Raw genomic sequence first — 230,321 nt, forward strand, 5'->3', positions numbered from 1 at the left:
ACATGCCAAAAGAACAAGGGGATCTGTATCAATATTGGATGAGACTGAACAGAGCCAATGATGTCGTTGCAAGTTGTCTTAAACAGCAGGATAAAATGTTTGACAACCCTGGTGTGGGGAGATGATCATTGGACTGTAGTGAGGTGATATATCCTGCATGGTGGCAAGCTACCATGCAGGGTGCTGGCACAGCCTCCAGGACAATAGGGTTCAGTATCTTACCCAGAGACACTTCGACATGTTGACTGTAGAAGCCTGGAATCGAACCACTGATTTTCTGATTAGTGGAAGACCTGTTCTAAATCAGCCACCCCCCAATGACGATGGCCCATGAGTTGCCCATAAATCAGTCAACAATGTTGTTTACCAGTCATCTTTGGAATTACTTTTTCTGCATATGTGGTTTCCCAAAACGCATTCATTCAGATAATGGAGGCAATTTTGAGAGTCAACTCGCTAAAGAGCTCCTGGAGATGGTTGGTATCCAGAAATCACAAACCACCTCGTACTATCCTATGAGGAATAGAGTTGTTGACAACAGGACACTTGGGAACATGACTGGAGTCCTACCTCCCCATTCTAAAACCAGGTGGTCACAAACAGCTCTGATGCTGATGGTCTGTTACAACTGCACTGAACACAAGACGACTTTCTCATCATTGGGAGGATTCCACATCTGCCTGTTGATGTTGTGTTCCAGAATGCCCTCCCCAACAAAGTGTGTCTCTTGCTTAAAACATAACATGTCTGAAGCTGCAGGCTCACCTTTATATTCTTCCACACTATGCTTTTCACATTTATGATTTAATTTATTATTGTGTTATTATTATACAATATATACAAACACTTATTTTCATTTCATTCATGTCACTTCAACTGTGATGTCTTTGAAGCAGTTGAAGGGATGTTACAGCCCTGCTAATATACACTATTCAGAAAATATAGATACAAATAAAGACAGTTAAAATAAGTATAGTAAACCCACAAAGTATCTGTCATCATATCGAAATTAAATTGGCTGTAAATGTATTTCTAATTAAGCTGTAAAACATAAAAAATGTTGGCAAAACAGTACTGGATAAGGTTCTGCTTAAGTGCAGACTGCTTGAAGACAATCTGCTTCTCAAACAGTTTGAATGGGTATTTGAACTGTGATGGCAGATATGATGGAACTGCAACATGAAACAACTACAGACATTTAGGGGTTTAAGTCATGACCAGTTTAGGGCCCAGGGGTCTCATTTTTAACCAGTGTGCACACACAAAACAGAGCTTGAGAGAGGTTCCTTCCCACGCTAAAGTTCTGATCCATTAAAACAAACTTGACAGGAGAATGTGTGTACCTGTACTTAAACTCTGACCCATGCACACAAACATTTTGGAGACAAGAAATTGGCGACGCAGATGGGGAGTTGGTAAATTTTAACCAGATTGTTTAATGATTCTCCTCACACATTTAATTTCACATGTTAATCATAAATCCATGTTATCATAAATATTTACACCAATAGTATTATCTGTACTTGTGCCTGCAGTGAGCCATAACTATTCCTTAAGCACCATTCAATATGAAAAGATATAAGCCAACTCAGATCTTATATCAGAGTCCACTCAGCATTTCATCAACACTGTCTCACCTGGAGTGCAGAGGAGAGGGTTAGTGGAGGAGCTGCGTAGCAGTTGCTGAAATGAATGATGTCAGGATGATGTCAGGATGTAGCAGGTGGGAGGATACAGGAAAGTCTGACTTGCCTTTCCACGATATTAAGCATGAATATACTGATTCCTTTTCATCTCAACCACATTAAATAACTAATGAAATTATCCTCACCAGTTGTAGAAATCCAAGATGACAACAAATAACTTTAAAGCTTTAATATATTTTTATGTGTTTAAAATCACATGACTTTGCTGTCAGGTGCAAACACTTTAGTTTGGATCCTCCACACTGTTATAAATGTGACCTTCAGTGATGGAGTGCAGCTAATGTTAGGAATGTAGCGGTAGAGCATGGATTGAGCAATATGAACTGATCAAGCATATGGCTAAAAAGTCAGAAAAGTGTGTGCATATTAGTCTGTGAATAACTTTGAATTCCTTGAAGTTGTACGCTGTGTGTGTGTGTGTGTGTGTGTGTGTGTGTTTGTGTACACCCTCATACATGCACCCTTGCGTCTGGCGGCTGATTGTGTCTCTAGGGTAAATTTGAGCTTTGCAATTCATCTTTTATTTGCATAACGCCATAAGGTCTCCCAAAGACATTAATTACTGTGATCTGTCACTCTTTCTGTCATTTTCTCTCTTTCCTCTCCCCCCCCTCTGTCTTCCTCTCAGCTTAAGCACTTTTCCTCCTCCGCTAAAGGTCAGTGTTAATCACTTGCTGCAATAAAAGGGATATTTTCCTTATGAGAGTCCTGTTGTACTCTGTTTCCAATTAGCTCTGGCTTAAAAATACAGCTTCTAGGGATGGCCAGGGGACAAGTGCAACCCCTCCAAGACACTCACACACACACAGTTCTATTTGTGTGTCATTTCGAAACCTCTTCCCTCTCCGTCTCTAACTTCTATTTACTCTCAGCAGAGGCAGCAGATAAAAATACTCCATTTTGAAGGAGCAACCCAGTGCTGGTGGCTACTCACACTGAAACTCATTTGTTCTACTGGAAACAAGACAATAGAGTCTGGTATTCAATCAAAGCCACTAAAAACAAGTCAAAAGGCCATCCATCATCCTCTACAAGTATGGATTAACTGCACTATGAGGTCATTTATAGTATATTGTCCTACACTGAGTTTAAGCCTCTGCTCTGTTCTCCATCTCAGAGCACACATATACAGTAACAACTAAAACTGAAGGCTGTGGTCAGGTATTTCATCCATGAATACAAGAGAAGACGATGAGAACACTGGCTCTACAATTCCTCACTTGTTGATTTGATGTGAGAGATTCACTTCAATTTGCTTTTAATGGCTTTGCAAACTCTCTTTCTGAAGTTACCAAAGTTACAGTTTGGCAGATCTCCCTGTGTTTCCCCAGAGCAGCCCCATGTTCTTACAACACCTGAGGTGTCAGAGAAAAAAAAAAGATCCCAAACCCATCCAGTCATTTTAATTAACAACCCCATTTTAATTAAACATTGATTAGCTGCTAATTAGCCCCTGATAGCTCCCACATGTGAGTGGGAACAGGTATAGGGGGGCTGATGAAGGATCTGTAGCACAACCAAATTGTGTTGTGGATCCCCCTAGGGTCGAATGTTTGGTGATTATTTTTTCGATTATAAATGATACCTTCACGTCGCATTCCTCCTAACCGATGTTGCTTTGATAGCTCCCAGATGAAGGACGCATGGAAGATTGAACGTGCATGTGAGTTCTCATCAAATTTTAGGCAATTTTCTGCCACTGCAAAGCAATAAATACTTTTTTTTAAAAGTGGGAGATTTGCTGGCTGGTAAATAAAAGTGAGTGTTGATATTAAGAGGTCGGTTTGTTGAGGGGAAATCCTCTCTAAGTGAAGTTTCTGTCAGAGACCTCACCACTGGATCCATCACAGATCCACATCAACTCAGTCTGACTTTCATCGCTTGTGTGATTGTCTCAGCAGAGCTTTGTGTAAATATACAGTTTGTTCCCAGTCTGCCCTAAAGTCAACTACTTTAATAAGAGAGTACATAAAAACACATGCCCACATAATAACAGAATTCATTCCCCTAGTATGAAGTGCACTTTGTAGCACTAAATCACAACTGGAAGAAAATGGAATAAATACCACTGTGTCAGTTTCATTCATTCCATGTAACACTTACTTGTACTGTTAAAACATAAAACACACAACAAATTCAACAGTTGACCACTTTCTAACAGCTGTGGTGATTACCAGTCAAGTGTTACATGAATTATGTCAGCCATGCAAATGGCAGTACATCAAATCAAGTCAGTAAATAAATGCACAACCATCACAAAGGCCCAAATCATGAATAATGAATAGTGTCATCCGCCTTTCAATTAGTTCTGTGTGCTTTGAATCAACCCCATGCCTGTGTTTATATGTGTGTGTATCCCTTCAGTCACAAACATGTCTCCCACATCGAACAGGCCTGCAGCCTCAACTGCCAACATTAATAATTATACATGTATTATCATGACAACCAACCGTGGATCAGCCCTTTCTCACAATTACTTTCCTTCTTTCCCACTTTGTGTCACACATGTGTGTGAGCTCTCCCAGTATGTTCCAGTATTGACAGAGGTTCTATTCACAACTGTTGCCCCCCCCCCCCGCCCCCCCACCAAATAAACAAACTGCATAAAACTTCAAAGCAGGACAGACGTTCATCAAATTCTGCTCAGTGAGACCTGAACACAAATTTGCAATACATATATTTCCACATATGTTATGTCAGAGATAAACCAACATTAAAATGAAAAAATACACATTAAATAATATATAATGTTTGAATATTATCTTTCTTTGTTCTGACTTACCACACTCACACGCTTTCCATGAGATATAAGAGGGAGGCACTTCAGTCCAGTTGCTCTCAAAAAGCCAAAACACTTTTTCTCCCTTTATCACTGTCTCCATATTCTTCTACTTTGGTCTCAACACACTGTTATCTGTTACTGTGTGAACATTTCTTGTCTCTTTTGTATATGTTGATAATATATCCCAGACTATAGACCTATAGCAAATGGAAAGTGTAAGGTTATTATGTTCAAATCTCAGCCTGCTTACAGTATATAATTAAAGATAAATTAAAGATTGTGTTCCTCTACTTCTCATCGTACCTACTCTATTTTGGATTGAATGTCTGTAGATGTCTTCCTTTCGCTGCATTATGCTAATATTATTGCCACTGATGATTTATACTCTTCCACACTATGCCTTTGGATTTTGAAAGTTATAGTTTAGTAGCAACTATTAATTTTTTGTTTTTTTTTCCAGGATACCAGGAAATGCTGGAGTCTGGGACCCACATAATTATGTACATTTTTCCATTGTCTAACTATTCTTGATTTGGTGAGCGAGATTTCATGAAGCAGATCCTGATGATTTCTGAATGTACCCATCTTAGTATTTTGCCTGGTCCTTCCATCCATCCATCCACCCATTCATTTTCTGCTGCCTACCCAAAACCAGGTCATAGTGACATCAGACTGAGTAAAGGAAACCCAGATATAGATATTTTGATGGCAGGTGAATTAATAAATAAGGATCCAATGTACCAAAATTAGAACATTACAATACTAAAAGATATAATGGTTTACACAACTCTCCACAATTTGAACACTGAAAAAATCAGTCTGGAGCACTGATGAACTTAGTGAATATAACTTATTTATCAAACCAAAATGATGCTCTTTGCTCTTCAGGGGCCATTTAATTTGACAGTTAAAGTGTACATCAAGGTTTGCATGTGTGAAAACGTGTGCAAACTTCACATCAGCCGCAAAAAATGTGCAAGCTGATCTACTAACACAGCACACTGAGGTTTGCGTCTTTCAACTGTGCAAGATAATACACGCTGTCCATTTAGTAGTTTACCATAATGAATGTAATATGAGACGTTTTAACCCCAGTGTGTAAAATACAGGGAGGAGAAAATGTAAATATGTTATTTAACACACGCATTGTGATTTACCAAACATGAAGGTATTATTTCTGACGCTAACTGTGTCTATAAATAATACCTTTGAAGGACAGGTATTAACCGGCTGTTACTATGGAGACAAGGAGACGGAGACACAATGACAGAATACACACAGGACAGAGTTTTTCCACCTGTGTTAATATTTTTGGAGTGGAATATTTGTGTTTTTACTAACAGCATTGACTTTGTCACTAATACTCTCCATATGTGGGTTTCTCTGGTAATATTAGTTTTTGTTATAACTCAATATATTAGTTAACCTCTTCCACTAGAACCTGATCACATTTCATTTTGTTCTTGCAGCTTTCTGCTCGTCCAAACTCTCCATAAAGACACAAAACCCTCATTTAAATACTGCTGTCTCCACCCTGTTGCACCTGTTTTCATTTACACAGTTATTCTAGTAGATCACCTGCAAAACACACACAAACGGCACGCTCAATCTATTGAACTGTGCACGCAGTTTAGTACCCACTATTTGGGATCTTAGTAAATCAGGCCCTATATACCATCAATGAACCAAAGATTTGTTCCATTAATTGGATAAAAACATGTAGATATGTTTGATGTCAGATACAATCTACTTGACAAGTCAATTACTTTGTTTCATTGGATAACATGAACATTAGGGTGCATCAAATTTGAATGGGAAATTTTAATTTCAAAATATCAATCTGGCTGGCATTGCATTTTGTTCCAATTAACATAAAAATGATTTTTGCAAAGTTTTGAGGAAATCCATTGAGATTTAGGGGTGCCACCTAACACACAAACTTTTGTGAAATTTCGAAAAATGTGCAATTTTTAGTCTAATTGCCAAAAGGTTGACCCAGAAATGCTGTGTACAGTGAACTTTTATACAGTAACATGTTCTATAGGGTTATCAAAGTATAATTAGTTTGTTTGCCCTTTGGGCAACTTGGGCATTTCTCAGAATTCAACTTTCAAGATTCTCCATTCATTTATCCTATAAACAAAATGAATGGAGGTCAATGGGACATGTTCACGTGGCCTTTCCCTGAGATGGTGCAGCAGTTCCACTCAGCAACATCCACAGGGAGAGAGAGAAAGGAAATGGAACCTGAACTCTGAACCTAGCCAGTGCGTCTCCCCCAGATATGTCTCCCCACCTGCCACCCAGGAGTAACCCTTTTATTCAGGGATTAGCTTTCGCTTGCAGCGGCGAAATTTTGGCTGTTGGCTGCGGTCATGTTCAACTGCCTGCAGCACATTCTGCAGGTGCTGCTCCTTCCTGGCCACTGCAACGAAGTCAGATGTGAGCTTGACGCCACGCTCGGCACAGTCATTGACCACATTCACTGCATGGACATTGACCTCACTTTTTTTGAACGCAGCATTGGTAGCCCATTCCTTCACATCAAGAGACAAAAATGCTGGATCAATGTTCAGCTGGTGCATCCCAAACCAGCAATCTGTATTGGCGAGGTCGGGCAAGCTGGTGGTTGGCAAGAGGGCAGGGAACTTTGGCTTGCCAAAGCCAGTGCCAAAGCGCTGCTGTGGGACATGCATGGGGAGATCAGCTGGCTTGTGCTCCAAGATCGCACTGGCAAGTGCACGCTTGTCATCAATGGGCACCTTGCTGCTGAAGAGAGCCAGGGGTAACATCTCACCTGTCAGGTACCAGCGATGCCTCTCTAGTGCCTTATATGCCTCATCTACAGCCTTGTATGCCTGCAGGTGGTGGTAGAGTGTGAGGTCATTCCAGGCAGCATCTACAGCTTTCTCGCAGGTCAGCCACCACTTTGCATAGATGTGTGTGATGAAGTTGGTAAATGCTCGAATCTTCGGCACCTGCTGCCGTGTGGTGATTGTGCCCTGGGGAAGCAATGCGATGTGCTGCTCCATCAAGGCCAGCTTGAGACTGTAGAGCAGCTTGGCCATCCATCGTGCCTTGTGGAGCGCTCCCGGTCGTTGTAAGGTCAGTGCAGTCTGCTCTTCACCATCTGCATCCAGAAACACAAGACACAGCTGCACAACTGCACTCACGGTAGTCACCTCGCTTGTAGTCAATCACTTCTTTTGCGCACGTGACAAGTTCAGCACGTAACTTGCCCAGAAATGGTTGCTCGGTGTTGGCAGGAATGTAGCGGGACCATTGGGTGCTGGATTCTTGTGGTAACAGGTTCCAGTTCTCTCTCAGACGTGTGAACAAGGTAACCTCTGGCGAGTGTGATGACTCCACATTCAGGTGTGTGAAAACCTGGTTCAGGAGGACCTCACCAATGTGGTGCCGACACCCAGACCAAAGCAGTGGTCGGCCCAGTGAGAGCTGTATGGCAATACAGGCTGCCGTGAGATGGCCAGTGTTTGACGCAGTGGTGTCAAATGCCATATTGACAACCTGGTCAGTGCAGCACCAGTCCTGCAGCAACTTGCATGTCAACCGGGCAATGATCGCTCCACATGCCTCATTGGTCTGCTTCTCATACGCTGGGACACCAAGCAGTTTCAGCCGCTCTGCATCTCCGACCACCACTGTAAGACGCTCCTCCAACTGGCGCACATTGCTGAGCTTTGGTGTTAACTTGCTGTCCCAGTGTAGGGTGCACAATTGAGGTATATAATATAATTGTATAATATACAAAGACACAACTACATATATAGTAGTAATATGTAATAAGAGTATACATACCCAACACAAAACAAAATATAAAGATCTGTTTTCTTGAGCTGCAGTCTTTGAGAGCTCTACGACGACCATTGAGCACTGTTACTTCATCCAACAAAAACAGATGTGTGGTGGCACCCCTAAATCATCAAGTATTGGAAAAATATTTTGACTGTGTTTTTTCTACATATATTGGAACACTTTTAGCACCCAGCCATATCAAAATTCAAGAATTTTGTTTTTTGATGCACCCTAATGAACATGTATAAAATATTTAAAACACTACTACTCTATGAAATCTGTCTCACTTCAGAATCTTCTCAGTTCTTTACCAAAAATTGCTTTCAGCAGCTTGGTGAAGGCGTAGTGGTAAGAGAAGATACTTTATGAACACTGCCCAGGGGCGGCGTTCATAAAGCTTCCTAATACAAAGAGTTGCTCTTTTGATGAAATTCTAAGAAAATTCTTACAATTATGACGTTCTCTAAGAATTTCCCCTAACCATGCGAATACACCAAAGAGCGGCGAAAAGCGGCAAGCTTCATAAATATCATTTTTCTGTGACAGGGGTGTGTGCACCAACCTCATTCTGCGTGCACCATCCAAAAACATTGCTGACATATCTGATGTTCTCTGAAGGGAGATAGGTTGCCCTAGATATGTCATCCCACTAAACTTTATTTTTTTTTAATGTAAAGGGATTCTTTCAAATAATCTAAATCCTTGATAAGAGATTATTTGCACCATGGAGAGAAAAACATCACTCTTGCTGTTGTTCTGGTGTATTTGAGGAGTAAAAGGCGCTACGTTGCCCCTCTGTGGGTGCATCACAGACCGGGAGTGACCATGACGTCATCTACGTGCCAGACATAAACTGTCTTTCATCACTTGTGTGTCAGTGGGTTTGAACTTGAAGTTCCTGGTTAAATTGCTGTTGTCTACATTGTTTCTCATTTACAGTAAAAAAAAAACATCTAAATATCACAATATAAAATGTGTCTTTTCTGTTTAATTACAAAAGTAGGATAGCAAGCACTCAACCGTCTATCACTTGAGTGGTTACATCTCCAGTTTGATCTGGAGTCCACAGCTGATAGGTTCATGGTTTGTGAATGTTTAAGGGATTCAGTGTGGACAGAAAGTGTCTGATGTTATGTGATGCGATGTGATAGTTAAATCCTCACTTCCTGTTAGGACACGCTGTGAGTTAATGACGTGCTACAGATTAGATGGTTCAGGGATAATGTTTGTGGTGGATCTCTTTAGATATGCGTCTCCTACTCAACGCAGTAACGCTATAATGCCAGAAATGAAAGTTATTTGGCAATTGGAAATAATTGGAATTTGCTGGCAGCTGGAATAAAGATATCAATGCTGTTACTTATACAGACTGACCAGCAATCAGAGACACTGATGAAAGCTGAGCCCTTTGATATCAAATAGATAGATAAATACTAATAGGAACGGCATGGTTAAAAGAAAGTGAGAATGTGAGATGTACATGACATGAAACAGTATTGATAATTACACCATGTGTTAATAGAGACAAATTCTATGATTAGGCCTATTGATTTAACTGTCCATTTTATGCCCATTATCCTCAAGAGCACGCCTTTTAAAAGAATGAGTCGTACCCAGCAATGGGGTCAACCACACCTCCTCATTAAGGTCAAAGTTTCTTTTCCTTCCATGCTCAGAGTTGCTCTGAGGATTTCCTAAGTCACTGCTAAGTTAGGACTCGTTGCTAGATTTTATTAGGTTAAGTTAAGAGCTCTCTGAGAGTGTTCTCAGAATGTTTGTGAATAACCTTATATCCATCCAGAGCTCTCCGCTCACAGAAGGCAGAGCTCCTGTCAGTGGGCTGCAAGGCTTATTTCTCTGGAATAATCTCCTTCCTGACATCAGACAGTTTGACTCTGTTGTATGCCTTAAATCTGAACTTAAAACTCATCTTTTTGCCTTAACCTTTATTAGTTCCTTATCATTTGATTACATCAGGCCCTTGTACCTATCACCATCACTTAAGCCTCATTAATTAAAAACCATGTGTGTCCTTCCAATGAAATGATTGTAAACGTTCTGATAACCAGTGAACGTCTCTAACTCTCACAAGCACGAGTGTCCAAGCTGTGTGCCTATCTCTCACTATCTCTCTATTTCTCCTCCTCTCCACCTATTTTCAGGTTTCACTGTACTGGACCATTGGCTGTTCTACAGAAGGGCTGCTTTCCTTCCATTGGATATCAGTGACCTTTCCACTGGTGTGTCCCTATGTGTATGTGTACATGTCCTCTTTCCAGGTCTCCATAAGAGGTCATGGGAGTCAGGTCCTATCTGGAAGTTACTCAGTGCTCAAAATTGATACCAATTTTCATGTTATCAATGTATCTATCTTTGTGATTTGTTATTAGGTTATCTAAATAAAAACTGACTTGATTTGACTTGAAGCCATTTTTAATTGGAGTAAAGACAAATATGAACAGTTTGTGACGAGTTGGAATAGACGGCTGAGAGGCTAAGGTCCTTTGTCTCTTGTTTTGGTCTGAAAGGGGTGAAGTAGGGGAAGGAGGGAGAGGGGAGGGGAGAGGGGAGAGGGGCAAGAGGAGGAAAATCAGCAGAGAGCGAGGCACTCAAAGTGGGGAATCACATCACAAACTTGTATTGATCCGTGTTCCTACACAGTGTTTGGTGAGAAAAGATAGAGTAGAGAGTTAATGAGTGTTTGAGTGGGTGAGGGAGGCAAAAGAGAGGAGAGACGTGTGTGTTATGTGAGTAGACAAGGGGTGTATCTGTCAGTATATGAGGAGAGCGAACAAGAATCGAAGATGACTCGACTGAATTTCAGTTGAACAAAGTGAATTCCAACTGAATAAGTGGAATTGATCTGCTCATATTTACTGCTGGGGGATAGAGTGTGCTTTCTATAAATCAAGATTTTAATATCTTTAATGCCTCTAAAAGACCATTGTGACTGCTGATAAAAATATATCTGAAAGAGCTATAGCTCTTTTTCTCTCAGACAGTTCAGTCTCACACACACATATAATGTACACTCATGTCCCCTCTCTCTCTGTGGGTTAATTTCTCCCAGGGATCAACGGTGATTACGAGCCAAGTGGTGCGAGGCGCGGCAGTGAGATGGCCAACGGAAAGATCGATTTCTGTTTTTACCAACTTAATTCAATGCGGGCTATTTAAACTGGCAGGGCAGGGAGAAATTAGATTGTATTTGCTGGGTATGGATTTTTGCCTTGTGAGAGCAGCAAGAGCAAAAGGCGAGGGGGGGAGGGGTTGGGATTTACAAGGCCCGACACCCATTTATGCACTCCACACACGTACCCGGGTAATCAGAAAGAATTACCTTCTATTGATTATTCAATATTTTCCCAGATCATGTTGTTTTCATCTCTACTAAAAGTCTTAACAGGTTATTGATACTCACTAACAGAGGGGAAGGGTGGTGTTGGGGGAGCGCGGCCGGGGCAATGTCACTTTTACCGCTGCACACACACACACACACACACACACACACACACACACACACCCTCACACGCACACCCTCACACATACCAGTGTCAGGTAATAAAGACAGGAAATAAATAGGCTCCATGTTGTCTTAGCACAGGGTGAAGTGTGTGTGTTCCAGCAAATATCAGTGTGTGTGTGTGTGTGTGTGTGTGTGTGTGTGTGTGTGTGTGTGTGTGTGTGTGTGTGTGTGTGTGTAAGGGGAGGAGAGGCATGTGTGTGACCATGTGTGATATAAGCTTAGTCTGATAAATGGGTTTGCCAATACTGACCTCTTATTAAATCTGAATTATCTGATATTGGTTTGTCAGTGTTATCTATCTCAAGTATAATGCAGGTTCTGCTGTTTTTAATCGTGAGCTGTGTCAGTCTGTAAAACCTCCATAGAACCTAGAACCTGCCTCATTGGTTCATTTTATTATAAGTAATTTTACAACAGATCTTACATTCATTTACTACTTTTTATTCTAATGTTGTCTAATTGAATTGCAGCTATGGTTTGGTTATCGAGTTAAGGGACCCATACAGGATTCAAATGTTGTTACATTAAACAGTTTTTTAAAGTTAAAATGTATATTTTAATCATTTATCAGTTGAAAGTGCAGATTGGTTGCAGCTACCTTCATTGTTTCCAATTTAAAGAAAACTCACCACACTACATATGTGTATTTATTGCATATATATTAGTACTTATATGGTTAATTAGGAGTATTTGGGAATACTTATTTGTAACTTATGTGGATACACTCTTAATAGGCACAAGTGTGAATGAGTATGCAAAAATGGTTTTATATTTGTATGTGTATGTATGTGTGGACGTAGGTGTGTTACTCTTCTTTTCTATTACATTTAATTTTTTCCCCCCTTATTGCTGAGACGGTTATGGCGGGACGTTATGTGTTGTGTTTGTTTTCAATTTTAAAAAATCAATAAACAAAGCATTGTGAAAAAAACTATACCACACAAACATGTTGACCCTGGACATTTCCACAACCTCCACACTCTTACTCAGGCGCAGCATTTCCTGTGTCAGCACTGAACTTTGAAATTGAACGTAAACCTTGAATCTTGTGAAATCGTAAAATATGAACATAATTCCTTGGAATACTGGTGAGACTCTCACACTCTCACAGTTGTCAGTGGTTAAACATTTTCAGCTTGCCGTCACATGCCACAAAAAAAAGTATCCTACTTGGCCAACGAACAATGTTTATGATATTGCATACATAAACATAATCATCATACGTCATTGTGATATAGTGGTAACAGCTTGCTGTCTGGAACAGAATTTACAGCTTAACAGCAGTAAATTCACATATACACTCTGTTCAAATCTCTACAAGCTGATTTTAGCATTTAACTAAAAACAAGTGAAACCTATTGCTTTGTGGAAAATAGGAAAATACAATACAAAAATGTAAAAGCCATGTCTGCTGGAGCATAATTGGCAGTATGCATGATTTGTTGTATGTGGGATCAAATGGGAATGGCCCCCTGCCTCTTATTTAGTGGCAAACTCAGGCTCAGGTGCAGGGCCAAAAAAATCATTCAGTAGGCCACATCAGCAGAGAACAATGATGCATGTTTGTTAATAATGAATCCCCAATTACATTTTTTTTTCAATGCTTTGTTTATTGATTTTTTAAATTGAAAAAAAAAACACAACATGTAACATCCCCCTAAAACATTTTCAGCAATAATAAAAAAAAGTCAAAGAAAAAAAGAGTTTAAAGTGTATCCATTTAAAAAAAAAGAAAAGACAATCTGGTGGCAAAGTAACTGATTGTAAAATTTGACAAAAGTAATATGAGTTTAAAAATGTAGTTGATGGTTCATCTAGTGCCTACCAATCTTCTCAAATCTTTTAATTCTGCTTAACAGCAAATGCTTCCCATTAGTCACAACAGAAAGGTCCAGAAGACATAACACTAGTAAAGCCTGGTTCACCCCAGGTTAAAAAAAGAACTCAACAGTGAAAAATAAACATTTTTAAAAGATTCTTATAAAGTCAAATGCCCTTGAACCAAATGTATGCAAATCACACAAAACACAAATTGAATCATCTCCTTAGGGCAGCTTAAAAAAAGCATTTCAGTGATAAAGTTAAGGAGTCATCAAGCAATATCAAAGAAACATGGACAACAATAAATCAGTTACTCCAAAGGAAGAAAGTCTCAGTTGAACTACCATCACACATCTCTGAAGGGATAAAATCTTATACCCATCCTTTTGAGGTTGCATGCAATTTTAATGAATTCTTTTTAAATGTGTGTGTTACTCTTGGAAAAAGATTGGAGGTCCCCATGATTACATCGATGGTCATTATTCTCCATTAAGATCTTTTGAACGTCCTGATACCAATGAGGTTCTAAATATCATAGACAAGCTAAAATCAGCAGCAGCAGCAGCACATGATGAAATTAGAGCTACTCTTGTGAAAAAAGGAAAATCATCTATCATTAACCCATTACTAATTTTTTTCAATTTCCCTAGAAACTGGTGTTGTCCCCAGTGACTTATGCAAAAGTGCAAAAGTCATTCCTATCTTCAAATCAGATGATCCAAACACTTTTAGGTCCTACTGATTCTTAGATTCTACTTTAAAGATTCTTGAAAAGCTGGTGTATAAAATAATCCTCCAAGATCTAAATTCAAACACTATATTATACGATCTTCAATATAGCTCCTGAAAAAATCCTCCTACATTCATGGTGCTTATAGAAATTATAGACAAAATCTGGCATAAAATGACATTAATGATAGAGAGCAATATGTCTTCTGCTAAAAACCTTGAGTCCAACAGAGCCGCGATATCGTGTAGAGTACCACAAGGATCTTCCTGTAGTATCAGATACCATATATGCAGATGACACAAAGCTTGTCAGGGTTTTGAAATGTTTCCCACAAACATCGCAAAACCCTTATCAGTGAGACATGCCTTGGTCTTCTTGCTTACTCTAAATGGTTCTAACTGAACAAATGATCCCTAAATATCAAAAAAAGAAAATCATTATATATTCAGGAATAGTGTTGGGGAACGTTACTTTTAAAATTAACTAATTACATTACAAAATGACTGCCATTAAAAAGTTACTAGTTACATTACAGCATTACCTTCTGAGAACAGTAACTGGTTAGCCCTTTAACTGCCCGCTCAACCAAATGGTTGAGCACATTTTGGGTCACAATATCACAATGAGAGGGGTGCCTAACTTAAATCAACCTGGTTGAGCCATCTCTACCACTTGATAGAGGTATGTTATGCTATAAAAAGGTCCACTAGAGGGCACTGTTTTTAAATAGTATGCTTCTTCAGCCCCCCTCCACCAAGGAAGTCAGAAACACAAAAATCTGGAATGACGTTGACTGTTTTTGGGAAAACCTTGAAAGGTGGGAATTGTTTTTTGTCATATGATAGCCTGCCTACAATGAGCATACTGGAGGAATCGATCTCTCTGACATGCTTGTACACCTGTAAAAGACCCTGGCCAAGTCAAGGAGATGGTATGTTCCCCTGTTTGGATACATCCTTGATCTGTGCATCACAAATTCCTGGCTGGTCTACAAAAGGGACAGTGGCCTCCTGAACCAGAAGCCAATGTCTCTCAAGTGATTCCGCCTGGCAGTTGCCTACAGTTTGACCCAGGCCAATAAACCAGTATCCAAAGTTGGTCGACCATCATTCAGCTCACAACCACCACAGAAGACACCCCAAGACCCTCACGACCAAAACCACAACCAGATGTGCGCTATGACAACGTGGGACACTGGCCTCTTCACTGTGAAAAACGAGGGCGATGCCACCTTTGTCCAAAGGGGGTGTCAAGGAGGAAATGTCAGAAGTGTGACATTTCCTGTGCTTGCATGCAAACCAGGCGTGTTTATCAGCATATCACCAGAAGTAGAGTGAATCTAATGCACTGCAATGCAATGTTTGGCAATGTTTTCCTGTGTTTGTGCTGTTGCAGATAAGTGCAGATGAGTGTCATGAGTGTGTGAGTGTGTTGAGTAAATGTAAAATGAGTTGAGAAAAAAAATTCAAATGTTTCTATTGTTTTTGTTTTGAATGTAAAAATGAATTGCATTGTAACATATGGTAACACTTAAGAACATTCAAGAAGAAATAAATTGTATCTAATGCCCCAGACATTTATTGTTGTTTATTTCTTTATAAATCAGCAATTTATCTGAATTGATCTACTGTTTCTGGTATTTGTATGAGCTTCCATACTTCAACCATTAAGTGACATCTCAACCGTTTGGTAGAGATCAATATTTTTAAAACCACTGGGTCTGTTAAAAAAAAAAAATCATTGATTGTTCTTATAACTCACCTAAAGGTGGTTATACTGCTTTTTTCTTGGTGGGGTTGTTAAAGGGTACTTTAGTGTTACTTTGTGATTCCTCATGTAGTTTTAGTCCAGACCTCCTTTAAATATAATGACTGTACCATCATCACACAGCCAAGTCTGGATCATAATCTGTAAATCTTTACACTAATAGCAGGAATGACACACACAATGTCCCATTTACAGCTCTTTATTGTACAGCTTTACATAAAAACTGTAAAAGTGGCTTCTCAAACATATGCCAACATACAAGTTATAAAACTACATATAGACATTTCAAACACATCTGAATACAAATACATACAGGCTTTCAGACAAATCCCTACATCACTGCAACAGGCAGTTACTGTAATGTTCTTGTTCTTATTTCCTCCCACAACTTCAAAATAATGTGAATATTTCCATGCAGTGAATGCTGTCCCTTCTGCCATCTTGCTCGCTGAGCTGCTGTATATGTGACCAGTGATATAATCATAGCTAGTAACCCTAACCCTGCCAAAAAGTAGTAACGGTGTGAATTTGTGGCGGATTTTCTTTTCTTGTGGTAAAAAGGTAGCTTCAGGAATAGTTGGTTAAAAATAATAATAGATTACCTTTTTGAAAAGGTAAATACTGAGTACAACTGAGTACTTAAATTGCGGACCTAACACGTTACTCATCATATAAAAAAAGTAATCCAAGTCTGACGCATAACTTAGTCCAATGACGCGTTGCTCACTAATGTTGAAATGTTGTTGGAAAAAACAAAATGATTCTTTCTGTAAAAAAAGGATGAAATCTGTAAGAATTACTAGTAAAATATGTCCACTTGTCAACAAGTCCTGTGTTTTAACTTTATACTACAGCTTACTATGTCTAGACTCTAACTACTGAATGTTGTATGGGACAGTATTTGTCCCTGTGTGTATGACTGTCAGAAGTGAGCAGCAGGCTGACAGGCAGAATGACAGTGGAATGAAAGTGGATTGGATGGCCACCTCTAAAATGGAAACTCCTGCTTCTCCAATGACTCACAGCCCTTATGTTAACCACTGTCTTTCAGTCCTCTCAGGTGAATGATTTGCAGTGACAACAGCATTCTTCTAAGTCCGTAAAGTACTCATGTTTTGGTTTAAAGCTTGCTATTAATGAATGACTCTAGACAGATCTTGGTATTAAAAGAACAGATGTTGCATCTAAATCAGGTGAGTGTTGCAAGCGCTGCAGTTTCCAGAGAACAAACACACTATAAATTATCTCAGGGAATAAATTAGACCTGCCACTATGGGGAACCTGATAGAACTCTGGATCTAAGTCCATCTGGAGGAAATATATATTGGACAGTCATACCTGACATGATTCACTCTGTGTATGCTCTTATTACAGAATTATTAGGTTCAAACACCAGGCAATACCACACCTGTATGCATAACTCATCGCTCCAAACCCATTTCCACAGCTGAACCGTGCGGTGACCTAGGTCACACTTCCTATCACTGCTCTTTCTATGCTGATTACACACTGCCAGCCTTGATCTAATAGCTCTTAGCATACAGTCATTCGTATTCATACTATGTAGATGAGTTGCTCCTTGGGCCTTCAGAAGAGGCTGCAGGGAGACAGAGTACTGATACCTGTTTAACCTTACATAACAGACCCTGACCTGCTGGGACAGGGGGTTGGGGTGCATGTGTAAGCAAGCATATGTGTATGTGTGCAGGTTGTGTGTAATTGTGTTTGACTGATGCTGATTATTCATCTCCCACTGAGAATGCTTTGGAATAGCAGCAACCAGAACATCAGATATGGAGTACACTGCACTGTGTGTCTATGTGCAATGTGTACTGTATCTGAGACAAACAGCTCAGCAGCAGAAAGGTCAGGCTTGTGATAAACAAATAATCTGTGACTGAAATAGTTTCAAAAATGACAACTGCAACCAAACAGCATACTCAACCAGAGCTGAGACAAATTGATTTGACCCCTGCTGCAAATAGTTAAACTTATTTTTATGTCTAAAAAAGTGAACGATAAATCTTTTCCTCTGTGGGACTGGCAGTTCTTTGTTAAATGATGTATTTAAAATGTCATAACCCCCTTTATTTTTTTAATAATTACTGCATATGCTTCTATCCAGTACTGCTAACAGAAAATATATTTTGAAGAAAATGTGACATGACTCAAGTTATACATAGTAAAATAAGAGACATAATTTCATATAATGAGAAAACTGTTGTAATTATTGTATCAGGAAATACCAAAAATAAAAAATAAGAATAGAATTTGATATAACAGATATGCACACATAAAATTCCCCATTTCATATAATAAAAAGCAGCTTTTAAGCTTCAATTCAAAATAAATGAGTTGGAGCAGATATGTAGTGCATAGAAACTGAATGCTCACTCTACAGGTTTGGTTTTATTTGTAACTGCAATTTTTCTTTTATTGAAAAAAAAAACAGAAACCTTTAGTGCTTTATTTTAACTATTAAAGCAGTCTGATTATCCTGTATAGACATATTAGTTGAATTGGAAAGGTTTGTCATGGCAACATTGGACATATGTTTTTCCCAATATCCGGTAGTTGCAGTATATGGAAGGTAGTGCAGCTCACCCCCCAGGTCTCTGTGGGAGCACAGTGAACAGTATGTCCTGTCTGTGCTGATGTGTTTTGACTTATACTCTATGTTCACTGAGTGTCAGTGAGACTCACTCACAGAAACCAGTTAATCTGCCTTTCTGTGTGCTCTGTTTTATGGACTTGATCACTTCATTCCTATAGATTTGTTTGGTTTTGACATGATTTTATCATTTGGACATTTATTATAGGGTTTCACATGAACTAAGGGCAGCTCTGGGGCACTACAGCGAGCCCCAAGAGAGGACCTTGTGACGGCTCATATTTTGACATTTTACAGCTTACTGAGAGGTTTTTGGCTTTAGGAAGGCTATGGAATTCAAAGAAACAATAAAATAGGCATATTATCTCCCTGAAAAAGTATCAGTAGCAGTGTATGATGACCTCATCCTGTACAATAAGATGTGTACATTCAAGATAATCCAGTGTTTTTGAGTGATCACCACTGTCCTGTCATATCAATTGTCTTTTCTCTTATTAAATGGAATTCCATTGGTTTACAATTTAGGATCTTACCTCCATATGTTATGTAACAGTCTTCATAAGAGGAATTACATATAGTAAGGGAGGAAGGATACAACAGTACCGTACATGTCTCTTTTTACATTGAAAGTGAGTGAATATTGTTTAGCTCCTCGTTTTTGTTAACCTGACACACCAGATGGTTTGTTACACAGAACTATGTGAAAGGTAATCCTTGGACACTTGTTTGGAAAAGAGCAGACATGGCAGGTGATTGGATGAAACAACTGTCTATCATTGTCTATCGCTGTCTTACCTTGCAAGGCAGCTGGATCCCAAGACCATAGCACACTGTTTGGTCTGAACTGAAAATGCAAGCGAACAACTTGAAGCCTGATGAGGGATTCTTGTGCAATCTCGTGCTGTCGTGATCTCAAGAATCCAACTGTAACCTTTTGGTATCTGATGGTATTGATGTAGCATGTACAGTATCTTGTAGATTGCAGGTGTCCTCTTTTCTTTTCTTGAATCACTGACATTGTTAAAAAGTCTTTTAAGGTATGTCAACCTGGACCCTATTTTCTCATCTTTTTGTGTCTAACTGACTAATGGGGACAACAATTTTTGAAATTGTTCCAGTATTGAGCGAGAGCGCTTCAGCTGGCAACCGCAAAATGGGCTGCAATGTAATCTGATGGGGCAATACTTCAATATACATCTACCAAAAGTACTAACCCTAACCCTCTCACAACAGTTGAGTTGTTGTCAAAATCTGCTTAAAATTCAGCTATTACAGCGCTGGAGAAAAGAGTGCCAGGAAGAAAAAAAAGGAGAGAAGGGAATGACCTGCAGCATAGGTCCCCTACCCAGATTCAAACCAGGAACACTTATGTGGCACACACTTTAACCACTCAACTATCCAAGCCCTCAACGTTTCTTCCGACTTGAAAATGTCAAATCCCACCTTTATCTACTACACACCAACATGACTTGTGTTAGTATAGTGTTGTTTCATCACCGGCCTCTAGAGAAGCTTCAGGGCTCCTTGTCATGGACTGTCCAAGTCAGCGAAAATCTACTGGAGGGATGAGCAGCATTCTCTAAAAAGATATTCTCTCATTTAATGATGGCGGAGAGCACTGTCTACTACTCAGTGTCCACTGGACTCAGTTGGAATAACAAGTCACAATCTCCAATAGATTTTCAGCTGCATTGAGATGGGATGACTGTGAAGGCCGTGTGTGAGTCACATTATTTTAATCCTCATCACATTGTTGTGAGTCCATGTCGCGTGTGGACGCATCTGCTTCCTTATGTTTTTTCACTCACATATTCAGCTTTTTCCGTTTTTCGCCCCCTGAACAATACATAGGTGTATATATACCCATGTAAATATACACATTGACTTGTATGAACACATACATGCTTTTATTCACACATCTGGATACTCATACACATGTTTTATACATAATACTCTATATTTATATTTGAATGCCCTCTACTACAGCAGTCTGGGTGTGAGTATCTGTTTGATCTCTCCAGGCTCTGAAGCAGGCGTTGGATGGTGGGATCTGAGTGGATCTCCAGTAAGTACACACACCTATAGTATGGATAGTGTTGGTCCTGTGAAGGTCTGTTAGTCCAGGGAGGAGAGGGGCACCAGCAGCAGGTCTGAGGTGGAAGTGGTGAAATGTTACTATGAGCTGCATCTATGTCCACTTTTGCAAAGGTGGTACCTGTCATGAAGGTTGCAGGTCCTATGGCTGTGTGGTGAGGTAGGTGCACAGTGGGAAGCTGAAATACAGCCATTTGTGTGTGTGTGTGTGTGTGTGTGTGGTCATCACTGAGTCGCTCATGCTCCGACAGTCTATATGATTAATAGCACCTTTCACTCCATGGCCTGACACACTGCTTCCCTCCTGTTTTTTTTCCTCTTCAGCTGGCCTGCTGTCTTGAGGATTAGAGAAGTGACAGCAGTGGCAGGAGATAAACAAACACACGCGCACATGTGCACACACACACACACACACACACACACACACACACACACACACACAGTGATATACTAATACCAAATTGTGAAGAAATATTTAAAGATTACTGAGCAAACACTGAAGGCCTCCACACACACACACACACACACACACACACACACACACACACACACACAAACTTGTTAAGAGACAGACGCACAGAGCACAGGCAATCACCTATGGATTCAATGTAATCTGGAGCAAGGTAGGACTCGTCAAGGTCTTGTATTTTACACATTCTGTGTCCTTGGATACAACAGTGAAAATCAATAAGAAGACAGTCAGACTTGCAGGTTGTGTTGAGGTAAAAACTCTCACCTACCAATATAGCAGTGTGTCTGCTGGTCCAGCTTGGCCAGGTACTCCAGTGTACCCAACTGGAGGTGTGTGTGGTGGGAAGACGGTGAGGGATCATGTTCTGGTGACGCTACAGCCTGTTTAGCAAGAGTAAGAATCTGAAAGCTTGTTCTTAAAAATGTCACATTTACTACATTCTGGGGGCTAGAGGTAGATTTATAGTTGTGAGCTAAGTGTATTGCAATATCATCACAGAAGAAATGTAGCAGCAGAAACCCTCTTTTGGGGTTAAGGCAGCAATGCAGAAACAATATGGAGACCACGAGAACTGGAATTAGTCATCTTGAGCTACTTGTGTTTTCTCTTACAAGTTTGTGATGGGCTCTGTAACTTTAGATAGTGAAGACAACAACAGTTTAAATCATCCAACCAAATATCATACTTTCTACCCATGCATGAGACCCTGTAGGACACAAGGTTATCTTTAATTTGTGAGCTACAATCATTTGTGAAACCTGACACTGGAACTGTTTCAAATCTGTGTTGAAGAAGTGATGTAAGTCTTTTGTAAACACAGGCTAATGCTCACCATGATCACTGTTCCTTAACTCTGAGCACACTTACTTAGCTATTGAATGCTCCAGCTAGGGTTGTGGTGGTGCTATAACAGATTCAATCTGACAATGAATTAAAACACTTTTTAACTTAATTGCCTGCAGTTAAGACAAAAAGCCTGTTGGCTGTAAGCACAGAAATTAACTCATAACATTTAGAAAATGTAAAAATCCAAAAGGCAAAAAGTGGTTTAATTCAATTATGACAAAAAAATATCCAAACGACTGCACCCTCAAATGATTTTGTCAAAATGAATATGACACCAACAAGCCCAAGCTGCACATCAATCCAATTTTGACCACATTATGGATATTAACTATAGCTTTAGGGTTTTTTCGTTATCCTTTGAGTTTCACAGACCTCTTCTAGAGCCCTCTTCCTCTAGAAGTCTACCACAACTATCTTTTGGTCCAGGCAGACATGGTAGGCATCTCCTCCATTTCCGCTGTTACAGGGACAGTGATGGAACTCAGCAGGGTTCCGTGGCTCTGAAGATATAAATGGATATAAAATAATATGAAAAATAATGTTTAAGACATTTACAATACAAAAGTTCAATAAACATTTCAAAAAAGTAATTTCTTACGTGGCTTTGTCACTGCATATGCATCATGAACATAACCATTACATGCTATACAGGTGCAGCTCAATAAATTATAATGTGTATATATATATATATATTTGTTGTAATTCATTGAGATGCACCTGTAGACTTTTGAAAAAGAGGTGTCAAATTTTAATTTCCCGTGGTATTGTTGTCAAATTTGTACTGGAAATGTGTGAGGCTTCAGAGTATGTCGCTATTGTATTTTCCAGCTAATAAATCACATCTATAGTCATCTGCAGGCTTCTGTTGCACTAATTATTTACGGTTGCCATCTCAATGAATTACAATATATATATGTATATTCTAATTGAGCTGCACCTGTATTTAATGCCAACATTTGACATTTTAAAATTGAAAGATAATGGTTGATTTCATTTAAACTGTCAGAATTCAATATGCATACCAAGACTTGGGACCTCTTGAGGACTTGTATGTGTCTGTGACTCCTCAGCTTCAGGGAGCTCTCTGGTGCTGGCAGGTTTAACTGCAAACACAAAAATAATAATGTATGAAACACTGACCGACAGCATTAAAACTTCTGAATAACAATATAACTATTGTATTTTGCTGACCAGATCGATTAGTCCTGAAATGTTGAGGTATGATTTACCCACGCTGGTCCCTCTTCCTCCAGGTAACTCTGGGACCTTCAGGCCTCTTTTTGGTTTTTTTCTTTGAAGGCTAAAAGTAAAAGTAAGATGATACATTTGTCTTTACCGAGGCACAAACATCATTTAACAGATGTGTGCCTAAGTACTTTCTAATACTGTACATTTAAGTAAATGCCATAATGAATTCCTTTTTTTGATTCAAGCTCATCTGCCAAGGCTTTCCCCACCTCCAGCCATTCGTGGAGTTGTTTAGATGACTGAGATGCCATGTTTGAAAAGACAAAAAAGGAAAGACAAAGACAAGACAGACAAAAGAGGGACAGAGACAATCACAATGAGAGATGGTGAAAAAGCTGTGAGAGACAAGGAAATAACAGAAGGAACAAGAAAATGGTTCTTAAAAGAACCGTTGGTTTTAAGTATAAAAGTGCTACTAGAGAGGTGATTTGGTGTATTAAGACCTGAAAGACAAAAATAATATAAGATTAGTAGGATTAGTTGTGCAACCACAAAGTTTACTTCTAGCGACTGAAATAAACATTTAACTAAATGCAGACTAAATTACCACAAAAGTAAAAGAGGAATGCAACGTGAGTGCGTCCTCACACTAGGGAAAGGTTGTTCCATACCGTGCTGAAGCATGAATGTCCCCCCTCCCCTGTCCCCGATGGCCCGCACTTACATTACCTCAAACCCAAGTGTACTCAAGCGCGGTTGCCTCCGACAAACACGTTGCGCAAAAACATATAGACAGTTTACTCTCATAAAACATGCACAGGTGTGTGTTCACGTGCTGTGTGCCGGTAAAACACAACATAGCCGATCAATTAACACAACACACTGATTAAAAAGTGCAAGCTTGTTCTTCTGAGTCATGCCTGTGTAGTATGCAGTACTACATACTTGTGTAAAAAAGGCCAAATGACTTACTTTAACGAATTTCGTTAGTTTATATAATGCAGATTTGTAAAATATTACTTTTATGAAGGTCACAGTCACAGATAATAAACTTACATTTCATAATTGTGGTAGCAGCGGTGCAGCAGATGTAATGAAGTCCACGCAGCACGCTGGATGCAAACTAATATTAAGCCTATAGCCTTTTCATTATAATGTCCATGGACATAAATTGAGTTCTTTTGCCTAAATAATGATACAATAATACACAACAAATGGTCTGATTGGGAACCCATATATGCATAATGTATCCCTGTTGCATTTAGTGTTGCTTGTGAAATGACCAGGGCTCAGCTAGTGTTGCCTTTTAAAAATCGTCGATTTCCCAGGATTCCCTGGAAAATTGGCTTCTTTTCCCGGCATTTAAAATGTCTTATTTTCGGGAAAAATATGAATCCCTAGTGCGCATGCGTGACCAAGTGTACCGTGCCTAAGCACACCTCTTCACACCGTACCGTACCAGGGAAGTGTACCGTACTCAAGCACGGTACACTTGCACTCACACTAGCCAAATAATCCGAATTTTAGGGGGCAAACGTGCTTGGGCACGGTACGATTGCCTAGTGTGAGTGAACCCTAAAGCGTCAAACTGAATTAATTTAGTGATACACGACCAGTCAATCAGCACGGTTACTTCCAAAAATACACACAAATACAATTAAATACCGTTAAATAAACTTGCTGAACCTACCAGTGCTACGACAGTCAATGGAGTCAGTGAAATGTGTGGGCTACTTCCTGCCTCTCTTGGCGCCTCTGCGCGCATCGCATTTCGATTGGTCACTTAGCTCACGGGCCATTGGATGACGAGACACTCGAGACACCAGATTGTTGTTACATCACCACTAGAAGGCGCATGACTTTAAAACGTAACCATAGGTCGTACATAGCTGCATGTACAAACGACCTATAGGGTCGTTTTTTAAGGGGAAGAAAAGGCTGCTCAAAATATATTACATAAAAATCCTTTCACATTTTAAATAGGGGTTTATGATCAGTAGATTCTTAGATAGAACCTTCCAACTCTAAGAATTCACTTTTTCCTTGGGATTATATGATGGAATCATATTCTGTTAAGGCAGAGGAAGTGGTGGTTGGGGGTGGCACCGCCCCCTGCCCCCAGAATCTGATTGGCCACCCTAGGTGCCTCTCCACCACTGTTGGAATGTACTTGGTTGATATACTATGATTTAATATTTGCCAAATTATTTAATTGTTTGCATGAGGCATTATCCTCATTTCATCCAGCCTGTGTTATGTTATGGAGTTATGATTTACATATATTTGGATACACACAGGAATTTAGCCTCATATTTTAGTTTTTGACACAACTTCACTGGGTTTTGGGGACATATCTTCTCCTTCTTCTGATTTTCTTTTTCTTTTTTTGCTGCTGCTGCTGTCTCTGTCTATTGCTCTTCATTTCAGAACCTTTCTTGTCTTTTCTGCTTCCAAATTTACTTCTTTTCTTTAAAACTTATTTTTTGACAAATTGGGGTCACTGTCAGTGCCTGAGCTCTCTGTTTCTCTGTCATCACTGTGTTTGCTGCAGGACTCAAGTCATAATGGTAAACAGACACACACAAAAATCTGCTTCTCACTGAGTTCAAACAAGATAGAAAACTGACTTCCAACTCTGATAGTATTTATATCAGTCCCATATTTTCATAATTATTTTTGATCAAATGATTAAAAGTCTCAAACTTACGATTGAGGAACGGAGTTACAATGGACACTAGGTTTTGTTTAGCTTCTGCACAAACTTGAAAATGGCCTGGTGAACTTTGAAGGACCCACAGGACAACTCCCTCTTCTTTTCTTCTCTTTGTTTTCAACCCACTTCCATGTTCATTTCTTTCCTTCTTTGCAGCCCAGTTTTTGCTTCAGTAAGTAAGTCATAAAAGCACATAGTAAAGCTATTGATACTGGCAGTATAGAGTTAGTCAGGTTGATTACTGAACAAAAATGTGATTATGTTAAAACTATACTATACTTATTAAATATAGAGAAAAAGAACTCTGTAACTGTCTGTAGCATTATGATTAAACAATATTATACATATCACTCATAAGAAAGGTAATTACATAGTAGTACATCCATAAGCAAGCCAGACTGATATGTATAATGCAAAACATTATCAATCATCATTTAATATTATGTTAACTTAAAAGTACTATTATAACAACAGTTTCCAACATCAATCAATCAATCAATCAATCTTTATTTGTATAGCGCCAAATCACAACAAAGTTATCTCAAGGCACTTTACACATAGAGCAGGTTCTAAACCGTACTCTTCAGGTTTTAATTTTAAAGAGACCCAACATTCCCACATGAGCAGCACTTAGTGACAATGGCAAGAAAAAACTCCCTTTTAACAGGAAGAAACCTCAGACAGAACCAGGCTCAAAGTGGGAGAACATCTGCCTCGACCGGTTGGGGTAGAGGGGAGAGAGAGGAAGGAGAGGAGAGAGAGAGAAGCACATAGAAAATAAACATTGAAGCTAGAAGGTCCGGGACTGGAATCTGTCATCCGGACGTCTACAGGCCCAGATTACCTGTGAGATGAGAAAGCACAGACAACTCCGGGGAAGAAGTTTAGGTTATTGAATGCATTAATAGTACATGAATGTTATTGGATATAGATAGATGGATAGAGAGAGAGAGAGAGGAGGAGAGAGGAGCTCAGTGCATCATGGAGGTAGGAGTCCCCCGGCAGTCTAAGCCTATAGCAGCATAAACTAGGAGCTGGCTAACTATAAGCTTTATCAAAAAGGAAAGTTTTAAGCCTACTCTTAAAAGTAGAGAGGGTGTCTGCCCTCCGGACCGAATCTGGGAGATGGTTCCACAGGAGAGGAGCCTGATAACTGAAGGCTCTGCCTCCCATTCTACTTTTAGAGATACTAGGAACCACAAGTAGGCCTGCGTTCTGGGAGCGCAGTGTTCTGGTAGGTACATAAGGTACTATAAGCTCTTTAAGGTATGATGGAGCCTGACCATTAAGAGCTTTAAAAGTGAGGAGAAGGATTTTAAATTCTATTCTTGATTTTATGGGAAGCCAATGTAGTGAAGCTAAAATAGGAGTAATGTGATCTCTCTTTCTAGTTTTTGTCAGAACGCGTGCAGCTGCATTCTGGACCAGTTGGAGAGTCTTTAGAGACTTGTTAGGGCAGCCTGATAATAATGAATTACAATAATCCAGCCTAGAAGTAACAAATGCATGGATTAGTTTTACAGCATCATTTTGAGACAGAATATGTCTGACTTTTGAAATGTACCAATACCATATATCCATAATATCATTCATTTCATACCAGTAGCATCTTTTGGATAAGCTGAACACTCCTTTCAGAGATGCAACACAGATGTTTTCACTTCATGTAAAAAAAACTGTCTTTTTTACTGTGTGGCGGCAAGATAAAAGAGTGTCGCAACTTAACGGGTCTGATGCCACCTGCTGACCACAGTCACAGAGTAGCGAGGTCACATGGTCGAGTGGTTTAGAGCGCATGCCATGTACGCAGCGGACCCCGGTTCGATTCCCGGCTGGAGGACCTTTCTGCCTGTCACACCCCCCTCTCTCTCCCGTAATTTCCTGTCTCTCTACTTTCAAATAAAGGTGTCTATGCCAGAGAAAATCTTTAAAAAAAAAAAAAAAAAAGTAGTGAGGTCACATGGTAAAGAGGCGGAAACTGATAGTTCCTCCATGCTACGTTCATCTGAGGACTGAGTGGTGCTTTGCAGATGGAACCTTACCACACCAAGCTTGAGACTGATTTTTGAGATAGAACCTTTTTAGGACCAATCATTTAGAAAACATTAGATAAACATACACAAAATGTGAATAACTTGTTAGAGAACAGTCTAATGTCACAATATGAAGGAGTTGAGTTGGGTTATTAAAATGTGCTTTTAGATACAAATAAAGTTATGGGCAACACTGCAAAACAAAACACAGCTACTCTATTTTCTAATATAAAATATAAATGAATAAATACATTATAAAATTGTACCATGCTTTTGAAGTGGTCCAAGAATGTGCAGTGCAAAAAAGGCTGGTAAAGTATTGTATGCAGTGTGTTACACATGAATGAAGTCCAGATCACATTTGCAGCCTGTAACTGTTCAGAATTCTTCCTGATTCAGTGTTGAGCACTATCCAGGTGCTTTGATAGGGTGCAAGCTTTCTAGCCGAGATACCCACTGCTGGATAATAAGTGATCTCTTTAATCAATCAGCACACTGCAACATGTATCAAATGCATCTCTGAGTGTGACACCCAAACCTCTGTAATCACTCTTTAAATTGCTTTATATTGGGACTGTCCATTAAGAAAAAAACTGTCATCACTGAGTTTAAGTTGAAGTTTGCCTCTGATGTATTAACTTATATTGCTTTAGTGCTCATTTAGTTGTTTATTGTTTTGCCAAGTCCTCTGTTTATTCACCCTGCCTTTGCTGAATAAATAAGCATCAAGATCCTCCTGAGGCTGGAGTCTCTGCTCTTGGGTCCTTCTTCTCTCATTACTGCTGATAATCAGCCAGGCAGATGCTTCTCTAAACCTTTAGATGCTTGTGGATACGGCATCAGATCTCAAATAATTTTGTTCATATGAACCAATATGTTGCACATTGAGAATAGGAGAATCATACATATGTATATAATTGACAAAAGAAGACATCTAAATACCAATACTTCAAAACTGTCTTTCCAAAGCAGCAACAGAGAGGGTAACTATAGAATGAAAATGTATTTCCGTTTTTGATGCTGTCATCATAAAATATATGTTGTCAATAGGATAAATAAATAAAAAGTGCATGAAAAAGATCTTGTGTGTGTGGCTTAAGAAAAAAGATGATGAATAAAATATAAATGCTTTCTTTCTGTCTGTAGTCTATTGCATGAAATACCAGAAAACATGCAGTAATAAATGGAAGGCCACAAAAAGAAAATATTCACTGATTTGAGAATAGATAGAAGATGTCTGTCAGGCACCATGTGAGAAAACAACATTGGAAGCTGACCAACAATTGTTCTGCCAATGAGCAGAAGTGCAGAACACCTTCTGTTACCAACAGTCAACTAGTTTAATGATTGGGGAGATTTTTAACATTTGTTTGAAATGTGGTTTTAACCCTCCTGTTGTCCTCGAGTCAAGGAAGGGAGGAAGAAGGAAGGAAGGAAGGAAAGGAGGGAGGAAGAAAGGGAGGAAAGGAAAAAAGGAAGGGAGGAAGGAAGGATTGAGGAAAGAAGGAAGGAAGGTAGGAGGGAGGGAGGAAAGAAGGAAGGAGAGAGGGAGGGAGAAAGGAAAAGAGGAAGGGAGGGCGGAAAGAAAGAAGGGAGGAAGAAAGGAAGGAAGGAAGGAAGGAGGGAAGGAAAGAAGGAGGGAGGGAGGAAAGAAGGAAGGAAGGAAGCAGGGAAGAAGGGAAGAAGGGAGGGAGTAAGGAAGGACAGAAGGAAGGAAGAAAGGAGGGAGGGAGGAAGGACAGACGGAGGGAAGGAAGGAAAGGAGGGAGGAAGGAGGGAATGGAGGGAGGAAAGGAAAGAAGGAAGGGAGGAAAGTAAGGAAGGAAGGAAGGAACAGTCAAAACAGACGGGGTCAATTTGACCCGGGAGGACGACACAAAGGTTAAGGGTACTGGAGTGCTGTTGCGCTGTGTCATTAGCATCTTAAGTAGTAGTATCAGTTGTGATTTTCTTATTGTGGATTAGCACCCACAGTTATCCCATCACTGATGTGCAACAGAGAGTGTGTTAGTAAGGTGTTGGGCCACCACGTGTCACCAGAACAGCTTCAATGCACCTTGACATACAGTCTGTGAAATCTACTGGAGGGTTGGACACCATTCTTCCAAAATATATTCCCTCATTTGGTGTTTTGATGATAATTTTTGGAGAGCGCTGTCTAACTTGTCAGTCCAAAATCTCTCATAGGTGTTCATATGGGTTGAGATCTGGTGACTGTGAAGGTTTATGATTCACATCAAATGCTATGTGTCCTATAGATGTGGGCATTGTCATTCTGGAAGAGACCACTCCCATCAGGATTAGGGCTGGGCATCAACACTCAATACCTTTAAGGCATCTCCCATCAAACGATACCTACAATCAATCCTTTTTGCACCCAGGGCTAGAAAATAGGACTATTTGTATGGACTTGCTCACTGCCAATCAACGCAAGCCCACTGCCACAGCAGCTACAACCTGTCTGTGGTGGTGAAGTCATGGTGAATTTGGGTTGGCGTGATTAGCAGTTAAGCAGCCAAGATGTCACCTAAACGCTCTAAAGTGTGTCTACACTACACGCCTGTTACACCAGATAAAAGCAGGTGTACAAAATATAGAATGGGTATCTAATGTAGTACTCAGTTGGTATCAGTGTCACTTTAAGAGTACTTGGATTAGTACTGGTATCATACGTTTTTTAAATGATATCCAGCCCTAATCAGGATAGAAATGTGTCATCATAGGATAAAGGTGATCACTCAGAACTACTTTGTACTGATTTCCAGTGACTCTTCCCTCTAAGGGGAAAACCGTGCCCCCCGCAGTATAACAAAGCCACCAGATCCCCTCACTGTAGGGGTCAAGCATTCAGACCTGTACCGGTTTTTCCTTCAATTTGTCACTCGTCTGTAAATTTTGGAGAAAGCATCCTGAAAGCCGAGCTTGACAACTGCCTATAAATCTAAACCCAACAGCACATGCATATTCATAAAGTATAATAAAAACACAGGCGCCTAAGAAGAATTTGATGTCAATATGCCCCCATGAAAACTTCCTCTAATCAACAATCTTCAATAAAGTCTAAGAAGAGCAATTAGAAATCCCTCCACTGATGATTATTCATCACAGCCCAGGCAAACGTTGATGGTGTGGAAGTGCCGGTGTAATTGAAGACGAAGGGTCGCGCATAAATCCTGGTGCTGAGATAATGAGTGAATCCAGAGCAGATCCATTCATCTCAATGATCCCCATCTCCAACCATGATGGATCACTGCCGGATCCCTCACTAGCCAATCATAAATCATGGCAACGGGTCTCGGCCAGCCAAAGCTACTCTGCAGGTTCATTAGGTGAGTTAGTTAACTTGCTCAACTTGCTCATGAGAAAACTCTAAAGCGCTCAACAGTACTACCTGCCTGCTTTGTGTTTGCAGGTTTTCAGTTGTGAGCGAGTTGGCTGAAAGTTTGCAGGTGAGGTAAAGTGTTTTTGAACAGACTGGATATCCAGGCTCTGCCATCAATCAGGGAAAAAAAGAGAGAAAAGCGAGAGTGGGGCAAACATGGAGAGATGAAAGGGAGGCAGAGAAAGAGATGTATAGAAGGCACAAACATTAACAGATCTGTATTAATCTCACTTTCTTCCCCAAAATGCCAACAACCCCTTCAAGGTCATCTTCCAATCACATCTCAGACAGCTCCAGCGCTCCCATTGCAACGCGCCTGAGCAAATTGACAAGACATTGCAGGGCCACACACATCTCTGTCCCCCAAGACCCCCACCCACCCTACAAATGCTCCAGTGTCCATTACAGGGATGAAGTGGCCGGTAACAAGCACAAAGTGCCTGACCTCTGTGATCTAATGAGCTGTGTGTCACCGTTAAATGTGTCCCCTGTGCCCTGCTCAGGGCCAGTGCTTCCCCGAAGGAGGGGTTCTGGCTAATGTGATTCATGGAGTGTCCAAGCAGGGGCCAGGGCTTAGTGCTGGTCAATAGCAACAGCAGCATTAAACTCTGTTGTTTTAACTACAGGATCACATTCAGGATGTTGTCTGTTGTTTTTGGGCCGCTCTATAAAAACCAATAACATCCTACTCCCATCTCATGCTGTGTGAAATCCCAACAACTCCATTTCTGATCCTCAAAAGATATTGCTCATAAAATACATTTTTTAGTATGTGGCTAATGTTTGGCAATATTTGCAAATGTAAGTGGATGTTTCTGAATGACAGCAGCATCATATGCATGGAATCTGTGTTCATAGTTTTTGCTTTGCTGTTTTTATTTAGTCGTGTTTATATAGTCTTTGGTGTTTTTATCAATTCCATGTGTGTGTCGTTGTATTGTTGTGGATAATTTGTATTACTGCATGATGCATGTAGAGTGAACATTGGATTGCATGCTGTGACTTTCTTTTCCTTGCAGATTAGTCCCTCCCACTAAAGATTCAAGGAATATATGTGAGGAGAGAGGAAAGGAGGAAATATTTTTTAGAGAAACTTAGAATATTGTATCTGCAGTCTTGCAGACCGACATGACACACCCACTTTACTACATAAAGTAAGGTAAGGTAAGGTACACTTTATTGATCCTCCTAGGGGGGAATTCAAATTTGTAGCCTTGTAATGGTGAAGTGATAAATAAAATAAAATAAAATATACAATAAACAATTTCTAAAATAATCAGTAATTATATAAATCCTATATAAATTAAATAATTCCCTATACTATATACAACTGTGCAATGTTCCTGGGATTAATCAGATGTTGTCACCTTTACAGCAAACTACACAGCACACACCCCTAACCCCAACCAAGCCACTGTTCATGCTTAAACGCAACCAAGTTGGTGTGTCATGTAGTGAAGTAGGTGTGGTGTGTAGATACGGCAAGTCCAAAGATGGACCAAATTGGAATGAGACATTCTTTTCTGTGAAGCATCATGTTAAGTCCATCCCTGATAACAGCAGTGATTAAAGCTGATGAGCTGTCAGTCGGCTTAAACAGCTCTAGCAACTTTTAATGGAGTTTGTGTCTGCACACATGTGCACTGTGCTAATACTAATAGAGGTGCACAGTAATCACTGACAGAGCAGCCATGTTTTTTCTCTACATGAATAAAAAAAACCTGCATTCTGTATTTATACTGTGCACTGTGTCCTGCTCAGGGGCACAGGAACTATTTCTACTGGTAGAGAGTGTTTATATTATGTAATTATTTATGTCTGTATTAATTGATATTCTGATTGTGAATGAATTATTCTATAACTCAGAATATGATCAAGGTGTCTTTTCGAACACTAGAAATAATTTATTAGGTTAAATGTTTCAGGGAAAATGTTTCATATCAAATCCGCTCAGGAATTTTCAGCCTAGATGTGACTGAATGGAAATGACAATAAATGATGTAAAATATATAAATGTGATTAAAATGTGTTTCTTGTTGACAGACAAACCCTCCCTGACTTTGATTTGATCCATAATAAAAGTTAATGGGGGAAATAACAGATCATGAAAAGGAAATGTGAAAAAAATATGAAGAAAGTTGTTTTTCTTTTTTTTTTTATTATTAGATTTTATATTGCAATACAAGTGTTCCCCAACAAAACATACAAACAGACCATAAGACACAGCACAGGACAGCGGGGAGAACAACACTTGAACAAGACCGAAACAAGAGGGGAAACAAACAGTAAGTCCTTTGTGGAGAAAACACAGAAATAAGACAAGAATAAAGCATGGGAGAAGAAAATAAATTAGAAATAAATAAATACAAATTAAATTTAAAATACATATATATATACACACATACATATATAAAAATATATACATATATAAAAAATAATAATGATAATTTAAAAAAAAATATATATATATATACATACACATACATACACACATACATACACACACACACACACACACACACACACATATATATATACACATACACATACATACATAAAAACAAAAAGATTCATTCATTCATTCATTGAGGAAGTCAATCCGGACCAGTCAATGTAGCATTTGGTGATCAGTATTTCTATATGTATTGATTGATTCATAAACATGCTATAGCTCATTGATTCAACACTTCAACAGCACTTCTTATTGCTTGAAGCCTCTCATCAGCTCTCATAGACACACACACACACACACACACACACACACACACACACACACACACACACACACACACACACACACACACACACACACCATTTTCCTTTTATTCACAGTGTCTGAGTCATAATTTCTCTTTGCAGACAAACAATGATTAATCTAATGATAATGTTGTGACAATCAATAGATTGTTTGATTGTATTCATCTTTAAACCTGCAGTGCAGCAGTTTTACACATACAGTAAATACACGTCTGTTGCATGTAGTCCTTTGCCAAATGAGTTTGAACAATGCTGATTAGGCCTGTCAGCACCAGGTACATCTCTAGCCTGGCTGGATGAATGCATACTGGAGACTTCTGCTGGCCGAGCAGCTAAGTTCCAGTTAGCTTTCTGCTATCTTGAATGGTCATGTGACTCTTCTAGACTTTCCAAATGTTATGAGACTGAATAGATCTAATTCTTGTGGTGAAATTGTCATTTTGCTGGGGTTGTGTGATACTTAAACAAATTTAGCCACCATTGTACAGCTGCAACTGACGTGACAGAGAAGGCTATGGTGGAGCCTATGACGTGAGCTTGTGTTGACAGTGTTAATGCACTTTTCATACAGACAAAATGTAACACACAGTGCTTCACACAATGAAACAGTAGCACCCTCATCCACACACAAAATGATAAATGACATTGTAATTAATTAAGCACACAATAAAAACTCTGTCACGCATCAAGGAAACGCTATCATAAATCTCATCAGTCTGCAATGAGGAAACACCAGAGGCAGGATTAGAAATAGATAAAAACTCACTATAGCAAAATAAGGTCATAATAAAGAGGTGAGGGATGCATTTTTATTAAGTAACATAAAATAAGAAAAAAATACAAATAAAAACAGAAGATAAAAAGTAAATAAAAAAGTACAAGATAAAATAATAAAATACTACAAGAGAGGAGATATGTTGCAGTAACTGGACATAAAGGGTAGGGTATTAAAAGAAAAAAAGAAAATAAATTGATATACAAAGAAGTAACACAGACTAAAATATGAAACAATCATTACTAAACCATAAGGTTCTTATGCCATGGAAACATTGTTCACTACTTAGATACGACTTGGCAACAGGAGATATTTCTAGTCCGCTCAGCTCATAGAACCTTTGAGACAGAAATGATGTTGGCTCAGCTTCGAGCAGGAAGCTAACACTAAATAGAATTTGACAGTATGTTTAACAGCAACATTTGGCTATTCACCCATGGCATCATCCCTAAATCAATATCAAGATTTTCAAGAATAAATGATATACCATGTGTACTGTCATCTGGAGCCTGAAGGAGCACGTTGAACAGTGAATCGGCTGTGAGATGATCTCTGTATCAGTAAGTTCAGAGGAGCCATCCTGGGGTGTTCAGAGGATGAGGCATGGAGGACTACACTCAGTGTTGTAAATAAAATATTCAATCTTTTTTTCATTGACTGTATTTCTAATGTTTAGGTGTCAGCATACAGAAATAATTCTGTTAACCCCTTGTGCTGTTTCTCCCCATTCGTTTCATTTGTTCTTTCTTCAGCTGCATCCCAGTTGCAGTAAATGTAAAGTCTTTGACTATGTTGTTATTGCTATGGTTACTCATTGTAGCCAATGTATTAATTTAGGTGAACAGACAGTTTCATTGGAACTGCTTATTAGGTGTCAATTATGAAGAATAAATGGACACCCAGAACCAATCAGAATCCAGTATTCACCCAGACTGTGGTATAAGAAATTAAAATGCACATTTCTTTCTAAATAGGTTATCAAAATGTGATTTAATGCCAAAACAATCTATTGTAATTTCCACTGAGAATGAAAGGAACATCAGCCATTTCTTTTGTTTGAGCAGACAGAAACTTGACAGTCACATGTGATACACTAATGTAGGAGAGAAGGAGAGAGGCTAACAGTAAGCATGTTGGTGGATGGGTGTGTAAAACATCTGATTTTCAAGAGGAGAACCAGAGTTCTCCTCACGCCACAGATCTGTTCTCTTGTTTTTGTTTGTTTTGCAGCAAGCCCAATCTTTCTCTTACCTTAACTATTACATACATTTTGCCAAATTGTCAAGTATCAACATTGAGGGTTCCACCTAAAAGGGAATATGCCAACTAGATCCTCAACTCCTAAGTACAAGCTGGCCATAAGGCACATGAAGTTCATAGAAAGAGGCAAGGACAACATGAAGACCACTCCAAAATCACAAAACTTGCACCTTGCACGAGAAAAATCATTGGAGTCCTTGCTGCAGCTGTATTTCATGAAGTGTATTTCTGATAGAAAAGCAAAAGTTTCTCTTTCTACTAAGAAGGACAATGCACCTCCCAGCATCAGCACCAGGCATCCATGGGCTCCCTGGGATGAACTTTATGTTCTGGCCTGTTCGGGTACATCAAGACCCACAAAAAGAATCCCCGGGACAAACATACCTAGAAGTATTTTAGAGTTAGTTGAAACTTTTCAAAGCATTAATAGACCATTACATTATCATTTTTCCAGTCTAAATTCATACTTTGCAGCTACATTTTGGAGAAATGTGTCTGTGATCATCAGAAAATCTCCATTATGCAGAAGATATGTCACATGTTTTAATGTGATGGAAAGCAGACAGGCTGAAATGTTTTACTAAGGTAAAACAGCTATTTTCTTAAAGCTACATGATATTGTGATGATGAAATGACTTTAACAACTTAAAATCAACTTGAATCATGTATTAATGGAAAATGGATGTTAAGAGGTTAAAGATCACTATACAAAGTGCAATTTTACAGGTTGAAAAGTAATTCAATGACTTTGTCTCTAATTACATTATGGGTCATAGTAGAAGTAGATTTCTATCCCAAGACATGGGATTTGATGCATGAATTGGAATAAAAAAATCTAATTTCAGCAAAGCCACAGCACAATACTTCATTGGGTTATGTTCTCCACAGCGGGTGTTGTACAGATGTGGCTGTATCCATTTGCTTGAGCATCTCAAACTGTGAACCACCATATATATACCATTGGAACCTGGAGCACTGAGTCAGAAAATTAAGTCTGTGCTCAAATATGACCCTTTTCACAACGGAAGATTGAGATTCTAGCAGTGCTTGTGGTTCACAGAGTGAGAAGCCCAGCCTCAATGGTATCTGATGCAGAAATTAGGCACAACAATTCATCTCCCTTCATTCAGAACTAATCACAGATTCCGCTAATGCTAATTAATGAAAAGGCAAGGCAATTGAGAGTACAGAAAAACACAGAAATGGCAACCCCCTTCTTAGAGTGTGGCTGGTTCCTTGAAGGCTGGGAGCTTTAAAAAGAAAAAGAACGAAGGAAAGAGAAAAGCGGAGAACAGGACAGCGTCTATGTGAGCTGTCATCAAGAAAAATGATGTTGCCACCAGAAGGTTCCGCCAGGACTTAACCACAATTCGCAATGCCCGGCTGCGCAATAAGTGTTTATCAATAACCCAGGAGTCAGCTGGATAAGAGGAGTCCCACCTCACAAAATGACCTGTGTGTGTGTGTGTGTGTGTGTGTGTGCGTTTGCCAGGCTGACAGACTTCACAGGGTAAGGCAGGAATTGGTTGGAAAAAAGTGGACAGAAAGTGAGAGGATGAAAGAGAAAGGGGGGGGGGGTTGAAACAAGAAGAAACTGCCCACTTAAGACCTGGCTGCTGTTTCCATAACGACTAATAAACCTGGCCCTGGCACACAATTAAAACCCAATTCTGACAAGATGAGTGCACTGAGCTCGTGCCAAATCTGCATAGCTAACAAGGAGGATGAAGTAACATGCAGACACTGTACTCGACACATGCACACACTCTTCTCGTCTCTATAATCTGTTGCTGCATTTCAGAGCTGTCATAGAAACAGATAGTGTGAATACTATTAAAAAAATGTGGTGGAAGAGTCTTTCATGATGGAAAGTTTTCTCAGCACCAAGCTTCCACAGAACACCAACAGCTCTTACAGGACTGTTGATCATTGCCAGTGACTCTCAGTATTCACTTAGCCATGAACTCAGGTTTGTGGCTTTCAAAATTCACAGACCTGAAGTTTGCCTGTTGCAATTTTTTTTAGAGGGAACAAAAGATACAGGAAGGCACACTGACCCTGATGGGAAGGTGTAGTTAGGGTTGATGCTGGCTAGCAGAGAGTCTGCATCCAATCCATCTGCGGCAGTGAAATGCAAAAACTCCTCATGCACTTCCCCTGACTCTGGCTGCAAATACCGGACGATAACAGAAATCTGCTCCTTTTTACTTATATCTTTACTCTAATCCACCAAAACAGCAAAGCACACGGCATCTCTCACCTCATCACTTATCTTCTTTCTTATCATTTCTGCCATTACAGCAAATATCTCATTTTGAATATCATGGTGAGCGTATTTGGCGTTAGATGGGTTAGTAGCTAACTTCTTGTCCACTGTTGGATCAAACTTAGCAATGACATGCAGCAGCTCACAAAAGTTTCCCAAGTTGTGTGACTCCTCATCCTCTCTGTGGCCTCGCTGTGCGATCCCCTGGCAGGCTGTGAAGCTCAGGCTCTCTACAACAGCTTTCATGTATTTTCTTTTCTCCATAACTGACGCAGAATGTCCCTTATCAAGCATGTTTGCTATTTTAGATCCGCTTGTCTCTTTTTGTTTGAACTCACTCCATCCTTCCATAGCAAATTTGTGCCCCATACTTTCATGATGGCTCTTCGGAGATGCTTTCCGCCAGTTGTTAAATCCGTTGCTGGTAAATGCTGGCTCTAAATTAAATCTGCGCACTCGTTTCAGAAAATGCCTACCCAAATTCCCAAATTGCCGTGTGGGGTATTTTTGAAGGACTGGCCGTCTTGGGCCCTCTTGAGGATGGTTGCTAATATCACCTGCAGCACTAACTGTAACGTTAGCATCTTCAATGGACTCAGAACGTGGACGTTTAGGGAGCAAAAAACGATCCATTTTGGTGTATTTTGCTCTGCTAAATTTCCAAACTCGCTATCAAAAACAAACTGACAATAGTTAAGGTCAAGGATCCTCTTCTTTGGCCCATTGGCCAAAGAAGATGATCTGTTTGGGCCTCATGTTTTTTTAGACTAAAATATATTTATTAAATTATTATTTAATTCACATTTTTAAACAACATGAAAAAGACTATTCAAACATGACTTTAAAATATAAATATAAAAAATCACAGACATTTCTTGGGGGTGCTGGGCGGGTGCTATGGCTATTAAAGGGGGGAGCTACAGCACCACCTAGCGCCTCCCTGGTGCCACCACTGCAGACCTAACTGCCTTGGGCAACCAGTCTCCAAGGCTAGGCTATCTCATTGAGTTATCAAGTCAATCCAACAGGCATGTAAGGAGGCAGGCAGGGGTGTGTGCACATTCCACATGGGGCCTCGCTAACTCATGGGCCTTGTAGACAGGCCTTTATTAGGTTCTACTGCATTAATTTGGCAGACAGCACCTGATTCACTGAGCGTGTGCTAGCCTCGGTGGGACATGGGCGAACATACGACATCTCTGGGGTCACAGCTTTTATGAGAGCAGACCTTTGCTTGAAATGAAGATTTTTTTTCTTTCTGATCTAGCCTTACAGCCTGGCAGACTAGATGGTCTTACGACCATTCACAGCTGTCCTTAGTATCTGGTGGGGCCAGCTAGGCCTTGGTAGCATCTTGTGCCTAGGTCATGGGTGTGTATATTTGTACATAGTTCCTTGGTTTGAGAACATGGGTGATTTTGGTGGTGGTGACGTCTCATTCTTACTTACTTACAGAGTCAGAAACAGAGTGGAGAGATAGCCTCAACGCTATAGAGAACAGATGTTTACATGGTAACCTAAGTTCTTTGAGTGGAGAAACTATCGCTCCAGCTAATAGCTGCTCCACAACATATTCCAATCAACGTTAACCGAAGTAGCCACACATGCATAGCCACAGGTTGCCAATCAGTGAGCTCAGATAACCTAGGTTACCATGTAACCATCAGGTTTGTAGTCATATTACTTATACAGTTATATTAGAAATATCTCTCTTACTAAAGAACTTACTTTTAGTCAGATTATGATGATGACCATACTACAAGTGTACCGAAAAACCATTGATGAGGTCTTTAGCATCATTACTCTACTTACCTGTTAAGTAATATGTTATTGGGGCCTTGTGTTGTAATGTTTTTACCCTCTTTTAATTATTATTTGTTTTTCAATCTGTCAATTTGTATATAGGGATTTGGAGTGTGCTTTTATGTTTTCTGTTAGTGTGGTGTGTGATTGGATCCCAGGAAGAATAGCCTCATTATGTCAAAGCTAATTGGGATCCTCATACTGTAAATGAAAATAAATGAAACAATGATAAGATTGAAATGCGATCACAGTGAGTTGTGTCTGCATTTACATCTGTGTTAACATGCATTTCCCCCCCCCCCCCCCCCCCGCTACATGAGCTATACAGACACATATCACATGTTAATGTAAGGTTTAACTGGAATACAACACTCAAACTCATGTTAAGGCATTATTTATATCAAATTCAAACTTTGTCAAGAATGTAATTTAGACAGAAGCACATTCATTTTACACAGTCAACAAAACTGCCCAAACATATATAATGGAGACAAACTGTGCTGTCACATTCATTGAGACCCTTCTAGGCATACACACACACATGCACATGCGCACACACACACGCACACACACACACACACAGAGTCACAGACAGACAAACTAGCAGACTTGAGCTGGCCGACCTCTTCACAAACCAAACTTTATCATAAGTCGCCTTTAATGTGAGAACCAATGACAAGCTCAAGGAGAAGCCGTGGCCCCAGCGAAAAACAATTTATGGTCCTGAAGAACAAAAGAGAGATGGGGGAATAAAAGACAACATAGAAAAGAGGAAAAAAAGTTGTTCAAGTGTTGGCAGGGACCTGATATAATTTGAAATAGGTACTGAGTGTTGTATTTCTGTCAGGCAGGACTCAGGACAACCTTGAGCAGAGTGGCTAGGGCTAGTTGGTGCTCTGAAGAGTGGGACTGGCAGGTTGAGAATAAGAATACGCTTTCTGGTTTAGTCAGGCGAATACTGAATATGGAGGCCCTTGTGGCTGACATTGTCAGAAGTGTGTATAGGCCTAGAAAGTTGGTAAACTATGCAAAAAGGGAAAACCAAAAACCTTTCCCAATGTAAACCCCACATTAGTGTTATAATAATTGATATAGATTGCAGGTGTAGCTTGCACAGATTCACAAATCCTCCTACATACATTTTAGTATTAGTATTAGAATTAGTATTAGTATCAAGGAGGACACTCACCTGCTATAGACAGATTGAAACACACATTTGCAGATTTTAGGCACAGGAGTGGAGCAGGTCACATGCAGGGCCAGATCAGCCTACTAAGGCACTGTCTCCTAGAAATTATGTTCTGATTCAAATAAATTCACAACAGCAAATATGTTTTGTTAAAAATGTAAGGTTGGTTGAATGATGTTTTCTCTCAACATAATACACAAAATGTATTGTGTATGTATTTGGCAAGTGGCAAAAATGTTGATACTGAATGTATGGGTGATATGTTTAGTGACAGTGATCCTCATTCACTAATATGTGCACAGAAATGTTCTTACTCTCCACACAAAATAAGTGCATGTGCAAAATGACAGCTGGATTCATGACACGTGCGCACTGGCCTAGTTTGTTCTCAGAACCATTCTTATGTTAGTGAATCAGAATCACTCTAAAGAGACTGGTGCGTGTTCACTATCTGCCATCAGCATACTGCCACGCCTCCATTTCTCTATATAAGGACATGCGTTTGGTGTATCATGAAGAGAGCGCTGTGCTAAACAGAGAAGTTAAAAAACTGAAGAATTTCACAACAGCTGAAATTGAAATAATTGTGTGGAACTTTCCCGTAACGTGTCCTTTGGAGTGACAATGTAAAACCAAAAAAAATGAAGCCTAGATTGCAACAACGGAGGCAGTTAATACTGTTTAAAAAAAAGATTTGACATCAAAGTTGATGCTGAAAAAATGAATCGCAGACCAGAACAAAAATTAGGAAACAGGAGAAGGACAAGAAGCACCACATCTGACAGTTTAGGATGAGAGACTGGCAGTAATTATTGGACAGACATCATTGAGTGGAATTTGTTTAAGGAATGAGGGAGAAAGTGATCCACCAAGAACCGCCACCCAGAGGTCACTTATTTCATAATTGTTCAGATATTTGTAATTTCGTGTCTTTTGTAATTAATTAGTGCAATTCAATCAGAACAAAAGTTTATAAATATAAATAGCATTTCTGCTTTTGTTAATTAATTAGGTTAAGAATATAATTTGTAGGCCCAGATGACGCAGGAGCAGAGGATGACATCTCACTCCCAGCTGCCAACACCAGTCACACAGTTCCCAGTCCTCTTTCTTGGAGGTTGTACAAAATCAAGGAAATTGCAACAGAGATAGAAAACATTAATGAACCACTGAAACAGTTTTTGGATGTCTTTGCAAATAAATAAGTGCATGATTTAATGTGTGTGTGTGTGTGTGTTTGTGTTTTTCTATCCTGCTGGGGACCGCAACCTGACATATCACTCACCCCGTGGGGACCGATTTTTCCCGTGGGGGCCGACTCCTGATCCCCCCACAGGCACGAGCATTGTCAGGACCTTTTCCTGACAAAGTGTGTAAGTGTGTATATTAGCATATTAGCTTAGCCATTAGCCCCCTGGCTAACCGGATTATTAGATGCAGTGTTAATGGTTAGGGTTAGGGGTTAGGGTTTCAATCCAACATTTGTTCAAATACTGAATATGAATTGTCCTGTGGCTAACAGTGATGTCAGTTGTATGCTAATAGACGTTAGCATTACGGGTCCCAACGAGGGGGGCAAAAATTCAGGTTTCAAATTTATGTGAAAGTTATTGATATTTCAAGTCATTTTTTTGTTCAAAAAAAATTATGATGAGTTAAGGAGTTAAAATTACGTCTCTAAACCCTTTAGAAAGGGTGGAACCCACGGGACATCGCCCAGTCAGGAGTCCCCACGAGGTAGTAAAAACGGGTATGTGTGTGTCATTTGCTTCAGAAAAATTAAGATAATAAGATAATAATTTTTACAAAGGTATTCAGTATACATTTTGTAATAAGGTATTTTAACTTGACCATCATTAAAGATGCTGCATTAAGGTGCAGAGCACTGCAGCCCTGTCATCATTTGTGCTTACGCATGGTCTGAGAAAGTTCTAAATTTGTTTGCAGAGTATGAACAAATTTAGGTAGGACATATTGATGAATCCAAGATTTGTGCATACGCACCGTTTGTGAATGAGGCCCAATGTTCTTTTTTCCCCTCCAAAACATCTCATCTTGCAGTACAATATCTGTTAGTCAAAACTACAGCATCATTCAATTTTCTATAGTTATGTTTAGACTGTGGCACACTTAGTTAAGGAAAGATTGTGGTTTTGATTTAATATTGAAGAAGGATCTACTATGACATGAAGCGCAATATGTTTATTAACATTTAAAACGAAAACTATATGATCTTTCACTGAACTTAATTCCCATATAAAACAAATTTCAAGGACTGCCTATTTTCATCTGCGTAACATTTCAAAAATTAGACACATCCTGTCTCAAAATGATGCTGAAAAACTAATCCATGCATTTGTTACTTCTAGGCTGGATTATTGCAATTCATTATTGTCAGGCTGTCCTAATAAATCTGTAAAGACTCTCCAACTGGTCCAGAATGCAGCTGCACGCGTTCTGACAAAAATTAGAACGAGAGATCACATTACTCCTATTTTAGCTTCACTGCATTGACTTCCTGTAAAATCTAGAATAGAATTTAAAATCCTTCTTCCTTCTTCTTACTTTTAAAGCTCTTAATGGTCAGGCTCCATCATATCTTAAAGAGCTTATAGTACCTTATGTACCTACTAGAACACTGCGCTCCCAGAATGCAGGCCTACTTGTGGTTCCTAGTATCTCTAAAAGTAGAATGGGAGGCAGAGCCTTCAGTTATCAGGCTCCTCTCCTGTGGAACCATCTCCCAGCTTCGGTCCGGAGGGCAGACACCCTCTCTACTTTTAAGAGTAGGCTTAAAAATTTCCTTTTTGATAGAGCTTATAGTTAGCCAGCTCCTAGTTTATGCTGCTATAGGCTTAGACTGCCGGGGGACTCCTACCTCCATGATGCACTGAGCTCCTCTCTCCTCCTCTCTCTCTCTATCCATCCATCTATATCCATTAACATTCATGTACTATTAATGCATTCAATAACCTAAACTTCTTCCCCGGAGTTGTCTGTGCTTTCTCGTCTCACAGGTAATCTGGGCCTGTAGACGTCCGGATGACAGATTCCAGTCCCGGACCTTCCAGCTTCAATGTTTATTTTCTATGTGCTTCTCTCTCTCTCCTATTCTTGCTCTCTCTCCTCTCTACCCCAACCGGTCGAGGCAGATGTTCTCCCACTTTGAGTCTGGTTCTGCCTGAGGTTTCTTCCTGTTAAAAGGGAGTTTTTTCTTGCCATTGTCACTAAGTGCTTGCTCATGTGGGAATGTTGGGTCTCTTTAAAATTAAACCTGAAGAGTACGGTTTAGAACCTGCTCTATGTGTAAAGTGCCTTGAGATAACTTTGTTGTGATTTGGCGCTATACAAATAAAGATTGATTGATTGATTGATTGATTAATCAAAGTGCTTTTTATGATTAAACCTACCCAAACATAGGATGTTATCCTTGGTCTCTGGTGTCAAGACCTTCATCTTGTACACCCGCCATCCACCATGACCAACTCCCACTCACTTCAGAATGAAGCACATGATGGAAAAAATATTTCCTGTGAACATAATCCAGGCAGTCATTATACTTGACAATGCAACACAATTGGGAAAACAATTAAATTGTGTGTAAATGTAATTTCTAGGAGTAATTTCTAGGGTTGCACTAGTGTACCCTGAAGCAAATATGAGCTGTAAGCTTCCACTGACCCTATGTTTCACTCTCTTTTTGCTATTGTGTATATATTGGTTAGTTATCAGTTATTTGATTGTGGTCATTTGATTGAGCACAATTTTATTCAGTAGATGCACGATTTAGGCTTAAAATATACTGAAACAGTAAAGCTCATAAAAGTAAGAATTTTTTCCAGCTGTTGCAGCATATTTTTTATTTTTCACTCATTAATAAACGACAATTTACATACAGTGCTTTTGAGTACGTTCAGATTCTGTACAGATTGTAAGCTTTATAGTTTTGTGAACAAATTTACAAACTCTGAGCCCCTGTAAGAATTTACTGAACATTATCAATAGGTTAGTAACACACATTTGGTCATTACTATAAAGAAAATGTGCATATTCATATCTACACATCAGGCTGACTAATAACGTGTTATTATAGATGCTGATGTGATATGAATGTGTCTTCTACACACACTTCTGCATGCCTAAAAATCAGGTGAGCCAGCTATGTTACAGGTTACAAGAGTGTGTAAAAAACAACGACCCCAACTAAAGTCACTCCAGATTGCTGTTTTCTTCCTCCCTGTTTTCTTCCTCCCTGTTTTCTTCCTCCCTGTTTTCTTCCTCCCTGTTTTCTTCCCTCTCTTGACCTTCACTCTTGCCTTTCCCTCGCAATCTCTGCTGTGGCTGATTGGAGTTTTGTTCCATTGTCAGGCCTGTCACAACGGAGTGACAAAAGCATAGATATACAGAGAAATATAGAGGCACACACTCTGGACGCACACACACACACACATACACACACACACACACACACACACACACACACACACGCATAGCAAAATACAACACAGAAATGCTGAGAAATATTGGGATACGTAGAGTATACACACAGAATGAGAAATAATACACAGATAAACATATAGGTACACACAAATACAACCATACATAGTGTTACAGTATTCAAATACTTACTGTACATCCAAACACTATGACCGTACTGTATGTATGAGATTCTATCAGAAGTATTCCAGCAGTACTAATGATGCTGCTTCCTCTATAGGGATGATCACATTTTCATTAGTGCCCAGGAGCATCATTAATCATGCTTCCCATGAGTTACAAGACACCACTGGACCAAAATAAATATTTCTACCTTAATTTTCATCAGCCTATGATCCTGATCAATCCACATTCAGCCCCACATTATTAATTTTCTATTTTAGCTCTCCATGTTTATGAATTAAAGGGCTTAATATAACTGTATATCACAGCGCCTGTCAGTCAAATGCTAAAATATGTGCTGAGGTGGAGGTCTAATTCTTTCCTGGGCCAGATCCTGAGGGAGGGATCAGGGGTGTGGGAATTACACATGTCAGCACCCTATCGTCTGCCAGCAAGAGGTGAACCTGATCATATTTTATGTGACCCTGTATGTCAGTAGAGACCTGCGACCATTGGACCTAGACCTTCTATCAGCACTTAGCAAGAGAGAAACGCTTGGCATCCAGCATAAGACCATGAACAAAGTTTTGTTTTTGTATAATAATAATAATAGTAATATGAAAGGTGCGTTGTTGTAGGTGAACAATCAACCTGGAGATTATGATAATAATGGAATTATACATATTCATATGAAATGAATCTGAAAAAAGCACAGTTTAGTTCCAATGTCAATGTACACTGTCAATACAGTACTGTTTCCTGTACAGTATGTAGTGCAGCAAAATGATGATGGTGGAGGTCAGGATGCTGGATGATCTTATATGTGGGAAGTTATTACATGTTCAGTGTTTAGTTGCCTAACCCTAAAGGAAGGGTTCCTAATTTTAAGTGTGTTTTAAATAAATTTGGCTGTACAAAAATGTAAATCAGCTGCACAAAAATGAAAAACAAATGCATTTTATTTCCATTTTTGTATATTCACATTAGTTAAAGTAAAAGTAAACTAAATGAGTATATGGTGTTTTTACAGCTCTCAAATGTAATTAAGGGTCAAGCTAATATGACAAAGTTACAGTGTTTTTAGTACCAAAGTCTTTTTGTTACTATACTTCCACCACAGCTCAACAAGGAAACACTAAGAGGGAATGTGATGCTAAAAAGGCTGTACATGTGTCAGATATCCACTTGATATGACTAACTGGAAAATGAATGAATGAATAAATGTTAGCTGGCACCCATATGTTTGATGGAGAAGTTCAGATGTAGAATCAGAGTTTTCAGGTTAAATCAACCTGTAAAGACTCATGTAAAAGATCCACTCTACTCTTTCACACAAATCTGAAGATTTTCCATTTGAGTACAGTCAATCTGTAATGCAAACTTCATCAGCTCTTTATAGAGCCCACATGTAGTTGCTTGAAATATAGACGGTCCATTTTGAGACCAGTATATTTGTATTTTTTAGATCTTATTTGAAACCTTGTTTTAAGTAGACAGAACTTCAGTCTTCTGTATTCACATCTTTGGTCTGACTCCCAACATACTGTATATGAACTAATAAGATATTGTCATCAGTTGTTTGGTTCAATTGCTGTTCAAGCACAGCTCTGTCACAGGTTGCATCTGTGTATCCTGTATGTTTAAATATTCAATTATGGATTTAAGTTCATATGCAGCTATTTTACATTGTTAATATGTGTTTTGAAGAAATGGGGAATCACATTTTATATCACAGAAGTTCATATTACCTTGCAGAATATGGTATTCTGTTGAAATAATGCTTAGTTTAGAGAAAATGTGTTCTGAATGCCAACACTGATATTCTTTGAACACTCTGATGTCAAAACCCATACTTTTCACTGCTTTATATAATATATCACATCTACCTCCTACATTGAAATGGTGTCAGTGAATGGAAATTGCTGATGTAAAACAGCTATGTACAAATGTCATAATGTAATTCACTCAGAAATATGGAAGGAAGCAAATGAATGCAGAATCTTTTCCACAAATGTGAATGAAATTCTTAAGCCTTGAGCCTTTAAACTGATTCTCGAGAGGATTGCAACACACACACACACACACACCTGTACACACACATTCACACACGGACCTTTCCATTTCCCCAAGACCTCGACCCCTCCTTCCCTGCTCTACAGATCAGCATGGATGTGAAGCCAAACGCTGGGAGGGGAAGCTGAAACGATGCTTTGGAGCACCACACTTGACAGGCCACTGCCTGAGGCTATGAATGAGTCGGCAGCCTCACCCCCCCCTCCTTCCTTCCCTCAATTTCTCATATATGTATCTCTTTATCTTCCATCTCTCTGTCGAAGCCTGCCCTCCTTCAACCCCAGGAGAAGGAGAAGGACCTTCTGGAAGGATCCCTTGGTGGAGGATGAAGAGAGATGGTGGTATGGGAGGACAGGAGAACATCAAAATAAAGAAGACCAAGGAAGTGTAGAGATGACATGAATGGAGTTGTGGAAAATTGGGAAGGCTATAGGTTATGCATAGAGAGCAATGACAAAGAGCACACGAGTTGAGACCAGGAAGAGAGAGAAGAGGAGGAGAAGAGGAAAAGGACGGCTATGGGGGGGTTGTTGGGGTTTATGAGAAACCTCACTGTCTGTTTTAATATTCCCAGCAGAGAGAGAAACAGACAGAAAATCGATCGCTTCATTTTTTCTCTGATATGAAAGAGTTAGACAGAAGGCTGAGCTTCAAATCTCACTTTCTTTTTCTCCTTGTACCACCTTGAAAATCATCTTGTTTCTCATCTGTAAGTCATAGAGACAGAAAAGGTGCATCTGGGGGAACAACCAAAGAAGAGAATGAGAATGCAGGGTGAAAGGAGCACCTTACTGTATATCATTTTCTTTTCAAGCATGACAAGTATTATCTCATTCAGTTAGTTCCTCTTGCAATCACCCACTCACTTCTTAAGTAAAGTACATCTGTGGCAATTTGAGTTTCACGACCAGATTACTAATTGTTCCAATTTAGTCTATTAATGACAGTTTTAAATACCCAGGGTCTGGTAGGTCTCCCCTGGGAAACCTCCTGTGGAGTGCTGTGGTGTGTTGAGACTGTCCTCCCAAGACAAATGTCACAATAGGTGGTAATGTCAGTCAAAAATAACATATAGTTACATTTGATTGACAGATCCATCTAGCAGCATTGTAATTATGACCCAGAGTAGTGCTACAGGTCAAATAACGTATATCAATATATTTCCTTATTCAGAGAAGGAGGTGTAGACAGACACATTAACCTGACAGTGGAGACCAGTTTGCCTGTTTGTTTCCTGTTTCCAACCAAGAGTCGGGACAGTTTTTAAAAAAAGTGTAACTACAAAGGTGTCTAACTCTAAGGAAGTAGAACTTTAACCCACACCACATGTTTCTCTAACCTTAACAAAGTGATCATTTGAACCCAAATCATGATCTTTCCATAAAGTGTTTTTGTGCCTAAACCTAACCAGACTTACACTACAGCATTATCACATCATTATTGTTTAACAGTAATGTGTAACGGTAACAAATGGTGCTGTCCTGCCAATTACTGCTGATAGGTGCCAGTTAGTTTAGGAGGTCTTAACTCAGGTTTGTAAACTCCCACCTTAGGCCTCTGTTAGAATAACTGTAACTACAAAATGACAAAAGGATGGTATAGATGCATAGAATAGTGTAATGGTAATGTAACCAAGCATCCTGGATTCACCTAACTCTATAACCTTAATAAGGAAACAATAAATGGGATGATAAGTCCAAACTTTTAATCTTAAATATTATTATTTATTTAGAACATTTTGTTGTAACACACCACACAAAATAAAAATACCTCCCTACGTCCTTCTGGAGAGTTGAATCTCACTCAGTTGTCCCTCCCAGCTTCCTTACAGTCAAGATTGTCACAAAGATAACAACTTCAGTGATCATAACATATCAGGTATGGAATTAATGTGAAAATGCTCTGGTTCAAATAAGACCAAACAGTCAGTTTTTTTGCCATGACAAAGGCCAAAGTGCGGCCTGCAACAGATTAGATAGGCCTTGTTTTTAGCCAAGCCGTGCACAAAATAACAAAATGGCAAAGACTGCTGAAAAGATGGAAGTTTAAGCTTTATTATAGGCTCATAAGTAATGGCATTATAAAATAGTTTTGTTTTTTTAATTGAAAATCACTGCAACTACGAGAGGTCCTTGAGCATACAGTCATGAATGTGCACAAACAATATTTGGCTGATGGATCCAGTGGTATGTAAGTATCTGGATATGTATCTGCAGACAACATCTGTCCAAAGCTGTCCTCAGTTTGAACGCAGACACACACAAGGACAAACACACACACACAAGACAAAACACATGATCCCCCGTGGGTTTACGCCTGGTGGAGATAATAAAATTCTGATTTTTTCTCAAAGAACACAAGGCCAGTGAATTACAGAACAATAAGTTTACACATTTTAAGTGGCAGCACTAAAAGATGTCTTGCCTAGCATTATCATCCAGAATTAAACTGAGAGAATGGTCAATTCTGTCTCTGCAATGTAGTTAAAGCACTGGCCATACTGCTGTATATGAGCCAGTGCTGGAACTGTCCACCTGTCCTTTAACTGATAAAACAAGGAGACGCTGGTGGCTTTGGGTCGTCTGGATGGAGTCTGATTGCCTGCCCGTCTCTCCAGTCCAATCCACTATCAGGTTTGGTGGTGCCACTCAGGAACAACTTGCACATACCCATACTCACACATACACACGCATGCACACACTGTGACACAGTGACACCCCCCTCACACATGGAAAGAGAGAGGTTCTGTCACACACTGATGCACACATACCCCACTGAAGTATTACCAAAAGCAGATTTGCACTCATAATCACTCAGGATGGACTGTAACATTTACATATGCTTGAAAATTCCAACATGCATCATAGGCATGTGCATGCTGCAACCACTGTGTACACGCACACTCACACAGTTAATGAAAAGCAGGATTCCTGCGAGTGTCTGGCCAGAGTTTGATCTTTCTCTCAGATCAATGTCAGTAGATTGCAGGGGAGCCGTGAGGCTCACATCTCCACTCAATACTAAGACTAGACCAAGTGGCTATGTGTGTGTGTGTGTGTGTGAGTGTGTGTGTGTTTGTGTGTATGTTTATGTATGAGAGAGTGAAGCAGAGCAAGACAGAAACCTGTTAAACAGTGATTTTTAGAAGGTCTTAACTCAGGTTTGTAAACTACTACCTCAGGTCCCTTTATATTAGAATAATATATGAACAACTGTGACTACAAAATGACAAAAGGATGGTTTTGTCACAGCATTCATGCAATCTCAAAATGTTGCTATTTGTAACACAGGAGTGAGAATGGCAGCAAACAGATGTGGTACTTGTCAGTATAAATGTATAAATAGCCAGGTCTATGCATTTTTCTATGTTCTAAAGAAAATGTCATTTCATATGAAAGATGGTCATGACTGAGTGCTAGTGCTGAAATCCTCCCCAGAGTCTGTCAACTTTGCAGTGGTGAGCTGGAATCCAGCCAATGGAGAATGATTTGCCTTTGACCAGTGGTGAAAACTAAGTAGCTACATTTACATAAGTACACAAGTACTGTACTTAAGTACTGTACTTAAGAACAATTGTCAGGTACTTTTACTCCACTACTACTACTTTTATTACTGCTACATTTATTTGACAGATTTAGATAATATAACAGGCTTTTAAAATACAACACAGTGGTTTCCAACCTTTTTGGTTTTTTACATCTTACAAAAAGCATTGTGTAGTTGGGGGTCACATTTCAAATATGTAAAGGTTGTTAACAGCTGCAGAAAATAATGACTTTTCCCTGCAAACTTCTCACATGGTTTCATTTCAATAAATGTTCAAATGATCCAATACTTCTGCAAAAATCAACAATTAGAGAAAAAAAACTGAAAACAGATTTGTGTATCACAAGCATATCTTTTCTTCTTTCCTCTTATTAATCATCTTGCGACCCTTCAGATTGATCTGGTTCATTTTTGGAGGGGTTCAACACATAGGTTGGGAACCACTGAACTAAACCAGCTAACTGTATATAAAGTAGTTGAAACTAACTCCACCTCCAGCAGCTACAACAGTAACATTCTGCCAACACACTGATGCTACCTCATTAATAATCTAGGAATTTATACCCCTTGAAGCTTTCAGATGTCTTAGAAATGCATGTACTTACATGGCGTAAAGGGCTAAATCTACTTTCTATTTGAACAATCTGTCTGACTGTGGTAACAACTCAGCAAATTTCTGGAAAGTGCTCAAATCTCCTAAAGGCATCACTTCATCAACCCTCCCTCAGCAGATTATACTGGACTTTAAAGTTGTGAATGGTACAAAGGAGATATGTAATGCTTTTAATGATCATTTTATCAAAGCTCTTATCAAGTTCTTTGTTTCATCAACTAAGTGGCGTGGATGAGATACTAGAGGCCCAAGATAATGTCACTATTTCAGAGGAGATGGTCTCTCCTCCAAGAAAAGAGAGAGAGAGAGAGAGAGAGGGAGAGAGAGAGAGAGAGAGAGAGAAAGAGATTGTATTTGATATGTTTGTTGATATTTGCATATTGTATATTTAGTTGTAATCATCGGTCAGTGTTAGTGATCTTCTGTACTGCTTCAGCAATATACATTTCTGATCTGCCATGCAAATAAAGCTTATTTGAATTTCAGATAGAGAGATAGAGAGACAGAGTGAGCATGGTAACAACTAAAATGATAATAACGACAGAAGTATGACTAATGATAATAATAACTGTAACACGCATGGATGTCAAGCAGGACAGGGTCAACATCTCTGCCTCACTGGCTTCTGCAGCTTCCTGTGGGATGAGAGAGCAGTAGTAGTAATAAGATAAACAAAGATGTTGACAGTAAATACATATTTACACTTGCATTTACTATAGGTATGTGATTAAAATATAGTGTTTTAGTTGAAATAGGGAATTGCATTATCTATAGTAAATGCATATGAAGTCAAAACAGTACATTTATGTTGTCCAGGCAGGAGGGAAGAGCAAGGAGGGAAGAGAAAGTGAATAAACACAGTAAAAGGTTAGTTTGTGTGTCAGCGAATTTGTGTACACAACAGAGCTATATTTTATTTACGATAATATACTGTATCAAATTAATTAAAGCCTCTTTCAAACAATGTACCTGCAATTACTGTAATAATATTTCAGGCACCACTAGTGATTCTCACATTTCACACATGGAACTACATTCAGGGACTTTTTGTGTTGCATCTTTTTCACACGTCACCATGACAGGCATGGCAGAGTCCAGCAGATGGAGGTAATGAGACACTTATGGATGTCGGCTGCCATAAAACTCGGCGAGTTGCTGTACTTGTCCGTGGCCAATGTTTTTGTAATGTATTTCAATATTCAACAAATTTGTGAAACAAATCAGAAAATATTGGCAAGGCAATCGTAAGCAAGTCGTAGATGCAAATAAACCATCAGTCTTCTGGATGGTTTGCTTGTTCCACATGAAAGCATATTTCATATATGTCACTGCAGTGTTACTGCTTTCATTCACAACACGGCCAAACCAGCATTTTCCTTGAAATGTTACTTGGTCTTGAGGTCGGAAAATGGTGGTAGGATTTCCCTGAGAATCAACCCTGCTCCCATTGACACATAACCCTCTGCTGGAAATGTTCCTAAACATTTCAAGAATAGACTGCATGTGTGAAAGGGGCTAGTAAGCAGTGTGGCTGAGAAGAGAAGGAGACCACAGCAATGTGGACTGCCATTCGTTAATGTAGGACTGTGTGAACTATTCAAGAAACAGCAATCAACCACAGTATCTAATAAGACAAACTCATTGATCTGAATCAGCAGATTCACAGAGCTAGTGAAGTTTTATAACAAGTTCAGAAACGGAGACCACGCTTCATACCTTCTCAATTTCGGCACAAGCAGTACTTAAGTCACACCCTGTCCGCTCTATCCCCCTTTGTCTCATTTCAAACACTTACCTTGATTAACATGGATTCAGAGATCTATCTGAACGCCTCAGATGACTACTTATTCGCCGACCAGCCGACTCTACCAGTCCGGATCCCATCACCTGTAGTCCAGTCCTTTCGGCAACCTCTGCAGCGCCCGGGTCACCGGAGAAGTCACTACGGCCAGCCACCACTCCGCTGCCAACTACCCGACCATCTCCCGGCTCCAAACGCTTCAGCCTGGACCGTCGTCCTCTTGAAGCAGGAGCTCAAACGCCTGAACATCAGTTTCAGCAACTCGGACAGAAAGTCAACACTTTACAAACTTTACACCGACTCTCAGCAACACACCGGGCTCAACCACCGCCATCCTCAGCCACTTCCGGAATCCTATTGTGACAATCCATCCCCCATCCCCCATCCCCATATCCCACACGTGCCTGGTTTTTCTCATGTTGCCACTAACTAACTTCTTCCCTCCACAGCAGGTTATGTTATTTTTCCCAGTTACATTCCTCCACCTAATAGTTATACCCTTGCCACCGCCTTGCCTCCAGCATGCGCAGCTACACCCACTCAACCTTCCCTCGTACCAACCACACTTAGGCAACAAATACTAGCCGGTAATTATGTAGACCTCGCACTTCTTCTTCGTCCCTCCATGAGCACTTCCCACCTCCCCAGGGAGCTGCAAACTTCCATAGGCCCTGTTGAACTGAAACAACCTCCTTCCCGCTCTAAGGAGCTCACCCCTACCGAATTCGCTTTCACTTTTTCTTTGTTCCGCGACGTTATCTGTTCAGCCTTCCCAGATCGAAGGTCTGAGTTATACGACTATTTATCTATCATCCTCAATCTTTCTTTACAGTTTGGAAGTAATGGTTTTTATTCATATCACATACTTTTCGCATCCCAAGTAGCAGGCAGACTGAGCCAATTCAACCAGGGGACATACTTGGGCTCATTGGACAACGAATAATACTGCTGTGTCTTCGCGGCCCACTCTTCCCTCTACTGTGACATATGCAGTGCCCCATCCCACCCAGCCACGGCATGCACACTCGCCACACCTTTGCCTAGACCTCCGACCGTACAAACAACAAAGCCCGCCATCTTCAGCTTGCCTTCCGCAGCCCCTCCTCTTTCCATCCCTCCTAAACCGGCTGATATCCGCTCAGCCGCCCTCGGCCCTCTTTCCAAAGGCATGGACAGAAGAGGAAGACCCATGCTATTCCAGGGCGGTCGGATGGTTTGCAATAATTTGAACGACCTTGGCTGCAACGCTTCAAGCTGTCGTTACCTTCATACCTGCTCCTTCTGCGGTGGTGCCCACGCCAGAGTAATCTGCCCCCAGCTGGATCCTGATTAACAACTGTAAACTCCCGTACGTCATTCATTTACTTGATGACTTCCTCACTGTCACACGTCCATCTTCTCCCTACCACGGCCTCACTACTCTGACTTCAGCATTTTGCGACCTCGGTGTCCCACTCTCTCCGCAAAAAAAACCCACAGGGTCCGAGCACTTCACTCGGACGCAGCCCCGTCCATCGGCTTTGGTGGCTGTTTCAGCGGCAGATGGTTTCCGCCGCGTTGCCTTCCGAGTTCTCGTCTCTGTCCCCTTCATCAGCTATCCACGAAATGTACCCAGTAATCATTGCAGCTAACCTTTGGGGGCACAAGTGGTCGAAAATGAACACATATACACTGACAATACAGCAGTCGTAGACATTATTAACAGAGGCCGTTCACATAGCCAAGACATCATGCCCTTCATACGCAAACTCACTCTCGTGTTAGCTCAACACCAGTTCACCATTCAAGCACATCACATACCCGGCTACAAAACACAATCGCTGACTCACTCTCTCGTTTTTCTTTCCAGAAATTCAGACTCTTAGCACCAGTAGCCGATCAACTCCCAACTCAGGTCCCACCGTTTTCAGCCACCGTCTTCCCATAAACCCTCAACTGGAACATTTAATACTCACATCCCAAGACGCCATCCTCAACAGCCTCACACCCCGAACCCTGTCATCCTACCTGACAGGGTGGAATTGCTTCAAAACTTTTCACGCAGCCCACCGCCCCTTGCTTCCATCACTCGACGTCCTTACCATTTCCAGTTTCATCACATACGCCCAGTCCATTCTTAAGATTAGAACAACCACTATCCAAACATACATCAGAGGAATCAACTTCATTATTAAACTGTCCTCCGGAGCTCCATGTCCCAACTTTTCCCACTCTCACATCCGTATGTTAATTAAAGGACTCCGTAAAGCTGAACCTCATCCCACAGCAAAACGCTTACCTGTCACCTCAGACCTTCTTACACACTGTATCAGAACATTCCGAACCGGCTACCTATCCCCGTATATAGATAAGGTTTTAGAGTCCACTTTCCTACTAGCATTTTTCGGTTTTCTGTGCTGTTCAGAATTCACAACTTCCTCTTCTCACTACGACCCATCGCAACACGCCACCATCTCTGACATATCAGTCCACTCTCCTGACACACTCATCTTCCACCTCAGAAAAAGCAAAAATAATCAATCCGGCCAGCCACAACCTGTGTTTCTATTCCGTTCTCATTCATTCCTGAGCATGTACAAACCCATCCATGACTACATTCAATTAAGACAAACCAGTCGGGCCTGCATCCACTATTCATTACTGAAACAGGTACAGTAACCACATGTTTTTGGTTCCACTTTCACCCGTGGCAAATCTTAATAAAATCCGGCATACCCCCAGAATCATACTCAGCTCAATCATTCTGTATCGGCGCCGCCTCCTCAGCTTCCCGTCAAGGTATCCCGGATAACATCATTAAAATTCTGGGACGTTGGTCGTTACCCACTTACCTAACTTACATCTGCCACAACACAACCGACATTAAAAATGCACACATGCTCCTATCCTCTGGTAGACTTTTTTGGGGGTCTGCATCACGGACCAGATGCCGAGACAGCTCCACCACCCAGAGTCTCATCCTGCCCCGGTTCCCTTCACACACCCATCTAGGAGACGGGTACAGCATCCTGCGCCTCCCCATCAACCTAGCACCCGGCTTCAACTTTCATCCTCACTACACCCTACACCTCTCTTTCCTTTTTCTCCTCCCCCTCTCTTACATCCCACCCCTTCCCCCATCCCCACGACCCTCACTTATCCCTCCATACCCTACGACCCCTCGACCCTAACCCCTACATCCCCACAACCCTAACCCCTACATCCACCCGACCCTCACCCCTCATCCCACCTCTTCGACCTTTCGATCTTCCTCCCTTTCGACCCTCATCCCCTCATCCCTACCCATCTACCCTCACCCCCCATCCCTACCCTTCGACCCTCACCCCTCATCCCTACCCCTCAACCCTCACCCCCCATCCCTTCTTCCCTATCCCTCAACCCTTTTTCCTTCCACATAATAAATACTTAAACTCATATCTTAGTTGGCGTGGTCTTTGTTAGTGAACTTTCAAAATTGGTGTCCTTTGAGAGAAAACGAAGACTGTCCAAGGTTGTGACAAATACATTTCCCAGCAGAATGGCTGGTTAGCAGAGACATGGTATAATTGAGCAGCATTATATCTCTTTAATTAGGATTATTTTCATTTACAAAATATTTTATATTTTACAGACACAACACACGTATTCACTGGGCACCGCTTGATGCTACAAAGCAATTCTGGCCACAGAACCTCTACTTTCAGCTGCAGCTGTAATGTAGATCTGGTGGTTGCTTCCTCCTCCATACTCTGTTGTGTCTGATTCCACAGCGGAATATTTGGGCTCATAACAGTAGCACCACATGTCTGATTCCAACATTTTATCATGAAACTAGTTTTTCTCCAAATAAACTGATATTTTAGTCTGCTTTCCCTGTCACTGTTGGAAAAACAACACGGTGGACAGATTGTTATGGTCCCTGAGACTGTTGACTGCCAACTGACAGTCCTTGAGGGCAACACTACAAAAAATGAAGAAAAGTAGTTTGTATCCCAAGGCAGATCTCCACAGTCTTGCAGCTGAAGAGGTATATTGACAGGGAAAACAGAAGAAAGTTTAATATAATTCATATATAGGTATTCCCACATTGGTGACGTTGTACTTTAAAGCTCACTGAGAAACAATAAAACTAACTATCGCACTGTGTCAAACAACACTCTACATTATACATCAAGCGGATATGGCAGGTAATGTCTGTAAATGTTAACAATCTTTTCCTAACCATAACCATAATGAAGCAGATATCCCAACTCTCACGGAAGTTCCGGGAGTCTCCCGCATATTGATAGCGGCTCCCTGACGCCTGCAAATGAGACACAATCTACCGGAATCTGGAGTGAGCGCGCACTAGAGAGTGTCTGCGTGTGAGTTTGTGTGACTATAAATGCAATACTTGTGAGAGCAAAGCGTCCTTATAGAACTGTATCGCGTGGGCCCTAACATCTTAAGTAGTGTAAGTGTTTGCTCTGTGTGTTCTTTAGCCCATTTCTCATACTGGTTGGTCATCTTGGTACCTTGAAGGCCACTATGGCTGAAAAGGATTGAGTGAAATATTGAAAAACCTCCTTGGTATATGTTGATCCTCAGCTCTGTCTGGACGTGAGCATACTGTCAAATCCTTCTGGCTCTTCCCAGCTGTGGGTTTTCCCACAGCCTTCTGGGAAACAGTGTTCTGAGGAAGCTTTTTAAGCTCTGCTGATCAAGCCTGCCAATGGACAGCAATCAATCCATGTCAACCAGCCTATTATTCATTAAAGCACCTATGGCCAAGGGGATTTTACTATTCTATTAAACCAGCAGACCAGTAGGGGGGTACTTGACCCTCTTGGAGCCTCTCTCGCTCTCTTTCTGACACACATACACGCACAGCTGTCAGCCGTGTACCCCCCCCTTCCCCTGCTGTGTGTGGGTTAGCCGGTCCTTGTAAATGAAATGAGACTTAACCATGCGTTGGCCCCTCATCAATCTGGCTGGGCTGGCCTGGTTGCTCACCCCTGATTCATAGAAAGACACCTTTACGGGCCCTCCACAGCTGCCACACACTATGACTGAGGACTATCAATCACACACACACACACACACACACACATGCACGCATACACACACACACACGCACACACACACACAAATGTTTCCATTCTACAGCATAGCTCTGTGTGTATAGGAAGTTACCTGCAGAATCTACATGACTATTTCTGCATACTGGAGGCAAATATAATTGTAAGTTATTGGTTAGATTTATATGTCAATGTAAGTCTAATAATGGCCACTGATTTTGGTCTTCCTCAGTTCTAGCTGTTTATATTTACCGTTGATCCCCTGTGACAGCTGTTTCTATAAATAAACCAATAAATATATTGTTTGCATTCATGCTAATGAGCTGTAGAAGGTTGAATACAACTCATGGGAAAACTATAATTATGATCTGCACCATCTTTCTCACACTTCTGACAAATATGCTGTTACAGGTAATTATGTCTTTTTCAAAAATGATCCATATCTCTGTGTGAGCCTAAGAGTGTGCAGACAGAGTGTAAAGTGAATGGAGGAGGATGTTTTTCTGCCACAGTATAGTGATGGATACTTTTAACTAACCTGCATCTTTAACCTCTTTGACAGAATGCAGTAATTAATCATTTCGGCTGATTCCAGTGATCATTCACACAATTAATAACTGTGACTGTGTCCATTTAGCTATAGAAAGTACAATCTACAAACAGGTTCAACACTAACTGAACGATAGATGTGGTTCATGAGTTCGGAACCACTGATTTAAGGCATGAATGTTCATCATCCAACCACATCTGACAGTGTTTATAGTCATTCCAAATCGACCCACTGAAAGCCTGCTGTCATAAGCCTACACATGCAACTCTGAAGTTATCTGGCTGAATGTTAATGTCCGAATCAGCCAGAGCAGACATTAAATGGACTTTACCCTTTCAGCCTCTGAGTACGAAGACATTTCTATCATGCGACTGGTGCTGGATAAATGTAGCAGGCGAGCTAAGCTGCATTGTTCTGACTGGGCCTAAATGCGCTGCTTTTAAGCTAGCACTAATAGGCTAGAGGACTTCCTGTGATCCATTTTATGTCAGGTGAAAAGCTTAAAAACACCAATTTACAACCACAGTGTATTTTTTCACATCATGTCTTGCCTCCTGCATGTTCTACCCCTTGCCTAAACCAAATAGAGTACACCACTCCACCTAACACCTCAGCTGCCACCAAGCCCAGTGGGCATTAATCTTGGCGAGATTCAACTTCGCCCTTTAGTATATACACAATTCAGATAAGCCAGATTCTCTCTCCTGTCAGGTCGACCCAGAACTCTGAGACAGGAACCATACTTCCTCCCTCTTTTGAAGTTGCAGCAGCAACATGGGAAATTGAGACCCATGTCCAAGAATCGCAGCGCTTCCATCTAGGTCCAGGTAATTGTCTGTTTGTGGCTGATGCCATTAGGTCTCTGCAGTCAGCCACAGAGACTGCAGATCTGACAACCTTTGTCAATGCTGCCTGATTTGGAGGGAGGGAGGTCAGCTCTCCCTTATACTGCAACCCGAAACCAGTGCCTTGCTGACTGTCACCATACTCCTGCACATACTTACCAACGCAGTCGGAAAGTATGGCCTTCCTGGCATGACTTACCCCGGCAAGTGGAGTCCCATTGGCAGCCCATTACATTGGTCCATTCAAAGTTGACAAAATCATTAGTCTCGCTGCTGTCAGGTTGAAATTGCCACCATCATTAGAAATCCACCCAGAGTTCCATTTTTCATTGCTCAAGCCTGTGTCCTTCAGTCCCTTGTGTCCTCTAGCTGACTCCCCTCCACTCCCCCAGCTCACTGACAATCATCCAGCCTACATGGTATGGTGGATTGTGGACATATGCTGGAGGGGCCTTGGGTACCAGTATCTGGTGGAATGGGAGGGTTATGGCACAGAAGAACATTATTGGATTCCTTGCAGTTTCATTCTGGACACCTCACCCCCCCCACTTTGGATGGAGCTGCTCTCATATCTAGAAATATGGCTGTGTTTATTAATAGACCAAAAGATGACAACCCAGAGTTGAGACAAGGAGGCAGAGTTGCAGTCCTACACACTTCTCTGCCTTTCTATTAGAGCAATTACCCACCCAAAACCACATAGAAACTGTGTCTGCTACCCGACAACTTAAATGTACAAAAATAAGGGTTTGGTTAACCAATCACCCAAACCTGACCCAACCCACAAACCACCTTATTAAAAAAAAACAAAAAAAAAACATGTTTACTAAACACTGGTTGGCCCAGTGAGCTGTGGCCAGGAGACAGTGTGCTTTGGCCGGAGACCAGTGTGCTGTGAGTGAGGAGCAATGAACCGCGGTTGTTGTGAAATGTGTGCTTATTACCACTTTTGGATTACCAACGGAAAAAAACAAAAGGGTAAGTTATGTTCTGCATTTCTGCTCCTTTGTTGAGGAAATAATATTTTAGCTGTGTGTGCTCCGGATTGGGCAACTGGCCATTGCAGTGGTATTTTGTTTTGCTGTGTTGAGAGAGGCAAGGCACTTGGAAGTGGATACATCCTTTCGTTTTTGTGGAAAATCTGGTCAGGTCAGTCCACAGGCTGACTGAGAAAGTTACATTAATACCTGTTCACTCATCGGCAATAAACATGATTTAATGTGTAAATTCCTTCACAATTCTACGTATAAAACCTTTAATGTTCTTGTTATATTTTCTACCGGAACTTTTTTAAGTGCCAATACTTGTTTTGTTTCATTGCCAATGTTTAGTTTTTCAGTTCAGGTTTTCAATGCCAAAATGTAAGTGTCACTGTTCTAGCCCCATAGAGATACTGTAATTCTTCAGTTCACATACTGTATGAGAGCCTGAGAGTCTCCCATTTGCCAGCTCCAGATATAAAGCCAGTGTTGTAGTGACATAATTTGTTCAAAAAAGAATTATTCAAAAAGTAGAACTTGTACCTCTTAGCTTTTTTAAAAATATGATAGTAATAATGTTTCAATAAAGGATAATGTTTCATTTAAGTTTTTTTGCAGCCAGCCTCCTGCTTTACTGACAGTAGTGTCTGACAGAGACAAACAATTAAGCGTCAGAGCTCCAATAATGTTTTACATTTTACCAGAGAGGAGGCTCTGACCAAAGTACCCAACAGATTCAGACCAGACAGTTGGCACAAAATGTAGAGCTCAGCAGTGTTACAACTAACCATTTAAGTGTTTCAAACCAGTCCAATTTGATAAAGAAAGGAAACTATTTTAATTCATGGTAGTTTTCATTGAACCCTGAAAAAGAATAAATGAAGTCAACTGTCTGTGGAAAAAAACTAAACAGCAAGATCAACTGGGAAAAAGTGATACTAAAATGTCCTCCCTGAGTATTGTTTAAAAAAAGAAAACAAAGAGAAACATGTACTGTCAAGCTAGTTATGAATGGTTGGTATATCGGGTGAGCAATGGTACAGCAGGATAGCCTTGAGATTAAGCTCCATGTGTGGGGACCCAGATGGAGCATTGTGGTAGTAACTTGAGACGGCATCATAAGACTGATGCTGAGAAAGTAAGGATTTGTAAAAGCTGTGGAGAATTGCAAAATGTTCGGTGAAACATAGTCACCAGCCCACATATGATGTAGCAATCGTTGGCAATGCCCTTCAACCCCCTACCGCATCAACAAACCCCACCTGCAGACCTGTGGTGGCAGAAGCTCCTTGATCTGGCCACAGGCTCCGACCCATGAGTGTGTGTGTGTGTGTGTGTGTGTGTGTGTGTGTGTGTGTGTGTGTGTGTGTGTGTGTGTGTGTGTGTGTGTGTGTGTGTTTGTGTGTGTGTGTGTGTGTCCCATTAGGCACCAGGGCAGCTCTATCTCCCAGACATGTTGTAAGGATGCAGGGAGAGATTATTTTATTTATTTATTTTATTTATCCTTTATTTAACCATGCGAAGTCCCATTGATATATTAAAATCTCTTTTACTGCATTCCCCATGAACACTGTTGTCAGGATCAGTCCCTGTGGTAACACTGACACCACAGAGCACACAGCATTAACCCCCAGACTTACCCTCTATCACTCCACTGGACAGCAGAGCAGCGGGCAAGAGGAAGGTAAAGGATGTAAACAGGGAGAAGTGTAAAGCAAAAACAGGGGGAAAAGATGTAGAAAGGAAAAGAAGTAAGAAGAAAAGGCAAGGACAGGAAAAGAGAGGGAAAATGAGGAGAAAGGGAAAGGAAGGAGAGGATCAAACAAAAGAGGGTTAAAGACAGGCTTAGATAAAGGGAGTTGGGGAAAATGTAAAACAAAATGAAAAAAGGAGAAGGGATATAAAAAAAAGGAAAAGAAAAGAGACAGGAACTGAGGAGCTGATTTTGATTTTGCCAAGTGATTGTTGTCTCTATAGAGGTCAAACACCAGGGGGATATTCCAGGTAGGAGGTTCAACAAACTCTGAGTCTAACCCAGAACTCTGAGTTGACTTACTCTGAGATGGGAAACTCTGAGTATCCGGTTCCAGAACAGCTGATCTGAATTAGTTCAATCAACTCTGAGTATGTTAACCTTGAGTTTAGCGCGTGCGCGACCACTATACAAAGCCATCATCAATGGAGCCCCGATACCTTGATTCACCATGGCAACTACTGAGAAAAAAGCTTGAGTTACGTCACCTCACTGTAACTGGAGCTCCCCCTGCAGGCCTGTGGCGAATATGATCATATATTTCACAAAAAGTAATTCCGCTGCAGACGCTAAGGAGAGAGAAGCAGCATGGGAGAAAACTGCTGCCTGAGTCAATGCTTCAGTTTTAATGCACCACTCCTCTGACTTAACTTACCTCACTTAAAATTGTAGCATACAGGTGAAAAAGTGGTGTAACGTATTTGGAAGCAGCTAAAAATGAAATAAAAAAACATAATTCAGAAAAGTAAGGCACATTTTGCTGGCTGTGATTGTACCTCGCTTTGATTTTATTCATAGTTGACGTATTAAACAAAGTAAATATTAATTCCATGGCTATTTCAACATGTAGTAATTTAAACCTCAAACAGAAAGCTGCTTAACACATATGTCCTCTCATCTAATATCCTGCTTAGTAGATTAACATTTTACACTATTTTAACACTTTTATTTAACACAATTTTACATATAATACATATTGGAGTCATTGATTATAAGACTAACATGTGACGATGTGTACATGAATATTAAATAAAATACTTCGTAAAATTAAGATTAACAAGAAGGCAGATATGGCCGGACAATGTTAAGAAATGATTGAGTGTAATGAACAGTGATACCGTTCTAACAGATATTCATCTCGGAATGAAAGCACATCCAATTGAGCCCTGAGTACATCTCCCGACATAAGGAATAGCTAATTAATTCTGCCTCGATATCTATCGGATTGCGAAGAAACGGACAACCCATGTCTGTCAGCTTGCTTCAGGTGGGAGGAGACAGGTAGAAACTCAGGGTTTCTTAAAGAAAATCTGCCAGCGAGCAGGTTATGTTCACAGAGTCAGTTACCATGGTGACTGACTCAGAGTTTCAGTTACCTCTCTTTCTGGAACGGATAACACGGAGTTTCCCTCATCTCAGGGTTAACTTACTCTGAGTTTTCACATAACCCGCTTTCTGGAATACCCCCCTGGACTGTAGGGCCAAAACTTCTGATCTGCCGCTACTCTGTCCAGTCCTCTCAGGTGATCCGGTACAGGTTTGCTTACAGTGACAAGAGTCAAAACTAAACCTGGAGAGGCAGCATTCGTTTTTATGCACCACATATCTGGAACAAACTCCCAGAAAAACAGAAGTCAGTTCTTCTGAATTCAGACTGAAAAGGTTTCTCTTTGCTGCTGCCTTTCAGTAGAATGAAATTGGGACTATTCCTTTAAAGTAGGCTGACCAAACGTCCTCTTTTCCCCGGACATGTCCACTTTTTACGTCCCGTCCGGGGTTTTTTTTATTAATTGATGATAATGTCCGGTTTTCCTTCTGTGTGTATATGTGTGTGCCCCCTCCACCCCGGTTGTCATTGTTTGGGTTAGCGTGTGTGACGTAATCCCCGAGAGGCTGCCCTGTGGGTGGATCTCCAAAACTCACAACAAGAAAGCAGCAGACACAACCGGCGGTGCAGCTGAAGCGTTCAAGATGCCAAAGCGCAAATGCACGTTCACAGATGAACTGCGAAACATTCCCAGTTTACCGACTCGGTCGGGACTGGGAACCAGGGACCTCACAGCTCATATGGACACAGAGAAACATAAAAACGCAGTGCGAGGTGAGAGTAGTTCAGCAAAGTTGGCTGAGTTCTTTGTGAAACCCGGAAAAACAGAGGATGCTGTAAATGAAGCGGAGGGTGCGTTGGCATTTCATACTGTGATACACCACCACAGCTACAGGTTTTTCTAATACAGAAGAGGTATTATTTAGAACATTATTTCATATTATTTATTTATTTATTTATTTGTCCACTAAGACTTGAAAAGAGAGCTATTATTTTACAAGTTTATTTTTCTAACACAGAAGAAACATTATTTCTATCATTATTTTATTCCAGAGATTTTACATTTATTTTTATATTTTTTTTAATATATATATGTATTACAATTGAGGCATAATAAAGAAAGTTCAGTAACCTATGAGAAGCCTATCTGAATTTCTGTCTTTGAGAGATATTATTTTGTAATATAACAAAATATTCTATCCATACATATAAACTTTAAATATATTAAAATTATAAGGAATCTTTGAGTAAACTGCGAGTATCATTTAAGTAGGCTATCTCGTGGCCGGGCTGAGTGTCCTCTTTTTTGGAAATCAAAATATGGTCACCCTACTTTAAAGCCTGCACTGCACTGGTACGTAATTGGTCTTACCAATATATCATTGTCACAATATGTAATTTTCTGTCACTAAGGGTCTCTCAAAACCCCTAGCAAAACAATAACAAAAGACCAAGTTTGATGACATTGTGAAGTAGTGTGGGATCATGGGAGTTGTTGTCTTCATTGTTAAACAACTACCACTACTGTCAGTGCAGTCAGCTTCTCCCAATTAGGCTTCTTTCAGTGTTTTTCGGGAGGTTTTTACCAGAAGACAAATTATCCACAGAGATCTCTTCCTCTCTAAAACAACTTGACCCAGTGTTTAAAACCAGTAAAAACACTAAATAAAGCAATTAAAAAATGAGTAGTTAAAAATCACTGTTTACCCCATGCTGGACACAGGATGTTCAGAGGGGCTGCAAGCTGAGCTGCCACCAACATCTGCTTGGCTTGTTTCTCTGATAACTTAAGATCAAATGTTGGATGATGATCCCAACCAAGATCTAAAAAGTATATCATAAAAATGTAGCTAAAAACTGGACACAAAGTCAATTAATGTCAGCTTCTGCTGAGCAACCACAACGCTGACGCGTGTGCAAATAGGATACAAGATTGACAGGCAACTAAATGAAATGGACCATTACCTTGATTAAAATTAAGGACTTCTTTGGGTTTTGAACATTGTTGGAAACATTTGGGATAATGTAAGTACACATCTCAATAGAATACATGACCTAAGTCTAGTTCTTTTTAGACATTTTAATGTGGAAATGTTGCATATTGGTCCTTTGAAGCCTTTTTGTGTCTTCTTTAAAGCACTTTGTATTACCTTGTTGTTGATAAGGTGCTATTCATATGAACTTGCCTTGCTTTGCCTAATAATGTCAAGTGGAAGCAGTGGGGTGACAAGCCCAGAGAGGAAACCTTGGCAGACTGTCAGTGAATCACTTGCATGGTTATTGCTGAATCCACACATGCTGAACAGTGTGCCTGAGCAGACACCTTCCTGAGGAGCATCCCACTAGGTATCAAGGTCATGGTCAGCTATACTACATACAAAACTTCTGAATAAAGCATGAGGACATTTGCACATTCCAGCAATATGTGATAGTTGAACATGTCATTCTAAACTAATGGGTATTCATCTGCGGCTTTAATGGTCTCCACTGTGGTTTCAGACTTTCCACTAGAATGTGGAACCTGGCTTCAGGGATCTGCTCCCGTATATCAACGTGATGACGTATGTGTCGGAGGCAACCGTGCTTGAGTACACTTGGGTTTGGGGTAATGTGAGTGCGGGCCAGCGGGGGACAGGGGAGGGGGGACATCCGTGCTTCAGCACGGTACGGAACAACTGCCCTTAGTGTGAGTGCGCCCTAAGCCACAAGAGCATTACTGAGGTCTAACACTGACGTTGGCCGATAAGGCCTGACTCACAGACTTGATGGACCTAGCTCACACCAGGAAAAAGCAGACCCAGACTAAAAGTACATTAAATGATGGCTGTGTTTAAAAAATGTTTATCCAAATGTGACAAAAAGGGGCTTGGTTTAGTTATTTGTACACAGTCGCCCATAAAGTTGGAATAATTTAGTTTTCAGACACATTCCTCTTTTTATTTTCTATTTATACACATCAGTAATCACCTTTGACCAGATGCAATGAGATTGATCAATACAATTTTGAGAATATATACACTTTATCAAGAATAAATCACATTGTCACAATCATTTCATGAGAAGAAGTAAAAAAATATGTTATTCCAACTTTATGGGCGACAGTGTACTAACAAAGAAAAAATCAGTTGTGTTTAATTTGCTATTTCAGGAAGTGACCACAATCCACAGGATCATTTTTGAGTGCCTTAACAAGTGATCCAGGCCAGTAGCCTGCCAGCACCAGCCTGTTTATGCCCTGCCAGTTCTTTGAAAATAGGAAAATATAGCTTAATCCTATAAATGTGATTCATGTAAGTTAAAGACCTAAATCATATATTGTTAAAAAATATAAATGCTTCATGATTGCACCAACATATTAATGCACTGGCTCACATTTTTCAAGACTATCTTAAAACAATCCTCATGTGCCCATATGAACATTTTTTTGTTTAGTTTCGTTTGTTTTTTGGTTACAACAGAAATGAATGGGTTTCACACTAGTAATTAAAGAACAGTTTTTTTTAAAAAGCAGAATGAAAATGAGTCAGTATATGGGGTGAATATATATCTATATGTGTGTGTGAGGGAGGCTGGTTTGTATGTCTAAAGCAGTCCCTTAGAATCATATGGCATCATGTACACACACACTCACACACACAAACCTTCTCATTCTTACTAATGGGCTGAAGTGCTGGAGGCTCAAGCACAGAGCAAAGAGCAAAGTGGTTTCCAGGACAACACTGCTGACCTCTGGCACTTGCTGTCCATGGTAGAGGCACTGAGGTCACATGGCAACATAAAAGTTCACATTTAAAGAAAACAGTTAGTTGGTAGACAGACCGATATACAGTATGTCCAATCCAGTCACACATGAGAATAAAAATCTGACAAAAACGTTAATCCAAAAGTGGTTTGTAAGAGAAATTTGAGAATATGTATTTGTTTATACAGTGGAATGTTATTGTGTGTGTGTGTGTGTGTGTGTGTGTGTGTGTGTGTGTGTGTGTGTGTGTGTGTGTGTGTGTGTGTGTGTTGGAGTGGATGTAGATGAGTTTTCTCAGTGCTGTAGGGGAATGGGCTGCGGTTGGCTGGCCTGACTGCAGACTGCTCTGTGGAAAAGAACGACTATTTAAATTACCCATACATCACTGTCACCGTCGCCCAGACTAGGACACACACACACACACACACACACACACACACACACACACACACACACACAAACACACACACACAGAGCTGAGTTTCCATCACTTCAGAGGACATTACATTGACTTACATTCATTTCCTTAAGACTTATCCTAACCTTAATCATAACAATTATTTGCCCAACCCTAAACTAACCTTATCCATAAACCAGGTCTTTACCCTAAAATAAATGATTTATATTAAGGTTACTTGCTTTTTGTCCCCACAAGGGAGGCGAGTCCGCACAACATGACTGTGTAAACAGATTTACACCCACAGAGCATGATTTATATCCCTAAACACACACACAGACACACACACCCACACACACACACACACACACACACACACACACACACACACACACACACACACACACACACACACACACACACACACACACACACACACACTTCTCTCTCTCCTGTCTCACACAACAATTCCATGTTTACAGACATGCAAACACACTACTCTGCAATGCAAACCCATCCGTGTATGTACATGCAGAAGGGCATATGGAAGTATGGATACTAACACTGAAGCTTTAAGAAAAGATGAAGGAGGGATTTATGCACTTAATACCCACAAATAAACACATGTATATCTAAGCAATAAGAGTGTAACTGCAGAACTATCAGCAGCTGGCAAGTCCTTCTTCTCTTCGCTTTCCCTATCTGCTTGGTATTCTCTTCCTCCTCCTCCTCCTCCTCCTCCTCCTCCTCCTCCTCCTCCTCATCTAACAAGCTGGATCTTAATTGCAGGTAATTAAACTGCTCATGGCTTACAAAGCAGGAGAAGTGCTAGAAGCATATGTGTCGGCAGTAAAACACTGAGACATTAAACTGCTAAAGGCTACCAGGGGTTACAGATGGTCGACACACGGAAGGATGACGCTTCGTTACCTCTCTGGTTCTTCCTCTCATTCAATTAGAATCTCAGGACATGTGGAATGTATGCAGAACGCCCACTGTGTGAGCATGCAAATAGAAATACCACATGAATAGCACATGCTGCTATAAAGTGTTTGAGTGGTTATTACAGTTGATAAGCAGCGGAGGGCGACAGAAGCCAGGGATATAACAGCGGGGAAAAAGTAATGTTGCTACAGAGACAATGGATGGAGGGTTGGTAGATACCTTAGAAATACTGCCTCTCAAATAAACACTATAAAATGTGACACTAGAGTTATCCTTCTAAACTGATTTACAGATGTTGGTACCTTTTGTATGTGTTTGTATAGTCTTGAAATATGTGATGGAAACCCTATATAATTTTTTTTCTTTATCTGTAAAAAACCTTTTTGTTTTTCTGTCCAGAAGTTAACTCCAGGTACTCCTTTAGCCTCACAGACTTCAGTAGATCAGTAAAGAGAACAGGCTGGAAGAGGTGAGTTAAGGATTTTGAGGATTTGAATTTGAGAGAGTGGGGCGTTCTTTAATGTGGGATTGTAGAGAGTTCCTTAGAGATCCTGGGGATTTGTAATAGTCTGGCATCATTTGTCTGAAGTCAGCATGAAGTGGTGGACTGTAGGAGGACATTAGAGAGGTAGAGAAGAGCTAAGTTAGTGTCTTGTAGGTAGGGAGGTCTTTGGTTCAGCAGGTGATGAGTCTGGTAGTCTGGCAGAGAGTGTCTTTGAGGATCTGTCATCAGCATACAGGTGAGAACAAATGTTGAGGCAACGGAAGATCTGACAGAGAGGGGATATGTACAAGGTGAAAAGGAGGGGGCCAAGCACAGAATCCCAGGGAATACCATCGGAGGCAAAGACTGTGGTGGATTTACAGCTGTTTTTGATTATGAAATGATCACCAGAAATGGCAATATGATTTTTGAGTTGTGAGAGGAGAATCGTGTGGTTGATGGTGTCAAAGGTGGAACTGAAGTCAATAAAGTTATGTAACCAGGTTAAGAACTGACACTTTTTTTCAGGTCACTGGCCATCGCTCATCTCTACTGATTTCTACCAATACTTGGTAAGTCTTCTATGCCACGCCACCATATTTTTCAACAGGAGCTCACGACAAATTGAAATCTTATCACATTTCATGCATATGGATGGGATTGTTTACTGTCCCACGAACACCACCTGTGATGTCTTCTCATAGATTAGACATCAGCCTTGAACCCAGCTCGCCTCAGGGCCAAGGCAGGGGAGAAATCCAATGCTTCTTCTTTCAGGTTATGTGATGGACAGCTTTGGAAGATGAGTATTGTAACCACTGAGCTACATTTCCATAGATGAATTAAGACTCCCTCAGGTGTTTATATCTTAGACATGTATTAAGATGAGATGCTGCTCTGCAAGTTAGAGTTGAACTGATTTACCAGGCTGTATCATCCTTTATTAAAAAGCTGACATGGTGCTTTTTGATTGATCATATCTACTGAGCCTTAGCAATGTATGAAGCCTTTAAGCTGATTTGATTCTTCCAGTGTGATCAGATGCCATGATACAAGTACAGGCATGATGATGGCAATAATGATGAAAATAAGCAAGGATATGTAGGTCTATTAAACACACTGGAATGTGTGTGTAACAGTTTAACATTATTTAACCAAAATCCACTGACAATGTCAGTAAGTTTAGTTGTTGGAGGTTTTAAGGGATAGACAAAGAAAATTATGCTACTGACACGCTGTCCCTCAACACTGCTTGGTGGAGTGATGTCGCCACCTGCTGGTCCTTTGAAAGTATTGTAAGTGTGATTTAGTTTTGACTTTCTTGTTTCAAGCCCATTTGTTGCCCTGGTGGGTGATCTGTTTTTTTGTTTTTTTGGTTCGGTATCATCATAAGGATTTTTCACAAGTCTTGGGTGAGAGGTCAACATCCCTGGCTTATTATGGGATGTTTTTGGGAGTGTTTGAATTCTGATGAAGTCTCTGTGTGGCAACAGGTAAGGTAAGGGAGGTCTCATTGTTCAACAAACTGACTGTCATTCATCACATCGCTTTCTGGTCAATCAAAACCAAAGATTTCAGTTTAATAACATTGTCGTGGTAAATGAGCAGTTCCTCCACCATAGCCAAGATCTAACCCATCACTGTCACAGTTATTCAGAAGGGCAAGTAAAGCCTATGAGGACTCATCTTGGTGACTTAAATTCTATGTAAATGTACAGAAAGTATTTACACATAAGACTTTTTTTTTTTTAACTTTATCTGTCATGTAAAGTGTTTGAATATCCTGAAAACAATCTCAAGATGCTGTGCACTGATTTCACACATGAAGATCAGCTTACACATGCACAGGAAATACTACGCATCTTACACATATACAGAGGGAAAACAACACAGCTTGTGAAAACTCTACTGTTTTGTAAGGTTGTTGCAGAAAACACATTCAGTTTGGCCAGTTGAAACTTAGTTTTCTTCTCAACATGTATTTTCAATTAAAACAAAAGAACTGACACTGAGTCAGGCAGAGTTCAATGCAATAAATGATTTACTGCACATAACGCAAGTAAACCAGGGCTGGTCCGCAGAAAAGTAAAAAAACTAACAATCTACAACCTGCATACTTTTATACCCATCTGAGTTTCATCTAAGGTTTAGCTTATTTGCCCTGACCCTGACCGTCAGTATCAAGGCCATCAGTAATGGCCTTGATTCGTGGAAGTGTTACTCAAGTTCTAATACATCCATGACTTGAGCATGCTGCCAAAAAAATGAAACGTTACTTCTGTCATGCTGGCCTTACAGCAATGCCATTCTGTGAAAACTGTCATTTTGTATTGTTAGGTATATTTAGTGAAATCATGATTATGCAGATTACTGATTAATTCATATGATTATATAACTTGATCAATACTATATTGATAATATCTGAACAGATTGGAAAAATTCCCACAAGGTATTATAGAAAAATGTCTTGTGTCTCGTGTGAAGTTTGAAAGACATGACTGTTTACCAGGCAGTATGTAACAAACTGATGCTGTCAAGTTGCATAATGTAAAGTGTGGGAGCAAGTTTTTGTTTGTTTTAAACCATACTAGAGACTAAAACTCAGGATATCTTGGCCTCTGCCACTTCAATTTGACCACTCCTGTTGATAATTTCTCACAAGTCTCACAACATTACAAATGTCCAAGCCTTTTTGGTTGTGTGATTTATTGACAAATGTGTTTGTGATTTTGCTCTACTAAAGTGCAGTGTCAGCAGGGTACAGCATGATTAAGTAAGCCTGTGGAACCTGGGTTAGAGTGGCCCTCTTTCAAAAATCTTATCAAATTTCTATCCTTCCAGATAATATTGTGCTCATACAGTATGGGTGTAATCCCAATCAAAGTTGACTTTCATCAAATATCCAACCACCACAAACTACCATCACCAATTGTTTCCCCTGTGAACCCCAAACAGGTTAATCTGGCCATGGTATTACACTCTTTATATTGCAGATGAGCCAGGAAGAGAAAACATCAAGAGGTCGGCAGTTTTGTGAACTTGATGCATTGTACTGGCCCTCTGCCATGCCCTGGAGTAATGAACCTTCAAGACAGAGGAATAAATTCATTTCCTTACAAGTTGATAAGATAATGCGGTGGGAGTACAGATGGGTGTGAGTACAGATAAAGGCTGGTGTTATAAGCCTCTTCTTTTGTCAGACTTGCTTCATTCCAGGTGTAGTGCAGTACTCAAGTAAAAGAAAAGGATTCATATAGATTCTATTGCTGAAACAGTTCATTGCAATATTGCCAGGTAATTCAGGCACTAAGAGACATTGCAACCTCTACTTTGTGCACATAAAGGAGTTTTAAGTACAGCCTGCAGCTCCAAATCTTCAGTCATGCTGTTGCTGTGCTTTGCTGTCTTCGACCTCATTGTCAGCTCTCCCTGTGCTGCTGCACCACTGGACTCTGTTTCTGGGCTGCAGTCAGTTTCCAGTAGGTCCACCAGGAACAAGGTGCTTCTCATCTCCTTTGATGGCTTCCGCTGGGACTATGACCGAGATGTGGACACCCCTAGTCTGGATCAAATGGCCAAGGATGGAGTGAAGGCAGAGTACGTCACACCACCCTTCCTTACCATCACAAGTCCAACGCACTTCACCCTACTCTCTGGTATGTTCACAAACAATCTATTTACCTAGCTGACTATTTCATTTAAATGTATGGGTATGTTTATACAATCACCAGAACAAAAAAAATTGGTTCCATCTCTCTAAAACAACTATAGTTAATTATAGTCAATACAATATGCTTATTTACTAATATAACAGTAGTAAATCATCTGACATACTTTTATGTAATGCATTTTATCTCAATGTTTATTTATGAATATTTCCCCTCTTCATTAGGGCGTTACATAGAGAATCATGGAGTAATCCACAACATATGGTTTAACACCACCACTCAGGAGAAGAAGCAGTACTATGCATCTCAGTTTGTTGACTCCTACTGGGACAATGGAAGCTTGCCCATATGGATAACAGCACAGAGACAGGTACTCTCTCTAGCTGGTTTATGTCTGCCTGTTTTCTGACATTTCCAGTATTTAACTAATGTTTACATTTTGTTCCAGGGTCTGAAAGCTGGGTCTTTGCATTTCCCTGGCACAGCAGCCACCTACCAAGGAGAGACTGTGAAAGTGAGACAAGTAGAACCTGGTTTCTATGACCATGCTAATGAGACAGATTGGAGACTGAACGTCGACAAGGTGATTGGGGAATGGTTCCACCAACAGGACCTGGACTTTGTCTCCTTGTATTTTGGAGAACCAGATATGACTGGGCACAAATATGGACCAGATTCCCCACAACGCCGGGAGATGGTCAAGCAAGTGGATCGTACTGTAGGCTACATTAGGGACAGGATCGAACACCATGGCCTTACTGAACGGCTCAACATTATCATGACTGCTGACCATGGGATGACTACAGTCCTACGGGGTGAACAAGTTAATGAGATCATCCTCTCTAAGATCCCTGGCTTCAGCTTCAAGGATATTAAGTTTCATCTGGTAGACTATGGTCCTTCTGGGATGCTGCTTCCTAAAGAAGGGATGTTGGAGAAGGTCTACCAGGCTCTGAAAGGAGGCCATCCTCACCTTCACGTGTATAAAAAGGAGGAGATGCCAGCTAGACTGCACTACAGTAAACACCCTCGACTCCTGCCCATCATCCTCTTTGCTGACCCTGGATATGTTATCAATGGGGTGAGAGACAGCACAGTCTAAATGTATTCTGAGTACAGTAGGTATAATGAGGAATTGCATTTGTGCCACTGTCCCCAGTATGTCTATAGTATGTATTCCACAATTAACATGGGGTACATTTTTACACTGAGGATTCTTCAAGATAGTTTTTTGGGTGGAATATCTTTACAGTAAATCTGCAGTGAAACACAGGATGATAATCATGATACAATATTATACTGTACCTGTGGCTCATTTCAATTTAATGGTTCAAAAGGGACAGACAGTTCAAATGGAAACACTATCTGAAATATCCAAACAAATAATCTGCTTGTTTTTTCTGTAGTTTTACACTTTCCAGTACCACAAAGGAGAGCATGGCTTTGACAATGAAGTGATGGACATGAAGCCTTTCTTCAGGACGGTGGGGCCTGATTTCCAGAAAAACCTGCTAGTTGGGCCCTTCGAAACGGTTAATGTGTATCCGCTGATGTGTCATATACTGGGGATAATTCCAGAGATCAATGACGGACACTTGGACATTACCAAACACATGCTGGCCAAAAAAAACACAGGAGGAGACAATGGCAGTAAGTAATTTGGTTGGTTTATTTACTCACCAATAGGAATGAGCAGAAGCCTAACCTTTTAATGGTCCTCTGAAGTGGAGGACATTTTGAGCTGTAATACCTTGTACTGAACTGAAGCTGAGTGAGCCATCTCTAGCACTCTGTTGATGTTAGACCAATACAAATCCACAGGGTGTAATGTGGTTTCCGTAACGAGACTGCAGAACTGCAGAGGTGTAGAGGTGCTGCATATATATCAGTCACCTGATGTGTATGGGGAAAATGAATGGGATTTTTACCTCTGGACCCAGGGGTGCCAAATACCAAGTAGCTCCTACCTCCTCAACTCAATTAGTTAAAAACAACACATAGAGTGCAGCAATTTGTAAAATTGTCTCATTTTTCTGCATAACAAATGTGTCTCATCGACATAATTTTAAAGACGGCTGTGACACTATGATCACATAAAATATGACACATATTGATTTTAGTAGTAGTCAAGTGAGGAACAGATGATGAACTTGGATGAACTTGTCTTGACCTACCAGAAAAACACGTTATTTCTTCACTCTTTGCCTGTGAAAGCAGATAGTGTGGCCATATACTGAACAACACAAGATAATCAACACTAAAGAAACTGTGTGTCTAGATAAGAGATCCCAATCTAGCAGAATGATAGCCAATAAACTGACTGTGATCAACTCATTTTACATGATATATGACATCATCTAGTATTGTCTTTTCTTATCAGAGAGTAAAAATGTTGTCTGTACATACAGTTTGGAATATGTTTTTTCACCCTGAAACAATTCTGTGGATCCTATCCTCTCTACTGACATCGTATCAGCCTCTTTGTTTGAGTCTGTCTTTCTACGGGTGTTCCTGTTACTTCCATATACTTAACAGTCTCTAACATGTTTGTCTGTCTGCAGGTACAGAAATGAGTACTGAGTTACAAGCTGTTATCGGCTTATCAGCAGTGATTGGCTTTCTGGTACTGGTGTTCATAACAACCACTTCCTATAATTTGTTCAAAAGGAGCAAAGCAAACAGGTGAGATAGTGCTGTAATCTTATAATGAATTCAAGTTTTATCTTTTCATTTGTTGGTTGCCTGTTCCTAAACCTAAATCACCCTTATCCCTTCATTCCATGTAGCTTTACACTGTATATTCTAAATGTGATTTTATATGAATGTGGGTTCATATTTATACATAAATTGTACATTTTGTCATTTGGCAAGCGCTTTTATCCAAAGGGACTGACAAATGACAATTAAAGGCAATTATGCATTAGAGGCCATTAGAAGATCCCTTCATAAGTCACTTACAATGGAAGTGATATCCACAGTCCTCATTCTGTGTAAACATGTATTTAAAAGTTGATGTGAAGCTAATATGAAGCTTCAGCTGTCTGAATGAGTCAAATCTTCATCTTCTATGTTTCAACATTACAGTGTTTTTAGTACCAAGTCTTTTTGTTAATATACTTCCACCACAGCTCAACAGGGAAACACTAAGAGGGAATTTGATGCTCATGAAGTTCAAATGTTCAAAGTTCTGTGTTCTTTATTGGTCACAAACAGTGAAATGCACATGATTACACCAGTTTATAGCTGGTAGGATTGAAGAAAAAAAGATATAAAAAAATGAGTATAAAGATAAAAAGATGAAAATGAGATAAAAGATAATATATATACTGTATATATTATATATTCCTCTTCAACATATGCAATATAAATATATAAACATATTATAATATAACAAATATAAATACTGATAGTAAACACAGACAATGAATAGTAAAAATAACATGTGAAAAGACTGTGTTTAAGTGTAAGTGATGCCCTCTCATTCTCTCTCTCTGTGGTATTTTCTCTCTTCCTTCAGATACAAATCGGATCATATTGCTGCTGAAGAAAAAACAGACCAGAAGCAAACCAATTTCTGAAATGTGAGACTGTGTTTTTCTCCAATCTTCTGGGAACTCAAGACGTGTATTACAATACAAAATGACAATGATCAGACTTTACTAAGACTAATTATTATCATTAACACTGATGTAATGATCAGTTCAGATCAGATATATTGACAAATTAGACATTAGATTTTTGAACATATTTGCACATGTACATACATTAAGTAATGAGGAGGCAATAATGGGTAATAATTATTATACCCTGTAAAATAATAGTAAGGTAAAGTTAAAAAATGAAACGCTGGATTGGGTTTTTTGCAGTTTTCTTGAGAATGTGATAGTATTACATTGATCTATTGCCTTGTCTCATCACTTTGGGTCTAAAGCTGTCACAATCAAATCTTTATGGATTTAATAAAGCATTTATATTGTCCTTTGTTGGAATTGATCCTCCACCACCTGTTTGCACATCATTTAATTTTAAAGTCAGCTATGAACAGAAATGACTGGACCCAGGCAACATTAATATTTATTCATACTGAAATGAATAAAAGCTAAACTTATGACTGGAAGGAAAAATGTGGGCAAAAGGGAAGGAGAGATGATGAACCATCATCACTAAAGTGATGGAGGCATTGTTAAGTATTTTTTTGTGAAAATACATTGTGTATTAATATTAAAATATTTCTCCATACTGCAATGAATACTGTTTTTTGTAAAAAAGGAAAGCTGTCCACTGTGTTTGATGTACATTTGATGCTTTGTGCTCGAGAAATATTCAACAAAAAGTTATATTTCTTGCCTAGTCTAAAACAGATTTATTAAATATTAATGTCAATTAATAATATATATTATTGTTAATATATTTGTTATTAAAGTAATCTCTGTTTTATTTTAATGATACAACCCATTAAAGGAGCTTTAGGGAACATTTTCTTGGTTTGTCATGATATATTATCAGCCTGCCACAGGTTCAAAAGTTTAAGAACTATTCTCCACAATCCTTATCACTTTCTTTCTCTCTCACACACTCTCTCTCTCTCTATCCTATCAATGCAAGACACTAATAAAGGTATAAAACTTGTTCTGTGATTATGGGTAGATAAGAGCTGAGCAATATCCCACGAAGCACAAACTTCGAGTCAAGTCAAGTCAAACTTTATTTGTATAGCACAACCACAGTTGACCAAAGTGCTGAACAAGATTAAAATAACACAATAAATAAATATAAGAAAACAATAGACATAGTAATAATAAAATAATTGATGAACAATACAAGAAGAAGTCAAAGTGTCTGTCTGAACTTCAATTCACCTCAATATTAATGCTTGAGTTCTGCTAGATAAGGTGGTGCCAGCTCATTCAAAATCAAAATCATTCCTAAAACGGGCAGGAAGCCAGTGGAGAGAGGCCAGTACTTCTGTTATGTGATCATGCTTTCTTTTACCAGTTATACCAGATATAAATGATTAAACCCAGACAAGATAATGATTACATTGGCAGTTAACCAGTGAAGAAGCGGTAGAATCTAGATTTGTGGATATTGTGCTACTGGCACTAGCAGTCTAGAGCAATGCACATTGGTCATTTTTAAATGCATCATTCTTAGGTTTGAGGTAATTATGTTGTCTCATAAAAAAGTGGGTCTGCTCCATCCAGATGGGGAGGTTGATCAGTTTCTGAGGGGATAATGTGAGAGCAAAAATGAACTGTGATTTTGACTACAGCTGTATTGTCTCATAGCTCTCAAATGTGTTCACAAACAGTTTTCTCCACATAAGGGTCAGGTCCACCTTCCATCACAGAGTAAAAGGTTCAGTGATATGGAGGCACACATTGTTTGTCCACAATCATAGAAGCTAGTTTGGTTTTGTTTTTGGGCAACTGGCTAAGATGCAAGAATGGTTACCCCTCACAATCTTCTAGAAGTCGACCTAGAACATGTTCTGAGGTTTCATATGTTTCAGTATGCCCAGGAGATTGTTGGGATTCCACTGAAGGAGTTAAGGGGAATCTGCTGGGGGTAAAAGGAGGTCTCCACTGTTCACTGCGGCAGTTCTGCCCTAGAGCTAATAATGTCCATCGACACAATTCATAATTTAAGCTTCAGACCCACTTCAAAGTCACTACACATTATACTTTGGTTGTTCTGTACCTCTTTCGCCATTTCAAAATGTCTATTTTTTTAAATGACTGTTTTTTGAAAACAGTCAGTGGAGATGTGGGGAAGCAGTTTGTCCATTCCTACTGGGACAATGGAAGATTACTCATCTGAATAACAGCACAGTGTTGCGTTTTCCATCTGACTTACCCATTCTATCTATGAAGGAATCCAATGGCTCATGTATTTTTAATTCATTTGTTTAAGTGGAACTGAACACATTTACAAACAGTAGGTTCACTTATGTTTAGGTAAATCACGGTCAGCAGTCGCCCTCCCTGCCTAGATAAAGGTAGTCTGAACGTGGAAAATATTCAGTCTCAAACCACTAGTGTTGAATTGGTTCTGACACAGGTTTTGGGAAATATGAAATTAATGCTCCCCTTCTGTCCAACGACCACAGTGTGGATGTGCAAGTGCTATGTGGAGTAGTTAATTAAACCCAGTAGGAAGTACTTATTTAAATAGTCAAACTCCATTTTTTCTTGCATCAGAGGAAATGCATCATTTAAAAGAAAATCAGACACGTGATACTGTAAAAGTGGAATTTGGGCCAGGAAATGTAACACTAGTACCATACTAGTGACAGTGGCCTATCAGCATTGGCCCTGTGTTGACCGCTTAGAATGCAATCAAAACATGAGAATTTAATAGAAGGTTTATGGAATTTAAATGTATATAATGGAGCAGAGGCTTTTGGCTTAAATGTCATTTCCCCCCCACTTGTTGGAGCAGCTGACAACATCACAGCCAAGAAAAGATGTAGGCAGAAGATCATCATCTCTTCTCTGGCTTCAGCTTCAAGGATATCCAGTTCCAACTGTTGGATTGTGGTTGTCAAGTTATGTGCTGTTGAAGTGTGTACTTGTTGACCACAGCTCTGCCTAAACTTGAAAACGGCTGATCAACTGTTGAAGGACACGATGGACAACTCAATTCTGTTCAATCTTGAGTTTTTTATTTTGGGTCAGAAGGGGATGAATGGGGTGTAACAGAATAGGTTAATAACCAGTGGTGTCTTCAATGGTCGATCAGGAGCTGTGGCTGTGAGGTGTCTCCAGGAGCAGGCAAGAGAGCTGACTGAGCCAGCTCCAAACATTTCAGACCATGCTTCCTGTATGGGTGCGCAGGTGAATGTGCTCCCTCAGGCACTTCCTTCCTCTAACCTGGGGTTCCACCACTGATGTGGTTGCCCCCTGCAGGTTTGGAGTGTCTGGGATCTGAGACTGTGGCTCCTTTCTCAGTGAACCAGGTTTTGACACAACACCTCCCACTTGACCTCCTGGTTGCTCAACCCAAGGAGGTCACACCAGCTCTGTGATGGATTCAGTTGCTCCATTGTTGCTGCTCTTCAACTGGAAGCAGGACGACTATCCGTCTGACATCTCTGTGAAGAACTGTTGCAGGTATTTTGGTTGATGGATTTCTCACCTTTTGAGTGGGCTTCACAGTTGAGACTGGGTAGCTGGGGAAGGTTCTGACATGCACTTCCCTTACGATTCCTTTTTTGTCAGCATTGACATCAATGACTCTGGCAAGCCTGAACTGACCTCGCAGGGTGTTTTGGTCAGCGAGCCAGACAACATCTCCAACGGCCACGTTCCTGTGTGCTGTGTGCCACTTGGTCCTGACAAAGAGGTTTGGTCCTGCTAATTGGCTCCATTTCCTCCAGAACCGATCAACTTCTGTTTGGATAGCTCTTAACCTCTTGTAGCTGTAGCCTTCAAAGTTAAAGGTCCCTGGGTCTCCACTGGGTCCAGCTCTTCCAAGCAGAAGTGAATTTGGGCTGATGTACTCTACACAGAGTCCTGGCATCAATAGGTCTTTCATTGGCGAGGTTGGAAGCCATATAAAGGAAGGTTAGAAACTCACCCCATGTGAAGACTCCATTACCTCCCAGATTATGCAAAGCCCGCTTCACGGTGCGGACAGCAGCTTCAGCAGCTCCGTTCCGGTGAGCGAATCTGCTGGATGGATTTTCCAGCTCCACTCTGTGCCATGTTTGGAGGCTTCATTTTCAAGCTTTGACTTTTCCAGCCCGTCCAGATACATGTAGAGCTCCTTGAGGGCAGGTCTGGCTCCAACAAAGTTTTTTCCAGGATCCGACCACAGTTTTCTTGGATGTCCTCTCAATGCTGTGAATCGTTGGTAAGCCAACAGGAAGCCTTCAGCTGACTGGTCACTGACAAGGTCAGTGTGCATAGCTCTGGACGCTATACAGCAGAAGACAACTCCCCACACTTTGAGCTTCACTTTTTTCCTCACCTCATCCTTCACTTCATAAGGTCAAAATAAGTCCAATGTTGTGTACTCAAATGGATTGGCCGGTGTTATTCGCTCTGACGGAAGGTCGCTGATGATCTGCTGGCATCTTCTGGCCTTGGCTTTTCTGCATGCCACACAGTTGTCAACAATCTTTTGAGCTAGTTTCCGGCCTCTTACCACCCAGGCTTTCCTTCTCATCCGGAGGAGTGTGCCTGCGATTTCTTCATGGTTTGCTTTGTGAGCTTCTTGAGCTAGAAGAGTGGATACCCATGATGTGCAAGGCAAGATTGGTACTGCAGTTTTTTCATCATTAAAGATTTGGAATCTTCCTCCACAGAGTAAAAGTCCAGTGTTTTCATCTTTGACAACAGCAAGTCTGCTGAGAGTGGTGTCTGGAAAAGTTACCTCCTCTTGAGCTGCCAGGAAGAGATCCCTGAGTGCATCTTCACACTCCCTGACGGTAAGTGTTGCTTCTTTGGCTCTGGACTTGATTTGAGCTGAAGACGTTCTCACCCTCTTTGGTTCATCTGTGCCTGAAGTTCTGGCCAGCACTTCCTTCCACTCTGTGGCAGCTCTCCACACCCAGGCGATGACTCTGGTTAGTTTAGTTAAACTGCTGAATTTGCTGATGTCAAGGATTTTTCCCACTGCAAAACCAGCAGGTGGTCTCCGGACTTGGATTTGGTGTTTATCTCCAATGGGGCTGCTTTGCAGGTCCTTGGTTTGGTCAGTTTTACCTTGAGCAGAATTTGGAGACGGTGGAATTGCAGTGGCAGATGGGGCATTTTGGTTTCTGATCACATGTGCTCGGGTCTGTGCTGCTGTAAAACATTTCCTTTGGAGCTTGTTTATACCTTCTTTGGCATGCGCAGCGACATCTTTGGCTGACTTTGTCGGCCACTCATCCACAGGTCGTGTCAAAAACTCTGGTCCATTCTGCCACACAGAGTCCTCTTTGAGGTCTTCTGGGCTTCCTCCTCTTGTTATGATGTCTGCAATGTTTTGCTCACCTGGAATCCACCTCCAGTCCTCAACTGATGTGGACTTCTGGATCTCTCCCACTCTGTTTGCGAAAAAGGTCTGGTACCCATAACTGTCTCTCTGTATTGCTCCTAGCACGGTTTGGCTGTCCAGCAGATGGAGCCAACGTTCCACTTGCATTCGACTGTGCTTTTCGATGTATCTTCTGAGCCTTGCAGCAAAGACAGCACCACATACCTCAGCTTTCACTGGTTCTCCTTTTTGGTCAAGTGGTGTGAGCTTTGCTTTGGACTCATCAAGCCGGACCTGGACGCCTTGTTCGGTCTCCCATCTGAAGTACACAACAGCTCCATAGCTCTGGTCACTTCCATCAGAGAATGTTATTCCCCAGGGTCCTCCAATTCTTTTGACTGGTGTGAGGCTTCTGTGGAAGGTGATTTGGTTGAGCCGTGTGTATTCAACAAACAGGTGGATAGCTTTTTCTCTAAGTCTTTCAGACAGAGGTTTGTCCCATGTGTCTCGTGTTAGAGTTTTGCCTCCAGCTTCCTGAAAAGCTCTTCTGACTAGAATGGCTCCCTTTTGTTTGGTAGGTGTTGCAAGGCCTATGGGGTCATACAGGCTAGCCACTTGGCTAAGAAGTTGTCTTCTAGTCAGTGGGTTTGGAGTTTTTTCTCTTACCTCTTTCCCAGGAAAGAGGTAAGAGAGCCCTCTAAACTTCTGGCTGCTGTTCCATACCAGTCTCACAGGTGTTGTAATGGAGTGTGGGTTTGGTGCCACCAAGTGGCTGACATACCATACTGGGCCTTTCCAGTCAGCGATGGTTTCCTTGGTGAGTTTCTTTGCTGCTCTCCTCTCCACCATCTCATTGACTTGAGTTGTGTATGCCAGCCGCCACTCTGGTTCTTTCTTGAGCTGTCTCTCTGTCCGTAGAAAGGTGGCCTCCATTCCATTCCTGTTATTGGGCAGGGAACTTGGATCCTCAATCCAGGGGTATTTTGTTTCCCAGTGAGCCTCCTGACTGTGTGCATCTTTTTCCACGTAGGTAAGGCCTCGTCTGATGATCTCCAGTTCTTTCTCCTCGCTCAGAGTCATGTCTTTACCTCCCGGTTGACAGTTACCACATCTGCATCCTCCACACATGGGTTCACAGGCTGCTCCAATGCTGTCCCATTTCCACCAGTCTAAGAACTCTCTGCCAGCTGTGCTTTTGGTTTCAGCCTTGATCTCGTGTATCTCAGCAATTTCTTGATACTTCACTGCTGTGGTCCTCATCAATCGTGCAAAGTGAGTCTCAGAGTTGTGTAGGGCCATGTCCATGACTTCAAAGAGGTCTGGATGCGCTCCGCCGACGGTCTTTCCTAAAGGGCTCTCCCAAAGGACGAGATCTCCTACTACCTTTACTCTTTGTGGGGCGAGTCTTTCCAGAATTTTTTTGCCATGTCTGGGCGGAGCTCAGATATTAATTTCTCTTGTTCCTCTGTGAGGGTTTGCCTTCTGGTGCTGGGTTTTCCCACTTTCTCAGATTCTTTCCCCTTGAATCCTCCTTTCAGGCAGAGAAAGAAATGGTGGTCTCTCTTGCAGTCTCTGTTCCTGCACAGGTAAGTGTCTGTACATTCCTCATCCTCTTCATGACACATGAGGCATCTTCTGCCTGCTCCTAGCTTTTCAACGGCATTTAGCTTTTCACCAGGCTTTAATTCTTTGAACCGCTTGCAAAAGAAAATCTTCTCTCTGTGCCTTTCGTCTCCACAGACAACACATCCTCCTCTTCTTGTGGACTTTGTGGAGGCAAACCTCTTTTCCGGGTAGGTAGGTTTCTTCTCCGGTCTCTCACCTACACCCAGTTGGTCTAGTTTCTCTAGAATGTCCTCCTGAGTCTTTAAGAATGTGAGGAGGCTATCGAAGTGATTGTCAGGTGTGACTCCGTTTCTTGGATTGACCATGAATGTCAGCCAGTCCCTCTTCATATTGTCAGGCAGTTTGCTCTCTATGGATCTGATCACCAGGGGATTCTTGATGGCTCCAGCACGTTCAAGCTCGGTGAGGTCCTTCAGGATCTTTTCCACAGCTTGAATTAGGTCAATTACCTTCCTCGGCTGGTACGACTTCAAGGGAGGGATCCTCTCCAGGTCCTCGATTATTTCCAAGGCAATTGCTGACTTGTTTCCGTACCTGTTTTGAAGCACTCTGAATATGTCTTCAGCAGTGTTGTATGTAGACAGCCGCAGGTCTCTGCATATCCTCTCGTCCACACTGTCAAGGAGTTGGAACTTCTTTACCTCCACTGAGCCAGTCGGTTCTCCCTGCTTTTGCAGGCTTTCCCAGTCTTTCCTCCATCTGTGGAAATTCCTCTTGAACCCAGTGAATTTCGGTAGACTGGTTGGCTTTATTCTCACCACTGCTTGTGGAACCGGCTGTGGAACTGCCATCAGTTGGGGCTCTGATCCTCTTCTTCCCTCTTCTGCAATTCTTTGTGCGGTGAGGAATTCTGCTCTCCTGGCCTCAAGGTTGCTGCGGAATGTTCTCAGGTCTTTCAATCTGCCTTTCAGGTCTGCTGTCTGATCATGTGGAATCCATTTTTCCCAGTCTTTCAGGCTCGCTATTGCCTCATGGATTAGCCTCTCTGCTTCTCTCAGCTGCATTTCGTAGCCGTCTCTATTGATAGCAGCGATGGGGTTTGCTTGGGCTCTGTCACAGGCTCTTTCCGCTTCTCCAATTGCAGAGTGAACCTCCTCCTTACCGTATCTTGGCCAGAGGTTGGATTGGATCGCTTCACGGATGTCCCCCAGCCTTGTGTCGCACTCTTCTATTGTCCTTTCAAGCTCAGCCTGCTGGTGCATGTCGAGCTTGACCTCTTCATCCTTCTCAGTTCCTGCTTCAGCATCTGCCAGTAGACCAGCCCTGTAGTCATCATTTGCATCGCTAACACATCTTGCCAGTGAGCTGAGCTTGTAGAACTCCTCTTGTAGTTCATGTTTGACCAGGCCATCTGCAGCTTTGCTCAGGTAGTTTGCCTGTTTGGTGAAGGCACTTTTAGCTGAGGTCCTCTCTTGCTTCAGTTGCTTGACTGACTTGCCAAGAGCCTCCTCCGCCATGGTGGAGAATTCCCAGTCCTTCGCGTCGACAGCTTGACTTCAGGCCTTTAATCCTTGTCCTCACTGTCCACGGTGGTTATTAACTGTCAAGTTATGTGCTGTTGAAGTGTGTACTTGTTGACCACAGCTCTGCCCAAACTTGAAAACGGCTGATCAACTGCTGAAGGACACGATGGACAACTCAATTCTGTTCAATCTTGAGTTTTTTATTTTGGGTCAGAAGGGGATGAATGGGGTGTAACAGAATAGGTTAATAACCAGTGGTGTCTTCAATGGTCGATCAGGAGCTGTGGCTGTGAGGTGTCTCCAGGAGCAGGCAAGAGAGCTGACTGAGCCAGCTCCAAACATTTCAGACCATGCTTCCTGTATGGGTGCGCAGGTGAATGTGCTCCCTCAGGCACTTCCTTCCTCTAACCTGGGGTTCCACCACTGATGTGGTTGCCCCCTGCAGGTTTGGAGTGTCTGGGATCTGAGACTGTGGCTCCTTTCTCAGTGAACCAGGTTTTGACACAACAGTGGTCCTGCTGGGATGCTGCTTCCTAAACAAGGGATGCTGGAGAAGGTCTATCATGCTCTTAGAAGAGGCCACTCTCACCTTCATGTGTATAAAAAAGAGGGGATGCCAGCTGGACTGCATTACAGTTACCATCCTCAGCTCCTGCTCATCATCCTCATTGCTAACCTCAGTGGGGTGAGAAACTGCACAGTGTACACCATTAGCATTTATCCCAAATTCATTGGGCTGAGATTTCACATTTGAGCATTTGGGCTTTGAGGAATCTTTGTGTATGTACCCCACTACTTAAAATATCTAGGGTTTGAAAATTCCCTACTCTGACACTATCTTGTGATAGTTTAAAGAATCACTTATAAATGTATGCATGTGCCCCGCAGCTGCTGCTATGTCCTCCATCTCTTTCTCTTTTAAATTACTTCTAACCAACTCCATAAATATAATTTATTAATTTAATTATAATTTAACTGTATTTAAACACCAACATCATCTGACACTGTGAGGAAACTCCCTCAAATGACTATGGCTGGGCTGGGCAGGGAGTCAGTGCTCAAAACAATGAACCAACACCATAAGATCTCTGATGAGACACATTAAAGATCCCAGCACCATTTAGAGGAAGACTGGAGTGCTCTTTGACATGTTAAGTAACAGCTGTGGGTAACGCTACATCTGTGAAAGTGTTGTGTTGCCAAGGCAGACTGGAGAAAACAAAGACAGCAACATGACAACCAGAACAAAATGAGTGACAAAGACAATGAAGTGGATGAATTAACTGAAAAAGTGTGGTATTTATTTTCAATGTTAACCCAAAAAAAGTTCTGTAACCATTAAAAAACACATCAGCTGTCTGTGAACACAAGAACAAATCTGCTCACAGCACCCTACTTAGGTTACGTGGTCACTGAATCTTTGCAATATATCAGGAAGATAAGAGATCCCAAATCTAGCATAGTGATAGCCATCAGTTGACTTCAAATGTTGACATCACGCAGCTGTATAACAGTATCTAACAGCTGTAAAGTTATATCTTATCAGTGTATACAAGCTTGTTGTCTTTTGTCTTTAGGTGTTCCCATCTGCTTCCAATCTGTTATTTGTAGCTTGGTTGACATGTTGTCCTATTAGTCTATATGTATATGTTCTCTTTGTACACAGTTCCTGAGTGGAATACTCAAATGGATGTTCTGATTGGCTTCTCAGCAATGACCAGCGTTCTTGTTCATCATCACTGCTTCCTACAACATGTGGAAAATGAATATAAAAATATAAAAACATGTGAGCTTCTCGCTTTGAAAAGAATAAACACATGATGGAAGATTTTATAATTTTATAAAATCAGGACTGTTCTTTCAACTTTCACTTCTCATTGGACAGAGGCAGAGAAGAAAATCCCCTAAGGAAGAAAGATAGATAAGGCTATAAATGAATAGAAGCAACAATCTGCATTCATTAAAGGACACCTGTTAGGTTGACAATTATTGAATTGTATACATCATTAGTAGTACAGTATATCTAGTACTGTTAGGGACATAATTCATCACCTCCTGCCCTCAACAGACACCCAGTTATCCCCAAAGACAGGAACCTTAAATACAGCTATCAAACCTGACATGTTTTTCTCCAATCAACCTTCCTGAACTGACTTCAATGATGTCTTCATCTAAACCATCAACCTGTCTCTACACCATCCCAAGTAGGCTGCTTCAAGTCTTATACTCAGTTAGCACCTCTTTACTAGATATGATCAATCTGTCTTTAGTAACAGGATATGTACCACAGTCCTTTAAAGCAGCTGTAATTAAACCACTTCTTAAGAAGCCTACTCTTGATTCAGGTGTTTGATCCAATTATAGACATCTATCTAACCTCCCTTTCTCTCCAAGATCTTTGAAAAAGCAGTCAATCAGTTGAGTTTCTAGATAACAATGGTTTAGTGAGGATTTTCAGTCAGAATTTAGAGTGCATCAGAGAGACAGCACAGCTAAAAGTCCCAAATGACCTCCTAATTGCATCAGACAAATGACTTCTCACTGTACCAGTCTTGTTAGATCTTAGTGCTGCATTTGACACCATTGACCATCACATCCTATTACAGAGACTGTAAGGATGCAGGTCTAGATTGGTCCCTGTAACCTGTAGTGAGGCGATCCCTCAGATCTGTCAGCAGCTCGCTCCCTCGGACTCCGAGTACTAAACCTTGCACCATGAGGGATCAAGCCTTCTGTTATTCTGAACCGCACTTTTGGAAGAGTGTGGGCAACCTCTGCACTCTGAGGGAATCTCAACTTTACTATTGTCTTTATATTGTGTCTATTTTATTAATCACACACACACACACACACACACACACACAAACCTGACTATCCCTATCTGTGTAATCAATCTTGTTATTTTGTGACTACAGAAGATACAGCACAAACCTTATCAGCCACATAAAAGTTTCATTTAATCTAATCTAAAGACACACACCCAAGGGTTTATACGGATATCCTATTGTGAAGGAGTTGTGCAGTCAGATGAAGTAAAAAATGTCAGTAATTACATACAATTTTAAGATACCTTTATGTTACTTAAGTATTTTTAGGTACTTTTATGCTACTTACTGTAAGTATTTGTGATTATTGCTTAATAATTTATTAATATAATTTATTTTTGGCAGCTGTTGATAATAGTTAATTTGCAGATAAGGATTTTTAATATAAAGCACATATGATCAGTTCCTCAAATATGATGCATTGTGTAATAGAATAAAAAAAATACTGCTATATTATATATCTAGCTTATAATACTTCAAATTAGCTTCACGTTGACCAGCTATATCATTAAATGCTACTTATACAAGTTATTTACTTTCACTGGACACTTTACATTTTGCTCATAATATTTATGTTTTTTCAAATAACACAGAATATTTTGGTTCATTTAGTTTTTTTACATTGTGGTTTTAACATGGAAGAAGTAGCCTACTGAGATCTTGTGCTGTAACTATTGTAAAGCTAAAAGTACTTGATATATACTGTACACACACACACACACACACACACACACACACACACACACACACACACACACACACACACACACACACACACACACACACACACACACACACACAATGTAATTTAAAAAAATCAAATGTAAAACGGTAAATGTTTCTGCAGTTGTTTTGCCCCTGAAATGTAGTGGAGTAAAATAAAACAGCACAAAGGATTAAAGGAAGTCATTGGAACTTTATTTGTGACACATAGACACAAATGATGAACTTGAAGCAGAGGATTGTGTGTCTTGAAACTCCAGCACACACACAGCCCGTTACCAGCAGGGTTGAGTAGAATCCAGAGCTCAACAGACTAACAGCGCCCTCTTGTGGTCACTTATTTGTATCACCTTCTAAAGAAAAACAACAGCAGCGCAGCACGGAAGAGGACAAGATCCATTTAAACTGGCCTAATAAAAACAGGCGGCAAAACGGAACTGCTGGAATAACGTCTCTGATGGTTCATGTTGAACATTTGAACCCAGCTCTGTGTTTTTCTACTAACACCGTCTGGATAACGACCCAGCCTGCTAACTGTACAGCAGACCCAACACTAGCGGTAATGCTTTTCTGTGTCGATAAAACGGAAATGTGTGTTGTATCAGGAGTTTAGCATTGTGACGCAGGATGTTATTAGATATGATCTAATGCGAACAAAGATGGAGGGTAATACGCTGGTGTATATGGACCTGTGCTTAGAACTGTGTGTTCATCGACATTTTAAAGGAGGATGAAGTATGTAATTACACGTTTGTTCCACAGGTAAAGAAAGAAAGACGTCCAGAGCCCGCTGCACGACACTATCAGATGAAGAGGAGGCACTGAAAAAGGAAGAGCCACCGGATCTCTACTGATGTTACTTTCAAAATAAAAGCATAGAGCGTGTCCTCAGCTGTACTGATGGTCCAGCAGACACAGTGAACATCCACTGCCAGGGTCAACATTCAAAGGAGGATCTGATGCCACAACATGAGCGACTCTGGGGATAGAGAAAGTGCACCCTGCACCTCAGGCCTGAGTGGGGCAGGGACCAGAGGGCTCCCTGGCAGGGTCAGGAACCTGTCCTCCCCCTCCCCCCATGGAAGACTGACGTCCCTCAGAACTAGAGACCTGACACTAGGGGGAGCCTTCAAAAAACCAAAGGTATGAGAAGTCAAGGATTTGACTTGTCATTCATCCATGTAGGTACATGAAAGAATGAAATACAGTATTCAGGTCCTAGTGAATTAAATATACATCAATATATACACATAATACATACATAATAATATATCAATTATATATCTCAACACACACATATTAGTATACATATAAATATATACTACATATCTATATACATACATATAAACAAATACATGATAAAATAAATAACATTTAAAATAAAATAAGAACAAATTAAAATGAGCAGTGCATTGTACAGTCAGAAAATCTTCACATACGGAGAGGAATTACAGCAGCAATGCAATGTAGCTCAGTGTGATATTGTTCTGGGGCTTCTTTACGTTTGTTTTTTCTTTATTTTTTATTGCGGTTATAACTCGACATCATTGTAAAAGAGATCAACCTCAATGATTCTTGGAGTTTAAATAAAGGTTTGATGGTTTACAAATGTTGTGGCCACTGTAGATTCTCCTACATGCTTGGAAAGGGAGACAGATGTTTTCAATCAGTTACAATCTGCAGCCTCACTGCTAGATGCCACTAAATTGTACGCAGTGTTCCTTTAAGGAATGGTATGATGACTGCTTTAATGTGGGGGCTAAAAGCAGAACCATCAATAATAAAGTCTTCTGCTAGTTAGAAACAACAATCTAAATCATCACTAACATGTAAGTAACAAGTTTTCTAGTCACGTAATTTTTTTTATTTTTTATTTTTTGAACAAATTTTTTATTGTTTTTCAACAAAGACACAGAACATACAATTTGCCATCATGTCAGTTACAGAAATAGATAAAATAAAATAAAATAAAACAAAATACAGTATAGCCATCCATCAATTCTTCCAGCCGACCGCCCCCTATACACCCTCACAGCACATATAGGTGCCCCTCCCCATATTGCTCCGCGTACATACAGATTTCACCCATTAATGTAGTCACAGTCATATCAGCATCCTAGTCACGTAATATTTAATGTGGAAGCCAGTAAAGCAGTTATAGCATATAAACTAAACAGTACCATGTATATGCAAACACCTGGGTTTTAATGTCATGTTATTACGAGTTCAACAAGTCTGTTTATATTTCTCTGTGTTCTCTTTTTTTCCAAAGAAAACCTTTGAGCCAAATGTCCATGCTGTGAGGAAAAGCAAAGATGAGTGAGTGACCATCATGAGTCATGTTTCATAATGACATGTATTTTAGTATGGAGTGTTTAACAATGATAAACATCATGTGTGATTCTTCCCCCAGGTTAAAGGAAGAGATCCGTGTGGCTCCAAAAAAGGAGAGAAGAGAGAGGGAGGAGAGGAGGAGAGAGAATAGAGGGAGAAGGAGAGAGAAGCCTCAGACCATCCAGTCTCATTCCATATTTGAGCAGGGTCCTGCTGACACTATACGCAAAACAGGTGGACACCTTGTTTTTGTAATATTCATCCTTTTTCAGTGAAATGTAACATGCATATGTGAATGAATCAGTCAGGGACTTCCTTACTCAGTCCTTCCTCTCTTCAGGTTGGCGTGGTGCTACAGACCTGCGTTCCTCCACCGCTTCTCCTGACTGTAAACTTGTGAAAAAAGAGAGGATAGAATCTGAGGAGGATGATGATGAGATACTCAGACAACTTCAGAGGGATGATGTGAGTTACACTTCATACTGGATCAGGATTCCCAAATACCAAATCTGGTCCATGAGAGAATGAAAGCTCCCCCACATGTTTAGATTCTTTTTTATTATTTTATTTATTTTTTTGGAATAAGTTTCACTCTCACTTCCAAGTAACATCATTCTTCTAGCTAAAAGAGTACAGAAAGCTATCATGTGGGTTTGTAATGTAGTCAAGCTGACATTTCTTGGAGTCACCCCAAACAAGGCAGTAAATGGACACAGTTCTAACCAAGTATTACATACTTTTGATGGTGTAGTAAAGATAGATTCCCAAAAACTGCTCAATTTTGGTCCAGAACATATGCACTGTACTGACTGTATATCTGCCCTCCTACAGTTTATAGATGACCCAGGGTTGAGGAACGATGCCAAGCTGAAACCCATCCAGCTGCCTCTGTGTCAGTCCAGCGGCTTCATCACGAGTCAAACATGTGAGAAACCACCTCAGAGTGATTCTCTTTCATGCACTAGCACCTTTACATTACATGCCTGTCACATAAGTAGCATTATCAGTACGGAATCAGTTGTACTCTTATTTTGAAGTGTTTGTTATTGTTATGTTGTCAGGTCCAGAGAACCCTCCTCTGTTCAGACCTCCATCCCGTGGAGCTCAGGGTAGAACACAGCTGCCCAAACCAGAACAGCCGTCCCTGGTAGACCTGCTGCAGGATCTCAGCCTGTCTGGCAGAGAGGAGCTCTTCTTTATGCAGTTACCTGACTGTATGCCGGGCAGAGCGTCTGGACAGAAGGCCAACCCTGCTGTCAGAACTGCAACAGAGAAAACTGCCAAGAAGGACAACAAGCCTGAAGACAAGAGGCCTGTGCTGCTGCAAGCTCAAGTGAGTTAACAGAAGAACCAGTGGCAATGATATTATCTCTGTAAAAACAACATCTACTGCATGTCTGTCTGAACTGGGAGATAGATCTCTCCTCTGTTGCACTATTGACACTTTTCCTTTTTTCTGTCCTTTTGGTGTTTCGTGAAGTTTTTTCTCGTCCAAATCGAGAGTTTAACTTCAGATTCTTTATTTAAACTGTAAAAACTGAAAACTGAGACAAAGATATTTTCTGCTGTATAAATGAAGTTGTTGTCATTTTTGTAAAACCTTCCATGAAACTATACTCATCCTGCCTGAAAGAGCTGCTAACAATGATTACATACTGAATGCTTCTAAATCCTGTGAACAATACCTTTGAGAGCTAAATGTGCCTGTGTGTTAACTTCATGAACACACAGCTGTCATAGAAACAGTTTACAGTCCAGGGCTCAGACTCATGAGCATAAAACATTTATTATGAGTGACGCCTTTACATAAGTCATAACTTTTGATTCATTATTAATAAAAAAATAATGATAAGAGCAACATCTTGAATAGCTTTGGTAGGCAATGACATGTTAAAGTTTGAATGGACAAAGCAGCTGTTGTCAGACCCAATCCAAAACAGTTAGTATCATCTTTCCAAAGAGCCAATAATGAACAGGTTAATAATATATTGATTGTATTGCATTTTATTTTATTTACATGAAACGCAGCTCAAGTGCTGTGTACCTTTGTGTCTCCTCAGGAGGCTGTGGTGAAGGAGGGCTGTCCTGTGCTGTCAGATTTCCCAGAGGGACTTCTGGGTAAACTCCAGATCAGAAAATCAGGAAAGGTGGAGCTGAAGATGGGTGATATCATCATGGATGTCTCTGAGGGAGCTGCATTCTCCTTCCTTCAGGTAATCTGAGAGTGTCGTCAAGGCCTCTGATCATGTTTAATGTAGGAGTACATGAGGTTGTGTTTTGGGTATACCACGTATGTTACATCAAGTTAAAGAACACATAAGAACTATTAAAAGACAATAAGGTAGCAGAAGTTAAAAAAAGACCAGTGCTATACTACAATAAAGTGAAAAGAAATGCCTGATAAAATCATAATAAATGATTATTATTCAGATGTTTTTATTGGGTTTTTTAACCATTATATACAATGCATTGTAACAACAACGTAACTATATCCCCAACCACCGCTAATAAATAAAATGTGAGTAGATTTTGTTCCCATCAATTCCTTTTATCTGAATATAAATAAACAGATAGATCATGTCATGTGACTGCTGCTTCTCACAGGATGGATGATTCATGCTTTTAATGAATGAATGCCACTCTTCTGATCTTTGTGTTGATTTTACCATCACTACAGTGACAGAGAGGAGGGTGATGTGAAACTAGAGTCTTAATCCAAGGATGTTGTTGATGGGTACACCTCTGATGCCCATGTTGTATTTAGTTTTTTATTTTCAGGGCATTCTGGTAGAGTGGAGGTCTTTAAGGCTGAGAGTTGTGTACTTCTCCACCTCACCCAACTGTAAAAAGCTTTATGCATTTCTGGAGTTATGTGCATTAAACCACGCAACATACCTACCTTCTAACTGTATCGTTCTAATAAACATCAAACTGAGTGACAGTTTACACCAATACATGTAGAAGGCAGTATGTGAGCTGAGAGGACTAACAGGATAAGGATACATAATAGAAGCCAATAACACATGAATCTTAGGATATGTACAGTATGCACCGCAGACAACCTGTCTTTGATATAGCCTAAACAAGACTTTTTGTCATTTTTCAACTCAGCTGTGAGTTTATTTAACAACTAATGACAAATATGTAGTGATGAATATCAGGTGGTTTCATTCCAGGGGAGTTGTGGCCCACTGTCCACTCTGCTAGTCAGGGTGTGGGGAGAGAGGGGAGCTGTGCAAATAAATGCTGCAAAATAGAAGGGCATTGAATACTACTACTACTGACAATAATAATGATAATGATAATAATAATAATAAGAAGAATTAATATGTAAAAAATGATAAGTAAAAGTCTAAATAATTGTAATGATTTATAATTAAATGTCTAAAGTGCAAAGAACAATGTAAAACCACTAAAACAGTTGAATGTAAGAATGCAAGGGGTAAAGGTGGGGTGGGGACTCCCTTATGGGAATACTATTGCAATGACTCAGAAAGGTGCTAGACCCAAAAGGACACATTCAGATGAGAATCAAGTGTCCAAACAAAAATGTATTGAGGGAGGTCTAAAAAAAGCTGTTAATACTGTGAATACTCAGGCAGAACAGACAGGATGAGAGCAGGGCATGTGGCTTGACTATCTGATGGGGAGTAAGTGAAAAAGGGCTGTATAGAAAGGGGACACTGATGAGGATGATGAGGGCCAGCTGTGGAAGAGGGTGGGGAAACTCAGGTAAGGGGAATGAGGTGAGTGCAGGGCAGAGGGCAAATGAACAGGGAGAACAACCAAAAACAGTGTTAAGCAGATGACCCTGTGACAGAAACATTATTATTATTATTACATTATGAAAAATCCTACTGTGAGTATTACAAACCACTCTTCAGTGTGTTCATTGACCTTTAAATACATGAATCTGTACCTCTAACTGGACTTCCTGGATTGTACTCCATGTAGTGCATTCATGCTCCCCAGAGGATGATCTGAAATGGTTTTGGTGAACCTCTGACTTTTCCTCTAGTGCCACCATGAGGCCAGACTTTTCTAACAGCAGACTGTAATGACGTTCACATTTCAAGCTCCCCACAAGATGAACCACAGAATTTCCATTTTTGGAAACAATGTGAACATTCTTGTGGCCCAACCCCCACACTAACAAGATATATACCACAGTTAATCCATGTCTGTATTGTTTGGGGGGACTTCACTACCATTCTGGGGGGGCTGATGCTTTAGTTTGTTATAGAAAGAACTATAACTAACAGTTATTTAATTATGAATTTTATATTATTATGAATATTTTATCATTTTAAAGACAAATTACATCTTTAAAATGTCAGAATATATAAAATATATATATATATAACAGCAGTTTTCTAGAGCTAAAGATGAAGGCTAGTTTTGTCTGACCAACAAACCAAAATCTACATAATCAAATCTTGCCTGCTTGACAAATTACAAAGTTCTCAAAATGTTTGTCCATTTTCCATCAGTTGACTCATCAATTCAATGAGCAGCTCTTATTGTGAACTGACTGAAGTACTTTTCCATTTATTATGAAGGAGTCTTGTCGAAGCTAAAACTACTCAACTCATAACAAAACTGCAAACTATTGAAATAGTAAATCAAATTGTGGAACGCTGACGATTATCCTGAGTTCACATGTGATTAGAACCACAAAGCAACACCTCCATTATTAACACGGAAGTCTCCTTTGTCTCCTTCCTTTGCAGCAACTGGTGTCTGTGCATCTGTCTGACGGTCGGACTGGAGACATGATGGTGTTAGGAAATGTCCAACACAAACTGGTCTTATCTCCTGACTTCCAGGCTTTACTGCAACCACCTGCAACACAGCAGCAACAAGGACCCTGATAATGTCACATCTGCAGTAGAGTGTTGCTTTGTTACTGCAGAGAATCAGTGTGGGGGGAACTGTGCTCAAACTGTACATAGTCTGATGTCTACTCTCCATACTTGTGGTTGGAGGTTTATAAGGCAGCTAAGTAGCTCACCTTCACTAAGCTATTGTAATCTTTTTATTCTGGGAAGTCATTTCAATCCTGTTAACATTTGAAATCCCAATGATAGGACTTTGGTTCTTGCCTGTGTGAAGCAGTGAGGACACTGCCAGAGGACACTGCCTTTTTTGATGTGATATTTACATGATGTCCAACTCAACCCAATGACCCAAAAGGACCCAGTCATATATTGTTACTTGAGCACAGATCACCTGATTACACTCTATCAGCAAATCCACACCAGCACAGCAGCCAACATGATTGTGAGCTTGCTCCAGGATCCTTGAAACTTTGTAGCAGATGGTTTGGTCCATCACAGCGTCCACCGGGAGGGGATTAAAGGTTATGGATCAGAAGTCAATGGACACCTGGATTGTGCAAACTAATGTAGCATTTAATATGGAGATGTATGTCATGTTTTAGACCCTGTACAGCTCAGTCACTGTTATTGCACTGATAATGGACATGGCACAGTTTGGCATTTGTAACATTTGTAGTATTTAGCAAACTTGGATATTGTGTTGTTGTTTTTTCTCAGTGGGTTTTTGCTGCTTTATTTTATATACATTTTGTATACATTATTTAATTTTACAGCAGCTGAAAATCCAATTTCCAAAACCTGCAGTAGATGAAGTTGGTTTTTATATGAACTACAAACCAGGATTTTAAACTTGTTTGTATAAAGTTTGGGTATTACTCTGCAGAGATCCTCAGCTCTAGAATGGCCTGCTTACTTTTATGATTTTTCTTTTTTTTATCGATGGGTCTGCCTATAATTTGTATACCTTAATATCTCATATGTCATGCACTGTCTGTCCCTCTGGTTTCTGCCTTTATTTGATTTCTGTATCTTTGCTTTTATTGTTTGTGTAAAGCACTTTAAGATTTAAGATTAGGTTTGGATGAAAGTCCAGAAAAGGGTTAGTGAAACAAGGCTTTTCAGTTTGTTAAGATGTAATTCTCTTGTGAAAATGCTGTACTGATGGCACATTACAAATGAACTCTTTCAGGTTTATCTGAGATAACCAAAGTAAACAACAGTAGAACTACAATTACTCATTGTTCCATAACATCTGAACTAATGTAATATCACTGATAGAATTTCAGTTAAATTATATCATGAAGATATGATCTTATCATTGCTCTACAATATTATGTACTGTAATTGAAAAATAACAAAGTTCATCACTTTTCAGCCTCTAAAGCATCAGAATGCAGGTCATTATTTTTTAATATTTTACTGCATTGAGAAAAAACACATACAATTGCCCTAATTTGACCTCACTCGTCTTAATGAATCTGTACAGTTGTGAGCCCTCAACGTCCAGAACAATATTTTTGTAGATAAAACATTTGAAGTTCTGTAGTAAGATCATTTACCCAGCATTGTTTTGTTTTTTTCTGTGTTCTTAATTGATTCATGTGTAATTTTTGACAACAGAAATAGGTCACCTTTGTAGAAAAGTGTATATAGATGTTTATTCAGTAAATACATGATACAGACAAACCCAAGCTAATGGTGTCTGAATGATCGCACATACATTCTACACACAAAAGGAAGTGTCAATACTGAAAGTGTGTTCTTCATAGCTAACAGGACTGTCACAGACATGAAGACCTGGACATCTGTACTTTTGATTAACAGACATTCCTTAAACATAATGGAAGGTTCTTTTGTACCACGTGTGAACTGAAGTGGTTTTCAGCTGGTATTTGATATGACCTTTATGCCATCAAAACATAATTATTTAGATGAAAGCACTGTGGAAAAAAATCTTGTTTTATTATCAACCATAACAGAGTTTTTACAGTTATTAACAGATCAAAAGACTGAATTGGAGAAATGCATAATTTGGAACTAAAATGTCAGTTGAACCAAAATGTCATTGTTGATATTACAGTATTTCACAGTTTGAGGGTTGCAGGTATATAAGCTTATGGTACAGTAATAACAGCGAGGATGAATTCAGTCAGGTTAAATTTGTGGGAACCCCAAAGAGCATGCCTTCTGTAAATCTGCAACAAAATCCACTTTTCACAGAGTAGAAAGTTACTGATCACTGGCCAACAACACGCTGCACATGTCTACAGGTGACTCTCTCTCTGAAGGACAAGGCTGCACTCATTCTAGTTTTCTTACTGTCCACAAAACCCATTAAGACCAAATGTCACTCCTGGAAATAATTGTTCTCCAGTTTGAGTAACATTTGCTAAAAATGTCATTGATCAGCTGTTTCCAGTAAATGACTGAGCCTTTTTAAAAATCAAACTATATATTTGTTCTGTTTTTAACCAGCAGGCTTGTAGACAGTGTAGGGAATCCACACAGTATTGAGAGAGACATTAACATGTTGGTTTGGGGATCTCTTGAACAGTAGAGAAAATACTGAATAACGGCAGTCTTATCTTTTACTTCAAACAGAAACATTAACCTTCCCTGTGTTTACAATCAGGAAAGCCTGACGTTTACACAGTATCCACACCTCCTATAGTCACTTAAACGCCTCATTCAAATGTCTACATTTCTGAAATCCACAGTCCTGTGAACTCTCTGGGGGACTGAACCAACCAATTAAAGCAAAGGTCTTATAAAAAGCCTGATTTCAGGGATTTGTTGTTATTGTCACTGAAGTGAGGCACTGATGGGGTGTTGTGAGACTCTGAATGCTGAAATAGTTGAACCTAAGAAGCGTTCATGACAACTGAAAACAATAATCAGAGCACAGCCCTGGATCCTCAAAACATCTGTCTGCAGTTGTCATGAACACCTTTTCCCTTCTAGACTCAGTAGGTAAACACATCTTACGTCTTTTTGGTACTCCTGACAGTTTTCGTGGGGGTACTTTTTGTTGTCTTCCTGGTTGTTTTTGACTTAGCCGTTGCAGTGGTCTTCTTCACTGCTTTAACCTTCTTTGTTCCTTTTTTTGCAGCTGGAGTTTTGGCAGGAGCTTTTTTCTTGGCAGGCCGGGTCTTTTCTCTGATCAAGTCTTCTCGTCCGAGCTCCACCATGTGCTCCTCCCATGACTTCATCTCATTCTTGTAGCGGATTTTGTCATCCTCAGCCAGCTGTGTGTAGACCTGAGATGTGGAACACAGACGAGATCTGAGATACAACAATACACAAGTAGAAGGCAGGGCCAGGCAGCTTTATTTATATAAGTCAACTCAATGTGCTTTACATAAAAACTAAATATCAGGGGATTATTAAACAGTAATCGGAAACATACAATTAAAAAAAGAAAACCAAATTATAATAAAAAGAAAACAAAGTACAGAAAAATAGAAAGAGAGAAAGAAAATAAAAACTAGAACATCAAATATGAGTGCAGCATAAAATAATGGTTTGCTTAAAAAATATTAAATATAATTTAAATAATAATAATAAAATAAATACAATTTAAATATTGTGTATGATCTACAGTGCAAATCAAAGGTTAACATTTGAAGTGCTTTAGAAGAGCTCAATCATAAGCACATGAAAAGAAGAACATTTTTAACCTTGATTTAAAAATATTCACATTTAGGGCTGATTTCAGTTCTGTTGGTAGTTTGTTCCAGTTGTCCGAGCTAACAGCTAAATGCTGCTTCACCATGTTTACTCTGAACTCTGGGCTCCACTATCTGACCTCAACCCTACTGGGTTTATATTCTACTAACATGTCATTCATGTATTCTGGACCTAAACCATTCAGTGATTTGAAGACCAGTAGCAGAACTTTAAAATCTATTCTATAGCTGACTGGGAGCCAGTGTAAAGACTTTAGAACTGGAGTAATGTGCTCTGATCTCTTTGTTCTGGTCAAAACTCGAGCTGCAGCTGTTTAATGCTTTTTTGTGGGAGTCCAGTCAGAAGACCGTTACAGTAGTCGAGTCTACTGGAGATGAAAGCATGAATCAGCTTCTCCTGGTCTGTTTGGGACATAAAACCCTTCACTCTGGATATGTTCTTAAGAATAAAGAAGATGGAATGACTGTGTGACCAACCTTCTTCTGATGGCCGAACATGTTCTTCCAGTCCTCCAACAGAGACTGCATCTTTGCCTGTGTTAACAACACCAGCATCAACATTTTATCAATGACACTGAAATTCTATTTTGCAGTACAAGCACACAAATATACAAATATCTAACTATGGAGCAAGGACTCTCTGTCTGTCTGTATCTTCTGCATATCTTGAGAACCCGAGCTACCCAGAGTCTAACTTTGACCTTCCATTCTGACAACACCAGCTGCAAAGTTAAAAATCATCACTCATCAACTATACAACATATCTAAAAGCTGTTTCAGACCGATGTAGTTCAAAGTCTTGTGTCTTAGAAACAAGAAAAACATGTTATTTATAATATATATGGTCTTAAATTGCTTTTTACTGACTGATTTTGGTCCAAACATTCCATGTATCACAGAGTGTGTCAGACTGTCTCTTTGAATGTAATATCATGGTGCTGTGATTACTGACCTGTGTGGTGGCTCCTCTGGCCTCCTCAAAGTGCTCCGACATGAAGATGTTGAACGGAGAGCGAGGACGTTTGGGCTTCCCCAGAATGGTTAACTCCTACACACACACACACACACACACACACACAGCCATCAACAATGTGACAATTGGCTTGATAGGGTCACTCAGATTGCTAACTGTGGTGTCAACAATTTCAGCTTATGTTTCCCTCCCTTAGAAATGAGAAGTTCACAGAATAATTAATACTGTTTAACACAAGACAGTGGTAAACAGTATTAAACCTGCAGTGCAGATCTTTTACATATAAATAAATGTTTGTTACATTCAAGGTTACACACAACATGGATTACATCTGTCACCACTAGATAAATGTCTCTGTATTTCACAGTATATGAAGTGTTTAAATCCAGTGTCAGGTTTGACATTACTGTGCTAGCTCATAGTCTGTATGGACCAGAGCATGCACACCAGAGACTTCCACCAGCTGAGCAGCTCTTCTAACTTGAATAGGGATTAGGGCTGTGCGATTGCCTCTAAATTTCAAATTCAGATTGTCCCAGCCCTAATAGGGATTAAATCATTAAATTGAGCAGCTGTTCTAGACTTTCCAAATGTTATCAGACTGAATGGATCAAATATTAATAATAAAACAAGTTATTCCGTGGGGGGGGGGGGGGGGGGGGGGGGCAGTAATGTTATTTAGAAAATGTTTAATAACTGATTCACTGATGTATGTGGAATTCAATTAGTTCTGACATCAAACCTAAGATTAATTTAGTTAAGAGTACAGAAATTAAAATATATCATGATATATAGCAGCCTGGCCTTTACCAGCTCGCTACCCACTTCTGTCCCTCTTACCCTCTTCTTGCGGATGGACTTCCTCTTGGCCATCCTCTGCCTTTTCTCCTGGACTTGTTGCTCGATCTGTGCTGGGGTCAACTGGGCCTGGTAGTGCTGGAAGTCTATCTTAAACTGCTCCCTGGCCCGCAGAGAGGCTTCCTCAAATGGCTTTATGGAGCAGTGAGACAAACAAAATCTTTATTTACAACAACAGATTGACAAATGAAAACAGAGGAGGCTTTTTACAGGTATGCATTTTACACTTCATCACTGTTTAGGATGGAAATACCTGTTTCTGATCAGGGCTCAAGGTTCTCCACTGTTGGGCGATCTTCCTGATGATATCCACTCTTTTGATTTCTGACGGAAACAATTACAAGATGATTAAGAACAGAGTTTTATCATTTTAGTTTTTTGCTTATGATAAAAAAAATCTCATTTAGCTTCATCCACATGCTGAGAAATGACATTTCAAAGTGATATTAAAATGCTTCTTTTACACTGCTTATTGTAAAGTATTATGAACTATTATCACCATGGCAGTGTAGTAAATGTATGACATCAGTAACCTTAGCTACATACTAAAGAAGTATCAAGAGTGTCAGATTTACCTGGGTTTTGTCTGGTTATGACTGGCTGCTGCTGAATAACAAATCTCATGTAACCGTTCAGTGGCCTTTTTGGAGGGCTGCTAGCCTGGGACGTCAGAAATTTCACTTGGTTGATGTAAACAGCTGGCAGGACTCCAGTAAACCTAGAGCTTGAGTGCACACACACACACATATGGTATTATGCAGAGAGAATCTTAGCATCCTCTCTCAGTCATGGAGAGAATGTAACACAATATTCCCTTCAAAAATCTGCCATTTAGTAGTGCCCATATAAGAGCAACACAACAAATGGGTTTGTCTTTTTTCTTTAATGTCTAAATTCAGTACATAGCACACACAGGTCTCTGAATGTTTGTCACTTTTCCTCTTGTTCATGACATTTTCTAACTCTAAAATCCACTGTGGTTTTGCTCACATAAAGTACTGTGCACTGGATTATCTAGTGTATATATTATGGCACAAATAGGGATGCAACTAAAAAGTTATTTTCATAATCCTTTGGTGGTTAAATACGTCGACCAGCCAGACCTAAAATATCTTTCAACAGCCCAACATATTTAGTGAAAGAAGACTAAAGAAACCAGTAAATATTCACATTTAAGAAGCTGTAACCTGAGAATTGTAGCAGTTAAAACAGATGACTTAAAACAATTCATCGGTTATCAATATAGTTGGTGATTATTTGTGTGTCGTTGCAGCTGTATGTACAAATAAAGCTGTATAATAAAACAGCAGGAGTGTAATAACTGCAGCACCTGTCACATGTGCACTACTTTCAATGTAATGTTTCCATTTAGAATCTGACACAACAGTCACTAATGTACAGTCACTTTACTTTACTTTGTAGGTTAACCTACACAGGTGCTAATTAATGCTAACTTCATCCTCTCATAGACACATGTTCCATTAATTACATGCAAACTTCTATACGGACTACCAAAGGAGCAAGCTAATAACAGGCTAACTTAGCAGTAGCACAGCTTGAGGTTAGCTACCTTGCCAGACAACTTGTGCAGGAGAAGACATTGAAGGACTTAGCTAGCAGGCTAACGCTAGCTGACATTAAACTGAACGGAGCCATGTCGGTTAGAATTCACGTTAACGGCTGTTAAACGGTGTGATGACAGACAGCCGTGTGCTCCCTCGAATCAAGCGCGTCACTGTAATCATGCATGAGCTGTTTCTGGTAGAAAGTACAGAGTGTTACAGACTCATCTGCTTCGTGTTGACATGAAAGATACTAAAGGCGCCTTCACTCTGCCCCAGTGCATTGTGGGAAAAAGGTCAAAGAAGCCAGCGTGTTTTTAAAAACATTTTAAAACAACTTTATTGATAAAAACATAACCAGAGCCACACAGTCACTGGTCACTACAGCAGGAAGGGTGGATCAGGATCATGTGTAGGACACCTTTTGCAATTATGACTTTTTTTTTTTTACCATAATATCATTATGAAATCCCTAAGAGGTTTCATTGTTAAATCAGAATACAATTTTTAGATATTGTACTCAAAAGGAAAATGGCACATATATTAATATTCCTTGTGTCAAATCATTTCAGAATTAGTAGATTTTATAACCTGGGACACTATTTTTTAGGCTTAGAAATACTTTGATTTATACAACACAGCCTCATCTGCCAAAACTTTCTGAAATGTGCTCATATTTGGTCATTTCATTTTTGTCGGTCTACATGGTTTTTTTTGCTTTCTCCATCAGATTGTTATAAAACTAGTAGCCTGTATGTTCACATGTTTAATGTTAAACAATATAACTTACACAGTTTGCATACACTAGTTATAGCTTTATAAAAATGTAATAGAAAAAGTTGTTCAACATTAGTCAGTGTCCCACATTACCCTAATCCACCCTACACATATGCAGTCTAATTCAATCCAATACAACAGCTCTGCTTTAAATTCCACTTTTATGAAGTTGACACATTTTCAGTTGTTGTTAATGTAGGCATAGTGTTTACTCATGAATACAAGTACACCAGAGTCTCAACAAGTGCCATTTACTTAGTAGGCAAATAGTAAATAACAAAACGTAGTTTCAGTGACACATTTTTACCGTCACATTTCTCTAACAGTGTGTATCACAGTGGTTTTTAATTGTGCAGGAAAAGCAGGATACAAAGCAAGTGAAGAAAAAGTGCAAACCAAGAGTTAAAACACAAAAAACAACAACAACAAAAATGACAACAAAAAGATAGCTATATCCAAGTTGAACAATGCATTTGACAAAAATGGAGAAGCATAAACTCAAAATTTAGACTGATGACCAGAACAGTGGGCAAAACAGAAGGTCTGAAAGATGCAGACAGAACAACAAAAACACCACAATAAATAAGTCGATAAAATATATCACAGTATTTACAAATAAAGGATGAACACAACAGGTAAGATAGTCAAAAAAGTGATAATTCTAAATTTAGTTTATTACTGGGGTTGTACTAACTGGTGGTGGTGTACTGAGGTGCATTATATTGACTGGTGTTCCTAATGTTTTGCCCTTCTCATGTATGTTAATGGAGTGGACAAAATATAAGGAACACCATTCAGTGTATAATTCACCCCAGTACACCACCATCACCCACTATGACCTCAGTAATAAACATAAAGTAGAATTATCACCTTCCTGACAATGTTAACAAAAACTTTTATAAACTTCATAAAAGTAGAATTTATAGTAGAGCTGTTGTATTGGAAGAGTGAGTGTATAGAGAGTTTTATATGGCTCTGACAGCACTGTCTGTAGTGTTAACAACTTGAGTCTAAAATTGCAAACACGCCAGTGTGACTATAAGTTGTGATAAACTTTTTTTTAAATGTTGTAAAGGGTTAGGGTTAGTGGCTAGTGGTTTTATCTTATAGGTTTTAAGCTTTTTGATTGTACATTCAGACATTAAATAAATGTGTTATTTGATATTGACAGTCAGCTCTGAAAAGTTTGTCTTTTTGCTTAAGTTTTTGGATTTTTGAATATAAAATATGGTCAAAATAGTACATAAATGAATCAAATAAAACTGCAAACAGAGATTCCTGTCATATTCAGTAAATGTAATGTATGTATTTGTAATTAAATTACTAATGACTTTTCCTAAATTACTTATTAGTAAGGGTAAATATGACCTGCAATAAACAGTAACAATTTCCTTATGTATGTGGGCAGGACAAGAATAAATGTACCAGCATTTCTCTAAACTCGTCATATGGAAGGTTTTTATTGGACTTTCTAGACACACAGAAAACTATTCACAAGTGAGTTGTACGATCCACATGTATTTTTTTATGTGTTGTGTAAAGTCATAACAACAAAATACAGAGCGATTTGCAACCATGCAATCCAATTACTTACTCTGTTGACATGTATTTTAATTTCACACACACACACACACACACACACACACCGAACACACACACACACACACACACACACACACACACACACACACACACACACACACACACACACACACACACACACACACACACGTAAATACACACACGTAAAAACATATTTAGGCATTTGTGGATCTTTTTGTTCCTTGTAAAACGAGTTTGTGGACAGCTTCCTGACAGTTTGTGGGCTAAATGACTTTGGTTTAGTGTACAGCAGTTGTTGTACAGCAGACTTTCCTGAATCCTGACATCATCCTTGCATTTCAGCAGCTGCTGTGGTGCTCCACAGCTGACCCTCTCCTCTGCCCTCTGTGAGACAGCACTGATAAAATGTTGAATGTTTATGATAACATGGATCTATAATTATCATGTTATATGAAGTGAAATTAAATGTGTGAGAGAATTACTACAATCAGGCTTCAATTCCACATCACCACCTGCATCACCAATTTCCCGTCTCCAAAATGTTAAGTCAAAGTTTACGCAGGCTACAAGCTACAGGCTACAATCTCCCATAAAGTTTGTTTTTATAGATCACAATTTTTGCGTGGGAAATGACGTATGCCTTAACTTTTTCAGGGCCCGTTTTGTGCGCACGCAATGGTTACTAGTGTGAGGTGCAGTTACAAGCTACACCAGCAGGTGGCAGCATTCCCTCACATGCATCTGGCATCTGCATCCGTTCAATAGAAGACAACAACAGGAAGGATCACAACAATCAAAGTCCAATAAAAACTTACATATGCCTTTAACTGACTTTTGATGACCATATAAGACATCTATACAAAATCACTTTCTACGCTCTCTAAAACATCTCTATCTCCACCCCTCTCTAACCCTATCAGATACAGAGAAACATGTCCATGCATGTACCTCCTTGAGACTGGGCTACTACAATGCTCCTCAAAGGGAACCTGGGCAGGAACATCCAGAAGCAGAATCAGGTGAAGTTGTAGGGCTTCTTTAGTAACAGCAGTGTCTCAGTGGTTTCTACAGCTGGTATCAGGGTACGAGGGGTCCCCAGCAACATAAACACAAGTCAGTGGTGGATAATGAAGTATGTTCTAATACATGACACTTCTACTTCATTACATTTACTTGACAAATGCAGACACTGAGGCCAAGGTCCAGGTCAATGGAGAAGGACAGTACTAAATTAATGTTCAAATAAATAGGTTTACAGTTAGACAGGAGAAGGCAGACCAAGGGGATAACCAAAGAGAAGAAGGACTGATCAGGAAGCACAGAGAGGAGAACAACATCACACTGAAGGAACAAGGACAAGAAGAGCACATTTTTGAGTGGAGGGGGACTTTAACATATAATTCAAATTAGCTTTATTGGCATCTATCTATCTATCTATCTATCTATCTATCTATCTATCTATCTATCTATCTGTCTATCTGTCTGTCTGTCTGTCTGTCTATCTGTCTATCTATCTAGATATAGATATAGATATACACAGAATAAATATAGCCTACTGATTTATTGTTATAATCAATGCATTAGCTTTTATAAGCTAACATATACTCTTGATGTAAAACCTTAGTCTGCAACATAACTACTGGCTAGTTGGCGAAAGTCTAGTGGGAAAAAAATACAAGTATCTCAAAATTGTACTTCAGTGCAATACTAGAGTAAATGTACTTCATTACAGTCCATCATGGAGAATGAACGTTATCTCTGCAGGTGTTAGTCTGCAATCTCTGTAAAGATCTTCCAATATCAGCTTTTGTGTGAGAAGTGTTACTTGATGCGGTGTCACTTAAATAATGTTGTTCTTACTGAGCAAAACACTTATTAACTTGCTCTATACACTCAAAAAATGGAAATTGGCCGGCTGTTACATTCACTAAAGTGTAACGTATTTTGTACAATATAATTTCATGTTCCCATGATGAACATGATTAAATCATTTAGTATTTACCTGAAACATTTAATAGATTCACTCATGATAAAAGAAAGTGAAACAATCTAGTGTCCACACATATAACAGTTCAAATCTGGGCTGTCACACATCATCAAATGACTTTATTTCAACAATAAACTATTCTACTGGACCAACCTCATTTACTGGTGTTGGATCAACTTAGTGTGAATCAACTTATTGTTGGATAAACTTAATTAACTGGTGTTGTTACTCCTGTAAAATGAGTTGCTTCAACCTTATTCAATAAAGTCCCCACTAAATAAGTTCCAATCCTGATTCATGCATTTGACTTGACCTAAGTACCTTAAGTTGGACCAGCACAAATCATTAATGCAGAAAGAAAGCTTAATACGGAAATTCTTTCCATGATTTTTTAAAGTTAATTTTTTCAGTGTATATCAGACTGTTGTGCAATGTGTCGTCCACATTATGAAGAACCTTGAGTAAAGCACACTACTAAACCAACAGTAAACCAGAGCCTGTTGGTCAAACATGGTGTGTTTAGTCAGCTGTCTTTGTCTCTGGAACACAACAAGCCAGTAAACCAGAGCCTGTGTGCTGACCTCAGTTCTATCATGTGCACGTGATCTTTTTATTGGACCATAAGACATCAGGCTTGTACCTGCCATCAGGCCACTCCTGGCTGCAAATGATAATTATATGACAGACTGATCACATGATAGTCCTTTCTCATGAAGCTTGTTTCTTTTCACAGAAACTACATCTTCTGATTGGCTGCCAGTTATAATCGAGGAAGCAGCGTTCTTTCTGATTGGCCACCAGCCTCTCAGTAACGCAGCGCTTCCTGGTTTTCTGCAAATGGAGAAATAAAGTCGTTTTTAAAACGCTTGCTGCGGTGGGAAAACCTGGCTTCAAAATGCCACACAGAAGCAGCTGCAGTGTGGTCGTGGTCATCGTGTTGTGTCTTTTTGTAAGTGCATCCTGTATGTTTCCCACTCTGGATCATATTAAAGCCAGATCCAGCAGTAAGGCTCAGGGGAGAGCAGTGGTCGAGCTGCTCAAGCGTCTGATCGGTAACAGATCCACAGAGTTCATAGTGTCAGTGAACAGAAGCCTTTCTAACGACAGTCTGGATGTGTGTGAGCTCAGATCAACCAAAAACAACAAAATAGTGGCGACAGGCAGCAGCGGGGTGGCCGTGGCTTCTGGGATTTACAACTATCTGAAATACTTCTGTAACTGTCATGTTTCCTGGTCTGGTGATCAGCTGGATCTACCCCGTCCTCTGCCCAAGCTCAGCGGAGTCCTGCGCATCAGCACACCGCACAGGTCAGTGTCAGAGTCTGCTTACTGAGAAACACATCCACTGTTAACTATGCTGTTAACCCTTACATAGTGTGTGGGTCATATTTTATCCGTTTTGAAATGTGACAGCTGTAAAAACACCCCAAATGCATTTTACTCTGAAATGTGATGACTTTTCCTAAAGTGGCCCAAAATGCACAATAGGAAAATATTTAAAAATATTATACTTTTGTATAGTTGCTACACATTTATGTCCATTGAGGCTGTTCTGGGTCAAATATGAACCGTATCTATTGACATGTGTTTTAGTGAAATGAATAGTTCATAGTTTAAATAAGATAGTAGTTATGAGGATTTCTTTTTATGATGTAGCAGTGAAGACTGATGGCTCTAATGGTTATACAATAAACCCCACACTTCCATAAAGTTCTTGTTATTTTGACTTTGAAAAATTAACATATCGATCATGTATCATTGGTAGATATCCACTGATCATTGTGGCTCTGCTACACATAAATAACACATGTAAGCATTTCTCCCTTTTATTTCTTGTCTGAAAGTCTGAGTGTACTTCCTTTTAGAAGAGAGGGAGGGCAATAAGCTATCAGTTACATGAACTATGAAAATAAGGAAGTCTGTTACTTCCTTATTTTCCTTAAAAAAGAAAAAAAGACATTGTTAGTATTATGCTTCTTTAGGTAGGACAGAGGAAGTGTGGTGTAACTGTATCATATGCAGCACTCCAGCTTTGTGGCTCATGTGTACACCATGTACAACTCCTTGTAGTGGAATTCCCTGACATCAGCAAAATGGCTTGTTTGAAAACCGTGTTTTCCCACCAAATCCATTTCACACCGACAGCCATCGGATGCGTGCCAGCTCCTCTCTGTGGCAGCCACAGAACTTCACTCACTAGACAAGCTAGTTACTCCTGTTTAAATCAACCAATCAGCTGTGATGAGAGTCACAGAGGAGCTGAGATAGTTACTGGATTTTATCAGCAACAAAAATGTGAGTTTTAGCAAATGAGACACAAAGCATTTTCATATCAGCAATATCAAACTTCACAGCAGAGATTTCCATGCTATATCTACAGTATGTGTTTAAGCTCTATGAGTGCAGTATTTGGGGGGCACGTAACCCCTAGCACCCTCCTACTGCAACACAGCTGAATCCATGGGTGCATAACAAATGGAGCGTTGTCACACATTATTTTTCATTGTTTACTGTGATCACTATGGACACTTGTGCTGCAGCCAGGCCCCGTTAAAGGACCCTTCCTTTCAATTATCTGTTGTGCATTAGACCCGCATCAGCTCACCCTAGTTATGTCATGTGCACAGTAGTTAGATTGAAAAAGCCAGCATGGCACAGTTTGGATTTCCCATGACTATGTCTTAGTGCTAAAGAGCAAGTTGTAGTCAGTTAGAGGTTGGATTGTTAACCAGCTGCAGGTAACTCAACTTAAACACTGCTGTCTTTTAAACCAGTGCAGTCTATGCATTCTAACAGTATGTTATATGATAGTACAGCAGCTTTGATTGGTCAAAACATCTGGTATTTTAGTATTTTTGGTCGAATCTCAAGCAATAAGCACATAATCATATAATAAAATATGTAAGTAAGAAATAGGAATAAGTAGACTGAGAAGTGATGCTGACTTTAATCAAATGGAAATAGTGTCAGTCAGTGTCTCAGTCCTCCCACATTTGAAATGCAACAGTGACTCTGAGGTTGAAGAGGTTTCAGCTTTAAGAATGTTTGAGGAAATTCATGAAAACTGAAAGTCAGTTATTGTTTCATATCTGTTCAAAGAGTTGAAGTACAGAACCAACAACATGTCACTCTTCACATACTTTCAGACTTTACTTTATGTAAGTTTAACAGGTCGACTTTTGCTTTACACCTGCCTTGTAAAAAAAAAAAAAGTATAGATGAAAGAGCACTGCAGTGGTTCAGTATTCCACTTCATAGAGTTGAGGAGATATGTGACATTCATTTGAAACAGACTAGACCCCGACTGATACTGGATTTTTGGGGCCAATGCCGATACTGATATTGGGGAGTAAAAAATTCCAACATCAATATATTGGCCGATAATCTTATACATACAGAACCTATTATATAACACACATTTACTGCAGTGGTCCCTCAAATGTGGCTACCAAACACAATGATATTGTACAGTTTAAGAATAAATGTAATTTTGATATAACATTGAACTTCACTTGGAATTTAATATGTGTATATATTAAACATGAATTAAGAAAAAGGATCAAATATGCATAAAATAAACAAGCATCGGCACATATCAGGCAGCATAAACACAGATACCGATATATCTGTGATAGGCCAATATTGGTTGACCGATATATTGGTCGAGCTCTAAAACAGACTCACTAAATGTTAAATATGGTTCAAAGTTATGGAATCATTTTTGATCCAGGAGAATCAGAGGATTCTAGGAAACACATTTTAAAACAGAAGCAAGTGTTGTTAACAGCTTTCATGTTTTATGAAAGATTAGCAGAAATGCAGATGTTCTGCTCTGACTCAATTGTGATAAAACATTAGGGGCAAAACTGACAGCATGTAAAACAGAACACCTTTTTACACCTTAATGATATATGATGGTGTGTCTCTTGTAGCTTTATGTCACTGAGTCTGTTCATTTCAGGTGACACACTCTGGACTTTGTTTTTTACATACAGTTTAATTATTGACTCCATCTGCTCTGTGCTGCCTGTCACTGAGCATTATTGTGTTGTGTTCAACCTGTCTTTAAACTTCGACTTTGTCCACAGTAAAAGTTAAAGTGCTCTCACATATTCAAACTTCCCCCTGAAGCTTAGCTGAAAGATTCTCTGCAGCTTTTGACCCAGGTGCAATGTTTTTCTCATGGACTGTCTTGTACATGAGAAATGTTATAACTGTACACAGTTGCTTTATTGTACATGACACATTTCAGTACTTGGAGGGTGAGCTGGTTCACATGCCAGGACTGTGGCAGAGGTCCACCAAACTGGAACATGTTTCCCATCCGGTTCCAGGCAAGAAAAGCCGGTCCAGAGAAGAACTCTTCTATCTCTGACTGGTTTAACCCAATAGCGCGATACACCTAAAGAAACATAAATAAAGATTAGACGTTAATAAATAAAAGTTAACATATCAAGCTCTGTATCGTGTATCTGCTTCTAGGAGTCTCTTCCTGCTCTTGTCTTAATGACTCCACATCCTCCATCTCATGGACTGTCTTGTACAATCCTTTAACACACATTGCTCCTCTGTTTTGGATAAAGTGTCTCCTTGTAAAAATCCAAACCCCTCTGGTTGAAATGGCATAAATGTCAGAGGGCAGAGTGACTCAGATCCATGTCCTTTTAACAGAGATGAACATGTTCCTCAGATGTGAGGGTTTATTATGTGTCCAGCCTTATTTCCCCCAGTAAACACAACCCCAAATCCTGTTTGACACTATTAACAGCATTGTCACTCCTTCACCTCCTGATGTGTGTGATATCTGTTATGTTAAATAAGGATTACAATCATTTTCTCTCCTTCTCTCTAGATATGATTAGAGATGTCAGGGCAAACATTTTCCCTCTTCTAATCCCATTTTAACTTATGCACTTTGGCTGTTAGATTTGGACAGTTTTCTTCCATTTCCCTACAAGTGATCTGTGGACAGTATGAACCCTTACTCCAGTGTTATTGATGTTTTACCCACGTCCGTGTTTAAAAATGTGCTTGAGTGTATTGGTCCATGCCTGCTCTCTATTATAAACAGCTTCCTGCAATGTGACCCAGCTTACTTCAGACATGCAGTTGTTCAGCCTCTACTGAAGAAAATGAACCTTGATCTGTATGTTCCCATTCACCATGGGTATATGTCCAAGCACTGATCAAATCAGGTTTTTTTTATTTTTCCAGTAGAATCTAGTTATACCAGCTTTTAAAGTGTTATACTGATATTATGTAGGTTGAACTTGGGTCATAGAAAACAGATAGTTGTTGCTGGATCTCAGCACAGCTTTTGACACTGTGGATCACAGAATAATGATTTGAAGGCAGACATTCCTGACCTGGTTGTTCTCCTCGTCCTCCTCTGCATTGTAGAGTCATAGTTAAAGTCTAGTAGTGGCTTACATACTATGGAACACTGGTCTTTGAGACATGCAGTCTGCAGTCTGTGTAGAAGCTTTTTAAAAGCAACTGATGACCCATCTCATTAAATGTGTGTCTAATGCTTGTTCTGTTGTATGTTTCCTGTGTATTATTATAATATTTGACTTTTCACAGCTGCTTGAATTGCAGGCTGCATTTTGTTTATGTCGTTTAGTTTCTCTTTGTTGTCTTATAGCTTCGTTGTTTTAGTTTGATGGGTTGAATTTGTTTATGTAAATGATTAAAACGTATCATCCTGACAATAAGCAATATATTTGTATGTTTATGTCCAGGTTTCGTTACTACCAGAACGTCTGCACTTTTAGCTACTCCTCTGTGTGGTGGGACTGGCCAAGATGGGAGAGAGAGATCGACTGGATGGCACTCAATGGAATCAATCTTCCGTTGGCTTTCACCGGCCAAGAGGTCCTATGGCAAGAGGTAAGAGTGAACAGCTGTTGGGCTGAAAGTGAGGACTACATATATATATATATATATATATATATTTTACAAAACATACCTGAAATCACATCAACACTGTTAATAACAATCACCAGTATCAACATAAGCGCCGTTAAAGCTGGATTTAAATGTTTACTGGAACAGATGTAACAAATATTTCTTCTTCACTATATTGCTAGATTTTAAATGAGAAATGAGATATACATAGGTTTTTTTGTAAACTCAGCTAAAGAGATTAAATTCTTTTCAAATGCATTATTCTCAGAATATAGAGTCGGATGCTGAGAGATGGAGGATGTGGAGTCATTAAGACAAGAGCAGGAAGAGACTCCTAGAAGCAGATACATGATACAGAGCTTGATATGTTAACTTTTATTTATTAACGTCTAATCTTTATTTATGTTTCTTTAGGTGTATCGTGCTATTGGGTTAAACCAGTCAGAGATAGAAGAGTTCTTCTCTGGACCGGCTTTTCTTGCCTGGAACCGGATGGGAAACATGTTCCAGTTTGGTGGACCTCTGCCACAGTCCTGGCATGTGAACCAGCTCACCCTCCAAGTACTGAAATATGTCATGTACAATAAAGCAACTGTGTACAGTTATAACATTTCTGACTTTGGTACCCCTTAGTAGTATTATTTGAGAATGAATTGGCTCAAAATATGTATGAATGACATCATTCCTAGTTTAGTTGCTTCAACAGTATTTACATTTCTTAAGTGCCATTTTTCAGACTCTAGTTTTGTGCATGAAATCATTTGTGTATTTAAAATATTCACTGATGACATTTTTTTTTTATCCCACAATTGTTGACAAGCTGCTGGTGAATGAATCTACACCACCTTCCTTATCTTTTACAGTTTAAAATCTTGGAGCGAATGAGATCGTTTGGTATGATTCCCGTGCTGCCGGCCTTTTCCGGGAACATTCCCAAGGGAATTCTCAGGTGACTTAGTGTTTCAGCATTTCAGAATCTTATATATTACAATTTCTTTTATGTCTTATAGAATTATTATTTATTAGATTGTACTATAATTAAGACATTTTAATACCTACATGACATATATTTCTATATTACTTATTCTTATTATTATTGCACATTATACTTTTAGCACATCCTATAGAGTATGCTATTCCTGCATTCCACTGCACATATAGAAATAATGGATATGTGACAAATGAACTAGTCTCTTAGAGAAATCTTTGAATATGATATTCTCAACCCTTGGAAGATGGCTGTCAAGTGTTTACAGGTTGCTTTTTAGTTTCATTTACACTTTTTCTATAGGTTTTATTTTGGAAAACTTTGTGTCTGTTGTAACCCCATAAGGAGTCTAAAGGCGTCAGTATGCTTCAAATGAAGTGCTTGATTACTTGAATATCTGCACACATTACGCAGTGATTGGCTGAGTGTGTGAAGCTGTGTGCTCTGTGTGTTCCTTTAGACATGGTCAGACAACGCTTTACTACTAGTGTGTTTCAGGCATACTGCAGCTTTTAGAAGATTTCTAAGAAAAATCGAATTGGCACCCTCGTTCTAGGGTCCATATGTTCCAGTGGCTGTACGTCTGTGTGTCAGAAGGAAATATTTCAGGTAAAAACTTTGCTTCACTGATGTGTTTTTTATTTCAGGTTGTATCCAGAGGCAAATGTAACAAGATTGGGCCCTTGGGCTCATTTCAACTGCAGCTTCTCATGCTCCTACATGTTGGACCCCCGGGACCCACTTTTCCTCCAGATCGGATCCCTCTATCTGTCCCAGGTGGTCAAACAGTTTGGGACCGACCACATCTACAACACTGACACTTTCAATGAGATGACTCCACCTTCCTCTGACACCGACTACCTGTCTGCTGTCAGCCGCTCTGTGTTTGCCTCAATGACTGCAGGTGAGAGGTTCTATGTGGCTCCAATGATGTTAGAATTGTAAGTCTTAAACCCGACAGTGCTTGTAAACTGTTTGAATTCTGATATTTTAGGTCACAAATACAATAATTGCCCTAGTTTGATGACCCATGGGTGACCTGCTTGTTCAATTCTCCTACAGACAGCCTCCATTGATCTCCCTACTCATTTTTTTTTTCATTTTTTAGCCATGTTTGATAACTGTCCCCTTACTGTCTCTCATCCAAGTCTAATTTTCTCCCCAGTTGACCCTCAGGCAATTTGGCTGATGCAAGGCTGGCTGTTCTTCAGTGATGCAGCGTTCTGGAAGCCAGCCCAAATTCAGGCCCTACTACATGGAGTGCCCCTGGGTCGAATGATCGTATTGGACTTGTTTGCAGAGACCGAGCCAATTTTCTCCTACACCGAGTCTTTCTATGGACAGCCCTTCATCTGGTGCATGCTGCAAAACTTTGGGGGCAACAGCGGTTTCTTTGGCACAGTGGAAAGCATCAATTCAGGACCCTTCAAAGCCTTACATTTCCCAAACTCCACCCTGGTCGGCATAGGCATGACACCTGAGGGCATTGAACAGAATCCGGTGATGTACGAGTTGATGAGCGAGCTGGCTTGGCGTAAGGAGCCGGTCAACTTGTCCAAGTGGGCTTCGCTGTATGCAGTACGTCGCTATGGCAGCACACAAGATAACTTGACCGCTGCATGGAGGCTCCTGTTTGCCAGCGTTTACAACTGCACTGTACCACATTACCGAAATCACAACCATAGCCCATTGGTGCGCCGACCTTCATTACATATGAATGTTGACCGTTGGTATGACCCAGCTGACTTGTTCAAAGCCTGGAAACTGATTATGGAGGCATCTCCATCTCTCATGTACAAGGAGACCTTCCGGTATGATCTTGTGGATGTGACTCGGCAGGTTTTACAAGTCCTGACGACATCGTATTACCTGGATATCAAAGATGCTTTCCAGAACCACAAGTTACCAGAGCTGCTAACTGCAGGCGGGGTGCTGGTCTACGACCTCTTGCCGGAGCTTAATCGTTTGCTGAGTAGCGATCGCAACTTCCTGTTGGGGACGTGGCTGGAGCGAGCACGATCCTTAGCCCTGGATGAAAAAGAGGCACAGCTCTATGACATGAACGCCAGAAACCAGCTCACTCTATGGGGTCCCAGTGGTGAGATCCTGGACTACGCCAGCAAAGAGTGGGGTGGCCTCATGGAGGACTATTACGCCCAGAGATGGGGCCTGTTTGTCCAAACACTGGTGGAGTGTCTGGACAGAGGACAGCCTTTTAACCAGGACGCTTTCAACCAGGCAGTTTTCCAGATAGAAAAGGGATTCATTTACAACGGCCGAAAGTACCCTACCAAGCCTCAGGGAGACATGTTTGAGATCGCCTGCAGGATCTTCCTTAAGTACTACCCACAGGCCTTGAAGAGACTATAGTGAGCAGAGACCACATTTTGGGAAAACCTGACTCAAGTCGCAGCAAGAAGAATGTCTTCCTCCACCTCCAGTTTTCCATGGAACTCCCAAACATGAATAAAGACAATCTTTTGTAGGGGAGAACGGGGTTGGTAGTCACACTTTTTACTTTCCTTTGAATTCCTCATAAACCATAAACTGAATAAATTTCCTTTTAATTTGTAATGAAAGTCTAAAGTGTCAGGTAGGAATAGAGAGGTCTTACTCCCCTTCAGCTTATTCTGTTCAAAAGATATGAACCGTCAGATATGTCTTGTGCACTTGTGACAACCAACCCCACGATGGGGATGGTTGTTACACACTATGAGGTTGGTTGTCCCTCTGTTATTTTAATGGGGGGAAAAAAAAAGTATACTGTCATAAAAAAACATTTAAAATGTTTAGTTTAATTGAAATACAACAACCTAACACATCTCCTGTACCAAGAGAACATAAACAGGAACAATCATTCCACTAAGTGCCTTTTTTGTCCTTATATAACAATTTTGTTAATTTTCACCTCTCTGACTGTCCTGAGCTTTACATCTGGAGGAGTCTGGCCCTTGTTTGTCTTCCTGATAAAGTTCCTGCTCATTTTGTTATCTTAAAAGAAAGAAAATACTAGATATGTCACACTATATATGTATATATACCAACATGGGATAACCAACCCCAAAGAAAATGTGACAAGCATCCCAAACTAGGATTTTTTGCTACCAACAAAGCTACCAACCAGATGTTCTGGTGTAGCTAAGAAAAAAACCTACCTAACTATCACTCTCTCTTCATACTTTTTAATGGTAATAATTGATTTATTATAAACTCATTGTGTTAAAGCCCAGAAGAGAAACACTGAAGAGTTGGATATTTACATTTTCACATGAAAAATACTAAACGTCCTCACACCTTGATGTCAAGCAGTTTACTCCAGAAATGACCTCTGATGTAACATCTCACCTAAATTCTGAAACTTTCAGTGCCAAAACTTTTTAACAGCGCCCTCTAGAGACTGAGATCTGATGAATGTGACAACCAACCCCGTTCTCCCCTACATCAGTATTAGAAATTTAAAAAAATAGATTTACACCTAACACACACTGTGATCCAATCATGCTTTATAAAAGAGGAGAATGAAAGTAATGAAGACATGCTGGTAATTAACAAATGACTGTATGTTGATTTGGTCTGAAAGTTCGTGTCTACACTGTTGTTCATTCAGCAGATCTTAAAGGATTAGTTCAACAATTTGGGAAATACATCCAGCAGAGACAGAGAAACATTCATTATTATGCCACTTGAGTTGTGTTTGTGGCCATTAGATTCAATTTAATAATTAGTTGCTGGAATATGCCCAGTAGAACCCCAGTTTACTTTTATCGCCACGCCAGCTGTTTTATAACCCTAACCCTTACCCCTGCTCCAGGATTTATCCTTCTCTTCTCATTTGGAAAGAAGGGCAATATGCATATTTCCCAAAATGTTGAACATTTCCTTTAAAGTTACTGCACTGTACAGTAACTCCAAGTATCAGATCTGACACTATCATTCCTATCTGTCTGAAGTGCCTTACTTTTTAAAGTAACTGATCATACTTGTTTTTAGACATTGCAATAGTAGCATCAGAACAAGTAGGCTAGTAACTCTAATAGTTACCAAACACTTCAGATCACTGTGATCAATTGACCTTTGCAGACACGTTAGTCCCTGCTGTCCCTTGAGGGTTTTTTCTTTAAAAATATATTTTTATATGAAAATTCGTAGGCGTTAAACTCAGAGATTTCACATGTACAGCAATCACTTTCTGAAAAGTATCGTCTATTTCTATGAGTCATGTTGGTTTTGTTTTGAATGACTGTAAAATGTAGATGAGATAAATATAGTTTTGCTCAAGGACAGTTGAAATATTTTGGGAAGATAACGATTATGTTTTTAATATTTTAGTCACTACGTGAGCAGAGCTGAAAATTAAACGGTGCCAGCAAACATTCTATGTTGCACAATATTTAGTTTCTTTGTTGTATAAATGCTATTTTTGTATTTTGATGAATTAAAATGTATGATTCTTAAACTCAGGCATGTCATAAAAGTCTTAAGGCTATGTGACTAATACAATGATTTTATTCTCCACCTCTGTGTTGTATGTGTGCTCAGTGATCTATCAGTATCTATTTATCAGTGTTCCTAACAACTTAACCTGTGCAGTGGGCTGGAGAAAATCCCAGCATGCTTTGGGTGAGAAGGTACACCCCAGACAGCTCACCAATCAATCAATCAATCAATCTTTATTTATATAGCGCCAAATCACAACAAAAGTCATCTCAAGGCACTTTACACATAGATCAGGTTGAAACCGTACTTTAATTTAATTTAAAGAGACCCAACAATCTATTTCAGAGCTGACAACCATTCACAGTATATATATATTCACAGTCTATTCACCTAACCATGTTTTGTAGTTCACATGACCCTCACTGTTAATCCAAGCTTTTATTCAATTATGTCATCATTGCACGCCACCTCCTGGAAAATGTCCCAGTGTGTTGTACTGCAGCAGTCACACAGGGAGGAGACTGCTGTGAGAGAGCACTCCCTGCTGGTAGGGTTGTGGAACTGACACGCATAGACTTGATGGAGTTATGCAGCATGAGATTGCTGTTCAACATACTCTGAGCAGCTGTTCTGGAGCTGCTTCAAGGACTTGACCTCTGCTTCAGCTGCTGCTATACAGGCCTCTTCTACTTTTAATTCAGCATCCTGTCGTGTTAATCCTTTTGCACACCATCGTAGCAGCTGTAACCAAGGGACGATACTAAGGGCCTGTGACTGAAAGGGGCCCTAAAAAATATTAGAACATTAGTTGTTTTTTTGTTATTAGCATATCGTCATTAATAGTCATAATAATCATTTACAACTGAACTTAGGCTTTATTTACATATATACACAGTGTTCTATTATCACAGCTCAGTGTCAGTAGATATTGTAGAGTTAGTATTGGACTATTACAGATCTGCAAGCCTTCACAGGTAGAGGTGTGGTTACATCAGTGATGAATGGTTGGTGTGAGCTGTGTGTGTGGTGGTGGGGCCCAATATCATATCTTTTCATGGGGCCTAAAAGCCCTGGTGGCACCTCTAGCTGTAGCAGTAGGTGGTCTTAATTTCTGTGTGGAGGTAGAATGTCAAGAGTTTCAAGTGTATCAGCATCACCACTGACACACATGGTGGTGGAGAGAACAATGGCTGGCTTTCCCTGGTGCAGAAGATGCTTTTTAAATTATACATTAACAAAATAGTTTTTTTAACTGGTGTGTCTATGATGAATCCAGATGGATCGTATTGTATTGTGTGATTTAATATTTAAAGTAAATACTCTTACTGTGGCTCATATTCATGAAAGGTAGCAGCACGGATGTCTCTGTAAAAAAAAAATCATTTTCACAAACACACAAAAGGACATGAAACATTTGATTAATATTTTTATTGTTGAAAAATAATGAGTATCAGGTTTGTAGTTGTAGAGGGACTTCAACTGTTTGAGTTCCTCTCTCCGTATGTACACTGATTATATTTCTGTTCAGCTTTAGGCTCATTTATAAGACATATTAAATCCAGTATATCAAAATTCACTCTTCAAAATCCACAATGAATTTAAGAGCTTAGTTACATTACAGGGCTCAGCAGGGCAGGTTCAGTTCCTCAGCTGAGCTTTTTACAGAGATCCAGCACTAGTAGAGGAGCTGAACTGGACCTGCCACACTTCTATCCTTCAACAGGTTTTTCATGATGGTTGCCCAGCGACACCATTCACACTGTTCAACTTTACACACGTTACAATGTTATTCCACAGTCAGCCACTCTGACTGCACGGTTACACCTGAAAGTTTCCATCAGGCATCACATGAAGACACTTAAGTGGATCGAAAGTTGCCACCCAGAAGAAAAAAAGGCCGAAAGATATCCAATCAGAACCAGAGATGGACTTTTTCAAATATGACTTGTGTTGCCTTTTAGCTAAATGTGTGCAAGACACCTTTTTCTTTTCTTTCCTTAATGCTGCATTTGTGTCTAGGACTGTGAACTGTTGAATGCAGCTTAGATCTCTGATAAATGTAGTGAATGATTACTCCCACATGCCATGAATGCAGCATCATGAACCCAGACAGGCACGAAAGAGGTACGTGAAATGATTTCACATGTAGCTGTTATCATAACTGAAAGCAAATGATTCTGATTGGCTGGGAAGACACAAGTGTCCTATTATTCCTCCTCATTTTTTCTTACTGGTCCTATTAAGGAAATACACTTTAGCATGTTTTAGCCCATTAACTGAGTAGATTTCACATTACTGAGGCCCATTTTAAAAAGCATCCCATCAGGTTTTTAGATGGCTTTCTTTCCATTAGGCAACCACGGCTTTCACCTCACTGCTATGGAAATGAACTAGCAGTTACTTTAAGTTTTCTGCAGTATTTACAGTGGTTGCTCTTCTTTTTTGAATCTCTTCTTAAGAGTGTTAAAGTAAATATCAATATTTTGAAAAATATCATGACAATCTGGATATTTCTTAACATTAAAATGTTGCATTTCGACATCCAGAGGCCTTTCTGTGATGGAGGACTGCATGACTACATCTAAATAATGTCAAGTCTCTGTAAATGTTCAAAGTATACTGACAAGATGGGAGCACATCACTCTGAGAGATGAACAATTGAATGAATGTCTTACAATTATCCAACTTCATCACTTATCGTCATCTGATTTAGACTAACTTATTTTTACATTGTAATGACTTTGAGCATTTTAACTTCTGTTCATTTACTTTAACTTACTTGACAGTTCTTACTTGGACTTTATCATTACTGTAGTAAAACAGCACTCATTCTAATCTCTTATGACACATGCATGAAAACTCTCTTCACATAGTTCTGACTGCGATAACTAGATGATTTAAGTTTAAACAATTAAATATTAGAGATAATGATAAATAAAGAGTGGATAACTGATTATCAGATGTTAGAGTATGTTTTGAAAATGGCAGGTAGGAATGTAAAGAATATATGGTTTCTAGTTAATGGTCTAAAACATGTCAAACCACCTTTGTGGTCCTTTAATAAATAGCGGCTTGTCGTCTATTTTGATTACAGGAGAAAGAAACAGATGTCATACATGGGCTATTTCATTAGTCTACAGTGCATGATAGCCAAGAACAAACACAAAAGTGAACCCAGTACCCAACAATTCTTAAAGTCCTGCAGTTACAGAGTAGAAATCATGTTCTGGCTTCTAACTTGACCTTTCCTGGCCATGAGGAGAGCAGTTGAAATGTAAACAAATTAATAGAGTATATATATATATATGTAGAGAGAGACTGTCTCATGTGATTACTGGCATTGTCAATCTGACACATTGCATTCTGATCATCAGTGGTGGAAAGTCAGAGAAGCAGGTGATGCACTCAGTTACACTTGTACTGGAACTCTATCTGCCCCTTTACTGATAGTTTGTTAATCAGCCAAACGTACTATCAACACTACATTAATGAGATTTATCAGCTTTACATCTTTTGGAAAAAACATATCCTACATATTGCTCATACCATATTTTTGTCTTGAGGACAGCAATGTGTAAAAGGAATCCGTAGTGAGCATCATGTCTGCTTTTATTTCTTGTTAAGTGACTTTTTCTCACCAATCTTCACTTGTAAATGACAATATGAATAAAAGCAGACATGGTGTGGAATGGATACTAATGCCAGGCTGCAATGCAGGAATAATCATGTAAGATGCAGGTTGGCTGTAATGGAGAGTAGAGCTGATTTGTAATAAAAGGATGAAATGTTGTGTGTGTAACAGTGGAGCTAACGTCCTGATTATCTGACTCACACTGACTGAATGGTCAAAAGTCGTATCACTGACAGTCAATCATCAAACCTGTTCTATCATCAATGCCCTGTATGAAAATGCATGATATGGTTTTTTTGTTAGCTTGCCATGATACAATGAGCTATAACACAGCGAGGAGATTCACAAAGCTGCCAGAATAATCAATAATCAATATACAAAAACATAGAGAGTTATCAACAGAAAATAAGGCAGTGATAAAAAATAAAAAAAAAGCTTCAACTCCTGTAAACATCCTTTAAAAGACTCCTACGCTTTCACGTTGATTATTCCAAACAAATGATCATTAAAAAGAAAAGAACGTTAGAGAAAATATTAGATTCTAAGAGTTCGCAGTTTCTTTTGGTTCTGATTAAATTCATAATACATCTAATCCATTAACATGATTTTATATTCATATTTTACACGCTACATAAACTGGAGAGGCCTGTGCATATGGGTTGTGGCGTGCTGGGGCAGTGACACTCACACTCATGTTAAAGCAGCTCCAACAGTAGCATTTAGAGCAAATGGAGTCAGTACTGAAACCTTAAAGAGCAGACAGTGGAAGAGAAAGGATACATATATTATTCAAATCATTAAACACACTGAGAGGCAGAACATTTGCTATCATCGCACTGGAAAGTAGGATTAGGCTCATGTATAAAGGATGGACTGCAGAGACTGACTGAGGATCTTCAGTCTAGAGCTTTCAGTCTTTTCAGGGCTGCATATCATCAAATATATCTGCACTTCTTCAATTATCCTGCCTGGAATGACAAAAGTTGGTGAACTGAATTGAAACAAAGGAGACAGTGAACGTGTCGTGGGCTTCTACTGGTAACCCTGCTCTAAGCTTCCATACTTTATACGTAGTGTAAATGAGTCACTCCTCCTTGTGGCTATGAGATCTCCAATGCTGATAAATATTTGCACAAGCAACATTTGAATGAGATTAAATGTGAAAATTAGATGAAACTCCATCTTTTATTAACCCTTACATACTGTCCAGCTGTAAAAACACTCCAAATGTTTTTACTCTGAAATTTGATGACTTTTTCTAAAGTGGCCCAAAATGCAAAAAAATGAAAATATTTTAGATTTTGACCTGTTTGATCTGTGGTTCAACATTTGGTATAAACACTTTTTATGAAGAGATTCTTAGACAGGGTCAAAATGGATCCAGAACATACTGAGAGGATGTAGAATATGAACAGTATGTGAGGGTTAAAAACCATGAAATATGTCTGAAAATTCCAGAAAAAGCAAGTAAGTATGGTACCTTGATAAAATTATGATTTTTTTTAAAAGTCTACTAAGCACAATTTGTTTTCTAGAGAAAATGAGGGAAGTTATCTCAAACAAAAGATTAGTAGCAACCGGGGCTGTCTAATAAATCCATCACAGCTACAGGAAGATTATCTTTGAGAGGTTTTTTTTTTAATTCAGTTTCAGTGTCAACTTCTGACAAGCCTGGCATGACAATATCAGAACTGTGCAATGTACACTGACTATATTCACTATCAGTCTGTATGAGCCTAGAAACCCATATGAGTCAAACGCTTCCAATTTTGACAAATGTGACCAATAAAAAAAAAAAAAAGGATTACTGAGGGTGTCTCCAGTTTAGTTTAGTGTACAATGGACGTGCCGAGTAATCTGACATTTCTGTCCATTTTCACCGAGCCAAAAAACAAACAAACAAACAAAACAATAAAACCATTCAGTCGCTGTCTTCCTCTCTTTATCATTCTGTCACTTTCTGCTGAGTCTGTCAGTGGACTCTCACTAAAGCAGCATGTCTTCCTATTACAATCTTAAAATCCTTACGGAAGTCATATCATATTAACCCATCACAGCGCATCATGTGTCATACAGTATAACATGTCACTTCTGTCGTGGTTTCCCTCCAGAGTTTTCCTCCTGTTACAATTCAACATTACAATAATTTAAAATGAGAGAAGAACTCATGATGAATGCTCGAGAAATGGCACTAAAATCCAACATACTCATGAGTCATGTTACCTTTCTGATATGAACCAAGTTCTTTTTTCTTTCTTTTTCTTTTTTTTTTAAATTGGGAGTGCAAGGTATGACATCAGTGATCCCGCTCCTCAAACCAGGGCAGACAGAGGGGGGGGGGGGGGACATCACAGCAAGAGCACAGGATTCTGACAGGAGAGGTTATTTGGCAGCCAAACATGTACAACAGCAATTAAAAACAGCCATGGTAAAAGACAACACAATGTTTGTAAGGTCATCGTAAGGTTAAGAGGTCAAAAACATGACTCAAAGGTCAAAGTTGATGAGATAAGGTTAATCATGAGATACGATAAACATTAAGTAAGACTATATAAAACAATCATTTAGAACTGAACAACCACACAGCATGAGGATCATCTTGCTGAGAGGATAAAAGTAGTAATATTAAGTATTTATTCTTACAGTAAATTTACCTGAGTTAGATACCTGTTGACAGTGGTTTAAACAAAAACACAAAATGACGACCCGCCTTAAACATTCAGCTCTCCACACATCTTTGTTTGTCTGATGCTCACATACTTACAGCTAATCTGTGCCAGTTCAGAACCCTTATCTAACTGATGCTGCTGCTTTCAATGGACACAACTGAAGGGACATTTAGTTTCCAGGTCCTGGTTTGTTAGTCATTTACCAGTAAAGCTAAAATAATCTAATCCAGTTACTGTGAGAGAGTGTCAGTTGATAAAAAAGTGTTTGTGCTGTATCACAATAAAGTTTCATTGTGCTATTTCTATCAGTCACTGAAGTTTAGGTCGGTTTTTCTAGGCCAGACTACATGGTGATGATGTGATGACACCTCATCTTAACCAAAGTGCACCGACTCTGTCTGACTTACTTTGAATTCACTGAAAATGAAATGTTTCAGCATATAAAAGCTGTGGATCAGTCCTAATCCTGTGGAAATGGATCACAATCCACCCGAAACCATCCAGAAATATAACAGCTACCCAAGTAGACTGTCAACAGATCCATTTCCATGACAACTGAACAAACTGAGTTGAGTAAAAAGATTGAGAGCCAGTCCACAGGAGCAGGAGTCTGATCCAAGAATGATTTGGTGGATCAGTATCTGCCATATAAAGCTGTAATGGAATGACTGGATGTCTATGGATGATACTGAAACAACGACTGAGCGTCAACACATCTATCACCGTGACAACTTAACATACTTTACTAGCTGATGAAGATGGTGAAGTTGAAAGCACTTGAACTGGAGGTTGGGGGTGAACAATGTAGATCAAATCTTGCATCACAGTATTTCATTTTATATTGAGATGTTGAAATATATATAATCATGATATAGTCAACTTTGCTCTCAGCTAATCCGGTGATTTGCATCTTAAAATCCTGTAAATCTAATACTGCCGAAAGCTGTTCTGCAGCAATTCATTTAAACCATCTGATACAAGCAGAGCTATTAAAGGGATAGTTACAACACTATATTCTGTATAGAAAGATCTCTGGCCCACCTCTGAGTTCAGGTGTACTGATAGACAATTTTAACACAAAGCTTCCAGTTATTTTCAGTGAACATGGTATAAAAATAGATCATTTCAAATGGACTGCAAGTGGCGCTGTGGAGCTAGTGTGAGCATCAGTAAAACAAGCAGCTGGAGCAGATGTGTTTAAGCACAGGGACGTAATGCCTTCATGGATTGATTAGTGCATGGAGTACTGCTGATCACAGGGAAAACACAGCTGTCAGCCTCTACTACCTCCACTCAGACACACACACACACACACACAAACACACACGCACACACACACGCAGATACGCACACACACACACACACACACACACACACAACTAATGGACCATTATCACAATCAGGTGAGATGATGATGATGATGATGATGATGATATTCACTTCTTTGATGCTTCCCTCTCTCCTCTAAGGTTTCTGTCTTTCAGGGAAGGAGTGTTGACAGGGAGGAGACAGTGGTTCACTTTAAGCAGGTCAGGAGGTAAAGAGTGGGTGAGGACGACACAGAGTCTAGGCGGCGTCACAGAGGATCTGCTCCAGCACCGTCAGCAAGTGTTTGAGGCCGTAGACGTAGCCGCGATCGTGGCTTTCACTCGGGAAAACGTGGGCAAAGTCGATCATTCTGACCTCCACCTCCGCCTCTCCTCCGCTTCTATCCGTCACATCGCCTCCTCGTCCTTTCGTCTCCTCCTCTTCTCTCCTCGTGCTGCTGCTGTCCTCTCTCTCTTTACCCTCATCCTTCCCTTCCAGTTGTGATTTGTTTCCGTTTGCGTTGGGTGGTTGCTGTGACTCACCTGTTCGTTTCCATGCAGAGTTGTCTTCCTCGCACAGCGCTGACACGTGATCTCCAGACATTGAGCTTACTGTCGTCTCCACGTTGTCACCATCTCCACTGTTGCCGTGGAGATGACTCTTGGCACAGTTGTGGAGGCCACCTTTCCTGTGGTTGGTGTAAATGGTAGCGAGGCTGTAGTCCCAGGGCACGGCCACCTGAATGTTGTTGTTGTTGTACTCAGCCACTTCCTCTTTCTGGACCGCCCCTTCCTGTCTCCCTTTCTCCTCTCCGCCCCGACTGCCATCACCTGCAGGCGGGTGGATTGTCGGGGTGGTGAGAAGGCAAGAAAGGGAGGATGAGGACAAAGAGGAGGGCAGGCCCTCATAGACAAAGAGAAGGGAGCTTGCGTAGAAGGCCAGCTGTTGCTGGGACTCAAACCAGTGGAGGATACGCTGCACTCTGCTGATACTGGCTGACACTGCATCCTTCCTCAGACACACACCATTGTTGAAGAATTTAGCAAGGCCTGGAGGAGAGGAGAGGAGAGGAGAGGAGAGGAGAGGAGAGGAGAGGAGAGGAGAGGAGAGGAGAGGAGAGGAGAGGAGAGGAGAGGAGAGGAGAGGAGAGGAGAGTGTCTAAATGAGCATACAACTATGTGTGGAGGTTTGACCTCCTTGTCTTAAATAAAGGATATTTTACACTTTTGCTGTCAGTTATGAATGTGAGCTCTACAGTTTTACAGTGTGTATGTATGTTTCCAACAGTTCTGCGTCCACTGGTTTCCATTTATTTCTGTTCAGCGTGGCAGTGTGTGGTGTGTTACCTCACAACAATAATGTAATGTTGACATACACTACCAGTCAAAAGTTTGGACACCCTTTCTCATTCAAATGATTTACATACATTTTAAATTTAAAAATTGGATTTCTATTTTCATGTTTGAAAATGTAAATACTGCCTGAAGGGAAAAAAAAACACTGACAAATCATTTGCAGGATACTCACAGGTGTAACTTTGACATCAGCAGGGATTAAAAGTCTACTCAAAGACTAGACTTGTTCCTCAATGGATATTTTCACATCATCATGTCTTTAGTCTAGAACTAGTCTTAATCTCTGTCTGAGAAACGGGACCTTAAAGTTGGGGCTGTTTGATTTTAGCTTGAAATACATTTCCCCGTTCCTCTTTTATGAAATCTATTGAAGTCATCTCACACATGAGAGAACAGTGAGAATCATTCATTAGTTAGTAGTTAAGTTGTCATTTACTTTGTTTGCAGTAATCATACATTTTCAAACATGAAAAATATATCTCACACACAAGGAAAATAAAACTTACATACCGACAGTGACAGTTTGCAATTTGAAGAAAAAAAAATGAAGAAACTAAAACTCAATCATTAGTATATATTAGTGAGACACACACATACCATCTTTAATAGTGTCCTGAACCAGTCCTCTGCCATAGTGCTGGTCGTATGAGTCAAACGTGTCACTGCACAGCTTGTACACCTGAAACACAGGAACATACAGGACAGTTAGACATGGTTGGATCCAGTGTCCAGGAAGCCCTGAGCACTCAATGATGGGAGGACAAAAAATGTCCTAATACAACACAAGGCTTGACCCGTTCTCTTGATGTTGATCATTATAGTCACTGTCAGAAACCTAGTATGTCCAAAACTTAATATGTGAGTTAAATGTGAGTTAAATTTTAGTTACAATGTTTCCACCCAGCAGCAGCGTTATCCAATCAGAATAAAATAAAAGTTGTTTGGGGATATGAGGTTCAGTGCCCAGGGATCCCTGGGGACCCCTGGGGGTACTAATGCAGCCTTGCATGTAGAGTTTGTGTGTGCTGTATTTGGGAACATTCATTTTGCAGATGAATCAATAGTGAAAATAACTGTTACTTGCAGCTTTAGTAAAAATACAGAAGTGTAAGTTGTTAAATGTATTTAATGTATGAAAAGTAAAATTACTCATTATGCATTCATTTATTTATTTATTATTATTATTATTCTTTTATGTCTTTATTGATGCTTTTACCTTGCAGCACTTAGGGATTTGCTTCATATGTAAAGTGTGCTACAAATAAAATGTCTTGCTATAATTATCATTATTATCATTATTATGAAGAAAAAGAGTGCACCTGTTGCTTAACTCAACTCATAGTATTTAGATAGTAAGATTTGATACATTAATGATGAAGAGGTGGAGGAGAGTTGCTTCTCTCTCAAGAACGAAAACGAACACCAGCTCCACCTAGTGGTCAAACAACACAGCTCCTTTACACTGCTGCCTGCCTCCAACACATCAGACCTACGGCCTGTCCTTCTGATGAATAAAGTTAATGTAAGGCTTAGCTGTCTGAATGCTGAGATATAACATGTAGTATAGACTCAAAACAGTACAGATAATTACACTGACAGTTCATCACACCAGCTGCTCCATGGCCAACTGTGTAGACAGGATGTGTTTCACAGTGAACAGCTGATCTCCAAACCAAAATAAGATCCACATTAAATACTTACACTTCATAACTTTTTGAGTGTTAGAGGAACTTTTGTAAAGGACTGATCATAAAAACAACATGACATTTCAAATATGAATCTAAAAACAGCTGACATACTACAGTCATGTGGTCCTGCTTCAGTTCCTTATGAATGACTGAACTATTACTACTACTAGAAGCTTCACAGCTTCACACTTACCATGATGATTCCCCCCTCAACCACTTCTTATCTTTTCCTTTTACCCTCTCTCCTCCCTTACTATCACTCCTCCATCAGTGAGATCATTATCACTAATTATTCTCCTCTCCATCTAAACAAACACATAGCAGAGATACAGTATGTTCTATTAAAACTATCTTTACAGAGTTCTCTGTGGGCTGGTCTCTGACTTTAAAACTTGACAGTCTTATATCATTAGATGGATTTCAACTTGTAATTATGGACCTTTATAAAGATGTGTGTAGTTGTTTCTGTTGTGTTTTGTTGTCTGCTTTAGTTTCTTATAATATGCTCAAATCTGATTAAATATGTGGTAATAATAATAATATTTTGGTCACAATTGAAGGACTCATTTCAAACATGTTCACATAATACATTTATGTAAAGAAATAAATATCGGCTGATGTATCATTATAATATTTAATCATATGATAATAAAAAAAACCTGATCTCATCCTGCCAATCACCTCTTCACTCTGCTGCCTTCAGGGAGGTGTTACAGGTCTATGATCAACACTTTTTACCCATGTGGAATTAAGGAACTGAACTCTATCATATAACACTATGCAAAAATCCATGTTTCATGCAATAATGAATAATCTCCTGCTGGAGTGTGCAATACAATATCATGTGTAATTTATTTATTTATTATTATTATCATCATTATTATTATTCTTCATTAGTTTATTTATTCATTCATTTATTCTACATTCGAGTCAAGGTTGATGGTGTTCTTTTATCTTTTCTAACCTGCACTTTTATTGGTAGTTATTAGTTTGTTCTTTTAAATGCCACTGAAAGAACAAGCACTGACATGTCATTGTACAGTTGCTGTTCAATGACAATAAACGTATTCTGTTTTTTATATTGTAAGAAATGTATTTTAATATTTTAATATGTTAACTTACATGTAACTTTGTCACTTGTACAAACAGGAAGTTGAGCTGTACAGTACCCTGCAGCAGACTCAGAGCACTTAGCTTAAGTCCACATATGGACGGTACATTTATGAGGTTGGTTTACAAAGGGTGGGGACATGCAGTCATACACACACTGTCATCTACAGTGAGGAAGAGATTAGACAAACCACCAATTAATATGTTATTTCATCATACATAGAAAGAGTGGTAGTTCAAATAAAAATAGTTTCCTCACATGAATCACAATCAGAATCATCTTTACTGGCCATGTATGTTTACACATACAGGGAATTTGACTGTGTTATTGGCTTTAATCGTATTTACACTGAATACACCAATTAAGTGACAGATCATGAGCTGTTCTAAGCTGCTGTTCTCTTCTATGGAAGCTTATTGTAAAGTTGTGTGCCCTTGTGTAAGTTAGTTATTCATTGTGTCACACCCAGCCCACATGGAGTCATATGACACCAAATGGTCAAACATCGACCAGAACAAAACATCTTACATAAACTAAAAACTTTGTGTTCTGTACCTGCTCTGCTAATACAATCACACACACACATGTTCACTTCCTCAAACACAGCACAGTTTTTTTTATAATCATTCATTTGGAAAAAAAAACCCCATCAGAAATGAAAGAGTTCTTCAATCATCATATATCATATAATCACACAGCATTTATTAAACATTAAACCTGCCTGTTCCTGTATCTAACACTGACCTACAGTCCTGATCCTAACTGTGCACACATATCTTTGCATCTGGACACATTCTGCTTCACATAAGGCTCCACGCTGTAGTTGTTTTTCATCAGACAATATGTTCTTCATTTAAGAAGAACAGACCATCTTTCTCTGTACATCAGGAACAGACAGATAAATGGAGAAAGTATGGAGCTCCAGGGCTGGACTGTCCTACACACTGCTTTTCATAACTTAAACAACTTTCTGTTATTTTAATCTAGGGCTGCAGCTACAGATCATTTGTATTATTCATAATCTGTTAATCTGATCAATAGTTTGGTCTTTAAAACATCTGGAATCTGTGAACATGTATGAGCACAATATCCTTGAGCAAGTGACCACCAACTAGTAGAGCATGAGCAAGTTATTTTTGTTAGTTCATATTTGTGTATTGCAGCAGGCAGGAAAACCCAAATGGGGCAGTTAATGATGATGATGTTGACAGCACGTTGTAATGGAAACTGATCGAAGTGATAAATGTGTTGCTATTTGACTCTTTTCCTTTCTGACAGATAAGACGTTCTCTTTCTCTTTCCTGTCCTCCTCTCCCTCTCTGCCCCACGTGGACCCAATAATGAGACCCTATCATGATGTGTGTTTAGAGCTCCACACACAGCAGACTCAACAAACAACAACTGTTAATATGGAAGGAGGTCTCACGTGTGTGTGTGCGTGCATGTGTGTGTTACTATTTCTTAATTAGGAGCAATCAGGGCAGGGTAACTCCCCAAAGTACATGTATGGTAATGAGATCAGGACATGTTGTTTCTGTGTGTGTGTGTGTGTGTGTGTGTGTGTGTGTGTGTGTGTGTGTGTGTGTGTGTGTGTGTGTGCGCGCGTGTGTGTTAGAGGGGTGTGATGTGTGTGTGTGCGTGTGCGTGTGCTTGTGCTTGTGCGTGTGTGTGTGTGTGTGCGTGTGGTCTCTTCAGCTCAGTAAACCACCTGAACATGTTTCACACATCACAGGTTAAATATTGACTCGTCTCATGTTGTTCAACAGTATGAGAGGTGTTGCAATGCATTTTGCAGTAACTGTCATATATTATGATCACATTTTATCTTAGGTAGTTACCATAAGCAAGCAGTGTGTGTGTGTGTGTGTGTGTGTGTGTGTGTGTGTGTATTTATTACTGTCTATTTCCTCTTTCTTATATTCAGGCACGGCACAGCAAATTCCGTTGTACTTCTTGTACAATGACAATAAAGTTTATTCTAATTCTAACCTATCTTCATTTTTACATACAAAGCAAAGCAAAGTTTGTATTTTATTGAATATTTCAATAGCTTTTAATCAGACTTTGCACCCCTTGATCGCTGTTACAATTCCATCAATACAACTGAATTTGAATTTCTAGAAAACAGAGGACTGACTACAAGAGAGTGGTCCTTCTAGTTTATTCAGGCACTTGAAGGTGCATAATGCATACTGCAGTCCGCTTCTATCCACGCGTTACTGCTCCCAACATGCCTACCTTGTATGGCACTAAACCGAGTTAAGGTTAAGACCAGATATGAACAGGAAATGAGTGTGCACAAAATCAGCTGTGTAGACACCTTGGGTTATATGTGTCTGTGTGGCCTAAATGGAATTTTAGGATCCTCAAAACAACTTTTCATCATGTCATCATAGCTTTTGCCTTGTCACAGAGCAGCTAAAGCTGACCATGATGGAAGAACAGTGCAAGCTTTGTATCATCAGGTTGTGTTAATATGTAAATGAATATACAGTCATTGCTATTCTCCAACTGACTGAGAATATAATGTAGCTGACAGACAGCTCTGGATTCCACTAATGCTCATATTAGCTCTATGTTTCATGGTAGAAACATGTATAATGTTAATACAGGTGAAGTAATGACATTCTAAAATATTTACTGAGGCTACAGTTCAACTCCACCTGCCAGAGCTTTATGATATAAGCCCATTTCAGATATTAGTACAACAGGAGGCATTCATCAAACTGTGTGTACAGATCCACAACTACAGGTCCCACTCACCCTCATGCCCAGCACCAGGAAGCCTATCTCCTCCATCAGTGGGTATTTCCTGATCTGCTGTTCTCTTTTCTCCTGCGAGGCGAACGGGTCGTAGCTACGCTGGCCCAGCTTCACGTCCATGATGCACGGCTTGACGAAGCGCCGGGTCACGTCCTCCAGCTTCAGGTACAGGTCTGAATCAGAGGGCGCAGACACAGCACTGATGATGTTGGCTTTTCATGGCAAACAGATACTGAACAATCTCTATCACACATATGTTAAAAAAAATAAATTAAAAAAAATAAAAGGGTTTTTTTTTTTCAATAGTAGAATACCTCCCCACTGTGTGATACAGGTGAAATATTGTACATGCACAATTCAGAATGTGATCATTTTGTATTTTGTCTGTTAGTTGACTGGTTTTTAACACAGGGTAAATACAGTCCAGTAAGTATTTGAACAGTTAAACATGTATTTATCTTCAAGTTCTGTTTTTCAGTACATTCAATTTGAAATGAAATAAGTGCAAACACACAATTTATAAAAATCTCTCTTCTCTTAATTAGAATCTCTCTCTTGGTTTCAGAATCCAAATCAAATTGTACTAATAACCTTCAAATCCACACGTGGTCCTGCTCCACTGTACATCTCTGAACTTCTCTCACCCTATTACGCACCAAGATCCCTGAGATCTGCCAATCAGATGTTCTCACATGTTCCAAGGTCCAGACATAAGACCAAAGGAGACCACACTTTTACTGTTGCTGCCCCAATACTGTGGAACAAACTCCCCCTCGGTATCAGGTCAGCTGAGTCAGTGCCTCATTTTAAAAAGCTTTTAAAGACGCACCTGTACAGACAGACTTTTTATAATATTGTATAATTGCTGCTCTTTGTTGTTTTATTTATTGTTTAAAGTGTCATCTGTTTATGCTTGATTATTGTTTTATTGTGTTTTGTGTATGTTATTCTCTTAATATTGCATTGTGTGAAGCACCTTGTAACTTCAGTTTAGAAAGGTGCTGTAAAAAAATTAAGTTTATTATTAAAGTTTATTATTTTTTATTAACGACAAGAGGGGAGACTGCAGCTTTAATTTGAGCTGGTTTACATCAATATAGAAAGTACTGTGTGGGAGATATAGTCTTTAATGAGGAATAAAGAGGTGACCATGCAAGAGAAGAAGGTAATAATGAGGCTATATAGATCAGATATCAGAGGTAGTTGGTTTCCCCAAATCAATAGCTAGCTTCTATAAAAGCAGGTTAATACAGGAGAGATAGAAAATGTCAAATGAGCTGGTAGATAAAGGAGCACAGGACTTGGATGTGGGTTAGGGTTGGAAAATGTGTGCATGGTGACCAAAAAAGCCCTTCATGACTATACAGGAAGTCAAGAATGCTCTACAGGATGTAGGCGGATATGCTTCCTTATCAGTGATCAAGAGAAGATTTGATGACCAGAACTTAAGAGGATTTACCACCAGATGCAAACATCTGGTGAAGCCTCAAAAAACAAATATCAGCCTCTATCAAAATGATGGAAGGAGGAAAGTATGGAGGGAAAAAAAGGAGCAGCTCATGACTCAAAGCATAGCAGCTCATCTGTCAAACATGGTGGTGCTTCTGTTCTAGCTACCAATGGTACTGGAACACTGGTATTTATGATGATTTCACTGCTGATGCTTGAAGCCCTTAAACTTTGGGCACTATGGGCCTGATTTACTAAAGGTTTGTGTGTGTAGAAACGTGTGCAAACTTGACATCACCCGCAAAAGATGTGCAAGCTGATCTACTAACGCAGCTCACGGAAGTTTGCATCTTTCAACTGTGCAAGATAGTACACACTGTCCATTTAGTACGTTTACCGTAATGAATGTAATATGAGGCGTTTTAACCCCAGTGTGTAAAATACAGGGAGGAGAAAATGTAAATATGTTATTTAGTACACACATTGTGATTTACCAAACCTGAAGGTATTATTTCTGACGCTAACTGCGTCTATAAATAATACCTTTGAAGGACAGGTGTTAACCGGCTGTTACTATGGAGACGAGGAGACGGAGGCACAATGACAGAATACACACAGGACAGAGTTTTACCACCTGTATTTTTGGAGTGGAATATTTGTGGTTTTAATAACAGCATTGACTTCGTCACTAATACTCTCCATATGTGGGTTTCTCTGGTAATATTAGTTTTTGTTATAACTCAATATATTAGTTAACCTCTTCCACTAGAACCTGTTCACATTTCATTTTGTTCTTGCAGCTTTCTGCTCGTCCAAACTCTCCATAAAGACACAAAACCCTCATTTAAATACTGCTGTCTGCACCTGTTGCACCTGTTTTCATTTACACAGTTATTCTTAGTAAATCACCTGCAAAACACACGCAAACGGCACGCGCAATCTATTGCACAGTTCACGCAATTTAGTACCCACTATTTGGGATCTTAGTAAATCAGGCCCTATATGTTAAAAGGGCTGTATCTCCCATTTGCTTCATTAAATGTATGTTGCATGTTTCTATTGTATCTATGGATGTAAAGACTTCATCAGAACTCACCTGATGATACTCAGGCCAGTTCTAATGTCTTTTTTCTAAGATTTCTAAGCAGATTTAAGGATGTTTATTCACAATGCAAGTGATGATGATATCCCCAGGAAGTACAAATTAAACTGCATCTTAAAATATGTATGATGTCAGACTTGACAGAGCAGACTCAGTGAAGCTCACAGTTTGAAAACCACTGATATAAAGGAAATAACATCACCTCCTGGTATGTGGTTTTACAGATGAACTGGCTTTAACACATTTGTCCTGGAGAGTTGCAGGGACTGGACCTATCCCAGCATGCACTGGGTCAGACAGGTTATATCATAGGGTCAGTTCTCCACAACTGACCTAACCTACATGTATTTGGACACATCAGTTTGGAAATACTTGTGAGTCCAATACACTCTTTTTATTCTCTCTTCTCAGCAGGAAGGAAACTGACACACATACCTTACATATACACACATTGATTTTACACACACACACACACACACACACACACACACACACACACACACACACACACACACACACACACACACACACACACACACACACACACACACACACACACACACACACACACACAGTCCACTCTCTCACCGTTGGGGCTGTCAGGAGACGACCAGGTGCCGTAATATTTGGGGAGATGGTTCTGGAGCTGGAGAAGACATGGATCACAGCAGTCCTCTGCATACACCTAGAACACACACACACACACACCTACACAGTCATCATCCTCAAACTATATACAGGAAGTTACTGTAGATGGGTCAATGACGTGATGTAACCCAGTGTCAACTGGTGTATAACAATCTGATTATATACAGGAAAATAAATATAATCCAGTACACTGCACAACACTATGTTTTTAACACATTTTACATCATTTGTCTAAACTTTGACAAACTTTGTCTAAAAAAAAAGTTTAGGAAATGTCCTGCTCTATATGACAAAATGCTTTAAAATGTAAATGTAGAAACAAACATTTTTCTTTTCATTTGATGTTTTAGAATGAAGTCATTATTAGTATAAGTACACTTAAATACACTGTAGGTGATAAAATGTTTTAATATGTATAATTATTTTGGTAAAAATGGTGTAAATGTCATTTCAAATGATATAAAACCAACAAAAATACTAAATGTACATTTTAACAAACCTGATGCTGCTTTTAAAAGTAGTTTTAATATACTTTTGAATTGCTCATCTTGCCAACTCTTATTGGTCCCTTACACAGATATAGTAGAGGGCTGCATATAACATTTATTTATTATTAAACATTTTTCCTTATTTAATTCATTCTTGAATCTGTTGCTGGATTTTTAGATTACACAATTATTTTAGTCTATCAAATGAAAGCCCAAAGAGATACTTTAAGTTTAAGCAATAAGAGATATTACTGTTATACGGATTTATCTTTATTTAGTATGTGTGGTGTTCTGGAGAAGGGCTGGCAAATACAAGTATTTGATTGTTGAAGGCTGTAATAACTTCCTATCATTTCAGCACTAATAGGGTATATAGAGTATGAGGCTTTTTCACCCTCTTTGAACACAATGATTTAAACAAGCATCATAAATATCCAACATAAAAGAAAGTATTACAGAAGCTTCACATTGTTAACTATATAACATAAAGGAAATATACTGCTTGTATAGGACTTCCAGGCCTGTGTGGGATGGCGGGTCAGTGCGATGTGTGTTGGAATTAGGTTCCATCGGTTTGGTTAAGAGACAGGACATGATGCCATGACTCACTCCTGTTTGTATGAGAGTTGCTGAGGCTGACAGCGCTGCTAAGCTGTAAAGCAAACACTGAAGCTCTAAAGCAGCAGACACACGTGCTGCTCTGTGGGACTGCATATGCCCATATACAACCTCTGATATCTATACTGATTATTAAGAATTCTCATTTCTCCCTCCATTCATCTTTTATCACTTAAGGATAAAAGGACAGGATCTTTGAGCCTTCGTACATATGTGGTTTTATTTTCTGCTAGCATGCCCTGGATCATTCATGAGTTTGTTTATGTTACAGTTTATCAGTTTGTCAAACATGAGCAGATGAATATCAGTCTATGCTTGGTACAGTATGTGCTGTATGTTGCTGTGCTGGGTTTCTGTAAAGGTGTGTGTGTGTGTGTGTGTGTTGGAATGTGTCTTATGTTGAGTGTGCTGCTGTTAAACACAAATCAGTCCTAACAGACTTGTGTAAGGTGGAGACCTCACACAGGTCTGTTTCAATACTGCATTATATGTAGTGGTGTAACAGTATTACAGACAGCATGATACACATGATGATATGCAATGCTGAACAATGAATTACCGTTTGTGTAACTTTGTGAATGTTCCTGAATGAATTAAAGTTAATAAAAAATGAAATTATTAGTATATCAACAATGGGGCTGGATATCGTTTTAAAATTGATGATACCAGTACCAATCCAAGTACTCTTAAAGTGACACTGATACCAGCTGAGTGCTTCATTTGATACCCATCATGCCACCACTCCTCCACATCTAAATGATTAGATTTTTTACACAAATGCATTTAATTAATAACTCAAACTCACCAAATTCACCATGACTTCACCACCACAGACAGGTTGTAGCTGCTGTGGCAGTGGGCCAATCACATGTCGCATTAAATTGAAGAACACTTGCATTGATTGGCTGTGAGCAAGTCCATACAAATACTCCTATTTTTTAGCTCTGGGTGCAAAACGGATCGATTGCAGGTATCGTTTGATGGGAGACGTTTCCATACTACTTGGTATCTGTAGTAATAATTCTTCACTCTTTGCTTCCAGCAAATATGAGGACTTGCTGCTTTCCTCTGTTACATCATTGGAACTGATATATATCTGTGTTAGACAATTGGTGAGATAATAAAGGCAACCTGAACACACTTTGGGCTCTGGTACAACAGGATGGACAGTTATATTTATATTTTACTGAAGACTCACTGTTGTCACTTTTTGAAATGGTAGACTTGTATGAAGTGATTTTAACAGCATGTTCAGTTACCAGTTACCAAAATGTTGTGGTGACAGCTGAGAATGTTTCCAGTGCTTTATCACCAACAATACAATCAAAAACTAGAATATGAATTGAATCAGACTGTTGCAGAAGAAGAGAGGAAAAGACTATAAACCAATCAAAACACTATTTCAAAATACAAAATGTACTATTTGAGGTATATGAAGCAAGCTTACTCTAGAAATACACAGATACCTATACAGGATATTTACTGTATGTGTGTGTGTGTGTGTGTGTGTGTGTGTGTGTGTGTGTGTGTGTGTGTGTGTGTGTGTGTGTGTGTGTGTGTGTGTGTGTGTGTATGTGCATGCGTGCGTGTGTGTGTGTGTGTGTGTGTGTATTACCATGCTGTAAAACTGCATCTCTCGTGGACCTCTGGGTGGAGGCTGAAGCTGCTTCAGGACTGTTCCATCTGGATGCTGCAAAATACCTGCAACACACACAGAGACAGCAGAGCCAATCAGAAAAAAGATTCTAATGCTTAAAATGATAAAAGAAAGCTACAGTAAGTGACAGCTGATAGAAGCACGGTGACTGTGTGACTGTGAACAGGTCTCAATCTAATTTCCCATATTTTTTTAGTGGTTTCACAGTAAAATGTCATCAAAATGATTTCTGAAGCCAGACTCTATGTATACATCAGTGACAAATAAGAGTTGGCAAGATGAGCAATTCAAAAGTATATTAAAACTACTTTTAAAAGCAGCATCAGGTTTGTTAAAATGTACATTTAGTATTTTTGTTGGTTTTATATCATTTGAAATGACATTTGCACCATTTATACCAAAAGTAAGACTCAATGCACCTGCAAATGTCAAATGGTGTAACCACAAAAGAATGATAAATATTACATATTTTATCACCTACAGTGTATTTAAGTGGACTTATACTAATAATGACTTCATTTAAAAAAATGTAAATGGTTCCTGATCTCCATGGTTACCCAGATGAAATGTAATATTTAGAACAATTGTATTCCATTACCTTTATTTAATATAAAGTTATAATGTAAGATCATGCCATGGTGTTATATTGACAATTTACTGTTTTTAAGCAAGTTGAATGATTTGGTACAAAGTTTTTTATGGTTACACCACTTAGACATTTTTACCATAATCCTCTAATATATTCTCTCAAAATGGATTAAAAGCAGAAACTCGATGCTGGGTCCACAAAAAAAAGAATGTGTGCAAGTTATTTTCACATTTTAACCTTTTAAATGTGACTAAACCACATGGACACAAAAAACCTCATTGACCTGTATACATTGTGTACAGTGCATTGTAGTCATGAAAGATATACAAAGTTGTCCAGTCTTTTACTGCTTAGAACAGAATGAAGTGAGTTTGCCTTTCACATGGGTATGACAATGATATATTCTCCATGAGCAGTCAATGAGAAACTCAACTCTGCCATCATTACGCAACAACCAGGCTACATTCACAGAGCTGGACAAACATCACCCTGTGTTTGCAAATTCAATGTGATTTATAAGCATGTAAATCAGGGCCTGTTTGTGAAGTAGCTCAGAGTGGAACAACACTTGTGACTGGGATGAGGAGTGGAACCATCAACGTTCTTACATTTAGGAACAGTAGTTTCAGCAGTGATGACTTGTCACAACTAACTATTTTGGCAGAATAAATGTAAATGAGTTCAGGCTTCCGGTTCTCTGTTTGGAATCATGGCAAAAAAAAGCAGCTGCACATATTTATCACAGGCTTTTAAAAAGGTGTGACTAAATCTTCCACTGAGAGTTTTTGCTCATAGTTAAAGCCTGATTACCCAAATACTGTCCATTATAAGAGAATGTAATCATTTATGGTTACTTTCTTATTCATTTTTCATGTTTAGTGTTATATTTAATGTGTTTTTGCTTGGGCTGGGCAACAAATCCATATTATATCGATATTGTGATATTTTATAGATATCGTCTTAGATTTTAAATATCATATTATGGTGATATAGAATAAATAGAATCTTAACACACTGTTCTATTATCAGCCTTTATCCACTTAGTTATTATATCCACATTACTGATGATTATTTATCAAAAATCTCATTGTGTGAATATTGTGTCAAAGCAGCGATAGTCATCCCTACAATATTGTCAAAATATCGATATTGAGGTATTTGGTCAAAAATATCATGATATTTGATTCATATTGCCCAGACCTAGTTTTTCCATCAGGTTAAATTTAGATATTCTTATGAAAATCAACTATAGTTATTCATACATTTTCTTGTGCTGAAAAGGCTTCTTTGGGTTTAAAAAGAAAGATGCTGTGAGGAACAAGATGAGTCTCCTGTTACATCATCACATGCTGATGGACAGAATGAACCTGCAGTACAGAGGATTAGTCTGCTCTTTGGCTGATCTCTACATTCTTCTAAGAACACACAGAAATACAAACAAACACATGCAAATACCTAACATTATACAAACCCCCCCCCCACCCCCACACACACACACACACATAACTGGCACGCAATGGAGGGAAGGGGTGGGGTGATGATGTGAGCCTGCGGGTCGACATCTGGCCTGAGTCTATACGGTCATCAGTCAAAATCCTGTGACCAATGAGGAGGCAGTGCCATCCCTGTGCTGTACAGCTACTCATGTAATGTTTCTCCTTCACTGTGAGGCACTCTGCATATCAAGGTAAAGTGCTATATTCATATATTCCATTATCATTATTAGAATTATTGTATTATATTAAAGACAGGAGAAGTATGTGTGTCACTATGATTCTAAAGGAGTATAAACACTACACCTCCCATCATCCATCAGTCCAATCCACACAGTCTACTGCCCTATTCACACAGGATGGACATCACAGGGGGAGGTGGGGGATGAAATATTCTGTTTTCTTCTGTATCAATGTAATCTAGTAAAAACATAAACTGCTAATAGCCAATTCAGCAGACGTCTAATGGAAGTCAATTTGTCAAAACACAACGAATGTGAAAGACACGTTCAGCACGTTTCCAACATGTTTTAACATCCTTCATTTTCACACAAAATTCAGATTTCACAGAGCTGATCAAATGTAAAAGTAGAAGGAAAAGAAAGCAGAGATCCACTTTAAAATACAAGGATGTCAACTTCCAGACCAGGGTTAGTAGACTTTTGATTTTGTCATTAGTTTTTATTTTTATTTAGTTTTTCAGTTTGTTTTTTTTAGTTTAGGTTTTATTTAGTTTTAGTCTTCAGTTTTCAGGTATTAAGAGGAAAGCCTTGATTAGTAGAAGCTGAAAAGGATGAAATAATACTGACACTGAGTTAAGGTTTGCTGTGTTTGGGGTGCATTCTTATTTTTATTTCAGTTAACTAAATGATTTTGTTCACTGCTAGTTTGTGTTCACTATAATAACCCTGCTCCAGACTGGTTAGACTCACTGACCAGTGCAGGTAAGTTCAACTGACACATAATGGAGCTTCAGACTCTTCATCACAAATAGCTACAATACTACTTCAATGTAAACACGTTACCAGATTTCACTTAGTAGAAAAACATATTTAAGTATTAAAAGGTAAAGTGCTTATCATGCAGAATTATCCTTTAGTGTTCATATTATTATTATATTATTGTTATTGATGCATTAACATAGAAGCATGTTATTGTTCTAGCTAGTTGAGGTGAACTAATTAGAACTACTTTTTATAAAGTATAAGGTATAAATCATCACACAATTCTGTGTTAGACCTTTTTAGTCAACTTCATTCCAACTTATTACACATATTTTTCAGAAGTTATGGTCAATAGGCCTCCTTTAAATTAAACTACGATTCATTTTTGAGTTGAACGAAGGCTGTCCCAAATCGACCTGGGAGGAGAACAGGAGGGTTAACAGATAAGGATGATAAAGATCCCTATAACTAACTATTTAATGGAGACCTCTAACAGAGCTTTGACATTTCTTATATGAAACATACAGGTTATTAGAGGATATCCACATCTCTTATGATATTCCTATACACTTAAAGATGTTTTATGTTTCTGTCATTTATGATTGTTGTTTTATACTCTGGTCCTGAAGAAAACATATTTCATTTCAAATGTTTTTTTATCACAACAAAACAGGTCAAGTGAATAAAGTCAAATACTAGTACCTCAAAACTGTACTTCTACAGTATACAGTGTTTGAGTAAATGTACTGACTCATTTTATGTTCCTTTTACTGGAAAAAAAGATGACAAACAATACCGAAAGAATTCTGAATCTGAATCTTATTTCCTAGTAGGTATGTGAGCTGCTGAGTTTACTAATCTTTCTGCAGCTGTTAAACTAAAAGGAAAAACTATCTTCACCTGAAAATCACCAAGAGTCAATGCTCAATGCTCAATAGAAGAATGTGTTTTCAGTAGAGCACAACATATCCATAGAATTACTGTAGGTGTGGTTTTGTGTCATGTGAATGGCTTTCACTCACTGTGAGAGCCGACCACATTTATTGGAAGCAGAGAACATAGACGAGAACCGTGAGGAGAAAACAAACAGAGCCCGAGGCAGAAAGAAGACAGGGCCGTCCTGAAAGACAACATACCTCAGTGAAATCAGTGGTCACTGCTGGCCTGAGCCTGCTGAAGAACAAAACCTCTCTCTCAGCTGTGTGACTACAACTAATGACTGGAGACTGTTCCATCAACCAAATCAACTGACAGAAACCACCAAGCAGCAAAAGTGATTCCAACACCTGATGAGTTTGTAACTTATATCAGCCACCGACGATAAATACCTGTATGTCACCTACTGTGATCTCACATTACAATAATATAGATACAATAGAACTGTGTTGAATCATTTGTCCAAATTTATAAATATCCAAATATAGAATGAAATGTTACAAAATCTGACTACATCATTTAACAGATTCCTCAAACACGTACAACAGAAGTAGACAGTGCACAGTGTCTTTCCAGTGATTCTTAATCACAGACTTATTGTAAATGCATATTTAAAGTGCATTGTGTTCTCTGACTGTACAGCCATTAGAACTTTAAAATGTATCCATATCTATCCATATATCCATATATCTGTCTTCCTGACTCAAACAAACATGTGAACTTGTGGACATCACAGGGAATTTGTGAATTTGGCTTGTCTACTTTAGTTGGACGATATATTGTCTCAGAAGTAATTGTGATAAACGATATTATTGTCATTTGAAGATCATTATACACCACTGATATAATGATAATATAATATCTTAATAATGCGAAGAGGGCGTGGGTAGGATTACAGAGTTATTTACCTTCAATTCCATGTGTCCATCTGTCCTTATGTCTCATGTCAGCTGTTGTTCTTTGAACTTTAACATCTGTACATGATTACAGAGATAGTACGTACTGTCATGCTGCTGCATCATTACTGTTATCATAGTGTATCACTAACAACACATTTTGTACTCCTCATGGATGGACTTCCTTACTGACAAGAAGAAATATTTGTTATTTGTATAACAAATAATTTGTTGAGTGTAGTTGTATGACCTTATTTATGTTGTTTTTATATGCCAGCTATGTGGTTGCTTCATTATGTGTCAAATGGAAATATACTGGAATGTCCCTTTAAAGTAGAAGTTATGAGTAAGTATAAACTCAAACAATTAGATTATGTTATTCAACTTCCTGGTCAGCTCAGCCAATCAGTGAGAAAATCATCAGCTGACTAGTCTGTCAATTGATCACACTGTGAGTGTCACTTGTGACAGACGATAACACACAGCAGCTGATCTGATGACTTTATAGTCATCAGATCAGTTATAGTTGAATCATTTTAAAGCAAATCATTATTTTATGCTGCACTCTCATATTTTAGTCTTTTAGCTTTTTCTTTCTCTATTTCTATTTTTCTGTACTTTGTTTTCTTTTTATTATAATTGGGTTTTCTTTGTTTAAAATTGTATGTTTTAATGTTTCCAATTTTAACTGTTTAATCATCTCCTGATATTTAGTTTTTATGTAAAGCACATTGAGTTGAACTTATACTTACTACATGCACATTAACTTTATATATACATGACTGTATCCAGTATGTATTGGGAGTGTCTGTGTTTATCCTACATATCCAGATACAACATAACACATGAGAACTACAATGATGGCACAGTTAAGTTCAATTCAATTATAAACAGATTAAATAGCTCTCAGTGATTTAATAGCAGCACTGCTCATCAGTGGAAGGATCATTCTAGTTTATTATAACTTAGGTTTTTACCTTGTATCTTTTCTGCTGGTTGTAACAACACTGTACCAGAGTGTAACTGATGTATCAGCAGGCTGATGCTACACAGTAGTGAAACAGGAAGCACGCTGTCTTCACATGCTCAATAAAGATACTTTCATATATACAAGGTTTCAGTCCAAGAGCTTCTTCAGGTATAACTACACTGTAAAAAAGTCCTGCTCATTATATATGTGTGTTACCATTCTTTAAAGGGATCCTTATCAGATGTTATTTGTTCATGTAAAATCAAATGTTACTAGTACTGGTACTCCAGCTCATATTCAAACCACAGACAACCATCCTTTCAGAGTCTAATGCAGAACTGACTGTGGCAAGTATATAACAACTATTGTAGCTCCAGGTGTAACAGTTGGAATCGTGCCCCACCTTCAACATGGAGAACATGAAGCAGCTGACAGGTCGGACTTTCACCTTTGCTTTTCTGTCTTGCATCAGACACTGTAACTACATTATAATCTAAGCTCAGACGGACGAGCACTGCTCCTATGGAAACAAGACTGGTTTGCATGAAAAGATTCAGGTGGTGGACAGTGTTGACTGAGTTTCATAACCAGTGAGCCCTAACTCATTGGTTACACCCAATGTGATATTTTTATCTGGAAACATTTGTTATCTACTACAAGGCTGGTGACTATGATTAAATATTATATATATATATTGATTAAAATAATCAAATAGCCTTTCAAGTTGAGTATAAGCACGCACAAGCGCACACACGCACACACACACACACCTTAGATTTAAAATATAGTAGAGGGGTCTGTAATAGGTTAGCTAGATATCTGTGGGTTTAACTCAGGTTTCCTGGAATCATGAAGTTGGTTCACTATTAACTGGGGTAGATCACCATGGTAACCTATGCTGTGACCAATCAGCTCCAGAGTAAATCAAAGCATTAGATCAAAACATGGTAGCTGATCAGATCAGTGCAGGTAGAAAATGTAGACACTGGAACCTTTTATTATTTTATTATGAAGTCAGTACACACTGTTAATTATCTCAGCAATTAAATCCAACACTTGAGCTTCAGTCAGGGACCAGGGATCCGTCTCACAAAAGCAATTAGTGTGCACTGCTTCCACACTGATGGCCAACGGTGCCCGCATCCCTTTCCACTATAATGACTGTCTAAATGTATCCAGCATTTCGTTAAGGTTTAGATTACTTAAATGAGAGCAAAGAACACTGCTCATGTGAGTATGCACACAGTAACTGTTGCAGGCAGTGTGCACATGCCTACACAGTAGATGGAGTGTGGATTTCCACAGTGAGCATGCTAGAACTTCTGGTACTCATGATGCATGTGATAAGCATGTAGTTAAGAACCCTGCCCCTTTTCGTAATAGCTGGAAAAACAAGTTAGCCGAATGAGCCGATTGATAACCAGCTGTGTGACACTAGTTATCTAGGATCACCAGTGTTGAGCTGTTTGAAGCCAACAGCTCACAGCCAAAAAGTTTGACTAAAATTCACAAAGTACATTATTAGAGCAGTAAAGTGTAATCATTCACTAATAGGATTGAATGCATGGAGAAAATCCATCTAACACGAACAAACAGTAACAGTCAAAGCAGGCCGTCTACCTCCAGTAAAAATAAGTGTAAAACACATTTTTATCTGACCTGACCTGAATCACAAGATGCCTCATTTAAAGAAAACGCAGTACATGTTTTTAATTAGCCAAGATGATGAAATAATGATGGCTTTTGTTTCTTTTCAGACTCAAACAATAAGACAAGAACAGATGTAATCCAGCCATGGTTGTAGAAATTAAAAGTAGCACTTGGACACTACTCTCCAGAACACCATGCTGTGTCTGAAGTGTGACCCTGGCCACAGCCTGCAGTGGGCCACACATATACCTGCTTATTAACACTGACCACGACACAGGGCACAGTGTGGCGTAGCAGCATCTTGAGCACATAATGAATGGAGATTATAGCTGCATTTCTTTCATTCCCAACAGGATTCCTGACAGGTTTAAATGCCTAAAGTTAAACTCTTATTTCATCACAGCAGCTCAGAGTAACATGTGGCAACTTGTGATGATAACTGAAACTCTGTATCACATAGTTTCAGAGTAGTTTGTTTATCATGAGTCAGATAAAAAGACAAACATGTTGAGAATGCCAAATGTATTAAAAAGACATTATGAGCATTCACACAAGTATTTATCTTAGTCTTACTTTGAATATGATTTCAGTTTCCACTGCTTCTTATCTAATCTAGATGTGTGATTACATTGTGTATATTTGACCTCTGTAAATAGCTAATTTCTCCACAGGTATCAGAGTTTCATTGTGTGTTATTACTCACAACTCTGCCTCTTTCACATGACTGTGTTCAGAGCTGGACTGGAAAACCCAGAGTTAACACAACCAGCTGATAACCCGCTTCATGATGCTGGATTACAGAAATTAGGCTCAGTGCAGCCATGCAGCTCAAAGAGAGCCAGACTAAGCTGAACTGGTCTTAAGGTCTCTGTAAACCCCAGGCTGCAAAGGGTAATGGATATATCCACCATGATGTCACCCACTGGTTTGTGGACTTGCATTTTGAAGCCTCGAGTTAGGCATTTTGACTGTGGCCATCTTGGATTTTTGGAGCCAGAATTGACCATATTTGGATGAGAGGGTGGAGCTGACCGAGCTAGCAGCTAATAGGGCTGTTTCCACGGCAGGAACTTCAGGGTAATTTTATGGGGCTGTGACTGTTGTCCTGGAACTTTTACAGGGGCAAAACAGGTACCCTGACTTGGTGCTGATTAAGTATTCTCAAAGCGGGATGTGACGTCAACAGAAAGCGACAAAATAAGCGCCATATGTGACAATTAAAACTGTTTCTTCACCTCCAGAGTCCTTTGGGTCCTATCAAGGTCCTACTCTGCAATGGAGACACAACGGCTGAGAGGACAGAGTGAGAAGACGTTCCTGTAGAGTTCCCACCTCCTAAATTTTACCCAGAACTTAACTTAATGGAAACGGGACTATTGTTACCTCGGTGCATTTACAGTCTATAGTTACAAAGACAAAATGTAATTACCAGAAAAAGTGAACATCCGACTCATAATGTCTTAGATCTTTCTGCAAAACTAAACGCTAAACACTTTTATAGGCGATCAAAACATTATAATTAACTTTAATGAATTGAAAACACATTAAACCATGACGGCTATTCTAATCTAGGGTTATGCTGTCACCAACTTGTTAATAAAAAGATAGCCGTGCCCTACAGCATACCCTACTTTATATTACCCTAAGTGGGACCAAAATGTACAAAATGAACATCATGCTGAATTCAAGAACACTTGAAACTCGCCATATACTCATTTGAAAAAAGTTTACTGATATAATAAATCAAGTGAGAATTAGGCTCATTTTCTCATAGACTTTTATAAAATCAGACTTTTGTTTGCCACCGGTGGAGTCACACCCTGCTGGCAATTAGAAAGACTGCAGGTTTAAAGCACTTTTCCCAATGGCTTCACTTTTCAGAGTTGCTTGGTGTAAACAGGGGGGGGGGGCAGGATCATTTTCAGGGAACGGCAATACAAGCTAAACAGGATTCCAGAGCTTGTTCAACAGCTGTCATCTTTGCGAAGGTTACTGCTGGCTGAATCTCAATACTGTGTCAATACTACTTTTACCAACCTGTCAACCTGAACTTATGTGACTTGTGTTAATGATTAGTTACTACCAGGGAGAAACTATGATAAGATCATTCCAATACTGTAAGGCTTCTTTCTACTCTCATTTGGGAGTGGACCAACATGTTCATCACACACTCACAGAAACAGCCTTCATGAGCACTTTGGGGGATTCAGTATCTTGCCCAAGGACTCTTCCACATGAGGACTGGAGGAAGCGAGATCAAACCACCAGTCTTCTGATTAGTGGATGACTTGCTTTACCTCCTGAGACACAGCCAACTACAGTAAACTGTCATTTTTGAATTCATGCTTTCACACCACAAATGAATCACAGCAGAGTTTGGAGACTCAAGAGTTTTCACACATACCTGGATTTTTGTTCTAACCACACTGCAAAAGACGTTATCGCCAACCATGGAGCCATAAAATGATGATGGATACTGCCATCATGTTTGTTAATAAGTTTTTAATAGTTATGTTATGTAATGTTTGTAGCCTATACAACAAGCATGTTTAACCTGAACTCTGGAGTTGGGTTCCCTTTGTTCACCACGATGAAGACTTACATGTTCTGTGACTGATGTAATCTGGATTTATAGTTGTGGTAACACAGTGAACACAGACGCAAAGAAAGTAACACACACAATAGAAAACAATGCATATACTACAGAGGAGGCTAAAGAAGGTAACACCTTAGCGACAGCATTTTTGTGGAGGGCCAGTTTTGTCCTGGCTGATGAAGAGGCGACAGTTAATGCCACAACGCCGCCCTGCCTGTCCAAAACAGAGATGTTGCAGTTGGTTGCGGTTCATCAAGGCAGCTGACTGACCAGCAATGACTCATCCATCTGAGACTGCACTGTAACTTTATCATGCAATCAAATCAGCTCAACACTTCACCTGATAACACAGAATGGTGGCTTTGATGATGTCAGAGTGTACAATGTGTGTAAGTGTGAGCGCGTGTCAGAGAAGACTGCAGAAAGACCATGAAGCAGGTGCATGAAACCTACATCATGTGCAAGCTCCCTCATTTATGGAAAAAAAATCATTCTTTCAAACAGCAAACACATGTGGTAGAGAAACAGCACAGAAATGTTCTAAAAGTGATACTTTGTCATCTACAGTTTGGTTCAGGATGCATCATACAGTAGAGCTTACTAATAACCAAATTTCATATTTCACTTTTAGGTGATCTTCCTACAACCTTTTCCAATCATACACAAGGGTGGCCGGAACAAGCAGTGTGTTAAAGTAAAGCTTGTGTGCTTAGATTGATAAGAAACTGAATTTTCCACTGAACCCAAACAAACTATTTGCAGTGTCCTCAGTCACATGTAGGTATGGTAAGCAAGGGCACAGTCAGCTGTCAGCTTTTAATAAGGTTTTAAATAAAGGAGGTCATGTTTCAGGAGTTCTAATGGCAGCTTCTGTCATAAAAGTCTTGTCAAGTTTACTCACCCACTTTATCCACTCCATACTTGTGACCCGCCACCTGATGCGACAGCGGGACGCAGCCGTTCAGGTGAGCCTGGATCTGTGGTACCTGAGGCCGCTGGCCACTCTTCTCTTTAGCGGGGTGTCCGCCGGAGAGCCTAGGGGTCAAGCTGACCCCAACAGCGGCAGAGCTGGGGGTCAGTTCCAGTCTGCCGAGACCTAGTGAGGACTCCATCATCACTTGATGCTGAGTTGTTGACATTGTTTTTAATTAAAAGGGGGAAAAACGCACAAAGTCTTTGTCCAAGAAAAAAATAAAATAAAAAAGTAAATGACGTGAAGGTATCGATTCACATACTGTTATTACGTAAGAATAGAATGCAGCCCCGCACACAAATTCAACAAAGTGTTTGGGCGTGAGGTTGAGAAGCCTTCATGGAAATGATCCAACCCAGATGAAAGCAGCACAGCAGCCTCGCTAGTGTTCGCTGTTTTCCACTCCAGACAACCAGCACACTGACGGACAGCCACACTGTCGTATCCCCCGCTGTGTCCGGTGGTGAAGCAGGGCTCCAGAAGTAGCGCTAATTCAATGATTTTCATATCTTGAACAGCAGCATAAATACATCCTGGCCACATCCCACTTCCTACCACTGTCAAAACCAGCACCGCATAGCCCTATTTCCGTTCACATTCCAAAATAAAACCAACAGAGCCGTGTAGATAATGCAGCGTACCACCGTAATGCTAATGACTGAGAATGTTGTTGCTAGTATTATCTCAGGTGTGTTTTTTTTCCAAGAGTTACTAATAATGCGACCTAACATTTGTTTATTTAAACTCAAAACTTATATATTTGGCGTCTTTACTGTGAAAGGACATCACCCAATCTTCCGGTGTTATCTTGGCTCACTTCACCTAGCTTGACGTAGCTCCACTTCCTCGCTTCAGAGGAGTAAATAGTCTTGTCTGTCAGTAATGTTGATGTTACGACACAGTCAGGACAGATATCCAGTCACAGTCAGCACATGTAGATGCAGGCGGGGTGAGCAGAGGCAGTTAAATACCCAATTTGCATACAGAAGCTGGTCAGTCCAGGTTTGGCTTGCTAACTTCTCGATACTGTCTCTTTAGTTGCTAAACAAGCTCTTCTTCTTCGCGTCACAATATCGCAGAGCAGCGGGACAGCACGCACGCTGCACAGCCGGGACCTGTCCACTGACGACGGGCACAAAACACACATACTGTCGTCCTTAAATCCATGATATTAAAAGAGGTCGGTGGAAACCTCCCCTCCTCAGCCATAGATATCCAGGTCAGTGTAGGCGGCTGCTTCTCTACGTAACCAACAGCGCACAAAGCCTCCCACACGTTTGCGACACTTGCCATCACTGTCGCAAAACACACCATTTCAAACACTTTTCAGCACTCTTTGCATAGGAGTTGGTTTGCAGCTGGTGTAACGTGCAGAAGTCACGAGCCAGTGCGCGTGTATGTGTCGGAAAAAATGAACATAGATGTAATGTGTCCTCAGTTACCTTCACATTTCACTTCAGTATTTCCATTCCATTCATGTGTAATCAATCAGGGGTGTCAATTTCATTTTAGTTCAGGGGCCACATGCAGCCCAATTTGATCTCAAGGGGCCTGGAGGAGTAAAACCATCCCATAATAACCTATAAATAATATTATGACATACATACTATAACTTGACTATAATAAACCATCTACACTGGTAAGAGATACTGATAAAATGTGTCCAAGTGCACCAAGGAATAATGTCCTTCACATCTGAATCATGGTAAAAGTAAATGATCTCAAGTTGGACATCCACAGGCAGATCAGAAGCTTTGACTGTAAATGGCGAGTGAAAATAAGACTAGTGGTGTGTTTTACTGAAAAAATGGAATTACTTTTCTGTAATTTTCATACTTTGTAAAGTTATCCAGTGGGCCGGATAGGACCCCTTGGTGGACTGGTTTTTGCCCATGGGCCGTATGTTTGACACCCCTGACTTAATGATCAAATTAAAGATAACATTACAAGACACAAAGGAAAAGAACTGAAGAACAACATGACAATTTACACAAACATGGTGAAGTAGGACCACACACTTGTTTCATCAGCGTCTTGAATAAAACAGCACTGTGCTGAGTCAAAGGACAACACTGTGACTTACCTTCATCAACGGCCAAACAAGAATACTGGGCTGAAAACTACTATTTATTGTTTATATTTCCAAACATTACAGGGAATCCTATAGGATAATAACATCATTTGGTCATCATGTTTTTTTGCTTTACACAATATACAAAGATGTAAAAATATTACATATTACATATATAAAATGTGAAGCAAATAGGTAGGTATTAGTTGGTATTAGTATTACTATTATTATTTGCTTCATATTTTATATTTCACTTGTTATACTAGGCCTATACCTGTTTTTTATGTTTTTGTAAATTGTGTAAATGCAGGTGACACAGGTGAATATTAGTTAGTAACTAACAGTGCAAAGGATCCTGAGCATGGACATGTGTGGGATGTAGCCTTTTTTGGGCTTTTCTGGATCTTCTCAAACAAGAAACTTTTCTTATGGTAGACATTTTGACGTAACAGCATCAAAGGTCATAGATGTAATTATATTGCATTGTATCCTAATCTCTGAGTCAGCATACAAGGGGCCTTTTCACAGCAGATTTCTCAACTGACAGGATATGCACAGGTATGACGTGTCAAAAGTATACCTGTGTTTAACAAGTTAAAATGGTCTGTGGTAGACTGAGCAGAGAATGGGAGCCAATCCACAGAAGCCCAGATGTATGATAGAAAGCACTGAATGGTTTAGGGTCAAAATACATTTTCTATCTTCTGCTACATTATGAAGCATCCAGACCTGTCAGGTGATCTGGAACAGGTCTGCTTTCTGTCCACAGAGTCCAAACTAAACATGGAGAAGCACTGTTCAGTTTTTCTGCTCCATGAAGAAACTCCCAGAAAACTCTCACTTCTTTTAAACACTGCTGAACACTTCTCTGTTTGCTGCTGCCTTTTTGATTGATATCTCACACTGCACTGTAACATTTTATTCTCCTGTTTTATCTCTTATTCTATTTTAGCTCATTTTTCTTTCCAATTTAATACTTTTTAACTGAATTTAAATATCTTTTTTTGTATTCGCTTGTGTGTGCCTTTTTATATTGCTTGTACATTCAGTGTTGATGCCTTTTAGGTTTTATGTAAAGCACTTGTTGAAATGTGCTATACAAATATAATTGCCTTGCCTTGAGATGAGATATTTTGCTGAGTGGTGGCTCAGCAGCCTTTTAGGAAAGATGTATCTCAGCAGGCAACGGGACCAATATGAGCAGTAAGTGCAGGAAGCTTGTTGGTTGGTGGAAGTCGTAGCAATTGACTGAGCAGTGTGGCTCTAGAAGGCACCGGATCATCAATGGGATATTGGGCCTCAAATGGCAGTGGAATCCCAAAAGGGATTTTGGGCCGGGATCCTAATGAACAATGGGTCCCCTGAAAAGATAGTGCTGATGCGGAGTTTTTGTTTTCATCCACACTGAAATTTGACAACTTTGTTCCCCACACAGAAGGCCCTTTATGTCTATAGAATAGTGCCTTTGTATATAAACTGATACTGTATGCTCACTTCCCAATCTATAATATTCGCTTAAAGACAACTGCCTCTAGTTTCACATCACCACATGCTGGCCAAGTTCGCTGGAAAAAGAAAAGAAAATATTGAACCTCAACACAGAACTTTACCTGTCAAAGTTCATTTTAGCAGTGAGATCCATGCGCCTTCATGCAAATTAATATTTACCTTCATCCGCTGAGGAGGAAAATATCTCCACTACGCCATCTCACTATCTAATTTTATGAAGTAGCTTATTAACCTAGTTTAGTTCCATGTGCATAAAAATGTATTGATTATGCCAAATGTATTTCTTGAAGTCATCAGGAGGTGTTATATTATTCAGCAGCACTGCAGGAAAATTTAAAAACAATAAGTTGAGACATTAAAATTGAAATCCCGAGCATTAGTTCACCTTTTTATTTCCGGCCCTGTGTAATCTTTATATCTACAGCAACTTATAACAAACCTGAGTCTACTGGGATCTACTACTACTTAGTATACTGTATTTGGATTCTACATGTATTTCCTAACACATTAGAATATCTTATTTTCTTCTTCTTCTTATCTTATTTTTAGTTCATGATACAGTAACCTTATATGTGTGGCCTTTTCACATTATGGGCAAAGTCTAGGTGAAATACAATATAGTAACACCCCCAAGGCCAGATCTACAAAACGGGGCCCTTGAGCAGAAAGGGGCCCTTAATGATGGGACAAAATGTGTGCACTTTTAAAAAAAAAAAGAAAAAAAAAAGAAAAGTTTTACCTTGACCTATTCTCTTGATGTTAAAAATGATGGTCACTGTCTGAAACCTAGTATGTCCAAAACTAAATATATGAGTTAAATGAGAGTTAAAATATGAGAGTTCCACTTGACAGCAGCGTTATCCAATCACAATAAAATAAAAGTTGTTCGGGGGATATGAGTTTCAGTGTGTGCCAATGCAAAAGGGAAAACAAACCACGCTGTATTGGTTTACAATGAAATTGGATACCAAGCTGCTCTAATGTAACCACCAACAAAGTTTCTTAAATAGGTCTTATGCGTCACTCTCCTTCCTATATTGGAATTCTATTTTGTGAGGTAAAATAAATGTATTACCAGTTACCTGTACATGAACACAATCTGTAGGTTACAGGGCTTATATATCCTCAGCTGTCTGTCTCTGCTTTTTCATGCTTTAACTTAATTATGCTGTGATGCATGATGCTATAATTATAAATCACTAGAAACAACAACCTGCTCTTACATTACAACCATCAGTGATATAATAATTAATAGTAGGATTTTGGAGTTTTTACAACATTACTCTGAAATTCTTTTTTGTATAGCTGCTTAGTAACAAACTCAGCCAACCAGCTAAATGCATGTGAAACATATTTGGTGATCCTGAAAAATCTTTCATCCTGAGATATACAACCTCCTTTTCCTTATTTCCCATACTTCCCTAATTGAACTGACAATTACACTTATCTGTTGGAAAGTTCATGCTTATCACTCTAATTGGGCCAAAGTTCCATAAACACAGATACTGGGATCAGTAAACAGACTGATTCCAGTGACATGAAGTTCTGTCTAGTCTGATTTGTTCATAACAACATGATGAATGTTTATGCTGTAGGCTTGTAGGCTTGTAGGACTGCCTTACATAATGTACAAATGACAGTATTGCTGTTCTAACTTTTCACATTATTTCTGTCTCTATTATAAAAGTCAGAGCTGGAGGTCTAAACTTTAAAATGATATATTCATATTTTCATTATCAATATAGGTTCAGTTCACTTGCTATGATGTTTTCATAGTCTGTCAAACATACTCAAGATGGGCATTCCATGTCTGAGACAATAGCAGAGAACAATGGAACAGAATGCAGTCATAAAAGTGAACAACCAATGAAAATATTTGAAGAAGCAGACAGCATATCTACACACAAAAAACAAAGTCCTGTCATAAGAGACAACTGTTATACTGTATGAAGAAACTCAATACAAATATTGTAACATATCAAAATTTAAGTAGCAAGTCAAGTATGTAAGTGTAAGGGGATCTGAGATCTCATATATCATTAGAAGTCACTGATGAATTGAGTTTATAGTCCATCAAGCACTTCATTTTACTACTGTGTTGTAACATTATGTTAACTTTGTACAGGGTTAAAGCATAATTCTACTAATTTTACATGTAAGTCAATTGACTAATGACAGATAGTCCTCATCCAGCTTGTGAAACAGTAGTAGTGCACACAGTATTATGTCCTTTGGATGACTTTCAACAAATCAGGTATAGCTACAGTCCTGATAATGTCCTCTCAGTTTAGACTTGTAGACTACAAATTTGTAGCGAAGAACCTGCTTTACAAACCAGTGCAGAGGGTGTACGTATTTACCTGACAGGAAGAGACTAACAAAAGATGCTTTGGTTTTGCATCGTGTTCAGAACAACATTAGCACAACTTTTTAAAAAAAACCCTTGTGTTATTTGTTTCAATGAGATCATAGTGTCCACACAGTGTGGGTGCCAACTGGCAGAGAACCTGCAACAAACACACTGTCGACTGACAACAAAAGTGAACCTGGCTCAACTTTCTCTCCACCAAGGTGTCGCATTGACCAATCAGATGCAAATACTCATTCTGGGAAATGATTCTGTAACGTTTACCTTGTGCTAAAAAGAAGGAGGATGAAATGTAGCTCTGGTAACTTTGCAGAGGTTTAAAATTGTGTCTAGTAGTTAAACAAACCACTGTGCAGTGTTTTGGTGTCTGATAAGCCTTTAAACTCATGGATGCATAACTCAAACTGGCCCTCCTGGATATTCAATAATAATAATATTACCGGGTTCGATTCCCGGCTCCTCCAGTTCACATGTGTTTTTGGGCAAGATACTTAACCCCAAATTTCTCCCGATGGCTGCACCACCTGTGTATGAATGTGCATGAACATGTGAATGTGACATGTAGTGTAAAAGCGCTTTGAGTGGTCAAAAGACTAGAAAAGTGCAATATAAGTACAGTACATTTACCATTTAATTTGTGCTACATTTTTCATTCATAGTGAAACTCAAAGTGCTACAGTATTAATAACATAGACCACACAACATGGTGCCCAGCACCCCATGGTGCAGGGCCCAGAGGAGCAAGCTTCTGGCAGATTTGAGGATACGGGTGGAGGTTTGTGGTATTATCAGTTCCTGTAATTAGGGAGGTGCATGTCCTTTGATACATTTGTATGTGAGTAGCAGACATTTTTAAACAATCCTGAAAGAGACAGGAGCAGTGCTATGAAAACAGAATTGGTGTTATATGTTTGTGTTTGCACTCTCATCAGGATCCTGACAGCTGTGTTCTGAATGTGATGGAGCTTCTGGATGCAGCTTCCAGGGATCCCTGTGAAGAGCTCATTTCAGTAGTCCAGTCCTGAAGCGATAAAGACATGGACAAGTTTCTTTGCATCTGGCAGGGTTAGGATCATTATCATCTGGTTTTTCTGGAGTTTTCAAACATATCACACAATCTTTGCTAGCAGAAAGAGTTTGCTCAGTTGTCATACTCAGTAGAAAGTATGAAACTTCAATCATAGCCATGGTTGGATTAACCTGTTAGTGGGCTCTTTTCAAAAGTGGTCTTTGAATTTGGATGTAGGCTAAATGTTCTTCTTTAATTGACTCCTGGTTGATGACCTCTGAACCCTTCCCAGTCAATGCTGTTTCCTTGATGGTGAAAAGCTCTTAAACAGATCTTGAGTTAAGATTATATAATCAAACTACCAACATTCTCATTCAACTTTTTTCTAGCATTACAAACACTTGTAGTACAGTTGTAGCCCTTCACTTTAATAGCATTTGTTTTTGAAATCTTTTTTGTCTGGAACACTTCTTGGTCCTAATGCTGGTGAGTTTGACTAATTCTCTCTTTTTTTGGAAACAATTTTAATCTGTGTGAACAGCACCACCTGTTGAGAGAGAGGCACAATTGCAGTAGTATAGACAGTCCCAGTGTTTCTAGAGTTTTAGCTCCTCGTGTACACTTTGTTATGCATTCTGTATTTTTTCTGCCATTATTATGTGTGAACATTGAGTTTTCCTCTTATGGTCAAAGTTGCATTCTCTTTGTAGAGCTAATCAATGCAAATTTAATCTGCAATCAACCTGTGATTTGCAGCAGTGATACTGTAATGTCAAGAGTCACAGAATATCATCATATTGTAAAAAAACAACAAAAAAACTGCAACTATTGGATGCTTGGAAAATACCAAGAATCAAAAACAAAGTGGCACGTCATAGTCTGTATGTGGTAGGCTATATGTAGTCATTTAATGCTGCATTCAAGTCATTTGGGAAAAACAGATTTCAGCTGGTGTATAATGTCATCAACATCAAGTCTAATCTGTTAAAAAAAATGGCATGTAACATAGCAGCTTAAGAAGTTTTACTAAAACAGGCCTGTATGGAGTGCACAATAAGTTAGTAAACGTGTGGATATTCATATGATAATATATGATAACAAATCACAGTGGATAATTTCTCAATCTTTAAACCAATAGCTATAATAAATGAACGTTATGCTGTATTTTTAGAGAATGAGACACATCTCATATACCTAACCTGTATGTTAAATGTTTATAAAAGATGATCATTTGAAACCAGAATAAACTTTCAAACGAATCACGAACAGAGCTATTGGAACTACGTTTCCCATGATCCCTTTCGGAGGAGCGACCGTAAACAGAAGAAAGCGGAAACAAAAGAGGTTTTATAAAAACACAAACACTTCCCCGGCTGTCGAAGTACTCAGGGAATAAACTCCAGCCATTGACCTCTCCAGCAATAAGGTGAAATAAAGAGCAAACTGAGGTGAGCTGAGGAGCGAACAGCATCAGTCGACATGGCTTTGAAAAGAATACAGAAGGTAAGTTTGACTAGCTAGCGAGGGCTAACAGCTAATGGAAGCTAACTGGCCCAGCAGAGGCTAACGTTGGAGTTTATATCCACTAAATATTTATTAACAACGCGTCCAGTGCTATCCCGGCGTTAAAACAACTTTTGCCGAACTTTGTAACGTCTCTGGAAATAAATAGTTTGTTGACACCACCCAGAGCAGACACGACAGCAAGTGACAACTCCAAAGTTTGGTGTTAGCTCGCTAACACATAGCGCAGGTAGCTTAGTAACTACAGTGTGTTGCTTCTCTCTAACGTGTCAGATTAAACAATAACAGCCGTGTTCTACCTGTGCTTGTAGTATTGCAGTAACCAAGAAAGTCACTTCACAACACACTGGTCAATGCTTGTGTATTGTTATTATAGCTCTGTCAGGGCTGTCACAGCTAATGGCTTTAATAGAATACATGATAAAAATCAAAGTGTAGACATTATGAACGACCACAGCTCCTCATCATGTTCACACTTTGTATTAGCAAGAAGGAAATAGAATAATATGATGTGATTTAGCTCATCTGTATGAACTCTATGACAGCCAGTGTTTGCTGTTTTAGATGGCTGGCTCTTCCTCTCTCTCCTGCCACTCCTTTCCATCCAGGAAACCTGCGGGAAGAGAGGGGAGGATCTGGGAAGTGGAGGCCTCTCGGGATTAGTTATTTGCTATTGAAACATAAAAGATACATGTGCAGCTAATGAGTGCAGTGGGAGGGTGAAAAGTGATGACACTTAACCAGGATATTGTATCCACCACACCCAAATCAATGTGCACTCATAACTGAAGCTGCCAGTGTTTAACTGCTGACTTTATAAATGAACATGAACCATTAAATAAATGATTATAGTTTACATTTATAACCTGCAATACAATAACCTGCTTGTGTCTTCATGCTTTGTAAATGTTGAGGTGATTCAACCATAATTGGGAAAATACATTAAAGAAGTAGCATACTATCACTGCTACCATCCATTTCATTCCGATCATTTCTATTCAAACCTATATTTATTACTTCTAATGTTCTAATGTCTTCTGTGGCTCTGGAGCAGTGTTTCCTAGTTTGATAAAACAACAACTATAATACTACTACTAATAATAATAAAGTGTATTACTTAATTCTATTACAACACTGAGGTTGATCAAAGAAATAAAATATATTATAGAGATGGAACAACGTGATAAAATCAAATAAAAACAATGGAATAAATCCCAAGCAAAAACGGATAAAAACAAACATGTGCACATATGAATACACACGTACATAGATACATTGCACTACAAGTTAGAGGTGGGGTGTTTGGAAGGAGTCTGTGTTCACCAGGCAGGCAGAGTCTGAGCAACACAAGTTATTGCATCATGGGAAATGTAGGAGTCAGTGTTTTTGCTGCTTGACACACTCTAGAGATGAAAAGTCGGGATATCATCAGTTTTGGCTCACAAGTCCTCCAACTTTAAGGAGGTGGATTACTAACATATTTAGTGGAATATTCCTTTAACATAAATACTGTGCAGGTACTTTAAATCTATACAGCACAACAAAAACAAAATGATGTTGTTATGGCAGCAGTTACATCAGTGAGAGAAGGTAGTGACATAAAACTAAAACTAACGATAACTCCATCCACTGAGGAAGACCATGAAATGCAGTTGAAAGCTACTTAGTGGAACTTAAGTGGAGATGTGCGTTAGCTTTGGAGAAAACAGGAAATTACATTTTAACTTTATCAGTCAACATCAGAAAAACAAACATCCATGTAGTATATAAAGTTAGATTTAAATGGAGTAAGATAAGAGTGTTATTCTTCATCAGCAGCTGTTGGTTCAATAACTCATTTCAGTATCTGTGCTGTGTTGAGTAGGAGCTGCAAGACCTGCAGAGAGACCCTCCTGCACAGTGTTCTGCTGGACCAGTGGGTGATGACTGTGAGTACACACACACACACACAAACACACACACACACACACACACACACACACACACACACACACACACACACACACACACACACACACACACACACACACACACACACACACACACAAAGTATATGCAAGATTCCAGTGCAGGGTGTTACACATACAGTTCATATTGGAATATACTGTGTACTAAGTGGAGAGTCAATAATGAAACATTTGAAAGATGAAGTGTATATCTTGACAACGTTTCCCTCATGAAGTCAGAACATATAGACAGCTAATCAGTGAGTGATTGATGATGGCTGATGAACATTATCTGTGACTGTCTTCTGTCTCTTCTTCTGTATCTAGTGTTTCACTGGCAGGCCACCATCATGGGTCCGGTGAGTATCATGTTATCCTCTCAAATTGATGTGTGTTCTTCATTAGACAAACACTGCCAGCACCTATCAGGACTTTAATTGTTCACCAAACACTGGAGCTTTGGACTACTTTTGAGATCTCAGTGAGATCATGATAATTGTACAAAAAAAGGAAAGAATTAAACGTTTTCCTATTTCTATCTGAAACCAGTTCTGGTTTTAATGTGGTTGTATTCAGTTTACAAATACTTGAGTTTCTGCACCAGTACAACACAGATTTTTCAGTACAGTACTTTGAGAAAGAAGTTATTGAATGTTAAATGTTAGCTGTACAAGAACATAGCCTCAATTAAGTTGAGTTATGATTTAGATTTAAATGAAATAAAAATGTTAAAGTCTCACATGTGTTGATGTCAGGGTGACAGTCCTTATCAAGGTGGAGTCTTCTTTCTCACTATCCACTTCCCCACTGACTACCCCTTCAAGCCACCAAAGGTAAGACAAAGCTCTGTCCTGTCACACTGTGGAATGTATCATGATGTTTAGTCAACAGTATCTAAAATGACTCAGTCTTTGTTGTGCTGTTGTTCTCTTTTACACATGTATTTAAAGTCAGATTGAATGCACAATCACAGACCTGCATGAATAACGTGTCATTGATTCTACAGGTAGCATTTACAACAAAGATTTATCACCCAAATATAAACAGCAATGGGAGTATCTGTTTGGATATTCTACGGTCACAGTGGTCTCCTGCACTAACGGTGTCTAAAGGTAACTGCAGTCTTCTCATCTCATTCTGTTTGATATGTTCTATGTATTAAAAATACACCTGCTGTTCATTGACTGTCAAGTGCACATATAATACTGTCATTTAAAGGCTCATGTGGTTCTTATTTTTATAAGAAAATGCTTAACTCACACGAGAACATTTTATTCTGAAGATCTGAAATGTGACACTGTAAATAGAAAACTGATCTGATTCATGTCTGTACATTTAAAAATCACTCTCTACATTGACTTTTTTAAAATCCAAAATTACGTAATTTTCCTACAACAAAAGTCATAATTCAGTGCTGTTGATTTAAAACATGAATATCTTTGTCTAGATGTATTCTAAAGTTGGATTTCCTCTTTATTTCCAGTTTTATTGTCCATATGTTCATTGCTTTGTGATCCAAACCCAGACGACCCCTTAGTTCCAGACATAGCACACATCTATAAGAACGACAAAGACAAGTGAGTACACACACAGGCTCTGGTGCTGCAGTAATGTTGATGGTGTGTACTCAGTAAGGATGATTAATCTCTCTCTTTATTTCCTCTCTTCAGATACAACAAACTAGCAAAAGAATGGACCCAAAAGTACGCCATGTAAAGACAAAAAATATCAAAGAAAAAAATATGCTGAGAATTTTTCTTTCCTTCCTTTTTTAAAGTCACAACACACTGTAAATGATAGTATGGAATAATTAAGTACTCATAGATAACATCCATCAAACTGTACTGTCATTAACATGATTATTAATCTGAGACCACAACATCTTCATTACTTGTTTTTTTTAAAGGGAGCAAAGGTTCTACTTTGAGCAGATGAGAGAGTTGACCTGTGCTCTGTTAAGGGACACCTTGACATTTTAGTTTTGCATGGTTTTTTTTTGTCAAGGAAATGTTATTTATGAAACCCAAACTTATTACAAACTGATCCGACATACACCAATCAGCAACAAGCCTTTCTTTTTATAGAGGAGCTGATGACAGTGCAGCAGCAAAGCAGACAAGCTGCTCCATAACTGGAAAATCCCAGATTCACTCCCTGCTGCATCCATCAGCTGCCAGCAATAAACACGCTATTCTGACACATGTCTGTACAACACAACAAAGAATACTGACATAATTCTATACTTTTAACTTTAGAACTCATGTTTATGTTGTGGGTGATGGAGGGTTTTGTTCTTTTGCATCTTGTAGCAGACGAAGTTGAATGAAACAATATACTGGTGCAGTTGCCCTGAAAATGGGAACAATTACAAATCAAGTCATGTATTACTGTGTTATTCATCTCTTAAGGTTTATTATTATTATTATAATTATTATAATTATTATTATTATTATTGTATAGTATTAAAAATCTATGGAACTATATTATTGTTTTATTCTGTTTTATTTCCATTTGAATCCTCACCATGTAAATCTGCCATTAAAAACAATGTCGTCTTTTCCCTAAGAATAGCTGTAATGTTGTTTTTTTGGTTGATTTACACAGGCACAAAGATTCAGTTTTTAATCTAGTCAAACCTGCATCCAAGGGTTAAATATGTCCTCCTGTTTGACCTCTGACCTGAGTCTGTGTGTATGTCTATGCTACAGAGAGGGTTCAAATCTCCACTTTCTGTTCCTGTGTAAACAGTCTCTCACTTGTGTCTTTGAAGCCTGTGCGGCACCTTTTGTACTGAATTAAAAGAATGGTACGCTTTTTATCATGACTTCATGGTCTAGCTCAGTTTGTATCACAGTGATTAATGCTGATGTGTGAAAGACAGTTTGTATATATATATATATATATTTTTTCTGTTTAAGTCATATTGTTTTTCTGCTGATTGTCTTTTAAATAAGCTTGAATCATTTATACTTCAGGCCTGGAAATTTCAGGGGGAGCCTAACCTCGTTCAAAGCACATAGTGTAAACACGCATGTTAGAACACTTATCATGTCCAAATGTGTTTACACTCAAAGTGGCTGAAAAGTTACAGTATAACACATAATATACTGCTAATCACACATAGTTTATTCATAATTAAGATCACATCTATTTGATAATGTCTCAGCAGTTCATTGATGTCTGTAAGTGAATTCTATTTCTTCTTATTAGATGTAAGATTTAAACACTTTGTGGTAGACCTCAAGTCCAGCGGAAATATCCGGTCATGACTTTTTGCAGTTAAAAATAAGGTCTTTAAAGCTTTATGGAAATATCAGTGGCTAGAGGGTCAGTGTCTGTTCTAACACATATACTTAGACACAGTACTGCAGTGAATGTAATTAGTTCTATAAATTCAACACTGCAGCTGACTTCTCACACAAGTGCAAAATATATGTGAAAGGTGGTGGTTGGCTGTATGTAGGTGGTGGTGGTGGGTTTATCAGTCTGAGGAGAGACCAAACTGCAGTTCATTTGATCAGGGTAAAAAACAAAACAAATCAATAACAATAAAGCACAATGGATGATTAATTAGAAAAAGGTTTATTTTCATATCTGCAAATCCCAACATCAAACTTCCAGCAAAATGTTGCACAATGTGGAAGTTCATAAGAAATTCCCAAACAGGCCACAGAGCCTACAAAAGCCAGCAAACAGCACGGCAGCCAGCTAGAAAGGTGAATTACACTGAAGACACATACATATGTAAACACCCACATGGAGCTGATTCAAATACAAACAGAATACTGCATTAGCAAAGAACATCAGACGGCTGCTGGTGGGAGCATCAGAGTGCTTGTTCGCTTTTTGCTGATTTAGCAGATGATTAAAAGTTTGTGTTTCATTGTTTTATTCAACAATCTTACAAAAAAAGCAACATAGGCACAAGCTAGAACAAGAGTCAGAAAAGTAATCCTATCTACACTCTAGTTATTTATTATTTGGTTGAGTTGGACTCATCTACCTTTATTTCACAGCATGTTTTCCTGAGGTTTTTTACTGTGTTCACTTTCATTCTGGTTGAGTTGTTGGTTTTTAAAATGGCATTATAGATATTTTAGTTTGAGGCTGGTGGGAGAAGTGCAGTGTTAAAGACAATGGCTTTAAAATGTCCTGTATGGACGGTGCTGTCCCTTAACAATCCACAAGGCACAGACAGATCTACGGCCTCTGCATCTCCAGACAGAAGCTTCACAGAAAAAAAAACTAAATAAAGATGAACTTGGCAGACATGAATCTATGAAACGCTTTAAATACAGAGTCATGATGATGAGGGTAAATATGGTATGATTGTACTCTGGCAGTTAGAGAAGCAGTGCTAAACACTTGATTAACACACATCTATGAGGTATGAGCATTCACTGAATTACAAGACAGCACATGGAAAGCACTTAAGGTTTCATTTGATAGCATGCTCTGTTTAAGATGCTAAATATAATAGTCAGTCACTGCAATGTTTACTAAGCAACAATAAATGATGGAGCTGAGTGGTTGTGGTTGTGGTTGAGCCTCTGGCCTCAAATATTCTATTAGACATTTATAGTTGAGAATGAAGTTTTAAGTTTCAGTCACTGAAACTTAAGAAGAGAAGAGTCAAGCAGCTCGTACAGTACATTAGAGGAGTGAAACAATAACCTGTTCAATCATATCAACCAGAATCAATAACTTTCCATGTACATTGAGGGTGAAATCCTGTAAACACTGCACTGGATTCCAGAATAAGATATCCTCCATTTAGAAAGATGACTGGCTCGCAGTTAGAGGGAAACTCCTCCGATTTTTGGGAGGACTGTAGAGCCTGCAGGGGGGTCATGTCATAGAAAAAGCACTGGTGTGGGAACCCAAGCACATACAGATAAATCAACTGTGCAAACTAACCTCAGTTAAGTGTTTAGTAAACTGTAAGGGTCAACGTTAAACTGCAGCGATGTGTATCTCATACTCAGAATAAAAGTCATTCTCTGAGAAATCTTTTTTATTTAATGTGAGTCACATTTAGTTGGTATACAGGCTAAATGAAAACACAGAATAGCTGTGAGAAAGACTGAAAACAAGTTGAAGCATGTTAGCTGCTGCTCAGAGTGATTGATGGTCAATGTGCAACACAGAGGAAGAGAACATGTTATAGTGCTGTTCTTCTGACTATAAATAACAAATGACACTACTTTAACTCCCCAACCCTTTTATTCTGAAGGTCAGGACATCTTGATCCAATTATTATCAGTAGATTTTTATTTTTTTCCCTCCAACTAGGTGATCCAAGTGCAAAAAAAGGGAATAGAAAAATTGCACAACAATTGCAGATGTGTTCACTTGTTGTAGCAATCTGTGAGTATGTATTTCCACATCTGAGTCTTTTTGTACCACATGACCCCTGCAGCCTCTGTACAGCCTGTAAACACTGTCCTAACATGTTTTCTGTGGCTCTGGAGGACTTTCGGGTAAAATTTGGTAAATTTGGTTTTGGACTTTGAGAAACATACGTTACACACTGGTGGATTGATGTCAGGATATTTGGGATTTTAGGTCATTATCTAAGGCTTTACTATTGACTAAACATCATTTAAAACTCATATTGTACCAACATTTGTACTGAAATCTCAAAGTGACAAAAAGAAACATGTTAAAATGAATAAGCAGTTGCTGACTTCATGAGGACCATTTGAACATGAGAGAGCAGCTGTAACACAGGCAATTAAGCATACAGACAGAAAGCACCAAGTACTTAAAGCAAGACTATGTAACTGTTAAATGAAACAAATCTTTCTCTTATAAAAATGAATGAGCTGTCAACTCACACTGTGTTTTAACATGTTACACAGAATATGTCACTAACCGAGGTTGCTGCTGCGTCACTTCAGAAGTTCAGCTGCAGCGGAACTTTCACAATGCTGAGAAATGCAGAGTAAGGATTTAAGGATGTTGATTATTCTCTGCAAATGCTGATAAAACTCATTTCAGCTTTGTGATTTTACTGTTCATCTCTCTAACTGCACGCAAATCATTCACAATCACCACTGAAACACTAAGCAGCATTTATCAGTTTAGTTGCACATTTGATTATCACAAAATAAGTTATCACTCTATACTTTTAATATAAATGTGCATCATATAGTTCAAAGATTTTGCCTGTACAATTAAAACTCTGTCCACTTATAATCTACTACTAGTATCAATAATCTGTAAAACACATTGTTATACGCTAAACTATATTTCTGACTGAGAATTGTGGGAAATGTAAACATATTCTATTATCCTGGAAGTTTTCCTGTAGCCACACATACATAGTCTTGCTTTAAATCTTGTTTTTTTAATAATCACATCTGGATTTACTAGACACTAATGGAAATAACTGACAGAGGATTCAGTTAGTCAGCATTGAGTCATATTTACGATGTCGCCTGTGCAGAAGGAAAAGATCATTTGTCTCTCACAGTGCCAGCTAAAAGCTTGTCAGGCTCATATGAATGCAAAGCTTACATAAAAAAACTAACTGTGTATCTCAGTTTTGTATAAAAATCCCAAAACTAACTCCACACTACAGCCCTGAGAAACTACAGTAAGCCGGAGAGGACATCAGCCTTTTGACAAATGCCATATTTTGAACTTTTGATGGCAGGTGTGTCCTCTCTACAGACACACTGAGGCAAGCAGACACCTATTCAACACCAGACCAGTTATCTTCCAAAACTCTCCTGCAGGCAGCTAAACATAAAGACAGATAGTGAACAGTGATGTGGATCTGCCAGAGTGACTGATACAGACAGGAAATGTCTGGTTGTGGTTACAGTCTAGTGGAGATTACGAGCGAGGGTGTTTCTGTTAGACATGATGAAGACCTGGAAGTGTGCAGCAGCAGCTTCAGGACTGCTGGCTGCTCCACTGGTTGGCCATGGGCCTGCGGAGCAGCTCCTCCACATGACGAGCCACGTCCATGGTGTCCTCCAGGTCAAAGTCTCCATCTGCATCCAACATGGTGTCACTCCTGACAGGACAGAGAGCGAGGACAGTGTCATAGGAGGTTCATGACAAACTGACATGACTCATTTATAATAGTTGGATGTTATTAGTATTTCATGTATACTACTACTTTCAGTTCAACATGTATATGTATATATATATATATATATATATATATATATATATATATATATATATGTATATATATATATATATATATATATATATATATATATATATATATATATATATATATATATATATATATATATATATATATGTATATATATATATATATATAAAAAAGATCGATCTATATACATATATATATATATATATATATATATATATATATATGTATATAGATCGATCTTTTTTAATGACTTAGTCAAACTTGAATGAATTCCTGAAATTGAATAGACGAATAGATCAACAGAAACTGAGTTTCAAACTTATCAACATATACATTCTATACAAGCTACATGTAAAACAGTAAGGCTGCGTTCACACTGCAAGCCAAAATCCGATTTTTAGCCAATCTAGATTGGAACCAGATGGCTCTCATGAAGTCTGAACAGTCATAAATCACATGAAATCCGATTTTTGCAAACCAGATGGAAACCAGCTTTGGGAGGTAGTTTCAAATCTCATTTGGACAGATGTGTCTGAGTCTGAACAGCTCCAAACAATCACATCGGATTTGACAATCCGTGACGTCTCTCTACGTCTCTACTCTACGTCACTCTATGTGACTCCAGACCTGGGCTTATTCCAGTTGATGTTGCTAGCTGATATCAATGGAGGCAATGGAGGACGTCCAAAACATCAGTCCTTGGACAGAGGACCAAACCAAATTCTTAATTAATCTTTGGGGAGATGGCTCCGTTCAAACGAAGCTCGAGGGTTTGTTGTTGCTGTCGCAATTATATGATTTGAGAAGGAATCAGATTGAATCAGATTTGCCTGCAGTGTGAACCCAGCCTAAGTATGAAGCCAGGACAGAAAATGGTGTGTGACAGTTTAGAACACTTTCCAGTACTCAGATTTACTTTCTGTACAAAAACAAGAAAACAAAGTGGTAATTTCTCACAGGTGACATGTGAAGAGAAACTGATCAGTAGCTGAAAATCTTGTTCTTGCTCTCCTCCGATGATTTGAACTTCTCACTGTGCTGTGGAATGTTCTTCAAGTCCCAACAACTCTAACTGACTGATGTGTCTTCTCTCTAACACATAGTGTCACTTCAATTTCAGGAGTCACTTTGTTCAGCTTCAATAATTGAAATTGATCAGTTTAATAGTCTGAAGTAGAACTTCCATTATTTGAATTAAATAGGTTGTGAAAGAGTGTGATGAGCAACATTCAGACTATATCTGTAAATGTGCCAACAAACATATTCTGCTGTCATGTAGATAATACATATAATTCTTTTTACTATGGATACTGAGCATCTTTGACCTAAGAAAATATAATGGAAGGAATTCATTTTAATATGATCTCATTTTCAGGTAGTTACTGGTGTATGAACAAGAGTGTGTGATCACACTCAGTACCGGCACACACTTGGACTGGGATCAGGGCCAAAACTACTTAATCATTCACACAACTATTCATTCTGATCTATATCTCAAGTCCCTTTGGAGTTTACTCTCTCACACTGTAACAAGTATTATATAAGGTCATAAATATAAGGTGAACTGCATGTGTAGTAGATATAAGATAAAACACACAGTAGAATCCTCGTCATCATCATCTTTTCTTTAGTTGTGTGAATGAAGTAAAGGAGCGTGCTTACATTGAGGGGTAGACACCAAAGTTGTTGGGGTGGCTCACAGAGGGAGAAGCTGTCTGGTCCATAAAAGTGGGAGTTGCTCCACTGGGCTCAGGGTTCGGGGTGGTGAATCTATCAGAGACACATGCCACATACACTTCAGCTCTTTTATAATGTCCACAATCATAATTACCTATAACCAAGATGATTGACCACATATCACAATGTTCAGGAAAATACTCATTTCTGCAGTCAGTGTCAGTCAAAGTGTACATCAGGACAACTCAAATACATACATCAAATAACAGGTAACCATAGCAACAATACTTCCGATACACTTTCACACCATCTTACCACAGTACCCACAGTAAGATAACTGATCTTACTGTGGGTCAAATGTTTAAAAACATGTAAATTTAAATGTACAGTAAAGTCAAAATAATCACATTTGTAACTAAAAGGTGTTCATTGTGTTGGTGGTGTTGCCATCAGTCACTGTTAACTGCTCCCATGCTGTTTTAATAAGAACTCTTGGTTGCAACCAAACTTAGATGACATATCATATGTGTGATCACCTACAGTTATATGACTCATTTAAGACCATGACTGTGTGTGACTGAGTTATAATTTGACACAGTTCATTCTGCAGAGTTAACGCATTTATTCACTGTTGAAGTATGTGGTACAGTATGAACTGTACGCACACTGCAATGCTACATTCACAGCTATACTGCTAACTTCATAGTCTCTGCTCTGTTACACACTCGCTCTCTCTTGATCGCACACTCGCTACACACACAAGCTACGCACTCTGCAATCATTTAAGGGCTATGCTACTTGTATACTATAGTTAGTAAAAATGGCACAAAAAAATTAAAAAACTATCAATGGATTCAGCCAATCACCAACTGCCGATATATTCGTCCAATCAGCCGAGTCTACTTTGAAGCATGCCAGAATTCATCTCAGAGTCGAGTCACAGTACGACTGACTCAGAAATCTAAAAAGAGGAGCACTGGTTACCAACAGTTTGAATGGTTTACATTTCTTTCTAGATGGAGGTGTGTCCTCTTTTTGGGATTCTTATAGTAAATGCAGATTAGGATTCAACAACTTGCTACTTATTGGATCATGTCAGATTCACTCAAGTGTCTGAGGTGAGCTGGAAAGCATGTGGTTATTTTGGAAAATAGAACAAAAAACTTACTCTGGCACAACTTGTTTGATCTGTGGTTTAACGTATCCATCCACCGCTTTTGCTGCAAGAAGGACAAATTGCTTTAAAAAGTGAATTTCAGTGATTTCAGCTTTACAGTGCTGCCATCCATGAACTGAGCTTATTTCACCTGGTGGTGCCTGTAATGATTTCACTCAGTAATAAGAATGCAGACTGCACTGCTGATACTTACATAGCGGAGGGGTGTAATACTTGGCGAAGACCTCATCTTTGGGCCGGTCAGGATAGAGAAACAGAAGATGGTTGAGGTCGCTGATACGATCAGCCAGAGAGCGAATGGAGAAGTCCTTTGTTGTGTAAGGCAACAGATTCCAGACAAGCCTCTCACCTATTCAAAGACAGGAACAATAACTGTTGTAAAAAATAAGCATAACTTATGTACTAACTAGTGCATGCATGTTTGAGTGGAATTTGGGGCAGATATTGACAGAGATAATTAACCTCTGAACAAACTAAAGGAATGCTGCATTCCAGCAGAGCAGCATTTTGCCATGTACATGTATTATTTCATTCAGTTCCATGTTGTTTTAATGACATTAACAGTCAAGTGCATATAGACTGTATTCAGTGTCAGAGTGCAGCAGTTTGGTACCTTGCTTGTTCGGGTTCTCGGCCACCCAGGCGATGGTGATGCCGCCAATTTCAGAGTCGCTGAATCGCAGCAGGAAGGTGCCGTTAGGTTTGGACATCAGCATGTCCTGTGCCTGCTGCTTGTTAACAAAGCCCAGGATGGCCCTAAAGTAAACACAGATACACACATACTCAAACTTTGTAGTTGTGACTGCAGGACTGCAGAGGAGCTGTGCATAAATGTATAAAACCAGGCTTCTCGAGTATTTTGATATTTACAAAAATCATCTATTAATTAGTGTTAATTCAGTAATTAGAAAAGCAAAGCAAGCATATTCTAAAAATATAATAAACAAGAATAATAATACATAATATGCCCACAATTACTTGTGCTCCTCCTAAAAATCTGTGGTTTCCATGATAAGCTGTGTGATGTACAGGTGTATTCTCTGCTAAGCTACATCACCACAGACCCTTGAGGTGAAACAGGCCAAACAGTCAGTATGACCGATTACCCATCATTCCAGTGAGGCTTGAGATGTTTCTTCATGAGCTCTACAACTCCATCAAACCACTGCCAGAAGGTAAAGTTGCGTCCAGGTAAGCTCTCCTGCACAAATTAAACATATTCCATCAATACATTTACATGCACACTAGAAACCAGGCTATTATAGAAAACACTAAAGTAACATGGTTATCATAAAATCCATGTTAACATGCAGCATTCTTCCCTACACCTGCCTTATGTTTGAGTGATATGATGCTGCTCCCAGATACTGTGTGTGTGTGTGTGTGTGTGTGTGTGTGTGTGTGTGTGTGTGTGTGTGTGTGTGTGTGTGTGTGTTTGTCTGTCTCTCAGAGCATTTGGAATGACATGCAGTGTTCCTCACAGTGCAAATGTGTGAATACGATAGTGAACTGTTGAGCTGGCCTCACCCTGTTGAACTGGGCCCAGGATATGGTCATGTTGCGGTAGTCTTCTGAGTTGTTGCTGCTGCTTGTAAAAGCTTTCTGTGCCAGAAAGACCAGGTTATCCTCTGACAGGCCGCGCCCACTGTGCATCTCTGCCTTGTACTTCATATCAAGGGCCTCGCACAGCTGGGGCCACAGCACCTTGTCTGGCACGATGAACGGCACCCTGCCCTGAGGAGGAGAAAAAAGGATGGATTACAGGGGAAAAAAGCAGATCGGAAGGAAGCAACTTGTAAAATTCAAATTTTACAGAGAGCATTAAATATCTTTAGTGTTGTAAATGAACAGATATAATACTCCAGATTTCTAATTTTTTTTTTGCAGCCAAATGTGAAGTGGCCAGCATGAGAGTCAGCACCTCACCAATCTGAGACCATGGAAAAAGGTGGACTGCTGGACTAGGTCTTACTCACAGTGAGGGTAAGATGGAGCGCACGGTTGACAGGTGGATGGGTGCAGCATCAGCAGTAATACAGGTCTTGTACAGAACCATTGTGGTGAAATAAGAGCTGAGCCAGGAACAGAGCTGTCAATTTACCAGTCGGTCTATGTTCCAACCCTCACCTGTAGTGACAAGCTATTGACAGTGACTGACAGAATGAATCTCAGTCATCAACTCCCTAAATACCATCATCTCATTAAATGTCTGACCATAGAAGAAAATACTTTAGATCACTGTTGCACTACAATCAACACATACCGTCCCCTGAGCACTGGGTCACTCTGATGACACCAGAATCAACCTGAAATTAAAAACTATCTAAACCTGTTGTGAGGACAGAAAAGTGGAGCAGTGATGCTTTGTGTATGCTTGGACTGTACTGATTGAGGTGTTTTCAGGACTGCTACCAACAGAGACACAAAGACTCCATCACTCAACAGGATGAGTTACAACAATGACAAATCCTGCTTTACAAGCTAAACTCATATAGCTCAGGTTGGAAAAGGAGGAGGAAGCATTTAGGAGTGGGGACATGGACCAGTTTAAAGAGTCTAAATCCAGGTGAGTTAAGATGGCGAGAGCTAAACATCTGTACTGAGGAACTTCAACTGCTCTTAGAAAACAGCTGGGCCTCTGTCTTGAAGCGCCTCTGACAGACACTTCAGCGAGGGGGGGGGGCAGACTCTCTCTCTCCATCCTGAAGCAGTCTCTGGTGTTCACAGACATTTTTAACATCTCTGTAGACATTTCACATACCAGCCAGCTTCAAGACCTTCACCATCATTCCTGTCCTCATAAAAACAAGGACCACAGGACTCAACGACTACAGACCTGTCGCCATGACCTATGTGGTGATGAAGTCTTTTGAGCATCTCGTACCGTCCCACCTTAAAACCATCACAGACCCAATCCTGGACCCCATGAAGTTTGCACACAGAGCCAACCGGTCTATGGACAATGTAGTCAACATGGCCCTCCACTTCATCCTCCAGCACCTAGACTCTCCGGGAACCTATGCCAGGATCTTGGTTGTGGATTTCAGCTCTGCCCTTAACACCATCATCCCAGCTGTACATGCCTGACTCTACCTGCAGGTGGATCACTGCTTTCCTGTCTGACAGGAAGCAGCACATGAAGCTGGGGAAACACGTCTCTGACTCCCGGACCATCAGCACTGGTTTCCTTAAGGCTACATCCTTTTCCCCCGCTTCTTTTCTCTCTGTACACCAACAGCTGCATCTCCAGTCATCAGTCCATCAAGCTCCTGAAGTTTGTGGATGACACCACCCTCAATGAGCTCATCTCTGGTGGGGATGAGAACACTTTCAATTGGGAAACTGACCATCTGGTGACTTGTTGCAGATGAAACAACTTGGAGCTCAACACTCTGAAGACAGTGGAGATGGTTGTGGATTTCAGAAGAAGCGTAGCCCCACCCACTCCCGTCACCCTGTGTGACTCCCCAGTTAACACTGTGGTCTGGTATAAAAAGGCCAGTGTGGAAACAGACTAAGCAGGAGAAGCCGACTCACCGGCTCAGCAAAGGCGTTGTCCCAAAGGACTGTTGCTGTGGCGTTGTTGTCCTGACTACCGTGGACGATCACTACAACAGGCAGCGATAAGGTCTGCAGTAAAGAAAACAAGAGATCATCACACATTTCACTCCTTTAGACTTCAAATTAATCAATTATTACCACATGGCTCATGCAAGAGCATTGTTCAGCTGCTATTAACAAGTAGAAAAGGTAAATGTGACTGTGATTACTTTAACATGGAAGACCAGCTCGTTGCCCCCAACGCTGAACTGTGATTCAAACAGAACCGTGAACTTCTCCTCCGTCACCGACTCTGCACCTCTGCGGTCTGAACGCTTGATCCGCTTCAGTGACTGTACACACACACACACACACACACACACATGGTGGAAATGTATTTGTTGTTGTTCTGATAACTTCTCATAATAAAGGGCCTGTTCACACACCAAACCCTGTTCTGAGTAGGAATTTTTTTTAAGGTCAGATCTTAGTACTGAAGAGGACTGCGAGTAAACCAGTGGAAAATGCGTTTTTTAGGTGAAAAATAAACTACTGTTTGTACAAAAAGGTTTACAATAAATACAAGTTTGGAATCAATATATACATTTTTGAATAATTCCTAGAAGACAGAATATATTCTTGTAAAGATGGTGCAGTTACAAAAAATTATTTCATGAGCATTATTCTAGGAAAGGATGTCATTTTGTTATATAATGCACAGTCAGAAAAAAATATGTACATACTATGAATGCACTATGACATGTCATTGGTACACAGCTAGTGTAACACTAGTGTGCACTAGTGTGGTTGAATGTAACTTCTCCTTTTCATAGAGTAGCTAAGCTAAATCATTGTGGTTTAGTCTAACTTTGTTTCTAGTTATTTTAAAATGTAACACCAGCTGGTTGTCGTGTAGTTTGGCAGCAGAAGGTTTTTCCCTTATTCAGATAAATAACCTCACAGCATGCTCTTTATGTTCAGTAATAAATCATCATTAATGAAAATTTAAAAACATTCCTAAACAATAGTTACAAAAATAAAGGGGTACTTTACAAAATAAAAGCAACGATCATAATTTGCAGAAACCCTAAAGAAAGTGGAAAAAATGTCAATACCATGTTTCTGAAGTGTGCACTGAGAGTGCTGGTGGCCTGGTGATACTCCATCACACAGTTGTTGTTGAGGATTTCTCCACTGCTTTCACTACCAAGAACAATAAAAGCAGTTTTATTACATTCTTAGTGATGTCTTCAACAAAAAAGGATTACACAGTTAACCTGTTAATCTCACATGATGATTAAACCACCATAAAACTAATGAATAGAATCATCTGTTTAATGATTGGGATTAACCAGTTAATTGCCTTTTCATGTCCAGAAAAGTACATGCTACTATCCCCCACTACTTTGGTCTGGTATCTGTTCAGTGTTTTGTCAATATATTTAACATATATTAGAGGTTTTCTTGCTGGTGTGTGGCCCTCACCTGTGTGTGCTCTCATTCTTCAGCAGAGCTTTGGCCTGCTGCTCACTAACAATGACAGCCTTCACCTGAGGTGGGTTCATGTGGACATTGAGTTTCCCTCCCACCAGAAGGCGCACCGTGGCTGCAAACTTGGTCTGGGTCTTTAATACCTGGGGTGGCTGCTTTTCAATGATGAAGGTGCTGAAGAGAAGAGACAATGACATCACAGGGTGGTACTTTTCTCTCATGAGATGATTTGAGTTATTGAAAGGCAGTGATACTGATTGTTTGGACATTATCTCAGTGTATGTTAATGTGATTCATAGCACAATAACACAGTTACACCTCTGGTACACAGAGACCAGTGCATTGCATTTGATGATCAGGTAACTTGCAATAACTCTGGATGAAAGTGACAATAAATCAGTTCATTAATTGATGAATACTTAGGCAAGATCACATAATTACCCTATTTAAAGAACCAGTGTGTAGACTTTGAGGCATCTAGTGGTGGTGTCGCTAAGCATGAAGGAGAACTTTGAGAACTATGTAGGTGGCTACAAAACTCACAAAACACACAAAAGTGAATGTTTGGTTTGTCCTTTCTGGGCTACTGTAGAAATATGTTGGAGAAATATATGGCAGTCTCCGTGGAAAAGGGCCCACTCCCTATGTAAATACTGTCTAAAGGATTCAAAAACACAACAATTCTTATTTTCAGGCGATTACACACTAATTGAAACATACTTATAAATATTATATTCCATTTCTATCAAGTCCATTCTGTTTGATGCCACTAACCTACACAATGGACCTTTAAGTATGAAAATATAACGCTTTCACTGAATGAATGTGAGATGTTCCAGGTTTTAGTAGAAGTTACATAAACTGAAGTGGATACCTGACTTGGATACATCTGAAAAAACCAAACAAAAACAACACTTGTAAAAGGATTGAATGCACTGTAAAAAAAAAAAAAAAAAAAAATAGCCCCACAGCCCCCCTCAGAAGTTACCCCCAAAAGACTTTGAATCTGAGCTTTAGCATTTGGCCACAATCTCCTGTGTAGCACCTTGGCGTAAGCCTTCCTGTGGAGGTTGATAACTGGAGCACAACCTCTGGTTCCTTTTAAAAATGGGAACCAATTAATGTGCCAGTCAATGCAATATCCTGGACCACCACACAACTTTGTAGAGGAAAAGTGTAGTCCTCACCTGGTAACTAGGGCGGAGATGATGTCCGTGATATCAGCATTGAGTTTGGACAGCAGTTCTTCCATGGGCCCCGGCAGAGGAAGCTGCTGAGTAAGATGTTCACAGCGTCGGATCTGCTGCCGGTTCTGCCAGATGAGGTCAGCCAGCTTCTCACACCTATCAGATGGATATAAACTCTATGTTTTCTATAGATTTATGTGAACTGCAATGTTTTATCAAATTGATCAAATTGCCTTAATTGAAAGGAATATTTTATGCAAACTTTACTCTATATCACTAATAAATTCATGCACTTGCTAGATGTAGGTACAATTATTTAGTAAAATCTCTAAACCTATAATAGAACATGCCAGTCAAAATCATTTATATGCATGTGCAGTATGTACCAGGACTGGAGGACATCCAGTCCTCCCTCATGAGGACCCCCGTTGCCAGCCAACTGCTGCCTTCTCTTCCACTGGATGAGCTCCTCATCCAGGATGAGAGTCTGCTGCTTCCTCAGCAGGGCCAGGGTCTTCTGGTGTTGTTCTGACAGGTCCTGCAAACACACCAACAGGCAAAGGCTGAGAAACATTTGCAGATGTAACAGTCTGTATAATAATGTACACACAAGAAGCATACAGGAGGACATGAAGTAAGCAGGAAAGTGGACTGCATGTCTACATACACTGTCAAATGTGTGCATGCTGCTGTATTTACTGGTCAGCTGTGGAAACAAATTACCATTGGAGCAATTTTTAATTATTTAGGTTGATATTTACTGTAAATTAACCCTTTCACTATTAATTTGATTACCATAAAGTATTGCAAAATAAGATGTGCAATCATATCAAGATCTGAGTGATCTTTCTGCTGAACTATGAATATTGGTATAAGAGAAGATGCTTTTGGAACATGCAAACATGTATTCATCCTGTGTGTGAGGACATCATTGTAAAATAGCCAAACGTCATCAGCTCAACAAAAACATCAGTGACTGGATATGTGAAGAAAGATCAATATTGGTAAAATATTTAAACACTAAAAAGAAAGAGGCCTGCTTAACAAGTGTAACTGTCTGATTCAGTCTCATCACACTGGACTGGAGCTGCTGTGAAATATATTCAAGCAGGAGGGAAACGTATAAAAAAATAAATAAAAGATTGTAAAAGATTACCAGCTGCCTCTTTGATCTTGTATTGCTGAACAAAGAGCTACTGTCAATTAACTTTATCTTTGAGTTGCTGCAATATTCTTTAAGAGTTGTCATTGTCATTGTCTGAACTATGTCTCACTGTTTTTCTCAAATGTAACATTTCAGATGGTGTCCTGTGTTGCAATGGTCACTCAGCAGAAGTAGTAGACTATTGTGAAAATAGTCACATATTCTGCAGCTTTAAAACACCCCCCATGCACACTCCTCACTGTGTTTCTTTTATTTCACCTGTGCAAAACCTTGGTGTGTTTTTTTTTTTTTAACAAAATAAGGACATCAGAATTTAACTGCCTGTACTCATACTGATCATTAAATTGGATGATAAATGTTTGTTAAATATGCATAATGATGAAACTCGTGATGCAGGTCTTTAATAATTCTTACTCAACTGTTTTACACATGAAGGCTGAAAAAAAATAGATGTGCCATGTTTTTGTATTTGCCCGAAGAAAACAATCCTTAGTCTATAGTTTTATAACTATATTTGTTTACAGAATGTGTTACTCACTTCACTAAACTGAAAAGTGTTTTATGCAATATTTACTTCTTTTTTTGTATTTGCTGTAACTAAGTCAAGAATCAAATCAGGAGATCAGTGGTAATATCTAGTCCTACTAATGTCTAAACCCAGTTATACAAACAGAGTTTCTCGTTATACGTTAAAGAAATTAGATTGCCACAAAAAGCCAACAGTGACCTGGTTACTTAAGTACATGTCGGCACCATTTAACCTCACAGACAACAGTTTCTTTAAGACTGTAGATATTCTGTGTGTGTGTGTGTGTGTGTTCATACAAGTCTGTATTTCTGTAGTGTGCTGGCTTCTCTGGTGAGCCAGGCTTCCACAGTGGCCCTCTTGCTCTGTAGGGTGGTCTCCCGCTGGGTGCGCTCGGCTGCAGGCAGTGAAGCCAGGCTGCTCAGCTGGGCTGGAAGATCAGAGACAAAGAGGACATTACAAACAGCAGTTATCACAAAAACACTGATAACTGTGTCTATCTGCAATGCATGTCAGCAGTTGTCTTCAGGTCCTTTTCTGTAAAGATAGGCTAGTGATGATTGAGTATGCAGAGAAACAAAATACCAAACTTGAGCTAAACAACTCAAGTTAAATCTTGTGGTGTCATCAGAATGTCATGTCCTGCAGTGGAATATTTGATTTTGTTGCATCTTGTATTAGACACATGAATGGTCAGTGGGTTGTGTGCTGCTTAATATTACAGGTGTAGCTTCAGTATTATGTTGGGCTTAAACTTATCTTTAGTATTTGTGTGTGAGTTTCTACATCTTAGTGTGTCATAATGTGTGTGTTTTTGTAGCCCTCATCCTCACCCTGGAGGCGCAGGTTCTCCTGGTATTGGATGATGAAATACTCCTGGCTGTGCTGCAGCTTCCTCAGTTCATTCTCTGTCTCCTGTGTGGCCAGGCGGAGCTCCTCGAATGCTTGGTTGATCTGCTGATGCCGCTGCGACAGGGTGTCCATGGCCTGCCCCCCACTGCCACAGCTGGCCTGAACACATATCATTTAAATAGTTCATATTTACTCCAGATGTTGCTGTCTTACTGTCCCTTCAGCTCGGTTCTATAAATAACAAGACCCTAATGGGACATCAACACTTACATTTGTACTCTCTTGAACCAGCCTCTGCTCTGAGTGTAGGATGTGTTTTATGCAGCGCACCAGCTCCAAAGGACAGCGGTCATAAGTGCTCTGCAGAGAGACACACACACACACACACACACACACACACACACATCAATCAGATGAATAAGTTAAACCCAATACCACCAACAATTGGGTCAATAATGTCAGTCAGAGTTCTTTCTGTTCAGTTAACTTTCAAAACTCAGCTCTTACTTAAGTGACAGGTTTGCTTTCATTATTGTTGCAACACACTTCATTTCTCAATGTGAAAATAACTGTTATATTAACCATTTTTTAGAACTCACACATTACCTAAAACAGAGATTCCCCAGCTCTGTGGTATAGACTAGGACCAGGAAATGGCCCATTTGCTATTGGCCAGTGAAAATGCATTAGGTAAAAGTACCCCCCTATAACAACAACAATAGAGTATAGTAACTAAAATAGGTCATTAGTAGCTGAGGGAATGAGTCAGTCATCAGCATCTTTAAGCACTCGGGGTTTTTTTGCATAGTTTTTTTTCCCTCGTTTGTGGTTCCGTGACCCAGCTCCACACGGTCTGCTGCCTCCTTTGGTGCATTCAAGAAACACCTCAACACTTCATCCCCTTAAACCTTTGAGTACTTTGTTGAATGTTGCACTAATGTATTCCTGTTTATGGTATTTATTTTGCACTTGTCTACTTCATCTCTTTTTTTTAAAGAAAAAAAAAAAACGTTACTTGAGAATTGGCACCACAGTTCTCATGAGTCACTGTCCTCTACCCTCTACTGCTTCACTTACTGGCAATCTGGGTGAAAATGCAGATGTAGATTCCATTGATACTCATAATTTATGGTGAATATAAAAGGAGGAAGTACTGTTCTGTCTGTTTATTATTGTTGGTTTTATGTCTTTTTTGCTTCAAACTATAAGAGTGTGAGAAAAGTGTGTATCCTATAGGGTGGGAACTAACACTTCATTATCAACTAATCTTTTGAGAATTATTATATTTTCAATTAATCAATTAATTGTTTTGTCTACAAACTGTCCAGAGCCAGAGAGTTAAAGGTGACTTTAAATGTCTTGATTTGTACACAGTCCAACACCCAAATATATTTCATGTGTAATGTCAAACTGAGAAATGAAGCAAACTGAGTAAATCATTATTCTTAAATCATTAAAAAAAAGAAATCTGAATCTTTTTTAATGACTTACACGATCATGAATCATCCAAATTGTTGTTGATTCATTTTCTGTCAATTAACTCAAATCAGCCAGTAGAAAAAACACACTGAAGACATTTCAAACATTGGATTACATTTCAGAAGAAACCAATAATACATTCTGTATTCACCAGTAGTGACATTTCCGCAGTTTCCTCTAACTTGAGGCTTATGGTCATGTTTGTTCTTTCATACCAACAGGAAACACTCTGTTTCACCTCCACGCAGTTGTTAAAATGCTGATTAAGCTGACACAACAGATAATTAACTTGACATAAATTGTAATACTTTTAGAGTCTACTGAAGCTGACAGATGGAAAACAGCCATTTTGAAATCTCACTCAGACTCCTACTGCTTTGCAACTTGTAACTCTGTAACCTAGCAACAGTAAATGAAGACAAGACAAACATGCAGAATGAGCAGGCACAATGTGAAACAGAGCTGCTGGAAGGATGCAGATTCAAATTTCTCCCTGTAATATTTATTATGAAACTCCTTATTACTTACTTTTGTTATTTCAAAAGGACAACATACAAAACAATAGTGAAAAAAAATGTTTCAAGATAAGATTGACTATCGTTCTATGTTACATTTTCAAACATGGAAGATATAAGCAATAAACAATAACATCTCTCAATTAAAAATTTGGTTTCATATGTAGTTATGCAGCAGCTGACTGGTGACAACAACCAGTTGTAGTAACACAACATGTGTTCCAGAAGTGTCAAGGTGTGCAGCTTTTAGAAACTGTGATGGAAGGATGTGTCAGACAGTTTGTGAACCACTGTTTTATGAAGTAGCATTGGTAGCATTGCTTGTTTGAGATCCAATTTTGGCATGAGCTGACTTCCTGCTGAGTCCCCACACACATGAAGGACACAGAATGACTTACTGATACAGCCCCTGACTTTTGACATTGTTTATGCCCAATGGCTCAAGAGTAATAATTCATTGCAGTATGTTTTTGATGCTCAGGAAAAAGGATTCATGGTTTTACAGCCCAGGGTTTCCCACAGCACTTTACAGCTTAGGCGGCCGCCTAAGCAACACACGCCTGCCGCCTTAACTAGCATCTTCAAAAAAAAAAGAAGAAAAAGTATATATATATATATATGCAGGGCCTGAATTCCAGCGTGGGATTGCGGGTATTGCAGACAATTTAATTGATTCCCGCAAATCCAACACTTATATTCCTGCACACATTTACAGCGATGTATATTAATGTTCAACCAACGTCTGCAGCGGTGTTTACTGCAGGACGACTGGCCGGAACCGCTGTGTCCGACTGTCTGACTTCGACCCTGAACACACATGTAGCTCTCTCTGCAACTCCCACTAGCATAACACAGACAAGCTAACACTGATATTAAGTTTAAGGAAACAAACACAGACCGCTGGTTAAAACATAAATCTACATCATCTGAGGCAGAAGCTGCTCAGAAAAAAACAGCGGAGCCCGAAAAAACTAATGCAAACAGCGCCATGTGATGTCATCATTAACAACGTTAATCCTCAGACAGGTAACTGTGACGTTACTATAGTAACAAGTTTCAGGCTAACGAAAATTCTGCTTTATGTTCATTATTGAGTGATTGTGGTGTATTAGGATGCATTATATTGAAAGGTGTTCCTAATATTTTGTCCACTCCATTAACATACATGAGGAGGATAAAATATTAAGAACACCATTCAATGTAATGCACCCAAGTACACCACCACCACTTAGTACCACCTCAGTAATAAACTAAGTAGAATTATCACTTTTTTGACAACAAAAACTGAAAATGTATAAACTTCAAAAAAAGCAGAATTTATAGCAGAGCTGTTGTATTGGATTGAATTATATTGCACATATGTTCCTAATGAAGTTGCAGGTGACTGTAGTTCAGAGAGTAAAATGACTAAAGTGTATACTAAATAACTAATTACTATATAATATAGTTCAGAGAATACCTTCAATTGAAGGAAAGTGACAAAATACAATCTGTGGTAAGAATAGGACGTTTAAGGAGGGAATTCCCCCCTATTTAAAAAAATGAATTTCAGGCCTAAATTCTATAAATACTAGAATAACCTGTCAACTGTTCGCTCGTACTGGCTATCTGAAATTATTATGATAGGCATAAAGTTTTATTGTCAAGGCTAGTTGCGTTTACACGTGGCTGTCTTATAGCCTACTATAGACAAGACCCCCCCCCCCCCCCCCCCCCTCCCCCTCTCACTGCTACCCACCACCTTAACTAACACATTTTCTGCAGGAAACCCTGCAGCCTTTTCTTTTTTAATGAATGTTTGAAATGTCTTTTGGTTCAGTGTACCTGCATCAAATACTTTTCACCATAATGTTCCAAGTTATAGCAATGGCTCTTAGCAGGTTAGTTTTCACTTATCTTACAGCGGCTGACTGTTACCTTGAGATGACCTTTGTTGTGATTTGGCGGTATACAAATAAAGATTGATTGATTGATTGTTTGTATGTATGATTGATTGACTGATTGGTACCTTGAGTTGGTTTGCATAGTGGCCCAGCTTGATCTTGAGCAGAAAGCCGTCCTCTCCTCCCTGAAGCTGGGCTTTCCTCTGCAGCTCAGACACCAGGTTCTCCAGCAGACGCTTGGCTTTGGCCTCCTCCGCTGGGTTATCCAACTCCACAGAATCCCTATAAAACACACATTTACATTTAGAGTTTTACACAATGTCAAGCTACAACAAGACCAGCTGTTGATGGTCACTTTGGCTACTACAGGTAGCACTCTCGTATCGATTTAAAAGTTAAGCTTTGTTGTTGGCTTCCTGAAATGTTTGAAAAAAGAGTGAGAGAAAAGAGAGAGAGAGAGAGACAGCAAGATGGTGGTCAAGCAAGAGTGAATGAAGAGAGAGAGCAGTAGCAGAGAGAACAAAGCAACTGAATGAGAGAAATAAAAGCTTATTTTCATTGTTTCATGTTGGCTATGTTCTGAAGCACAAATGATTTACTATGGAGACAGATGCTCTTCGTTTCGGTTTCCTTTTCATTCATTCATGACATCCAACTCATGCAGCAGTAAATACAAAGAACGACAGGAGGACTGTATTGTTTTTTTTCTCATGTGTGAATACTGCGTTTCAAGCACCACCAGCCTTTTATAATTCCTCATGGGTCTATTTACATGATCTACCTGATTCTGCAGAAGTGGTGGAAATGCAAACAGGATGCTTTTAGTTCCAAACCGGGCTTATCTTACAGAATCTTGACATCATTATTAATTTCTTTCAAAGTTTGTTCTGGTTAATGCATTCGTTTTATTTGTGGGTGAAAGTGTGAGTAATCAATGTACTGTTTATATGCTATTAAAAATTCAATGTGTAAGAATTGGCCACCTGATCCAAACAAACAGGGGTAGCATATCACACTGTGTTGATATTTTAGTTCATTTTGGAATGATTTCAACTAAACTTCTGGTCAATTCTTACACACTGAACCTTTAATATCCCTGTGAACAAAAAGTTAGAGCATCTATAGGTTCTGTACTGTCACAGAATAATTGAGCAGTGTACAGTTACAAGAGAGATCACATCCTTCACATTTGATTGGACCACTAAAGTCAGCAGGCCTACAGAGTTCAATCAATCAATCAATCAATCTTTATTACACACCTCCCTCACCTGTTGTTAGATCATGAGGAGGATGAGGTACACATGACTGACTCAGATCTCAGCAGCTACATTGTTTTGGACATTACGTTTTTGGCCCACTAATATCACAACACACGTCTCCTCCCATCTCTCTCTATATTGCTCTGTTAGCCACTGCAGTTCAACCCAGGAACAGTGATGTGTGGTTTTATATGGTGGGTGTGGCTATCAGCTCACCCCTAATTCACATTAAATTAGATGAACTTCTGCAAACATCTCTGCATAAACAGGAACTTGGATGCAGAAATTCTCTGATACTGATTTTTTTGACACGTTTGACATATGGGTCAATTTTTTGTGTCCATGTGGTTTAGTCAAACTTAAAGGAATACAATTGTTCTAAATATTACATTTCATCTGGAGAATCATGGAGATCAGGAACCATTTACATTTTTTAAATGAAGTCATTATTAGTATAAGTCCACTTAAATACACTGTAGGTGGATAAAATATTGAATATTGATCATTAGGGGTGTGACGAGATCTCGTGCCGTGAGATCGTGAAAACGTGCCGATAATTCTCATCAAGGTGAATGTTGTCTTGTGAAGCAATATTAAGGGTGTGCATCAAAAAAAGTAAAGAAAAGAAGACGATTGGTTTTCTATCGCTCATTTGCACGTCATGTCTTCTTTTTATAAAGTCAGCGTGTGGATCATTAACCTTGTTGCAGCTTCTACCTGCTGAGAAGATCTCAGTCAGAAGTAGGAGAAGAGGAAAGGAGCAGGGTTAGGTTGACCTTAGGTTGACCTCAGGTCTCTACACTGAAAGCCTGAAGTAGGAGGAGCGGAGGAATCTAGTGCAGCTATGGAAGCCTAATGATGCAAAAAGTCAAATGAGTCACACTACCAAATTATGACACAATTTATATGTTGTTCTACTTTATTATGTATTTATGTGATACAGGATTTGTGCAATTTACTTTTATTTCTGGTTTTTTTTATTAGCAATAAGTTATAATTTGTGATCATCTCACTCTTTATCTCATTTATATTTATATACTAGGATTGTTTCTATTCTTTATAATTCACTTTTTGGTATAATTTGTGATTGTATATAATTGAGGTATTTATGGTTGTTATTTCCATAAATACCTCAATTATCCATCTATACAATATGTATCTATATGGGGAAACCTTTTACAGTGCTTGCATATTGCATACTGCATATGATAATTGATACTTAGAAAGTAGAACTAAAGTGACATTCATTACAAGATGATTAGTTAAAACACTTCAAAATGTATTATTGTGAATTTTGTGACTTTCAAATGAAAGAACAGTCAAATATTTTGTCATTGAAGTTTTCTTAAACATAGTGTTAAAATCTCGTCTCGTCTCAATCTCGTGAACCCAATATTGCGTCTTGTCTCGTCTTGTGAGCTGAGTGTATCGTCACACCCCTATTGATCATTCTTTTGTGGTTACATCATTTGACATTTTCAGGAGCATTCAGTCTTACTTTTGATTTAAAAATGGTGCAAATATCATTTCAAATGACATAAAACCAACAAAAATACTAAATGTACATTTTAACAAACCTGATGCTGCTTTTAAAACTAGTTTTTATCATGTTTTTGAATTACTCATCTTGCCAACTGGGCAAAGATGGGGCCTTTAAATATATCTGGTGCACTGATTTAAAACAGAGATGAATCTGCTCACCAGTGAAAACGGAGATAGGACTGGATAATTCAGCATTTTTATATCAAAAAATAAAATCTGAAAGAATGCAATTTTCAAAATCTAAAGAGACGCAGTGTTAATACATAATGACCAGTGTTCTAACGAGCAGCAGTAGTGCTGTCTGACTGATGCTTCATGTTCTGAAAAAGTTTTAGTGCATTGATACTCAGTTATACTACGTTTTGCTTAAATATGGTACATTTTTTTAGACCCTGACAGGAATAATATCATGAAAGTTACTTTTTGGTAATTATAAAAAGGAAATGTCAAGATAAATACATTTCAGCAGAAGGAAGCTTCAATCCAAAGAGGAAAAATCCACACCATTCAGACATTACTCCAAATATCATTTCATGGCCCAGAGAGTCCTGACTAAACCTGGAGGTGGGATGCCATTAGAATAAAATAAAGACCAACATCAGTACATACCAGAGCTGGCTCTCAATCCACTGGGCCAGGTAATGTCGAACCTCGATGGGGAAGTGCTGGCCGTACAGCGCCTGCATCTGGTGCAGTGCCTCACCCTGTAGCTGCTGGGCCTGAATCCACATCGCCATGGTGCTCCTGTGGATGATGGACAGAGTAGGCAGGGTATTGATAAGGGAGAGGGAAGAGGAAAAAAAGAGAGCAGAAGTAAATAACGAAGAAGACGACCAGAGAGGAAGAGTAACAGAGAGTTAAGTTGGAGAGAAGATGACGAAACGGGAAACAGGAAAGTAGAATATGTTTGTTGTTAACAAAATGTTTTATTGTTAACAAAAAGCAGCTTTACAGACAAATGGATGCCGTCCAGACAGAGCAAACTGATATCAGTAAAGACCTTTCAAACTGGTAAGCAGTTCCAACGTTCATTTTTCTGTCACTTTGGATGAAGTTCTACAGCAATCCTGACATTGCTTTAAAAGCTTCGCCCAATTCACCAAAGCAATGATCATGTACACCTCCTACAATACAGTTCCAGATCTTTTGTTACAAACCTCCTCTTCAATTTGGCGCAGTGATAAGAAGAGTTATTAAAATGAACTTACTTTGGAAACGTTTAGAATCAGCACATTCCTGTATATAGTATCCTCACACAGACATGTTACAACCATCATCTGTCCATGTACTCAACTGTACAGCATATAAACTATATTAATTGCCCAAATGCTTCACCTTCTCCTGCACCCCCACTCCCACCAACACCACCCTTTACTGTCTATCGGTCCATCTTGCCCACTAACCAAACAACAAGAAAAAGGGTCAACATTTCCAAACACTAGTCCACAATCTGTGCAGTGTATATCCATTTAATTCATTTTACTAATGTGTTGTTGTTGTTGTTTGTTGTTTGGGAGGTTTTTTGTTTTGTTTTGTTTATTAGATCTGACGGTTTCCTTCCATTCTTCTGAGTATTTCCACTGCCCAGTTTGGGAAGCCTTTTCCAATGTTTTCCAGTGGTTTCCTAAATGAATCTAACCATACGGCATCAGTTGTGTTGAGCACCGTTGATCCCAATTTAAAACTCTTACAAATAAGTATCCAATGATGACGAACTTAATTGAACAATATGAAGGTTTTTAGGTAATTTCCACCTCAGTTAAGCAATGTTTCGGCAACTGTCATACATCCTAGCATTGTGGTGACACGTTGTATGACAAGAGACGTTAGATGAAAAGAGAACATAAGCAGTTTATTTCTTAGTGTTCCTGGTGAGTTTTGGTATTGATACCATCTTCTGGTGACAGGAGAGCGCATCGGTCCACAGCCGGGAAGCTTGCTCTCCAACAAGTTTGAGAGATAGCTTAGCTTGCTATTATCGCTGTGCAGTGAGACTGGGGATTAAATGCAGCTAATATGCAAATGCGGTACTCCTGAACACATCTAACATTACACAAGTTGTGTGAGAATGTGGTTAAAAATACGTTCCATCGGTTCCATTGGTAGGACAAAACAGCGTAACGTAAGCTAGCTAGCGGAGGTAAGCTATTATTAGCTAATACAGTATGTTGCAGCACTCGACATAAACTTCTTTTACTTGCGCCACGCATAGTATAGTCACGTATGTAACTCACCTTTTAAGAGACTGCAGCACAGCTTTACAGCAACACCATGGAAAGCGGACAACACACGCACGCGCGCGCGCGCATACACACTCTCTCTCTCTCACACACACACACAGACACACACACACACACACACACAACTTTTGAACCTCGCACAGGTTATTTGGCGTATGCTACATCGCCAACTACTTTATCGCCTTCTGGTTTCTGGTAAAGCAGCTGTTGTTGACCAGCATAAAGCAAAGAATAAATATTAGGAACAGCTTCCGATTTTAAATTTCAAAATAAAAATCATGTGTTTAAAACCCGTTTATGAATTAGTTATTATTGTGTATTTTAAATGTAAGTTGCACTGTATACATAAACAATAACACAAATGTATTTCAAGTTTTTTGTTGTGTTTTCTGTCACAATAATCTTTAAAATAATATTTTTACGTCTTTATTGTTATGGCCCTCCATTACCGGTAAAATGTTCGTGCTAACTTCATATAGCTTGAAGCAGTCATACAAGCGTCCCATTTCCGCTAACAGCCCCGCCTCCAGTTCGCACCGCCCGCACCCAGCTGTGTGTCAAACTCAGAAATCTGTGTGCGTGTGTGTGTACGCGCGCACGCAGAATACAGCTAATATGATTGCAGAGTTAGTGATTCTGTATATGATACATGGTATATTGCTCTGCTTTCCAATTGTTGTAACCTGTAACTGTGTTTGAAGAGATTCAAACACAGTTTTTATCCTACAGCTATTACCACACTCAATGCTGCTAAATAAATACTGTTTACTACTGAATGTGCAATGACAGGAAGTAACCTTGTGTGTGTATGTAGGTAAACTTGTGCTGTTTTTTATGTATAGTATTTATTGATTATCTTTTCTTTTAGTAACTATTTTATATTTTTAGTATTTTTAGTGTGTTTGTGTGTGTGTGTGTGTGTCACAGATCTACTGTATATAGGCCTACATTTTGTAATCATCAGGTTTCTTTGTGTCCTGTTGTATTTTCTTAACATTCCATAGAAACACAGAAAATGTGAACCAAACAGCTTTTATTCATTAAATCATTAGTGGTTAAGCAATGAAACATTATACAGGAATCAGTTTCCAACAAAACAAAAGCAAGGAAACAGTTAGGTGTGCACTACATTTTGAGTTCGTAGGCCTGAACACAGCTGTATGATGTTACTGCTCTGACAGACATGGTATTGTTAATCCACTTTGAAGGGATGACCATTAAACCACCAAAATATTTCTCTGCCATTATTTTGCAACAAAACAAGTTAGAATACCTTATTCTTGCTTACATCTAAGTGTGTTAATGTCATTTGTTGCATTATAAAATCTGTGCATCTTGGCCCTGGAAGCTGTTCTAAATGCAGAGGATGTGCAGGCAACAGAAAACAAAAGGCTATCTGGTAAGCATAATCAAAATGCATTATGATCTGCATTGGCAGTGATTCACATTATATAAACCCCCCCCCTCAAAAAAACCCCAAAAAACTGTGATGTGTCTGAGCGGGAAACTAAACTTTGACAATACAAATGCTGTGTGGTAGCCTTGGGCAAAAGTTAAGTAAAACTTTATTTTCCCTTACTTTGGATTCACAAATGTATCATCTGGCTGTATCTTTGTTGGCCCTTTGATAGACTGCTTATCTGTACCCCCTCTGTCCAAAGTATGCCGAAATAAATTCCAATCCACGCTTCCCCGAACTGGATTAATTTAGAAAATGCATCGATAGATGGGAATTTATCTTGTGTATACTAAGAAAAAGATGCAGGCAGAGCAGAACATTCGAGAATGAAAAACATTAACTCCTGAATTCATTCTTACAAGGCACTCATCATAGACCACAAGTAGTGGAGAATAGATAAAAACACATGTATACAACTTGTTACAAACAAGTAAATGTGGATAATAAAGGAATGACATTTTTGAATGACAACAATTGGACACTCTGGGGAAATGTGTCTTTAATCTGGACCTGACAAAAATCATAACGAGATGAATGGACACTAGGGGTCAGTAGCAGACCACAGCAATAAATGTTTCTTGAAACTTCTGTCCTGTGAGTAGACCTCAAGAGGACACAGTGTGGATAACAGGCTATATTGAGACTTGCTGAAAGTATTGGTCCTTATGTCATTTTATGAAACACACCTTTAAATAACACATAACACGTTTAGGAAGAAACTTCTTATGAGAAAATAATAGAAGTGAATAACATTGGTGAGTGCAATGTAATGGACCTATAAATGAGCTGTCTCTACTTTGTGTTTTTCAGACCTTCATTTTTATGGGTATTAGTGACTTGTTGGAAACACTGGCAGAACATGTTACATAAGAATATTACATGAAACAAGGTGTGCTGAAAAGACAGCTGTCAGTCTACATTCTGTCAGAAATGAAAAGGGGATGACATCAGCCTTGTGTAAAGTGTGATCACATACAAAATCATACACAAATATTTAACTGTGAACTCATCAAAACCTAGAAATTACGACAGAATCACTGTGCTTCTAAATAGTGAGTAAATTTAGCACAGTAAAATAACACTTCAGTATTTAAACGGATGAAAAACGAAGGGGTGAATTCATATTTTGTGTATGTGATATTTAATATTTCTAAAAAATAAGGGTATGAGTATGAATATGTACTCTGTGTTTATGAATAATTTGACCATTGGGAATCTGCAACCCAACAATCCATTAGATCATTTGCTTTATGTACAACAAATACTATTGAAACTCAATGGACAGGAGAAAAGTCATTTCCATATTCTCACCCTAATAGATGTGAGTGGTTAGCATTCTGATTTAAAATAAGCAACAACAAAGTAAATCTTGAAAAATGTACACTTTCTTGCAAGGGGAGTGATGGTGTCTCCCCCTAATGATCACTTGATCATATGAGTTCTGCTATTGCCCAACCCCACCCCACCTCCAAGTTCGGCCCACTACAACATTTTTTTAAGTGTCTTCTTTCTTCTTCTTCTTTTAATTTTAATGATCATCTCCAGCACCAAAACACCAAAAGACTCATATTGTAAATATGGAGAGATTTTCATTAAGCCCATTAAGGTTTGACTTTTTAAAGCACCCAACATATAGTTGTTAAAGAATAATTCCATATTGTCCCCATTATTTATGTTTGGGTGATTATACCCATTGGTAATAATAACATTGTACTTACCAAGTTAATTGTTGAGATTTGGGAATATGCCAACCAATGGCATGACAGGAAGTACAAGGCCCTACTACCCTCCAGGTGCTCCACCCTCTCTGTGGTGTGTTCAGTTTTTCTAAGCCAGAATACTACATGACCCTGGATTTGCTGTGCGGTAATTTGATAAAACTCAAATTAATTTAAGAATGTACAACATGGAAGCACAACACTTAAACCTTGATTTCAGAATAAGCTGTGACACATTGTAAATGTGTTAGCATGCAGTTGTCTATTTACACATCTAGCAGACACAGAGCAACATGAGTATTCCATTATCCAATATTCAGTCTCCTTTTAGTTCTGGTTTGGTCTCCACCAACTCCTGAGAAAAACTAGTGTTTCTTTAGCTGCTAAATGCTCCACTATGACCACCAGCTATGTCTGTCTGTTGTTTGGTGCTGGGCAGGTAGTACACTGTGGGTTTATTGGAGCCTATTAGCTGAAAACAGTTAACTGCTGCTGCTGCTGCTGAAAAAAGACACTAGTGAGAGCGGAGAAACCTGACCTAATGTAATAAAGTTCGTAAAACCAAAACAATGAGCTGAAAGAGGCTAAAATGAGCATGGAGTTTTAATTAAATTAGCACAAAGCAACTGACACAGAGTAAGACAGGAGTTTTTGCGGCCCCTGAAGTTCTTGGGCAGTTATCCACTTTGCCAGGTTGGTAATCCAGCCTTGGGTGTCCTTGATAAAAAAGAAGTCCATCGGGGCAAGAAAGGGACAGATGATCAGACAGTTTATTTGGAAGAGAAAACAGGGGTCTAAGGTAAAAAAATATTTTCCATTTCCAACCTCCTGGTTCTGCTTTGGCCTACCATACTGTTGTGCTTGCATATGGTTTTCCTCTGCGATGAAGGATAATTACATATTAGGTGGACTCACTTTCAGTTTGGCCTCCAAGCAAAGACGTCTAGATTACTTTATGGACTGCTGGTTTGGTTTGGTCTGATCATCTGACTGATCCATCATACTTTGTTAAAGTGATCACCATCATCCCACCATGTTCCAAGATATTAACAATTACCTTGGTGAATATAAAGTTATTGTCTGATAGGAATCATGGCCAAAATCAAAAAAATAAGGCACTAAGATGTGATAAATGGGAATTATTCTTTAACTATCTTCTAAATCCCCACAATTGATTCTGTTTTTACAAAAGAACCTCAGGGTTGGTGCAAGAAATTTGGTTATGGTCATGGCAAATTCCTTGTTTTTTATCTAGTCGCTGTCTCTGTCTCTATCCTCATTCTCGTGCAGGGCTTCGTGGCTGTCCTCCTCTACTTCTTCTTCTTCCTCATCAGCCTCTTCCTCATCCCCTCCTCCATTCATCATTTCCATCTCAACTTCTACTGCTCCCTCCTCAACCTCCCCATCCACTCCACTGAAGGGGTCAGCATCCTGGGACACCTCCACCATCTCAGTGCCTTGTACCACCTCAACGGCACCCTCACGGATTTTCTTGACATGGAAGGTGAAGGGGGGCACCTTGTACACAGCAGTCTTGGACCGGGCATAAACAACATGGTCAGGTGTGAAAGATTTCTTCACCTTGTCACGGGATGTCTGCATCTTCTGCTTGCGCTCAGGGTTGACACTCATGCGTGTTCCAAGTTTTCCCATCTTCTTTTCAATGTTGTGGCGTGTCTTCTCCAGGTTCTCCTTGGTCTTCTGTTTGGTCTTCTCTAAGTTCTCCTTGGTTTTCTGTCTGGTCTTTTCCAGGTTCTCTTTTGTCTTCTGCCTTGTCTTCTCCAGGTTGTCCTTGGTTTTTTGTTTGGTCTTCTCCAGGTTATCCTTGGTCTTTGCCCTGGTCTTATCCATCTTCTCCTTGGAGAAGGCCATCTTCAGGTTTTGTACACGTTGCAGGCTGCTGCGCTTGATGCGCTCAGCACGAGACTCCTCAATGGTCTCCTCAATCTCCACCCCCTCCTCATCTGATGACAGGTCTACATGAGGTCTGTCTTCCTTCTCTCCTTCTACTCCTTCCTCTCCAGCACCATCCACAGCTTCCTTGAGCTCTAGCAGGCTGCCTCCCCTGCTTCCTGACACAGACTCAGAGACCTTCATGGATTTAGAGATACTGAGTCTTGAGGGAACTTTTGTTTCATCCTGTAGAGAAGAGAACATAAGGAATGTTAATCAAATTAAATGTGTTTCTCAAAGTTCAGGCAGCAAGAAGAGAACCTTGTTTATGCTTTACATTAAATTATGGTCCAGGGCGGCCAATGACATTTGGCACATAAACAGTTATTTTGTTATCCACTCAAGCAAAAAACAAAACATAACATATTTAACCATAAAAGGTTGAAGTAAATGGAAAATAGTCATATTGAGATATGAATCTGCACCAACAGCATATACAGTACTCATGGCTACATGGCGCACATGGCTGTGTGTTTGCTAGCACTTTCACAGAAGAATTGCCAGTGCCAGAGTTGTGTGTAAGCCCAACATTCATTCTCCTTCTTACTTGATTTGGTCTCTACCAAGTCCTGAGAAATATATCTGGCTCTATGTTCACTATGTTCACCAGCTACACCAACTTTGTCTGTCTTCTGTTTTGTGCTGCTCAGGTAATGTACAGTAGGTTTATCAGAGCTTTTCAATGAAAATAGGCCACCTGCAGCTGCTGGAACAAGGTTCCTCAACAAGGTTCACTCTCATGAACCTTAACAAGAACAGTAAAGTTGTGAGGTGTAAAACCAACAGTGAGTACAGCCGAGGGGAATTTATTCTCTCCCGTAGCTAATTTAAAAAGATGTGTAAGTGCAGCTTTCAGTTTGAAATTAGGTTTAGGTTTATGTAAAGGTAAATCTAGTCTATTTATATTAGGCTGAGGTTAAGCAGGTGGGTTAGAATTAGAATTGGAATGTCTTCATTGTTATGCGTGTATGTCTATTTGTGCATTTTTCTTTCTAAATACACAGGTACATACAGGCTGTCTGAAGCAAGGAACATGACTCACTCCTCAATGCTTGCTACACAATAGAGGAATTACAGGCCTAAACAGAGATGTGAGCTGATTACATTTGGCAGAACCCGAGGCCTAGTGGAATCGGTAAAAAAAAAAACACCAAAAAACTCTAATTTTAAAGAAAGAAATCACAGCGCAAAATGTAATTGTCAGAAACAAAGGAATGAAAACATGGAAATGGAAATATCAGAGGGAATCAATGGATGCAGAGGGAGGAGAGCTCCAGGATATTCCCGTCAGCATCAGGGTGGGTTGGTCTAATTGTGTTGGTCTCTGCATGTTCAGACACATGCTCTGATTCTCCCTCATCTTCAATTCACCCAGAAACACTGTAGCTGGTTACAATACAGACACATGAACAACCCTGCAGGAGAGAGATGGTATGACAGTTTTTGGTACTGTAGATAACCTAATGACACACATGAAAGTAATTGAAAGTATGTTGCCTACAGCTACGCATATTGTGTCACAAATTAGTTTCAAGTGCTATGTATTATGTTCTGAAGTGATGAAAGGCACATCTCAATATAAGGTATTGTAGGTCTACTACTCCTAGAAATGTTACGGTGACCTAAGGGGCTGATTGTTATTTACGAGAGGTATACACATTTAACTTCAGTATGGTGATGGGACTCACAAAAAATGTCTAAGGAAATAAAGCCTTCAATCTTGCATATTCAACTTGTGTTGGAATATGAAAATAATGAACACTTCCTGACAAAATGGATTTCCACTGGAGAACTGACTGTCCACAGTCATGACCTAGCCTGGTTTCACTTGTTTAAATTACTGCCTACATTTCCTGTTTTATTCAAAGATTTAATCAGGTCTGGTGGTACGGTTGAGATCATTAATCAATCAATCAATCAATCAATCAATCAATCAATCAATCAATCAATCAATCAATCAATCAATCAATCAACCAATCGTACAGTATCTTATCTATATAACGCCAAATCAACAAAAGTTATCTCAAGGCACTTTTCAGATAGAGCAGGTCTAGACTGTACTCTTTAATTTAATGTATGATCAGTGGAGATATTCAGGTTGTTGTAAGTTGAGTTATGTAACTATCAACTCTTATAGTGATATACTTTTTTGATGAACATGAAAAATGGTAGGATAACTTCTCCTAGCAACAGTATTCACAAGAACTTAAGTGACAGATCCATCCGTCTGGCATCATGGAAATGATGGATATGTCACTTATGGTGTCACTTGCTCCCAAAACAAAATAACCTCCCTGTTTACAAGAACACAACATAAACTTAATGCCAGGCTAAAAGAAGAAAGTAAAACAACATGTGATGAAGCCTTTTGAATTGAGTGGCCTTTCCTCTGGCATCTCCACAGGACTTTAAGTATAGAAAGTCCATTCTGGGTGTAATGAATCTTGCAACCTCCAGAGGCCACTAGCTTAGCTTTGGACATTTAGTCTGGTTACATAAATATCTTGCTCAGCACAGTTTTTGGGCCTCCCGTGTAGAACATCATACACAAGACATAAGTAAGTATGACCTGACTCCTCCTAACCTCGACCCGCCCTGATAAAGCATTCCTGCACAGCACCACTCCATATTCTTTTCCCTCTTCCATTGTCTATTCCTCCATTCCTCTGGCCCTTCCATCTCCCACCCACCTTTCTCGCCTTTTCCCTTTTGCATTCCAGATGAGGAAGCTTTTCTTTCCCTTTCTCTCAGGTGCCCCCTTCACCTTGTAAATACAATGCTACGGCTTGTTAATGAAGGGATGGGAAGGAGGGGTGAGGAGAGGGGGTTCTTTCCATTACGGCAAGTTCTCATCCAATTGGGCTCCTGAATGTCTGCATGAGAGCCAATACTTGGTGTACGTATTGTCTTCTCCTTTCCCTCTACACTGCCTTAATGATCAAAACAGGAACAGAGCGGAACCTGAACAAAGGACATGGGGGGGGGGAGGAAGGGGAGGTGTGGAAAAGGGAGATACCTTTCTGCTGTCGTATGAGTCGAGTAATAGCACAAGTGGGATGATGCTTCAGAGTCTTGGAAAACCATCTGCTAAGCAGGAAGATGATAGCATCAAAGTGTTGGCTGGAAGGTGGAGGTATGGGAGCTGAGGCGGGGATGGAGGAGGGGGTCTCGTGTCTATTGTGTTCTGCAGCAGTGTGATGGCGGTTTTATGAAGGTATTGTATTGCAGTATCTTGGGTAAACTTGACCTTGGATGACAAACCCAGGCTTTCCTGAACAGCTGTGTTGACATGCGGGCGTGCTGGAAAATACCTGCCTCGCTTAAATTCATTACATCTTGTTATGATCTCAGTGACGATGTAGAGGGTGTTGTAAATCGTTTAGACAACGTGTGGTCCAAGTCTTTAACATGGCCCCACAGTTTGTCAAAAAAGCTATGACCACAAGTTGATAATGGAGTTCAAAGTTTTTGTGATTTTTTTAATATTTCACTTGTACTTTACAAGCAAATTGACATTTTGAGAAGAAGAAGAAGAAAGAAACTTTAGGGATTCAAGTGAACCTTGGACATTTGAGGGTCTGGGTCAAGTAATGTTCTGTTTTCCCACACATATTATTGGGTTGTTCAGAGGCATGTTAGAATACTGGACACCTTGGGCCACAGAGAGGACCCTGACCTGACTATTTTAGAGTCATTTTAGGCTTCATCGAATAACCATATTTAACACAGACAAAGGAAACCGGTGAGCTTTTAATTTGGATATTTATCCCTTATATTTAATCTTTTTTAACCCAGTTTTAGTCCAGCTTTTATTAAACTTAATTTTTGATTTTACCTTTATTTTGTCTTTTTAGTCTATTTTAACCTAGTTTTTACTCTAACTTTTCTCTCTTATTCTACCTATTTATTTAATTATTTAATTTATTTACTTATTTTATAGAAATGTTCTAAAGATTTTATCATTCTTAATTTCTCTTGTGTGCATTAGTCAAATATTTTGTTAATTTTTTATGTTATTCTGTTTTATTATCAGCTTGTCAATCAACTAATTGTAAAGCACTTTGAACTACACTAGTCTGTATGAAAGGTGCTATATAAATAAAGTTTGATTGATTATATTTTAGGAGCCTGGACATAGCTACAGTATGTGCAGTAGGAAAGCCTGGGAAAGCCCATTCTGTCAGCTCAGAGTTGAGGTCACAGGGTAATGTGTTTGCATAAGACATATTCAACAGGAGCAGGGTAAAGGAGGGAATTCTGTCCTGTGTGCGTGTCTGTGTGTGTCCAAAGTGCATGGAAAGAGTGTATGGGGGAAGTTCACGCATTCACCTTGCTGCTGACTTCCTGACCCTCCTAATTTAATGGGACATTGTTCTCCACGGGTCCACTGCGCCAAAGACAGGAAGGTACACTAAGAGCCATGGAAAATAGACGAATGAGGTATGCGATGGTTATGTGTGTTGGTGTGTGTGTATTTGGTTGTCTAGGCAAGGCTACGTAGAGTACAGGCTACATTTTGCCTTTAGGTCTTGCAAAACATGTGCAAGAGATCATTTCCATATCTGGTTTTGTACTGAAATTACAAAATGACAGTTGGGAGGGAAGTTAATTGCAAAACACAGTGAACCACAAAGTGTGTGTGTGTGTGTGCGTGTGTGTGTGCACGTGTGTGTGTGTGTGTGTGTGTGTGTGTGGGTGGGTTTCAGTAACCTCACCCACCCCGCTAATAAAACATAACTAAAGAAGCTACATTATTGAATTATTGACATTAACTTTGCTTCACTTTCTTTCTGTCTTTCTTTCCTCAGTCTGTCAGTGGTGGAGAGACTGCTGCAGTGACTCATGGCTGGTGGAAAAGTCATTCATCTGAGGGGTGTTTACAGTGCTTTTACTCTGGCTCTCGCCCTCCAACAACCTGCCACCCACTTTGTGTGTGTGCACGGACGTATGAATACTCACACTATTTAGCTCTCTGGAATAATATATTACATAAGTGCATTGTTAACAATACTGCTAATATCCCGGATATGATCCTGTGGGGCAATGTTATCAGAGGAAACTGAGTGCAGTGAGGCCATATTACAATTTGTTATTTGTAAGGGAGATCTAGTTACTAATATTTTTCAGTGGCTTTCATCAGATAATCGATTGTGAATACATTATAGAGTACAGCACAGTTACATCCAAGCTATCCATCCAAGGTATCTCTGTCTCAAGTTCTATTCTGGTTTTGGTTGATGAACCAAATGACCAAATACCATACCAAATGTGGGTTAAATGTATATGAAACATGTCTGTGTGGAGCTGGGGCTGTGTCCTTGATATTCAGCCACTCTGTTATCTCTGGCTGTCTGGTGTCTGCTGTATTTCCCACTATTTCCCACTCTGCATGCTCTGCTTTGCATTTCATTGATTCACATCATATTTTTCTGTATTTTTCCTGACCAACTGCTACATAACTCCAGTTGAAAAGGTGCCTGCACACATGATAGACACTGATCAGACACCCAGATACGGTGTTTATCTGCCAGGTTTCTATCAGAGCACTCCAGGTAGAATATTCACGTTCCTCAAAACCAAGATGACGTTGATGCATGCGCAGCACGTAACCAGGAAATACATTGCAAAAAGGGATCAAAATTGATGCAGCAGAACTGGAGATGTTGTCTTGTTTTTTTCCACTCATTCAAAACCTGGTACTTTACCCACAATGCAACGTGATCTCTGACAGTTTGACCAGATATTTGGGTGTGTTCTGACTGACTAATGCAGCTGCTAGCCTCCAGCAGAGATGAGGACTACAGAAGTCTGCTAACCTCACTTCTTTCTAAATCCACACCATCAGTTTCTTTTCATTTTAAAACTTTTAGTCTCCAGCCCCAACTGACGCTTACTCAAGTGACATCACTGGAGGCTGTTTATCAGATTTCACACAGCTCCTAACATACCACTTTGAAACACGCTTATGTGTATTTCAGGTGCGGCCTATAGTTCTTTTAAAAGGGTAACATCGGGGGTGTGTGTGTGTATGTGTGTGTGTGTGTGTGTGTGTGTCTGTGTATGTGTGTCAGTTGCTGAGATCAGCTGGCTGATGCTCTGTGTTATCAGCACAACGCAGCGTTTCTCTTTCATGGAGAGTGTGCATGGTGACTTCTGTCTGTGCAGCACAACACAAGCTTTTAGGCCTGAGCTCCAACACTTTTCACCCTTCAAATATTTAGGTTTTTGCTGTTAGCTGATGTAATCTGATGTTTCTAAGTAGAGATGCTTTGTCTGATTGGTTGACATTTGCTGTTAAAATAAAAAAAAGGGGGTGTGCATTGTTGTCTACCACTGTGTATTATATAATATCATTGGGAGGGCTTGGCAAAACACTGCAGGGTCATCTGGCAGTGTTGGCTAATCACACACATGCCAGCCCAGCACACATCCCTGGTGGAAACTTGTAACCAAGGTATTTGACTGTTTCCCTTGTTGTGACTAAAAATAAAACAGGTGCCACTATAATAACAGAAATTCAGAAATGTCTTCGAGGTGTCCTGCAGAGGAAATGGCTAAAGTTTATATCTTGGTGTTTGTCATCATCATCACTTTTTCAATTTTATCTTACATCATGACATTTTATTATACATCATTATTTACACATCACTTAATGTCTGCTTTCATGTCTGTCAGTCCATTTCCTGAAAGTCTCCTTTCAAAAATGCTTCAGCTCCTTCATGTGGGCATAATATTTGGATTTTCTGGGCGTAGCCAGTGGTGAGCTGCTGTGGTTATCAACCAGTGCTGGGTAACCATAGCAGCAACAATAATGCCAGAGTGGTTACCTCAGCCAAGTCTGTCCACGTGTTGGAGCACTTCTTGCCTTTTGAAAAGTGTAAATTGCATTTTTTTATTTCACCCAAATCTGTGCTTACGTTCCTTATGCGATTATCATAACAGCAAAGTTTCTAATGGCTGTTTTATATGAAGTCAACAAATAAAAATTATGCCAGAAATAACCATTTTAGATTTTATTGTCTCTACTTAAAGTCAAAAACATTTAGCTTTACTTCAGTTTCTATGGAAACTGTGTGTTTCCAGATGAAAGGAAAAAGCAGCAGGCCTATTACTGGAGGGATGTGTGTGTGTGTTTGTGTGTGTGTGTGTGTGTGTGTAAGTGCGCGCGTGTGTGTGTATGCATGCACAATCCATCTTTGTGATGTGCGTCTGTGTGTGCATGTGTATTTTCTAGTATGATTACATAAATGTGTGTCTTTGTGTAATGACAGTCTTTGTGTGTATACGCAAATGTGCACTTGAGTGTGTGAGTGTTTGTGGGACAAATAGCATGAGTAGCACACCATGGAAGGTTTCCATCCTCAGCCCACACTGCAACCCCTCATTAGCCTTGTGTAGAGAGGGAGAGAGAGAGAGAGAGAGAGAGAGAGAGAGAGAGAGAGAGAGAGAGAGAGAGAGAGAGAGAGAGAGAGAGAGAGAGAGAGAGAGAGAGCGAGAGAGAGAGAGAGAGAGGAATCCTGCTGTAACACACCCCTCTCTGTTTCTGTTTTCCTGTTTAAACTCAAACCACCAAGAACTCCCCTACTGCTGTGGAAAAGCCAGGTGCATGTGTGTGAGTGCGTGCATGTGTGAGTGTGTACTGTAGCAACATCTACACTATACTGTACAAGTTGTATGCATGAGTGTGCATTTCATACACACATTACACACACACCCACACACATACACCCACATCCCTGCAATGAGGGGATTTTCCAGTAAATCCAGGAAAAAAGGGAATCCTCATGATACAATTGCTGATGTAAAGAGGAACTGAGGGCAGTCTGGGAAGCACATGAGGACACTCCCTTTTTGGAGGATTGGAACGACAACACGGTCCTATTTACTAACTTTTCTGGAACTTTTGATCGTATCTCATTATCTTCAACCTTAACATTTGTCAATTTTTCATGGAATTGTAGCTGTTAAGATTGAATTTATTTCCTAGAGACTTTAAGGACTTTAATCACTGTGAAGATCATGGGATATGATTGAAAAGCCCCAGAAATGTTCTAAATGGACCATGTGTTGTTTTCTCAACTGCTGTTTCCAAGCAGCAGCAGTTTCCAGACAACTTAGGGGCCTCAACTCACTTGACTCATACACTTTATAGCTGGTGAGACACAAACAAAAAGAGAAAAGGGGGAAAATCAAACATCTTCTGAAGGCTTTTTTAATTCTAGATAGCTTTTCTTGGCCTCACAAATATTCCTCTTCAAAGAATTAATTACACAGCCATCTAACAACAAAAGGCTACACACAACACCACACCAATCCAAGTCCTGGTGAGTGCAATGGAAATAATGATGGAGTATTTGGAGCATGGTCAAATGGAAGAGGGGCTTTTAATAAAGTGGCAAGAACAGGGAAGTCTGATTGTGTATTGTATGTACTCGCAATAATTAAGTGAGAGGTCGAGTGGCAGTAATATGATTTTAAAAAATGAGATATAATAAGGTCAACAAACGTGTTGTTTTTAAGTCTTAGTAGCAAGCCTAAGTCATGTTTCACATTAGTAAAGTGAAGTCCATCTCAAGCCACCAGTCGACACAAGGCTCAAGTCAGCTGAGCCAAATCAGTTAACTGCAAGTCTTTCAGGTCTCGGAAAGTTGGTCATTAAAATAACATGAGATTTAAACAAGATCCTTTCACCCCTCTTGCACCTCTGTATTTCCCTAATGCTCTTTCCTGGGTTTTGATTTTGTTTTTATTGCCTTAGCTGCATATTCCCTAATTCATCTGTCATTTCTAAACTGTGAAGATCCATGTAACTAAGGTCCAATATAGTGTTACATACTTTTTTTTCTTCTTTTTTTTTCTTTTTCTTCTCTTATGTCATTCTGTATGGTATATGTGATTTGCTTGTACTTGCTTGTATGTTTTTTGTATACCTGAGACATTGACATTTCAATGCTAAGTTAAGGTGCCCAATGCCAAATTGCTCCCAATGGTTGTGCCAACATCCTCAATGGTAGCTTGCAACCATAGGTGTGTGAGTGTGAGTGTGAGTGTGAATGGGTGAGTGAGCAGCAGAAACACTGTTAAACACTTTGGATAAAAGCACTACATAATAAATATGAAGTTTGACTGGAGGTGCTTTACACTGACTGTTTGATACTGTTGTCTAATGAAAGCCAATAAATATATCATTTAAATTCTAGACTGGCTCCTTTGGGCGATGGATTTGTAGGCATACGCTGCTCTAACTAGTCAACGGACGTTTTCAGTGTGAGCACATTTCTCATTTTCTGCCATGGGAAAGAGTGTGATGGTCACACACAACATAAAACTCTGGGGAGAGAACTCCCTACTCTCCTCTGGTTTTCCACTTGTCCCCTTTAATCAGAGACATGCGACTAGAGGAAGAGAGAGAGTTAGAGAGAGAGAGATTGCTATATAAAGTGATGGCATGCCACAGGTCCCTCAGGGGGAAGAGAGAGAGGGATGAGTCACCAGGCCTGTTGTTGCACTGGAGCAACCTTTTCTTCCCTTTTCTTTCTTTTTGTCTTTCTTTCTGTCTTTTTGTCTTTTTTAAATTTCCTGCCATTCTCAATTAATTCCTACTGGACGTCATTCCTTCATCACTGTCTCTGTTTTGTTCTACCCTCTGTGGTTTCCTTACAGTCACTGTAACAGATGAGTAAAGGTGGATTCTCAGATCAGTTAGGAATGAGGCAGATCAGCGTCACAGCTCCATGGCAACACAACAAATATTCTCAAGGCTGTTGTGCGCCAGATAATCTCACTTTCTGATTCACATTCACATGTTCCAGGATGTTTTTACAGACACTGGCAAACAGCACAGAACAAGGCAAAGGAGGCGGATTACTTCATTTGTGATGATTTATGTATCTTCTTGAAGGAAGCCATTGAAATGATCTTACTTCATAGACTAATATCCAATCTGTACACCGCCTTTCTGAATTCAAGTTATGGATGTTTTTTCTCCTGCAGTACATTATGGAATGGAATGTATTAATCAGAAATGGAGAGAAAAAACGCTGGTGCTTCCAGTAGTTTGTGCAGAAAACATAATATACTCTCGTTAGCATTAGTCACTGAAACTGCATCTGTACTGAATGTGTGTCTGTGTGTATCATTTTTCAGCTAATTAAGCATAAGAGATAATCCTACTTTCAAAGTCTGCAAATACAAGCACAGTAACCATGATCTAAGGTGAACAATCATTTGTGGGATTAAACGATGAAAGCAAATGTATACTTCTGCTCCATTGTATGTTTTACTCAACTACATTTACTGAACTGCTATAGTAACTAGTTCCTTTTGTGCTAGTTACTAGTGCAAGCGATGTCAAACTCAAACTTGTCTGAAGCAGCAGAAAAATTGGTACTTTTCTGCAATGTTCGTACTTTGCAAAGTTATCCAGTGGGCCGGAATGGACCCCTTGGCGGTCTGGTTCTGGCCCGCAGGCCATATGTTTGACACCCCTGCACCCCTGTGTTGTGTACACAACTATGATCACATGGTAACCTGTGCCCTGGTCAGAGATGCTGCTCACTAGTACACCATGTTAACTAGGGCAGGTTAGTCATGTTGTTGAGCATCATTTTTCAACTTGGGTCAGAGCCAGGCTAGCTGTTTCCCCCTGCTTCCAGGCTAACCATATCCCAACTACAGCTTTTTTATTTATTTATTAACTTTTATTTATGAAGGTAAGTCACCCTCTGTTTTGCAGTACTGCCCTGGTCACATTAACACAGTGGGGATCAGGGGCTTGCTCAAGGGCACCTCAGTGTGGTAATGAGGGATGAGGCAAGTGCTGCTTTTCCACTTTCTTCACTCAAATCTATCCTGCTGGCTAATGATAAGGTTGTTTCTCTAACCTGTAGGTCACCACTGCCTAAAAGTTTCCCTTAACACGACATACGACTGATGTAAACCTTCTCATCTCACTCTTGGAAAGAACACAACACCTTGAATCATTCTGTTATTTACATTTTCATCTCCTCCATGCTCTCCTCTACATTAATGTTACATCTCTATATTGTAACTAACATCTCCTCTCAATATGTCCTACAGTGCTTGAAGGCAGCACAACATGTCTTTGTCTATTTAGGATGTGGAGCTTCAGACCTCAATAGTTTGCCTACACATCTTGTCTGCTTAATCTTATGAACTTTGTAAGGATGCGTACATGAATCTAGCACTATTAAAGATTTCTTGAAATGTTTCCAAGGCTGCAGACATGAGTGTGTGAGGCAGCTCTGTGCTGTTTTCACTCTCACTGCAAGACACAGCTTGCCATTGTCGACTATCACTGGAGGTTGTTTTTACGACATACTTTGGTTCGGGGGTTATTCTGATCATGTACTTTCATGTAGGAGTGCACAGAAACACACACACATACACACACACACACACACACACACACACACACACACACACACACAATCCTTTGTAATGAGTAAACACCGAACCCCATCATTAATAATTCCCCTGTGTAGATGATGACATCCATACGGATACTATGACTGTACCATTCTGCTGCCAGATCCAAGCCATGTGAACATATACACAAGATGAGCCTCCCATTCTTAAATATCACTTGTACTCTTTTGAAGTTCCAGTCACAACCTACAGACTTCAACTATAAAGTATTCGAATGATTGGATGAGCAGCCAGAGTTTAGCCGCCCTGTCTCCTGTCCACTCTGGCCCTCTCTGGCCCTCTCTGGCCCTCTCTGGCCCTCTCTGGTTCTATGTACAGTTCCCCAAGCTTGACTAACAGGAAGCTGGACAGTGAGGGATGAAAGCAGCCGTTCCCATGGCCACCCTGTGTTGCTCTTTCCAATAACAATGGAGGAGGTTGGTGTTTATAGAGAGATTTATGGAGCTGCAAAAGAAGTGGCTTCTTCCTCTGCTGTTTGCTCCCTGTACAATGTATCCTCACTTTAAACTACCAGGAATGCTGGCCTACTGATGGACACAGTTATGTATTGAATCTCAGAGTGGCTATTCGTTTTTTTAAAGGGTGTAGTGATTTAGTATTGCACTTCCATAATGTTGGCAGACAAACTAAAAGAAAACTTGTAAGAGTCAGCGCAGCAGAAGTGAACATCCTGACTTAAATCTCGAGTATTCCTCCACCTCCCATAATGTACCATACACCTTCCCATGATGCTAAGATGTTACACCTGTCTTTAGTGGAGGAATGGTGCAACATTTTTGGGAAAAATGCACACTTGTATTATAAAGATTGGAAGCAAGCAGGACCAAATAGTCTGGCTCTGTCCAAACCCCAAATTACACCTAACAAAAACTCTAGAGCTCACTAATAAATATTATCCATTTATTTAAACTATAAACAAACAGAAATGTAAAAATTACTATTTGTGGTTTTTGATGGACAATATTTGGTGGGTTACCAGTTACTGTGAGTCTTGTCCTCACACCAGAAGCTGGACACAGTGCACAGAAGCACTGGCCAGATGGATGAACTGTTGTTTGAAGAGACACCCAACACCTAAACGCCCTAAAATCACAAACTGTCTGTTTTACATGGAATTGATTTAACAAACCAGTCACCCTACCAGTCACCAAACATATGGTCTCAGACAGCACTGCTACCTGGAGGCTGCAGATAGTATGCTTATGCACTTTTTAATGTTCACTACTGTGCAATATCAGTATTTCATGTATAATACTAATTTCAGTTCAACTGTGCAATAACATTATCAACTCAAGTATATTATCACTCAACACAAACTCTTGTACATCACAATGATTTTATTATATTCTTGCTGTTGTATTTATTATTTATTGTTTTTATTCATTTTTTTATTGACACCCTTCTATTTTACTGTCCACTTTGCTGCTGCAATAATGCAAATGTCCCCATCATAGGACTAATAAAGGGATATCTTATCTTATCTTATCTTATCTTATCTTATCTTATCTTATCTCATCTCATCTCATCTCATCTCATCTCATCTCATCTCATCTCATCTCATCTCATCTCATCTTATCTTATCTTATCTTATCTTATCTTATCTTATCTTAATCCACAGTTACCTCTGTCCAAATCTAACAGCCCTGGATAGCAAAAATTCAGCTCCAGCTTGATGATGAAAGGAACTTAACAGAGCATTGTATGACTCATTGTGGAAAAATGTGACACCTTGAGAAACTGAACAAATTGGAATGGAAGATGAAATTAAAGACCTAAAAGAGCTTGTTACAGCAAGCAAGGCAGAGGCTGAAAATGACTGTTTCCACTGTGGAATCACACAGAGATTACACTTAAAAATAAATTGTACATACTGTACATGTATAAAGTAAACTGCATCAGTAAGGGAGATTCTGAAGTCACATCCACAATCACCGGAAGTAGTCCAAAAAGATTTCCCCCCACTGTACTGAGCATTTGAAATAATTGGGATAATAATCTAAATGTCTATTATCTGTGTGTCATTGTCCAAATAAAAATGGAGAAAAAAACTACACAGGATGTAACAATGACTGGAGTCTTATCTCAAGATGACAAGATCCTCATATTGAGCTTTTGTAGGTATTTTATCTGAAGGTAGAGTTTTCTTTCCCAGTAGTGAGGACTTCACTGTCATTATCTCAAGATATCAGGCTTCTATACTTTGTAGTTTATCCAAGTGAGTTCAGTCCAAGATTTAAATAAAGATATTAAATATTTCTTTGAAGTGAAATCCATTGGATGAAATGAGCCTGTTGAGAGTAATGAGTCACACTGTAACTATGTCCAAAGGTTCCATAAACAATACAGAAATGTGAAATAAAGCACTTCATATTTAAGAAGTGTTCTTAACATTTAAACTAATCATGGAACTAAAGGTTTAGTGTCTTATCACAGATGTTCCTCTGTTCAGGGCCAGTAATCAACCAGCCATGAGAGGAATCAAAGCTGGAATCATATGACAGTGTGGATCATATGATGAACTAAACAAACTAAGGTTTTCAATAACCACAGCTTTTGACCATGAGTCATCAACATCTGACTCATGTGGAAAAGTTTCTATTCAATAATAAAAAAATCATTTGGGGAAGACAAGGAAGTGAAAGATAAGTTCTCTATTGATGTCAAGTGAACAGCATTAGTACACATTTGTCAAGCATTTCACTACAGTGAAAACATTCTGAAGGTATTTTTGAACAGCTGGGCCAAAGAACATACAAAGATCTGTTACATGTAAAAGCAATGCAGAGGAACTGCAACTTGCCATGTGTGTTAGTGATAGACTGCTGTCTTTTTTGAATTAATAATTAATGTGCACACATAATCAGCACATGCAGAACTTAGCTGACACAAAAGATGTAAAAAAAATTGCTTGTTGTCTTTATATTTTATAATCTTGTAGTTTCTCACCTGTGAATGTTTCTCCTACAGTATGTGAAAAGGTTTGTACGCATTGCATCACTTGTGGTCTTTCAAAGATAAATTAATTCTCCATTGTGAGGTTAATACATGGATAAAGCAGCCAAATAGTATATTCAAATATGTTCTACTTCCCTCTGACATTCAGTATAATCATGTCACTTTTTTTTTTTTAGCTATGCTAGCAGCAGATTGGTCATTCCTCCACTTCGGTAAAGACTGGATAGATGGATTGCCATGCAATTTGGTGCATATATTCACTTGCACATTGGTGACCCTTTGACTTTTCCTATAGCGCCACCAGCAGGTCAAAGTTTTCATTCATCCTGTGTAATATCTCAACATCTACTTCATGGATTAGCACCACATTTTATACAGACATCAATGGCAAGGATGAGGCCTAATCAGCCATTCACACATACAGACTCAAAGCTGGGACACTGACGGCTGCTATTCTTTGTGAATGAGACCTGGCTTTACAGCCCCGGTGACCCTCGCTGAGCTAGACAGATTCAGAAAGAGCCCCGTGACACTTGGCCAGAGCCAATCAAGCTGGTTTGGATTCCTTTGGATACAGAGGCACAGTGTTGTTTACTTTCCCACTCTGCCATGTGAGATAACTTTAAAGGAAAATAGAGAAAAAGCGGATCATCATGGTCTCCGGTTTCTCTATGATGAGAAGTATTTAACGAGCTGTCATTAGAAGAATGATGACATGTGGAAATAAATCACCAACATAGTTGTTTCATTAAGACAACAATGATCACGTCAGAAAACAACTGTCCAGTCAAAACATGTATTTATGTAAAATGATGTGCTCAGTGCAACACACGCAGAACTACAGACTCATAAGAGACCAGAGACTGATAACTATTTTGCATCCCTATGTATGAACACACTATCACGACTTTAGTGGTCCTCTGACTTGTCCATTTGTCCAATTCTTTGATTTGTATAAATACTCACAAAACCAAATACCATCAGCCTCTGATTTGTGCTTAGTGCTAATTAGCAAATGGGGCAACATTATACATGCATACATCAGCATGTCAATATTGTCCACATTAGCATATTAGCACGCTGATGTTAGCGTTTAACACCACATGCAAACCCATTTTGGTGTTTGCCTATGAGCCTATGTGGCTGTGCACAGGAATTTTTCAGAGATGGGCATGACTAAATGTTTAGTTACCAAATCGACTAAGTCTTCATCCTCCAAGCTTTTACTGTTGTAAACTGAAGCATCATTTTTGAAAACACGTCTGATCAAGTATAAATCTCACCTTTGTGCAGTTTGCCGTAGCTTGAATGAGCTCATTGATCCCCCCATATGCTCGATGGGGGGGGGGAATCTCCACTACAGCTGTGGTTCTCACCAACTGTAGTTGTAATGAGTGTTTTCCCCAGTGGCCACAGGGGATAGTAATGAACTAATTCTGGCTTGATGCACCAGAGGTGAAGAAGACAGTGCTTGAAATACTGTGCCAAAAAAAATGATATTACTATTTAAACTTTACCTTAAGTGTATATTTCAGACTCCTTCTAGGATGAGGACTAAAGCATATTGAAGCATTCAGGTATAATAAGAGCAACTGCATGTCAAACAGACATGAAAGGTAACAAAAGTCCAATGCAAGACATCACAATCAGGAAGGAAACACTATTTTGTGAACTAATGTCATGTCCGCCTGTCACAAATAAGCTGATGTTGTGGCAGTCAGCAGTGGTCCATTGCCCCGGCCTTGGGCTTTAAAAACCAAACAGGAACACAGTCTCTTAAAGGCCCTTTCCTTCTCACAATCAAACAAGTATGTGATAGTTGCTATTTTTAGATAGTCTCCATAAGCCCTCTGTTACCTCCCTCTCTCTCTCCTTTATGCTCTCTCTCTCTCTCTCTCTCTCTCTCTCTCTCTCTCTGCTGTCTCTCTCTCTCTCTCTCTCTCTCTTTCTCTCTCTCTCTCTCTCTCTCTCTCTCTCTCTCTCTCTCTCTCTCTCTCTCTCTCTCTCTCTCTCTCTCTCTCTCTCTCTCTCTCTCTCTCTCTCTCTCTCTCTCTCTCTCTCTCTCTTTCTCCCTCCTCTCCATTTTGTCGGCATGCACTCGTCAATGTCCTGACCATGTAGCCTGACATGCACACACTAACCCCTACCTACCGAACCAAAGCCAAGAATACTTCAACTAAAAAAGTACTACTCCCTGCTGAAACAATGTTACACACAATCTGGCTTGTAAACTGAGCCTGGAACATTTGTGGCTTACATGTCCATATATGGACCTGGTTTGACCTGTGTGAGAAGAATGGGTCGACTCTTGATGAATTTACATGCAAAACATGTCTGGGAGCCTCGGTCGCTCCCAGGCTGTCAGTGAAATGTATATTTACAGTGCTGCAGTTCTTGTTGGAGGGAAAAAAATTCCCTTATTAATAAATCATTTGGAAGATGTTGTGATCATAGTAAAATAAAATGCAAGTTTGAAAATGTGCTGTTGATTGAAATGTCGAGATGTCTGAGTGTGGAGGTAACAGGTGATTTGGGTGGTGGTGATGGTGGAAAGTACCACACATGGAAGAGAAGAGTGAGCAAAATGTGTTCTGACAGTTTGTTTGTGAGATGTTCTTTGCACAGTCCAAGATCCTGATTCCATTACAGGTCAGGAGAAGTAGAAGAAAGGAAAATGTTGCATGTGGTATTGAGGGTGAGGAAAGGACACATTTACATTTATATTTAGGCATTCATTTATTCAAATATCAGCTTCAGTTCTGGTGGTGCAGGTGTACTGACTGCTTACAGGGTCAGCTACTGTGCTGTGAGTGACACCACAGTAATGACTCACTACAGTGACTAGCTCTATTTGTGTCCTCAGCACTCTGAATGTTCCTCTGTGATTTGGTCACACAGTGTTTCTACACAAACTTTAGGATAAAAATATACATTTTATTTTTTATCTGTTATGCATCAGCTTCAAATGTATGTTAGTGATGCCACAGATATCTACTGTTTGTCATGGCCCGTTATTTATACATTTATTTATATTTTAGAGTATTCAGCACATATTTAATGGTTTTATGGGTATGGGTATGCATGTGTATGTGTATGTGGTCATGGGTATGGGTCAGATGTGTTAGGGCTTGTGTGTGTGTACTAGTGTTATAAGTTTTATATTTCATATTTTTCTGCTGCATTGGACTGCTCAAACAGAGTTTCATTGTTTACTTTCAATGACAATAAAGATCTATCTATCTAAAAGCAAAACTAAAGTGTAATTACATTATATATATATTTTATAGAGTTGTTATCCACAAATTGGAAGTTTGGCGTCCCAATGGCTGCACCATCAGCGTATGAATTTGTGTGAATGGTAAGTCTCCCTCCTAATGATTCCTCTCTGTGTGGTAGCTCCTGTCATCAGTGTATGAATGTGTGTGAATGGGTGAATGTGACATGTAGTGTAAAAGCGCTTTGAGTGCTCAAAAAGACTAGAAACGTGCTGTATAAGTACAGTCTATTTACCATTACCACTTATTTGCTGATACAGCACCACTCCACTAACTATGGCTGGATATATTTTGCAGAACTATAAGAACTAAATGCTGCTTTTCCATGTTTTTAATCATTACCATTTTATATTCCAGACAGACATAGAATATCTGAGAGACGACAGAATTTTTTATTTCAAGGTAGAAGTGGCTTGTGCATCTTTGAATTCATTTAATTGCAAATCTCTTTTGAATGATATAGACTACATTTGGTAAATAGGCTGCATTTATGTTGTCTCCCAACCACTCAAAGCACCTCTAAAGTACATGTCAACATTCACCCAATCACATGCTGATGGAATGAAAGCCTTCAACCTGATCATTAATGCAGGACCTGCACTACCTCCTGAGCCACACATCCTGATGTTTTTTTCAGCTCAGTGAGATGACCTGAACAGATCTAATCAACTGTAAAATAACCAAATGAAAAAGAAAAACAATCTAATGAGAGCAGAGAATAAGGAGTGAGGGAGTTGGGATGGTGGGTAGGGCGGGGTGGGGTAGGGTTGGATGAGGAGGAGACTATGTGGGGTGAATTACCCTGGTGGGTGGAGGAGCTGGGGAGAGGAAGAAACAGGGCTGTGACTGGTTCCACATGAGGAGGAGAAGGAGGAGGGGGTTAGCATGGGATGCCTGTGCTATGAATCAGCTGTCTAAATATGGTCCACGCTCTTCATCGCTACACACCCATCCACTCCCTGTACACAGTGGATAGACATCTCCTCTTCTTCCAGTTTATCTTATCCTCTTACTCTCCCACGTATATTGTTCCACCCCTCCTCACAGTGATGAAGGAATCTCCATGGGTCAATCAGTCACATATTCTTACTACATCCTATCTATTTCTCTAAGTATATCAGTCTCTGCAGTGAGTGGCAGTGGCATAGTTGGGGGCAACAGTCAAGATTCCCATTTGAGTCAGAGTTGGTAAGGACATGAGGGATGGCACGACAGCCTTAATCTGTGTATCTACTACATCAAGCTTCATCATTGTTACTGGGCTAGACCTAGGAGGACCCAGCCTTTTTCACATGCTGAAAATATGTCACATTTAAGGGTTTCAATTACACCCCTCAGTCTTTGCCTATTTGAGGAATGTACATTTACTGAAGCACTGTTCTTAAGGTAATTTTAAGGTACTTACTTTACTTGAATATTTCCATTTGAAGCTACTTTAAACCTCAACTCCTCTATATTTCAGCAAAAAACAAGATTAGAGAAAGAGATCAAAAACACATTTGTGTATCAGCATTTTTTTTGTCTTCTTTCCTCTCCCATTAATCATCTCACCACCCCTCACATTTATCTGCTGACCCTTTGGAGGGGCCCCACCCCTAGGTTGGGAACCACTGGACTAAACTAGCTAACTGTATATAAAGTAGTGTAAACTAGCTCCACCTCCAGCAGCTACAACAGTAACATGCTGCTCTAACACTGATGCTTCACTATTAATAATCTAATGATGTCATAATAATAATATATCAGTCAGAGGACCAAACCACTACTTTTACTGTAATACTGCATACTACATCACTATAATACTGCAGTACTTTTACTGTAATACTGCATACTACATCACTCATAATACTGCAGTACTTTTACTGTAATACTGCATACTACATCACTATAATACTGCAGTACTTTACTGTAATACTGCATACTACATCACTATAATACTGCAGTACTTTTACTGTAATACTGCATACTACATCAATCATAATACTGCAGTACTTTTACTGTAATACTGCATACTACATCACTATAATACTGCAGTACTTTACTGTAATACTGCATACTACATCACTCATAATACTGCAGTACTTTTACTGTAATACTGCATACTACATCACTCATAATACTGCAGTACTTTTACTGTAATACTGCATACTACATCACTCATAATACTGTAGTACTTTTACTGTAATACTGCATACTACATCACTCATAATACTGCAGTACTTTTACTGTAATACTGCATACTACATCGCTCATAATACTGCAGTACTTTACTGTAATACTGCATACTACATCACTCATAATACTGCAGTACTTTTACTGTAATACTGCATACTACATCGCTCATAATACTGCAGTACTTTTACTGTAATACTGCATACTACATCGCTCATAATACTGCAGTACTTTTACTGTAATACTGCATACTACATCACTATAATACTGCAGTACTTTTACTGTAATACTGCATACTACATCACTATAATACTGCAGTACTTTTACTGTAATACTGCATACTACATCACTCATAATACTGCAGTACTTTTACTGTAATACTGCATACTACATCACTCATAATACTGCAGTACTTTTACTGTAATACTGCATACTACATCACTCATAATACTGCAGTACTTTTACTGTAATACTGCATACTACATCACTCATAATAGTTATGTACTTTTACTGTAATACTGCATACTACATCGCTCATAATACTGCAGTACTTTTACTGTAATACTGCATACTACATCACTCATAATAGTTATGTACTTTTACTGTAGTGGGATTTTTCATGCTGGACTTTTATTTGTAATACTGTATTTTTACATTACTGTATGAATACTTTTACTTAAGTAAAAGATCTGAGTAGCTGGTTTTCAGTTATTTGTCATTAGTGTTTCTCTTAAGAACCATTTAAGAATTATTCAAGTCCTGGACCTGCTTCATGCATTGCATTAGTATCCTTCAGCATTTGTATATACTCAGCATTAACAGCCAGCAGTGGACATTCAACCTCCTCAATCACACCTGTTGCACTGTTTTGTTTTCTCTGTTGCTTTGTTCACTGTCTAAGTTCAAGTGTGGTTGATGTTATCCAGTAGGTTTTGTTCTCTTCAGAAGTCCAAAAAGTGACTCAGATTTTTTGTGCATGTGTGTCATGACTCAATACTATCAGCAAACATTGAAGGAGAAGGAATCCCCACTTATCCTAACAGTCATTGTTATGCCTCACTAATTAAAACATGTTTATAAAAAGTTATTAATGTGATGAAATATGTGTATAGTTGGTTTGTCCAACCAAGAGGATAGTTCAAATGTGTTACCATGAGCTTTCATATCTATGACCTTCCATTTACTGTATGGATAGTGCACACAGCATTTAACTTAAATGTGAAATGTTTTGGGAGTGGAAAACAGCTGCCTGCAGCTGCTGGAAAGTACATTGATGAGAGTGGAGTTTGGAGGTGAAAACCAAAACAATGAGATAAAAGAGGCAAGTTCCGTGGAGTTGAGGGGTTCTGCACAGTTGGTGATAATTCTCTTACTTGGTCACTATTTGTAACAACCTTTACATTACACATAGTCATTTGATCTAGAGCTTTAATCAACTAATACTTTCACCACCCAGTCCTGCTCCCTCTGTCTCACACACACTGCGGGGAAGAGTTGTCACATTCCAGTTTGGATCCACAGTAAGTGCAGTAAGCTCTGCTCTGGCAGCATATGGACTCAGCTGTCAAGGAACTGAAGACAGATGTAAGGGAGTAAAATCTCAGACTTACTGGACATTTGGGCTTAAATGAGCCAAAGACACACACACACACACACACACACCTCCACAGTTACAAACACACCCCAACGCAAACAAACACTCCCTGAGGAGGACAGCTGTTCATGCTAACAGGGAGAGAGTTGCTTCCAACTGATGTGCTGACAGAGCCGCCACTGATTAGTCTCCACTTACGCATCATACAGTAGCCTGAGCTGAACAAGTATTCCAGTGCATTTATGGAGTACTGTTTGCATTGTTGGCAGTCACCACAGGTGCTTTTGGTTTCATTAATATTAGTTTTTGACTGATAGTGATGAACTGTGCCAAAATGAAATATATTATTATCTGACTAATGTCCTTAATTAATGGTAAAACTCTACTGAAACTTGGGAAGTTAAAACTGTATCCATACTTGTGTGGAGTTGGATTATTATGTATTGCTACAATTAGTTATGGTCCTTCTTTACACTACCGGATGCTTTTATAAATATTAAAATGCATACATATTTACCATATCTGACAGTGAACTATTTGTGAGAAAACAAGATGATCAGAGTCATACATCCCATCAGTCTATGCCTTGTTAAGACCACACTTGTGGAAGGGGGCCCTGGAGAGAGCGGAGCGAAGACTGGCGGGTCGACAGCCGCTAATAAAGCAGAGATTAAACACCCTGTGCTCCACTACAAAGCCCTCGTGCTGTGTCCTCCCTGTGTGAGCTGGCTGTCTGTAACAGTAAACACCATTCAGTAACAGTGTGTTTTTATTATCAGCAGAGCGCCTGGGCAGGGCTTTTCCTTGGGGCATAAACAACACTGGTTCAAATCAGGGGTGTCCAAATCTAAACTCTGCAGTTCTCCCTTCACAAAGACTGAAAAGTGAAAAACATTTTGTAAAAATGTCTGGAAGAGATCAGAAAAAACAGTATCTGTGGCTGGGATGCATGTGTCCCAAAATCATAAATGAACAAATATTAGGTCATCAAACTCCAGATTACTACCTAAAGACCACTTCATGGGAATGATGTGTACACTAGAGGGTGTAGCTATGTGGATGACATTATATTTAGTACTCATTACTGAAACTTTAGACTAATCCGATACCAATACCTCTGCTGGTGGTGTTAGGAGGAAGAACTGCCATTTATTCTATTCTATTCTGTTTCCTAAACGTAAGGCACTACTAACAATATCCTTGAAATGATCTCGCTCCCACTGGAGAACAGCTCGATGGGAACAACAACACACTTTGACCGGTAACAGAAAACTTTAACTTTAATGAAGACAAAGTCAGAGTGCAACAAGCTGCTCATTCATTTCCACTGAAACAAATGTGAAGGGCAAATTCTTAAAACATTCTTTCAGGCAAGGAGTTACATATTTGCTGGGTCAACTCCAGACATACTGATTTGGACATGATGACCTCTGAAATTAAAATCCAAGATGACTGAATCATAAATATTAGCAGTGTGATATCATCCAGTACATACATACAGCATGTTTTATTCTATTTTCACTGCAGTTATGTATTACTGTTATGTGCTGTTTTAGAGCATTTGACAGTTTGGAAAAAATTCAAGAATAGACACCACTTTTATGTCTGGACGGTAAAATTAAGGCTACAGCCAGCAGCAGTTAGCTTAGCATAGAGACTGTAAACAGGGGGAAACAGCTAGCCTAACTTGGTCTTAGGTTAAGTTAAGAATCTGCCTCCCAGTACCTCTTCATTTCTCTGATTAACACGTTATATTGGGGGATCCCTGCAGTCTTCTCATCGCCAGTGGGAAAATTACTGCTCCTGACCAAGAAATAGTCCCCATAACATAACTTGTATTTACACTTTAGTTTTTTAATGAATGAAACACACATGATAAAATATGTTAATTAGTTAACTACTGGTAGGTGGATGTTGTTGCCTTTAGACCAAGCCTAGCTGTTTGCCCCAGTTTTTTGTCTTCATGCTAAGTAAAGCTAACCAACTGCTGGTTCATGTTAAACCAGCCTCTATAATAATGAATCAATCTTCTCATCTAACTCTCAGTAACAAAGTGTGTTTTTTCAAAATGTTTAACCATTGCTCTTAGCAATTTCAATGTAGTACATACAGCTAAGCATAATTTTGCATGTTGCACATACAGTATGCTGTTTAGACTATTTGATTCATTATGTAGACTGGCATGATACTTGTTCATTTATATGCTAGAAGCTAATACCTACCTATAAATAAACGTATCAATGCTCTCTGGTGAACAAACGATGGAATAGAGACACTTGCAAAGACCTCAGGTATCTTTGACATTACTGTGCAACTGACCGTCATATATGCTGATATCAGCTGTAATAACCCTTTAAATGAATTCACAGTAGGGTGACAGTTGCAGCCAAGCTTGTTTTGTTTGATTTTCTATTATGTTGTTATAATACAAATATCACTACGTCCACTTTCAGTATTCCTTTGTGTGTGGCAATAATGTGATTGTGTATGGAAAAATAAGTCGACAATACTAATGAATCCTAACAATGGACTGGAAGTATTTTTGCTCTGACACACTGTCCTAAGTGGCCAAGTAAAGTGTTACAGTTCACTGTCTCTCTGTCTACTGCTGATTTTGAAAGAATCTGGCCTTAAAGGGCAACAGAGGAGCACAGCAAATTGAAAACAGAATAACACACTGTGGTTTGCTTTTTTAATGAAGACGAATCTGACCTTACGTCATAGTTGGCAACCATAAACAAAGCCAGTGTTTTGAGTTAGTGAGAGAGCCAGAGATAGGCATTTCAGGGGGAGTTTCTCTTGCCACAGGGCCCAAGCAGTTGGCTAACATGAGCAAAATCCCAACCCACTTTGTTTTTCACTGTGTGATATTTCAGCTAGATTGTATCAGAAATGTGCGACACTCAGCATTTAAAGATACTAATTAAAAAGCTGATTTATGTTTCTTTCAGATTGGGAAATAGTTCCACCATCAAGTTCCTTCAAATGTGATGATGAAGATTAGTTTTTGTTGCTGAGAGCTCTGCCCGTCTCATCTGCTGATCATTAGATATAAAATATTGCACTGGTATGCCAAGAAGATGAAGCCAAGTATATTGTGCAAATATATTACATTAACAAAAAACGTTTCATAGTTAGACAGCCTGGATTGCCTAAGATGGAGCTCTCATTTGACTTCTGCACGGCTTTCAGAGGCAGAGAGAAACCGAGAGAGAGTGAGGTCAGTCCAAGCCACGATGTCTGAGTCAAGGGTGGAAACTCTGAATGTTCTCGCGCCACTGTGCAAAAAGCTGCAATCACACTGGAGTTTCACTGGCTAAAAAAAGACACAGGGTTCCCCTCAACTCCCCTCAAAGAGGAACGAGAGAGAAAAAACGTACTCTGTCTTTTCAAATTTGTCCTGCAGAGCTCTCTTCTCTTACGTCCCTTCATCTCTCCTAACACTCCTCTGCCTTAAACAGGACCTTGAGCATGCTTGTGGTATTTTCCATCTTTGTTTAAAAAAAGGGAAAGAGTGAAATGACTTTCCGAATGGATTCCGTATGACTTGGGCAGCCAGCAAGCTTGGCTCACATGTGAAGGCTTGTATTCTTTAGTCCTATACATAGCCTGCTATGGAAGGAAAATATCTGGAAGCCAGCTGGAGTGGATACTGAGTACTGAACCAATGTACAGTAGATTTGGGGTGGGGCAGGGGTGGTGTAGAACAACATCTGGGAGCATAACAATCACCGACACACACCCATGATCAATGATTCTGTATGTTGTCTAACACAATTGTTGTACCTAATAGTATAATGAAAGAAAAAAAGAAAAAAATCCCCTAGATAAATGTTGGTATGTATCATGGGATACAAAGACAGTCTGTGAAAAGTTACATATGAATAGTAGGAAAATGTAACACATACCATAGTGGAACATTGCTGGAAGCTTTTTTTCCCGATAAATAAGTTAAGTGTGAGTAATGTATCCGGTAATTGTTTCCACAGATGTGGATGTGCCTTCTCAGTCTTTTTTATATTGAATTATGTATTTGGTTTTTAGCATTAAATTAGATTAGTTTCTTACTGAACTGTGATTATATTGTACATAGCTACATTTCTGGACCAGTCATAACTGCATTCACTATTTGTATTATTCATATTGAACATTCACATCTTTGTATCCCTCCCTACATTCATTACTGTACTTTCTGTTGACACTTTTTTATGCTACTAATTTGTTTTGCAAAACATATATTGAAGTAAACATAATTTATTTTAGAAATATTTCTTCACTGGCAATGATTTTCCAGTTAAGTGATACACTCTTCTACAGTATAGAAGTTTTAGGGAGGTGGTCAGAGTGCATGGTTGGCATTATGGCCAGAGAGTGTCTTTTATGTCCCCAACCTGTGTTTGGTCAGGTTCATGCTAAGGATGAGGGTTATGGTATATTATTCACATAAGATGTATAAGCTTCAAAGCTTCGAAGCATCTCGACTATAAATATGAAAAATATTCGTGTTGGCTATGAGTGATAATGTATATAAAGTAGTAGGCAAATAAATAAGTAAGTAAGTACTACTTTTTTTATTTCTTAAATGGTATCTGTCTTCTGAAAAACATGACTTTTTAAGTGGCCTGCTTATGATGCAGTTACAGGGACAAGGGATAGCTCAACCTGTCACTTAAGCAGTCGTCAGCAATGCTTTGAGGTAACCTTTAACCACTCCCTGAGATCCTCTGCACCTCAGCAAATTAAGAAACATCTTTGGCAAACCAACACTTTCCAGTTCAACTCTATTAAACCACTAATGAATAATTTAAAGGAGGATGTTTGGCAAGTAATGAGGAGTCATGAAAGTTCTGTTTGGTTCACCACTGGGCCACACCCATCCCTAAGCCAATAAGATGTCAGGTACTGTACATAGACTACCTAACACTTCAAACATGCAACTTGATACAAACTTCATACACAAAAACTTTCTCCCACCTGGTAGATCATGACTTTAAAGTTGCGTCTCTTGAGCAGCTCGGCCTCGTTGTTCTCCAGCTTCTTGATCTGTCCCCCTTGCTTCTCCAGGGTGGCCCGCACAGTCTTGACGTTGACGCTCACCTTGCTCACCTTCTCCATCATCTTGTTGACACTGTTGGATGTGGTGCTGTGGCTCTTGGTCAGTTTGGTCAGCTCGCCCTGGATGTTGCCCACGGAGCGCTCCATCTCTTGCTGCCTGACCTCCAGCCCAGTCTGGGTCTGCTGGATCTGGTTCACTGCTCCGATGATCTTGTCAAGCAAAGACAGCACCATCACCCCATTCACCTGCGGGTCAATCTTCATGACATCATCTTTGTCTTCAGCAGCATCCCCCTCTGTACCCATGGTGGACAGCTCTTTCTTTGCTGCAGCGAGGACATCCTCTTCATCGTCTGAGGGAGGCAGGTTGACCTCGTCGTCTGAGATCTCAGTGAGGGTTTGTGGCTCCAGCTGAGCACTTGTGGACTCCAGTGCTTCCATGGTTGCCATGTCAGTAGATTTATAGTGGGCAGTCAGCTAATCGATCTTCTTCACCACTTGGTCTTCAAGATTCCTTTTCAACTGTTCGCCTCTCACCTGCTTCTTCCCTTCTTCTGTTCTCCAGTCCTCTGTTCTTTTTTCTCTCCTTGCAAACTCGTCTAGCTCTCTCAGGCATACATACACTTTAGCTCTCTTTCTCTCTGTCTGTCTGCCCTGTCTACTTCAAATCCCTGGGTTCAGGCCAATGCGCAGGGGAAGCCAAGCAATGCTGGATGTTACCACATGGGCTTTAGGATGTGAATGCCTCACCAGGCAGAGAAACCCTCCAGTCAAGCTACAGCCGGCAGTGTTTTCTCTCTCAGCCCCCCTCTTTTTTTCCAGTGGACTCTCCTCCTCTCTCCAAATCCCTCCCCTATCTCCTCCCTAAATACACACACACATCCGTAAGACTCCACCTACAGCTGGTCGGTCCATCCCTTCCATGATTCACTAACACACCCCCTCGGTCTAGCTTTGTCCCATCAGCATGGTTGGAATAGTTAGAGAAGAGTTGAGCTGATCCACTAGTATACAAGCTCAGGCACAGCAGAAGGAGGAATGTTAGGCAGGATCTGTTCCTGTTTCTACTCATTTTCCCCTTCCTTAAAAAGCATGATCAGTAAATGGAAGGCAGGACAGCACTTATTAATGAAAAACAACAGGAAGGAAAAGGAACACTCCTCAAAACAGGACATAGAGAAGTTAAGTTCGGAAAGACAATGATCTTTTGATGACTTCTAGGGGCGGTGTTGCTGTGACAGTCAACATTTCATATAATATTTTAGCAAATAGAGTCATTTATTTGTACATTTTACTGCTAAAACTGGACTGCTGCTAGTTTGACAAAAAACCCAGGACCCCATTTAGTTGCTTTTTCCGGAGTTTTGACTCCACCTCACCACCTTCATAGTGAATGGTGTTGGCTCTGAACTGAAAGTTCACACAAAAGCTAGTAAGAGTATCTCAATTAATTCAAGTGCTAACTTTAGCATTAGTTTTAGCTTTAGCACTAATCCTGGCTTTAGGATATAATATAACATATCACAAATTCCTGTAATGAGTACAATTTCATCCATGACAGCTCCAAGCAGACTACTTTCCTGAACAATTGATGTTTCCACAAATTGTTTGTATATTTTGTATTGATAATTGATGTATTGATGATATTGGTGGTTCATTGTAAGATTTTTTTATGTCACGTTATCCACAGGAATCTATAAAGTAAAGCAGTGGAAACATAACTTTTATCTTTCATGAATGAAGCCAACATCCTCTTGGAATGGAGACAAAACCCAGACCCTGTTTAGGTTCAAGCACAAGTTCAGACAGCTCTAAAGGGGCTAAGACAAAAGCAAGACCAAGACACAAGTAGAGTGTGATTTAGGGAGGCAAAGCAAGAATATTTCATTTACATTTATTTAATTACAAATGATCCCAAACATTAAAATAGATGTGCAAACACCTACGCATACAGTAGAGACAGTAAAGAACACACATCCACTCAACTGACATAAACCACAGACACAGAAAATACAGTAACTAATCACCACCCTTTCCAGATGTGTATTTTAGAAAACCAACACATGATGAGGAGACCTTTAGAGGTCTAATTGCCAAACAAGAACCTCAATATTGAACAGCTACACATTAATCCACCATCCATGACCATCACATCTTTACTTTACACTACACTACATAAAGGGATCACTACTTTTTGCTCTGTTACTGAATGTTGGCAGTGGACATACATTCACTGCCAACTGTAGACTTGTGGAATCATGCAATGAGTCAGTGAAGAGGTCAGAAATGTTCCAGGGAGCCAAACCATAACGTGATTAAAGTGTTGAATTTCATAGTAGATTTTTTATTGCAAAGTCTACTTTAGATTTTTGAAGAGTTTCAGTACTGGAATAATGTCCTGCATTGCATGTAAGTGTAATGCTGCACGGTTGTACATTGTACATTATTGTAATTGTTGATTGATTCTAATTCTAATGGTTAATTCTAAGGCTATTTCCATGTAAGTAATGGGAGACTAAATCAACAGTCATTCTGTGCAAACATTTTGTCAAAGCTATTATAAGGCTTATTAGAGATAATATTTTTAATGCAATATTCCCTCCTTGTGTTTCCACAGACAGTGTTTCCTTGCTGAGCTGTCACACAAAAAGGGAATGTTGTACTAACAGATACTGAGGATTTCTCATATTATTTCCAGCTTTATTTTAGGAGCACTTTTGATTTGTCTCTCATGTCTTGTATTGGAATCACATCGGGAGGGCATTCCTTCATAGCTAGTGTAGTGTAGACAGGAAGAATGGTTACAACAAACAATAACTCAGTGTACTGCAGTGTACAAATGGTCATGTGAGAATTGTTTTCAGACAGACTTGAAAAAAATGTGAACATATTCTTTCATATATGGTATATAGTGCACTCAACTTTATATGACTGCAGCTATGCTGTTTTACATTGTGTTAGTAAACACCTTTCTAAATCGAGGTAATATTCAATATACATTTTTAAAATTGAAAGGTCAACTAACCAAAATTATGACATTGTCCTGCAGTAATGAGTTTACCTTTAAAATGTATATAAAATATAAACAAATGTCTTAAATGGATTTTGCTTGCATCTTTATTTGAATCTAACCTTGTTGTGCTATAGGTTAGTTGTGGGTTAATAAATAATTGTGAACAAGTCAAATTTTGCACTATTTTTCAATGTTATTTTTAGTGTAAATTTACAGTAAATTGGCTAATGAGTTGCATTACTTATACAGTATATACTGTAAATATACAACAGCATACGGCTATATCACAGTAATCTGTTGCTTTTTTACTACAGCAGCATATTGTGATATTACAGTTATTGCAGTTTGCTGTTAGTGCATTACAGTAATTCTACAGCAACATACAGCTATATCACAGTCATTTGATGACATAGCAGATTTGAAAGTCACAATATACAGCTGCCATTTTACAGTCATTTCCTGTAAAAAAAAAAAAAAGTCACAATAACTTACCATGAAAGTAATACAGCTATGACTAGTAATTTACTATAAACTCAGTTAAATACTTTACAGTGTGCAGGATAGGCTTCCTATTGTTTATTTTGATAATCCAGCAAAGAGATCATTACATTAGTCAAACATGGTTGAGATGAAGTGAGCAATACATTTATATAATGTTGGAAAATATTAATGACAGATTCAAAGTCAAAGCAGCAGAGAATGAGATATCCTGACTTTTAATTTCTTGTATGGGTCAAGTTCCCAAAACACTAGAACCTTCATTTCCCATAATGCAACTCTATAGAATTTTCTGATAAATGCCAATCAAAATCCACACCTGTTGTAAAAAAAAAAAAAAGGTTGAAATGAAGTCCATGCTGAGATAACTCAGGTTTAACCCTTACATACAGTACTGTTCATATTCTGACTCATAATTAGTCTCTAAACCAATTCACATTCATAAATTCCCCATCAGCCATTAATAATTGTTTAATTAACAATTTCTTATGGAACAAATACATTTACAATCACTATTATATGGCCCAGGAGAACATTTGATAGAATATGAAGAATGCAACAATACGTTTGATTGGTGATTGTTGATTTTTTTAATAAGCACAGGTCAAACTTGTACATTTGCATATTAAATAATGAGTATCAGCTGCACACACACACACACACACACACACACACACACACACACACACACACACACACACACACACACACACACACACACACACACACACACACACACACACACACACACACACACACACACACAAACTTACTTTTTTTATACTGTGGGTCACATTAGGAAAAGTCTGGCTATATGTGGTGTTTTACAGTTTACAGATTAAGCAATACTGTCGGCAAGATGCATCAAAGCTGCTTGAATTAGCTTATATATGGACTCACCATTTAAAAAAGTTGATATTTGATTCCATACGTATCTCAGTGGCATCCTGTGCTTTGCTGTCTTTGCACAGCAAACAAACACATTCTAATGCACACAAGTTATGAAAACCACATGGCACCCCAGAATGAGGCAGAAAGCTATCTTTAAAAAGCTGTTGCTCGTAGAAGTCTGAGGCAGTAATTTATGTACATTATGGGAGTTCCATGCTTCCAAAATTGCTCACTGGCAGCCTGCCAGTGTCCTGGTTTAAACCCTTGCACCATGTGGAACTGTGAGGGGGGTGAAACTCTGTGGCTGTTTGTAAGAGGAAAATTTCTACAGGATCTCGTTAGTACTGACTCAACACTTGGCCAGTTGTGGACTATTCCACAACATCTGGTAGACTTTATTCTCTGGACATTTAGAGGAGAGATTTTGGTAGCACTATAGGTGGTACTAAAAAGAAATTAGGTGTCATATGCATGTTAGAGACACATGGGAGTACTTTTGAATTATTCTAATCAGAGCATTGCATAATAGAAATGAATAAATCTGGCTCAACGTTTTCAGGAATGCAATGCAACGTCATCTGCCGAGGCGATACATTTCTTATTTTTATCTCGACTGTTACAAAGAAAGATAAAATGTGTGCTTTCCATAGCAGTAAAATCCCTCCTCATAATACAGACACTAAAACAGTTTTTTAGTGTCTGATAAACCTTTATACTCATTGATCTACTCAAACTGGATTTCTTGGATCATATTCGATAGTTTCAATGGTATTTGAAATAACATGCCCCTACCAACAAAACACAGGACTTTTTGTTGGCTTTTTTTGTCTGAACGCCCACTTAGAGACACACTGCTGAACATGGAGCATTAAACAGCTGATGAGCCAGACATTTTTCTCAGGACTTGTTGGAGAGCTAAAATAAGAGTAAATACACATCATTCACACAATACATTCATCCAGTGGGCACAAACACAGTTCCAAATCAATTTTACAGCCTGAGTTTGCCCAGTTGTCAAGGATCAAAGGGGATCAGGATCACCAGGATTCATATGGAGCTCAACACATTCAATGTAAATTCTGTTCACAGAGCAAGGTAGTATTAAGCTGAGAGCTCGTGTACATATTTTTTTCTTGGTGCCACTCTACGTGACATTGCTGGCGAAGCTCCTGGGATTTATTTTTTATCTTGTTGGCCCTGTGTTGATAAGATTATTTTTACTCCTTGAGGCAGCTGGCTTTGCGAGATCACAACATCTCAAGGCCACTATTGCTTCACACTTGGCTCTCCTCGGCCTGCGACTGACATCATTTCTCCAACGGTGACAATATTAACCTTTTTCTGGGAATGCAGGCAACTGTTCAGAGACGATGGTCCACATCCAAATGTTCTGGGACGTTAAAATGCTGTCTGCAAACTTTTCATATCTCCAGTTCCCTCTTGCCATCCTCTCCCTTCCCTCTATGCCCATTTCCTCTCCCTATATACCTAACAAATCTGGCCTCTTGAATGTGAGATCTCTTAGTAATATGTCTTTTATCCTTAGTCATTTTACTGTTTCTAATAGTCTGACTTTTTTTTAATGATTACTGACATTTGGCTCATATCAGCCTGTTTCTCTGAATTTAATACCCAGAAATCAATCCTCCATGGCTCAGCTGAGATGAGATGTACCTCAAAGTTCTGTTTTTGGTTCCCTTCTGTTCTACATGTTATTCAGAAGCATACGGTTTATGCTGACTACTGTCAGTGATATGACATTAAAACTCACTGATCCTAGCAGCCCGGCAAATCTTAGAACTTGCCTCTTTGATATTTTGGTGTCCCAAAACTGCTTTAAATTTGCCTTAAGGTTCTATTCAGTCCCCAAATTAGATCAGTGCTTTTGGTGCTAAACTTGGCAATCTTTCAAATAATATTAAGTTGGCTGCGGGTAAAATTTGATGCTCTGTTTTGATGATCAAGTCAAAAATGTTGTCAAATCATGTTTCTTCCGTCATTTTTTATCAGTTGCTGATTCATAAAAAGTTTAACACTCTTTTATTTATTCTCAGCTTGATTATTGCAACACTCTTCACTGAGGTATCATCCAGTGCTCCTTCCACCATCTCCAACTGGTACAAAATGCTGCTGCTTGATTTATTATGAATGTGTGCACTCTTGACCATCTTTATCTGTGGATGGAGCCCTGCTGGTTACTGTGAATGACTAAGAGTGATCAGGCATGCTTATAGCATTTGCTATTACAACTCCTACACTATGGAACTCTCTGCATACTGAACTCAGACACACTAATTCACTAGCTTCTTTTAAATCTCTTCATAAAACTTTCCTCTTTGTAGTAGCTTTTGAAATATTTATAATATGCTTTTATTTGATCCTATTCTACTTTCATCTGCCCTGTCTGGTTTGCTTTCTTTTTTTTTGGAAAGTGCTTAGCAACATTGGTAAGAAACATACCAAATAAATAAAGTTTATTATTACTATTGTGTGGGTGTGTAGTGTACTTCCCCCTGAGGCTACTGTTAGCTTAATTCATCTAGCTTCATCTGTTAGGGTTGGACAAATTACACCTTTATCATTCCTTCCCCCCCTTGATTATAAAGAAAGTAAAGCAATGAGAGAATGGACAAAATGAGACAGGGAACAACAAAGGTCCCTGGCTAGACTCAAACTGGGGATATTGCAGTTTGTGATCAGAGCTCTAAACTGCTATCACCAGGTTGCAACAATTTCACTTTTATCTTACTTCTACATGAAATCCAGTGACCTCACTCACTTTATTCCTTACATATTTGAACCTGAGCAGAGGTCTAAACAGTCAGAACACCTGGTTATGTAGGGAGCTTTACTGTTATCTATAATGTGTTCTTTATTTGGCCAGACAGATGTCCACTCAGTGTGCTCTGTGTTCATACTTGTAGTTCAATTTCTGTTTTGGATGTAATCTATCAGAGGCTAGGAAGAACTGTATTTCTGTGTCATATCTTCTCCTGTTACAGTTAAACTGGTTCATTTCCTGTTGGCATTTTAGTTTGGCTAACCATCTATTTACTCTGTGTTCCCTGTGCCTCATGTGCCTGGTCCCTTAAGGCCATGCTTGCCTGTGTTATCTGCCTGTGTTTTGCTGTGTATAAGACAAATTCACTTCATTTTATACTCCACTGTTGAAAAAGAAAATAAGAGATGAGCGATAAGAGTAAGAGAAGCTTAACATAGATACAAAATGTATATCAATTTAAAACAATATGTGACTTCTGTGTTATAATAATTTACTGTCTATTAACACTACGTGTTTCCATTTTCCATTTGATGTATGAAATGCAATCTATGTGTGTCTTATTTTAATCCCTATGTGGTATGAATGTGGATGACATATTTCAGTTCAGTCACCATGTAATGTAACATTAGTCCTGGATCAACCATTTCAAATCCCGGGAATTTATAGATGTGCTTCCGATCGGTTCTTTCATAATAAAACCACAATGAAGAATCCATTCGCAACATTTTTTGCACAATTTCAAGCACCACACTGGGGGAATGATAATATAACGCATTTAAAATGTATAGGTATCATCATTATATTTGGAGTCAACTTCAATAAGTAATGCGCGTCACCACTGAAGAGACGCCATGCTTTTATTGTGACAGGGTGCATTTCCGGCGTGCTGTTTAGTATGTGGGTGTATCAGGCTGAAGCTGCAGCGTCCTGACCAGCGCAGCATCCCTCATCCAGCACTGCAGCTGCAGGTCCCCGGGGTGAGTTCATAATGAAAAAATGACACATTGTCAGCATGTTTGATGTGATGAATGAAGTGTTTAATCCTGCCAATGTTGAGCTTATGAACAATATAAATTCTAACCTGATATTTGGACGTGTGGGCTGAGAGGCCGATGATAACCGTCAGCTATGTCCCCGTCACGCTCTCAGATGATGCAGGCTGTGTTTCACATGATCCAATGTCTGTTTGTAGCATGAACTGAGTCTCTCCCGCTCTCAAATAAGAATAGATAATATTATTGGGTAGCCTTTGAATCAGCCTGGAATGAAATCTCAATCATATACTGCTGTTAGTTATATAATGGTCGCACAACATGCGTGTAAAATGATAGGAAAATAGCGTTTTATAGTCCAAGATGATGTCCTGTTGGATAAACGGACTGGGATTGGGTGTGAGGGATGAGCAGCATCATGGCGTCCTTGAGCAGTGAAGGGCAGAGGAGGAGGAGGAGGAAGGATGCTGCGACAGCTTCCACACAGCTCGACGCTACCAAGATAAACTAGTATTATATGATGATTCAGAAACGACAAGTAACGACAAATCATTATTTAGAATAATACAATTGTAAGTGATGATGACAAATGATGACTTGCAATGTATAATCCTGGTATGTCGGCTGTGATTGCGTGTGGACATCATGGCAGCTTGTCTATCCTTCCACTTCCACTCCAGATTTAGCTTTAACATCCTCTTGTATACACAATACAAACCAGTAATGAATGGATTATGAAAGTATCTAAGCTCTAAGATTCTCAGGATGTTTAATGTCTGTAGTATTTAGAGTTACTTCACGACAAGCTTACATTTATTCTAAAATATTCTGTATTTTCAACCTTTCTTTAATTGCATAATGTAGGTATAATCAGAAAAAAAACTCAAAACTGAAATTACAAACATATCAACGTTGGTTTTGACTCAGAGGCCTTATACAAGACAGGGTCTCAACATCACATAAAACACTTGCTCTGGCTTAGTTAAGCACCTATTATCTAACACATTTACAACAAATACAACCACTAACTTACTGTAGCACATCTGTCATTTACTATTGACATGTTTCAGTTTTATTACAGTTTTCTGAGAAACAGTTATTCAGTACATCAAGATAATAATCAACAGATTTGTTTATGTTATACTATTTCACTGTAGTATAGTATAGTGTAGTATAGTAAAACATAGTATAGTATAGTGTAGTATAGTAAAACATAGTATAGTATAGTGTAGTATAGTAAAACATAGTATAGTATAGTGTAGTATAGTAAAGTATTGTATAGTATTGTACAGAATATAGTATATAGTATAGTATAGTATAGCATTGTACAGAGTATAGTATATAGTATAGTATAGTATAGTATAGTATAGTGTAGTATAGTATAGTATAGTATAGTGTAGTCTAGTATACTATAGTATAGTATAGTATTGTATAGTATTGTATAGTATTGTACAGAGTATAGTATAGTATAGTATAGTATAGT

General features: G+C 39.3%; 7 protein-coding genes across 7 annotated transcripts; 3 read left to right on the plus strand and 4 right to left on the minus strand.

Annotated features, from left to right (window-relative positions):
* Positions 1-89,885: 89,885 nt before the first annotated feature.
* Positions 89,886-96,842, plus strand: zgc:171971 (uncharacterized protein LOC569690 homolog). Its single transcript, XM_062442166.1, has 9 exons — positions 89,886-90,056; positions 90,260-90,640; positions 91,770-91,816; positions 91,911-92,065; positions 92,172-92,296; positions 92,663-92,756; positions 92,893-93,164; positions 93,892-94,044; positions 96,562-96,842. The coding sequence occupies exons 2-9, from the start codon at positions 90,467-90,469 to the stop codon at positions 96,700-96,702; spliced, it is 1,161 nt and encodes a 386-aa protein (XP_062298150.1). The 5' UTR covers positions 89,886-90,056; positions 90,260-90,466; the 3' UTR covers positions 96,703-96,842.
* Positions 96,843-96,914: 72 nt separating this feature from the next.
* tfam (transcription factor A, mitochondrial) lies at positions 96,915-104,011 on the minus strand. The gene is made up of 7 exons (XM_062442167.1): positions 103,757-104,011; positions 102,762-102,910; positions 102,440-102,510; positions 102,169-102,318; positions 101,308-101,403; positions 100,833-100,889; positions 96,915-99,926 (listed from the first exon to the last, which is right to left on the minus strand). Exons 1-7 carry the CDS (start codon positions 103,840-103,842, stop codon positions 99,651-99,653), a joined length of 885 nt encoding a protein of 294 aa, XP_062298151.1. The 5' UTR covers positions 103,843-104,011; the 3' UTR covers positions 96,915-99,650.
* A 4,773-nt stretch (positions 104,012-108,784) lies between these two features.
* naglu (N-acetylglucosaminidase, alpha) lies at positions 108,785-119,485 on the plus strand. The gene is made up of 6 exons (XM_062442168.1): positions 108,785-109,383; positions 113,817-113,964; positions 114,397-114,543; positions 114,846-114,931; positions 115,618-115,874; positions 116,136-119,485. The coding sequence occupies exons 1-6, from the start codon at positions 108,971-108,973 to the stop codon at positions 117,338-117,340; spliced, it is 2,256 nt and encodes a 751-aa protein (XP_062298152.1). The 5' UTR covers positions 108,785-108,970; the 3' UTR covers positions 117,341-119,485.
* Positions 119,486-123,835: 4,350 nt separating this feature from the next.
* Positions 123,836-152,132, minus strand: ipmkb (inositol polyphosphate multikinase b). Its single transcript, XM_062443079.1, has 6 exons — positions 150,870-152,132; positions 139,853-139,938; positions 137,072-137,168; positions 133,933-134,105; positions 128,968-129,049; positions 123,836-128,064 (listed from the first exon to the last, which is right to left on the minus strand). Exons 1-6 carry the CDS (start codon positions 151,105-151,107, stop codon positions 127,274-127,276), a joined length of 1,467 nt encoding a protein of 488 aa, XP_062299063.1. The 5' UTR covers positions 151,108-152,132; the 3' UTR covers positions 123,836-127,273.
* A 7,101-nt stretch (positions 152,133-159,233) lies between these two features.
* Positions 159,234-163,851, plus strand: ube2d1b (ubiquitin-conjugating enzyme E2D 1b). Its single transcript, XM_062442653.1, has 7 exons — positions 159,234-159,401; positions 161,287-161,350; positions 161,696-161,727; positions 162,124-162,201; positions 162,375-162,480; positions 162,852-162,945; positions 163,039-163,851. The coding sequence occupies exons 1-7, from the start codon at positions 159,378-159,380 to the stop codon at positions 163,082-163,084; spliced, it is 444 nt and encodes a 147-aa protein (XP_062298637.1). The 5' UTR covers positions 159,234-159,377; the 3' UTR covers positions 163,085-163,851.
* Positions 163,852-164,937: 1,086 nt separating this feature from the next.
* Positions 164,938-189,190, minus strand: LOC134003196 (signal transducer and activator of transcription 5B-like). The gene is made up of 19 exons (XM_062442322.1): positions 189,028-189,190; positions 187,403-187,537; positions 184,118-184,274; positions 180,386-180,475; positions 180,097-180,274; positions 179,563-179,693; positions 177,959-178,110; positions 177,573-177,728; positions 176,380-176,559; positions 176,010-176,097; positions 175,125-175,247; positions 174,892-174,984; positions 172,882-173,088; positions 172,461-172,555; positions 171,968-172,110; positions 171,548-171,703; positions 171,346-171,397; positions 170,163-170,270; positions 164,938-168,392 (listed from the first exon to the last, which is right to left on the minus strand). The coding sequence occupies exons 2-19, from the start codon at positions 187,528-187,530 to the stop codon at positions 168,269-168,271; spliced, it is 2,361 nt and encodes a 786-aa protein (XP_062298306.1). The 5' UTR covers positions 187,531-187,537; positions 189,028-189,190; the 3' UTR covers positions 164,938-168,268.
* Positions 189,191-190,049: 859 nt separating this feature from the next.
* LOC134003639 (caveolae-associated protein 1-like) lies at positions 190,050-221,431 on the minus strand. The gene is made up of 2 exons (XM_062442895.1): positions 220,582-221,431; positions 190,050-194,349 (listed from the first exon to the last, which is right to left on the minus strand). The coding sequence occupies exons 1-2, from the start codon at positions 221,110-221,112 to the stop codon at positions 193,462-193,464; spliced, it is 1,419 nt and encodes a 472-aa protein (XP_062298879.1). The 5' UTR covers positions 221,113-221,431; the 3' UTR covers positions 190,050-193,461.
* Positions 221,432-230,321: the final 8,890 nt, after the last annotated feature.

Source organism: Scomber scombrus, chromosome 21, assembly GCF_963691925.1.
Source record: "Scomber scombrus chromosome 21, fScoSco1.1, whole genome shotgun sequence".
Taxonomy (NCBI): domain Eukaryota; kingdom Metazoa; phylum Chordata; class Actinopteri; order Scombriformes; family Scombridae; genus Scomber; species Scomber scombrus.

What these genes read in the sequence shown, in the direction of transcription:
- zgc:171971 (XM_062442166.1), top strand. Translation starts at nt 90,467, where the DNA reads ATGAGCGACTCTGGGGATAGAGAAAGTGCACCCTGCACCTCAGGCCTG. An exon ending in GACAACTTCAGAGGGATGAT is followed by an intron (nt 92,297 to 92,662) that starts GTGAGTTACACT and finishes GCCCTCCTACAG; the next exon opens with TTTATAGATGACCCAGGGTT. An exon ending in CTTCATCACGAGTCAAACAT is followed by an intron (nt 92,757 to 92,892) that starts GTGAGAAACCAC and finishes TTATGTTGTCAG; the next exon opens with GTCCAGAGAACCCTCCTCTG.
- tfam (XM_062442167.1), bottom strand. Translation starts at nt 103,842, where the DNA reads ATGGCTCCGTTCAGTTTAATGTCAGCTAGCGTTAGCCTGCTAGCTAAG. An exon ending in TGAGCCCTGATCAGAAACAG is followed by an intron (nt 102,319 to 102,439) that starts GTATTTCCATCC and finishes TGCTCCATAAAG; the next exon opens with CCATTTGAGGAAGCCTCTCT. An exon ending in TGTTCGGCCATCAGAAGAAG is followed by an intron (nt 99,927 to 100,832) that starts GTTGGTCACACA and finishes TCCACATCTCAG; the next exon opens with GTCTACACACAGCTGGCTGA.
- naglu (XM_062442168.1), top strand. Translation starts at nt 108,971, where the DNA reads ATGCCACACAGAAGCAGCTGCAGTGTGGTCGTGGTCATCGTGTTGTGT. An exon ending in ATTCCCAAGGGAATTCTCAG is followed by an intron (nt 114,932 to 115,617) that starts GTGACTTAGTGT and finishes TTTTTATTTCAG; the next exon opens with GTTGTATCCAGAGGCAAATG. An exon ending in GTTTGCCTCAATGACTGCAG is followed by an intron (nt 115,875 to 116,135) that starts GTGAGAGGTTCT and finishes TTTTCTCCCCAG; the next exon opens with TTGACCCTCAGGCAATTTGG.
- ipmkb (XM_062443079.1), bottom strand. Translation starts at nt 151,107, where the DNA reads ATGTCAACAACTCAGCATCAAGTGATGATGGAGTCCTCACTAGGTCTC. An exon ending in GTATGGAGTGGATAAAGTGG is followed by an intron (nt 139,939 to 150,869) that starts GTGAGTAAACTT and finishes TGTGTGTTGCAG; the next exon opens with GTATTTTGCAGCATCCAGAT. An exon ending in GTCTCCTGACAGCCCCAACG is followed by an intron (nt 134,106 to 137,071) that starts GTGAGAGAGTGG and finishes CCTCTGATTCAG; the next exon opens with ACCTGTACCTGAAGCTGGAG.
- ube2d1b (XM_062442653.1), top strand. Translation starts at nt 159,378, where the DNA reads ATGGCTTTGAAAAGAATACAGAAG. An exon ending in TGGACCAGTGGGTGATGACT is followed by an intron (nt 161,351 to 161,695) that starts GTGAGTACACAC and finishes TTCTGTATCTAG; the next exon opens with TGTTTCACTGGCAGGCCACC. An exon ending in ACCCCTTCAAGCCACCAAAG is followed by an intron (nt 162,202 to 162,374) that starts GTAAGACAAAGC and finishes TTGATTCTACAG; the next exon opens with GTAGCATTTACAACAAAGAT.
- LOC134003196 (XM_062442322.1), bottom strand. Translation starts at nt 187,530, where the DNA reads ATGGCGATGTGGATTCAGGCCCAGCAGCTACAGGGTGAGGCACTGCAC. An exon ending in AGCTGGTCTTCCATGTTAAA is followed by an intron (nt 174,985 to 175,124) that starts GTAATCACAGTC and finishes TCTTTACTGCAG; the next exon opens with ACCTTATCGCTGCCTGTTGT. An exon ending in ACAACGCCTTTGCTGAGCCG is followed by an intron (nt 173,089 to 174,891) that starts GTGAGTCGGCTT and finishes TCTCCTCCTCAG; the next exon opens with GGCAGGGTGCCGTTCATCGT.
- LOC134003639 (XM_062442895.1), bottom strand. Translation starts at nt 221,112, where the DNA reads ATGGCAACCATGGAAGCACTGGAGTCCACAAGTGCTCAGCTGGAGCCA. An exon ending in TTAAAGTCATGATCTACCAG is followed by an intron (nt 194,350 to 220,581) that starts GTGGGAGAAAGT and finishes TCTTCTCTACAG; the next exon opens with GATGAAACAAAAGTTCCCTC.